The sequence below is a fragment of the Myodes glareolus genome, chromosome 17 (assembly GCF_982192425.1).
Source record: "Myodes glareolus chromosome 17, mMyoGla1.1, whole genome shotgun sequence".
In the NCBI taxonomy this organism is placed as follows: domain Eukaryota; kingdom Metazoa; phylum Chordata; class Mammalia; order Rodentia; family Cricetidae; genus Myodes; species Myodes glareolus.
The window spans coordinates 16,316,917-16,605,274 of NC_142042.1; the positions used below are offsets into that span (position 1 = coordinate 16,316,917).

The 288,358-nt window shown below is 39.9% G+C and overlaps 6 protein-coding genes, 1 long non-coding RNA gene and 1 pseudogene across 18 annotated transcripts; 1 reads left to right on the plus strand and 7 right to left on the minus strand.

Moving 5' to 3' along the window:
- Window positions 1–23,578: 23,578 nt before the first annotated feature.
- Window positions 23,579–42,797, minus strand: LOC148119331 (guanylate-binding protein 2-like). 3 transcript variants are annotated; one of them, XM_087897510.1, is made up of 11 exons: window positions 42,555–42,797; window positions 37,907–38,086; window positions 37,282–37,409; window positions 35,589–35,698; window positions 33,278–33,474; window positions 32,712–32,951; window positions 29,966–30,246; window positions 28,792–29,004; window positions 26,288–26,390; window positions 25,424–25,617; window positions 23,579–24,000 (listed from the first exon to the last, which is right to left on the minus strand). In XM_087897510.1, exons 2-11 carry the CDS (start codon window positions 38,076–38,078, stop codon window positions 23,890–23,892), a joined length of 1,749 nt encoding a protein of 582 aa, XP_087753636.1. In that variant the 5' UTR covers window positions 38,079–38,086; window positions 42,555–42,797; the 3' UTR covers window positions 23,579–23,889. The 3 variants fall into 3 exon arrangements, with proteins under 3 accessions (XP_087753636.1, XP_087753637.1, XP_087753635.1); XM_087897511.1 differs by having other exon boundaries at window positions 37,907–38,036; window positions 42,555–42,796; XM_087897509.1 differs by having other exon boundaries at window positions 37,907–38,108; window positions 42,555–42,796.
- Window positions 42,798–53,475: 10,678 nt separating this feature from the next.
- LOC146891176 (guanylate-binding protein 1-like) lies at window positions 53,476–108,356 on the minus strand. 3 transcript variants are annotated; one of them, XM_087897518.1, is made up of 12 exons: window positions 108,242–108,356; window positions 67,654–67,753; window positions 67,353–67,554; window positions 66,619–66,746; window positions 64,906–65,015; window positions 62,603–62,799; window positions 62,031–62,267; window positions 59,941–60,221; window positions 58,808–59,020; window positions 55,901–56,003; window positions 54,960–55,153; window positions 53,476–53,891 (listed from the first exon to the last, which is right to left on the minus strand). In XM_087897518.1, the coding sequence occupies exons 2-12, from the start codon at window positions 67,681–67,683 to the stop codon at window positions 53,787–53,789; spliced, it is 1,800 nt and encodes a 599-aa protein (XP_087753644.1). In that variant the 5' UTR covers window positions 67,684–67,753; window positions 108,242–108,356; the 3' UTR covers window positions 53,476–53,786. The 3 variants fall into 3 exon arrangements, with proteins under 3 accessions (XP_087753644.1, XP_087753643.1, XP_087753645.1); XM_087897517.1 differs by having other exon boundaries at window positions 62,031–62,273; XM_087897519.1 differs by lacking the exons at window positions 67,654–67,753; window positions 108,242–108,356 and adding an exon at window positions 69,757–69,977 and having other exon boundaries at window positions 62,031–62,273.
- LOC125412830 (guanylate-binding protein 2-like) lies at window positions 92,399–108,384 on the minus strand. Of its 2 annotated transcripts, none has more exons than XM_048453703.3 (11): window positions 108,242–108,384; window positions 105,854–106,062; window positions 105,166–105,293; window positions 103,530–103,639; window positions 100,858–101,054; window positions 100,290–100,532; window positions 98,648–98,928; window positions 97,467–97,679; window positions 94,955–95,057; window positions 94,000–94,193; window positions 92,399–92,790 (listed from the first exon to the last, which is right to left on the minus strand). In XM_048453703.3, exons 2-11 carry the CDS (start codon window positions 106,041–106,043, stop codon window positions 92,683–92,685), a joined length of 1,767 nt encoding a protein of 588 aa, XP_048309660.3. In that variant the 5' UTR covers window positions 106,044–106,062; window positions 108,242–108,384; the 3' UTR covers window positions 92,399–92,682. The 2 variants fall into 2 exon arrangements, with proteins under 2 accessions (XP_048309660.3, XP_087753646.1); XM_087897520.1 differs by having other exon boundaries at window positions 105,854–106,055; window positions 108,242–108,382.
- An 8,969-nt stretch (window positions 108,385–117,353) lies between these two features.
- On the minus strand, window positions 117,354–134,402 carry LOC125412833 (guanylate-binding protein 3-like). Its single transcript, XM_048453713.3, has 12 exons — window positions 134,345–134,402; window positions 133,975–134,152; window positions 132,781–133,064; window positions 129,079–129,206; window positions 128,299–128,408; window positions 127,907–128,103; window positions 126,535–126,780; window positions 125,402–125,682; window positions 123,749–123,961; window positions 120,370–120,472; window positions 119,866–120,059; window positions 117,354–118,094 (listed from the first exon to the last, which is right to left on the minus strand). The coding sequence occupies exons 3-12, from the start codon at window positions 132,950–132,952 to the stop codon at window positions 117,876–117,878; spliced, it is 1,863 nt and encodes a 620-aa protein (XP_048309670.3). The 5' UTR covers window positions 132,953–133,064; window positions 133,975–134,152; window positions 134,345–134,402; the 3' UTR covers window positions 117,354–117,875.
- Window positions 134,403–159,151: 24,749 nt separating this feature from the next.
- Window positions 159,152–159,827, minus strand: LOC148119332 (acyl-protein thioesterase 1 pseudogene; annotated as a pseudogene).
- A 975-nt stretch (window positions 159,828–160,802) lies between these two features.
- LOC125414743 (guanylate-binding protein 7) lies at window positions 160,803–176,996 on the minus strand. 2 transcript variants are annotated; one of them, XM_087897515.1, is made up of 12 exons: window positions 176,842–176,996; window positions 175,642–175,730; window positions 173,860–174,055; window positions 172,213–172,340; window positions 171,170–171,279; window positions 170,812–171,011; window positions 169,100–169,345; window positions 167,929–168,209; window positions 166,913–167,125; window positions 165,718–165,820; window positions 165,213–165,406; window positions 160,803–164,758 (listed from the first exon to the last, which is right to left on the minus strand). In XM_087897515.1, exons 3-12 carry the CDS (start codon window positions 174,029–174,031, stop codon window positions 164,519–164,521), a joined length of 1,887 nt encoding a protein of 628 aa, XP_087753641.1. In that variant the 5' UTR covers window positions 174,032–174,055; window positions 175,642–175,730; window positions 176,842–176,996; the 3' UTR covers window positions 160,803–164,518. The 2 variants fall into 2 exon arrangements, with proteins under 2 accessions (XP_087753641.1, XP_087753642.1); XM_087897516.1 differs by lacking the exon at window positions 175,642–175,730 and having other exon boundaries at window positions 176,842–176,978.
- Window positions 175,483–179,928, plus strand: LOC146891178 (uncharacterized). 5 transcript variants are annotated; one of them, XR_015735295.1, is made up of 5 exons: window positions 175,483–175,800; window positions 176,485–176,520; window positions 177,048–177,203; window positions 178,086–178,220; window positions 178,599–179,928. It is a non-coding gene; the product is annotated as an uncharacterized LOC146891178 (long non-coding RNA). The 5 variants fall into 5 exon arrangements; XR_015735297.1 differs by lacking the exon at window positions 177,048–177,203 and having other exon boundaries at window positions 175,484–175,800; XR_014997527.2 differs by lacking the exons at window positions 176,485–176,520; window positions 177,048–177,203 and having other exon boundaries at window positions 175,489–175,800; window positions 178,066–178,220.
- Window positions 179,929–186,880: 6,952 nt separating this feature from the next.
- LOC125414752 (guanylate-binding protein 5-like) lies at window positions 186,881–200,365 on the minus strand. 2 transcript variants are annotated; one of them, XM_048456903.3, is made up of 11 exons: window positions 200,162–200,365; window positions 196,681–196,889; window positions 195,873–196,000; window positions 194,631–194,740; window positions 194,270–194,463; window positions 193,733–193,975; window positions 192,381–192,661; window positions 190,971–191,183; window positions 190,060–190,162; window positions 189,742–189,935; window positions 186,881–188,037 (listed from the first exon to the last, which is right to left on the minus strand). In XM_048456903.3, exons 2-11 carry the CDS (start codon window positions 196,868–196,870, stop codon window positions 187,915–187,917), a joined length of 1,779 nt encoding a protein of 592 aa, XP_048312860.1. In that variant the 5' UTR covers window positions 196,871–196,889; window positions 200,162–200,365; the 3' UTR covers window positions 186,881–187,914. The 2 variants fall into 2 exon arrangements, with proteins under 2 accessions (XP_048312860.1, XP_048312861.1); XM_048456904.3 differs by having other exon boundaries at window positions 196,681–196,892.
- Window positions 200,366–288,358: the final 87,993 nt, after the last annotated feature.

Consider the following 288,358-nt stretch of genomic DNA (forward strand, 5'->3'; position numbering starts at 1 on the left):
TCTTTATAAAATTGTCCTGTTGATAAATATCTTATAAATCAGTAATAGAACATAAAGATGTAGAAGAATGCATGTTGTAAGATTAATAGTATATGTTGCTTATTCTTGTGGATAGAGATTATTTTAACATTGTATTTTGCTTAGCATAGTGAATATTCCATCATTTATTTGTTATATAAAAATGACTGAATTGTAGGAAGTAACTTCCCCTTTGAAAGAGTGAACCACATATTTTAAATGTATTTTCTTTAGTTTTTATTTATTTGTGTATGTGCAAATATGTATGCGTTGGACATATATGGATATCAGACCCTGCATGGAGGTTAGAAGAACACTGATGGGAGTCAATTCTCTCCTTTTATCATGTGCATCCTGGTGATCAGGAGTCACTTTTGGTGTCAAGCACCCCTACTCACTGAGCCATTTCTCTGGTCCTCAAGGAATATTCCTGCCAGGTATTTTTACAATCCCTAGATTAATTGTTAGATACACATTTAATAATATATGATTGTATGGCAACTGTCATGATATTAATCGTTAAATGTTTAGGGTTCTTACAATAAAGGACAGAGAGCAGAGTGTACTTAATAATTCCTGAGACTTCCTTCACATGCTGTGATCTGTAGCTGTTGCTCCATGACCGCCACTCTACAGAGAATGGTATCTTTCGTCTGGTGTTCACACTGAAGAAGTGAGCACAAAACATCCATATGCCTGCCTCTAACTGGTTTTTGTTTCATGGAGGTCTCTTACCATCTGTGGGCAGGGGTTCAAAAGTCCTTTTTTCCTTGCCTAAGCAATGCCTCCCTATGTGGAAGAGTTTAGTCTGAAGACACAGATACTGATGGGACTAAGTTGTGCTGCCTCCATAGCTTTTCTGCTTTATCCTTTCTAGTGTTCGCTAACAATCTTTCAACCTATTTTTGTTAATATAATTTATTATATAATCCACCTGACTCCTCTCTCCCAACATGGGCTATTCCACTGAGATGTAACTCTTCCTTTGCATTTCCAATGATTTCCCCCTCCAAATTTCAAAACACAGAAAAAGTTTTTGATAAGTCAGTTCTGCTAGGGTACTGAAATTCACTCTAAAAGGTGAGAAGGTAGCACTGAATTTCCAACAGGATGGAGATTGACTTGACCGTGCTTTAATTTTTCTCTCACAGTCATTTCTTCCTGGTACAGAAACAACTGTAATTTCAAGCCAATAATCCCTTATGTGAGTGTCCATACACCTGTTGTTAGACATGTATGTTGGGAGACCTCATGGAAGAGGAGAGTGTTTCCAACATCCTTGTAGAACTCATTTTTCCTGCAGTGAAAAAAAAGTCTGGTTAAAGAAAACCAATGAAGAGTGCACTTTAGTTCATAATCTGAGGAAATCTTTATCATGACAGGAAAGGCATGGTAGCAAAGCATGAGATTTGGGCTATATCGAAAGCAGAGCACAATTATTACTGATTTTAAGTTTGATTTTGCTTCTTCATTCAGTCCAAGACCCCAACACATGGGATGATGCTTTCCACAGTTAAGGTGAGCCTTTCCACTGCTACTAATCTATTTGAGATAGTCTCTCCTAGACATTCCTAGAGGTTTGTTGCTTAAGCAATTCAAGAACCTGCCAAGCTGGCAATTAATAAAACATCCAAAGTCCTCCCCTTGACAACTTGATGCACACACAGTATGTTAATTGATTATCTTCCACTCTATATCCCCATTGTTTCATGGCATCATAGAGTGCAAAAATGAGTTCAGTTTACACACAAACAGGTTTAACAGTTTCAACACTGCTCAGAGTGCAAGTCTTACCTGAGATTCAATTGTAGTCTCTTAAGTTTGATATATTACAACATAAAAAACTGTGTAATTCAAGATGCAGTAGCACTGAATAGACATTTTTATTCCAAAATGGAAGAATGGGAGCATAGTACAGAGTCACCATGTCAGAGCAAGGTTAATGCCCACAGGGAAAACTCTAAATTTTTCAGTACCACATAAGGATGGAATTCGTGATACAATTCTCTGGGTTCTGAAAAACCCTAGTCATCCTGCCCCACCAGCTCTGAAACTGTAGAACACCTAGTCTTTCCCTTGGGCTGGATTCATTCCATGACTTTATCTTCCCTCAATGGATATACCACCTCCCTAGAATCTCCAACATCTCTACTGTAACCTAGGTATAATCTTTACAGCCTCATGTGGTGGATTATGGGGGATCTCCTTTCAAAGACTGTCACACATTGGCTGCCCTCAACAGTTCTCTAAAACTATGCAGCAAGACTGTTTGACTTCCTTAAATTTTCTTGCCTGCAAAATCAGTGCCATATTGCTGCTGCTGCAATGATCTGTTGCTAACTTGAGATGCAGCCAGGTTCCATTGGACCGCAGTGGGAAAAACTTCTCTATGCTTTGGTAGATGTATCTGCAAAAATAATTTCTAAGGTAGTTTGTTGACGTTGTTCTTTTGGTTTTGGTTGGTGTTCTTAAGGTGGGAAACACTTTCTGAAATACACTTAGGACAGGATTCATCTCTCAGATGAAATTGTAATTTGTATTTGTATTAGGTGGTGCCTTTGATAGGACTAACTGTGCTTTCAAGACTAACCTCTTATCCTAATGAAGAGCCTAGGATGTCTCTTTCACAAGGGCAGATATTTTTTTCTTGTCTCAATATTTAAAGCTGCTTACACAATTTTTCCTCTGTAAACTTCATGTTTTCTTTATTTTAAAATCCTCTTTATAAAATCTTAATAAAAAGCACTCAGCAGCAGTCATTGCAAAGTCTAATTGTTGTAGTACCTTGTGATTTCTTCCACCAAAGAATTTATCCAAATACTTTCAAATTCTTATCACAAACACATGTGGTACGTGGGGGAGAAGGCATGTGACAAGAATGGAGCAAGAATGACCTAGAGTTCCCAGTAGAGGCTTTGTTTTCCTCTGAAATTCAAAGGGCCTTGCCTCCATTGTACACGTTTCTCTCAGCATTCTGGTCTCCCAAACTAAATGTGCATTAAGTTCTGCTTACAGCATTCCATGGTTTTCCTATCCCAAGGTTCTATGTTTATCCATATCCCTAATCAAAACAAGTTCAGAAGGCTCAATGTCAGGATTCTCGGTCTCTCTAGAAAATAATAGTAACTCTCCATTACAAAGACCCTGCAGTAAGGAATGGGGCCCCTTGTTTGGTCCTGCCCGGCTAGCTTACACCTGAAATAACCACGCAGAAATTGTATTAATTAAACATTGACTGGTCCATTAGTTCTATCCTCTTATTTGCTAACTCTCACATCTTGATTAACCCATTTCTAATAATCTGTGTAGCACCACGAGGTCATGGCTTACCAGGAAAGATTTTAACCAGCATCAGTCTTAGGCAGGAGAATCATGGCATCTGCCACACTTCCCTTCTTCCCAGTATCCTATTCTGTCTACTCTGCCCATCTAAGGGCTGCCCTATCAAAAGGCCAAGGCAGCCTCTTTATTCAACCAATGAGAACAAAACACATACAGAAGAACCTTCTACACCATTTCCCCTTTTTTCTGTTTAAACAAAAAAGAAAGGTTTTCATTTTAACATATTAAAATTACACATAATAAAACAGTTATCAAGCAAGAATTACATTCACAATATTTAACTAAGGAAGACTTTAACTATCTATCTATTCTTCAACTCCATCAAAGACTCCAGAAGGATGTAATATTACCTAAGTAAACAAGAAGTAAGCAACTTCCAAACTCTAGAAATGACAGAGATATCTCGTAGCTTATACAGTCACCCAAAGTTTTTCTCTACCGTTGGGGCATCCATCTTCAGCCTATAGACCCATAGTATCCAACAGACGTTTCCATGAAGCAGGAAATTCCAAAACAGTTTAGTAACTTTCTTTTGTGTCCTGCAGAATGTCTCACAGACTCTTTCATGAACCAGGAACTCCGAAAGATCATTTCATTTTTAGGCAAGTTCAGCAGTCCTCTCTCTTCGGTTCTTCATGTCCAGTTGATACAACAATCCAGGCAAGAGCAGTTTCTTGCCCAAATGGCTAACCAACTTCATAAGGAGCCCCTTTGATGCCCATCTTCCTCTTGAAGTAGATTGGTGCTGCCAGGAGCAGATGTGTCTCATTGTCATGAAAAGCCCTAAGTTATTAAAACATCTTAAATGTCATAGTCTATAGATTTTGAAAGAAATAAAGAATGCCTATCTGAAATATATCTATGCATATCTAGAAAATCTAATATAACTATAAATTTGATTATTATAGATGATTATCTATTAACCTATATTTTTAATTATATATTACACTTTTAAATGAACTACATAATCACAATACCTTAATCAAGAGCAGAAATATACATATAAAAAGATTGACCATAAATTAGTATCAGTAAACCAAGATTTATATAAATGCAAACTATTCATATCTTTATCATATCCCCCTTTAAATGTAAAAGAACATTTTTAAACAATACTTGGGAATATGGACATAGTTATTTTGTTTGTGTTTTGCTTTCATTGGTTGAATAAAGAGACTTCCTTGCCCTTTTCATAGGTGAAAACATAGGTCGGCGAAGCGAAGAGAACAGGAGAATTCTGGGAAGGAGGAAGCCCAGTCCTCACACTCCTGCCCAGATCACTGAAGAAGCAGGATGTGATCTGCCCCGCTAAAAACGATACTGAACCTCATGGCTAGCATAGATTAAAATAATGGATTAATATAAATGATAATAGTTAATAAGAAGCCAGAGCTAATGGGCCAGGCAATGATTTAATTAATACAGATTTCCATGTGATTATTTCAGACATAAGCTAGCCAGGTGGCTGGGACTACAAACATCCCACTGGCCCGGGTGTAAGCCAGTCTGGTGGTGGGACACAGCCTGTTCCTCATACTATAAGACCCAATATGGACAAGAGTCCTGTCACATAACAAAGGTAACACAACAGACTCACAAATTATAATTTGCACAGTTTTTATTACCAATCCATCTAACATTTTTCTCATACTTTGTCCTAGGAAAATCTGCTTGTAATTTTTTCAGAAGTTCTTCACAATGAATTACCTATATACCTGGGGTACAATTGCCATGCTTCTCCAGTGGATCATTTTTCTTTTTTACTTACTCACATCCTTTCTAGTAAAAATTTCACTATATTCTGACTTGTCGTCCACTTTACTATATAGATAATGTATATGAAATTTGATGGGAATTATAGATGCCATTCTCTTGTATTTTTGAGCCAATGATTTGTAATTTTAATCTTGATTATAACTGTTAATGAACTGATACTGACTCTAAATTCCAATAAGGTGGTTTCTCTTTCATTATTTAACAAATAATGGGAGTTCAGACCTCATCATTAAATTATTAAATTAGCACATGCAGTTTAAAAACAAGCCATATAGTTGTGGTATCAAACTAATAGAATCATAGCTTTTATAAATCCCTTCCCAGGAACTCTCAGACTACTTCATAAATGAGCTGAGAACTTTCAGCCCTACACCCTGGTGAAACCATAATGAACACATTGCCAGCAGTGTCAAGAATATCTACAATCAGTGAGGGAGGGTTTCTTTCTAGTTCTCTAAATCTCTTCTATCAGTTGATTCATTTCATTCGTTAACATTTCAGATTTCTTTCTAAATCCTTGACCAAGTAGTTTTTCTTGGATCTGTAAAAAAAAATTTCCATTACTCACATGCAGAATTTTGCCTTTGACTTTAATTTATGTACATTATCTATTTCACTACCACCTAAGAAGGGTCTTTGATATTTTAAGATCTTTATACATAAAAAGAGGAACATCCATGGTTTGCACATAACTAGGGGGAATTTCTCAGGATCTTTCTATAGAGACTGAAGAGTTTTGTCCCAATACACAAAAAAGTTTCCCTTTGGGAGAGAATGCAGAAGGCAGATGAACTGAAACTTACTCTCAATTCCAAGGAGGTATCTCTTTGATTATTTCATGAATTATGGGTATGCTGACCTTGTATAGAACACTGGTTATTAACTCTAAGATGAGAAAAATAGTTTATTTTATAACAGCTTATTTTATGAATCAAACAGCCATATAATAAATAGACCAATTTATGAGATTGTGTGAAGTATTGTTTTATTGTATCATTTTATAATATTTTATTTTTCAATTTAATTAATTAATCTCACTTTGTGCATGCATGTGTGAGCACATGTGTAAATGCATGCAAATGTGTGTGTTTGTACATATGTATGGAGGCCAGAGGTTGATTTTATGTATGCTCTTCAAATGCTTCCTCCTTTTTTTTTATTAAATGTATTTTTTTTACTTTAGATGTTTGACTATTTTGCTTATATGTATATGTACCATGTGCCTGATGCCAATGGATATCAACAGAGCATATCAGATCATCTGAAATTCTAATTCTGGACAATATAAGGTGCCATGTTATTGATGGAAACTAAACCTGGGTCCTCGGCAGGAACAATACATGCTCTGAACCAACTCTACAGCCCCATTTTAAAGATAAAGTTTCTCCTTAGTTCTATAGCTAGTTTTTTTCTACTGGGATGGCTAACTAGAAAGCTCCAGGAGTCCTCCTGTCTGTTTTTTGAAGGTCACTGGTATATATCCCTTCTTCCAGATTTTATCCATGGATTCTGAAGATCTGAATTTGTTCCTTGTGCATGTAGAATGAGAACTTCGGTGAATGAGCCATCTCTCCACCCCATCCTCCTCCTCTCCTTTATCCTGGGATAAAACTGATATATTCACACTAGATGAATACACCTCATTTTCTTTGAAAAATCAGCAAAGAATCCTAACGCCTATTGGAAAAGGTCAACTGCAGCACAAGAAGATCATCCTAGAAATTTAACAAATAGCAACTCAGAACCCTGAGGACTTTATTTATACACTTGAAAGTCTAACCCTCCACAGATACTGGGATCTGATGTGCTCAGAGTTTCAGTAAGACCCATGTGATCTTTGATGCAACAGTCACAGTTGAAGTTACAGTTTGAGACTAATAGTACCCTTTTCTGGGAAGTGTGGCACTGACAAACCCCATCCACATTCACCTTCAGCTTGTGCTCCAGCGTCTTCTCCTGTTTTCTCAGAAGAGTCTCCCTTTCATTCTCCACCTTCTCTTGAAGTTGAGCAATGTCCTAACATCTTAAAATATATTAAATGCTGTATTCTGAAGGTCTCTGAAAGATTTGAAGAATACCTATCTAACTGAAAAAAATCTCTATATATCTAGAAAATCTAACTAACATGACTAGAAGCTTGACTTTTATAGATGATTATCTATTAACCTTTTTCCCAATTATCCATAATATTTTCAAATGAACTGCACAAACACAACATCTTAATGAAAAACAGAAATATACATACACACAATATAACAAAATTGACCTTAAATTTGCATCAATAAACCAAAATCCGTACCAATGCAAATACATATAGCATATCCTCCTTTAAATGTAAACAGACATTTATAAACAATCATTTGGGAATCTGGGCATAGGTCTCTCCAAACTGCTTCCTGCTTTTTTGTTGGGCAAAGTAATTTTTGGGGGAGTTGACAGTGACCTTTCAGGGGATCTTGTAGATCAAAGATTCACATTAGCATGGAACGAATCCACAGGTTCTTATCCTCTGTGGAAACAAAGCAGAGCTTCTTTTCCAAAGAAACAAATCCTAAGACCCAATTTTTGGAAACAAGATATTTTGAAAATATATTAGTAGGTTTTGCTCAGCAGACCATACAATGAAATGTCTCTCTGTACTTAGCTCCTTCACAGTCAAATCATTTTAAGAAAACAAAATAATATATATGATACAGATACTATATGAATTTTCCATCTTTACATGGCTTATTTTTCTTTACTCTTTTTAAACTATGACTGCCTGTACTTTGTCTCATTGTAGATTTTACCTTTAATAAAAAAGTCACGTACTTTTTTTTTATAACTGTCGATATTCTTTTCCTTTTCTCTCCCGAGTCTTTGTACATTTATTCAACAATGTATATCATTTAGAGGTGTTTTCTATCTGAATTGATCTTTATTGTATATTTATAATGACTTTCTGACCAGTACTGCTCATTTAAATGCTAAACACTTCTTTAAAACCTAAGCTGTGGCATATGTAGGGGAAACAGAGCCCTGCCTGCTTGCTCCATCCAGTCCAACATGGTGGGAGTCCATTCACGACCTCTGCAAGCAGCACATATTGCCCCAGTTTTAGGTATACATCGGGTCTATGTCTCGCCATTAAGAAAGTTGTAGCAATCTGCTCACAAATCCCATTAATGCTCCTCGGCAGGATCTCCTGAAAAAGCCAGAACCATTTGTGCTGGTGAACAAGAAATTTGCTGGGGTTTTTGTTGTTGTTGTTGTTGTTTTGTTTTTTTATGAAGGCATGCAGTTTTCACTTTACCTTTTTTAGAGTAGCCATGGCATCCCTACACACTGAAAGCCCAACTAGAAAAAAAATTGTGACTACCAAAAGCTATGCTCAACTCTGTTCTTTTGTGTCTAGAATTCCTTTTTATTAAGCCTTATCAGGTTTTTATGTGGATGTAGTTATCCACGTTGGAGTGCCAGTTTGTAGTAAGGAGGCTGCTTGTTTGTCCTGGCTGCCCAGAACAGAAATAAAAACACAGAAACTGTATTAATTAAATCACTGCTTGACCTAATAGCTCTAGCTTCTTAATAATTAGCTTTAAAATCTTAATTTAATACATTTCCATTATTTTGTATTCTACCACAAGGCTTTTGCCTACTGGTAAATTTCAGCATCTGTATCTGGCAGCTGTTCCATGGATTCTCTCTAACTCTACCTTCATTCTTTATCCCTGCATTCAGTTTAGTTTTCTCCACGAGCTATACTCTACTCTATCAGGTCAAGCCAGTTTCATTATTAACCAATGGTATTTACAGCATACAGAGAGGAATCCCACATCAATTATATATTAAGTAAGTAATATAGTTGAAAAAGATATATATCAATTGCCTCAAATAGTTACATTTGTGTTGTAATAACACTTGAAATCAACTTTCTTATCTTTTAAATATATATCAGATTATTCTATGTATACTCACAATTTGTCTTTCTAAACTAATACGTCTTACAACTATGTGTTCATATCTCTTGATGAATGTTTCCCTTTTCTCCTTATTCTCAGTCACAGTAATCACGATTATACTCTATGTTAATGTGGCAGTTTAAATGAAAATGGTTCCTATAGGCTCATATATGTAAATGATTGGTCCCAGTTGGTAGAAATGTTTGGAAAGGATTAAGTGGTAAGGCGTTTCTGGATAAGGTGTGTTACTAGGGGTGGGATTTGAGATTATAAAAGTCCTCACCAGTTCCTGTATCTTTCTCTACCTGTTTCCTGTGTACAGAATGTGAAGTTCTCAGCTCCAGTGCCATGCCTGTCTGCTTCCCATCATGTTGACTATGTACTTCTCCTCCAAACTGTCCTAAGTACCACATTGGGCTGCCATAACTCATGAACCACCTTTTTTGTGTGACCTTTGCCACAATCCTAGCTGTAGCAGGGTTGTATGTTCCAGGGTTGAGGTGTGAGTATTAGAAATGTTAGGCAAAAGGAACAGAGATAAGAAAGAAACATAGAGACTCAAGATAGTAATAGAAAGGCAACTCAGAAAATACTGAATGATGAATTTTGAGTACTGATTTTGTCCACATTTATTTTTCACACTTTTATGCCCCAATACAAAATGGAGGTTCAAGAAGGCAAAAGACTGCTTTAACATGATGCAAAGGAGAACAAGTACAGGTAATTATTTCAGTACTTTAGACCTTAAGCTATTATTTCCTGAGGAAAGGATTTGATGTTTGAGAAACTATACACACCATAGACCAAGTGATTTAGGAAGCCACTCCCTAAATCAATACTCCTATTATGAAAGAGGGAGAAGTAGTCTTGAATTTTCTGACCTTAGGTTAGGGTGGAGCAGATCTACTTCTATGGGCTATCTTAATGTCCAAAACCTTCAGACAAGGTAGAATAGGTTCACATTTTTGGGTCTCAACTCAAAACTATAAGCAAATCCCCAATAAATACTTCATTTTATAAGACTTGCCTTGGTCATTATGCCTATTCAAAGCCATAGAAAAATAATAACAAAGTTAATATTAGTTTATCTTTAGTTGTTTCTCTCTCTTCTTTTTTTCTCTCTCTCCATGATAGCAAAGAAAGTGAGCCACAACATGCAGTATTTTGTTCCTGTGCCAGGTTTGTTTCCATGAATATAATCCGTGAATATAATCTCTTCTATATCTATTTATATTTTCACAATTGGAAGCATTGTTATGGTTGAATAGTGGTTCATAATAAGAACATGAAATAGATAGCATATAGATGATAGAAAAGCAGACAGATAGATAGTGGGAAAGATAGATAGATAGATAGATAGATAGATAGATAGATAGATAGATAGATAGATAGACGTGGTTGGTATTTAAAATAATATAATACAGTGTTATTAGTTTGATATAAAAACAACATGGTACTGTCATTAAAACAGATGTGTAAATCAATAGAAGAGAATTGAGAGCCAAGACATAATGAAATTTCTCTGTATTATCTTATATTATATTATAGTGAAATATAATCACTGTATTATATTTCCCACATAAACAAACTAAAAACCAATTAAACCTAAGATGGAGTACTTTAAAATTCTTAAAAAAGGGATAGGTGAAGAATATTTGAATAAAGTTGGGAGAAAAGCCATATAGCATTGACTTTGTGATGGTGTTTTTTACTAAGCAAATAGATAAGTGAGACTATAGCCAACCATAAACTTCCTGTATAGTAAGGAAGCATTTGATAAACTGAAAGGGGACATATAAAATGAGAAAAAAATGTTTGTAACCCATATGCTGATAAGAGGTTAAATATGAAGACAATGAAGAACTCAAATAATACAATTGGGAAAAGTAGCATGCTTAAAATAACATGCAACTGCCCTGAGGGATACTTTTCAAAATAAGAAATTCAAATGGTCAACAAATATTTGTACTCAATATTACTAATCCCTCATGAAATAACAAACCAAAACCACTATGAGGTTTTATCTCACTCTTATGGCCATGCTTATAATAATAAGCTCAAATGTTTTGATTGAGTTACCAAAAACTTTGTAGCTCTCTTAGTGAAATGGAAACTGGTTATAGTCATAAAGCATACCAATATAAAAATCCTTCCAAAAACATACTTCTGAGATTCTGATAGCTGACCTGCCAAATCTAGCAATGAATGGTAATGTAAACCTACGCTATGTGTTCGGGCATTTGCACATTATACTTGTCCATTGCAAGAGAGTGGGAAGCACAGCTACTTAGTTTATATATCTAGTTATATATAAATTGATAATCAAGCCAAGTCATCCTGAAACTATTCTTGTGCCAGAACTGAATGCTCAGGGTCTGCCAACCATGAACTTGTCTTCATCTGGATTAGTTACACCAGTACCTAATCCTACCACTCTAGCTGAATTCTGTAAGCCATTGTTTCTGACATTTCTCACCTTTACTCCCTTCCTGGACACTCACTCATAGTTCTTCTCAACCTTCTTCCTGGCCTCTATGTAGAGACTGTGTCTGCCAGGAACAGAGAAAGCTCCACGTGGTAGTGATGAGGCAAGCAGGCCCACTTTTTGTCCCACCTGGCTCCCGCATGGCTAGCTTTACACCTGAAATAACAACACACAAATTGTACTCATTTAAACACTGGAGACATTATCTCCAGTCCTTTATTGGCTAATTATCACATATTGATCTAACCCATTTCTTATATCTGTGTAGCGCCACAAAGTGGTGGTTTACCGAGAAGATTCTAACCCACGTCCATCTCGGGCCAGAGCTTCATGGCAGTTCCGCCTCTGCTTTTTTTCTCCTACAATTCTGTTCTGTCTTCCTTGCCGACCTATGTTCTGACCTATCAGGCCAAGCAGTTTTCATTATTAATTAACCAATGAAAGCAACAGATAGATAGAAGGACCACCTACATCACCAAGTGAAACATTCTTCCTCGGGGACTCTGAAAGCTTGTTCAGCTCAGCCTGGCAGTGACTGACAGATGCTGCTTCATTCTGTTGCATGAAAGCTTCCTTCTTTCTTCTCTGAAAGCCTGCCAGGTTAGAGAGGAAGAGAGAACAAATCAGTTAGAAGTAAGATGTGATGGTTTGAAAGAAAATGGCCATAGGGGTGGTAATAATAGGAGGAGAATTTTTGGAATTGGTATGGCATTGTTAGAGGAAATAAATCACTGTAAGTGGGCTCTAAGGTCTTTGATGCTCAACTACACCCAGTATCAAAGTTCACTTTCTGTAGATCAAGACTCTGCTACATGTCCAGGACCATGATTTCCTGCATGTTACCATGCTTCTCACCATGATTACAATGAACTAAACCTCTGAAACTGTTGGTAACCCTCATTTATTGCCTTCCTTGATAGGAATTGCTGTGATCATGGTGTCTTTTCACAGCAATACAAACCCTAAGAAAGAAGGTATTATTGTGATTTTCTGAATGAAGCAAGGAGACAGCCCCAGAGTGGACTGGTAAAGAAAGAGGGTCAGATATCCCAACATAGTTGATTCTGGGTGACTTCTGGAAAGTCTGTCAGCTTCCTGGGGTTCATACCTAACAGCTGTTAATCTAGTTGGAAGACATAAGTCTTTTTCCTCTGAGAAATGAGGTTGGTGTAGCTGACAAACCAATTCTTCAGAGCTGAAATTACTGTATTCTTTTTTAAACTTTATTTATTTTTGTTTGTTTATTAAAAATTTCCACCTATTCCCATCCTCTCATTTTCCTCTCTCTCCCTCCTCTCCCCCTCTCCCTCCCTCTCCAGTACCAAGAGAAGTCAGGGTTCACTGCCATGTGGGAGGTCCAAGGCCCTCCCCCCTCTATCCAGGTCTAAGAAGGTGTGCATCCAAACAGACTAGGCTCCCACAAAGCCAGTCCATGCAGTAGAATCAAAACCCAGGGTCATTATCATTGGCTTCTCTGTCAGACATCATTGTCAGTCACATTGAGAGAGTCCTGTTTGATCACATGCTCATTCAGTCCCACTCAAGCTGGCCTTGATGTTTTCCAAAGTGGCTGCACAAGTTTGCATTCCCACCAACAATGGATGAGTGTTCCACATCCTCTACAGCATTGGCTATCATTGGTGCTTTTGATTTTAGCCATTCTGACAGGTGTAAGATGGTATCTCAGAGTTGTTTTGATTTGATCACTAAGGAGGATGAGCATGACTTTAAGTGTCTTTTGGCCATTTGAAATTCTTCTATTGAGAATTCTCTGTTCATTTAAGTACCCCATTTTTAAGTGGGTTAATTAGAGTTTTAATGTCTAGTTTCTTGAGTTCTTTATATATTTTGGAGATCAGACCTCTGTCTGATGCTGGTTTGGTAAGATCTTCTCCCATTCAGTAGGTTGCCTTTTTGTCTTAATTACAATGTCCTTTGCATTTCAGAAGCTTCTCAGTTACAGGAGGTCCCATTTATTCATTGTTGCTCTTATTGTCTGTGCTACTGGGGTTATATGTTGGAAGTGATCTCCTGTACCCATGTGTTGCAGACTACTTCCCACCTTCTCTTCTATTAGGTTCAGTGTGGTTGTATTTATATTGAGGTCTTTAATCCATTTGAACTTGAGATTTGTGCATGGTTATAGATATGGATCCATTTTCATTCTTCTACAGGTTGACATCCAGTTATGCTAGCACCATTTGTTGAAGATGCTTTCTTTCTTCCATTGTATACTTTTAGCTGCTTTATGAAAATCAGGTGTTCATAGGTTTGTGGATTAATATCCGGGTCTTCTATTCAATTCCATTCATTAATGTCTCTGTTTTTGTGCCAATACCAGGCTGTTTTCTTTACTGTAGCTCTGTAATAGAGTTTGAAGTTAGGGATAATAATACCTCTGCAAGTACTTTTATTTTATTGGATTGTTTTGGCTGTCCTTGTTTTTTTTTTTGTTTTCCCATATAAAATTGATTATTGTTCCTTCAATGTCTGTGAAGAATTTTATTGGGATTTTGATGGGAATTTCATTGAATCTATAGATTGCTTTTGATAGAATTGTCATTTTTACTATGTTGATCCTCCCCATCTAAGACGAAGGGAGATCCTTCCATTTTCTGGCATCCTCTTCAATTTCTTTTCTTCAAAGAATTAATGTTCTTATCAAATAGATCTTTCACTTCCTTGGTTAGAGCTACCCCAAGATACTTTATGCTATTTTTGGCTATCATGAAATGTGATGTTTCTCTGATTTTCCTCTCTGCATCTTTGTTCTTTGTGTATAGAAGGGCAACTGATTTTTTGGAGTTGATCTTGTATCCTGCCACATTACTAACGGTGTTTATCAGCTGTAGAAGTTCTTTGGTAAAGTTTTTGGGGTCGCTTATGTACACTATCATATCATCTGCAAATTGATTTCTATTTCAAATCCCTTTGATCTCCTTATGTTGTCTTATTGCTGTTGCTAAAGCTTCAAACGCTATATTGAAGAGGTATGGAGAGAGTAGACAGCCTTGTCTTGTTACTGATTTTAGTGGAATCATTTTAAGTTTCTCTCTATTTAGTTTGATGTTAACTGCCAGCTTGCTTTATATTGCTGTTATTATATTTAGGTAAGAACCTTTTATCCCTAATCTCTCCAAGACCTTTTTCATAAAGTGGTGTTGAATTTTGTCAAATGCTTTCTCAGCATCAAATGTAATGATCATATGGGTTTTTTCTTACATTTTATTTATATGATGGATTACATTGATAGATTTTAATATGTTGAACCAGCCCTGCATCTCTGGGATGAAGCCTCCTTGAGCACAATATATATTTTTTGGATGTGTTCTTGGATTTGGTTTGCCAGTATTTTATTGAGAATTTTTGCGTCGATGTTCATGAGTGAGATTGATCTGTAATTCTCTTTCTTGGTTGAGTCTTTGTGTGGTTTTGGTATCAGGGTGACTGTAGCTTCATAAAAGGAGTTTGGCAATGACTCTTCTATTTCTATTTTGTGAAACACATTAAGGAGTATAGGTATTAGCTCTTCTCGGAAGTTCTGGTAGAATTCTGCATTGAAACCATCTGGTCCTGGGCATTTTTTGGTAAGGAGGTTTTTGATGACAGCTTCTAATTCCTTGCAACTTACAGGTCTATTTAAATTGTTCACCTGGTCTAGATTTAATTTTGATATATGGTACTTATCTTAAAAAATGTCCATTTCTTTCACATTTTCCAATTTTGTGGCATACAGGCTTATGTAGTAAGATCTAATGATTCTGTGAATTTCTTCTGTGTCTGTGGTTATGTCCCCTTTTTCATTTCTGATCTTGTAAATTTGCGTGTTCTCTCTGTGCCATTTGATCAGTTTAGATAGGGGTTTGTCAATCTTGTTGGTTTTCTCCAAGAACCAGATTTTTGTTTCATTGATTCTTTGGATTTTTTCTGTGTTTCTATTTTGTTGATTTCAGCCCTCAGTTTGATTATTCCCAGTCATCTACTCCTCCTGGGTGAGTCTGCTTATTTTTCTTCTAGAGCTTTCAGGTGTGCTGTTAAGTCTCTAATGTGTGCTTTCTCCATTTTCTTTATGTGGGCATTTAGTGCTATAAACTTGTCTCTTAGTACTGCTTTCATAGTGTTCCATAGATTTGGGTGTTTTGTGTCTTTATTTTCATTAAATTCAAGGAAGACTTTAATTTCTTTCTTTATTTCTTCCTTGACCCAGGGGTGGTTTAGTAGCTGACTGTTCAGTTTCCATGAGTTTGTAGGCTTTCTAAGAGTAGAAATGTTATTGAATTCTAACTTATTCCATGTTAATCTGATAGTACATACGTGGTTACTACAATTTCTTTGTATCTATGGATGTTTGCTTTGTTACCAATTATGTAATCAGTTTTTGAGAATGTTCCATGAGATGGTGAGAAGAAGGTATATTATTTTCTGTTTGGGTGGATGACGCCTGAGTGAGGATCAGTACAAGGTCCCAATGTCATTCTATATTCAGAGATCAGGCCTCTACTCTTACCTGTTGCATCTAAAACAAAAAGGGGGAACTGTAGAGAGCCACGTGATGCCATGCCTTACAGGTGGCGCTGATTCCTGCCTTCCACCTTTCCAACAGTGAATGTTCTCAGGTGTGAACAACTCCATATATGGCTAACGCTAAAGATCTGGCTTGCTTCCACGCTTCTGGACCTATCTGCGTCTCCCACATGGCTTGCTGGGATTGGCTACCCAGAGGTTATTTAAGCTGTAGATTGTCTTTTCCCCAGGGCGAGAGGTTGAGAACAGGCGAGAGATAGTGAGAGGGTGAGAAGATTATTCTAAGGTCCTGAATAAAACCGCAGTTAAGAAGAGTCCGGTGTTGCGTCTTCATTGCTGACAAGACGGGTGCGACAGGTGAATGTTCTATAGATGTCTGTTAAGTCTAATTGGTTCATTGCATCTGTTAGTTCTCTTATTTTTCTGTTAAGTTTCTGTCTAGTTGACCTGTTCATTGGTGAGAGAGGAGTGTTGAAATCTCCTACTGTTAGAGTGTGGGGTTTGATGTATGCCTTGTGTTCTAGTAATATTCCTTTTACATATGTGGTACTTTTATATTAGGAGTGTAGTTATTCAGGATTGAGACTTCCTCTTGATTAATTATTCCTTTTATGAGTATAAAGTGTCCTTCTCCATCTCTTCTGATTGATTTTAGTTTGAAAACATTTTTTTACATATTAGTATAGCTACACAAACTTATTTCTTTGGTCCTTTTGTATTGGACTTTTCCCAAACCTTTACTCTGAGGTAGTGTCTGTCTTTGAGTTTGAGGTGTATTTCTTGTAAACAGCAAAATGTAAGCTTCTGTTTTTGTATCCATTCTCTTAACCTGTGCCTTTTTATAGGTGAATTGAGTCCATTAATATTAAGTAATATTAATGACCAGTGGTTGTTAACTCCAGTTATTTTTTTGGTTTAGTGCTTGTGTGTTTCCCTTCTTTGAGTTGTGCTAGTGGAGGGTTGTCAGATGCCTTGTGTTATTATGGATGTTGTTGGCTTCCTTGATTTGTGGTTTTCCTTCTAGCATTTTCTGTAAGGCTGGGTTTAGGCTATGTGTTGTGTAAACTGTTTTTGTCCTGGAATATCTTGTTTTCTTCATCAATGTTGAATGCCAGATTTGCTAGGTATTGTAGTCTGGGCTTGCATCCATGGTCTCTTAGTGTCCTCAGTGCATCTATCCAAGACCTTCTGGCTTTCAGGAATTCCATTGAGAAGTCAGGTGTAATTCTGATAGGTTTCCCTTCATATGTTACTTGACCTTTTCCCCTTGCAGCTCTTAATATTTGTTCTTTTTTCTTTATGCTTTGTGTTTTGATTATTATATGGCAAGGGGGCGCTTTTTTTGATCCAGTCTATTTGGTGTTCTGTATGCTTCTTGTACATTCATAGGAATATCCTTCTTTAGGTTGGGAAAGTTTTCTTCTATAATTTTGTTGAATATATTTTCTGGGCCTTTGAGCTGTAATTCTTCTCCTTCTTCTACCCCTATTATTCTTAGGTTTAGTCTTTTCATGGTGTCCCAGATTTCCTGGATGTTTTGTATTAAGAATTTTTTGGATTTGTTATATTCATTAATCAATGAGTTTATTTCCTCTATAGTGTCTTCAGTGTCTGAGAGTCTTTCTTCTATCTCTTGTATTCTGTTGGTTATACTTGTCTCTGTAGTTCCTGTTTTTTTACCCAGATTTTCCATATCCAGTCTTTCCTCGGTTTGTGTTTTGTTCATTACCTCCATTTCATTTTTCAAGTCTTGAACTGTTTCCATTACCTGTTTGTTTGCTTTTTCTTGGTTTTCTTGGATATTTTGAGAGATTTATCAATTTCTTCTACCTTTTTTTGTCTTCTCCATTTCTTTAAAGTAGTTTTTCACATCCTGTTTAAGGTTCTCTATTATTTTCATAATGTTATGTTTAAAGTCAATTTCTCCTATTTCTTCTGGAATAGGGTGTTCAAGTCTTCTTGTTGTGTGATCCCTGGATTCTGGTGTTGTCATGCTGCCTTTCACGTTTTTGGAGGAATTCTTGCTTTGACGCCTTCCCATCTCTTCCTTCATATGCAGCCAGGAGAGTCTTGGCATCTTGGTGCAATCTATGCTGTGACTGACTCTCTGAGTGGATCTCCTCAGTACAGGAGCAGAAACTGTTCCTGGGCAAAGGATCTCGTAGACAATAGGACAGGCTTTGGGGAAGCAGGGTCCTGTAGAACAAAGAAACCCCTGCAGTAGGAGCTGGAAGCCCCTGTGCTCCTTTCCTGGACTTTCCACCCTGAGATGGCTCACACTCACCAGTCTGGATTAATTTCCTTAGCATAGGAACAGGGACCCCCTACATGGATTCCGCAGACAAAAGGGCAAACTTGGGGAGAGGGCAGGGTCATGTGGAACAAAGAAGCCCCTGCAGCAGGAGGTGCTATGTATTCCCTACCAGGGACCTTCTGGCAGGGTAGGCAGACACTCTCCCCTCTGGGTGGAAAGCCTCAGTGCAAGAACAGGAACTTTTCCTGGGCTAAGGACCTTGCAGACAATAGGGTAAGCTTGGAGGAGGCAGGGTTGTGTGGAACAAAGAAGCCCCTGCAGCAGGAGTTGGAGGGGCCCTGTGCCCCTTTCCTGGACCTTCTGCCCCAGGTTGGCACACACTCACCAGTCTGGATTGATCTCCTCATAACTGTACTCTTAGGAGAGTTTTGAACACTCATAATTTCTTTCAGTGATTACTTCAGTGTCGGGATGCTAGAACATGTGTGTTTTGTTTTTTTACGTGTTTGTTTGTGCTCATAAGGTTTTTGGCCAATGTCAGCCAAAATATAATCCGTATAGTCAAACTGCGTCACTCATCCAGGGGGAATTCAAGTCATCTTGTAGCTTTCTGTCCACTCATCTGGACAGCTTTACGGTATTAATTGTGTGCTACATGCAAGTCTTCAATAAACTCTTATATACAGAAAATTCAAGTATAAAACATGTATGAGTGATCTGAATATTTGCTTCCTCTATATTCTTCACATTTTTTATATCAACAAGGCCCTCTGTATCCAGAAGGACCAGGCTATGGGTTGGCTTGGTGGGGTGAGGCACACACCACATCCATATTCCCTTGGTTTCAGACTGCACTGTGGAACCCAAGGAAAAGACTAAAGGAAAGAAAAACAAACAGAAAAGGTCAGAGCAGGAAGACCAAGGTAGTAGAGTGCTGAGAATATTATCAAGCAGCAAGGAGAAGGCTTGCTTTTATTTCAGCCAAGACCACGAGTTCAGTCCATAAATAATACTCTCCCAAGAAATATTTGTGTCTTCTACTTACCTCCATCTTCCAACTCTGTAAAATGGACTATGATAAAGAATCAATTTAGACTCTATTAATTCAAGTGTTTTTATATGAGACCAAAGAGTCCTGTGTCCTCTTACTTCTGGTAGAGTTCAATCACTGACACAGGAGTCAATGGCTACTTAGCAGATACTGACTTCCATCACTTGTACTCTCATGATGTACAGTGTGCCTGAGACATATTTCTCACCCCTGGTCACAATTCCTTTCATAAGGCTCCATGCAATACTGCTCATGTCAAATGTTGACACTCATTCTTTGCCTGCTTCTTTGGAGTGAGGAGCAATTAATTCTTACCTGGTCATTCATATTGTGACTTGTCAGGTGCATCCTCACACCTGTTAGCTGCCTTTCCCCTCCCTGAATCACTGTTAACAGTACCCCCTTTCCATATCTTTCAAATACCCCATGAGTAATTGAATGGATGTGGAATATCAACCAAAGGCCCATGTGTTCAAGGCTTGTTCCACAGAATGCTAAAGTGAAAAATTGTGTAAAAACTTTAAGAATTGTAGCCAAGTAGGAGGTTTTCAAGTTATTAGTGGTGTGCCTAGAAAGAAGACTGTAAAATACTGTGTCTTTAGTATTAATTTTGTTTTGTTATTGCTGCTTTCTTAATTCTAGGCTTGAAAGCAATAGAACAACGTGGCTCTGTCACATGCTTCTTGCTAAAGTTCACTGCCTTCCCCCCACCAAACCCAAAAGCATCGCGGCCAATTATCTGGGAAGTGAATCCTCCACCAATGCCAGCCAAACTAAACCTTTGTCTTTGTCATGGATTTTTCCCATACTTCGATCTTCATGGTGGACAACTGCCTGGCATAGTAGGCCATCATGCCAGGCCCCTGATGGGAATCATAGCTTTTGATTTAGTTTTGTTTTGTTTGGTTTGGTTTTGATGCCCCTTCCTCCCTTAGTTTATTCTTTGTTGAGCTCTGTGGCTATTGCCTCATCAATGTGGAATAATCTAAGGATAGAGGGAGCCAAGGGACACCTGTTGTTCTGTATTTTCAAAAGTTAAACCCACAGTTTAAACTTCTCCTCAGAACCAGTGGACTGTGTTCACAACCAACTGCTCTGTGTCTGTTGTTCCCAGACTTTTCCCATCTAGCATACATAACACTTCCTTCCTTCAACCACAAAGAGAAACAGATGACATATGAATCCTAGTGTGCCATGGTTCAGCATAGCCACACTCTGTGATCTCCACAGGAGAAACTGTGAAGTCTGCCTTTCTGCAGACTTCTGGACCTGACTCCTGTTGAGTCACATGAGGAGACATGCCTGGGTGACTGCTGTAAACATGGTAAATGTGATAGGAGACCATTTTCCTGAGTCATTTGTGTAAAGTATTTCAAAGTGAGTCATGCACAGAGACAAACAGTGACATGAACCTGTTCCTGAACCTTGGTTTCAAACTAATTTCCTTCTTTACTACTGTAACATTGGAAAGTACAAATATAATTCATAGTTTCTAATGGGAAATTACCTTAGCTACCAATGTTATCTTGAGTAGAAAATCAAAGTAATACTGCTGAAACTTCCCAATCTAAAACACATGTCTCAAGAGTCTCAAATGCAAATCATTCAAAAGTTTACAAAGTTATTCAATCCAGAAAAAGAAAAATACCTTCCCCAATTGATGGTCAAGAGTTCCTCTAATAGAAAGATGAAGACAAATGTGTTGTGTGGGAGCTAGAAGGATGGAAAGTAGAAAGGGGTGAAGGAGGAGAAGAACGTCAAAGGACAGGAGGAGAAAGAAAAGCAGGTAACCAGAGGGAAGATAGGAGGAAGGATGGAAGGAAGGAAGGAAGGAAGAAAGAAAGGGGAAGGAAGGAAGGAAAGAAGGAAGGAAGGAAGGAAAGAAGGAAGGAAGGAAGGAAGGAAGGAAGGAAGGAAGGAAGGAAGGAAGGAAGAAAAGGGGGATGAGAGAGGAGGAACCCTGGAGAGATGCATCCAGATGGAAGAGTTTTGCAATCAGGTTTAATCAGAAAAGGTACTGAATCACTGATGCATAAACTAAGTAACATCTTAGGAAGAATGCTGCCTGTTGGCTTTTAAAAATGAAAGCATCAAACAAAATCATGAGAAGAAAGAAGAGATAACTCAGTAGGGGAAAACAGCATCCTTTTCAAACTAGGAAATAAAGGTTTCAAGATGTTCCACATAAGTATTAGTGGGTTAAAGAGCATGCAAATGTGTAGTGCATAGGTGAGAAAAATTAAAGATGTATCTTGTGTTCCCAACTTTGGGGGACAAGTGTGGAATTCTAGTAATAGCATCAGTGTTCATCAACAACAAATGAATAAATGATATAGTATCCCCAGACAACCACATGCTATAAAGTGGGAGAAATAAACTATGAGTATGTGAGGGGGGACATGTTTAATCTTGGTGTTGGTTATATCCTGGAGTAGCTGGTCTCTTTGTTCCTGTTTGGTGTTTGTGGTATGGAAATGTCTGGTGTCTCTTATACCTGTTTAAGTCAGATCCTTCAATTAGGCTCTCTGGAACTCATGAGAATTCTTTGGGTTTGTGAAAACATAAATTTTAGACATATACATTATATAAATAGTAGCATATTTCTGTCATAATGACTGTGACAGACAATTTTCGGCATAATAAAAGGTATTTTTAAGACTATGGATGGCAGCATGAGAGAGGATTTTGATAGCTTATATTTGTCCTGACACATTTATATCTTGCAGGTGTACACCTTAATTACTTGTACTTGTGTCTTACTGAAATTTGTTTGGTGATGTTGTTCTTTTAAGCTCACAAAACCACTGAACTTTCAAATTGCATCAGAGAACTTTGAGAAGGCTAAAATTGTACTTGAGTTATTGGTTAAAAAAATAACAGAGAACTTACTTGGGTAGCACCTGAAGCTACTCCTCAGGGACCTTCATGGTCACTGAAGTTTGTATTTGCTTTTTGCTATTTAGCAAAGGGCCTTGCCAGGCTCCAGAAGATCATGTGGGCTAAGAAATTTGTAGGAATACAAGCCTACCTTGATCTAGCAGCTAGGCTATTTAGACAGTTAGAATGCAGACCTGTCGTAAAGAATCCTGGTTGCCAAGCCCAGGGTTCCACACATCCTCAGCAGGCCCATCCGCAGGCAGGAGGGAGCATGGAGAGCCTGACAGAGTCACAAGAACCAGTGTGTTAAAAGTAAAAGGGTGCCATTCCCTGAGTGCCTGCAGTGGGCAGTGGGCCAAGAAGAGCAGAGAGCCACTTGGCAAATAGCAGACCAAAACAAATAGGCACAACATCCAGAGTAAGGTTGGATATTTATTTAGTGGGTTATGGAAGGGAAAAGGAAGGGGAGAAGGAAGAAGAACAGAGAGAGGCAGAGAGAGAAAAGAGAACCAGAGAGAGAGATAGGAGGGGAAAAAGGGAGAAGTGAAGAGAAGGGAACAAAGAAGCTGCCTTTTCCAGGGAGAGAGAGAGAAAGGGAGGAATTCAGGCTGGAAATGGATGGAAAATATGCTTGCCTCAAGCAGTTGGCGGGGGACTGGGCAGGGCTTGTCTGTTAAAGGGACAGGTCAGATCAGTACAGTAGTGAGACAGATAAAAATGGAGATAAGTTTTAGAACAGTTGGGGCTGTCCTCATGATCCTTGGAAGAATAGAAAAGAATTTATTTTGACTCCCCCATTCTGAGACTATAGAAGAAATTCTAAAACTGTAAGAAGAAGAAAAACTTTAAAAAATATTAAAAAGAGGGATATTAGAAAGGAAATAGAGTTTTCTGGAACATGATACAAGCTAAGAAAGCCTCAGCTCTGGGAGGTGAAGCTTCCACCTGTAATACATTGTGTATGAAGAGCATTATTTTCTACCGCCATCCAGTGGTCCTTCTGTGCACACCCAGCAGCCATGCAGCCTTCTCACATTGAGAACTGCCCAGTGTCTACACATGGAACAAATGTCACGGTCCACACTATCTTTGTCTGTAAACAGCATGAAATGCAAGGAGCACAGAACAGTTGTGAAATTCCACTGTGTCCTATGAGTATGTTCACATTTTTCTCACATTACAACATGCCACTCTCAGTTTAGGACAAAGGTAAATCCTCGAATTACTTATGAACATGCATCAAAGAATATCCAGAAAAGAGTGTGTGTGATACAAAAAGGTGTACCCAAAGAGATGTCATACCACTGGGCTATTAAAAAAATTGAATGATACAATTTAATATCTGTGCATAGTCCATGTTTATAATTTCAAATATAAGATACAATTAAAGATCACCTCATTCTTTAGTTCTAAAATAAACATGAACTGATTCACTTATTAAGAAAACACTATTTTTATACTTAAACTTTACTTTGTCAATTTTATTTCTACCCTCTATTCATTACAGCACCATGCTCTCAAGTATTACTCAGTGTCAAGCTGATTCATGGTCCAAAGTTGATCCCGGAGAAAATTTCTTGATGAGTCAGATCAGAGTAAAAGGGTTTAGTTGGTTTGAAGTTTAGAGTATGGTGCATGATGAAAATAACATAATGTTCTTGATTTTCTCCATCTCTTGTTGAAGTTTCCTGCTCTCTTCCTGAAATCCTTCCTTGAGAAGTTGTTCCTGCTCCTAAAACATAGATGAAGAGTGAACTCAGACAGCTCCCATGTTCTTCATGTGTCTCACAAGTTCTCCTTTGGAAGTTATACTAAACCCTGGGGGAGTTTTGTAATTTTCCCCACAATTGTTTCCTTTCTCAACTTCTATATTTTCTCCCTGCATCTCCTCATATGTCAATAAAATTCCTGGCTTTCTCCAGCTTGAGAAACATTGTAGGCCAGTTCCAAAAACACCAGTGGCCCATAACTCTGATTCTAATATTCTGATCCTTTAGCTCATGTAAAACACAATTTTCTATAAAATCAATACTAGCTTCCCTCTTTCTTGCCTTATCTCTAATCTGTGTGCTGTGGACTATCAAACACACGCACCAAATTGATAAAACTGGCAAAAAAACACGTGAAGGTCACTCTCAGATTCAGAATTAGGGCAGACATTTAATTAAGGAATTTAATACTATATTGGCTTCATGGGATCCTATTCTCCTTGAATGAAAACCTTGCCCAACCTAGATGTAGTAGGAAGAGCCTTGGACTTTCCACAGGGCAGGGTGCATGGGACTCCGTTAGGGTTGGAGGGATGGTGTGGGAGGGTCTGTGGAGGGAGAGAAGAGGACTGTGAGAAGGGGAGGGAGTGGGAATTTGGACTGGTATTTTCTTAAGTAATAATAAAAAAAAGAGAAAAAACACTCAAAGATAGACTACCCTGAAAAAAAATGTTTAGTGTCCAGTACAAGAGACAGAAATATATGGAAGCAACTGGGATCTTCAGTGCTCACACACTTTTTTATTAACAATCATGAAGCCTAGGTCAAGATGTGTTGGGATGCCCAGAAAATAGGATGTTCCTGGCAATGTAAGCATTTAACTATTTTCTTGATGGTTTGAGACTGTGTCTATTCTTTAGGATAATTCCAGAGATAAGGTAAGGAGGTGTGACAGGAACAAAACTTCTATGGGTCACATTCGGTAGAAAAGATAGGATTTGAACATTACAGCACATAATTTTATGCAAAAATTATTTTACATGTAGCAATTACAACCGCTCTGTCTAGAACATGAGAAAAAATAATCCTTGATGGGTTAATTGAAGATTTGGTCCCAGAAATCCTACAAAACACATGAAAAAAATCTGCAATTCAAAACTACTGTTCAACAGAGATACCCTGATAAAGGGTTTCATCCAGCAATAGGCAGCCTTACAGAGCCAGAGGTGGCCAAAGAAAAAGAAGCATGTAATAGAGAATGTAAACAATTCACTCCACTTTGGAGAATCTTGTGTTATTATCATTGTATTTTGGAGTAGGGTTGGCACAGAGTCTTCATTCACAATGTGGTCAAGCCTTGTTCTTGTGAACATAATACCTCAGGCTCCGGATACACATTGTTGATTGGACTGCAGAAACTGAAAATTAAAATGGTGCAGCCTGTACCTTAAGTTTGAGGAGTAAAATCTTTTGTTGCTCAGCCATTAATTGTTCCCGCTCCTGCTGAATCTTTTCAGTAATCTGTTTTACATGCTCATGGTGACTCTTTTCGTTCTCTTCCAACATTAGCACATGCATTATTTGCATTTTTCTCAGTTCGCTGTTTGCAGCCTCAGCTGCTTCAGCCTTTAAACGTTCCTCTGAGTAAAGAAAAAGCAAAGAACATTAAAGTGAAATCTATTCGAAGCTTTTGTCTGTAGACACTTTAGGGAAACAAATCCTCTCACTGACAGAAATTTCCTGTGAAATCTTTGTCCTATAAAAACAGTTAACAAGGATGGAGATGGACACATCTACCAGTTAACAAACAGCCACCACAAAGCTAAGAGAGACATTTGTCATCTTTCTCTGTAATGACATCCTCATATGCGAACAGTCCAAGAATAAGAATATAGAAAAGTAGGTTCTAGAAATAGAATCTAGAAATAAAGAAATATAAAGGTATAAGACTAGGAGAATGAGAGCAGACGGTCGGCAGCTTTCTCAACAACTTAAAAATTAATTATTGACAGTGCATTACCTTGCTTTACAACTGGCAGCTCTGTCTGCAAGACTGAAACAGCCCTTCAGACTGAGGGTACCTTTGCAAACTGAAGGTCAGCTTTTACATAATTCCCTGGCCACTCATGACCAACAACTGATGAGAGCTGAGTTAACTTTTAAATGATGGGTTCCATGCGACATTTGGTTTTTCATACCTTTCCCTGCTATGCAAACCTGGTAAGTGACCACAAAAAAAAGAAAGAAAGAAAGAAAAAAGAAAAGAAAAATATAATTTCCAACATCTGGAGTCTTCTCAGAAGCTCTCACCTTCAATCTCTTTTTCCTTTTCTGTGAGTGACTGGTCTGTCTTGAGAAGTGTTTCAGCAACATCCTCCATGGACTCAAAGTACCTTTTCAGCATCTTTTCAGCCTAAATGCCATAAGAAATTACAATGAAAAAATAAGAATGTGAGTTGAGACAAATCACGTCATGCATCTCTTAATTCAATTTAATGCTACCAGCTATAAACACATAGTTTGTGATTCAAACAGTATTTCAAGTTTAAGGTTTCAAAATCTACCTGAGGTTCCATCATACTTGATCATTTTTAGTTGTTCAAATGTTACTAACAGGTGACTCCATTTCTCTACCTGTATCTTTGATGTCTTGTTTCCCTCAAAGTATTTTTTCCACATTACTGTCAGCTAATAATGTTGATTTTAGCTTCAGAATGTATTCTTTTTTTAATTGACAAATTTTTGTTGTACAATATATTCTGATCACATGTGCTCCTTTTCCAAGTCCTCCCAATCTCTCCCCATCTTATACCTACCCAACTCTGTGCCTTTTCTTTCTATCCCAATTTATAAAACAAACAAATAAACAAAAACCAATCTCAAAAAGGGAGAGAAGAAATAGAAAATCAAGAAACTCACACACACACACACACACACACACACACACACACACACACAAGCCAAAGCCACTAAAACACAAAAGTGGAAGTCATAATGCAAACAAAAGAACAAAAAGATTTTTACAAAAGTTCCCTAACAGACAACATGATACAGAAAGTTTACAATAATACCATTGGGTTTGTTTTGTCTTAGCTATGTACTTCCTGGCATGGGGCCCACCTAGAAGGGTTAACTAGGAACTTTTACTGGCCATCTGCTCCTTCCAAATCTACTATCCTGAGACCTTCCCTCCTACTGAAATGAGTGCTGCCAACCATTCTCAGAGCATCCAGAATATTGTCATAATAGTTCAAAGAGGGCCACTGTGGTGGTTTGAAAGAAAATGGCTCCCATTATCTCATTTACTTGAATGCTTGGTCACAGAGATTGAAAATGTTTAGGAAGTATGAGGAAGAATGGCTTTCTTGGAGTCGGTGTGGCCTTGTTAGAGGGAGTCTGTCACAGGAGCTGGCACTAAGGTATGAAAGTCCATGCCAGGCCCTGTGTGTCTCTGGGGCTGCAGCCTGCAGCTCAGGATGTAAAGCTCTCAGCTACATTTCCAGCACCATCCCTGCCTGTGTGCCATCATATTTCTTGTCATGATGATAATGAACTAACCCTCTGAAGCTGTAAGGAAGCCACAAATTAAATGTTTCCTTTTAATAAGACTTCCCTTGGCTATGGTGTCTCTTCACATAAACAGAACATTAAGTAAGACAATGATGCTTAAATCCCTGCCAACTTTCTAACTTATCCAAGTAAATATCAGGTCTTTTTGAGTGTCTTCCAGGAACATCCACTGCCTTTTCCAACCTCTGGCCGCTCACATTATACCATGATAATATTTTCTTTGTCACCAAATAAACACAACTATTAAAAAGCATTAATTAAATCTTATGGAACGTTTTTGGTTTCTGATATTTCCACTTCTTTCATAGCTACTTGTCTCTCTGTCTAACTTATTTTCTCCTGAACTTTCTTGTTACCTCATATCAAGGTGAAATATACTGTTCTATATGTATTTTCTTTGTACAGCAGAAGTAGGACTAAATTCTTGTTAAAAATCACATAACCATATGATCACTAGCAATGGCTTTAGTGCATGAATAAGGCCTGGAAAAGGTCACTATATACTAAGGTTCTTGAGCACAACAATGGAAAAGTCCTTGAACCCACAACACGATCAAGTCATTAGAGTGGCTTGGTTCTTTATATCTCCTTTCTTGTGTACAAAAGAGAAGAAATATTTAGCACCTTTAAAGTCATTAATGTTCGAAAATAATTTGTAGCTAAATCCAATCTTATCCGCTATTGCCTAAGTAGAGCAGTTTAGAGCTGTTAAAGGCAAAACAATAAAACATGAATTTTCATTCAGGCTATAGTTGACTCATTGACTATGTGAACTTGTATGAGGTCATAACTTCACTCGGCCACAGTACCTTTTCTCTTTATGAGATAATATTAATAAATACTTAGTAGAATTGGTGTCAGAACTCAGTGAATTAACTTCTAGAAAAGAGTAGGACAATCTATGTGTCAACTGTGAGGAAAAACTTTGTAGCTGGTTTTGGTTTAGTTTGTTTATTTTGTAAATTACAGTAACTCTAGCACCCTGAGAAGTACTCATAACATGAGAATAAATGAATCAATGTGAGATGGTTAGACAAATAAATGTAGGAATGAATGAATCCTCAAACAAAATTGTACTCCCAAGGGAAAAAAAAAAGGTGCTGTCTGTATCACGATTGGCTCTCTATGGATAGATGTAAGACAAGGACACTCTCCACCAACGCCATTGCATCTTTGTTGCTCACTAGCATTTGAGGGATATTCCACACCAGCCTCCCAAGATGGTACCAGCTAACTCAGTTTACCTGAAGCCCCTTTCCAGGCACTTGGTAATAATTTTTCTTTAACTCTTGTTTCCTTTGAAGAAAGAAATAGTAACCTCCAGGTTTAGAAAATGTTCCCTGTTTCACTTCTTCTTCCAGAGAACAAAAGATATCCTGCAGCAAATCTGAGCAATGAGCTGATGACACATCCATGTTTTTCTTAACAACTGCAACTCGCTTGGCATCCAGCAAGTTCTGGGCAAAGACAAAATACACAGATGGTTGAGAGGAGGGAGATAACACAACAGAATCCTGGAGAATGTCTAAATGGGGACATGCTCTTCACCTCACTGTAAGATACCATGGAGTCCATGCAGAAACTGGTCCTTAAGTTTGTGATTTCCTGAAGGAACCTCATTGTTCCCCTTCTGCTGTCCACCTTCCTGATTTAGGATGTAACTATCAATGCACAGATACTACTTCAGAGGAAACCTTTGTCTTTCAAGTCTCTAATTTTAGGGACAGTTCAGATCAGGCTCAGATGGGAATTCCTGAATCCACCACTCTGTTGTTTTGGGGTCTTAACGTTCGTGGACCATTGATCTCTTGTCTCTGAAACAGGATGAGCAACTCCAGTTTCAGGGGTCTCTAGTCAAATTATGAGATAAAGCAGAGCACTAAAGACAGAGGCTTTGCTAGAAGTACTCAGCAAAAGAAAAAAATACTTTTTGATATTGGAACATTTTGTTTGGATAAAATTTGTCACTGCAATGCTATAGAAATGTGAAGATGATAATGATGGGCATCTCAACATTTAGGAAGCAAAATGGAGTGGAATATCTACATATTTTATTTCCTGAAAGTAATTTCAAAATGAAGATGCCTATTTCCTCTGACACTGACTACCTACCTTCATTACAACTCTTGACCTCGACTATCATTCCTAACTAACAGTAAAGTTTGGGCTTGCTAATGAGGAAGGGATCGTCACAAACTGAACAACCATTTATTTTTATAATAAACAGAATGAAATTTTGTGGAAAATGTGGTTAATTATATTGCTATTTTTTATATCAAAGTCCAGCAGAATCTTGTTTTTCAGTAACCGTTACAAATCTGTGCACTTAATGGGGTGTCAGTGTATTAAAGACTAAGGACAATGCTCATCCCAGAAAAGGCCCATGTTTTTCTTTCTTATGGTTTTGGGTACACATACCTTTAATTCCCTCTGGAACGTTTGGTCTACATCCTTGAAAGAATTCTTCATGAAAACCTCAGTGGCCTCACACTCAATAGGCCTGAGCAAGTCCAGCAGCTCCTGGAGGGTTTCCGTGGGCAGCTGGACCTTATGGTTCACCTGTTCTTCATAGTACTCAATGGCTTTTTGCACTGCACCTGAGTTCTCTATCTGGGCCAAAGCCAGAACAGCATTCTCCACGCAGGGTAGTTCTCCACTGCGGATGGCATTGACATAGGTCACTACCAGGTTCTGTAGACCTACATAAAGGAGTTTAAAATTACTGTTAATTGATGGACATAGTACATAGTTTTTAGGATTTTCTGAGAAAAAAAAGTCAAGGGAATAAAATTTTAACCTATAGTTCCGGAGGATCTTGAAGCCTGTTTTTTACTGCTGCTACATTTATCCCAGGGATAGAATTTGTATTGAAACTATCATGGCAAGTAACGGATGATATGAGACCCTCTGTCTACTCATTTCTTACTCTTTGTTTCCTAATCTTTTCTCCTTATCTTTCCTTTCTCACTTATTAAATTTCTAAAAAGAAAACTTTCTCCTTTACCTCTTCTTTTGTTTCTGTTGCATGTTTTTTATTTCTCTTTCTGTTTCTTTCTTTTTTCCCCTCTTTATTTTATTTTATTTTTCTTGCTGGTTAAAGTATTCTTTTATTTCTGGAAAAATGTAGAATCTAGAAATCAGGCAAGGCACTGGAATGAACATAGTGGATCCATGCTCAATCTCTGCGTATAAATCGTTTTTTTCTTAGCGGACACTGGTGAGTTAGCAAGAATGTCCCATGAAACACTTATCACAGAAAAAAACTAAACTATTACAAACACATGGAATTAGGGGTAAAAGATATAGAACTTAATTACTTCTGATTTAGAGTTTTCTTTTTTAAACACAATGAAATTTTTATTGCTTTATAAATAATACCATTCAAATTTTCCACTTCCTCCCCTCCTCCCATTTCTTTCCCACAACCCTACTCTCTCTCCACCCACCCTTCCAGTCCTAAGAGAGAGCAGGGTATCCTGCCCTGTAAGAAATCCAAGGCCCTCTCCTGTCCATCCAGACTTAGGAAGGTATGTATCCAAATAGACTAGGATCCTAAAAAGCCAGTACATGTAGTAGAGACAAATCCCAATGCCATTATCATTGTGTTCTCATTCTGCCCCAATTGTCAGCCACATTCAGAGGGTCCAGTTTGATCCCATGCTCATTTAGTCCCAGTCCAGCTGGCTTTGGTAAGTTCCCATTAGATCAGGCACACTGTCTCAGTGGGTAGACCAACTCCTCGTGGTCCTGACTTCCTTTTTCATATTCTCTCTCTTTCTGCTCTTCAACTGGACCTTGGGAGCTCAGTCCAGTGCTCCGATGTGGGTCTCTGTCTCTATCTCCATCCATTGCCGGATGAAGGTTCTCGGACAACTTAGAGCTGTTTTAGGCCCTTCCTGCACTATAGTTCTCTATGAATCCATCCTGTACGTTTCTTCCTGTTTCTATAGTTGAAATGGGTCACATATTTTCTTCTTATTCTTAAATATCCATTTACATGTTGGATATGTGTGTGTTCATTTTATTTTTTGTTGATTATTGTAATAGTCTGAAGTTTCTCAGAATTCTCTTAACCTTGATATGCAACTAATGATGGCCCTGCCTTTCTGTTCCTGATCCTCCTGCCTCTACCCTTGCAAAAATAAGATTACAGGTTATCACAGCCATTGTAGTTGATGTGGTACTGGACTCAAAGCAAGAATGTTGTGAACATAAGTAGCAAAACATTCTACTATCTAACCTACATTTGTCATCAGGAAGTTGCATGGTTACATGTTGTGCCTTATTATAAACATCAGGGAAAAGCCCACACTAAGTTACTCAAAAACAAACAACTTCACCCAGTCCGAACAAACAAAAACAAAAAACAAAACAATTCTTCCCCTGATATTACTATCTAAAGAAAGAATACCACATAAAAAAATTAGTGGGTGTCAATCTCAAGTGATGTAATTATAGGTCCGTCTCAGTCCTACCACACTGTCATATTTCATTATAATGAAAAACTTTGGGATTTTATATCAAAATATATTACCTGGCATCTTAATTTGAAATTTCTACTTCCATAATTTGAGCCTAAACCAATGACCATTAAATTCTACTCCATTAAGCAGAGAGTTCATCTTCTTAGTCTCTCCCTATTAGAATTGCAAAGTATCACACTCAAAATATTGCAAAGTTATATGTATAGTTAGAGACCTTCCCACGATACTTGGAGCTAACTATAGATTCCTTAAATCACGTTTTTGATCTATCATGACAACACCACTCCATCATGGCTGTGGTCTCATACTTCTCCAATGAGAGACACTCTCATGCATTCTCTTCTTACAGGCACATAACTCTTACCTTCCTGAAGCCTAAAGGTTGTGTCTGGCCTTAGGCCTTCCTCTATGTATTAATTCCATATGCTGCTTTTTTGTAGCTTTTAGGTACTGTGCTCATTAGTAGGAATCATTAACAAAAGAAAATTATTTCTAGGGCATCCTAAGATTCCAGTGACCCCTCCGTTACTATTACAGATATGAGACTATGAGAAATAGATTTAGTTCCCAAGTAACTCCCGTCATGTGATACACACACTGTATTTTCAATGACAGCATCCATCAGTATCCTACATTGAGCAGAAAAGAAGCCCACATAGGAAGCAGAGAGGATGACTTACGTGGCCCATTGACTACGATGCCATCAGTCAGAGTCTTGACATTGGCAGAGCTGAAGATGTATGAAGTGAATTCTCCAACTTGTTCTACAAATTCTTCCCTCAGATCTTCCTCTGATATTGTCTCCAGTTTGGAACCATACTTTTTAGAAGGCCTCTCAAAGATGAAGCATGTCCTCTTTGGAAAGAACTTCCTGATGCATAGCCGAGACTCATTTAAGTTTTTAGATTTCTTATCAGTTCCTTAGAAAGAATAAATTAGGTAAAGTGAATTTCAAGTAAATTACTGAAAATACATGACCCTTTCAATATTAGAGCTTTCTCAATTCAATGGGGAATATGATAATGTGGAATGAGCAATACAAAAATTAAAGGAATGCGAAATGAAACCCCCTGTTTCTAAGAAGTTGTGGATGGTACAGTTCAAAGTCAGGCAGCTTTTTTTTTTTAATTTTCCATAACAGCAGTGAGGATGGCACAATTATAGGATAAAGAACTTCTCAAGGATGCAGAAGTGACCTCGTGCTATTGTTATCATTGTATCTACAGCTTCCATTGAGACCATTTACCTTTTTTCAGAGTCAATGAATTCTCCAGGTACTCATCAGGAGTGACAAACTTTCCATTAACTTCCAGCTCCAGTGAAAAATCCCTGAGCGTCCACACGAAGACTGGAAAGAAGCCTACAAAGTTTGTTGAGTCATCTATGCCGCACTCATCAGGTGATGACTTTGATTTGATTCGATTAGGCAGCTCTGTCACATAGCTGGGATGCTAAGTTAGGAAAACAGGGAAAATGCCATTTTTATGATGTTGATTCCATCACTAAACATCAAAACTAACCTATATTTACTTGATAGCTTATTCATTTTCAATAGTCACTCAATCACAAACATCTATTTAATGTCTTCTATGGAACAGCACTATCCTGGGAACACTGTTTTAAAATAAGCTAGAGAATGCCCATACACAGAGATTAGGCCTGCCTGAAAGAGACAAATAATAAGTAAGTGAATGAAAAGCAAAAGAAATCAGATACTTGTAAGAATTATGATGCAGAAAAATAAACTAGTCCATGAAATAGTGAATCAATGCATGCATCTCTGTGGGGCATGCGCATATGGAGGTCTTCAAAGGGCTACTGTGCTCTCAAAGGTCCTAGGATATTAGAAATCCTAATGAATAAAGAGATATCATTATTGGGAGAATAGTGGAACAATATTTCAAACTTAGGTCACATCACTTCCAAACCCTTAAACAGGAAACATGATTCCATAGTGGGTATAAATCATGATTGCCGGTGTGGTGGGACAGAAGGCCCAAAAGACGTACATGTGGGACATCCAACTTAGAAAGACCCAAGTCTTCCATTTTATTTGTACTAAATGAAAGGCACTGGTAGCCTTTATGTAGAGAAGATACTATACAGCATCATTTCTGAAGATCACAATGGCTGGAAATGTACCTGGGAATCAAAAGTGAAAAAAAGAGAAACTTGGCAGTTGACATGTCCAAGGCAAAACTCAAGGAAAGCTTAGACTAGAGAGTTTTTGTGGAAGATATGAGGAGAATGTGCCAGTCTAGGGAGATAGATTTGTTAATGGAACTGAGAATATTTGTGAAATAGTGATTTCTAGAGTACTAGAAAATGGTTGTGTCAAGTGAATACCATATGAATCTGTACAATTTTGAAAATGATGAGAAATTCTAATGTAATAAGAAGCATGGAGGAAGGCGAGATTTTGTATATTTTGACTTTGAATTGTCTCTTAGATATCTACATAAAGGCAGATAATGCAAAACATTGAATGTTGTCATGACTATAAACTTGATGGCAACTGTCACACAGATGACCCAGAAGGCCTTGAGGTTAAATGACAGCACCTAGAGACACAAAATAAAACAAGGGTAGCAGAGGCACAGCAACTGAGTTATACACTTAGAGGCCACAGAAAGAAGAGAATGTACACAGAAAAAGCTTACTAATGTCGTAGGTAGAATACCAGAAAACATAGAAACTCTAGATCTAAGAATCAAGTCATTCAGAAAGAGGAAGAGCTCAGTTTATAGCATATGCTTTGAAACCAAATAATATAATCTCCCACCAGGTAAAGGAGTTTATTGAGCTCAATATTTGATGTCAAGGTCATGGAGATGGAGCAAGCAGTAACAATGACATAGATGAGGTCAGGATGGAAACAGTGGAAGAAGGCGAGGGAACAGGGTACCATATGCAAAGAGTGTCTTCTAGTTTCTAGTCTGTAGTAGAAAGTTAGTAGGGCTTTATAATATTTGCCAAAAAATATTGTGCTGAGTGGATGGTTGGAAAAAATAAAAAAAAACTGTACATGGAAGTGCTGTGCTCAAAAAACTTACACTTCAGAGACTCTGAGCCTCTCTTTATTGACAGAATGAGAAACTGCAGCACAGTCTAAATAGAAGGAAGAAGCATGCCCGTCTCTTCTGTAGTTCCAAGACATGCAAAGTGTGAGCTCAACAAATCAAAGAACCAACAAACAAACAATACCTCAGAGCCCCTGAGAGGTTGCAGGTTGCAGAATATATCACCAACAGCATGTAACTGGTAGTTAAATGGTATTACTTAGAGGTGCTGGCTGGAATGCTGATTTGCAGGGACATAAAATTTAACTGATATTGAAGATGTGAACACGATACGGATTTTCTGAACAGTGTGTGACTAGGTTGAAGGCCATATGGGCCAGAAAATTTTGAACTTGTGGTGGAGACAAAAATAAACCCAGATGGTAAGGAGAAAGGGTTATTCAAATCCCTTCGTCCTTTCCTGCCTGTCTACTTGATGAAATAATGAAGCTGTTCTTCCTAGGTTTAGTACTGTTCTATACCACACCCAAAGGATACTGCAGTTGGTCCATGGCCTGTTGGTTGATGGTTCCTATGCTGTTGTAGATGAAGGTGCTGCTGAGGAGGACCGCCAAGGCAAAGATCCAGCAGTCATTCTGGTTGTCTCCCTGCAGACCCAATGAATAAAGAAGAGTAACTAAGAGACAGTCCAACAGCTCAAACAGTCAAAAAAGAGCCCACGTCTGTCTCCCATTAACTTTAGTATCAAAAGTAAGTCGTTAATTTTACGTAAAAATTACTCTTGTACAATGATTTTATGAATGTTCAATTCATACTCTATAATTTTAATAAGATGATGTACACCCATGTATAAGAGAGCATAAAGGAAATTCACACTTGAAAAGTCATAATGGTGATCAGTGAATAACTCTAACTGGACTGCTGGGTTTCACTCATAGAACATATTATGGCAGTGGACTGTCTTAGTCAGGGTTTCTATTCCTGTACAGAGACGCCATGACCACAGCAACTCTTATAAAGTAATGCCTTTATTGGGTAGCTTAGTTCAGAGGTTCAGTCCATTATTATCATGGTAGGACATGGCTGTGTGCGTGAAGACGTACTGGAGAGAGAGCTGAGAGTTCTACATCTTACACTGGCAGCAGGAAGCGGTCTCTGACACTGGACACGGCTTGAGCATATATGAAACTTGAAAGAGTACATCCCCAGTGATACATTTCCTCCAATATGGCCACACCTAATCAAAAGGCCATTAACTCCTAACAGTGCCAGTCCTTTGGGGGTGGGAGGGCATTTTCTTTCAAACCACCACAGGGACATTTTAGCACTAGAGAAAGTAAGGTTTTTTAGGAGACTTCATGTCTCTCAGACTGGAAAAAGGAGCGATGTGTTCCTCCATGAAAAATAATGTTATTGTTCATTGTGGTGTTTGCAAATCAATGACCCCCATGGGCTCATATATTTAAATGCTTACTCATCATGGATGGAGTGGGAAAGTTCAAAAAAAATGAGAAGGATTAAGAGATGAGGACGTGCTGTGTCATTTGGGGTGGGATTTGAGGTTTCAAAAGCGCATGGCAAGACTACTCTCTCTGTCTCTCTCTGTGTGTCTCTCTCTTTGTCTCTCTCTATGTCTATATCTCTTTCTCTCCCTGCTGCCTAGGGATGAAGATGTAGCTCTCAGCTACCTCACCTACTGTTGCAGTACCAGGCCTGTCATTACTTCTGACTTGTTCCCTGCCATGGTGTTAATGGACTAAGCCACAGAAACTATAAGCAAGCCCATAGCTAAATGCCTTTTAAAAAATAATACTACTCCTGTTCACGGTGTCTGTTCACAGAAATAGAGTGCTACCTACATCTTGTTTTTCTCTCACTGATAATGCTGTACAGGAATTGTAATTCTTAGCATTTCATTGGCTTGCACTTAAGAATCAGGCATGATCAGATAATGTATAGTCAATTAAATTACACCATTAACAGTCTTATCAAAACATTGTGGGATGGTGTAAAAGAAAAATAGCAAAAAACCATTGCCCATTATTATTATGAAGACTGTATGGCTGCTAATCAGTTGACTTTAGTGTGTACTCTTAGATCCTGTGTCTGGTGAGTTGAAGAATGATATTCAAATTAGATTCACCAGGACTGTAAATGAAAGATTGGGAATGAAGAACACAAGCTGAGCTACTGACACAACATGAGTAGAATTGGAAAGATTATGTTGTACCTTCTCTACATCTCCCATGCCCTCAGTATCAAGCAGAACTAAGGTGTGTCCCGGTTTCTGAGGATGAGGCACACACAACATCCAGATCCCCTTGGTATGAGACTGCACTGTGGAGCCCAGAGAGAAGCCTGTAGGGTGGAGATAAAATGGGGAGATAAACAGCACATGCTTCATGAAATCTCATTGGAATTAACATATTTAGCACTACAGGAGACAAACCAATTACAAGTATTGCTTTTAAATAAAAACCTAGAAATGGAAGGACAGAACATCCAATGCTGATTAGGCATTCACTCCTACCTTAGACATCAGTGGACACTTGCTTTTCCTAGATAAACACTGTAATAAATAGTTTATAATTCGTGATAAAGCAAGTTGACTATCTATATGAATGCATTATTTCTTCTATTAAAACATTCTTGTACTTTAAATAATGAACAAATGGGAGTGTGGGAGGAAGCAGTGAGAAGACTAATTCAGAAAAGAGCAATCCCATTGATAGACACAAACCATCCCACATCACCCATGTCTCTGACTGTTTCTCCTCCCCTCTGCTTGTTGGATGCTGACAGTGGGATTGGGCGGGGGCAGGAGGACTCATGGGAGCTTTGATGATGTCACTCACCTTTCTGCTTTCCAGCCAGTTTGTTTATCAGGTAGGATTTTCCTGTGCGGTAAAGACCAACAATTGCTACAACCACCACAGGCTGCTTGATAGCAGACAGGATGTCCAGTGCTTCCTGGTTGGCCACCAACTGCTGATCAGAGTTCTCAATGAGGCACACTGGGCCTGACATGTTGATTTCTGAGGCCATTTAAACAATGATCTTATGTTTGTAAGAAATGATAAAACAGGAATAAGGTCTGTGTCATTTAGAAGAATTCAACTCAAGAAAATTGACCTAAGGGTACAATAGTGTCATGCAAACTTTTGCTGGGAACCTACCCAAGTACCTAATGCTAATGAGGCTATAGATCTTAGAGGAGACCCTACTACTGCCACTTTACTAACCCAGCATCATTCTTACCTGCATTTTAAATACTTATCTTGATACCATAGAAAAATGCAGCTCTCATTCCTCATCTCATAGAAATCACTTCACAAAGCAACAAATCAAAGCCCAAAGAAGAAGTGATTCTCTGGTACCCCGGCCCAGTTGATACATCTACAACCTAACTCCTTACCTAAGGTCAGGGAACATCATGGACATGGGAAAAGGTAGTGAGAAGATTTAAGAGTCAGAAAACCAGGGAGTCTGGTATGACATTGAGGCTCCTAGAAATGACAGGAAATCAACAACTTGCCTACCTAAACAAGATTGGAAAAAGTACACCAATAACCAACAACGAAGAAGAAAATCTCATGGGGCCTGAACCATAAACAAAGCATTATAGGCAACTAAAAAATGGTGAGCTGTGGATAAATAGTCTTCCTTATGCAAGAACTGCTCAGTTGCTTCTCCAATACAAGGTGGTCTGTGCTTAAATCATACACATCCAAGTAACATTATAAAAATGGAGCAGATTGTGTTTACAGATTTAGGAATGTGTGTGTGTGTGTGTATGTATGTGTGTGTGCCTGTGTATGTGTGTGTGTGTGTCTTTGTGTGTGTGTATAACAAGAATTAAAGAAAACAGGTCATGGATTTGAGAGAAACCAAGGATGATTCATTAGGGAGATTGTGGTAGAGAGGAGGAGAATGGAAAATGATACAGTTATATCTTAATTTCAAAAACATTATTAGTCATTGCAAGTTCTATACTTGATCCCCATTGATCACTATTTGAGAAAATGTATCTCATTTGTATCTCAAATGTATCTCAGCTGTATCTCACGGAGGCATTTTCTCAAGGAGGCACCCCTACCTCTGATGACTCTAGCTTAGTCAAGTTGACACAGAAAACCAGTCAGTACATCTGCTATACTTAGTGATCAAAAGGGTTTGACCAAACAGTTTCCTTTAACTGTGGCAGCATTCAGGCTGCTACCAACAGTTGAAAAATAGCTCCCTTCGTGTCGTGGCAGAAGAAAAAAGAGACTCCAGTTCAGCTTTCCTAGATAGAGTTGTGCCCTGGAGAGTCTGAAATGAGAAGGGAGACACAGGATCTAGAAGGACTGCAGTATATCTGATTTTTGCCATGGAAGGTTACCCCCAATAAAAGATGTACTCCAGCCCCAGGAAAATTGCTGGCTGATCCTAGAAACTGGGGTGGCGTCCCCTTAGGAGCAATTGATTCTTAGACACATGGTGGAGGAAGCAACTCAAGGCTAGTAAAGGATTTCCTAGAATACCTCTCCAGAGTGTGAAACCTGGTGTGGGTTGGAATAGAGCAGCAGATTCCAAACCATACGAGAGTGAAATTAGAGCATAAGAATGGGAAGAAGTCCAGTGTAGTAAAGATGCCCAGAGATAAGAGATCTTCAATATCCTCTACCCAAGTCATGGCAGGGCTAGCTACAGGGATCACAGGAAATTTGTGATGGAGCTTGCTACAGTAGAATCTTGAGGGTCAGACTAAGCAAAACACTGGGGATAAGCTATACTGCAACCAGAAACCTTGACTGAGAACCTGGTGCCTTCCATTTTGTTTCAATATTCATTTGTGTTTGTATCTTTTTAATCTCTAATTTGTTATTTCATTAAAATTTTTGTATCCAGATATACAGAAATAAAGGATATATGATACTGATACATTTCTTTGGAACTTTTGTAACTTGATTACCTTCTGCCCCCTTGGTATGCATGTGCTGTAACTTGTATCTTGGGAAAAGGTTTGTGTCTTCTCTTCTTTTATCACAATTTGATGAAGAACCTTTTCTCTGCTCTTCATGCGTGATGAAGAACAGTTTCTCTCTGCTTTTTATATGCGAAACCAATTGCTTTTTACTCATTCTTACTCTATTTCCTCTAACTCCTTATCCCAGCCACTGTTCTCCTCACTACTGTGATACATTACATTCTCTTTACTCTAATTCTCTATCCCAGTCCCTGTCCCCTTCACTACTGTAATACATTACATTTTCCCCAATCAGGGTCCCACACTGCTCTCTTAAATCCCGGTCGTCAAGAGCATAGTGAGCACACTGTCTCTTCCTGCCAGGAACACTGGGATGTCCAGGAAACTATCACAGCTGGAAGTGCGGCTGATGTTTGCCCTCAAAAATAAACATAAGAGAAGACAAGCTACTAGAGATTCACATAAATCTTTAAAGTGAAAACTGAAAGCAACAAACCAGGGAAAGCCTTCAACTGGTACAGGAGAAAGAGCCATCAGAACGAAATCAGGTCTGTACGCAATTCCCAAACCCAAGGAAGCTTGAAAAGAATGTACTTCATACCTTGAAAGTACATAATTAACAGCCAAAAGTGCCACAGTCATAAATATTTCCACTAAAATAGAAACAGGTCCAGACTAACACAAGTTCCATTAGTTCATTACAACTAAGCTAGAAGAGCTGAAAATTCTTAAAAGAGCATAATCACAGAAGAATAGGAGAAGAGGAGGAGGAAGGGTAGAAATAGTTTCACATAAGAGCTCACAGGAAGAAATACATTTCATGCCAGAAGCAGATGAACAAAAGACAAGTAAGTGGCAAAGAATTAATCATGTGTGACCCTGAATATCTGACACTATGGAGAAGAGAAAAGACCCACAATAGAGAGCAGCAAGCAAAATCATGAATAACAGCAAAGCCCTTCTTAACTATGACGTTAACTGCAAAGGACATTGGTCTGCAAGTTAAAACATACAGACTGAATGACTAGCCAAAACAAAACAAAACAACCACAACCAAACTCTGGCTGCTGGATAACTGGCCCATGGGTTTAGAATACTTGTTATTCTTTCTGAGTTTGGGAGTTCAGTCCACAACATTGATATAGGGCACCTCACAATCATGTGTACTTCCAGCTAAAGGAGATCCAAAGCCCTCTTCTAGCTTCTTCAGGCACATGCGCGCACATACACCCCCCCCCACACACACACAAATGTGCACACACACTCATGTACATAAGCATAAAGATAACAAAACTTACTTTTTAAAATGAGAAATGCTGAATTTGTTAAACAAACTCATTAGGGACCCACTTCAGAATAGGCAGGACACTTCTGAATAAAACTCCACTAGCATGGGTATTGACCCCAAGCATTGCAAATGTGATTAGTCAAGACTTAAACACTTTTGCACTCTGATAGAGCCTAGTAATAGAGTGAACACACAGCCTACAGAATGGGAGAAACATCTTTGTCATCTGATTTTCAGTATGTATTATCCAATAAAATAAAGAACTGTAAAATATTAAACATAGGAAAGAGTACCGTAATTGGGCCAATGAACAGAACAGTCAATTCTCAAAAGAAGTTGAAAGTGTTCAATACGAAGTCATCAGAGAAATGAAAATTCAACCTACTTCGAAATTCTCATCTGGTCAGAAGGGCTATTATCAAGAAAGCCAAGAAAAAGAGTGGCTTGTGTTCGCTAGAGCATTTATTACTTCTGGATTGTTCCATATTAATCCTGGCCTGCCTCTATCCTGCTTCCTGTATCATACATGGGAAAGGACAAAGAGGCCAGCCAGGTTTGTGTTCAGAACATTTCTTGCTGAACCATGCATTAAAGAAGCTGACAAGCTGATAGTTTGAATATGAAAATAATTCATTTAGTTATGTGTCTGTGTTTACCACCCATTTGCAGATACCCAGGAATGCTAGAAAAAGGTGTCAAATAATCTGGAGATGTAGTTGCAACAGTTATGAACTGACCATTTGGGTGCTGGGAACCAAACAAGGCTCCTCTCAAGGAGCAACAAGGCCAAGTTGTGCTGCCATAACAGGGGAAGAAGCCAATAATATTGGCCAAGGAAAAGTGTCTGCAGAAAACTTCATAATCCCCTGCATTTTCAATGGGACTAGGGTCTGTTTTACATGCCCCAAGTTGCCCAGCTTTGTTTTTTAAGAGATGTGCTAACCGGCAACAATGAGAATAAGATGTATGAGAATCTTTATGCAGAAAAGATTATTTAAGAGGCATCCAGGTGAAGGATGATGAACCCTGAAGCCCTGCCATACTCTCTGGACTCCATTGGCTGGAGCCTATTGAGCAGAGTGGAAATGGGGGCACTGAAGGGACACCTTCCCTCCTCCCCACAAACCCTGGATGAAAAGTGCACTGCTGACCCACATCCAGAGTGCAGCATCCTCCTGTAGAGAGGTTGGTTCACAGGTAAACAGCAGTATCTGGGAAACATTCCCACCCTGGTCCCCTGACTCACCTGGAGCAGGAATCCTCTGCTTAGGGAAGAGAGCCTTTGAGGGGGAAGTTAAGGGCACTAGGCTTCCTCAGTTCTGAATCTGGATCCACTGATTTATCCCCTCTTGCACATGGAGTTTACAGCTCCAATTTCCTGGGTGATATAGAGCTTTAGCAAATACTTTCTGCTAAGCCAGCTAAACTAGAGGTACTTTAGCAAAGACATTTATAAAGGAAAAAAGTGAAACTAAAACCACTTATGGGTGACTGGCAGAATTCAGGGAGAGTGTTCGCTAACAGATAAATGTCATCAGGTTTCTTAGAATTTTCCAGCCGAAAGAGAGCTAAGAACCTGCTGATAGTGGGGATGGGGTGGTTAGATTTGAACCAATATCTTATTTCCCATGTTTGGGAGATAGTTTGAGAAGTGTAGGAATAACAGTGCCATGTAAAATAGTATTTGAGGTTCATTTGCTTAGAACGCTAAACTCACAGAGGATTTAGTTACTCATGCTAACTCATCACAAACTGTAAGAACTCTGAGACAGTGCCCACGTTTATAGTTCTGAATGCTGTAAACCAAACTCCATTCCTAGAAGGTGGAATTGAAGAACAAAACGGGAATCATGAAGATAGCTGCCACATGTACAGTTGTGAGATGCAAAAGTTTTGTTACCATAGATAATACCATCTAATTCCCACAAATAATATTCTTACCACAAAATTTATTAAAATGACAGGATTAATAAGCAAAATTGGACTGGAAGGTCTCTAGTTCCTACTTATATACATACATACAAACATACCTATCTACTTGCACACACACATACACAAACACATACGATGTTAAGGTAAAGAGAGCACACTGAGTTGTCCTAAAGTGTCCATACTTAAGGTGTCAACACCACTCCAAATCAAAGAAAAGACAAAAGTCTTCAAAAATGTTTTGAAACTAGTTTGGTATTCTGTCCCTTTATTTGGTTTCCTGCACCACAAACCATGATTTGTCTCCTCCTGTTACTACGCGACTAGTTGTTTTACTTTAAATTTTAAAGGACTTTGTTTTATTTCTCCATCTTGCAGTCATCTGGTTCTGTGTACAAATATTTTCATTACAGAGTCATCACCCTTCTGATATCTTGCTCTTTTCCCCTCCATAACATTTTTTCTTTCCATTTTAAAAAATTTGAGTTTCCATCTAAATTTTCCCTTTCTTTTTCTCCTTCCTTCGTTGCATTCGTTTCCCAATACTACATTTACTCTAAATGACAATACACTTGAAGAGTTCTAAGGAGTATACCACAGAGCACCTTTGCACACCCATATTTATTGATGTGCTAGACACAGAAGTCAAGTTATGGAAGCAGTCAAGATGTTCTCCAACAGCTGAGTGGTAAAGGAGGTGTGCACGCACAAAGCAGGGCTTTAGGGAAATGGACGGAATTGTAGCTTATTGTGTGACAAGAAATCAAACAAATATTTCATGTTTCTTCTTGTATATGATATTTATTATGATATACATGCTTATGATACGCATGGCATAGAAGTAGGATGGAGAAAGGAAGAAGCTAGTGGGAGGAGGAAAGAGGATACAGCTGTGGGAGTGGATGCAAGGTTAGATAAGAGCAGCACAAAACATCGATAAAACCAATGCTTCTTTAATCTACACAGTTAAAGAAAGAGGTTAAACTGCATTAAACAAGTGAGAGAAATGAGAGATATGTGTGTGGGGGAGAGGAGACATGGCTGAAAGTGAAGGTGGATCTGAAGTCTCTGAAATGTATCTAAATGCTAGGAAACCAGATGGTGTTTTCTCTAGACCAGTAAAACCTGTTAGCATTAGATAACCCAAAATTGCTTGCATCTTGAATGCTGAGACTCTTCTAAAATTTAAGGGCAAATAAAAATGAGTTTTCCTGTTTCTTAAAAGTTTAAATGTTCTTTTTGTAGCATGTTTCTTGAGAGATGGGTATGTCAGTATCCTTTCTCTAAACTACTAAATATAAATAAAATTTTCCAACGGGTAAGGTAAACCATAGGCACCTTTACGTTCAGAAGTGTATGAGTTTCCTAGAATAGTTACAATTGGTCAGTCCCAATAGCTTTGACCTGTGTCAGAAATGATCTCTATAACCAATTGTACTATGCTTGGCATCCCATTTTGCATCTCGGGCTTCTTATGATAAACTCTTTTTAAAAGATACCTTTCCCTTTCAGAGGCAGCAATGGCCTTGCTCTGAGTCCAGCCTGAACAGAGACAAAAGCAGCCTTGTTTTCAGGCTCAGCAGAGACAAGCTTCCTAGAATCTGCTCCACAAACTCCATCGCTCTGTATAGGAACAACTACATAGGCAGAGCTCAGTGGTGTCTGTCACTGAGAAGTCACTCACACATCTGTCATGTCTGCAATCATATGTACTCTCTATCCTTCTTCTTACTTTTAAATGTGCTATTTTTATTTTGAAAATATTAAGATACGTTCATTATATTAGTACAAATGAGTGAGATTCACTTGTGTGTGACCACTATCTACGCTTCTGCTCTCACCACTCCCAACTTCACTCACATTGCCTACTAATCAGTTTCCTAGTTTCAAACTAACTACATACAGTGCAATAGTCCCTAAGGACTATGTGCTCTGTCTAAAGGAAACGACAGAGTAGTTGGCCATGTAAAAGCCCACTATCATCAATTACTTTTTTAATTTCATATACTTTAAATTTTATTCATTGATGATTTCACACATTCATATGATATGTTCTTATCATATTCCTCCTTCTACCACCCCTTCTTGGCTTCTGCTCACCCCATGCCATACTTGTACCACCCAGCATTCACCCCATTTTTGAAATGAAAATGTCATTTTTCGTTTTTTGTCCTGCTTTATGACCCACTGGGTTTAAACAGGATCACTTGTGTGGGTAAGAAGTGGAAGGCAGCCAGTGGAGCATGAATAATTCAGCAGAGGCTGCAGGACCAAAGACTTTCTCTCCAGCAGCTCTCAAGAACCTATAGGTTTCCTGGGTAGTGCTGGCCCTATGATCCCCTCCTCTACCTGTTGATAGGGGAGTTCAACCAATCACATTCTGTTTTGGGGGCGTGCCGCCCTCAGGCTAAAGCCTGCCTATAAACCTAACAAGCTCACTCCACTAGCTCTCTTTAGCCTGACTCCTGCTCCTGGACAAATCCTTTGAATTCTGGTGTAAGCTGTTGTAAGTCTTACTTCTGTTTATTAAAGCTGTATATTTTGTATTAAGATAGTCTGTGGATTTTTCATTACCAATCGCCCTGCGGCATCAACCTGTGACTGTAGTTAGAATTCCAACTGTGTTTTAATAAATAAAGCTTGCCTGAAGATCTGAGATTAAAACAGCCCACTGGTCAGTCTTACAGACAAGGTAATGGTGACATACACCTTTAATTCCAGTAACCACACTAGTTGCCATAGACCAAGCGGTATATGCCTTTAATCACAGTGGTGCAGGCCTTTAAAAGCAGAACAAGAGAGGGTTATAAAATGGGAGGGAACAGCTCTCAGACCTAGTGTTATTCTGAAATTCCTGGAGGCAGGCTCGCTATTTCAAACTGATGTTGAGGTAAGAGCCAGTGACTAGCCGCTTTGCTTTTCAGATCATCGGGTTGAACCCCAATATCTGTCTCTGAGATTTTATTAATTGTGCTTCATGTGACCGAATGTATATGGCTTCAGTCATGTGTGAATCCTATGTTGACAACCATCGGTGATTTTAAATTGCAAAAGTCATGGCCATATCATAATCACTGGACAGTGTTTCATGACCCCCCCATCCTCAGTGTCTGGCTATGACATTACTTGAACACCCTTTGTGGGAAAATAGGGTAGCCTCTGGCCTTGGGTAGTATGCCACATGCCAACTAGAAATGTTGCTGATTAAAATGGTCCTTCTGTTTGGATAAATCAGCAGGAGGCAGTGTCATCCCAGCTCTCTAGCCACTGCCTGCCTGCACATACTCAACTCTGCTTTCTTCATAATGAAATAATATTCTTGTCTATATTTTTATGTAGTGGACATTTTGGTTGGTAAAACAAAAAATTTTCCTGAAATACAGGTTAATTTTATATCAATTTCCAACCCTGTCCTGAAGAAGAAGTTTATTGGCTCCTCTAGAAATTTTGGATGTGGTTATTGAGAACGATACATTTCAGAGTCTATATAAAATTATCCTATTTATAAATATCTTATAAATCAGTAACAAAACATAAAGATGTAGAAAATCAGTAATAAAACATAAAGATTAGAATAATGCATGTTTTAAGATTAATAGTATATGCTGCTTATTGTTATGGATGGAGATTATTTTTAACATTATATTTTGTTTAGCATGGTGAATGTTTTCCATCATTTATTTGTTATATATAAATGCCTGCATTGTAGGAAGTAATTTTCCCCTTTGAAAGAGTGAACCACATATTTTTTTCTTTTTCTTTTTTTCATTTTTCTTCTTTTCCATTCAAAAATTTACACTTCCTACCCTCCTCCCATTCCCCACCCGCTCCCCCAGTCACCCTCATCCTTCCCCATCCCTCCCTAAGAAAGGGCAGGAAACCCTGCCCTGCAGGAAGTCCAAGGCCCTCCCCCCTACATCCAGGCCTAGGAAGCTGTGCATCCAAATAGACTAGGGTCAGCTGCCTTCTGCACAGCTGGCAAGTTCTCACTCTGAGCCAGGGTCATCACTGCATTCTCCAAACAAAGCACAGTCTCACTACTGATGGCATCCAAGTAGGTCTTCACCAGAGACCACAGTCCGAAGAAAAATCTAGCTAAGAATAGGAACATACTCACTAACTGTTATTTATAAGTTTTAGGCCTAGTGTTATCAAAAGCAACAAAATTCTGTTCAACATGAATTTCTCTTCTCTTCTCTTCTCACATCTTTCTTTCAATTTTCATGTCCTCTCAGGATCAATAACAATTTAATAAAATTGACTTCTTTCCTCTGCAGTTTCCAGATTCAATACACTGAAAATAATTATAACTAAGAGGTTTCAAGACTTTTTAGAGGAAATAAAATATGCTGCCATATAAATAAAATAAAAGTTTGTTAGAATAAGAAAGAAAATTTCATCTTTTATGAGATTAAGTTCCAAATGAAAATTCGAATCCCTTCAGAAAAAAAATGTCAAAAGTTTACAGACAGAATATAGAACATGGAACCAATTATGGACCCATCTGAGCAGAAGCAAAGCATGGTTACACAGGCAGACTGTCTATGGTGCTTAGAATGTTTAAACTTGTTTCTCTAATTGCATGGGAACCTTGACCTGCTGTGTTCTGACTAGTGTCAGCCCAAAAATAATCCATATAGTCAAACTGAGCCACTCTTCCAGGGAGAATCCAAGTCATCTTGCGCTTTCTGTCTGTTCATCTGGAAAGCTTTATGGTAATAATTGTGTCCTACATGCAAGTCTTCAATAAACACTCATATACAGAAAGTGCAAGTATAAAACATGTGTGAGTGATCTGAACATTTGCTTCCTCTATATTCCTTACATTTTTTATATCACCAAGACCCTCTGTATCCAGAAGGACCAGACTATGGGTTGGCTTGGTGGGGTGAGGCACACACCACATCCAGATTCCCTTGGTTTCAGACTGCACTGTGGAACCCAAGGAAAAAACTGAAGGGAAGAGGAACAAACAGAAAAGTTCAGAGCAGGAAGACCAAAGTAATAGAGTACTGAGAATGTTATCAAGCAGCAAGGAGAAGGCTTGCTTTTATTTCAGCCAAGACCACGAGTTCAGTCCATAAATAATACTCTCCCAAGAAATATTTGTGCCTTCTACTTTCCTCCTTCTTCCACCTCTGTAAAATGGACTATGATAAAGAATCAATTTAGACTCTATTAATTCAAGTGTTTTTATATGAGTCCAAAGAGCCCTGTGTCCTCTTACTTCTGGTAGAGTTCAATCACTGAAACACAGGAGTTAATGGGTAACTAGCAGTCACTGACTTCCCTTACTTATTCCCTCATGAAATACAGTGTGCCTGAGACTTATTTCTCATCCCTGGTCACAGTCTCTTTCATGAGGATCCATCCAATATTTCTCATGTCACATGTTGACACTCATTCTTTGCCTGCTTCTTTGGAGTGAGAAGCAATTAATGCTTACCTGGTCATTCATATTGTGACTTGTCAGGTGCATCCTCACACCTGTTAGCTGCCTTTCCCCTCCCTGCATCACTGTTAACAGTACCCCCATTCCATATCCTTCAATTACCCCATGAGTGCATGCTTAGTTTGGATTTGGAATATCAACCAAAGGCCCATGTGTTCAAGGCTTGCTCCACAGAATGCTAAAGTGAATAATTGTGTAAAAATTTTAAGAGTGAGGGTTTTCAAGTTATTAGTGGTGTGCCTAGAAAGAAGACTGTGGAATACTGTCTCTTTAGTATCGATGTTGTTTGTTATTGTTGTTGTCTTCCTGCCAGGCTTGAAAACAATAGAACAACACGTCTCTGTCACATGCTTCCTGCTAAAGTTCACTGCCTTCCCCCACCAAACCCAAAAGCATTGTGGCCAATTATCTGGGAAGTGAATCCTCCAGCAATGCCAGCCGAAATAAACCTTTGCCTTTGTCGCGGATTTTTCCCATACTTCGGTCATCATGGTGGACAACTGCCTGGCATAGTAGGCCATCATGCCAGGCCCCTGATGGGAATCATAGCTTTTGATTTGGTTTTGTTTGGTTTGGTTTGGCTTTGATGCCCATTCCTCCCTTAGTTTATTCTTGTTGAGCTCTGTGGCTATTGCCTCATCAATGTGGAATAATCTAAGGATAGAGGGAGCCAAGGGACACCTGTTATTCTGTATTTTCAAAAGTTAAACCCACAGTTTAAACTTCTCCTCAGAACCAGCGGACTGTGTTCACAACCAACTGGCTGTGTCCGTTGTTCCCAGACTTTTACCATCTAGCATACATAACACTTTCTTCCTTCAACCACAATGAGAAACAGATGACATATGATTTCTAGTGTGCCATGGTTCAGCATAGCCACACTCTGTGATCTCCACAGGAGAAACTGTGAAGTCTTCCTTTCTTCAGACTTCTGGACCTGAGTTCTGTTGAGTTACATGGGGAGAGCTGCCTGGGTGACTGCTGTAAACATGGTAAATGTGATAGGAGACCATTGTTTCTCAGTCATGTAGGGTAAGTATTTCAAAGTGAGTCACACACGGAGACAAACAGTGACATGGACCTGTTTCTGGTCCTTGGTTTGGAACTAATCTCCTTCTTTACTACTATAGCACTGGAAAGTACAAATATAATTCAGAACTCTAATGGGAAATTACCTTAGCTACCAACATTATCTTGAGTAGACAATCAAAGCAATAACTGTTGAAACTGCCCAGTCTAAAACCCGTTTCTTAGGGTTCTCAATGCAAATCTCTCAAAAGTTTACAAAGTTATTTAATCCAGAAAAAGAAAAACACCTTCCTTCAATTGATGGTCAAGAGTTCCTCTAATAGAAAGATGAAGACAAATGGGTTGTGTGGGAGGCAGAAGGACAGGAAGCAGAACGGGAAGAAGAGGGAGGAGAATTGAAGGACAGGAGGAGAAAGGGAAGCAGGTAACCAGAGGGAGGATAGCAGGGAGGAAGGAAGGAAGGAAGGAAGGAAGGAAGGAAGGAAGGAAGGAAGGAAGGAAGGAAGTAAAGAAGGAAGGAGAGAAAGAGAGGATGAGAGAGGAGGAACCCTGAAGAGATATATCCAGATGGAAGAGTTTTCAGTCAGGTTTAATCAGAAAAGGTACTGAATTGCTGATGCATAAACTAAGTAACGTATTAGGAAGAATGCTGCCTGTGGGCTTTTTTAAAAACAAAAGGATCAAACAGAATCATGGAAAAAGTGAAGAGAAAACTTAGTAGGGGAAAACAGCATCCTTTATAAACTAGGAAATAAAGGTGTCAAGCTGCTCCACGTAATTTTTAGTGGATTAAATAGCACACAACTGTGTAGTGCATAGATCAGAAAAATTTAGAATGTATCTTGTGTTTCAGATATTGGAGGAAATGTGTGGAATGCTAGGAATAGCGCCAGTGTTCATCAACAACAAAAGAATAAAGGATGCAGTATCCCCAGACAACCACATGCTATAAAATGATTGAAATGAATTATGGATATATGGGGTGGAACCTGAGAATGCTAGGTGCTGCTCACAATCTGGAGTCGCTGATCTCTTTGTTCCTGTCTGGTGTTTGTGGTTGGAAATATCTGGTGTCTCATAAACCTGTTAAAGTGAATTGCAGATCGATGTTGTTTTGTGCCCATTTGTCTTCTGTCGTCTTGGGAGGAAATATAGTGCTACTGCTAGGAGCCAACCTGTCTCTTTTGTTATAAAAAGTTTTTTAATAATTAAATACTTAAATATCATATTCCCCAGATCTCTGAGCAGTTGAGGGCTGTTTACTGGGTATAGATAAGTTATAGCATCTGCCTGGAGAGCTGGGTTTGAGCTTGACTGTACTGGTTCTCAATTTAACAGGTAAGATTTACACTCATAAAAAGACAGAAAGAAGAAAAAACTGCTTGCAATAGAAGGTTAATGGCAGAACTGACAATAGTAGAGAATAGCTTAATGTATTTTAAATCAGGGTTGGATTACATATATAGTATTCTTTGTAAGAGACTTAAAAGTACACACCAATTTAAAACATGAAACTTACTGCTTTGCTAGTCTTGAATGAGATATAATGGGCAGACAATTACAACATTTAACATTAAGCATAGGTGCATTGAAGTTACATGTATATACACACACACTCACACAACACACATGCAATGAACAGGAATTAGGCAAAGTGTATGCTCTTGGTGGGCACTACCAAAGACATGGCACTATACAAAACACACATGTAATAGAGTCAGCACCAAAAAACCAGGCAGGGAATATCTCAGGAAAGACGGTGCAACTTCGACACCTGACCTGGGTCTCAGTTAAGATGACAATGAAGTCAAGTGACCTCAGTTAAGATGGTGGTAAGGTCACCTGACCTCAGTCAAAATATTAGTGGTCACATGTTGTATGGAAAAGTCATGATTTTTGAGCTGCGGGGGTTTTAAGATAGACCTAGATGCATGATCTACCCTGTTGCCGAGTCGCCAGGCAGGAAGCCAAGGTTGAAATTGAAAACAGCTGCCTCATAGAGTCGACCAATCTTATTGGCTGTGGTAACAGTGGCAGGGACAGTTTGAGGAAAAGAAGAGCTGGAAAGACACCAGTGGAGCATTTACAGTCAGGCAACTGATAGTTTGAGGTTTTATACCATAGATAAATGTGAAAACACCACAGGGCCTATAAAAGACTGTCCTCTCACTATAGGCGGGGTGTGAAACAGTGGTTCCACCTCAAAGTCTATAGGAAGGTGTCTCTTCTATACAGGCTGGGTGGTAAAACCTGAGTAGCTCCAGTCCAGGCATCTTGGAAGCCAGAGGCTATAGGATGCTCCTAGTGGTCTTTTGCAGCAGGAACCACTTACGAGTTCTCCAAAAGAAGAAAAAAAGAAAAAGAAAGGAAAAAGAAAAATTTAGAGGACCCTGGGCCCCAAATGTCCCGCAGAGCATGTGCAGTGCTAGCACAGAAGGACCAATACTGGGTTGTCCAGTTATGCTTTTAGCTATGGAAAGCATCCAGAGATGAATGTCAGAGAATGATTCAACCTTAACAGTGAAGATTGTGGTTCAGGGGTGAAAGGGGAAAACTCACCACCAAATTACTGGCATGCATAGAGGTCAGATTTTAGGTAGTCAGAATACAGAGCTGTTGTAAAGAAACCTAAACCTAGTTCCCAAACCCAAGGTTCCACACATCCTTAGCTGGTCCACCTGCAGGCAGGAGGGAGCATGGAGAGCCTGGTTGGGTCACAAGCACCAATGTTGTCGTAAAAGTAAAATGATGCCATTCCCCTAGTGGCTGCAGTGGGTAGCAGGCCAAGAGGAGCAGCGAGCCACATGGCGGGTAAGAAACCAAAACAGTTGGCATGCCATGCAGAGTAAGGTTGGATATTTATTTAGTGGGTTATGGAAGGGAATGGGAAAGGGAGATGGGAAGAAGGAGAAAGAACAAAGACAGGCAGAGAGAGAGAGAGCGAGAAAGAGAGGGAGAGAAAAGAGAACCAGAGAGAGAGAGGAGATGGGAAAGACAGAAGGAAGGTGAAGGGAACAAGGCAGAAGCAGCCTCTTCAGGGGAGAGAAAGAAAGGGAGGAACTCAGGCAGGAAGCAGAAGGAAAATCTGCTTGCCTCAGCAGATGAGGGTGGGTGGGGCTTGTCTTTTAAAGGAACAGGACAGACCATTACAGTAGTGAGACACAGATAAAAAAGGAGATAAGATGACAGTTGGGGCTGTCGTCATGTTCCTTGGAAGAATATAAAGGAATATATTTGAGTACCCCATTCTTTGACAGTAGAAGTCATTCAAATCTGTAAGAAGAAGAATGACTTTTAAAATATTAAAAAGAGGGAGATTAGAAAGGTAATACAGTTAACTGGAACATGATGCAAGCCAAGAAAGCTTCTGCTCTTTGAGGTGAAGCTTTTACCTGCACATGCATTCGCATGAAGAGAAATTTTCTCTGCCATCGTTCAGTGGTCCTTCTCTGCTCTCCAACATCCATTCAGCCTTCCTACATTGAGAACTGCCCAGAGTCTACACATGGAACAAATATCAGGGTTCACAGTTCCTTTGTTTGTAAACAGCATGAAGTCCAAAACACAGAACAGTTGTGAAACTCCACTGAGTCCTATGAGTATGTTCACATTTTTCTCACATTTACAACATGCCACTCTCAGTTTAGGACAAAGGTAAATCCTCGAATTACTTAAGAACATGCAGCAAAAAATATCCAGAAAGAAGTGTGTATGATACAAAAAGGTGTACCCAAAGAGATGTCATACCAATGTAGTATTTAAATAAATTGAATGATACAATTTAATATCTCTGCATATTCCATGTTTATAATTTCAAATATAAGATACAATTAAAGATCACATTGCAATTTAGTTCTAAAATAAACATGAACTGATTCACTTAATAAGCAAAACACTATTTTTATACTTAAAATTTAATTTGCTAATATAATTTCTACCCTCCACCAAATAAAGCACCATGCTTTCAAATATAGTTCAATGTCAAGTTGATTCACAGTCTAAAGTTGACCCCGGAGAGAATTTCTTGATAAGTCAGAACTGGGTACAGAGGTTTAGTTGGTTTGAAGTTTAGAGTATGGTGCATGATGACGAACTGCTCTTGATTTTCTCCATCTCTTCTTGAAGTTTCCTGCTCTCTTTCTCAAATCCTTCCTTGAGAAGTCGTTCCTGTTCCTAAAATGGAGATGGAAAGTGAACTCAGACAATTCCCATGTTCCTCATGTGATCATAAGCTCTCCTTTGGAAGTTATACTAAATCCTGGGGGAATTTTGAAATTGTTCCCACAATTATTTTCTTTCTGAACTTCTATATTTTCTCCCCCCATCTCCTCATATGGCAATAAAATTCCTGTGCTTTTAAAGCCTTACAAATGTTGTCTACCAGTTTCTAAAACAACTGCAGCCCACAAGTCTGATTCTAATTCTCGGATCCTTTGGATCATGGAAAACACAATTTTCTATAAAATCAACACTAGCTTCCCTTTTTCTGAGGCAAGCATTCAATTAAGGAATTTAGTATATCTTTAAAATGTTTAGTGTCCAATACAGGAGACAGTAACATATTGAAGCAACTTGGATTTTTTCAGTGCTCATACAGTTTTTTATTAACAACCATGAGGCCTAGGTAAAGATGTGAAGGGATGCTCAGAAAATACAATGTTCCTGGCAATGTGATAATTTAGCCATTTTCTTGATGGTTTGCAACTGTGTCTATTCTTTCTAATGATTCCAGAGATAAGGTCATGTGAAGTGCGGCAGAAACAAAATTTTTACGGGTGGCATTTGGAAGAAAAGATAGGAGATGAATATCATATCATAAAGTTTTATGCAAAAATTATTGTACATGTAGCATTTACAACTTCTCTCTCTAGCAATGAGAAAAACTAATCCTTGATGGGTTAATTGAAGATTTGGTCACAGAAAACGTATAAAACACATAAAGAATCTGCAATTAAAAACTGCTGTTTAACAGAGATACCCGGATAAAGGGTTTCACCCAGCAGAGCCAGAGGTGGCCAGAGAAAAAGCAGCAAGGGCTGAGACTTTAGTAGAGAATGTAAGCAATTCCCTCCACTTTGGAGGATCTTGTGTTATTACCATTGTATTTTGGGGTAGGGGTGGCACAGAGTCTTCATTCACAATCCTGTCAAGCCTTGTTCTTGTGAACTTAATACCTCAGGTGCCTGATACACATTGTATAGGACTGTAGAACCTGAAAATAAAGACGGTGCAGCCAGGTACCTGAAGTTTAAGGAATAAAATCTTTTGTTGCTCAGCCATGAACTGTCTCTGCTCCTGCTGCGTCTTTTCAGTCAGCTGCCTTACATGCTCGCGGTAACTCTTTTCCTTCTCTTCCATCATCTGTGCCTGCATTGTTTGCATTTCTTTCAGTTCTCTGTTTGCAGCCACAGCAGCTTCAGCCTTTATACGTTCCACTGAGAAAAGAAAAATCAAAGAACACGAGAAGTGACATTTATTACTACTTTTGTCTATATTCACTTTAGGAAAACAATCCTATCATTGACAGAATCAATGGAATCTTTGCCTGTACAAGCAGTTGACAAGGTTGAAATGGCCAAAGTTACCATCTTAAAAACAGCCACCATGAAGCTAAGAGAGACATTTGTCCTCTTTCACTGTAATGACAACCTCATATGTGAACAGTCCATGAATAAGAAGATGGAAATGTAAGTTCCAAATATAGGAAAATAGAAGTAAAGGAATACAAAGTTATAAGCCTAGGAGAATGAGAGCAGACTGTCAGCAGTTTTCTCAGTAACTTAATGATTAACTATGGACAGTGCATTACCTTGCTTTACAACTTGCAGTTCTTTCTACAAGTCTGAAACAGCCCTCCAAACTGAGGGGACCTCTGCAAACTGAAGGTCAGCTTTTACATAACCCCCTGGTCACTCATGACCAACAATTGACTAGACCTGAGTTAATTTTTCAATGATGGTATGTATGTGACTTTTGGTTTTGCATTGTCTCATACCCTTCACTGCTATGCAAAACTGGTAGTGTCAGGGAAGGGCAGAGCTTCAGTCAACACCATGGAAAAATGCCAGAAAGAAACAATGGACTAAGTAAAACACTAGTTTAATGGAAACCCCTGTTAATGGAATGTATAAAAAAAGGAAAAAGAAAAAAATTCCAACATCTGGAGTCTTCTCAGCTCTCACCTTCAATCTCCTTTTCCTTTTCTGTGAGTGACTGATCCATCTTTAGAAGTGTTGCAGCAACACCCTCCTTGGACTCAAAGTATGCTTTCAGCATCTTTTCAGCCTAAATGCCAAAAGAAATTACAAGGAGGAAATAAGAATGTGAGTTGAAGACAAACCATGTCATGCATCTCTTATTTCAATTTAATGCTTCCAGCTATAAACACATACTTTGAGATTCAAACAGTATTTTAAGTTTAAAATTTTAAAATCTACCTGAGGTCCCAGCTGGCTGGATATTTTTAGTTGTTCAAACTTTACTAACAGGTGACTCATTCATCTAGTTGCATCTTTGATGTCTTATTTCCCTCCAAGTATTTATTCCATAAACTACCATCAGCTAATAATGTTGATTTGGGCTTCAAATTGTATTCTTTTTTAAATTGAGAAATTTTTGTTACGTAATATATTCTGGTTACATGTGCTCTTCCCCCAAGTCCTCCCAGACCCTGCCCATCTCATACCTCCCCAACTCTGTGACTTTACTTTCTGTCCCTTTTCATAACAAACAAGTAAACAAAACCAATCCCCAAAAAAATGAAATAAGAAAAAAAACAAAGAAATTGACACACACATACACAAGAGAAATCTCACTAAAACACAAAACTAGAGACCATAATACAAGTAAAGGTCTAATAAGATTTTGAAAAAAAATACTATAACAAAAACGATGTGATACAGAAAGTTTACAATAATACCATTGAATTTGTTTTGTGTTAGCTGTGTAATTCCCGGCATAAGGCCTACCTTGAAGTGTTAACGAGGAATTTTTATTGGCCATCTGCTCTTTCCAGATCTGCTGGCCTGAGACCTTCCTTCCTGCCAGAATGACTGTAGCAGACCATTCTCAGAGCATCCAGAATATTTCATAATAGTTCAAGGAGGGCCATTGTGGTGGTTTGAAAGAAAATGGCCCCCATTGGCTCATTTACTTGAAGGCTTAGTCACAGAGTTAAAATGTTTAGGAAGGATGAGGAGGAAATAACTTTGTTGGAGTAGGTGTGAACTTGTTAGAGGGAGTATGTCAACGAGCTGGCCTTGATGTATGAAAGCACATTCCAGGCCCAGTGTGTTTCTCTCAGGCTGTTCCCTACAGCTCAGGATGTAAAGCTCTCAGCTGCATTTCCAGCACCATGCCTCCCTGTGTGCCATCATACTCCTCATCATGATGATAATGAACTAACCCTCTGAAGCTGTAAGGAAGCCACTAATTAAGTGCTTCCTTTTAATAAATCTTCCCTTGTCCATGGTGTCTCTTCACATCAATAGAACAGTAAGTAAGACAGTGATGCTTAAGCCACTCCTGACTTTCTAACTTATCCAAGCAAATATCAGGTCTTTTTGAGTGTCCTCCAGGAACATCCACTGCCTTGTCCAAACTCTGGCCTCCCACATCATAGCATGATAATGTTTTTTTTTTGCCACCAACTAAACAGAACCTTTATAAAGAAACAATTTATTCTTATGGAATGTTTCTGGTTTCTGATATTTCCATTTCCTATATAGTTACTTGTCTCTCTGTCTTATTTTCTGCTGAACCTTCGTGTTGCCTTATATCAAGGCTGAAATAATACTGTTTTGTATATATTATTCTTTGTACAGCAGGAGGAGGACTAACTTCTAGTAAAAATCACATAACCATATAAACACTAGTAAAGGCTTCAGAGCATGAATATGGCCTGGAAAAGGAGACCATATACTAAGGTTCTTGAGCACAACAAAGGAAAATGTCTCGAACCCAGAACATGATCAAGTCATTAGAGTGGCTGGGTCTTTCTATCTCGCTTCTTGTATACGAAAGGGAAGAAATGTTTAACACCTTTAAAGCTTTTAATATTTGAAAATAATGTGTAAGTAAGTTTAATCTTACCCACTATTGCCTAAGTAGAGCAGTTTAGAGTCATTAAAGGCAAACTATGAAAGATGGAATTTCATTCAGACTTTAGTTGACTCATTGACTATATGATCTTGTGTGAGGTCTTAAATTCACCCTACCATAGCTCCTTTTCTCTTTAAGAGATAATAACAATAAAGACTTAGTAGAGTTGGTGCCATAAGTCAGTGGATTAACTTCTAGAATATAGTAGGACAATCTATGTGTCAACTGCCATTACTACCATTATTGCTAGCCTGTGAGCTAGCATCACTTGGTGGTTGTGAGAGAGAACTCTTTAACTGTTTTTGATTTGCATTGTTTATTCCATAGATTACAGTAAATCTAGCACCCTGAGAAGTACTCGAATCATGAGAATAATAAATCACTGTGACATGATTAAATAAGTGGTGATGGAGGACCTTCTGTCTGTGTGTTGCTTTTCTTGGTTAATGAATAAAGAAACTGCCTTGGCCTGTTGGTAGGGCAGGAATTAGGTAGGTGGGGAAGATGGAAATGAATGCTGGGAAAAAGAAGGGCAGAGTCAGAAGCCATCATAGACCCACCACCAGAGTAAGACACACTGAATCTTTGCCAATAAGCCACTGCCATGTGGTGATATACAGATTAATGAAATGGGTTAAATTAATGTAAGAGTTACCCAATAAGAAACTAGAGCTAATGGGCCAATCAGTGATTTAATGAATATAAATTCTGTGTGGTTATATTGGGGTTAAGTTATCCAGGAGACCAGGATGAAAGAGATCTCCTTCTACAGATAAGTAAATAGGGAATGAATAAATTCCACAAACAAAATTGAGAGGTCCAGTTGTACTCTCGAGGAAGATGTTTTCTGCATCATGATTGGCTCTCTGTGGATAGATGTAAGACAAGGGCACTCTCCACTAACACCACTGCACCTTCCTTACTCTCACTAGCATTTGAGCGAGATTCCACACCAGCTTCCCAAAATAGTTCCAGGTAACTCATTTTACCTGAAGTCCCTTTCCAGGTGCCTGGTTATATTTTTTTTCCAACTCTTGTTTCCTTTGTAGAAATAAAAAGTAACCTCCTGGTTTAGAAAATGTTCCCTGTTTCACTTCTTCTTCCAGAGGACCAAAGATATCCTGCAGCAAATCTGAGCAATGAGCTGATGACACATCTATGTTCTTCTTAACAACTGCATCTTGCCTGGCATCCAGCAGGTCCTGGACAAGGAAAAAAATCACACAGATGGTTGAGAGGAGGACGATAATACAATAGGCAACTGGAAAATGTCTAAATGGAGTCATGCTCTTTGCCTCACTGTAAGACATCATGGCATCCCTGCAGAAACTAATTCATCAGTTTGAGATTTCCTGAAGGCATCTCCTTATACCCCTCCTGCTTTCCACCTTCCTGATCTAAGATGTAACTATCAAAGCAAAGACATCACTTCATAGTAAACCTTTGACTTTTCAAATCTCTAATGATAGGGTTAGTTCAGATCAGGTTACTGTGGGAATTTCTGAATCTACCACTCTGGTATTTTGGGTTCTTAAGTTTCATGGACCGATGATCTCTTGTCTCTGAGAAAGGATGAGCAACTTCAGTTTCAGATGTCTCCAGTCCAATTATGAGGTAAAGCAGAGAAAAAATATTTTTTGATATTGTAACATTTTGTTTTGTTTTAGTCTCTGAAATGATAATAAAATGTGAAGATGATAATGATGGGCATCTCAAAATTTAAGAAGCATAATGGAATAGAATATCTACATATATAACTTCCTGAAAGTAATTTAGAATTGAAGATGCCTATTTCCTCTGACACTGACTATCTAGCTTCATTAGATCCCTTGAACTCAACTATCATACCTAACTATCAGTAAGTTTGGGCTTGCTAATGAGGAAGGGATCATCATCAACTAACCATTCATGTATTTTTATAATAAACAGATTGAAATACTGTGGAAAATGTGGTTAACTCTATTGCTATCTTTTATATCAAAGTCTTGCAGAATCTAATCTTTCAACAACCATTGCAAATCTATGTACATCATGGGATGTCACTGCATTAGAAACTAAAGACAATGCTGATCCCAGAAAAGGCCTTGTGTTTCTTTCTTAAGATTTTGGGTATCACAAATACCTTTAATTCTTTCTGAAACATTTGGTTTACATCCTTGAAAGAATTCTTCATGAAGACCTCAAGGGCCTCTCTCTCAATAGGCCTGAGAAAATCCAGCAGCTCCTGGAGGGTTTCCGTGGGCAGCTGGACCTTTTGTTTTATCTGTTCTTCATAGTGCTCAATGGCCTTTTGCACTGCAGCTGAGTTCTCTATCTGGGCCAAAGCCAGAACAGCATTCTCCATGCAGGGTAGTTCTCCACTGCGGATGGCATTGACATAGGTCACTACCAGGCTCTGTAGACCTACATAAAGGAGTTTAAAATGACTGTTAATTGCTGGATAGAGTACATAGATTTTAGAATTTTTCTGAGAAATAACATCAAGGGAATGATGTATTAACCTCTAGATAAGGAGGATATTGAAGACTGTTCTTACTGCTTCTATATTTCTCCCAGGTATAGACTTTGTATTGAAATAATCATGTCTAGTCAAGGATGGCCTGAGACACTCTGACTACTCATTATATCTCTCTTCATTTTCTATTCCTTTCCCATTATCTTTCCTTTCTCTCTTATTAAATGGCCAAAAAGAAAACTTTCTCCTTTACCTCTTCTTTTCTTGCTGTTACATGTTTTTTAATTTCTCTTTCTTTTTCTTTCTTTCTTTCTTCCTTTCTCTCTCTAATTTTAGTGGTACATGTTACTAGTATTTTTTATACTATGTAAATGGGTATATCCACTTTTTTCACAAAAGCTATAGACAACCAAGACGTCTATGCTTCCCACACACTTTTGTTGTTTATGTGCATGAAGGCACCACATCCTGAGAACCAGTTCTTAGACAATCTAGAGCAGTTTTAGCCCTTCCAGTTCTAGAGTTCTTTATGAGTGCATCCTGTATGTTTTTTTCCTGTTTCTATAGTTGAAATGAATCACAGATTTTTCTTCTTTTTTGTAAATCTCCATTTACATGTTGGATATGTGTGTGATCATTTTTTTTGTTGCTTATTGTAAGACTGAAGTTTCTCAGATTTCTCTTAACCGTTATATGTAGCAAATAATGGTCATGCATTTCTGATTCTGATCCTCCTGCCTCTACCCTTGCAAAACTAAGACTACAAGTTATCACAGCCATTCTAGTTCATGTGGTACTGGAATCAAACCAAGAATGTTGTGAACGTAAGTATTATATCATTCTACTATCTGACCTACATTCATAATCAGGACTCTGCATGACTGCATGCTGTTCCTTATTATAAACATCAGGGAAATGTCCACACTAAGTTACTTAAAAACAAACAACTTCACCCACTCCAAAACAAATTTTCTTTTGGATATTACTATGTCAAGAAAGAATAGAACGTGAAAGAAATGGTCAGCTTCAATCTCAGCTGATATATTTATAGGTCCTTTTTAGTTCCACCACACTGTCATATTTCATCAAAATGAAAAACTTTTGCATTTTATATCAAAATAATTTAGCTGAGTCTCACCTTAAAAATTTCTACTTCCATAGTTTGAGCCTAACCAAATGACCATTTAATTCTACTGCATTAAGCAGAGAGTTCAACTTCTCAGGCTCTCCCTTTTAGAACTGAAAATATAGCAAGCAAAACACTGCAGAGTTATATGTAATAATTAATGGCCTTCCAAAAAAACTTGGAGCGAACTGTAGATTCCTTTAGTCACATTTCTGTTTTATCATGACCACACCACTCCATTGGGGCTATGGTCCCATACTTCTCCAATGAGAGACACTCTCATGCATTCTCTTCTTTCAGTCACATAACTCTTAATTTCCTAAAGCTGAAAAGTTGTCTCTGACCTTAGGCCTTCCTCTATGTATTAGCTCCATATGTTGCTTTTTTGTAACTTTCAGGGAACATGTCCCTAACCATGAGCAAAAGAAAATTGTTTCTAGGGCTTCCTTAGATTCCAGTGACCCCTCCAATGCTATTATAGGTATGTGACTGTGTATGTGAACAATAGATTTACTTCCCAAAAGAATCACAGCATGTGATACATACACTGCATTTTTAATGACAACATCCCTCAGTATTTTACAATGAGCAAAAGAAAAATCCCACGTAAGAAGTAGAGAGAATGACTTACGAGGACCATCAACTTTGAGGCCACCAGACAGAGTCTTGACCTTGGCAGAGCTAAAGATGTATGAGGTGAATTCTCCAACTTGTTCTACAAATTCTTTACTCAGATCACCCTCTGTAATTTTCTCTAGTTTGGAAAGATACGTCTTATCAGCAGGCCTGTCGAACACGAAGCACTTCTTCTCTGGAAAGAACTTCCTGATGCATTTCCGAGACTCATTCAGGTTTTTAGGGGTCTTATCTGTTTCTTAAGGAAGGATAAATTAGGTAAAGTAAATATCAAATAAATTACTGAAAATTCATGATCATTTCAATATTTTAACTTTCCCAATTCAAGGGCGAATGTGGTATTGTGGAATGAGGAAATCAAAAATTAAAGAAATGGGAAAGAAAAGCCCCTTTCTCTAATAAGTAGTGGATGGCACAGTTCAAATTCAGGCATCTGTTTTTTCATTTACCATAATGGCAGTGAGGACGGCACAATTACAGGATCAAGAACTTTACTTATCAAGAATGCAGAAGTGATCCTATGTTATTGTTATCATTATATCTATAGCTTCCATTGAGGCCATTTACCTTTTATCAGAGCCAATGAATTCTCCAGGTACTCATCCGGAGTGACAGGCTTTCCATTAATTTCCAACTCCAGTGAGAAATCCCTCAGAGTCCACACAAAGACTGGAAAGAAGCCCACAAAGTTAGCTGAGTCATCTATGCCACACTCATCAGGTGATGACTTTGATTTGATTCGATTAGCCAGCTCTGTCACATAGCTGGGATGTTAAGTTAAGAAAACTACAGGGAAAATGCCATTTTTATGAAGTAGATTCCACCACTAAACATCAAATTAACTTATATTTACTTGATAGCTTATTCATTTTTAATAGTCACTCAGTCACAAACATCTATTTAATGTCTTCTATGGAACAAGCACTATTCTGGAGACAAAATTTTAAAATAAGTGACAGAATACCAATACACAGAGTTTACATCTACCTGACAGAGACTAACAATAAATAAGTGAATGAAAATACAAAAGAAATCATCAGATACTTGTAAGAATAATGATGCAGAAAAAACGAACTAGTCAAAGAAGTAAATGAATGCATCTGTGTGGGGTTTGTGCATATGGAGGTCTTCAAAGGGCTACTGTGCTCTCTAAGGTTTTCAGGAATCCAAATGAATCAACAGATACAACCATGGGGAGTATAGTTGAAGAATATTACAACCAGAGGTAGCATCACTTCCAAACCCTTAACCTGGAAACATGATTCTATAGTGAGTATAAATCATGATTGTCCTTGTGGTAGAACAGGAGGCCCAAAAAACATACATTTGGGACATTCAAGTTAGACAGGCCCAAGTCTTCAGTTGTATTTTCACTAAATGAAAGGCACTGATAGACTTTTTGTAGAGAGGGTATGATACAGCATCATTTCTGAAGATCACGTTGACTGGAAATGTATCTGAGAATCAAAAGTGTAAGCAAAGAATAATTTAACAGTTGACATGTCCAAGACACGAGACAAGGAAAACTTGACTAGAGTGTTTTTGTAGAAGATAAGAGGAGAGTGAGTCAGTCTAGGGAAATAGATTTGCTATCGAAACCAAGAATGTTTATGGAAAATGACTTCTAGAGTACTAGAAAATAGTTGTTTCAAGTGAATACTATGTTTTGAATCTGCACAATTTTGCAAATGAAAAGAAATTTTAGTGTTATAAGAAACATGGAGTTAGGAGAAATTTTGTATATTTTGACTTTGAATTGTCTCTTAGATATCTACATAAAGGCAGCTAAATGCAAAAGATTGAATGTTGTCATGACTATAAACTTGATTGCCCCTGACACACAGATGACCCAGAAGGCCTTGAGGTTAAGCGACAGCACCTAGAGACACAAAGTCAAACAAGGGTAGCAGAGGCACAGCAACTGAGTTATACACTTAGAGGCCACAGAAAGAAGAGAATGTAAACAGAAAAAGTTTACGGATGTGGTAGGTAGAATACCAGAAAACTAAGAAACTCTAGATGTAAGAGTCAAGTCACTCAGAAACATGAAGTGCTCAGTTTATAATATCTGCTGTGAAAAACAAATAATGTGATTACCCACCGGGTAAAGGAGTTTATTGAGCTCAATATTTGATGTCAAGGTCATGGAGATGGAGCTGGCAGTGACAATGACATAGATGAGGTCAGGATGGAAACAGTTGAAGAAGGGGAATGAACAGTGTCTTCTGGTTCTAGTCTTTAGAAAGTTAGTAGAGCATTATAATTATTGCTAAATTATATGTTGTGTTGAGTGGATTGTTGGAAAAATAAAAGATTAGACATATAAGTGTTGTTCTCTGAAAGCCCATGCTTCAGAGATTCTGATCTTCTTTTTATTGCCATAAAAATGAGAAACTGCAGCATAGTCTAAATAGGAGAAAGAAGAATACCTGTCTCTTCTGTAGTTACGTGACATGCAAAGTGTGAGCTAAACAAACAAAAGAACCAACAAACAAACCATCAATACCTCAGAGCCCCTGAGAGATTGCAGGATAGATCTCCGACAGCATGTACCTGGTAGGTAAATGGTATTACTTAGAGGTGCTGGCAGAAATGCTGATTTGCAGGGACATAAGATTAAATTGATATTGAAGATTTGGACACACATGGAATCTTAATTCAGATACTGATTTTCTGAGCAGTGTGTGGCTGAGTTTAAGGCCATATGGTCCAGGAAAATTTGAACTTGTGATGGAGACAAAGATAAACCCAGATGGTAAGGAGAAAGGGTTATCCAAATCCCTTAATCCTTCCCTGTCTATCCACCTGATGAAATAATGAAGCTGTTCTTCCTAGCTTTAGGACTGTTCTATACCAAACACAAAGGATACTGCAGTTGGTCCATGGCTTGCTGGTTGATAATTCCTATACTGTTGTAGATGAAGGTGCTGCTGAGGAGGACCGCCAAGGCAAAGATCCAGCAATCATTCTGGTTGTCTCCCTACAGACCAGTGAATGAAGAAGAGTAGCTAAGGGACTGTTCATCAATTCAAGTAGCCAAAGATGAGCCCATGTCTGTCTCCCATTAACTTTGATATCAAAAGTAAGTCATTAATTTTACATAATAATTTATTCCTAAACAATGGTTTTATAAATGCTTAATTCATGTTCTATAATTTAAATAAGGTGATATGCACCCATGTATAAGAGAGTGTGAAGGAAATTCACACGTAAAACTCATAATGGTGAACAGTGATTAAACTCTAAACTGGACTGCTGGATTTCACTTACAGAACATATTATGGCAATGGACTGTCTTAGTCAGGTTTTCTATTCCAGTAAAGAGACACCATGACCACAGCAACTTTTAGAAAGTAAAGCCTTTATTGGGTTGCTTAGTTCAGTGGTTCAGTCTATTATTATCATGGTGGGACATGGCAGTGTGCATGCACACATGGTGCTGGAGAGTTTTACATCTTACACTGGCAGCAGGAAGTGGTCTCTGACACTGGACATGGCTTGAGCGTATATGAGACTTCAAAGAGTGCCTCCACAGTGACATGTTTCCTCAAATAAGGCCACACATAATCAAAAAACCATACCTCCTAACAGTGCCAGTCCCTCGTGGAGGGGGAGGAGTTTTCTTTCAAACCACCACAGGGACATTTTAACACTAGAGAAAGAAAGGTCCTTTAAGAGAGTTTGTGTCTCTCAGATTGTGAAGAGGAGCAATGTGATCCTCCATGAAATATAATGTTACTGCAAATTGTGGTGTGTGCAAGGCAATGACCTCCATAGGCTCATATATTTAAATATTTACTCATCATGGATGGAGTGGGAAATTTTGAAAGAATCGGAAGAATTAAGATATGAGGCCTAGTTGTGTTATTTGGGGTGGTATTTGAGGTTTCAAAAGCTCACAGCATGACTATTCTCTCTATCTCTCTCTCTGTGTCTCTCTCTGTGTATCTCTCTGTGTCAGTCTTTATGTCTCTGTCTCTCTCTGTGTCTCACTGTTTGTCTCTCTCTGTCTTTGTCTCTTTCTCTCTACCTGCTGCCTATAGATCAAGAAGTAGCTCTCACCTACCTCGCCTACTGCTACAGTACCATGCCTGCCATTACTGCTGCCTTGTTCCCTGCTGTGGTGATAATAGACTAAGCCTCAGAAACTGTAAGTAAGCCCATAGCTTACTCTGCTTGTGTAGGGTCACAGAAATAGTGTGCTACCTTAATCTTGTTTTTCTCTCACTGATTACACTGTATAGGTATTATACTTCTTAGCATTTCCACCGGGTCACACTTAAGAATCAGGTATGTTCAGAAAATTTATAGGCAAGTTTATATACATCATTAAGAGTTTCACCAAAACATTGTGGGATGGTGTAAAAGAAAAAAGGCAAAAAACAATTGCCGTTATTATTATGAAGACTGACTGGCTACTAATCTGTTGACTTTAGTGTCTACCCTTAGATCATATGTCAGGTGAGTTGAAGAATGATATTCAAATTAGATTCACTAGGACCGTAAATGAAAGGTTTGCGAGTGTAGAATACATGTTGAGCTACAGACACAACATGAGTAGAATTTGGAAGATTAAGTTGTACCTTCTCTACATCTCCCAGGCCCTCAGTATCAAGCAGAACTAAGGTATGTTCTTTTTTCTCAGGATGAGGCACACACCACATCCAGATCCCCTTGGTGTGAGACTGCACTGTGGAGCCCAGAGGGAAGCCTGTAGAGTGAGGATGGGATGGGGGGATAAACAGAACATACTTCATGAAATCTCATTGGAATAGTGGCCCTATTCGTCACATGATCAATCATAGAATTTTCTATATGATACATACACTCAGATCCCAATCTAGACCGATTCATCAAATATCTTCTCCTATTCCTAATCACCACATATTTACCACTTACAAGAGCCCAACCAGGTACAAGTATTGTTTTTAAATACAAGCCTAAAAAAGGACATGAGAGAATATTCAATACTGATTAGCCATTCATTCCTACCTTAGACATCAGTGGATACTTGCTTTTCCTAGATAAACGCTCTAATGAATAGTTTATAATTCATGATAAAGCAAGTTGACTTTCTCTATGAAAGTATTATTTCTTCTGTTAAAATACTCTTGTACCTTTAAATGAGGAACTAATGGGAGTGTGGGAGGAACCAGTGAGAAGACTAACTCAGAAAAGAGCAAACCCACTGATGGACACAAACCAATCACATCATCCAGGTCTCTGACTGTTTCTCCTCCCCTCTGCTTGCTGGATGCTGACAGTGGGAGAGGGCGGGGGCAGGAGGACTCAGCAGAGCTTTGATGTTGTCACTCACCTTTCTGCTTCCCAGCCAGTTTGTTCATCAGGTAGGATTTTCCTGTGCGGTAAAGGCCAACAATTGCTACTACCACCACAGGCTGCTTGATAGCAGACAGGATGTCCAGTGCTTCCTGCTTGACCACCAACTCCTGATCAGAGTTCTCGATGAGGCACACTGGGCCTGGCATGTTGATTTCTGAGGCCATTTCCACAGTACTCTTATTTTTGTAAAAAATGATAAAATAGGAAAAAGTTCTGTATCAGTTAGAACTCAACTCAACAACATGAACCTAAGGGTGTAATAGTGTCATGCAGACCTTTGCTGGGAACGGACCCATGTACCTCATGCTAGTGAGGCCGTAGATCTTAGAAGAGTTCCTGTTACTGCCACTTTAGGAACTCAAACAGGGCAGCAACCTGAGACCGTGGAATTAGAAGCATAAGTATGGCAAAGAAGTCCAATGTAGTAAAGATGTCTAGAGCTAAGAGATCTTCAATACTTAAGACATGGCAGGGCCAGCTACATGGGTCACAGGAAGTTTGTGATGAAACTTACTACAGTAGAATCTTGACAGTCAGACTAAGCCAAACACGGGGAATGAGCTCTACTGCAACCAGAAGCCGTGACTGAGAACCTAGTGCCTTCCATTTTTTTCCTTACTCATTTGTGGTGTATCTTTTTAATCTCTAATTTGTTATTAAATTTTAAATTTTTATATCCACATATACAGATATTAAGGATATATAATACATTTCTTTGGAACATTTGTAACTTGATTACATTCTCCCCCTCAGCTGGCATGTGTTGTAACTTGTATCTTAGGAAATGGTTTGTGTGTTTCTTTCTTTTCTCACAATGTGGTGAAGAACCTTTCTCTCTGCTCTTCGTGTGTGATGAAGAACACATTCTTTCTGCTATTTACATGTGAGACCAATTGCTTTTTACTCATTCTTACTCTATTTACTCTAATTCATTATCCTAGTCACTGTTGTCTTCACTACTGTAATACATTACAGTTTCCCCAATCAGGGTACCACACTGCTCTCTTAAATCTCTGTTGTCAAGAGCATAGTGAACATAATGTCTCTTCCTGCAAGGAATACCGGTATGTCCAAAAAACTATTAGAGCTGGTTCTTCAGCTGACATTTGCCCTCAACATAAACATAAGGGAAGACAAGCTAATAGAGATTCATATAAATCTTTAGTGTGAAAAAAAAAGCGACAAACCAGGGAAAACCTTCAACTGGTACAAAGAAAGAACCATCAGAATAAAACCATGTTTGTAAGCAATTCCCAGACGTATTCCAAGCACACTGATAGAGATTAGTAATAGAGTGAACACACAGCATACATCATGGGAGAAACATCTTTGCCATCTGCTCCTCAGTATTATCTAAAAAATAAAGAAATGTGAAAAAATAAACACCAAAAAGAGCACTACAACAGGGCCAATGAACAGAAACATCAATTCTCAAAAGAAGTACAAATGACCAAAAAATAATTTTGAAAGTGTTCAACATCTTTAGTCAACAGAGAACTGCAAATTCAACTGACTTTGAAATTCTCTCTCATCTACTCAGAAGGTCTATCATCAAAAAAATCAAGAAAAAAACAGTGGTTTATGGTCGCAAGAGCATTTGTTACTTCTGGTTTGCTCCACATAAATCCTGGCATGCCTCTGTCCTACTTCTTGTGTCTTACAGAGGAGAGGACACAGAGGCAAACCAAGTTGTTGATCAGGACATTTCCCACTGAACCATGCACCCAGGAAGATTAAAAGCTGATAGTTTGAATATAAAAATATAAACATAATTCCTTTTAGTTATGTGTGTGTGTGTTTACCACACATTTGTGGATGCCCACGAACACTAGAAGGTGTCAAATAACCTGGAGATGTAGTCGCAACAGTTATGAACTGCCCATTTGGGTGCTGGGAACCAAACTCGGCTCCTCTAGAGGAGCAACAAGGCCGAGTTGGGCTGCCATAACTTTGGAAGAAACCAATAATATTGTCCCAGGAATGTGTCGGTAGAAAAGTTCATAATCTCTTGTGTTGTCAATGGGTCAGGGTCTGTTTTACATGCCCCAAGTTGCCCAGCTTCGTTTTTTAAGAGATGTATTAACTGGCAACAATGAAAATGAGAATTTTTAATGCATCAAAGATTATTTAAGAAGGATCCAGGTGAATGACAATGAGCCCTGAATCCTGAGGTCCTCTCTGGACTCCACTGGCTGAAACCTATTGAGCAGAGTGGAAACGGGGGCACTGCAGGGCCACCTTCCCTCCTCCCCACAAACCCTGGATGAAAAGTGCACTGCTGACCCACATCCAGAGTGCAGCATCCTCCTGTGGAGAGGTTGTTTCACAGGTAAACAGCAGTGTCCTGGAAGCCTTTCCACCCAGGTCCCCTGACTCACCTGGAGCAGAATCCTTCTGCTTTGGGAAGAAAGCAGTAGAGAGGAAAGTTAGGGGCACTAGGCTTCCTCTGTCCTGTATCTGGATCCACTGATTTATCCCCTCTTGCACTTGGAGTTTCCACCTCCAATTTACTGGGTGATGCAGACTTTTAACAAATACTTTCTGCTAAGGCAGTGAACTAGACGTATGTTAGTAAAGACATTTATAAAGGAGAAAAGTGAAACTAAAAACACATATGGGTGACTGGCAGAATTCAGGGAGAGTGTTCGCTGACAGATAAATGTCATCAGGTTTCTCAGAATTTTTCCAGCTGAATGAGAGCTAAGAACCTGCTGATAGTAGGGATGGGTAGTTAGATTTGAAGCAATACCTTATATTCCATGCTGGGGAGCTAGTTTGAGAAGTGTAGGAATAAGAATGCCTCATATGATATTATTTTGTGTTCATTTGCTTCGAAAGATAAACACACAGAGGATTTAGTTACTCATGCTAACTCATCACAAACTTTAAGAACTCTGAGACAGTGCACACATTTAAACAGTTCTGAATGCTGTAAACCAAACTCCTTTCCTAGAACTTGGTATTGAAGAAAAAGGACTTGATATTGAAGAACAAAAAAGCATTAATGAAGATAGCTGGAACATGTACATTTTTGAGATGCAAAAGATTTTTAGCATGGATAATAACATCTAATTCTCACAAATAATATTTTTGCGACAAATAAATTTAGGAATTCATTAAAATAACAGGATCATTAAGAAAAATTTGACTATAAGATCTCTTGTTCCTAATTATGTACATACATACAAATTTCCCTACAAACTACACACACACACACACACACACACACACACACACACACGATATTAAGATAAAGAGAGCACACTGAATTGTCTTAAGGTGTTCACACTTAAAGTGTGAAACCGCCCAAGCCAAAGGAAAGACAAAAGTCTTCGATAATGTTTTGAAGCCAATATAGTACTCTGTCCCTTTATTTGGTTTCCTGCACCCCCAACCATGGTTTGTCTCCTCCTGTTACTACGCTACTAGTTTTTTTTTTTTACTATAAATTTTAAAGGACTTTGTTTTGTTTCTCCATCTTCCAATTATCTGGTTCTGCGTACAAATATTTTCATTAGAGAGTCATCACATTTCCAGTGTCTTGCTCTTTTCCCCTTAATAACATTTTTCTTCTTTTCATTTCAAAAAATTTTAATTTCCATCTAATTTTTTCTTTAGGTTTCTCCTTCCTTAATGTCATTCATTTCATGGTCCTACATTTACTCTAAATAACGATACACTTGAAGAGTTCTAAGGAGCACACCACAGAGCACCTTTGCACACCCGTGGTTATTGATGTGCTAGGCACAGCAGTGAAGTTATAGAAGCAGCCAAGATGTTCTCCAACATGTGAGTGGTAAAGGAGGTGTGCACACACATAGCAGGGTTTCAGAAAAAGTCAGTGGAAATTTAGCTTATTGTGTTACAATAAATAAGACAAATATCTCGTGTTTTCTCCTGTATATGACATTTATTATGATATATGTGTATATGCTACACATGGCACAGAAGTAGGGTGGAGAAAGGAAGAAGATAGTGGGAGGAGGAAAGAAGGTAAAGCTGGGGGACAGGAAACAACAAAGGGGCAAGAGATGGACAAAACCAATGCTTCTCTACTCTAGACTGTTAAAGAAAGAGGGAAAACTACATTAAACGTATGAGAGAAATGAGAGATGTGTGTGTGCTGGGAATGGGGAGAGGAGACATGGCTGAAAGTGAAAGTGGATCTGAAGTTCTCTGAAATGTATCTAAATGCTAGAAATCAGATGTTGTTTTCCCTAGACCAGTAAAACCTGTTAGCAATAGATAACCCAAAACTGCTTGCATCCTGAATGTTTTTGAGAATCATGTAAAGTTTAAAGGCAAATAAAATTGACGCTTTCTGTTTCTTTAAAAGTATTAATGTCCTCTTTCTGGCATGTTTCTTGAGAGATGACTGGCAGTGTCCTTTCTCTAAAGGACAATAAAATTTCTAAGTATCAATAAAATTTCCCAACAGCTAAGGAAAACCATAGACATCTTCACATTCACAGTGTTTGAGTGTCCAAGAATAGTGACAGTTTTGGCACATTGTGAGTACTAAGGCTTTGGTCTTGAAGATATACAACAATGACTGATTACTGATAGAAAGGCCAAGGATCCAGAAGTTACTCAGTCCGAACAGTCCCAATGGTCTTGACCTGAGTATGAAATGACCTCTATAACCCATTGTACTATGCTTGGCATCCCATTTTGCATCTTGGGCTTGTTATGATGAACTTTTCTTAGGAGAAAACTGTTACTCTTAGAGGCAGCAATGACCTTGATCTGAGTCCAGCCTGAACAGAGACAAAAGCAGCCTTTGTTTCAGGCTCAGCAGAGCCAAGCTTCCTAGAATCTTCTCCACAAACTCCATCCTTCTGTATTAGGAACTGCTACACAGGTAGAGCTCAGTGCTGTCTGTCACTGAGAAGTCACTCACACATCTGTCCTGTCTGCAATCATATGTTCTCTCTCTCTTTCATCTTACTTTCATACGTGCTACTTTTTCAAAAATATTAAGATATGTTCATTATATTAGTACAAATGAGTGAGATTCACTTATGTGTGACCACCATCTACGCTTCTGCTCTCACCACTCCCAACTTCACTCACAGTTCCTACTAATCAGTTTCCTAGTTTCAGATTAACTACATACAGTGCAATAGTCCCCAAGGTAAACACATTGTGCTCTGTCTAAAGGAAGGCACAGAGAAGTTGGCCGTGTAGGCGCCCACGATCATCAACTTCTTTTTTTATATCATATACTTCAAATTTTTATTCATTGACAATTTCACACATTTATATGACATGTTCTTATCAAATTCCTCCCTCCAACATCCTTTCCTGACTTCCGCTCACCCCACGCCCTGCTTCTGCCTCCCAGCATTTACCCCACATTTGAAATGAAAATGTCATTTTTCATTTTTGGCTCTGCTTTGTGATCCATTGGGTATAAACAGGATCACTTGTGTGTGTAAGAAGTGGAAGGCAGCCAGTGGAGCATGAATAATTCAGCAGAGGATGCAGGACAAAAGGCTTTCTCTCCAGCAGCTCTAAAGAACCAAAAGGTTTCCTGGGCAAGGCTGACTCAATGAGCCCCTCCTCTATTCGTGACTGTAGTTGCACCCCAATTGTGTTTTAATAAATGAAGCTTGCCTGAAGATCTGAGAGTAAAACAGTCCCACTGATCAGTCTTAAAAAACCTTGTAATGATAACATACACCTTTAATTCCAGTAACCACACTAGTTGTCGTAGACTAATTAGTGCATGTTTTCAGTCCCAGTGGTGCATGCCTTTAATTGCAGAAATAGAGAGAGTTATAAAATGGGGAAAAACTGCTCTCAGACATAGTGTCATTCTGAGATTCTTGAAGGCAGGCTCGCTATTTCAAACTGAGGTTGAGGTAAGAGCCAATGAGTGGCTGCTTTGCTTTTCGGATCTTCAGGTTGAACACCAGTATCTGTCTCTGAGTTTTTATTAGTTGTGCTTCATGTGACCAAATGTAGTCATGACACTTTTGTCACATGCTGTGATCTGTAGCTGTTGTTCCATGACCGCCACTCTACAGAGAATGGTACCTCTGGTCTGGTGTTCACACTGAAGAAGTGAGCACAAAATCTACATATACCTGCCTCTACTGGTCTTTGCTTCATGGTGATCTCTTAACATCTATGGGTAGGTTCTCAAAAGTCCTTCCTTCCTTGCCTAAGCAATGCCTGCCTACATGGAAAAATTTAGTCTGAAGATACAGAGACTGATGGGACTAAGCTGTGCTGCCTCCTTAGCTTTCCTGCTTCCTTCTTTCTAGTGTTTGCTAATAATCTTGCAACCTATTTTGGTTTGCAATAATCCACCTGCCTCCTCTCTCTGAATATGGGCTAAACCACTGAGATGAAACTATTCTTTGCATTTCTAATGATTTCCCCCTCCAAATTTCAGTACTTAGAAAAGGTTTTTAATGAATAAATTCTGCTATTGTACTGAAATTCTCCCTAGTAGGTGAGAAGGTGGCATATGGAAGACACACTACAGACAAAGTCTGAGGAAATAACCCAGGTAATATATGCAAGAATACTAAGTTGGACTTCCCTCAAAATTACTGAAAAAGTGATTAAAAATTATCTGACATATCACCCAAACTATAATTCTTCATGAATTTTCAAATGTTTGAGAAGCCTTTTGCCTGGAAACTTCACTTAACAGATAAGAAGGGATGACTGAACTTCCGACAGAATTGAGACTGACTTGAACGTGCTTTTTTTGTTTTGGTGCAGGAGAATTCTCTGTATTCTATCAATCATGTATTTTAATAAAATGCTAATTGGCCAGGCAGGAAGTATAGGTGGGTCAACCAGACAGCAAGTAGAGGTGGGGCGATGAGAACAGAAATATTCTGGGAAGCAGGAAGCTCCCTCTGCCATTCCTTCCCAGACCACAGAAGAGGCAACAAAATGTGAGCTGACAGCTGAAAGAGGTACCAAGCCATATGGCTAACATAGATCAGAATAATGGGTTAATATAAGCTATAAGAGTTAACAAGAAGCCAGAGCTAAGGACCAATCAGTTTAAAATCTTATGGAGTCCTGTGTGTGATTTTTCCTTGGGAATTGCCAGCTGTGGGGTACTGGGTGGAAACAGAAACCCCAACAAGAATGCCCCTCCATGCTACAGATGGTACTCATGTGGATAACTGCATCCACAGAAAGCCTGAGAAAGCTTGGGAAAGAATAGAGTAAAGCATGTTTTCTTGGTAGCAGCAATTTCTTGGGTCTGCTCTGCTTGCTGGAGGTAAGCAAGTGCTCTCATCTAAGAGAGGCTTCCTGACTCAGCTTTAACTGCAAAACCCTGGAGCTCATTAAGAGGTCCTGCCACAAAATACTTAATCGGTGTTGATGAAAAGCTGAACACATACTTTTTGGTTTTCAGTCGTAGCAGAAAAAAAGCTGCGCTGTTTTAAAATGCCAGCTTTCTGGGCTGTCCTGCCAGGGCAAACTCTGACTCTTTCAGGCAGGCACTCCGACTGAGTGTGGTCTGTGAGCAGAATGCTGCAGCTTGCTTGCTGGCAAGGACCTTGAAATGCCATAGAGTTGTGGCAGTGAACACAGCTCTGGCTGGTATCTCAGCCATGAGGCTGGAAAGCTAAGGAATGGGCTGGATATAACTGTCAAAGCCACGGCTTTAGTCCTACACATTAAAGACTCCTGTAGTCAGAAAAAGAGAGATATATAGTAAAAGAAAGATTCAAAGTTGAAGAAAACCTCTAAATGGTTTACAGTGTGTTAAAAAAAAGATGCAGGCAAAAGGTTAAAGCCATTAAAAATAAAAAAGAAAGAGAGAAGTAGGTTGTGGTGATACACACCTTTAATCCCAATGCCTGGGAGGCAGAGGTAGATTGACCTCTGTGACTTCAAGGGACAGAGGTAGATTGACCTTTGTGACTTCAAGGTATGGTAGCACATGCCTTCAATCCTAATGCCTGGGAGACAGAGACAGACAGGTCTCTGTGAGTTCAAGGTGTGGTAGCATACACCTTTGAGCCCAGCACTGGGGAGGCAGAGACAGAGGGATCTCTGTGAGTTCAAGGACAGCCTGGTCTACAGAGTTATTCCAGGACAAAGATATATACAGAGAACCTGTCTCAAAAAGCCAACAGTAAAAAGTAAAAATAAAAGAAATACAGGTTAAAGACACATAAAGATGGAAAATACACAGAGAATCTTGATACTGTATGTTATCATGCTCTCTTTGAATTGTTTGAATGCTGAGGAAGGAGCAACAGCTCCTAAAAGACTTTTGTTTATAAATGCTGCTGAACTAACCCAAGATAGGTATTTTGAAAGAACCTTGGCTTTAAAATTGAAGTCAAAAGGTGTGTTACTTTGGAGAAGAGTTTTTGCTTTTGTTTCCACAGAAAATGAGAGGCTGTGGATTCATACTGAGTTAAGAAAAATCAGGTTCGATAAAGGAAGACCACCTGAGAAATCTCTGATAAGAACAGATGGCCCAGATGACAGAGTTCTACATCCAGAATAGATTCAAGACTGCTGCCTGAGATGATCAAGACTCCCAGGATATTCCAGTCAGAACTGGATTATAACTCTAAATTTTCTTTATTTCCCCATAAGATTATCAGCGCCCCCAACTAGCAGGAAGTAGACTGGAATACTACATCCACATTCCCAACAAATGAATTATGGGTATTTTCCTTTGTTTAAAAAAAAGAGGAAAATGGTGTGGGAGAATTATCTGTATTCTGTCAATCATGTATTTTAATAAAATGCTAATAGGCCAGGCAGGAAGTATAGGTGGGTCAACCAGACAGCAAGTAGAGGTGGGGCGATGAGAACAGAAATATTCTGGGAAGCAGGAAGCTCCCTCTGCCATTCCTTCTCAGACCACAGAAGAGGCAACAACATGTGAGCTGACAGCTGAAAGAGGTACCAAGCCATATGGCTAACATAGATCAGAATAATGGGTTAATATAAGCTATAAGAGTTAACAAGAAACCAGAGCTAAGGGCCAATCAGTTCAAAATCTTATGGAGTCCTGTGTGTGATTTTTCCTTGGGAATTGCCAGCTGTGGGGTACTGGGCGGGAACAGATACCCCAACAAGCCGGCTCTCATGTTACATTGTTTTATATTTCTCTCATGGTTATCTCTTCCTGGTACAGAAAAAACTGTAATTTCAAGCCAATAATCCCTTATGTTTGGCTTCATATTCCTAGTGTTAGGCTTGTATGTTTGGGAGACTTGAAGCAGCAACAGAGTGTTTCCCACATCCTTGTGGTACTCATTTTTCCTGTTTGAAAAAACATCTGATCATAGAGATACAAGAAAGAGTTCCTTTTAGTTCATAATCTGAGGGGATGTTTATTGTGATAGGGAAGTCATGTGAGATTCTGGCTCTATTGAGTGCCAATCTGAAAGCAGAGAGCAATTATTGCTACTTCTCTGTTTGCTTTTCCTTCTTCATTCAGTCCAAGACCCAAGCACATGGTATGATGCTTTCCACAGTTAAGGTGAGCCTTTCCATTGCTACTAATCTAATTGAGACAGTCTCTCACAGACATTCCTAGAGGTTTGTTGCTTAAGCAATTCTAGAACCTGCCAAGCTGGCAATTATTATGGACATCCAAAGTCCCCGCCTTGACAACTTGATGCACACACATCATTTTAATTGATTATCTTCCCCTCTTTATCGCCACATACTCACGACATCATAGAATGCAAAAATGAGTTCAGTTCATACTCAAACGTCTTTAACAGTTTCAACACTGCTCATAGTGCAAGTCTTACCTGAGATTCTATTGTAGTCACTTAAATTTGATATATTACAACATAAAAAAACTGTAATTCAAGATACAGTAGCATAGAATAGACATTTTTATTCCAAAATGGAAGAATAGGAACATAGCAAGTAGTGACCATGACAAAACAAGGTGAATACCCACATAGAAACTCTAAATTTTGCAGTTCCACATAAGGATGGAATTTGTATTGCAATCCCGGGGGTTCTAAAGAACCCTAGTCGTCCTGTCCCACCAGCTCTGATACTGTAGAACACCTAGCCTTTCCCTTGGGAATACATTGCCAACTATGTCAAGAATATATGCAAACAGTGATGGTTTCTTTCTAGTTCTCTCAATCTCTTCTCTCAGTTGACGTATTTCATTCATTAACATTTCAGATTTCTTTCTAAATCCTTCAACAAGCAGTTCTTTTTGGATCTGTAAGACTAAGAGTCCTGTTATACACAGGCTGGACTTTGCATTTAACTTTAGTTAAAGTATATTATCTATTTCACTACTACCTAAGAAGGGTTTTTGATATTTTAAGACATTTGTACCTAAAAAGATGAATATCTATGCTTTACACATAATTAGGCAAAATTCCACAGGATCTTTCCATGGAGACTGAATTGTTTTGTTCCAACACACACACACACACACACACACACACACAAAATTCCATAAGGGAAAGATTGCAGAAGGCAGGTGAACTGAAACTTACTCTCAATTCCAAGAAGGTGTCTCTTGGATTATTTCATGAATTGTGGGTATGCTGACAATGTATAGAACACTGGTTACTAATTCTAAGATGGCACAAATAGTTTATTTTATATCAGCTTACATGAAGAATCAAACAGACATAAATAAATAGAGCAATTTATGAGATTGTGTCATTTTGTTTCATTGTATTATTTTATTATATTTTTCAATTTAATTAATTAATCTCTTTTTGTGCATGCACGTGTGAGCACACATGTAAATGCATGCAGATGTATGTGTTTGTACATATCTATGGAGGCCAGAGGTTGATGTCATGTATATTCTTCAAATGTTTCCTCATTTTTTAATGCATTTTTTAATTTACATGTTTGACTCTTTTGTTTACATGTGTACATACGATGTCTCTGCCTGCTGTCCATGGCACATGAAAAGAGCATATCAGATCCCCTGAAATTCTAACTCAGGACAATATGAAGTGCCATGTTATTGATGGAAACTAAACCTGGATCCTTGGCAGGAGCAGTGTATTCTCTGAGGCAACTTTACTGTCCTATTTTTAAGATAAAGTCTCTCCTTAATTCTATAGTTAGTTGATTCTACTGGGCTGGCTACCGAGAAAGCTCAAAGAATCCTCCTGTCTTCTTCCTGAAAGTCACTGATAAATGTCACGTCTTCCATATTTTTCCATGGATTCTGAACTTCCAAGTTTCTTCCTCGTGCATGTACAATGAGAACTTCAAAGACTGAGCCATCTCCCCACCCCATCCTCCTCCTCTGCTTTATCCTGGGCTAAAACTGATATATTCACACTAGATGGTCCCACCTCATTTTCTTTGAGGAATAAGTCTAGAATCCTAAAGACGATTGGAAAGGGTCAACTGCAGAACAAAAAGACCATCCTAGAAATTCAACCAACAGCAACTCAGAACACTGGGGACATTATTTATACAGTTGAAAGTCTAACCCTACACAGATATTGGTGTTTTATGTGCTCAGAGCTTCAGTAAGGCCCATATGAACTTTGATGCAACATTCACCATTGAAGTTACTTGTTTGGGACAAACATTTCCCTTGTTGGAAAGTCACAGCACCATCTGTCTGGCACTGACAAACCCCATCCACACTCACCTTCAGCTTGTGCTCCAACATCTTCTCCTATTCTCTCAGAAGAGTCTCCCTTTCCTTCTCCATCTTCTCTTGAAGTTTAGCAATGTTTTCTCGGAAGCTTCTCTCTTGAGCTTCCATCACTTGCTCTTGCTCCTCCTCCTTCTGTCTCAGCAGCTCTTGTTTTTTCTCAGCCACCTCCTTCTTTATCCTCTCAGCTGTTCCACAGATGGTGGAGAGAGGAAGGAAATCACAGTCAGAATGTAGCTATACTGTCCAGGGCTCAAAGGGAAACCTGTGAGTATTCCCATTAGCCAGAACAGCAGCATCATGGTTCCTAACATGATGGAAAGGCACCAATTAACTGGACATAAAACACAACACCAACACCCTTTGTGTTTGCACATCTAGGAGAGGTCAAACGTCCAGCAAGAGGAAGCTCCTTGTTCCAGAAGGATCTACCTGTGCACCAGTCAGAGGACTTTGCAATATGCACCCATCCTCTCTAACAGTTGGACACTCTACCCTACCTGCTATGGCCTTCTGTCCGTCAGTAATGGCTTTGTCTGACGGCAGGATGGAGTTCTCTACAGTATGCTGTGACTGTAGGAAGCTTTGAGAACCTCTTTTGCCTGGGGACCCAAGAAGAGAAAATATAACTTAGGCAGTAAAGTTTAAGTCTTCTGCTGAGGTATTTATTGATAAATAAAACTTCTTCTTTTGAGTCCTGTCCCACAAGGTCCATTTAATTCCATGGCCATAGCAAAAGTATAAGCCCTGTACAGTTTCAAAAACCCTCTGCCTCAGCCTCCTTACTAGCTTTATTGCCACTCTTTCCAGAAATGCTTCCCACCATCTGCCCTAGGTCACAGTCCCAACCATAGTTACAAGCAGTTCCATGGAGTTCCACAGACAACAGTTTCAATTGGTTACCATGTTTAAAAATATTTTGTTTCTTACCTTCATGGATGTCCCAGACTTTACAGCTAAGACAATGTAAACAGACTTGTTACTTTGTATCTTAGAATGTTTAGATTGGAATTTCTGAAAACTTTCATAGTTTTCTTTTTTTAATTAATTTATTTATTAAAATTATCGACCTCCTCCCCTCCTCCCATTTTCCTCCTACTCCCCCTCTTCCCCTCACCCTCCCTTTCCAGTTCCAAGAACAGTCAGGGTTCCCTGCCCTGTGAGAAGTCCAAGGTCCTCCCCCATCCATCCAGGTCTAGGAAGGTTAGCATCCAAACAGACTAGGCTCCCACTAAGCCAGTCCATGCAATAGAATCAAAACCCAGTGACATTGTCCTTGGCTTCTCAGTCTGCCCTCATTGTCAGCCACATTCAGAGAGTCCTGTTTGATCATATGCTCCATCAGTCCCAGTCCTGCTGGCCTTGGTGAGCTCCCATTAGATCAGTACCACCATCTCAGTCGGTGGATGCACCCCTCGTGGTCCTGATTTCCTTGTTCATGTTCTCTCTCCTTCTGCTCTTCATTTGGACCTTGGGAGCTCAGTCCAGTGCTCCAATGTGGGTCTCTGTCTCTATCTCCTTTCATCGCCAGATGAAGGATCTGTAGTGATATGCAAGACATTCATCAGTGTGGCTATGGGATAAGGCGGGTTCAGGCACCCTCTCCTCTGCTGTCCAAGTAACAAGCAGGGGACATCTCCTTGGACACTTTGGAACCCCTCTAGAGTCAAGTCTCTTGCCAACCCTAAAATGGCTCCCTTAATTAAGATATCTACTTCCCTGTTCCCATATCCACCCTTCCTCCATCTCAACCATCCCATTCCCGCAAGCTCTCCCCAATCTTCTGCTTCTCCTTTCTCTCTCCCTATCTCCCCTTACCTTTACCCCACCTCACCTCCGTGCTTCCAACTTTTGCCTGGCAATCTTGCCTACTTTCAATATCCAGGAGGGTAACTATATGTTTTTCTTTGGGTTCACCTTCTTATTTAGCTTCTCTAGGATCATGAATTATAGGCTCAGTGTCCTTTGTTTATGGCTAGAATCCACTTATGAGTGAGTAAATACCATATTCCTCTTTTAGGGTCTGGGCTATCTCATTCAATAAAGTGTTCTCTATTTCCATCCATTTGCATGCAAAATTCAAGATGTCATTGTCTTTTACTACAGAGTAAAATTCTAAAGTGTATATGTGCCACACTTTCTTTATCCATTCCTCTAATGAGGGACACCTAGGTTGTTTTCAGGTTCTGGCTATTACAAATAGTGCTGCTATGAACATAGTTGAACAAATTCTTTTGTAGTATGATTGGCATCTCTAGGGTATATAACCAAGAGTGGAATTGCTGGATCCTGAGGTAGGTTGACTCCCAGTTTCCTGAGAAACCGCCACACTGATTTCCAAAGTGGTTGCACAAGTTTGCATTCCCACCAACAATGGATGAGTGTTCCCCTTAGTCCACATCCTCTCCAGCATAGGCTATCATTGGTGTTTTTGATTTTAGCTATTCTGACAGGAGTAAGATGGTATCTCAAAGTTGTTTTGATATGCATTGTCCTGATTGCTAAGGAGGTTGAGCATGACCTTAAATGTCTTTTGGCCATTTGAACTTCTTCTGTTGAGAATTCTCTGTTCAGTTCAGTACCCCATTTTTAAATTGGGTTAATTATAGTTTTAATGTCTAGTTTCTGGAGTTCTTTATATATTTTGGAGATCAAACCTTTGTCTGATGTGCGATTGGTGAAGATCTTCTCCCATTCAGTAGGTTGCCTTTTTGTCTAAATGACAGTGTCCTTTGCTTTACAGAAGCTTCTCAGTTTTAGGAGGTCCCCTTTATTCACTGTTGCTCTTATTGTCTATGCTACTGGGGTTCTACATAGGAAGTGACCTCCTGTGTCCATGAGTTATAGACTACTTCCCACTTTCTCTTCTATCAGGTTCAGTGTGGGCAGATTAATATTGAGGTCTTTAACCCATTTGGACTTGAGTTTGGTGCATGGTGATAGATATGGATCTATTTTCATTCTTCTACAGGTTGGCATCCAGTTATTCCAGCACCATTTGTTAAAGAAGCTTTCTTTATTCCGTTGTATAATTTCAGCTCCTTTTTTGAAAATCAGGTGTTCATAGGTTTGTGGATTAGTATCTGGGTCTTTGATTTGATTCCGTTGGTCAACATCTCTGTTTTTGTGTGAATACCAAGCTGTTTTCATTACTGTAATTCTGTAATAGAGTTTGAAGTCAGGGATGGTAATGCCTCTGGAAGTACTTTTATTGTATAGGATTTTTTTGGCTTTCCTGGGTTTTTTGTTTTTCCATATAAAGTTGATTATTGTTCTCTCAAGGTCTGTGAAGAATTTTGTTGAGATTTTTATGTGCATTGCATTGAATCTATAGATTGTTATTGGTAGAATTTCCATTTTTACTATGGTGATCCTCCCAATCCAAGAGCATGGGAGATCCTTTCACTTCCTGGTATCCTCTTCAATTTCTTTCATCAAGGACTTAAAGTTCTTGTCAAATAGATCTTTCACTTCCTTGGTTAGAGTTACCCCAAAATACTTTATGCTATTTGTGGCTATCGTGAAAGGTGATGTTTCTTTGCTTTCCCTCTCTGCTGCTTTATCCTTTTTGTGTATAGGAGGGCAACTGATTTTTTGGAGTTGATCTTGTATCCTGCCACATTACTAAAGGTGTTTATCAGCTGTAGGAGATCTTTGGTAGAGTTTTTAGGGTCGTTTATGTACATTATCATATCATCTGCAAATAACGAAAGTTTGACTTCTTCCTTTCCAATTCGAATCCCCTTGATCTCCTTATGCTGTCTTATTGTTATTGCTAGACTTTGAAGAGGTATGGAGAGAGTGGACAGCCTTGTCTTGTTCCTGAATTTAGTGGAATGGCTTTGTGTTTCTCTTCATTTAATTTAAGATTAGCTGTCGGCTTGCTGTATATTGCTTTCATTATATTTAGAAATGAACCTTGTATCCCTAATCTCGCCAAGACCTTTATCATAAAGGGGTGTTGAATTTCGTCAAATGCTTTTTCAGCATCTAATGAATTGATCGTATGGTTTTTTGCCTTCAGTTTATTTATATGGTGGATTACATTGATAGATTTTCATATGATGAACCAGCCCTGCCTCTCTGGGATGAAGCCTACTTGATCATAATGAATAATTTCTTGGATGTGTTCTTGGATATGGTTTGCCGGTATTTAATTGAGAATTTTTGCATCAATGTTCATGAGTGAGATTGGTCTGTAATTCTCTTTCTTGGTTAAGTCTTTGTGTGGTTTTGGTATCAGGGTAACTGTAGCTTCACAAAAGGAGTTTGGCAATGCCACTTCTGTTTCTATTTTGTGAAACACCTTAAGAAGTATAGGTATTAGCTCTTCTTGGAAGTTCTGGTGGAATTCTGCATTGAAACCATCTGGTCCAGGGCATTTTTTGGTAGGGAGGGTACTGATGACAGCTTCTAATTACTCACGACTTACAGGTTTATTTAAATTGTTCACATGGTCTTGATTTAATTTTGGTATATGGTACTTATCTAAAAAAGTGTCCATTTCTTTCATATTTTCCAATTTTCTGGCATATAGGCTTTTGTAGTAAGATCTAATGATTCTCTGAATTTCCTCTGTGTCTGTTGTTATGTCCCCCTTTTCTTTTCTGATCTTGTAATTTACATGTTCTCTCTCTGGCGTGTGATTAGTTTGGATAGGGGTTTGTCAATCTTGTTGATTTTCTCCAGGAACCAGCTTTTTGTTTTATTGATTCTTTGGATTGTTTTCTATGTTTCTATTTTGTTGATTTCAGCCCTCAGCTTGATTATTTCCAGTCTTCTACTCCTCCTGGGTGATCTGCTTCTTTTTTTTTCTAGAGCATTCAGGTGTGCTGTTAAGTCTCTGATATGTGCTTTCTTTGTTTTCTTTATGTGGGCACTTAGTGCTATGAACTTTCCTCTTAGCACTGCTTTCATAGTGTCACATAGGTTTGGGTATGATGTGTCTTTATTGTCATTGAATTCAAAGAAGACTTTAATTTCTTTCTTTATTTCTTCCTTGACCCAAGGGTGGTACAGTAGTTGACTGTTCAGTTTCCGTGAGTTTGTAGGCTTTCTGGGATTAGAATTGCTGTTGAATTCTAACTTTATTCCATGGTGATCCGATAGTATACAGATGGTTACTACAATTTCTTTGTATCTCTGAATGTTTGCTTTGTTACCAATTATGTGATCAATTTTTGAGAAGGTTCCATGAGATGCTGAGAAGAAGGTATATTCTTTTCTGTTTGGGTGGAATGTTCTATAGATGTCTGTTAAGTCCATTTGGTTCATTACATCTGTTATTTCTCTTATTTCTCTGTTAAGTTTCTGTCTGGTTGACCTGTCCATTGGTGAGAGAGGAGTGTTGAAATCACCCACTATTAGAGTGTGGGGTTTGATGTATGCTTTGAGTTCTAGTAATGTTTTTTTTACATATGTGGGCGATTTTATATTAGGGGTGTAGATATTTGGGATGAAGATTCCCTCTTGATAAATGTTCCTGTTATGAGTATAAAGTGTCCATCTCCATCTCTTCGGATTAATTTTAGTTTGAAATCAATTTTGTTAGATATTAGTATAGCCACACCTGCTTGGTTTTTTTGGTCCATTTGATTGGAAAACCTTTTCCCAACCCTTTATTCTTAGGTAGTGTCTGTCTTTGAGTTTGAGGTGTGTTTCTTGTAAACAGCAGAATGTTGGATCCCAATTTTATATCCATTCTCTTAACCTGTGCCTTTTTAGAGATGAATTGAGTCCATTGATATTAAGTGATATTAATGACCAGTGGTTGTTAACTCCGGTTATTTTTTCTGGTGGTTGTGTTTGTGTATTTCGCTTCTTTGAGTTGTGCTGGTGGAGGGTTGTCAGATGCTTGTGTTATTATGGGTGTTGTTGGCTTCCTTGGTTTGTGATTTTCCTTCTAGTATTTTCTAAAAGGCTGGGTTTGTGGCTACATATTGTTTAAATCTGTTTTTGTCCTGGAATATCTTGTTTTCTCCATCGATGGTGAATGAAAGCTTTGCTGGGTATTGTAGTCTGGGCTTGCATCCATGGTCTCTTAGTGACTGCAGAACATCTATCCAAGACCTTCTGGCTTTCATGGTTTCCACTGAGAAGTCAGGTGTAATTCTGATAGGTTTCCCTTTATATGTTGCTTGATCTTTTCCTTGTAGCTCTTAATATTCTTTTTTTATTCTGTATATTTTGTGTTTTGATTATATGGCGAGGAGATTTTTTTTTTTGATCCAGTTTATTTGGTGTTCTGTATGCTTCTTGTACCTTCCTAGGAATATCCTTCTTTAGGTTGGGAAAGTTTTCTCCTATAATTTTGTTGACTATATTTTCTAGGCCTTTGAGCTGTAATTCTTCTCCTTCTACCCCTATTATTCTTAGGTTTGGTCTTTTCACGGTGTCCCAGATTTCCTGGATGTTTTGTGTTAAGAATTTGTTGGATTTGTTTTGTTCTGTAATCAATGAGTTTATTTCCTCTATAGTATCTTCAGTGTCTGAGATTCTCTCTTCTATCTCTTGTATTATGTTGGTAGTAGTTGTCTCTGTAGTTAAGGTTTGTTTACCCAGATTTTCCATAGCCAGACGACCCTCGGCTTGTGATTTCTTCATTGACTCCATTTCATTTTTCAAGTCTTGAACTGTTTCCATTACCTGTTTGATTGCTTTTTCATGGTTTTCTAGGGTATCTTTGAGGGATTTACTCATTTCTTCAAACTTTTTGTTATTCTTCTCATCCATTTCTTTAAGGGAGTTTTTCACATCTTATTTAAGGGACTCTATCACTTTCATAATGCTACATTTAAAGTCGATTTCTTGTATTTCCTCTGGAGTAGGGTGTTCAATTCTTGTTGCGAGATCCCTGGAATCTGGTGATGTCATGTTGCCTTTCAGGTTGTAGGAGGAATTCTTGCATTGGCGCCTGCCCATATCTTCCTTCAAATGCAGCCAGGAGAGTCTTGGTGTCTTGGTCCAATCTTTGCTGTGACTGACTCTCTGGAGGGATCTCCTCAGTGCAGGAGTAGGAACTGTTCCCACCTGGATGGAACTTCTCAGCACAGAAAGAGGGACTTCTGGTAGTCCAGGGACCACTCAGAAAAAAGGGTGAACTTGGTGGGAGGGCAGGGTCGAGTGGAACACAGAAAACCCTGCAGCAGAAGCTGAAGGTGCCCTGCACTCCCTTGCAGGGACCTTCTGGCCTGCCTGGCTGGCAGATACTCACTTCTCTGGGTAGATAGCCTTAGTGCATGAGCAGGAACTGTTCCTGGGCCAAGGACCTTGCAGACAATAAGGCAGGCTTGGGGGAGGCAGGATCATGTGTAACAAAGAAGCCACTACAGCAGGAGTTTGGGCAGGGGTGGAGGCCTGTGCTCCCTTCTGGGACAGTCTGCCCTGGGGATGGCACACACTCACCCAACTGGATGGAACTCTCTTAGTTTTCTTTATACAGCTTTATTGTGGTAGTATTAACAAATGTAAATTGAAGCTCTTAAAGACACAGGATATTTTAATGCATTATATGTCTTAAGGAGGCTGTTTGTTGGTACCGGCTGTCAAGAACTGAAATAACCACACTGAAACTGCATTAATTAAATCACTGCTTGGCCTATTAGCTCTAACTTTCTATTGTCTATCTTTTACATCTTAGTTTACTCATGTCCATTATTTTATACTTTACTACTAGCCTGGTAGCATACCAGAAATGTTTCAGTGTTTCTGTCTCTGTCAGCAGCTCCATGGCTTCTCTCTAACTCTGTCTTCCCTCTTTCTTTCAGCATTCAGTTTGGATTTTCCTGCCCAGCTCTAGTCTAAAATATCAGTTTAAGCCAGTTTCTTTATTAACCAATGGTATTCACAGTATACATAGGGGAATCCCACATCACCTCCCCAATTCTGTTTAAATACAGAGGAAGCTTTTAAGTTTAACATAATAAAATTACTTATAACAAGACAGGTATCAAGCAAGAATTATAGTTACAAGATGTATAATTATTTTATCTCTTATTATAACTAAGAAAGCTATAGCTATTTATTCTTCAAATCCCTCAAAGACTCCAGAAGAATTTGTAGTAAGGAGGCTGCTTGTTCATCCTTGCTACACAAAAAAGAAATAACCACACAGACACTAGATTAATTAAAACACTTCTTGGCCTGTTAGCTCTAACTTCTTATTGGCTAGCTTTTAAATCTTAATTAACCAATTTCCCTTATTTTGTATTTTACCACGAGGCTCATGGCCTACCGACAAGGTTTTAGCATATCTGTCTATGGCAGAAGCTCCATGGCTTCTCTCTAACTCTGCCTTCCTTCTTTCTCCCAGCATTCAGTTTAGTTTTCCCCACCTAGCTCTAATCTACCCTCTCAGATCAAGCCAGTTTCTTTATTAATGAGGGTATTCACAGCTTACAGAGGGGAATCCCACATCAATTATATATTAAGTAATTATTATAGTCCAAAAAATTTATATGTCAGTTGCTTCAGATATTTACCTTTGTGTAGTAATAACACTTGATATCAACTTTTCTAGCTTTTAGATATATATCAGATTATTCTATGTGTCTTTCTAAACTAATATGTCTTAGAGCTATATGTTCATATCTCTTGATGAATGTCTCTCTATTCTCTGTATTCTCAGTCACAGTAATCACCATTGTACTCTATGTTAATGTGGCAGTTTAAATGAGAATGGGTGCTATAGGCTCACATATGTAAACGATTGGCCTCCAGTTGGTAGAAATGTTTGGGAAGGATTAGGAGGTATGGCCTTGTTGGATAAAGTGTGTCACTGTAGGTGGTCTTTGAGATTACAAAAGTCTACACCAGTGTAGTGAGGGAGCTGCGGACAGGCCTGCTTTTCACCTCACCTGGCTCCCGCACGGCTAGCTTAGTCCCAGAAATAACAACACACAAATTGTATTCATTTAAGCACTGCCTGGCCCATTATCTCTAGAGAGTTAGTTACTGACTAACTCTCATATCTTGATATTAACCCATTTCTAATAATCTGTGTAGCACCACGAGGTGGTGGCTTACCGGAAAAGATTCAGCATGTCTGACCTGGTGGCTGGCTCCATGGCTTCTGCATAGCCCTCTTCCCAGCATTCTGTTCTGTTTTCTCCACCTACCTAATTTTCTGTTCTATCAAGGGGCCAAGGCAGTCTCTTTATTGACCAATGAAAATAACACAATAGACAGATAACCCTCCTCCATCACACCAGTCCCAGTCTCTTTCTCTACCTATTCACTGTGCATAGAATGTGAAGTTCTCAGCTCCACGCCTGTCTGCTTCCCACCATGACGACTATGTACTACTCCTCCAAACTGGGTAGGTGCATGAGAATCAGCAACGTTAGGCAAAAAGAACAGAGATAAGAAAGAAACACAGAGACACGGGATAGTAATAGAAAGGCATCTCAGCAAATACTGAATGATAAATTTTGAGTGCTGAGTTTCTCCGCATTTATTTTTCATACACTTTTATGCCCTGATACAAAACGGGGGAAGAAGGCAAATGACTACTTTAACAGGATACAAAGGACAACAAGTACTGTTACTGGATTCAATATGTTAGACATCAAGCTTTTATTTCCTAAGGTAGTATTGGATGTTTGGGTAAATAAACACACCATAGACCAAGTGTCCTGTAGGCAGCCACTCCCTACGTCAAACCTCCTATTTCAAAATAAAGAGAAGAAGTATGCTTGAATTCTTTGACCTTAGGTTAAGGTAGAGCAGATCTACTTCTATGGGTCATCTTAATGTCCAAAACCTTCTGATAAGGTGAAATAGGCTCAAATTTTTGGGTCTCAACACAAAACTATAAACAAGTCCCCAGTAAATACTTTCCTTTATAAGACTTGCCTTGGTCATAGTAGCTCTATGGGACAGCTGGAAGATAGGATGATTCAAAATGTTCCAAGAATGTTTTCAGGGCTGCAGCTCCAATCCATCTGAATGACTGTAGCTCCAATCCATCTGAATGACTGTGCAAACAGCTTTAATGTAACCAGTACATTTGGAGACCTCACTACTTTGTCATTACACTGGACTTGACATTATTTTGCAGAGAATCTCACGGATATAAATTAACTATTTAAAATCAATATTTGTCTAAATAATAGATAAATGAGTATCAATATTGTTCCTTTGTACTTATCTTTCCCACTAAACATAATTTATGTAATGAATTTGTAATGTTAACATGCCACCATATTGCATGAGGTAAGAAGGTGAAATGTCAGTGAATAATGAAGTATTGCACATTAGTAGAGACATATATCTTCTTCCTCTACCCCCATCTACTAAAAAATATACACAGAAATCCACTGCAAGGTATAACTATTTCAGTTAGTAAAACATTCAAGTAGGAAAGGTTTTTAAAATTTTATCAGTATATTTCCTTGTGATTTTAGTTTTTTTCATTATTTATTTAATGAATCACTTTTCTCAGAATAGATTATGAAAATCATTTATATTAACAAATAAATAAGGCTCAGGAGGTAGTCACCTTGATTGTAAACTTTACCTATTTTGTTTTGGTTTTCATTAATTCTAAAATTAATTGATATGACATGTCCTAGGGTAAAATACATTTAAATCTTAGTTTCTGAATATATTCAGGTAATAATGATTGCCAAAATTATGGCTACTTATCAGTTGTCATGACCATTAACAAGGGTTTCAGTGCAGTCTAAAGTAGATACGTCAAGTGCTGAGCAGTGTTTAGTGAATCCTACGTCCCTGTTGAAACTTCCCTGATGCAGTGATACCTGGAATCAGCTTCAGGGCTTTCTCCAGGTACTCATCTGCTGTGATGACATGTCCATCAAACTTCAGCTCTAGAGCAAAATCTCAAACAGTCCAGACAAAGTCCGGAAAGAACTCACAAACTCAGCTTAATGTATTATAAATCAGGGTTGGATTACATATGTAGTATTTTTGTAAGAGACGTAAAAGTACATACCAATTTAAAACAAACTTGCTGTTTTGTTAGTCTAGAATGAGATGTAATAAAATAGATATATAATATTATATTATATATAATATAATAGGTAGACAATTACAATACTTAAAGTAAGCATAGGTTCATTTAAGTTACATGTATGCACACACACACACACACACACAGTGAACAGGAATTGGGCAAAGTAGATGCTCATGGTGGGCCCTATCAAAGGTATGGCACTGCACAAAGCACACATGTAAAACAGTAAACACCAGGGAACAAGGAAAGGAACACCTCAGTAAAGATGGCAGAACTTGGTCACCTGACGTTAAAATGGCAGTGAAGTCACCTGACCTCAATTAAGATGGTGGTAAGGTCATCTGACCTCAGTCAAAATGCTAGATGAATGGAAAAGCCATGATTTTTGAGCTATGGAGGTTTTAAGAGAGACCTAGAGGCATGATCGACCCTGTTGCTGATGCCGCAAGCCAGGCAGGAAACCAAGGCTAGAATTGAAAACAGCTGCCTCGTGGATCCAACCAATCTTGTCTGCTGCGGTAGAAGTGGCTGGGACAGTGTGAGGAAAAGCTGAGCTGGTGGGACTCCCACGGAGCATTTCTTGGTGGATGACTGAGAGTTTGAGGGTTTATACCATAGCTGAAAATGTGAAAACACCACAGGGCCTATAAAAGAGCATCCTCTCTCTATAGGCACGGTGTGAAACAGGAGAGACACCGCAAAGCCTGTAGGAGGATTTCCCTTCTGTACAGGCTGGGTGTTAAAGCCTGACTGGCTCTGGTCCAGGCAACTCAGAAGCCAGAGACTAGACACTGCTCTGAGTAGTCAATCACAGTGGGCACCACTTACAAGTGGTCCAAAGGAAAGAAAAGAAAATAGAAAGAAAGGAGAGAAAGAAAAAAAGGAAGGAAGGAAGGAAGGAAGGAAGGAGCAAGGGAGGGAGGGAGGGAAAGAAAGAAAGAAAGAAAGAAAGAAAGAAAGAAAGAAAGAAAGAAAGAAAGAAAGAAAGAAAGAAAGAAAGAAAGAAAGAAAAAAGAAAGAAAACCCAGGAGATCCTGGTCCCCAAATTGAATGCACTGCACAATGTGTGCAGTGCCACTGCAGGAGGACCAGTCATGTGTTGTATGGTCACATATTTAGCTATGGAAAGCGACCAGAGAAGAATGTCAGAGAAGGACTCTACCATAGCCTTGAAGGCTGAAGTTGGAGACTGGAAACGGAAAACTCATCACCAGAGCTGCTGGTATACGTAGAGGAAGGCATTTAGGAAGACAGAATGCAGAGCTGTTGTAAAGAAACCTGGTTCCCAAGCCCAGGATTCCATGCATCCTCAGCCGGCCCACATGCAGGCCAGAGGGAGGATGGAGAGCCTGACCAAGTCACAAACACCAATGTTATGGTAAAACTAAACCGGTGCCATTCCCCAAGTGGCTGCAGCTGGCAGTGGGCCAAGAGGAGCAGAGAGCCATATGGTGGGGTAAGAGACCAAAATAGATAGGCATGCCATGCAGAGTGAGGTTGGATATTTATTTATTTGGTTATGGAAGGGAAAGGGAAGGGGAGAAGGGGAGAAGGAGCAAGAACAGAGAGAGGCAGAGAGAAAGAGAGGGGGAGAGAGAAGAGAACCAGAAAGAGGGGGGGAGGGGAAAAGGGAGAAGTGAGATGAAGGGAACAAAGCAGAAACTGCCTTTCAGTGGGAGAGACAGAAAAACAGGAACTCAGGCTGGAAGTAGAAGAAAAATTTGTTTGCCTCAGCAGATGAGGGGGTGGGGAGAAGTGGGTGGGGCTTGTCTCTTAAAGGGACAGGTCAGATCAGTACAGTAGTGAGACACAAAAATCGAGATAAGTTTTAGAACAGTTGGTGCTGTAGTCATGATCCTTGGAAAAATAGAAAGGAATTTATTTTGAGTTCCCCATTCTGTGAATTCAGAAGTCATTCTAAAACTGTAAGAAAAAGAAAAAATTTTAAAATATTAAAAAGAGGGAGATTAGAAAGGAAATACGATTGACCAGAACATGATGCAAGTCAAGACAGCCTCAGCTATGGGAGGTGAAGCTTCCACCTGCAATGCATTCTGTGTGAAGAGAATTTTTTTTCTGCTGCCATCCAGTGGTCCTTCTCTGCTCATCCAGCAGCCATGCAGCCTTCCCACATTGAGAACTGCCCAGTGTCGACACATGGAACAAATGTCAGGATCCACACTACCTTTGTCTGTAAACAGCATGAAATCCAAGGAGCACAGAACAGTTGTGAAACTCCACTGAGTCCTATGGGTATGTTCATACTTTTCTCACATTTACATTACACCAATCTCAGCATAGGACAAAGCTAAACCCTCGAATTACTTAAAAACATGTAGCAAAAAATATCCAGAAAGGAGTGTGTGTGATACAAAAACGTGTACCCAAGGAGACATGTTTTACCACTGTGCTATTTAAAAAATCCAGTGACACAACTTAATATCTCTGCATATTCCATGTTTTTAATTTCAAGTGTAAGATCTAAATAAAGATCACATTGCTGAATCTAATTAAAGATTACATGAACTGGATCATTTAATAAGCAAAATACTATTTTTTATACTTAAACTTTACTTCTTTAATTTTATTTCTGCCCTCCTCCCAATAGAGCATCATGTTTTAAAGTATAATTCAACGTCAAGTTGCTTCATGGTTCAAAGTTGACCCCGGAGATAATCTCGTGATGAGTCAGACCTGGGTACAGAGGTTTAGCTGGTGTGAAGTTTAGAGTATGGTGCATGAAGATGACGTATTGCGCTTCATTTTCTCTATCTCTTCTTGAAGTTTCCTGCTCTCTTTCAGAAATCCTTCCTTGAGAAGTTGTTCCTGTTCCTAAAATGGAGATGAAGAGTGAACTCAGACAGCTCTGATGTTCCTCATGTGTCTCATAAGCTCTCCTTTGGAAGTTATACTAAACCCTGGGGGAATTTTGAATTTTTCCCACAATTGTTTCCTTCATCGACTTCTATATTTTCTACCCCCGTCTCCTCATATGGCAATAAAATTCCTGTGCTTTCTCCAGCTTTAGAAAAGTTGTCTACCAGTTTCTAAAACACCTGTGACCCACAACTCTGATACCAATTCTCAGATTTCTTGGCTCATGGAAAGCACAATTTTCTGTAAAATCAACGCTAGCTTCCCTCTTTCTTGCCTCATCTCTGATCTGTGTGCTGTGGACTATCAAACACATGCAACAAAGTGATAAAACTGGCAAAAAAAAAAGAAAAACGAAGTTTACCAGATTCAGAATTAGGTCATTACCAGATTCAGAATTAGGGCAGGCATTCAAGTAATTTAGTGCATCTTCTAAAAGTTTAGTGTCCAATACAAGAGACGGAAACATATTGAAGCAACTGGGGTCTTCAGTGCTCACACACTGTTTTATTAACAACCCTGAAGCCTAGGTAAAGATGGGGAGGGATGCCTCAGAAAATTGATGTTCCTGGCAATGTGAGCATTTAACCTTTTTCATGATGATTTGAGACTGTGTCTATCTTTAGAATGATTCCAGAGATAAGGTCGTGGGAGGTATGGCAGGAACAATTTTTCTGTGGGTCGCATTCGGTAGAAAAGATAGGAGTTGAACATTATTACATCATATACGTTTATGCAAAAAACCACTTTACATGTAGCAAGTAAAACTTCTCTGTCTAGCACATGAGAAAAAAATAATCCTTGATGGGTTAATTGAAGATTTTGCTACAGAAACCCTACAAAACACATGAAAAGAATCTGCAATTCAAGACTACTGTTTAGCAGAGATACCCTGATAAAGGGTTTCATCCAGCAATAGGCAGCTGACAGAGCCAGAGGTGGCCAGAGAAAAAGCAGCAAGGGGCTGAGACTGTAATAGAGAATATAAGCAATTTGCCCCACTTTGGAGGATCTTGTGTTATTATCATTGTATTTTGGGGTTGGGATGGCACAGAGTCTTCATTCACAGTCCTATCAAGCCTTGTTTGTGAACTTAATACCTCAGGCTTCTGATATACATTGTATCGGACTACAGAACCTGAAAATTAGAATGGTGCAGTCAGGTACCTTAACTTTAGGGAATAAAAGGTTTTGTTGTTCTGCAATGAACTGTTCCTGCTCCTGCAGCATCTTCTCAGTCAGCTGCTTCATATGCTCCCTGTAACTCTTTTTCTTTTCTTCCATCATCAACTGATGCTTCTTTTGCATTTCTTTCAGTTCTCTGTTTGCAGCCTCAGCAGCTTCAGCCTTTATACGTTCCTCTAAGAAAAGAAAAAGCAAGGAACATGAGAAGTGAAATCTGTAAACTGCTTTTGTCTATAGTCACTTTTGGGACCAAAAAATCCTATCATGGACAGAAATTTCCTGTGGAATCTTTGCCCTATAAAAGCAGTTGACAAGGATGGAGATGGACACATCTAATATTTTTAAAACAGCACCACGAAGCTAAGAGAGACATTTGTCATCTTTCTCTGTAATGACAACCTCATATGTCAACAGTCCAAGAATAAGAATACAGAACTATAGGTTGCAGAAATAGGAATCTAGAAATAAAGAAATACAAAGTTATAAACCTAGGAGAATGAGAGCAGACTGTTGGCAGCTCTCTCAGCAACTTAAGGATTAACTATTGACAGTGCATTACCTTGTTTTCAACTGGCAGCTCTGTCTGCAAGACTGAAGTGGCCCTCTGCAAACTGAGGGGGCCTCTGCAAACTGAAGGTCAGCTTTTACATAACCCCCTGGCCACTCATGACCAGCAATTGATGAGAGCTGAGTTACCTTTTCAATGACGGGATGTATGTGACTTTTGGTTTTGCCTTACCCCAACGCTTCCTGCTATGCAAAACTGTTAGTGTCAGGGAAGTGCAGAGCTTCAGTAAATACCATGGAAAAGTGCCAGAAAGAAACAATGGACTAAGTACAAACACTAGTTTAATGGAAAATCCTGTTAATGGAAAAGAGTGGGGAAAAAAGAAAAGAATTTCCAACATCTGTACCCTTCTCAGCAAGCAGCTCTCACCTTCAATCTTCTTTTCCTTTTCTGTGAGTGACTGATCCATCTTTAGAAGTGTTTCAGTGACACTCTTCTTGGACTCAAAGTACATTTTCAGCATCTTTTCAGCCTACATGCAAAAAGAAATTAAAATGAGGAAATAAGAATGTAAACTGAAGACAAATCATGTCATACATCTAATTCAATTTAATGCTACCAGCTATAAACACATACCTTGTGATTCAAACAGTATTTCAAGTTTAAGGTTTTAAAATCGACCTGAGGTCCCATCAGACTCAACCATTTTCTGTTGTTCAAACTTTACTACTAACCGGTGACTCCATTCATCTAGTTGTATCTTTGATGTCTTATCTCTCTGAATGCTTTTATTCCATTTGTTATCATCAGCTAATAACATTGATTTTTTGGCTTCAAAATGTGTTTTTTTTTAAATTGAGAAATTTTTGTTACACAATATATTCTGATCACATGTGCTCTTCCCCCAAGTCCACCCAGATCCTGCCCATCTCATACCCACCCAACTCTGTAACTTTTCTTCTACCCCTCTTTATATACAAACAAGTAAACAAAAAAAAATCCCAAAAAAGAAAAGAAGAAAAATAAAACTGGAAAACTCACACACACACACACACACACACACACACACACATAAGAAAAAAAACACTAAAACACAAAAGTAGAAACTATAATACCAGAAAAGGACCAATAAGATTTTTTAATGCCCTAACAAAAACAATATGGCACAGAAAGTTTACAATAATACCACTGAGTTTGTTTTGTTTTAGTTCTGTACTTCCCGACATGGGGCCCACCTTGAAGTGCTAACTAGGAACTTTTATTGGCCATCTGCTCCTTCCAAATCTGCTGTCCTGAGACCTTTTCTCCTGCCAGAATGACTGCTTCAGTTCATTCTCCATCCAGAAGTTTGTCTTAATAGTTCAAGGAGGATTGGCTCATTTACTTGAAGGCTTAGTCACAGAATGTGAAAATATTTAGGTAGGATTAGAAGGACCGGCTTTGTTGGAGTCGGTGTGGCCTTGTTAAAGGGAGTCTGTCACAAGAGCTGGCACTAAGGCATGAAAGTCCATGCCAGGCCCAGTGTGTCTCTCTGGGGCTGCTGCCTGCAGCTCAGGATGTAAAGCTCTCAGCTGCATTTCCAGCACCATGCCTGGCTGTGTGCCATGATACTCCTCATCATGATGATAATGAACTAACCCTCTGAAGCTGTAAGCAAGCCCCAAATTAAATGTTTTCTTTTAATAAGACTTTCCTTGGCCATGGTGTCTATTCACATCAATGGAAGAGTAGGTAAGACAGTGATGCTTAAACCCCTGCTGACTTTCTAACTTAGCCAAATAAATATCAGGTCTTTTTAGTATCCTCCAAGGCAGCCACTGCCTTCTCCAACTTCTGGCCTCTCACATTGTAGCATGATAATATTTTCTTTGGCACCAACTAAACAGAACATTTAAAAAGCATCAATTTATCCTTATGGAATGTTCCTGGTTTCTAATATTTCAATTTTCTTCACAGCTACTTGTCTCTATTCTAACTACGTTTTCTGCTGAACTTTCTTGTTGCCTCATATCAAGGGCAAAATATACTACTTTATATATATTATTCTTTGTACAGCAGGAGTAGGACTAAATTTTAGTTAAAATCACATAATTATATGATCACTAGCAATGGCTTCAGAGCATGAATATGACCTGGAAAAACTCACCATATACTAAGGTTCTAGAGCACAACAACGGAAAAGACCTTGAACCCAGAACACAAACAAGTCATTAGAGTAACTGGGTTCATTCTGCTCATTTCTTGTGGACAAAAGGCAAGAAATATATAGCACCTTTAAATCCATTAATGTTCAAAAATAATATGTAGTTAAATCTATTCTTACCTGTCATTTCCTAAGTAGAGCAGTTTAGAGCCGTTAAAGGCAAAACTCTGTAACCTGGATTTTCATTCAGACTGTAGTTGACTCGTTGACTATGTGATCCTGTGTGAGGTCTTAACTAACTTCACTGTACCACAGCTCCTTTTCTTTTTATGAGATAATGATAATTAATACTTAGTAGAATTGGTATCAGAACTCAGTGTGTTAACTTTTACAAAACAGTAGGTCAATCTATGTGTCAACTGCCATTACTACCATTATTGCTAGTCTGTGGGCTAGCATCACCTTGTGGTTGTGAGGAAGAACTTTGTAGTTAGTTCTGGTTTGGTTTGTTTATTCCACAAATTACTGTAACTCTAGCACCTGAGAAGTACTCAAAACATCAGAAAAATAAATATCTGTGAGATGATTAGATAAATAAATGCAGGAACGAATGAATTCCACAAACAAAATTGTACTCCCAAGGAGGAAACTGCTGTCTGTATCTTGATTGGCTCTCTGTGGATGGATGTAAGACAAGGGGACTCTCCACCAACGCCATTGCATCTTTCTTGCTCTCACTAGCATTTGAGGGATAGTCTACACCAGCCTCCCAAAATGGTACCAGCTAACTCAGTTTACCTGAAGCCCCTTTCCAGGAGCCTGGTTATAATTTTTCTCCAGCGCTTGTTTCCTTTGAAGAAATAAATAGTAACCTCCTGGTTTAGAAAATGTTCCCTGTTTCATTTCTTCTTCCAGGGGACCAAAGACATCCTGCAGCAAATCTGAGCAATGAGCTGATGACACATCCATGTTTTTCTTAACAACTGCATCTCGCCTGGCTTCTAGAAGGTCCTGGATAAGAACAAAATACACAGATGGTTGAGAGGAGGGTAATAACATAATAGAATACCGGAGAATGTCTAAATGGGGCTCTTCACCTCACTGTAAGATGTCATGGTGTCCCTGCAGAAACTGGTCCCTCAGTTTGTGATTTCCTGAAGGAACGTCCTTGTTCCCCTCCTGCTGCCCACCTTCCTGATTTAGGATGTAACTATCAAAGCACAGACACCACTTCATAGGAAACCTTTGTCTTTTCAAATCTCTAATGTTAGGGATAGTTCATATCAGGCTACTGTAGGAATTCCTGATTCTACCACTCTGTTATTTTGAGTTCTTAACGTTAGTTCATGGACTGATGATCTCTTGGCTCTGAAACAGGATGAGCAACTCCAGTTTCAGGGGTCTTTAGTCCAATTATGATGTAAAGCAGAGCATTAAGGCCAGAGGCTTTGTAGAAGTACTAAGAAAAAGAAAAAATGTTTTTTGTTATTGTAACACTTTGTTTGGTTTTAGTCACTGAAATGGTAAAGAAATGTGAAGGTGATGATGATGATGATGATGATGAATATTTCTCAACATTCAGAAATAATAATGGAATAGAATATTTACATACATTGCTTCTTGAAAGTAATTTAGAAATTAAGATGACTATTTCCTACTGACATTGACTATCTAGCTTCATTATATCCCTTGACCTCAACTATATTTCCAAACTATCAGTAAAATTTTGGCTTGCTAATGAGGAAGATGATCGTCATTGACCAAATATTCATGTGTTTTTATAATAAAGAGGACGAAATATTGTGGAAAATGTGGTTATTGCTTTCTTTTATATCAAAGTCTTGCAGAATCTAGTCTTTGAGTAGCCATTGCAAATCTGTGCATGTCATGGGATGTCACTGTGTTAGAGATTAAAGACAATTCTCATCCCAGAAAAGGCCCATGTGTTTCTTTCTTGTGATTTTGGGTATCACACATACGTTTAATTGCCTCTGGAACTTTTGGTCTACATCCTTGAAAGAATTCTTCATGAAGATCTCAATGGCCTCGTTCTCAATAGGCCTGAGCAAGTCCAGCAGCTCCTGGAGGGTTTCCATAGGCAGCTGAATCTTATGGTTCACCTGGTCTTCATAGTACTCAATGGCCTTTTGCACTGCAGCTGAGTTTTCTTTCTGGGCCAAAGCCAGAACAGCATTCTCCACGCAGGGTAGTTCTCCACTGCGGATGGCATTGACATAGGTCGCTACCAGGCTCTGTAGAACTACATAAAGGAGTTTAAAATGACTGTTAATTGCTGGACAGAGTACATAATTTCAGGATTTTTCTGAGAAATAACATCAAGGGAATAAAATATTAACCTCTAGATCAGGAGGATATTGAAGCCTGTTTTTACTGCTTCTACATTTATCCCAGGGATAACTTTGTATTGAAATGATCATAACAAGTTAAGAATGGCCTGAGACACTCTGACTACTCATTATATCACTCTTCCTTTTCTATTCCTTTCCCATTATCTTTCCTTTCTCTCTTATTAAATGGCCAAAAAGGAAAACTTTCTCCTCTTTACCTCTTCTTTTGTTGCTGCTGCATATTTTTTCTCTTTCGTTTTCTTTCTCCCTTCCTCTCTCTAATTTTAGTGGCACATGTTACTAGTTCTTTTTCAATACTATGCAAATGGCTCCATCCACTTTTTTTCGCAAAAGCTATAGTATAACCAAGACATCTAGGTTTCCCCCAAGTTTTTGCTGTTTATAGGCCTGAAGACACCACATCCCAAGAACCAGTTCTCAGATGATTTAGAGCAGTTTTAGGCCCTTCCTGCCCAAAAGTTCTCTATGAGTGCATCCTGTATGTTTATTCCTGTTTCTATAGTTGAAATGAGTCACAAAATACAACATGAAAGAAGTGGTGAGCTTCAATCTCAGGTGATATATTTATAGGTCCTTCTTAGTCCTACCACACTGTCATATTTTATTATAATGAAAAAACTTTTGTATTTTATATCAAAATATATTAGTGGATATCTTACTTTGACAATTTCTACTTCTATAATTTGAGCCTAACCTAATGACCATTTAACTCTACTCCATCAAGCAGAGAGTACATCTTCTCAGTCTGTTACTTTTAGAACTGAAAAGTATCACATGCAAAATACTGCAGACTTATATGTATAACTAGAGACCATCCCACAAAACTTGGAGCCAACTATAGATTCCTTTAGTCACATTTCTGATCTATCATGACATCACCACTCCATCGTGGCTATGGTCCCATACTTCTCCAATGAGAGACACTCCTTGCATTCTCTGCTTTCAGTCACATAACTCTTACTTCCCTAAAGCTGAAAAGTTGTGTCTGGCCTTAGGACTTCCTCTATGTATTAGTTCCATATGTTGCTTTTTTGTGACTTTGAGGTAACCTGTTCATTAGTAGGGATCATGAGCAAAGAAAAATTGTGTCTAGGGCTTCCTTAGATTCCAGTGACCCCTCCATTGTTATCACTGGTATGAGACTGTGAGAAGTGGATTTAGTTCCCAAGTAAATCCCATATTTTCAGTGACAGTATCCTACAAAAGATGAGCAAAAGAGAAGCCCCTTTAGGCAGCAGAGGGGATGACTTACGTGTCCCATTGACTATGATGCCACCAGACAGAATCTTGACATTGGCAGAGCTGAAGATGTATGAGGTGAATTCTCTAACTTGTTTTACAAATTCTTCACTCAGATCTTCCTCTGGAATTGTCTCTAGTTTGGAAAGATACTTCTTCTGAGCAGGCCTGACAAAGACGAAGCACTTCCTCTTTGGAAAGAACTTCCTGATGCATAGCCGAGAATCATTTAAATTTTTAGGTGTCTTATCAGTTTCTTAAGGAAAGATAAATAGGTAAATTAAATTTCAAATAAATTACTGAAAATGCATGACCCTTTCAGTATTATAACTCTCCCAATTTAAGGAAAATGTGATAATACGGGATAAGCAATGCAAAAATTAAGGACGAGAAAGAAAACCCCCATTCTCTAAGAAGTACTGGATGGTACAGTTCAAATTCAGGCAGCTGTTTTTTCCTTTGCCATAACAGCACTGAGGAAGCCACAATTATAGGATCAAGAACTTTCCTTATTAAGAATGCAGGAGTGACCTCATACTATTGTTATCATTATATCTACAGCTTCCATTGAGACCATTTACCTTTTTTCAGAGCCAATGAATTCTCCAGGTACTCATCAGGAGAGACAGGCTTTCCATTATCTTCCAGCTCCAGGGAGAAATCCCTCAGAGTCCACACAAAGTTTGGAAAGAAGCTCACAAAGTTAGCTGAGTCATCTATGCCGCACTGCTCAGGTGTTGACTTTGATTTGATTCGATCAGCCAGCTCTGTCACATAGCTGGGATGCTAAGTTAAGAAAACTACAGGGAAAACGTCATTTTTATGATGTTGATTCCACCACTACTCATCAAACTAACTTATATTTTCTTGTTACCTTATTCATTTTCAACAGTCACTCAGTCACAAACATCTATTAAATGTCTTCTAAGGAACAAGCACTATCCTGGGGACAAAATTCTAAAATAGAGAGAGAATGGCTACACACAGAGCATATGTCTGCCTGAAAGAGACAGAAAATAAATAAGTGAATGGAAAACAAAAGAAATCATCATATAATTCTAAGAATTGTGATGCAAAAATAATGAACTCAGTCCATGAAATAGTGAATCAATGCACACCTCTTTATGGGGCATGTGCACGTCGAGAGCTTCAAAGGGCTACTGTGCTCTCTAAGGTTCTAAGTTATCAGGAATCTCAATGAATCAACAGGTATAACCATGGGGAGCTTAGTAGGATAATTCTACACACAAGGTCACATCACTTCTAAACCCTTAACCAGGAAACTTGATTCTATAGTGAGTTTAAGTCAGGATTGCCAGTATGTTGTAGCAGAAGGCCCAAAAGACGTACATGTGGGACATTCAAGTTAGACAGACCCAAGTCTTCAGTTTTATTTTCACTAAATGGAAGGCGCTAGTAGACTTTATGTAGAGAAGAAATGACCCAGCATCATTTCTGAAGATCACAATGGCTAGCAATGTACCTGGGAGTCAAAAGTATAAGCAAAGAGTAATTTGGCAGTTGACATGTCCAAGACAAAACTCAAGGAAAGCTTAGACTGAGTGTTTTTGTGGAAGATATGAGGAGAGTGTGTCAGTCTAGGGAAATAGGTTTGCTAATGGAACTGAGAACATTTCTGGAATAGTTATTTCTAGAGTAGTAGATAATGGTTGTGTCAAGTGAATACTATATTTTAAATCTGCACAAGTTTGCAAATGATGAGAAATTTTAATGTAATAAGAACATGGAGGAAGGAAAGATTTTGTATATTTTGACTTGAATCGTCTCTTAGATATCTACATAAAGGCAGCTAAATGCAAAACATTGAATGTTGTCATTATTGTTCTTTTTAAAAATAATACCATGGTGGGATGTCCCAGGCAGCTCGCGGAGCAGCTGCAAGTGGCAGCGCCATGCGGCCGGGGAGTCAGGGTCCCCGGGAGTGCGGCAGACTCAGGCGGTGGACGGCAGAGTAAATGAACATAAGGCTATACATAAAGCTAGACATTTATTACTTAAAGAAAGGAAAACATAGACAAACATAGAGAGAACAAAGACACATACACATACACACACACACACGCACACACACACATGCACACACGCACAGAGAGAAGATGGCTGCGGGGGAGTTCCAAAAGTGGCTGGGGTGGGCATGGTTAGTTCTTAAAGTGTCCCAAAGTAATAACAGTCATGACTATAAACTTGAGGACAACTGTCACATAGATGACCCAGAAGGCCTTGAGGTTAAATGGCAGCTCCTAGAAACACAAAGTAAAACAAGGGTAGCAGAGGCACAGCTACTGAGTTATACACTTAGAGGCCACAGAAAGAAGAGAATGTAAACAGAAAAAGTTTACTAGTGAGGTGGATCGAATACCAGAAATCATAGAAACTCTAAATCTAAGGATCAAGTCACTCAGAAAGAGGAAGAGCTCAGTTTGTAACATCCGCTACAAAACCAAATAATATATTAACCCACCGGGTAAAGGAGTTTATTGAGCTCAATATTTGATGTCAAGGTCATGGGAATGGAGCAAGCAGTGACAATGACATAGATGAGGTCAGGATGGAAACAGAGGAAGAAGGGAAGGGAACAGGATACCACATGTAAAGAGTGTCTTCTGGTTTCTAGTCTTTAAAAAGTTAGTAGAGCTTTATAATTTTTGCCAAAAAATGTTGTGTTGAGTAAATGATTGAAAAAATAAAACACTGGACATTAAAGTACTGTGCTCTGAAAGCCCGTGCTTCAGAGACTCTGAGAGTGGTTTTATTGATAGAAAGAATGAGAAAGTGCTGCACAGTCTAAACAGGAGGAAGAAGCATGGCTGTCTATTCTATGGTTCCATAGCTTGCAAAGTGTGAGCTAAACAAACAAAAGAACCAACAACAATACCTCAGAGCCCCTGAGAGGTTGCAGGATATATCACTGATGACGTGTACCTGGGTAGTTAAATGGTGTTACTTAGAGATGCTGGTAGGAATGCTGATTCGCAGGAACATATGTTTTAACAGATGTTGAGGATTTGGACAAACATGGGATATTAATGCAAATATGGATTTTCTGAGTAGTATGTGGCTGTGTTTTAGACCAGATGGGCCAGGAAAATTTGAACTTGTCATGACCAAGATACACTAGATTGTACGGAGAAAGGGATTATCTAAATCCCTTAGTCCTTACTTGCCTATTTCATGAAATAAGAAGCTGCTCTTCCTAGGTTTACTACTGTTCTAGACCACACTCAAAGGATATTGCAATTGGTCCATGGCCTCCTGGTTTATGGCTTCTAGGCTGTTGTAGATTAAGGTGCTGCTGAGGAGGACCGCCAAGGCAAAGATCCAGCAGTCATTCTCGTTGTCTTCCTACAGGCCAGTGAGTGAAGAAGAGTAACTAAGAGACTGTGCATCAACTCAAGTAGCCAAAGATGAGCCCGTGTCTGTCTCCCATCAACTTTGGTATCAAAAGTAAGTCACTCATTTTACATAATAATTTATTACTGTACAATGATTTTATGAATGTTCAATTCATGCTCTGTAATTTAAATATAATGATGTACATCCATGTAAAAGAGAGCATGAAGGAAATTCACACGTAAAAGTCATAATGGTGAACAGTGACTAAACTCTAAACTGGAGTTTACATAATATGTTCATTCACAGAACATATTATGGTAACGGACTGTCTTAGTCAGGGTTTCTATTCCTGTAAAGAGACACCATGACCACAGCAACTCTTAGAAAGTAAAGTCTTTATTGGGTTGCAGCGTTCAGAGGTTCAGTCCATTATTATCATAGTAGGACATGGCAGTGTGCATGCAGACATGGTGCTGGAGAGATAGCTGGGAATTCTACATCTTACACAGGCAGCAGAAAGTGGTCTCTGACACTGGACATGGCTTGAGCATATATGAGACTTAAAAGAGCGCCTCCACAGTGATACATATCCTCCAATAAGGCCACACCTAATCAAAAAGTCACACCTCCAAATAGTACCAGTCCATTGCAAGAGGGTGAAGCACATTTTCTTTCAAATCATCACAGGGACATTTTAGCACTAGTGAAAGTAATGTGCTTCAAGAGACTTTGTGTCTCTAAGACTGGAGGAGGTGCAATGTGATTCTCTATGAAAAATAGTGTTATTGCACATTGTGGTGTTTGCAAGACAATGACCCTCATAGGCTCATATATTTAAATGCTTGGTCATCATGGATGGACTGGGAAAGTTCGAGAGAATCATAAGGATTAAGGGATGAGGCCTTGTTGTGTCGTTTGGGGTGGAATTTAAGGTTTCAAAAGCCCATGGCAAGACTACTCTTTCTTTCTCTCTGTGTGTCTCTCTCTGTCACTTTCTCTTTCCTGCTGCCTAGGGATCAAGATGTAGCTCTCAGCTACCTCAGCTACTGCTGCAGTACCATGCCTGCCATGCTGCTGCCTTGTTCCCTGCCAGGTGATAATGGACTAAGCCTCAGAAAGTGTAAGCAAGCCCATAGTTAAATTCATTTTTTAAAAACATAAAGTAACCCTGTTCGTGGTGTCGGTTCACAGGAATAGAGTGCTAAAAATCTTGGTTTTCTCTCACTGATAACACTATATAGGAATTATAATTCTTAGCATTTCCACCATCTTACACTTATGAATCAGGCATGTTCAAAAAATGAATAGCCAAGTTAAGAGAAAAGCAGCAAAAAAAATTGTCCCTTATTACTATGAAGACTGGCTGACTACTAATCAGTTGACTTTAATGTCTACTATTAGATCCTATGTCAGGTGAGTTGAAGAATGATATTGAAATTAGATTCATCAGGACTGTAAATGAAAGATTTAGGAGTGAAGAACACAAGGTGAGCTACTGACACAACATGAGTAGAATTTGAAAGACTATGTTGTACCTTCGCTACATCTCCAAGACCCTCAGTATCCAGCAGAACTAGAGTGTGTCCTGGTTTCTGAGGATGAGGCACACACCACATCCAGATCCCTTTGGTGTGAGACGGCTCTGTGGAGCCCAAAGAGAAGCCTGTAGAGTGGGGATGAAATGGGGGGATAAACAGAACATGCTTCATGAAATCTCATTGAAATTAACATATTTACCACTTACAGGAGCCCAATTAAAATATTTGTCACTAACAGGAGCCAAATTAACATTTTTACCACTTACAGAAGTCCAAGAAGTTACAAGTATTGCTTTTAAATACAAATCTAGAAAAAAGAAGGACAGAACATTCAATGCTGATCAGCCATTCATTCCGACCTTAGACATCAGTGGTCACTTGCTTTTCATAGATAAACACTCTAATAAATATTTTATACTTCATGATAAAGCAAGTTGACTTTCTCTATGAATGTATTATTTCTTCTATTAAAACACTCTTGTATCTTTAAATAAGGAACTAATGGGAGTGTGGGAGGAACCAGTGAGAAGACCAATTCAGAAAAGAGCAAGCCCATTGATGGACACAAACCATCCCACATCACCCAGGTCTCTGACTGTTTCTCCTCCCTTCTGCTTGCTGGATTCTGACAGTGGGAGAGGGTGGGGGCAGGAGGACTCAGCAGAGCTTTGATGATGTCACTCACCTTTCTGCTTCCCAGCCAGTTTGTTCATCAGGTAGGATTTTCCTGTGCGATAAGAGCCAACGATTGCTACCACCACCACAGGCTGCTTGATAAAGTACAGGATGTCCAGTGCTTCCTGGTTGGCCACCAACTCCTGATCAGAGTTCTCGATGAGGCACACTGGGCCTGGCATGTTGATTTCTGAGGCCATTTCCACAGTACTCTTATGTCTGTAAGAAATGATAAAACAGGAAAAAGTTCTGTGTCAGTTAGAAGAACTCACCAACGATGTGGGCCTAAGGATGCAATTGTGTCGTGCATACCTTTGCTGGGAACCTATACAAGTACCTGATGCTAATGAGGCCACAGATCTTAGAGGAGACCCTACTACTGCCATCTTACTCAACCAGCAACATCTTAACTGCATTTTAAATATTTATCTTTATACCACAGAGAAATACAGCTCTGATCCCTTATCCCACGGAAATAACTTCAAAAAGTTATGAATCAAAGCTCAGAGAACAAGTTATTCTCTATTACCCAGGCCCAGTTGATCCATCTATAACATAACTCCTGTACCTAAAGGTCAGGGAACATTATAGACGGGGAATAGGGGTGAAAAAAATTAAGAGTCAGAAAACCAGGAAGTCTGGTGTGACATTGAGGCTCCTAGAAATGACAGGGAAGCTACAAAGTCGCAACAAATTGCCTGCCTAACAAGGTTGGAAGAAGTACACCAGTAACCAACATTGAAGAGGAAAATCTCATGGGGCCTGAACCCTAAACAAAGCATTACGGGCAACGAAAAATTTCTGAAATTGTTATAAATAGTCTTCCCCCTCAAGAACTGCTCAGTGGCTTATCCAATACCAAGTGGTCAGTCCTGAAATCATGTACATCCAAGTAACATTATAAAAATGAAGCAGATTGTGCTTACAGATTTAGGAATGTGTGTGTGTGCATGTCTGTGTGTGCATGTGTGGGTAGGTGAGTGTGTTTGTATCAAGAATTCAAAAAAAAAAAACATGCCATGGATTTGAGAGAAACCAAGGATGACTCATTCATGCCTTGAAAGTAAGTAATGGATAGCCAAAAGTGTTACAGTCATAAATATTTCCACTAAAATAGAAACAGGTCAAGACGAACACAAGTTCCATTAGTTCATGAAACTATGCTAGAAGAGCTGAAAATTCTTAAGAGAGTATAATCACAAAAGAATTAGAGCAAAGGAGGGGGAAGAACAGAAACAGTTTCACATTAGAGAACACAGGAAGGAATACATTTCATGGCAGCAGCAGATGAACAAAAGACAAGTAAGTGGTGAAGAATTAATCATCTGTGACCCTTCATACCCAACACTATGGAGAGGAGAAAAGTCGCACACTCCATAGCAGCAAACAAGATCATGAATAACAGCAAAACCCTTCTTAACTATGACGTTAAATGTGAAGGACCTTGGTCTGCAAGTTAAAAGATACAGACTGAATATGTTCAACATATTATAATATTAATTATAAGAAAAATGCAAAGAAAACCTAATTTGAAATTCTATTTCATCTACTCAGAAGTACTATCATTAGAAAGCCAAAAAAAGAGGGGTTTGTATTCGCTAGAGCATTTACTACTTCCAGATTGCTCCACAAAAGTCCTAGCCTGACTCTGTCCTGCTTCCTGTCTCATTCAGGGGAGAGGACATAGAGGCCAGCCAGGTTTGTGATCAGAACATTTCCCATTGAACCATGCACCCAGGAAGCTGACAAGCTGATAGCTTGAATATAAAAATATGAAAATAATTCCTTTTAGTTATGTGTGTGTGTGTGTGTGTTTATCACACATTTGTGGATGCCCACGAATGCTAGAAGAAGGTGTCAAATAACCTGGAGATGTAGTCGCAACAGTTATGAACTGCCTATTTGAGTGCTGGAAACCAAACTTGGCTCCTCTCGAGGAGGAACAAGGCCGAGTTGTGCAGCCATAAAATTGGAAGAAGACAATAATATTGGCCCAGGAATGTGTCTGCAGAAAAGTTCATAATCCCATGCATTGTCAATGGGACCAGGGTCTGTTTTCCGTGCACCAAGTTGCCCCAGCTTTGTTTTTTCAGAGATGTGCTAACTGGTAACAATGAGAATGAGAATCTTTATGCAGCAAAGATTATTTAAGAAGCATCCAGGTGGAGGACAATGAACCCTGAATCCTGAGGTCCTCTCTGGACTCCACTGGCTGAAATCTATTGAGCAGAGTGGAAACAGGGGCACTGCATGGACAACTTCCCTCCTCCCCACAAACCCTGGATGAAAAGTGCACTGCTGACCCACATCCAGAGTGCAGCATCCTCCTGTGGAGAGGTTGTTTCACAGGTAAACAGCAGTGTCCTGGAAGCCTTTCCACCCTGGTCCCCTGACTCACCTGGAGCAGGAATCCTTCTGCTTTGGGAAGAAAGTAGTTGAGAGGAAAGTTAAGGGCACTAGGCTTCCTCAGTCCTGAATCTGGATCCACTAATTTATCCCTTCTTGCACATGGACTTTACCCCTCCAATTTTCTGGCAGTACAGAACATTAGCAAATATTTTCTGCTAAGGCAGCTAAACGAGAGGTACTTTAGCAACGACATTTATAAAGGAGAAAAGTGAAACTAAAAGCTCTCATGGGTGACTGGCAGAATTCAGGGAGAGTGTTCACTGACAGATAAATGTCATCATGTTTCTCAGAATTCTCCAGTTGAAAGAGAGCTAAGAACCTGCTGATAGTGGGGGTGGGATGGTTAGATTTGAAGCAATACCTTGTTTCCCATGTTTGGGAGCCAGTTTGACAAGCGTAGGAATAAGAATGCCTCATATGATATTATTTTGGGTTTATTTGCTTGCTTCGAACACTAAAGTCACAGAGGATTTAGTTACTCATGCTAACTCATCACAGACTGTAAGAACTCTGAGACAGAGCCCACGTTTATACAGTTCTGAATGCTGTAAACCAAACTCCTTTCCTAGAACTTGGTATTGTAGAACAACAACAAAAAAATAATGAAGAAAGCTGCCATATGTACATTTGTGAGATGCAAAAGCTTTTTAGCAGAGATAATACCATCGAATTCTCACAAATACTATTCTTGCCACAAATAAATTTAATAATTCATTAAAATAGCAGGATCACTAAGCAAAATTTGACGGGAAAAATCTCTTGTTCATCTATACATACAAACAGACATACCTACCTGCATCCACACACACATGTGCACACACACACACACACACACACACACACACACGATATTGAGATAAAGACACCACACTGAGTTATCATAAGTTGTCCAAACTTAAAGTGTCAACACCACTCCAAATAAAGGAAAGTCAAAAGTTTTCAAAAATGTTTTGAAGCCAGTATAGTACTCTGTCCCTTTATTTTGTTTCCTGCACACTCAACCATGGTTTGTCTCTAATATTACTCTACTACTTGTTTTTCTTTACTATAAATTTTAAAGGGCTTTGCTTTATTTCTCCATCTTGCAGTCATCTCGTTCTGCATAGAAATAGTTTCATTACAGAGTCATCACACTTATGCTTGCTTTTTTTCCCTTAATAATATTTTTCTTCTTTTCATTTTAAAAAAATTTGATTTCCATCTAATTTCCCTTTAGGTTTTTCCTTCCTCAATTGCATTCGTTTCCCAGTACTACATTTACTCTAAACAACAATACAGTTGAAGAGTTCTAAGGAGCATACCACAGAGCACCTTTGCACACCCATGTTTATTGATGTGGTAGACACAGCAGTCAAGTTATGGAAGCTGCCACGATATTCTCCAACAGGTGAGTGATAAAGGAGGTGTGCACACACATAGCAGGGATTTAGGAAAATGGACGGAACTGTAGCTTATTGTGTTACAAGAAATCAGACAAATATCTCATGTTTCCTCTTGTATATGGTATTTGTTATGATATACATGCTTATGATACGTATGGCACAGAAGTAGGGTGGAGAAAGGAAGAAGATAGTGAGAGGAGGAAAGAGGATAAAGCTGTGGGAGAGGAAACAAGGTTAGATAACAGAAGGACAAGAGATGGATAAAACCAATGCTTCTCTACTCTAGACTGTTAAAGAAAGAGGGAAAACTACATTAAACGGGTGAGAGAAATGGCTGAAAGTGAAAGTGGATCTGAAGTTCTCTGAAATGTATCTAAATGCTAGAAACCAGATGTTGTTTTCTCTAGACTAGTAAAACCTGTTAGCAATAGATAACCCAAAACTGCTTGCGTCTTGAATGTTTGAGACTCTTGTAGAAATTAAGGACAAATAAAAATGAGTTCTTCTGTTTCTTAAAAGTTTAAATGTCCTCTTTGTAGCATGTTTCTTGAGAGATGACTATATCATTATCCTTTCTCTAAACTACTAAGTATAAATAAAATTTCCCAACAGCTAAGGAAAACCATAGGCATCTTCACATTCACAGTGTTTGAGTGTCCTAGAATAGTGACAGCTGGGGCACATTGTGATTACTAAGGCATTGGCCTTGACGTTGTCCAACAATGACTGGTTCCTGATAGAAGGGTCAAGGATCCAGAAGTTACTCAGTCCGAACAGTCCCAATGGTCTTGACCTGAGTCAGAAATGACCTCTATAACCAATTGTACTATACTTGGCATCCCATTTTGCATCTTGGGCTTGTTATGATGAACTCTTCTTAGGAGAAAACTGTTACTCTCAGAGGCAGCAATGACCTTGATCTGAGTCCAGCCTGAACAGAGACAAAAGCAGCTTTGGTTTCAAGCTCAGCAGAGCCAAGCTTCCTAGAATCTTCTCCACAAACTCCATCCCTCTGTATTAGGAACTGCTACACGGTAGAGCTCAGTGCTGTCTGTCACTGAGAAGTCACTCACACATCTGTCATGTCTGCAATCATATGTACCCTCTATCCTTCATTTTACTTTCAAATGTGCTAATTTTATTTGGAAAATATTAAGATATGTTCATTATATTTAGTACAAATGAGTGAGATTCACTTGTGTGTGACCACCCTCTACGCTTCTGCTCTCACCACTCCCAACTTCACTCACGTTGTCTACTAATCAGTTTCCTAGTTTCAGATTAACTACATACAGTGCAATAGTCCCCAAGGTAAACACATTGTGCTTTGTCTAAAGGAAGGAACAGAAAAGTTGGCCGTGTAGGAGCCCACTATCATCAATTTTTTGTATTTCATATACTTTAAAATTTTAATTCACTGGCAATTTCACACATTTATATGATATGTTTTTATCATATTCCTCCCTCCAACACCCCTTCTTGACTTCCTCTCACGCAGCATTCACCCCACTTTTGAAATGAAAATGTCATTTTTCATTTTTGGTTCTGCTTTGTGACCCACTGGGTTTAAACAGGATCACTTGTGTGGGTAAGAAGTGGAAGGCAGTCAGTGGAGCATGAATAATTCAGCAGAGGCTGCAGGACCAAAGATTTTCTCTCCAGCAGCTCTCAAGAACCAATAGGTTTCCTGGGCAGGGATGACTCAATGAGCCCCTTCTCTACCTGTAACTGTAGTGGAATTCCAACTGTGTTTTAATAAATAAAGCTTTTTTCTGAAGATCTGAGAGTAAATCAGCCCACTGGTCAGTCTTACAGACCAGGTAATGATGGCATACACCTTTAATTTCAGTAACCACACTAGTTGCCACAGACCAAGTGGTGCTTGCCTTAAGTCCCAGTGGTGCAGGTCTTTAATCTCAGAACTAGAGAGGGTTATAAAATGGGAGGGAACAGCTCTCAGATATAGTGTCATTCTGAGATTCCTAGAAACAGGCTCACTATTTCAAACTGAGGACGAGGTAAGAGCTAGTGACTGAGTACTTTGCTTTTCAGATCTTCAGGTTGAACCCTAATATCTGTCTCTGAGTTTTTATTATTTGTGCTTCATGTGATCAAATGTCTATGGGTTCAGTCTTGTGTGAATCCTATGTTGGCAACCACAGGTGCATTGAACTTATGAATTTCATGGTCTTGTCATAATCACTGGACAGTTTTACGTGACCCCCATCCTCAGTGTCTGGCTATGACATTCCTTGAACACCCTTTGTGGGAAAATAGGGTAGCCTCTGGCCTGGGGTAGTATTCCCCATGCCAACTAGAAATGTTACTGATGAAAATGGTCCTTCTGTTTGGATAAATCAGCAAGAGGAACTGTCATCCCAGCTCTCTAGCCACTGCCTGCCTGCACATACACAACGCTGCTTCCTTCGTAATTAAGTAATATTCTTGTCAATATTTTTATGCAGTGGACACTTTTGTTGATAAAACATAAAGTTTTCCTGAAATACAGGTTAATTTTATATCATCTTTCCAACCCTGTCCTGAAGAAGAAATTTGTTGGCTCCTCTAGAAAATTTGTATGTGTTGGTTGAGAATGATTCCTTTGAGAGTCTATATAAAATTGTCCTATTTATAAATATCTTATAAATCAGTAATAAAACATAAAGATGTAGAAGAATGCATGCTGAAAGATTAATGGTATATGTTGCTTATTCTTGTGGATGGAGATTATTTTTAACATTATATTTCGCTTAGCTTGGTAAATATTTTCCATCATTTATATGCTATATAAGAATGCCTGCATTGTCGGAAGTAATTTCCTCTTTGAAAGAGTGAACCACATGTTTTTATTTATTATATTTTATTTTACTTATTTTTTTTATTTTTTTCCATTCAAAAATTTACATGTCCTCCCTTCCTCCCATTCCTCTCCTGCTCCGCCACTCACCCTCCTCCCTCTCCCTCCCTCCTTAATTGAGGGCAGGGAACCCTGCCCTATGGGAAGTCCAAGGCCCTCCCCCTTACATCCAGGCCTAGGAAGCTATGCATCCAAATAGATTAGGGTCCCAAAAAGCCAGTTCATGCAATAGAAACAAGTCCCAGTGCCTTTATCAATGGTTTCTCAGTCAGCCCTCATTGTCAGTCACATTCAGAGAGTCTGGTTTGATCACATGCTCATTCAGTCTCGGTCCGGCTAGATTTGGTGAGCTCCCATTAGAACAGGGACACTGTCTCAGCGGGTGGATCAACCCCTCGTGGTCCAGATTTCCTTGCTCATCTTCTCCCTCCTTCTGCTTTTCAACTGGACCTTGGGAGCTCAGTCCGTGGCTCTGATGAGGGTCTCTGTCTCTTTCTTCATCCATTGCCGGACAAAGATTGCTTTGGCTATCCTGGGTTTTTTGTTTTTCCATATAAAATTGATTATTGTTCTCTGAAAGTCTGTGAAGAATTTTGTTGGGATTTTGATAGGGATTGTGTTGAATTTATAGATTGTCTTTGGTAGAACTGCCATTTTTACTATGTTGATCCTACCCATCCAAGATTCTATGGTGATATTCGAGATAATCTTCAGTGTGATAGTGGGGCAAGGACAGTTCAGGCATCCTCTCCTCTGCTGCCCAAGGACCTAGCTGGGGACATCCCCGTGGACACCTGGGATCCCCTCTAGAGCCAAGTCTCTTGCCAACCCTAAAATGGCTCCCTTAATGTAGATATCTTCTTCCCTGCTCCTATATCTGCCCTTCCTCCATCTCCACCCTCCCACTCGCCCAAGCTCTCTCCAGTCTTTCCTTTCTCCCTTCTCTCTCCCTCTCACCCCTTCCCCATCTCCACACCCATCCCTATCCCTACCACCATGCTCCCAACTTTTGCCCGGCGATCTTGTTTGCTTCCAATTTCCAGGAGGATCTATATATGTTTTTCTTTGGGTTCACCTTGCTATTTGACTTTCTAGGCTTGCAAACTATAGGTTTAATGTCTTTTGTTTATGACTAGAGTCCACTAATGAGTGAGTACATACCATATTCATCTTTTTGGGTCTGGGTTATCTCACTTAGGATAGTCTTTTCTATTTCTATCCATTTGCATGCAAAATTCAAGATGTCATTGTTTTTTTTACACTGAGTAGTACTCGAATGTGTATATATTCCACACCTGATTTTTGACAAGGGATCTAAAAGTATACAATGGAAGAAGGAAAGCATCTTCAACAAATGGTGCTGGCATAACTGGAAATCAACCTGTATAAGAATGAAAATAGATCCATATCTACTTTGAGCACAAAGCTCAAGTCCAAAAGGATTAAAGACCTCAATATAAGTCCGACCACTCTAAACCTGATAGAAGAGAAAGTGGGAAGTGGACTGCAACACATGGGCACAGGAGACCACTTCCTACATATAATCCCAGTAGTACAGATAACAAAAGCAACATTGAATAAATGGGACCTCCTGAAACTGAGAAGCTTCTGTAAAGCAAAGGACAATGTCATTAAGACAAAAAGGCATCCTACTGACTGGGAGAAGATCTTCACCAACCCCGCATCGAACCACATATTTTTAAATGTATTTTCTTTAGCTTTTATTTATTTGTGTATGTGCAAATATGTATGCGTGTGGATATATATGGACAACAGAGCCTGCATGGAGGTCCAAGGAACATTTATGGGAGTCAGTTCTCTCCTTTCGTCATGTGCGTCCTGGTGATCAGGAGTCAGGCTTGGTGACTGACTCACTGAGCCATTTCTCTGGTCCTCAAGAAATATTTCAGCTAGGTATTGTTCCAATCCTTAGATTAGTTGTTAGATACACATTTAATAATTTATGATTGTGTGCAAACTGTCATGATATTAATGGTCAAATGCTTATGGTTCTTACAATAAAGGACAGAGAGAAGAGTATGCTTATTAGTCATGACACTTAAGTCACATGCTGTGATCTGTAGCTGTTGTTCCATGACCGCCACTCTACAGAGAATGGTACCCCTGGTCTGGTGTTCACACTAAAGAAGTGAGCACAAAACATCCATATGCCTGCCTCTACTGGTCTTTGCTTCATGGAGGTCTCGTACCATCTGCGGGTAGGGGCTCAAAAGTCCTTCCTTCCTCGTCTAAGCCATGCCTACCTAAATGGAAAAGTTTAGTCTGAAGACACAGAGACTGATGGAACTAAGCTGTGTTGCCTCCTTAGCTTTCCTGCTTCCTCCTTTCTAGTGCTCGCTAACAATCTTGCGACCTATTTTTGTTAGCAATAATCCACCTGCCTCCTCTCTCCAAAGATGGGCTATAACACTGAGCTGTAACTATTTCTTTGCATTTCTAAAGATTTCCCCCTCCAAATTTCAAAACACAGAAAAGGTTTTTGATAAATCAGCTCTGTTGGGGTACTGAAATTCACTCTAAAAGGTGAGAAGGTAACATTTGGAGGACACACTACAGACAAAGTCTGAGAAATAAACCAAGCAATATATACAAGATTACTAAATTTGACTTCCTACAAAATTACTTAAAAAGTGATTAAAATTGACCTGCCATATAGCCAAAACAATAATTCTTCATGGATTTTCAAATGTGTGAGAAGCCTTTTGCCTGGAAACTTCACTCAACAGAAAATGACAAGGGACGATTGAACTTCCAACAGGATGGAGACTGACTTAACCATGCTTTTATTCTTTAATTTTTCTCTCATTGTCATCTCTTCCTGGTACAGAAACAACTGTAATTTCAAGTCAATAATCCCTTATGTGTGGATTTATCTTGTTGGTAGACATGTATGTTTGGGAAACTTCAAGGAGGAGGAGAGTGTTTCCCACATCCTCGTATACTCATTTTTCCTGCAGTGAAGAAAAAAATTCTGATTATAGAAAACCAAGGAAGAGTACATTTTAGTTCATAATCTGAGGAGATCTTTATCATGACAGGGAAGGTATGGTGGCATGAGATGAAGCCTATATTGAATGCCAATGTGAAAGCAAAGAGCAACTATTAGCGCTTCTCATTGTGTTTTTCCTTCAGTCCAACAACACACCCAGCACGTGGGATGATGCTTTCCACAGTTAAGGTGAGCCTTCCCACTGCTACTAATCTGATTGAGGTAGTCTGTCACAGAAATTCCTAGAGGCTTGCTGCTTAAGCAATTCGAGAACCTGCCAAGCTGGCAATTAATACAAACTTCCAAAGTCCACCCCTTGACAACTTGATGCACACACATCATTTTAATTGATCATCTTCCACTCTTTATCCCCATATACTCAGGGTATCATAGAGTGCAAAAATGAGTTCCGTTCACACTCAAAAGGCTTTAACAGTTTCAACACTGTGAGATTCTATTGTAGTCACTTAACTTTGACATTTTACAACACACACAAAAAACTGTGTAATTCCAAGATACAGTAGCATAGAGTAGATATTTTTATTCCAAAAATGGAAGAATGGGAGCACAGCAAGGAGTGACCATGACAAAACAAGGTGAATAACCACATGGAAAACTCTCGATTTTGCAGTTCCACATAAGGATGGAATTTGTGATTAATCCTTTAGGTTCCAAAGAAACCTAGTCGTCCTGTCCCACCAACTCTGAGAATGTAAAACACCTAGTCTTTCCCTTGGACTGGATTCATCCATGACTGTATCTTTCCTCAGTGGATGTCCCACCTCCCTGGAATCTACAACATCTTCACTAAAACCTAGGTATAATCTTTGCAGTCTCATGTGGTGGCTTCTGGGGAATCTCCTTTCAAAGACGGATCCTGTCACACGTTGGCTGCCCTCAACCATTCTCTAAAACAATGCAGCAAGACTGTATGACTCCCTTAAACTTTCATGCCTGCAAAACCAGTGCCATATTGTTGCTGCGGCCAAGATCTGTTGCTAACTTGAGAAGTAGCCAGGTTCCATTGGACCACAGTAGGAATATTTCTCTGTGCTTTGGTAGATGTATCTGTAAAAATAATTTCAAAGATAGTTTGTTGATGTCATTGTTTTGGTTTTGTTTGCTGTTCCTAAAGTAGGAAACCCTTTCTGAAATACACTTAGGACAGGATTCATCTCTCAGATGAATTTGTATTTTGTATTTTTATTAGGTGGTGCCATTGATAGGATTGATTGTGCTTTCTAGACTAACCTCTTATCCTAATAAAGAGCCTGGGATGTCTTTTCACAAGGACATATATATCCACTTTTTTGCCTGAATATTTTAAGTTGCTTACACAACTTTTCCTCTGTAAACTTCATGGTTTTTTTTATTTTAAAAATCTCTTTCAGATCTTAATAAAAAAAAAAAGCACTCAGCAGCAGTCATTGCAAAGTCTAATTGTTATAGTGTGTTCTGATTTTCTCCACCAGGTGCTTTTAAATTCTCATCACATACACATGCGATACATGGGGAGAACGCAGCCGACTGTGGCAAGAATGGAGCAAGAATGACTTAGAGTTTCCAGTGGAGTCCTTGTTTTCCTCTGAAATCCAAAGGGCCTTGCTTCCACTGTACATATTTCTCTCAGCATTCTGGCTCTCAAACTAAATGTGCATTAAGTTCTGCTTACAATATTCCAGGGTTTTCCTATCCCAAGGTGCGAAGCTCATCCATATCCCGAACCCAAACTAGTTCAGAAAGATCAATGTCAGGATTCTTGGTCTTTCTAGAAAATAGTGCTCATGCTCCCTATGGACCCCTATGGACCAGGTTCCTGTCACATAACAAAGGCGACACAAAAGAGTCACAATTTTTAGTCTGCACAGGTTTTATTACCAATCAGCCTAACATTTTTTTCATGCTTTATCCTGAAAAAAAAAAATCAACTTGTTAATTTTTACAGGAGTTCTTCACAATGAATTATTTGTATAACTGGGGTACAATTGCCACACTACTCCATTGGACCATTTTTCTTTTTTACTTACTCACATCCTTTCTAGAAATAATTTCACTATATTCTGACTGGTTTTCCACTTTACAATATAAATTATGTCAATGAAATTTAATGGGATTTATGGATGCCATTCTCTTGTATTTTTGAGCCAATGATTTGTATTTTTAATCTTGATTGTAACTGCTAATAAATTGATACTGACTCTCAACTCCAATAAGGTGGTGTCTCTTTGATTATTTAGCAATCGTGGGAGTTCAGACCTCATATATAGCACTGGTTATTAAAGTAGCACATGCAGTTTTAAAACAAGATATATAGTTGTGGTATCAAAATAATAGAATCATAGCTTTTATAAATCCCTTCCCAAAAACTTTCAGGCTATTTAATAAATGAGCTGAGAACTTTCATCCCTGCACCCAATATTTTACCACCTCCTGGTAAAACCATAAGGAATGCATTGCCAACTGTGTCAAGAACATGTGAAAACAGTGAGGGTTTCTTTTTAGTTCTCTCATTCTCTTCTCTCAGTTGACTTATTTCTTTCATTAACATTTCAGATTTCTTTCTAAATCCTTCAACAAGAAGTTCTTCTTGGATCTGTATAAAGAAAAATCCTCCATTATTCACATGCAGAATTTTGCCTTTGACTTTAATTTATGTACATTATCTATTTCACTACCACCTAAGAAGGGTTTTGATATTTTAAGACATTTATACCTAAAAAGAGGAATATCTACTGTTTACACAAAACTAAGGAGTATTTCTCAGGACCTTCCCATGGAGACTGAAGAGCTTTATCCCAATACACACAAAAAATTTTCCCTTTTGAAGAGATTGCAGAAGGCAGGTGAATTGAAACTTACTCTCAATTCTAAGGAGGTGTCTCTTAGATTATTTCATGAATTATGGTTATGCTGATCTTGTATAGAACACTCTAAGATAGGACATATAGTTTGTTTTATATCAGCTTTATGATGAATCAAACAGGTATAAATAAATAGTGCAATTTATGAGATTGTATTATGTTCTATTTTATTTTACCATTTTATTATATTTCATTTTTCAATTTAACTAATTCATCTCTCTTTTTGAATGCATTTGTGAGCACATGTGTAAATGCATACAAATGTATATGTTTGTCCATATCTATGGAGGCCAAAGGTTGATGTCATACATGTTCTTCAAATGCTTCCTCCTTATTTTTTATTAAATGTATTTTTTTCATTACACATTTGACTATTTTGCTTACATGTGTATGTACCATGTGTGTGCCTGCTGCCCACGGATATCAAAAGAGCATATCAGAGCCCCTAGAATTCTAATTCTGGACAATATAAGGTACCATGTTATTAATGGAAATTAAACCTGGGTCCTTGGCAGGAACAATAAATGCTCTGAGCCAACTCTACAGCCCCATTTTAAAGATAACGTCTCTCCATAATTCTATAGCTAGTTGATTCTACTGGCTGGCTAACTAGAAAGCTCCAGGGGTCCTCCTATCTTTTTCCTGAAGACCACTGATAAATGTCACGTCTTCCAGATTTTTTCCATGGATTCTGAAGATCCAAATGTTTTCCTCATACATGTACAATGAGAACTTCAGTGACTGAGCCATCTCCCCACCCCATTCTCCTCCTGTTTTACCCTGGGCTAAAATCTGTTGTCTGAGGTTTTCTGTCCTGCCCTGTTCCCACAATTGTTAAGTCCAAAAAAAATCACACAGAGGTATATATTAATGATAAACTGATTGGCCCATTAGCTCAGGCTTCTTATTAACTCTTAGAACTTATATTAAACCATTATTCTTATCTATGTCAGCCACATAGCTCAGTACCTTTTTCAGCAGGGCAGGTCATATCTTCCTTCTACTGTGTCTCGGCAGGACTGGAGAGGAATGGGCTTCCTCCTTCCCAGACTTATCCTGTTCTCATTGACCCACCTCTACTTCCTGTCTGGTTTTCCTTCCTATGCTTCCTGCCTGGATACTGGCCAATAAGCGTCTATTTAAAATATAATTGACAGAATATAGATATTGTCCCGCACCACAACTGATATATTCACACTAGATGGATCCACCTCATTTTCTTTGAAGTATAAGCCTAGAATCCTAAAGACTATTGGAAAGCACAAGAAGACCATCCTAGAAATTCAACAAACAGCATCTCAGAACCCTGGGGACATTATTTATACACTTGAAGTCTAACCCTACACAGATACTGGCGTCTTATGTGCTCAGAGCTTCAGTAAGGCCCATATGAACTTTGATGCAACAGTCACAGTTAGAGTTACATGTTTTAGAATAACAGTTCTCTTTCTGAGAAATCAGAGCACCATCTGTCTGGCACTGACAAACCCCATCCACACTCACCTTCAGCTTGTGCTCCAGCATCTTCTCCTGTTCTCTCAGAAGAGTCTCCCTTTCCTCCTCCATCTTCTCTTGAAGTTTAGCAATGTTTTCTCGGAAGCTTCTCTCTTGAGCTTCCATCACTTGCTCTTGCTCCTCCTGTTTCTGTCTCAGCAGCTCGCGTTCCTTCTCAGCCTCCTCCTTCTTTGTCTTCTCAGCTGTTCCACAGATGTTCAAGAGAGGAAAAAAAAATCACAGTTAGAATGTAGCTATACTGTCCAGGGCTCAAAGGGAAACCTGTGAGTATTCCCATTAGCCAGGTCAGCAGCATCATGGTTCCTAACATGATGGAAAGGCACCAATTAACTGGACATAAAATACAACACCAACACACTTTGTGTTTGCACATCTAGGAGAGGTCAAACGGCCAGGAGGAAGCTTTTTGTTCCAGAAGGATCTACCTGTGCACCAGTCAGAGGACTTTGCATAATGTACCCTCCTCTCTAACAGTTGGACACTCTACCCTACCTGCTATGGCCTTCTGTCCATCTGTAAGGGCTTTGTCTGACTGCAGGATGGAGTTCTCTACAGTACCCTGTGACTGTAGGAAGCTCTTGAGAACCTCTTTTGCCTGGGGACCCAAGAAGAGAAAATATAATTTAGACAGTAAAGATTAAGTCTTCTGCTGAGGTATTTACTGATAAATAAAACTACTAATTTGTTGAGTCCTGTCCCACAAGGTCCATTTCATTCCATGGCCATAATGAAAGTACAAGTTTTTTCAGATTCAAAAACCCTCTGCCTCAGCCTTCTTGCTAGCTTTACTGCCTCTCTTCCCAGAAATGCTTCCTACCAGCTGCCCCACATTACAGTTCCAACCACAGTTACAAATCTGTTCCATGCAGTTCCACAGACACACAATTTCCATTGGTTACCATGTTTGAAAATATTTTGTCTCCTACCTTCATGGGTGTTCCAGACTTTACAGCTAAGACAACATATACAGTCATGACACTTTGTATCTTAGAGAGCTTAGTCTGATATTTCTGGAAGCATTGTTAGTTTGTTTTTATACAGCTTTATTATCGTATTATTAACAAATGAAAATTCTAACTGTTTAAGACACGTGAAGTTTTAATGCATTATATGTATTAAGGAGGCTGCCTGTTGGTCCCCGTCACCAAGAACTGAAATAAACACACAGAAACTGTATTAATTAAATCACTGCTTGGCCTATTAGCTCTAACTTCCTCTTAGCTAGCTTTTACTATCAGGTCAAGCAAGTTTCCTTATTAACCAATGCTATTCAGCATAGAGAAGGGAATCCCACATCAATTATATATTTAAGTAATTATCAGAGTTGAAAAAAATTACATACCAATTGCCTCAAATTACCTTTGTGTGGTAATAACACTTGAAATCAACTTTTTTAGCTTTTAGATATATATATATATATAAGATTATCCTATGCATACTCACTATTTGTCTTTCTAAACAATATGTCTTATAGCTATATGTTCATATCTCTTGATGAGTGTCTCACTATTCTCTCTATTCTCCGTCACAGTAATCACCATTATACTCTATGTTAGTGTGGCAGTTTAAATAAGATTGGGTCCTATGGGCTCATATATTTAAATGAATGGTCCCCAGTTGGTACTACTATTTGGGAAGGATTAGGAGGTGTGGCCTTGTTGGATAAAGTGTGTCATTGGGGGTGGGCTTTGAGATTACAAAAGTCCACACCAGTCCCAGTCTCTTTCTCTGCCTGTTCCCTGTGCACAGAACATGAAGTCCTCAGCTCCAGTGCCATGCCTGTCTGCTTCCCACCAGGATGACTATGTATTGCTCCTCCAAACTGTCTAAAATACCACATTGGGCTGCCATAAGTTGTGAATCACCTTTTTGGGGTGACTTTTGTTGCAATTCTAAGAGCAGCAGGTTTGTATGTTCCAGGTTAGGGGCATGAAATTAGAAATATTAGGTAAGAGGATCAGAGAAGAAAGAAACACAGAGATGCAGGATAGTAAGAGAAAGGCAACTCAGCAAAATACTGAATGATGAATTATGAGTACTGAGTTTGCCCACATTTATTTTTCATACACCTTAATGCCCTGATACCAAAGGGGGATCGAAGGCCAAAGACTGCTTTAACATGATACAAAGGAAAACAAGTACTGTTACTTATTTCAATACTTTAGACATGGAGCTATTATTTCCTGAGGAAAGAATTGGATGTTTGGGAAATGTACACACCATAGACCAAGTGTCCTGTAGGCAGCCACTCCCTAAATCAAACCTCCTATTTCAAAAGAAAGAGAAGTATGCTTGAATTCTATGACCTTAGGTTAGGATGGAGTAGATCTATTTCAATGGGCCATAGTCCAAAACCTTCAGACAAGGTGGAATAGGCTCACATTTTTGGGTCTCCACACAAAACTATAAGCAAGTCCCCAGTACTTTCCTTTATAAGACTTGCCTTGGTCATAGTGCCTCCTCAAAGCCATAGAACAGTAATAACACAGTTAATATTAGTTTATCCTTGTTTGTTGTTCTCTCTCTCTCTCTCTCTCTCTCTCTCTCTCTCTCTCCATGATGCCATTGAAAGTGAGCCACAACATGCAGCATTTGTCTTCCTGTGCCTGGCTTATTTCCATGATTATACCATCTTCTAGATCTATTTATATTTTCACGATTGACAGCACTTTTAAGGCTGAATAGTGATTCATCATATGGATATGAAATAGATAGCATATAAATGATAGACAGATAAATGGATAGATAGAGATGATGGATAGATAGATAGATAGATAGATAGATAGATAGATAGATAGATAGATGATAGACATGCTAAGTAGACAAAATAACCTAATATAATGTACTTTTATTAGTAAGTAGTAAAAACAACATGGTCCTTGCATAAATCAGATATATAAACCAATATAAGACAACTGAGAGAGGCAAGACATAATGAAATTACATCTCTGTACTACATTTTCCACCTAAAAGAACTAAAAATGGATTAACCTAAGACCTGGTATTTTAAAATTCTTAAAACAGGGAATAGATGAAAAATATTTTAACAAAAGTTGGGGGAGCCATATAGCATTAGATTCATGATGGTGTTTTAGATTTAGTACCAAAATCATAGACAAATAGTTAAGTGAGACTATAGACAACCATAAACTTTCTGTACAGTAAAGGAAGCACTTGATCAAATCAAAGGGGACATATCAAATGAAAGAAAATATTTACAACCCATATACTGATAAGTAGTTAAAATAAGAAGACAATGAAGAACTCACACAATACAATAGGGAAAACTAGCATGCTTAAAATAACATGCAATTGCCATGGATTATAATTTTCAGAATAAGAAATTCAAATGGCCAACAAGCATTTGTACTCAGTTTTATTAATCCTTCATGAAATAACAAACTAAAGGCACAATGAGGTATCATCTCACTCTTGTGGCCATGCTTATTATAAGTTCAGACGTTTTGATTGAGTTACCAAAAAACTTTGTCGATCTCTTAGTGAAATGGAAACTGATTACAGTCATTATACATAACAAAATAAAGATTCCTCAAAAAAAAAAAAACAGAATTCTGAGCTGACCTGCCACATCTATCAATGAATGGTAGTGTGGACCTAGGCAATGTGTTACGGCACCAGCACATTACACTTGTCCAGTGCATGAGAGTGGGAAGCACAGCTACTTAGTTTATATATCCTGAAAACTAAACTGGTAATCTAGCCAAGTCACCCTGAAATGATTCTTGTGCCAGAACTGAATGCTCAGGGCCTGCCAACCATGAACTTGTCTTCACCTTGATTAGTTACACCAGTACCTAGTAGTTACCACTCTACCATAACTCTACAAGCGATTGTTTCTGTCATTTCTTACCTTTACTCCCTTCCTGGGCACTCGCTCATAGTTCTGCTCAACCTTCTTCCTGGCCTCTATGTAGAGACTGTGTCCACCAGGAACAGAGAAAGCTCCATGTGAAACACTCATCCTCAGGGACTCTGAAAGCTTGTCCAGCTCAGCCTGGCAGTGACTGACAGATGCTGCTTCATTCCGTTGCATGAAAGCTTCCTTCCTTTCTTCTAGGACAGCCTGCAGGGTAAGAGGGGAAGGAAGAACAAAGCTGTTACAAGGAAGGTGTGGTGGTTTTTAAAAAATTGGCCATAGAGAGTGGCACTAATAGAAGGTGTGACTTGCTGGAATGGGGATGGCATTGTTAGAGGAAGTATATCACTGTGGAAACGGGCTTTGAGGTCTCTGATGCTCAAGCCACACTCAATATCACAGTTCACTTCCTGTTTCCTGTAGATCGAGATGTAGAACCCTCTGCTATTTTCCCAGGACCATGTCTTCCTGCATGCTACCATGCTTCTCACAATGATGATAATGAACTAAACCTCTGTAGGAAACCCTCAATTAAATGCTTTCCTTTATAAGAGTTGCTGTGATCATGGAGTCTCTTCAAAGCAATGCAAACCCTAAGAGAGAAGGTACTACTGTGATTGTTCTGAAAGAAGCAATAAGACAAGCCCAGAGTGGACTGGGAAAGGAAGAGGAACAAGAATCCCAACCTAGTTAATTCTGTGTGTTAACTTTTGGAAAGTCTGTCAGCTTCCTCGGGTTCATACCCAGCAGCTGTTAAATCTAGTTAGAAGACTTAAGTCTATTTCCTCTGAAAATGGAGGTTGGTGTAGCTGACAAACCATTTCTTCAAAGCAGAGATAACTGTACTCTTAGGAGAGATTTGAATCCTCATGAATTCTTTCATGGTAACTTGAGTGTCAGTACACTGGAACATGTGTGTTTTGTTTCTTTACATGTTTGTTTATGCTTATACGTGATAATCCTAATTAATTTCCTCAATATGGACTAAAAGATTTTTGTTCTTCGGGGTTCAATTTCAGATAAATGGAAGACCAGAAACTCTCAGGGAAGCTGCTTTTGGTCTGATAGGTCATGGTAATCCCCTGAGAGTTGGTTTTTGGTGCCAATGCTTTTATCACCCTGGGCTGGTGACTGTGGTGGATAGTAATCCTATGGTGACATTATATTACATAACACAAGGAGGTCTAGCCACCCAAGTCCTTCAGAATGTAAATTTTAACTGCTGTGTCAGAAAAAGAAATCAGAATGTCTAGAAAACATAGAACACAGTGATTCCTTGTGTTTTGCTAAGGGGAGAAAGCTTTGACCCAGACCTATAGGTCAGTGTTAAATCAATCAGACAGCACATTTTCTGTTTTCAGTGCATCAAGCAGAGACCCACACACTCTTGCTTCACCTCTCTTTTGAACTTTGAGCTAACAAAATGCATGCCGTTTCAAGGTACTAAATACATGATATCTTGTTTCATAGCAATAAAAATAATAAAATGTTATTGCTTCAAGAACGGGAAAAGTCAAATGCAAAGAGTTAAGTTTTCCATAAGAATTTCAGTGAGAAAGATTCAGACCTTGAGATTTAAAAAAGTGGAGTCTAAGGGTTGTATCAGAAGGGCAAGGATCAGGCAAGCTAAGTGCTAAGATGTGTTACCACCAGTCTCCTCTGGAACTCTTGCTCATCGTCCTTGAAGGAGTGCTCCATGAAGACAGCAATGGCTTCCTTCTCACAGTCTGCATGCACATCCAGAAGCTCCTGGAGTGTGTCTGTTGGGAGCTTCAGTTGCTGGGCCATCTGTTCACTGTAATGGTCAGCTGCCTTCTGCACAGCTGCTGAGTTCTCACGCTGAGCCAGGGTCATCACTGCATTCTCCAAGCAAGGCACAGTCCCACTATTGATGGCATCCAAGTAGGTCTTCACCAGAGTCCCCAGTCCTAAGAAAAATATTGTTAAGAACAGGTACATTCTCACTAACTGTTATTTATAAGTTTTAGGCCTAGTGTTATCAAAAGCAACAAAATTCTATTCAACATGAATTTCTCTTCTCTTCTAACCTCTTCCGTATCTTTCGTTCTTTTCTCATGGCCTCTCAGAATCAATAGTTATTTAATAAAACTTACTTCTTTCCTTTGCAGTTTCCAAATTCAATGCACTAAAAATAATCACTAATTCTAAGAGTTTTCAAGACTTTTTTGGAGGGAAAAAATACACCACCATATAGTTAAAAGAAAAGTGTGTTAGAATAAGAAAGCAAATTTCATCTTTTGTGAGATCAAGTTCCAAATGAAAATTCAAGTCCCCTCAGGAAAAAAAAGTCAAAAGTTTGAAGACAGAATATAGAACATGGAACCAAGTATGAACCCATTTAAGCAGAGACAAAACATGGTTACACAGGCAGAATGTCTATGGTGCTTGGAATGTTTACACTTGTTTCTCTAATTGAATGGGACACTTGACCTGCTGTGTTCTGACAAGTGTTAGCCCAAAAGTAATCTGTATAGTCAAACTGAGCCACTCTTCCTTCCAGGGGGACTCCAAGTCATCTTACAGATTTCTGTCCACTCACCTGAACATCTTTATGGTATTACCTGTGTAACACAAGCTAGACTTCAATAAACACTCGTATACAGAAAGTTCAAGTAGGAAACTCGTATGTGTGATCTGAACATTTGTTTCCTCCGTATTCCTTTATATAAGCATACAAAAAGTTTCAAGACCACAAAAGAATTCTCACTTCATTGCATATTCTAAGCCACAGGAACGTGACTGCTACAAAAAGAACTCACGGCTTCCTGTGACAGTGATCCCCCCTCTCAGTGTCTTGGTCTTTGCATTGGTGAAGATGTAGGAACAGAACTTTTGTGATTCAACCTGGAAATTCCATTCCAGTTCATCTTCTGGAACTTTTTCAATTTGAGATAGTAAACGTTTGTCCCTTGTAGGCCGGTCAAAGACAAAGCACCTCCGTACTGGAAAGAAATATCGGATACATTCTCTAGTTATGTTGGACTTCTGGACTTTGGGATTGTTTCCTGTAAGAGCGGAGGGGGCACTCAGTGATGGGGCAGTTGGAAGATAAGATGAATAAAAACTTTCCAAGAATACTCTCCAGGCTGCAGCTCCAGTCCATCTGGATGACTGTGCCAACAGCTTTAAAGTAATGAGTGCATTTGGAGACCTCACTACTTTGTCATTACATTGGACTTGGCATTATTTTGCAGAGAATCTCAATGACATAAATCAGCTATTTAACATCAATATTTGGCTAAATGATAGATAAATGAATAATAATATTGATTTTAGGTATTTATCTGTCCCACTAAACATAATTCATGTAATGAATTTGTAATGTTAACATGCCACCATATTTTTATTTATTTTTTTTTTTAAATCTTTATTTATTACATATACAGTGTTCTGTTTGCATGTATACTTGCAGGCCAGATGAGGGCACTAGATCTCATTACAGATGGTTGTGAGCCATCATGTGGTTGCTGGGAATTGAACTCAGTACCTCTGGAAGAGCAGACAGTGCTCTTAACCACTGAGCCATCTCTCCAGCCCAACATGCCACCATATTGAATGAGGTAAGAAAGTAAAATGTCAGTGAATAATGAAGTATTGCACATTAGTGGAGACATACATCTCCTTCCCCCACCCCCATGCACTAAAAAATATACACAGAAATCCACTGCACGGTATAACTATTTGAGCTAGTAAAACATTCAAGTGAGAAAGATTTTTTACAATATTGTCAGTAGATTTCCCTGTAATTTTAAAGTTTTTTTTCACTTATTTATTTGATGAACCAGTTTTTCTCAAAATAGGCTATGAAAAACAATTATATTAAAAAATAAATAAGGCTCAGAAAGTAGTCACCTTGACTGTAATCCTTCATCTATTTTTGTTTCTGTTTTTCATTGTAATACTAAAAGTATTTGATATGACATATTCTAAGATAAAGTAAGTTTAAATTTTAATAATAATAATATCTTACTTATATTTTCAAGTAATAATGATTGCCAAAATTATGGCTACGTGCCAATTGTTATGACCATTAACAAGGGTTTCAGTGCAGTCTAAAGTAGATACGCCAAGTGCTGAGCAGCATTTAGTGAATCCTACGTCCCTGTTGAAACTTCCCTGATGCAGTGATACCTGGAATCAGCTTCAGGGCATTCTCCAGGTACTCATCTGCTGTGATGACATGTCCATCAAACTTCAGCTCCAGAGTGAAATCCCGAACAGTCCAGACAAAATCCGGAAAGAAGCTCACAAACTCACTGGAATCCTCTACTTCATCTTCTCTGGGGCTGGCCTTTGCCCGGATTAACTGTGTTAATTCAGTCACATAACTGGAATTGTAGCTAAGGATATGAAACAAAATACCTTCTAGATATCATGCCGAGTCAGTTATTAAAACTATTCTCATTCGTCCTGTGTCCACTCAAACTCAGCCAAAACTTTCTGACTTGGACCAGAGAACAAGAAGCAAGATGCCTTCCTCCTAAACTTAAGGGAACATGTTAGTTTGGTCCCTGGAAGGATACTACAGCTGCTCCAGGGCCTGATGGTTGATGGTGCTCATGCTGTTGTAGACAAAGGTGCTGCTTAAAAGCACAGCCAAGGCAAAGATCCATGAGTCATTCTTAGGGTCACCCTAGAGGACACATGAGGACATGGATAATTAAGCATATAATAATCATTCATGCATCCAAATGTTCCTTCATCTTTCAGATATATTATTAGTGGAGCTGAGAGAAATGACAAAATTTGAATACAATTCTACATCCAATCCTCATTGCTCACACTTACTGACCCCTCTCAGGGCATTAGCTTGTTTAGCTAAGTTACCTAACAGAGGTAGGATATAAATCAGTGGTAGGAAGCTGAACAGTCATGCACAATGTCCTGGATTTAGTTCCCAGAACTGACTGATAAAATGACAAAATATTCAGTGCATATAAAACATTACCTAAGTGCCTGGAACACAGTAGGTAATGATAAGTGGGTAGTTATGCCTTGATAAGTTTTGCCACAATTATAGACACAAATCCTATTCAGTTAAGTACAGTTCTTCATTGTGCTTCTGACAAAATGCAGAGATACATTTGGTGGCTAGCAGTTTCCATATAGTTGCCTTCTACAAGATGAATTACTACAATATCAAAAATATGCCAACATATACATACAACCACAGTAACACTGTCTGCCAGAAAGAGAGTCAAAATTATTAATAACAAACCAGCAGAGAAAAGTACATAGAGAGGATGAGTTAATCTGAGATTTTAGAGCAAGAAATCATTACATCCAGTGAGATTCTTCCTTACCTTTTCTATATCACCAAGACCCTCTGTGTCCAGAAGGACCAGGGTATGGGTTGGCTTGGTGGGGTGAGGTACACACCACATCCAGATTCCCTTGGTTTCAGACTGCACTGTGGAACCCAAGGAAAAGCCTGAAAGGAAGAGGAACAAACAGAAAAGGTCAGAGCAGGAAGACCAAAGTAGTAGAGTGCTGAGAATATTTAGCAGGCAGCAAGGAAAAGGCTTGCTTTTACTTCAGCAAAGACCATGAGGAGTGGGGGAGGGGAGGGGAGGGAAGTGGGAGGAGGGGAAGAGGTGGAAATTTTTAATAATAAATAAATAAATAAATAAATAAATAAATAAATAAATAAATAAATAAAACTCTCCCAAGAAATACTTATGGCTTCTACTTACCTCATTCTTCCAACTCCTAAAAATGGATTATATTAAAGGATTAGTTTAGACTCTATTAATTCTAGTATTTATATATGAGTTCAAAAAATCTTGTGTCGTCTGACTTCTGGTAGAGTCCAATCACTGAAACGCAGGAGTCAATGGTCACCTAGCAGGCATTGTCTTCCCTTACTTGTACTCTCATGAGGTACAGTGCACCCGAGACTTATTTCTCACATTGGTCACAGTTCCTTTCATGGAGTTCCATCCAATGTTTCTCATGCCACATGTTGACACTCATTTTTACCTGCTTCTTTGGAGTGAGGAGCGATTAACTCCTACCTGATCATTCATATTGCGACTTGTCAAGTGCTTGCTCACACCTGTTAACTCCCTTTGTCCTCCCTGCATCACTGTGAACAGTACCACCATTCCATATCCTTCATGAATGCATGATATAGTTTGGATGTGGAATATCAACCAAAGGCCCATGTGTTCAAGGCTTGCTCCACAGAATGCTGAAATGAATAATTGTGTAAAAACTTTAAGAGATGAGGTGACGTAGGAGGTCTTTGAGTTTTTAGGGGTGTGCCTTTAAAGGAGAGTGTAGACCACTGTCTCTTAAGTATTGATGTTGTTTTGTTATTGTTATATTTTTTATGCCAGGCTTGAAACCAATAGAGAAGCACAGCTCTGTCACGTGTTCCCTGCTGAAGTTCACTGCCTTCTCTCACCAAACCCAAAAGCATTCCAGGAAGTGAAGCCTCCAGCAATGCCAGCCGAAGCAAACCTTTGTCTTTGTCATGGATTTTTCCCATACTTCGGTCATCATGGTGGACAAATGACTGGCAGTCCAGGCCATCATGCCAGGCCCCTAATGGCAATAATAGCTTTTGGCTTTTATTTGGTTTGGTTTTGATGTCCCTTCCTCCCTTAGTTTATTCATTTGTTGAGCTCTATGTCTATTGCCTCATCAATGTGGAATAATCTAAAGGGATCCAAGGCACACCTTGTTCTTTATTTTCAAAAGTTTAAACCCACAGTTTAAACTTCTCAAAACCAGTAGACAGTGGGCTGTGTCCGTTGCTCCCAGACTTTGTCCATTTGCCATACACAACATTTTCTTCCTTCAACCACGAAGAGAAACAGATGGCATATAATTCCTAGTGTGCCATAGTTCAGCATAGCCACAATCTGTGACCTCCACAGGAGAAACGGTGAAGTCTGCCCTTTCTGCAAACTTTTGGACCTGACTTCTGTTGAGTCACATAGGGAGAGCTGCCTGGGTGACGGTTGTAAACATGGTAAATGTGATAGGAGACCATTTTTCTCAGTCGTGTGGGTAAAGTACTTCAAAGTGAGTCTCGCACAGAGACAAATAGTGACATGAACCTGTTTCTGGACCTTGGTTGAGAACTAATCTCCTTTACTACTGTAACATTGGAAAGTACAAATATAATTCAGAGCTCTAATGCGAAATCATCTTAGCTACCAATGTGATCTTGAGTAGAAAATGAAAGCAACACCGTTGAAACTTCCCGGGTGTCTTAGGGCTCTCAAATGCAAATCACTCAAAAGTTTACAAAGTTATTCAGTCCAGAAAAAAAAAAATACCTCCCCCAATTGATGGTCAACAGTTCCTCTAATAGAAAGATAAAGACAAATGGGTTGTGTGGGAGGCAGAAGGACGGGAAGTAGAAAGGGGTGAAGGGGAAGAGGACAGGAGGAGAAAGGAAAGCAGGTAGCCAGAGGGAAAATAGGAGGAAGGAAGGGAGGGAGGGGAGGGAGGGAGGGAGGGAGGGAGGGAGGGAGGGAGGCAGGGAGGGAGGGAAGGAGGGATGAGAGAGAAGGAACCCTGGAGAGATACATCCAGATGGAAGTTTTGCAGTCAAGTTTAATCAGAAAAGGTACTGAATCACAGATGCATAAAGTAAGTAACTTATTAGGAAGAATGCTGCCTGTGGGCTTTTTCAAAATGAAAACATCAAACGGAATCATGAGAAGAAAGGAGAAACTACTTAGTAAGGAAAACAGCATCCTTTACAAACTAGCAAATAAAGGTCAAGATGCTCAACTTAATTTTTAGTGGATTAAATAGCATACAACTGTGCAGTGCATAGGTCAGAAAAATTAAAGATGTATCTTATGTTCCCGACACTGGGGGAGATGCGTAGAATGCTGGGAATTTGTCATCAACAACAAATGGATAAATGATACAGTGTCCTCAGACAACCACATGCTATAAAGTGGTAGAAATAAACTATGGATATGTATGACAATTACAGGGCACTCAGTGTCTTCCTCTGACCTGTGGGTATGCACATGGTACATATACCTGTAAATACACAAGCTCATATACTCCCCAACACACAAAGAAAGAACGAATGAACATATTCTCTGTAAATGAAAGTATCAAGGAGCTTCAGAGAGCATAATTTGTGTTCATGTGGCTAGTAGAGCTTTATTTCCAATATCTAATATTTGATCTGGGTATTGATCTGGATGCTCACTTCATAGTCATTAACTCCATTGTCAATAATTCATAAAAAGCTTTGCTATAATAATGAAGCCAGTCTTGGAAAAACAAATAATCGTGTTTCCTCTGATTGTGAGTCCTGATTTCAGCAGATACCTCGAATCATATGTGTAGAGGACAGGAAAGTGGAAGGGGAACTGTATTAGGAATGAAGGAGACTGGTGGGCAGGAGAGAGAGGAAGGAAAAAAGGAAAGATTACTGGGGGAGATCTGCTGAAACATACATCCATGCATGAAAATGTCTGTATGTAGCACATTACAGAAAAATAACAAAACAAAGTTTGAAAAAGTTTGTCTTAAAATACAAAAGAAAAGAAAAAAAAGGAAAAACAGCAAAGCCAAACCCCAGAGATTGGATATAGCTCAGTTAGGATTTTGGATATATAAGGACCCTACTACACATCCTTCTTCAGCCCATCTTGTGTGTTTGTTTGTTTGTTTGTTTGTTTTTAAAGAACAGGTGAAACAATATTCATACTTGAAATGTTCTTGTAGCTTGAGCAAAGACACAAGAGGAAGAATGGGGGCTCTTGACAGAGTTCAGTTGTTGATCAGGTCAGAGTAGAGGGGGTCAAGATGAATTTTGAGGTGGCTCTTTTGATAAAGTTGGGGAACAATCACTATACAGAAGAATGTGATCTTTTCCCATAGTTTATAAATTATAAATTTGATAAGAATGAGGAATTTTCATCTATGAGAGGGACTGGACTCTTCCTTGAGATGAGCTTAGAAAAGTGTGCTCTACCACCTACCACTGGTCCAAGGAAATGGTCTCCATGCATCAGAAGGACACTCACCATGGTTCTGTCCTGTAAGACGGTTCATGAGATAGGACTTCCCTGTACGGTATAAGCCAACAATGGCCACCACCACCAGAGGCTGAGATATCTTCTCAAGAATTCTTATAGCCTCCGGGTTTACCGTCAGCTGTTCTTTCCAGTTTTGCACCAGACAAATGGGTGCCTCCATGGTCGACTGAGATACCCCAGCACCTTGTAACTGAGATCAATCACTCCTTGAGATTCATGTTCTAAAGGTCGTCTTCATTATTCACAGAAGATGCATCAACCTTTGTGTGTTTCTAAAGGGAAAAAAATGAGTTTCATTTCAAAGACTGTTACAGTGCTTAAAATACAGTATCTTACGATTCTTACTTGAACTATGCAAATGATTGCTTTGTTTTTTAAATAATAAAATGAGGAAAACAAAAGACTGATGTATGAGTCCCGAATGCACTCAGGTTTTGTAGAAAGTGGAGCAAAATGCATGCAATAAACTTGCAAAGTGGGTAGGAAGATTTCCTGAGATTTTAAAAGAATTTGAAGTCTCAGTATGTGAAAATTACTGAGTACTGGCCATGTGTTGGGTACTGTCTTGGGTGGCTAATATCAAGGAGCAAACAAACTGCGACCAAATTCTTGCCTTGGTGGCTCTCTACTCAAATGTGAGAAATAATTGCAGAGAATGAACACACACACACACACACACACACACACACACACACACACACACTTCTTAGAAGAAAATGAGTAGAGAATGAGGTAGGAACTTTGGAAGCTGGCTTCAGGTGTATGTAAACTGGGACTGACTCCACCAAAATAAAATGAAGCCTCTTGGTGACATCTTTGAGGATAGATGTCTACCTTCAGGAAAGCGTTGAGGGCACAAGGAAGGAACTTGGGCACAAGGAAGGAACTTGGGAGAAGCTACCCCACCAAAGAGCCACTGCAGGACTGTCGGGTTTGACTCCTGGATCCCAGACAGTACAGTGCTTCCTTTCCAAGCTCCCTCCAACAAGAATGAGACATAATATTCTCAGCATCCCAAACCAAGAGTTCTGAGAAAAGCAGCGCATGCACCTTTGGGACGCCAGGAGGCGCTCTGCACCGGGCGACACACCGCGGAGTCGCTTGTGTGGTCTACCCCAGACTAGAATGCGCCCTGGGAATTTCTCCCAGGGGTTGTGGAGTGAAAGGCTCACGAAGACTCACCAGCTCTGGCGCGACAGCAGGGACCAGTCCTCAACTGACTAGGCTCCTTAGCTGGGTTTTCTTGCTACTTCAGGCTCCTTAGCACAGCCACTCTTAGAAGCTGCGAAATAACGGCCACCCAAACGGAAGTGTGAAATCGAAACCATGCTCCTTTCCTGGTGAATCAGTAGCTGAGAGACTGAACAAAATAACGAGAGAGTTTGCAACTTGAGCTGAGCTAGTTTGCAACCTGAGCTGAGCAGAGCTAGAGGAATTTCCCAGATTCCTCTGGACTTTCTGAAGTTACCACGATCTCACAGACTGAGCATTGCTCTGTCCACTCCACAGCACTTAAATCAGATAAAATTAACCCAGAAGTGATGGTTCACACCTGCAAGTCTGGCAGGCAGGAGACTGTGTCTGGAGCCTGGGTAAGAGAGTGAGTTCCAGACCCTGTCTCAAAGAAACAAAGCAAAACCAAAATCAAATCAAATTATGCATGTGCCACATTGCTGACGCACGCAACCCTTGGCACGACTCAGGTTACACCCTGAGTGCTTAAGAAATAAATAAGCTTCAGGAACCTAGTAGAAACCCCATGCATTGTCTCACAAATGTGTATGTGGACCAGCTAGCAAACAAGAAAGAATCAGTGATTCAGCGGGTGGGGCTCTCAGAGATAGATTCAGGCTTTGCTGGAGGGAAAACAGTTTAAGTTAGTGCTATACTTGAAAAATGGCAGTGAGGTGGGAGTGGGAATGAGTTCCCTTCTATTTATTTGCTCTATCTGTCAGGGGAAGATTGATTTCTTATTTTTATTATCATGATAGGTATTTTGTAGTTTGGGGGCTGTTTGTTTGGTTTGGTTTTTGCTTTCTGTTCTTATAAGAAACAGGGTCTTATAAAACCTAAGCTGCCCTCCCGCCTGGCAGAGATTCAATGGATGGCTTTGAACTCCCGATCCTCTGGCCTCCACTTTCCAAGTGTTGAGATTTCAGGCATAAGCCATCCCAGGTGATTGCATGAGGTGCTCAGAACTAAGCCCAGGTTTCTATGCCTGGTAGACAAGGACACCAACAACAGAGCTACCTCCTCGGCCCTTTCAAACTATTTCTTTTTAATTTGTGTCTTAATGACAGAACTTCATTCATCTTTGGGAACTTCCTACTCCAAACTCTCTTTAGTCACATTTAGAAAAGGAAGAAGTTATACAGGAAGACTGCTGGCTTTTCCCAGGGAACTCGTTCCATCACCACTGCCCAACAGAAGAAAGCAGAACGGCACAGCATGCACATCTGTCTGTGGGGCTTCCCAGAGAGCACTACCAATCAGTCATTGCCAGTCAGTGTTCTGGGTCCCATGGCCTCTTGAATCTAGACAACTGCATCTACAGTGTGGCCTCCTCCTTCCCCTCCACACATTGCAGAACTCTGGGGAAATGATCCCTCTCAGATGGAGCAGGAGAGACCTACACCAACATAAAACAGTCCACACCCAGGCTGTGTATCCTTGCCAATGCAGATGGTTGGATTTCCCCACATCCAAAACAGCCCTTCCTTCCCCTTTTCCTGCATTTACTAGTGGGCAAGGGAAATAGAAACTGAAACTAAAGTCTAACATGAACCTGCTTGGTTTAGGGAGTCGAAGATGAATGTTCAAGCTCGAGTCCTTGGTATTTTAACCTTCTTCTTATTTAAACAAAAACTGTTCAATTTCATTAAAATGCTTACCTGCTGTCAGCTCCACGTTCAGTTCTTTAACCAAGGCTTCCATCGTAGAAAATGGTGAGAAGTGGAGAGAGACTATATTCCCAGAGCAGTTTGCTTGGGAAGGAGAACACATGACTCGGTCAAGTATGTTCATAGAGTTAACACTGGGTTGTTCCTTCTCTGCCCCAATTGACAAGAAAAGTTTCCAGTGTGCTTCCCCCCCCACACTTTCTAGAGACTCCCCAGAATACTCTTTCTTTCTCAGCTATTTGTCCAGTACCATTGTGCATTCTAATCTACAAAGCCAAAACTTCAAATCCCCCCAATTGCTGGTGGCCATGTCAGAGAAGCAGCAAATGGCAACTGAAGTTCAAGGTCTTGAGGACCCACTCTTAGGGTCCTCAGGAAGTCCTGAGAAGACCGCCAGACACGATTAATCAGCAAGAGCATGTACTAGCTAGAAGGTAAAGGTAACAGTGTACTGGGACCGCACATCCGACAAAAAGCAAAATGGTGACCGCACATCCGACAAAGAGGCAAAATAGGCTCCTTTTAAGCACAATCAAAGGAATTTTAAAAGCAGTGTAACATTCTTCTTTGGATTGGCTTGTGCAAAAGACAATCGTATTAGTACATTTCTAGTTAGTTAGGGTGAGCAAAGGGAGGCTAAAGCTGTAGCTTCTCTATTCTAGGGCAGATCTGGACAAATCCTAGGCTTCTCCTTATTTGGTTATGACCTGTAGGGGAGGAGGGATAGGAGTTGACCCAGGCAAATTGCCTCATACAGTGTCAGGGTGCGGTGATTGCTTGCCTTTTGCTTGTATACTGAGACCTAGTTCTTAATATGGTTATTAGGTGCCACTCATGGTATTTACCTGACCCTCCTACTGGAATTTTGGTTACTCAAGGCCCCTGAGACCACAGTGTACAGAATGTCTTTTGCTTCTGTTGCTGCTATCTTTCTGTGGTATCTGGCATGGTTGAATGGGTGTGGAGAGATTCTCCACGGCCTGTAATGTGATGTGTTTAATCTCATGAAAACATCCAGTTGAACTGGGTATTTTTACTTGTGAATTATTATAAGGATGATTCCTCCTAAGGTGTACCATCTAATTGATAATAATAATATTAGCACTCCTCCTCTCACTTTCGTCACTTTTTATTAATAGAACTCTTAAAGTGGGTTTTGTTGTATATCTTGTGGTCAGTTCTCACGCATAGTAATAACACAGAATTCTTAAAGGCATTTCAGATTCTTACTATTCTTTTTTTTAATACAAACTTTATTAAATTATAAAAGTTTCCATTTCCGCCCCTCTTCGCAACACCCTCCCACTCCCCCCACTCCCTCTCCTCCTTTCTCTCCATCCCAAAGAGCAGTCAGGGTTTCCTGTCCTGTGGGAAGTTCAAGTTCCTCCCCACTCCCTCCAGGTCCAGGAAGGTGAGTATCCAAACAGACTGGATCCCAAAAATCTAGTATATGCAGAGGAAACAAGTCCCAGTGTCATTGTCAATGGCTTTTCAGAAAGACTCCTGGCCAGCCACATTCCGAGAATCCGGCCACATTCAGAGAATCTGGTTGGATCACGAGCTCGTTCAATCCCAGTCCAACTGGCCTTGGTGAACTCTCATTAGATCAGTCCCCTTGTATCAGTGGGTGATGGCACCCCTTGTGGGCTGATTTCATTTTTCATTTTCTTCCTCCTTCTGCTCCTCATTTGGACCTTGGGGGGCTCAGTCCGGTGTTCCAATGTGGGTCTCCATCTGTATCGCCATCCATCGTCAGATGAAGGTTCCCTCTGGTCTTGTCTTCTTTGTTCACGTTCTCTTTCCTTCTGCTTCTCGTTTGGTCCTAGGGAGTTAAGTCCAGTGTTACAATGTGGGTCTCTGTCTCTATCTCCATCCATCGCCAGATGAGGTTTCTATGGTGAAATGCAAAATATTCATCAGTATGGTTGTGGGCCAAGGTCGGTTCAGGAACCCTCTCCTCTGTCCAGAGAACAATCTGGGGATCTCTCCTTGGACCTGGGATCCCCTTTATAATCAAGTCTCTTGTAAACCCTAAAATGACTCCCTTAGTTGAGATATATACTTCCCTGATCCCATATCCATCCTTCCCCCCCATCCCAGTCCCCCGAGCTTTCCCCATTCCTCCCCTACTCCCTTCTTTCTAACCCGCTCCCCTTCCAACAACCCCCCCACCCCCCCATGCACCCGAGGTTACCTGGCACTCTTGTCTATTTCCAATCTCCAGGCAGATAACTACATGATTTTCTTCAGGTTCACCTTCTTATTCAGTTTCTCTAGGATCACGAATAATAGGCTTAAAGACCTTTAATTATGGCTAGAATCCACTTATGAGTGAATACATACCATATTCCTCTTTTTGGGTCTGGCTTACCTCACTCAGTAAAGCATTTTCTATGTCCATCCATTTGCATGCAAAATTCAAGATGTCATTTTTTTTACCGCTGAGAAAAACTCTAATGTATATATGTTCCACACCTTTTTCAACCATTCTTCTATTGAGGGGCACCTAGGTTGTTTCGAGATTCTGGCTATTACAAATAGTGCTGCTATGAACATAGTTGAACAAATGCTTTTGTGGTATGATAGGGCATCTCTTGGGTATATTCCCAAGAGTGGAATTGCTGGGTCTTGAGGGAGGTTGACTCCCAGTTTCCTGAGAAACCGCCACACTGATTTCCACAGTGGCTGTACAAGTTTGCATTCCCACCAACAATGAATGAGAGTTCCCCTCTCTCCACATCCTCTCCAGCATAGGTTATCATTGGTGTTTTTGACTTTAGCTAATCTGACCGGTGTAAAATGGTATCTCATAGTTGTTTTGATTTGCATTTCCCTGATCGCTAAGGATGTTGACCATGACCTTAAGTGTCTTTTGGCCATTTGAAGTTCTTCTGTTGAGAATTCTCTGTTCAGATCAGCACCCCATTTTTTAATTGGGTTAATTAGAGTTTTAGTGTCTAGTTTCATGAGTTCTTTGTATATTTTGGGGATCAGGCCTTTATCTGATGAGGGGTTGGTGAAGATCTTCTCCCAATCAGAAGGTAGCCTTTTTGTCTTACTGACGGTGTCCTTTGCGAAGCTTCTCAGTTTCAGGAGGTCCCATTTATTCATTGATTCTCTTATTGTCTGTGCTACTGGGGTTCTACTTAGGAAGTGGCCTCCTGTGCCTATATCTTGTAGACTATTTCCCACTTTCTCTTATGTCTAGTTCAAAGTGGTCTGATTAATGTTGAGGTCTTTAACCCATTTGGACTTGATTTTTGTGCATGGTGATAGATATGGATCTACTTTCATTCTTCTACAGGTTGACATCCAGTTATGCCAGCACCATTTGTTAAAGATGCTTTCCTTCTTCCATTGCATACCTTTAGCCCCCTTGTCGAAAATCAAGGGTTCATAGATTTGTGGGTTAATATCTGGGTCTTCTATTCGATTCCATAGGTCGACTTCTCTGTTCTTATGCCAGTACCAAGCTGTTTTCAATACTGTAGCTGTGTAATAGAGTTCGAAGTCAGGGATGGTTATACCTCCAGACATTGCTTTATTATATAAGATTGTTTTGGCTATCCTGGGTTTTTGTTTTTCCATATAAACTTGATTATTGTTCTCTCAAGGTCTGTGAAGAAGTTTGATGGGATTTTGATGGGGATTGCATTGAATCTATAGATTACTTTTGATAGAATTGCCGTTTTTACTATGTTGATCCTCCCAATCCAAGAGCAAGGGAGATCTTTCCATTTTCTGGTATCCTCCTCTATTTCTTTCTTCAAAGACTTAAAGTTCTTGTCAAATAGGTCTTTCACTTCCTTGGTCAGAGTTATCCCAAGATATCTTATGCTATTTGTGGCTATCATGAAAGGTGAAGTTTCTCTGGTTTCCCTCCCTGCTTCTTTATCCTTTGTGTATAGGAGGGCAACTGATTTTTTGGAGTTGATCTTGTATCCTGCCACATTACTAAAGGTGTTTATCAGCTGTAGGAGTTCTTTGGTAGAGTTTTTGGGGTCGCTCATGTATACTATCATATCGTCTGCAAATAACGAGAGTTTAACTTCTTCTTTTCCAATTTGAATCCCCTTGATCCCCTTATGTTGTCGTATTGCTATTGCTAGAACTTCTAGCACTATATTGAAGAGGTATGGGGAGAGTGGACAGCCTTGTCTTGTTCCTGATTTCAATGGAATGGCTTTGAGTTTCTCTCCATTCAGTTTGATGTTAGCTGTTGGCTTGCTGTGAATAGCTTTTATTATATTTAGGTATGATCCTTGTATCCCCAATCTCTTCCACACCTTTATCATAAAGGGATGTTGGATTTGTCAAATGCTTTTTCAGCATCTAATGAAATGATCATTTGGTTTTTTTCTTTCAGTTTATTTATATGATGGATTACATTGATAGATTTGCATATGTTGAACCAGCCCTGCATTTCTAGGATGAAGCCTACTTGATCATAATGGATAATTTTTCTAATGTGTTCTTGGAATCGGTTTGCCAGGATTTTGTTGAGAATTTTTGCATCGATGTTCATGAGTGAGATAGGCCTGTAATTCTCTTTCTTGGTTGTGTCTTTATGTGGTTTTGGTATCAAGGTAACTGTAGCTTCATAAAAAGAGTTTGGCAATGACTCTTATGTTTCTATATTGTGAAATACCTTAAGGAGTGTAGGTATCAGCTCTTCTTGGAAGTTCTGGTAGAATTCTGCATTGAAACCATCTGGCCCTGGGCTTTTTTTGGTCGGGAGGTTTTTGATAACAGCTTCTAATTCTTCACGACTAACAGGTCTATTTAGATTGTTCACCTGGTCTTGATTTAGCTTTGGTAAATGGTATTTATCTAAAAACCAATCCATTTCTTGTACTTTTTCCAACTTTGTGGCATATAAACTTTCGTAGTAAGATCTAATGATTCTCTGAATTTCCTCTGTGTCTGTTGTTATGTCCCCCTTTTCATTTCTGATCTTATTAATTTGAGTGTTCTCTCTCTGCCTTTTGATTAGTTTGGCTAGGGGTTTGTCAATCTTGTTGATTTTCTCCAAGAACCAACTTTTTGTTTCGTTGATTTTTTGGATTGTTTTCTGTGTTTCTATTTTGTTGATTTCAGCCCTCAGTTTGATTATTTCCAGTCTTCTACTCCTCCTGGGAGAGTCTGCTTCTCTTTTTTCCAGAGTTTTCAGGTGTGCTGTTAAGACTCCAATATGTGCTTTCTCCGTTTTCTTTAAATGGACACTTAGTGCTATGAACTTTCCTCTTAGCACTGCTTTCATTGTGTCCCCTAGGTTTGAGTATGTTGTGTCTTTAATTTCATTAAATTCAAGGAAGACTTTAATTTCTATCTTTATTTCTTCCTTGACCCAGGGATGATTCAGTAGTTGACTGTTCAACTTCCACGCGTTTGTAGGCTTTCTGGTATTTGAATTGTTATTGAATTCTAACTTTATACCATGGTGATCCGACAAGACACAGGTGGTTACTAAAATTTTTTTGTATCTGTGGAAGTTTGCTTTGTTACCGAGCATGTGGTCAATTTTCGAGAAGGTTCCATGAGCTGCAAATAAGAAGGTATATTCTTTCCTATTTGGGTGGAATGTTCTATAGATATCTGTTAAGTCCATTTGATTCATTACCTCTAGTAATTCTCTTATTTCTCTGTTGAGTTTCTGTTTGATTGACCTGTCCTTTGGTGAGAGAGGTGTGTTGAAGTCTCCTACTATTAGTGTGTGTGGTTTGATGACTGCCTTGAGTTCTAAAAGTTTTTCTTTTACATAAGTGGGTGCTTTTATATTAGGGGCATAGATATTCAGTACTGAGACTTCCTCCTGATGAATTGTTCCTGTTATGAGTATGAAATGTCCATCTCCATCTCTTCTGATTGATTTTAGTTTGAAGTCGATTTTGATAGATATTAGAATGGCCACACCAGCTTGTTTCTTAGGTCCGTGTGTTGGAAAACCTTTTCCCAACCCTTTACTCTGAGTAGATGTCTATCTTTGTGTTTGAGGTGTGTTTCTTGTAAATAGCAGAATGTTGGATCCTGTTTTCGTATCCAATCTCTTAATCTGTGCCTTTTTATAGGTGAGTTGAGTCCATCAATATTAAGTGATATTAATCACCAGTGGTTGTTGATTCCGGTTATTACTTTTTGTGTGTGTGTGTGTATGTGTAGTAGAGTTTGTGTGTTTCTCTTCTTCGAGTTGTGGTTGTGAAGGGTCGCTAGATGTCTGGGTTATTGAAGGCAGTGATGGCAATGTTGGATTCCTTGGGTTGCGATTTTCCTTCTATTACTTTCTGTAAGGCTGGATTTGTGGCTACGAATTGTTTAAATTTATTTTTATCCTGGAATATTTTGTTTTCTCCGTTGATAGTGAACAATAGCTTGGCTGGGTATAGTAGTCTGGGCTTCCATCCATGGTCTCTTACTTTCTGCAGTACCTCTATCCAGGATCTTCTGGCTTTCATGGTTTCCATAGAGAAGTCCGGTGTAAGCCTGATAGGTTTACCTTTATAAGTTACTTGACCTTTTTCCTTTGCAGCTCTTAATATTCTTTCTTTAATCTGTATGTTTTGTGTTTTGATTATTATATGGCTGCTACATCCACGGCTGTCACGCCAGTGTAGCAGAAATGCTGACCAGACGGACTATTGCCGTAGGATTGGGGATTATGCTCCACGGAGCTGTCGCCCCAGGCTGTCCCTTGGCAATCAGTTGTGCTCATGATGCCACCTGAGTCGCCATTGGCACTGACTCGAACTCGCTGCCCTTGGCACTGATATGGCTGTCTTTTCTTTGTCTTTCTGTTCTGTGTGATTCTCGCATCTTGCCAACAGATCAGACTTTTCCAAAAAAGTTGCTGATATGAACAAGACTGCTGAGGACATTTTTGAGCTCTACCATTTATTATAGCCTTTAAGGAAGTAGCCAGTTCTGGGAATAGGGGGTCATCATTAGGACAACTCCTTGGTGATAAAGGAGTTGCTCTTATCAGGAGAAACCATGGAGAGTCAGGTAGGGAGGAGAGTTGAGGTCAGTGGTGTGGGACAAGTTTTAACATGTCCTTGAGCAATAACCGCAACTGACATTTAGAACAGACTATGGACACATAAATTTGCTGTTCTTGTTAAATAGAAACGTTGATTCCTTTTGTTTTATTTGCTGATGTATGCCTTTGCCAAATTTCTGAATTGTAATGGTATAAAAGTTTTTGCCTGGCTGAAGTAAAATCGCAGCAGCATATTCACTCAGAGTGTGTCTGACTGTCACTCCTGCGCCGATTCCTGATTTCTCCTGCAGCCTTCACCCTTGTTCTCCCACGGTCTGAGTGGCTCCCCTGAGCCGGTCCGTGGCATGTGGCACCCGAACAGGGACCTGAAGGACAGGTAATTTCTTTCTTTTCCCCTTCTTTATAGAGATCGGGAACGGCTCCTACCAGGACACTGCAGGTCCGCCAGTAAAGGATCACTGGTTACGAGTGGGTAATCACAGGAAATCATGGGGCAATCTATGACAAAGAATGAAAAAATGCTGGTAACTATGTTACAGAGAATGTTAACTAAGTCAGGGTTCCTGGTGTCATCAAAAACGTTAGGGCAGTTCATGATGTTTATTAAGAATGTTAGCCCTTGGTTTATGGAGGAAGGTACCATGACCCTGGAAGAATGAAAAAGGGTCGGTAAAGAAATGCGCCAATATGTTGAAAAGAATGGAGAAAAAACGCTACCTCCGCAAGCGTTTTCTTTGTGGTTGCAGTTACGAGAGATCCTTACAGAAGAGACTCCATTTGAGGGACTTGTTAGAGAAACAACCTCCAGTACTGGCTCTGGTTCCCCTGTATATGACAAGGTCGGACCTGAGGATGGCACAGAAGAGGAGAAGGAGCCCCTTAATAAAAAAGGGGCCCCAACCACGTATACACAGCTAGAAAAAGCTGATAGCAACAATGATGAATAGGAATTGGATGATCAGATGGCAGAGCAGGAATTTGAGGACGATTTTAGAGATCATTCAAACAATAAGCCTTTAGATATGAGAAAAACAAGGCCTACTAAGAGCCACAGCCGACCCCCTCTACCCCCTTTAGGATTCCAAGGTGCAGTGGCTGAGGCTCGTAAATTAGGCGACACTACCTTTGCCACCTTCCCTGTTTCAGAACGATTAGGGGAAGATGACATTCCTATATGGGAACCTTTGCCGTTAAAAACATTAAAAGAATTACAGAGTGCCGTTAAGACTGTAGGAGCCTCTGCACCTTATACTTTACAAGTTCTTGACATGGTTGCAAGCCTGTGGCTCACACCTTATGACTGGCTACAGACTGCCAAGGCAACTTTGTCACCTGGAGATTACATATTATAGAGAACTGAGTATGAGGATCGATCAAGAGAGACTGTAACTCAGTCCCTTGAAAAGAGAGGTCCTAAGCCCACAATGTCCATGCTGATGGGGACAGAAGGTTATGCAACGCCTCAATCTCAAACTAGAATACCAAAAGAAGTTCTTGAGGCAATCACACAAAATGCAGTACAGGCATGGTGCAAATTACCTCCTCCAGGAACCAAGGGAGGAGCATTGGCTAGTATTAGACAGGGTACCAAAGAACCCTGTCAGGAATTCATCTCCCGGCTTGAGGAGGCTATTCATAGAATGCTTCCTCCTTCTGAAGGAACGGATATTTTGTTGAAACAGTTAGCCTGGGAGAATGCCAATGCTCTATGTCAAGATTTAATACACCCACAAAGAAAAACAGGAACCATTCAGGACTATATCAAAGCATGTCTAGATGCCTCACAAGCCGTAGTTCAAGGGATGGCCTACGCTGCAGCCATGAAAGGACAGAAATTCAGCGCCTATGTAAAAAAGACTTATGGGGGAGGCTCAAAAGACACCTCATCTCCCACATGCTATAACTGTGGAAAACCAGGCCATATGCAGAAAGACTGCAAGAGGCCAAAAGGAACAGGGCAAAAGGGAACCCCTGGCTTGTGCCTCAGATGTAAAAAGGGGAAGCACTGGAAAAATGAATGCAAGTCAAAGTTTCACAAGGACGGTTCCCCCCTCCCTAAGGAGGGAAAAGAGGAACTGAAAGAGTCAAAAAACTAGGTCAGAGATGCTCTCCTAACCCCGCACCAAAGGGAGAGGAGAAACCAGCCAAGGAATCAGAGCCAGGAACTTTAAATCCTGATGCTCCAGAGTTTACCATACATGAGTTGCCTAGAGCAACGCCAGGTAGTGCTGGCCTTGATTTGGCCAGCTCAAGGGACATGATTCTTTCTAAATGGGATGACATTGCCTTAGTAACCACATCAGTGAAAGGAACATTGTTGCCACAAACTGTGGGACTTGTTGTAGGAAGAAGTTCCAACTATCGAAAGAATTTTGAGGTTGTGCCAGGTATCATAGATGCAGATACAGAAAATGACATTGAGGTCATGGTGAAACCATTGTCTGAAACTATTCAGATCCACAAGGGACAAAGAATTGCTCAACTATTATTGCTACCCTATGTTAATTTATCTAATAAAGTTTTGAGGAGCAAACGAGGGCAAGGACAGTTTGGGTCCACTGAAGGGGTTCTTTGGATTCAGGAATTAGGTGAACGCCCATTTAAAATAATTAAGCTAAATGGGCGTAAGTTCAAAGGCCTGCTGGACACCGGCGCGGACAGAACTTGTGTCTCTGCCGCAGACTGGCCTAGTTCATGGCCCATACATAAAACAGGGTCCTCTCTTCTTGGCCTGGGATACGCTCCAGGAGTTATGCAAAGCTCTGCACATCTAAAATGGGAGAGTGATGGGAAAGAAGGATTGATACGACCTTATGTGATACCCTCTCTTCCTTTTACATTATGGGGAAGAGACATGTTGGAATCCCTAGATGTGCGATTAGTAACATCTGATCAATTGAGTGTGCAAAGTTTTATATAGGGGCCACTGCAGAAGGTTTATATGCTGACAAGATAGAATGGCTGACTCAAGAGCCTATATGGGTGAGTCAGTGGCCCCTAAATCAAGAAGAGGTGGAGGTTATTGAACAATTAGTCCAGGAACAGCTGTAACAGGGACACATAGTGGAGTCCAATAGCCCTTGGAATACTCCTGTGTTTGTTATTAAGAAGAAATCAGGGAAATGGAGACTGTTGCAAGATCTTAGGGCAGTCAATGCAGTAATGAAAGATATGGGACCTTTACAGCCAGGATTACCATCTCCAGTGGCTGTACCTCAGGGCTGGAATATTATTGTCATAGATTTACAAGACTGTTTCTTTACCATCCAATTGAATCCAGCAGATTGTGAGCATTTTGCCTTCAGCGTCCCTTCTATTACCTTTAAACAACCTTTTAGGAGGTACCAATGGGTCACCCTCCCACAGGGAATGAAAAATTTTCCTACATTATGTCAAAAGTTTGTGGATCAAGCTTTAAAGAATATTAGGCAAAAATATAAAGCAGCTTACATGGACGATATTTTACTTGCTCATAATGATAAGGAAACATTAGAAGTATTGTTAACAGATACAATACAAGAACTAACTTTACATGGTCTAGTAATTGCGCCTGAAAAAATACAGAGAAATCGTCCTTTAAGTTATTTTGGACAAAGCATCCATAATGAATATATTAACACCCAGAAATTGACTATTAGGAAGGATAGATTAAAAACATTAAATGATTTTCAAAAGTTATTAGGAGATATTAATTGGATAAGGCCTTATTTAAAAATTACTACAGGAGCTCTTAGTCCTCTGTTTTCCATCCTGCACGGGGATCCTAATCCAAAATCCCCCCGTTGCATGACTCCTGAGGCTTTGCAGGCCATATCTCTAGTGGAAGAAGCCTTAACTAAAGCTAGGGTAAAACAGATTGATTATTCTCTACCGTGGTCCTTGTTAATTTTTGCAACATCCTACACCCCTACAGTGTGTCTATGGCAACAGGGAGTGTTGGAGTGGCTACATTTACCACACACACAGTCAAAAATGTTAGCCGATTATCCCTATATGTGCTCCTTACTTATTAGTGAAGGAAGACAAAGATCCAGAGATATGTTTAGCTATGAACCAAAAATTATTGTGACACCATACAATAAAAATCAAGTAGATCAATTGATGCAACATAATGAGGACTGGATATTGTCCCTGCAAGGTTTTGTAGGACAGATATTGTATCATTTTCCCAGACATTCTTTGGTGGAATTTGCTAAGTGTGTGGAGGTCATTTTTCCTGTCAGGGTCTCTTCTGAGCCCCTAGACGGGGCCCTCTGTATTTTTACAGACGGTTCTTCCTCAGGAAGGGCTGTGGTTTTCACACATGAGGGTGTTGTACATGTAGAAACAGGGACCAGGTCGTCTGCACAGCAAGCAGAAATTCGAGCTGTAATTTTAGCCTTCAAAAAATTCCCCCAGACATTTAATTTATATTCAGATTCTAAATATGTGATTACACTTTGTCCAGCAATAGAGACAGCTCTATTGTCTGGAAGATCCCCTATTCTCCCCTTGTTGTAAGAGTTACAACAGTTAATTCATCAGAGGACTCAGAAATTTTTTATAGGACATATTCGAGGGCATAGCAATTTGCCTGGGCCTTTAGCTCATGGCAATGCTATGGCTGATTTTTATACACAAAAAGGTGCATTCACAATACAAGAAGCTCAAGAGAGTCACGCTGTGTATCATCAAAATGCACTGGCTTTGAGAAGAATGTTTAAAATTACTAGAGAACAGGCAAGAGACATTGTTAAACAATGTCAGCAGTGTCCCCCTGTACATCATCCCTTAAAAATGGGAGTCAACCCTAGAGGGTTGAAACCTAATGTGCTGTGGCAAATGGATGTAACACATGTACCCTCCTTTGGAAGATTATGCTATGTACATGTGACTGTTGATACTTTTTCTCATTACCTAGTTGCTTCAGCACGCACAGAAGCTGTTAAGGATGTTATTCAACATCTCACTTTATGTTTTCAGATCATGGGAATGCCTTCACAGGTAAAGACAGATAATGGTCCCGCTTATGTTTCTAAAGCTTTTGAAACTTTTTGTGCACAATGGCACATTATACATACTACAGGCATCCCATATAACCCCCAGGGCCAGGCAATTATTGAAAGAGCACATCAAACATTAAAATTACAGATTGAAAGGCTTCAGAGAGCACATGAATATTTTGCTCCTCATCATTTATTATCACACACCTTATTTGTATTAAATCACTTAAATACAAATGATAAAGGATTGACACCTGCAATGGTGCATTGGACCTGTGAGTTTAATTCTGTCCTGCCAAAAGTCCTATGGAAAGATCTGCTATCTGGTCAATGGAGAGGACCAGACGTCCTAATAACATCGGGACGAGGGTATGCTTGTGTATTCCCACAGGATGCCGACTCCCACATCTGGATACCAGACAGACTTGTCCAGCCAGTGCCAGGAGAGGTGACGACAAAGGAGAAAGCTGCAGAGACAGACGAGACATCTGGTGCGTCAGACGAAGAAAATGAAACTAACCCCGTCACAGGCTCCGAAAATCACCTGGACAAAGTTAAATATCTCGTCAAGGAAGCCAAAAGCCTGCTCATCCAGCAGAAAAAGCCCCTAAAACCCAGCCTGTACTTTCTTGCCTTTTTAGCTTTGATATCTGCTCCCCCTACAGTACAGGGAATGGCATATTGGGCCTATGTCCCTAGTCCCCCGATTTTACAACCCGTTGGTTGCCTAGATCGGGAGCCCATCAGAATCTTAACCAATGACACTAGGAGATTGGGAGGTGCTCAGGACTCTGACGCAAGAATTAGTTCGTCTTCTTTAATAACCTTTGAGGGCCGTTCTGATTCCTTGCCAATTTGCATTGCACTCTCCGGAACGGTACCAAGATTCTGCTTGAGTTCGGGCTATAGAACTTTTCTTACTGACGGTCCAGATAAGGAAAATGCTGGTAAGAGATGGATTTGGGAAATTCAGATGCAGACCTTAGGAGAATCCAATTATAAAGAAAAGTTTGAGCAGGTCTCATCCATGCCTATTGAACCATGTACTCAAAAATATAGGGATAAAGATCAATTTTGGGACTCAGCTATTAATAAATTTCCTGCATGGCTAACTTGTGGCTTTCCAAATGCAGCCACCAAATATCAGCCTAAGGATTCCTCCTATGAAATTTGGGATTATTCTATATCTTCAAGTCAACATTATGTTTATGAAAATTAGTTAATTACTCATCGGGAGAAATTTCATCACTATAAATATGAAAGGGTAGGAGAGCCCTTACGAAGATGGTTTTCTCCAGGCTTTGTGGAGCCCACATGATTTACTAAGAAAGGAAACATTACTAGGAAGCACTCTGACCTGTATAGATTACTTGCTGCTGCTAATATGTTTTTGGAAAAAAGACCTAATCATACTAAGTCTGAGTCCCTGACTCAGGGCATGTATTTCTTATCCTAATGCATTGTTATTAGCTCAGCCAGCTTTTGTTAATATTACTAAAGTAAATAAGTCCTATCAAGTTGTTTGTCATTCCTATAAGCTTACTAATTGCATTACTTCGGCTGAATCAAAAGATTTGAATGTTTTCCTTGTTGTTAGATGCCCACCTTTTGTCATGCTGCCTGTGGAATTGGGTGATGATCCCTGGTATGATAATTCTGCACTGCAAGTTTTGAATACGTTAAGGGATCTGGTGCGGCCTAGGTGGTTTGTGGCTGCGCTTATTGTGGGCATAACAGCATTAATATCAATACTCACTACTTTTGCTGTGGCCGCAACAGCCTTAGTAGAAGAAATTCATACTGCTCATTATGTAAATACATTAAATAAGAACATTACGGCTGCATTGATGGAACAGGCAGCGATTGACAATAAATTGGAGGCAAAAATTAATGTATTAGAAGAAGTGGTCCTTGCTCTTGGACAGGATATTGCTAATTTGAAAACTACCTTATCCACACGTTGTCATGGAAGCTTTAAAGCAATCTGTGTCACACCACTGACTTATAATCGCTCAGAGCCATGGGACAAGGTGAAAGCACATTTACGGGGTATTTGGAAGGATAATGACATCACACATGATTTAACTACATTACAGAAAGACATTTCTGCTATTAGTCAGGCTCATTTACAAGTAGGGGGTCTACAGGATTTGTCTAATGAAATTAAGTCAGGAATTAAGGCTTTGAATCCATTAGATTGGGTGCAGCATTTTGTTCTCATTGGAATAGTCATTTTATTAGTACTGTTGGTGATATTCCTGTTCCCCTATCTCCTTAAGTGTCTTTTCAACTCAGTGGCCCAAGTGAAACAGGACGTGTTTGAGTTGCATTTTAAAAATGAAAAACGGGGACCTGCTACATCCACGGCTGTCACGCCAGTGTAGCAGAAATGCTGACCGGACGGACTGTTGCCGTAGGAATGGAGATCATGCTCCACGGAGCTGTCGCCCCAGGCTGTCCCTTGGCAATCAGTTGTGGTCATGATGCCACCTGAGTCGCCATTTGCACTGACTCGAACTCGCTGCCCTTGGCACTGATATGGCTGTCTTTTCTTTGTCTTTCTGTTCTGTGTGATTCTTGCATCTTGCCAACAGATCAGACTTTTCCAAAAAAGTTGCTGATATGAACAAGACTGCTGAGGACATTTTTGAGCTCTACCATTTATTATAGCCTTTAAGGAAGTAGCCAGTTCTGGGAATAGGGGGTCATCATTAGGACAACTCCTTGGTGATAAAGGAGTTGCTCTTATCAGGAGAAACCATGGAGAGTCAGGTAGGGAGGAGAGTTGAGGTCAGTAGTGTGGGACAAGTTTTAACATGTCCTTGAGCAATAACCGCAACTGACATTTAGAACAGACTATGGACACATAAATTTGCTGTTCTTGTTAAATAGAAACGTTGATTCCTTTTGTTTTATTTGCTGATGTATGCCTTTGCCAAATTTCTGAATTGTAACGGTATAAAAGTTTTTGCCTGGCTGAAGTAAAATCGCAGCAGCATATTCACTCAGAGTGTGTATGACTGTCACTCCTGCGCCGATTCCTGATTTCTCCTGCAGCTTTCACCCTTGTTCTCCCACGGTCTGAGTGGCTCCCCTGAGTCAGTCCGTGGCATATGGCAAGGGGATGTTTTTTTCTGATCCAGTCTATTCGGTGTTCTGTATGCTTCTTGTACCTTCATAGGAATATCGTTCTTTAGATTGGAAAAGTTTTCTTCTATAATTTTGTTGAATATATTTTCTGGGCCTTTGATCTGCAATTCTTCTCCTTCTTCAATCCCTATTATTCTTAGATTTGGGTTTTTTTATTGTGTCCCACAATTCCTGAATGTTTTGTGATGAGAATTTGTTGGATTTGCTGTTTTCTTTGGTCAGAGCGCTTAATTTCTCTATGGTGTCCTCAGAGTCTGAGATTCTTTCTTCTATCTCTTGTATTCTGATGGTTATGCTTGTTTCTGAAGTCTCTGTTCGTTTACCTAGATTTTCCATAGCCAGCCGGCCCTTGATTTGTGATTTCTTCATTGACTCCATTTCAATTTTCAAATCTTGAACTGTTTCCATTACCTGTTTGATTGTTTTTTCTTGGTTTCCCAGAATTTCATTTACGGATTTACTCATTTCTTCAAACTTTTTGGTATATTTCTCTTTCGTTTCTTTACTCATTTCCTCAATCTTTTTGTTATACTTATCTTCCATTTCTTTGCGGCAGATTTTCACCTCCTGTTTAAGTTCCTCTATTATTTTCATATAGATCCGCTTAGAGTCGATTTCTTCTATTTCTTCTGGAGTAGGGTGTTCAATTCTTCTCATTTCGTGCTCCCTGGGTTCTGGAGATGTCATGTTGCCTTTCAGATTGTTGGAGGAATTCTTGCATTGGCGCCTGCCCATCTCCACCTCTCTGGATGAAACTCCTCCACACTCTCTGGATAGAACTCCTCAGCACTCTCTGGATAGAGCTCCTCAGCACTGCAGCTGGGATAGCTGGCCTTCCCAGAGCCCAGGAGACAAGAGTGCAGAGGCAGTGGGGACAGGGAGGGGTCCGGTGAAACACGGAAGATCCTTCAGCAGAAGCTGAGGGGGGAGGGGCTGTGCTCTCTTCCCGGGCTGGCCGCCCAGGCTAGCACCCACTCACCTCTCTGGGTAGAACTCCTCAGCACTGCTACAGGGTTAGCTGGTCTTCCCAGGGCCCAGGAGACAAGAGTGCAGGGCAGTGGGGGCAGGGAGGGGTCCGGTGAAACACGGAAGATCCTTCAGCAGAAGCTGAGGGGGGAGGGGCTGTGCTCTCTTCCTGGGCTGGCCGCCCAGGCTAGCACCCACTCACCTCTCCAGGTAGAACTCCTCGGCACTGCTACAGGGGTAGCTGGTCTTCCCAGGGCCCAGGAGACAAGAGTGCTGATTCTTACTATTCTTGCTTTATCCGATTTGTATTCCACCATGAGAAATGGAAAGCTCATACACAAATTGCTCCATTCAACTGATCACAAAAAGAATGGACACAAAGCTTACCCTTGAACCTAACTCAGAACCTAGTATATACTTTCTGCAGTTCATTGAGTTACATGAAGAAAGAAATAGGCATTGCTTTCCATAATCCACTAACATATTTGGGGTTTTGTTGTGAGGTATCACTACAGTCAAATCTGCCTAGAAATGTTTCTGCCTCTCTTCCAAATAGATGCAGATTCCCCAAATCCTTTTTCTTTCAGGTGACTATTCCTCACTTCTGTCTGTCTTTGTTTGGCAAAGTTTCTGGGACAGTGTAGAGAACTTTCCAAATGAGGCAAATCAGAGAATGCAATTCTTTAAGTATCTGAAAGTGTGACAAGGAAGTATTTCTCAGTTAACAAGGAAGAAATTCTGAATAGATGTCAATATAAGGAAATTGTTCCCCCATTTTCTCTGGAGGGATATCTTGCTCAGCCTAGATATAGTGGGGAGGGCCTTGGTCCTTGTAATAATCTGTCCTGTCCCATGAAGAAACAAGCCCCGCCCACTCCTCCACCCCTCCTGTCTAGGCAAGTGGATCTTCTTTCAGCTTCCATCCTGTGTGCTCTCTTGCTCTCTTTCTCTCTCTCTCTCTCTCTCTCTCTCTCTCTCTCTCTCTCTCTCTACCTTTTCTCTCTTTGGAAGAGGTGGCTGGCTACTGGCTCCTCTTCACTCTCCCCCCCCCTTTTCCCTCCCCTTCCCTTTTACTGAATAAACTATATCCAAACTCACTCTGCATGGCTTGCCTATCCATCTCTGTCTCTCACCTGCTGCAGCTCCTCTTGGGACTGTTTCTCCACAGAGTTGCTGAGGTCTCTCACCCGCTGCCTCACAATTGCCTGGGACCCACAGAGTCCTCAGGTGATAGGACCTGGCTGCCCTCTTGGCCTGCTGGTGCCCCTCAAGTAACTGGTCCATTTTACCTTTACAGTTCTGCCTCAAGGCAATGGGCTAGACTTTGTTGATTCCCCATGGGAAGACTTAGGGGTGAAATAGAGGGTAGTAGGGAAGGCAGAGAGAACAGGAGGAGGGGAGGGAGTGGGAAATAAACTTGCTGTGTAAAATGAGAAAACACAGGTTTTTTTTAAAAAAAAATTCTTCCCTTACCTCTGCTCAAACCAGACACTGGAAGAATTTCCCACAAGCAACTGACCCTAGAAGGATTTTCCACAAACAGCTCACACTGAAGGATTTCCACCAACAACTCATACTGAAGGATTCCCACCAACAGCTCACACTGAAGGATTCCCACCAACAGCTCACACTGAAGCATTTCTAATGAACATTTCTTCATCTAGCTTTCACCATTGAGACATTGGCCCATGAAATACTTAGAAACAATACTTGAACTGCTTATTTCTGGGTGTTATTACATCTACACACTTTAGTTGAGAAAGATGCACCTACTTTTCCAATTTCACTTTCCTTTTATGTTGTGTTCTATGTAATATGTATGATTCAAAGAGAGAGAGAAAACAAATGTTCCCCTTAAAAACAGGTCTGTCTGTCCATCAGGAGACCATCCCACACAGCAGTTCATACACTTCGATCACTCTTTCTCCCCTACTTCACACATACTTATGTTTCTCTACACATGAGTGGATGCAGTCATGTCCTGTTGTGATCCCTAGATTCCCAGGGAACAGACAGTGCACACTGAAAATGTAACCGTTAAAATCTGTGTGCATTCTTTCAACAGAGGGAAAGATAGAGCTGAGTGGGTGGGAACTAAGGAGTGAAATAATTCTAAGGAAATCATACACACTATCAAAGTACAATTGTAAATATACTTTAGTTATTAAACACTCAGGGGATGGTGACTTTGCCCCTTAGCCATTCTCATTTGAGTATAAATTGATACTTGTCACACTGTTGCTGATAACCATAGGAACAGCCAGCTTAGACTCAGTCCTGTGTTTATGTCATTGTGCATTGCTCTGGTAAGAGATCTATAGTAAACAGTTGAAGAGAATGTCTTCATCCTAAGTTCCAAGATCTACTGGAAAAATTCAAATAGAGATGGTTTGGCCTCCCTCGATTTTATGTAATATCTGCTTTATGAATAGGTTATTAATCTTCAAGCCCCCCAAAAACGTACCTGTATCTCTAAAACTTGTCAAAGGCAATTCACTACAGGCTAAAACGTTTTTGAGTTTCTGACTTCAGCAACAGACCAATTAAAATTTGCTGATTTACTTCTTGCATATTTACTTTTAGGGGGGGTTGTTTGTTTGTCTTTTGAGACAGGGTTTCTCTACTTAGCCCTGGCTATCCTGAAACTAAGTAGACCAGACTGGGCTTGAACTCAGAGATCCATCTGCCTCTCCCTTCCAAGAGCTGGAATTAAAGGCCTGTGCCACCACACCTGGCTTCATTTAAAAATTTTATATATGTTTTTATAACTCCACTGTCTTCAGAACCACAGCTTATTTTGAATCTAAAAGAAAAAGAAAGAAGGAAAGAAGGAAGGAAGGTGTCATTGTTTTTTACCGCTGAGTAAAACTCTAATGTATATATGTTCCACACCTTCTTTAACCATTCTTCTATTGAGGGGCACCTAGGTTGTTTCCAGGTTCTGGCTATTACAAATAGTGCTGCTATGAACATAGTTGAACAAATGCTTTTGGAGTATGATAGAGCATCTCTTGGGTATATTCCCAAGAGTGGAATTGCTGGGTCCTGAGGGAGGTTGACTCCCAGTTTCCTGAGAAATCGCCAGACTGATTTCCACAGTGGCTGTACAAGTTTGCATTCCCACCAACAATGGATGAGAGTTCCCCTCTCTCCACATCCTCTCCAGCATAGGCTATCATTGGTGTTTTTGACTTTAGCTAATCTGACCGGTGTAAAATGGTATCTCATAGTTGTTTTGATTTGTATTTCCCTGATTGCTAAGGATGTTGACCATGACCTTAAGTGTCTTTTGGCCATTCGGAGTTCTTCTGTTGAGAATTCTCTGTTCATATCAGCACCCCATTTTTTAATTGGGTTAATTAGAGTTTTAGTGTCTAGTTCCGTGAGTTCTTTGTATATTTTGGAGATCAGGCCTTTATCTGATGAGGGGTTTGTGAAGATCTTCTCCCAGTCAGAAGGTAGCCTTTTTGTCTTACTGATGGTGTTCTTTGCTTTACAGAAGCTTCTCAGTTTCAGGAGGTCCCATTTATTCATTGATTCTCTTATTGTCTGTGCTACTGGGGTTCTACCTAGGAAGTGGTCTCCTGTGCCTATGTCTTGTAGACTACTTCCCACTTTTTCTTCTATCTGGTTCAAAGTGGTCCGATTAATGTTGAGGTCTTTAACCCATTTGGACTTGATTTTTGTGCATGCTGATAGATAAGGATCTACTTTCATTCTTCTACAGGTTGACATCCAGTTATGCCAGCACCATTTGTTAAACATGCTTTCCTTCTTTAATTGCATACCTTTAGTCCCCTTGTCGAAAATCAAGTGTTCATAGGTTTGTGGGTTATTATCTGGGTCTTCTATTCGATTCCATAGGTCGACTTCTCTGTTCTTATGCCAGTACCAAGCTGTTTTCAATACTGTAGCTGTGTAAAAGAGTTTGAAGTCAGGGATGGTTATACCTCCAGACGTTCCGTTATTATATAAGATTGTTTTGGCTATCCTGGGTTTTTTGTTTTTCCATATAAAATTAATTATTATTCTCTCAAGGTCTGTGAAGAAGTTAATGGGATTTTGATGGGGATTACAATGACATCTTGAATTTTGCATGCAAATGGATGGACATAGAAAACGCTTTACTGAGTGAGGTAAGCCAGACCCAAAAAGAGGAATATGGTATGTATTCACTCATAAGTGGATTCTAGCCATAATTAAAGGTCTTTGAGCCTATTATTCAAGATCCTAGAGAAGCTAAATAAGAAGGTGAACCTGAAGAAAATCATGTACTTATCCTCCTGGAGATTGGAAATAGGCAAGAGTCCCAGGTAACCTCGGGTGCTTGGGGGGGGGTGGGTAGGAGGGTTGTTGGAAGGGGAGAGGGTTAGAGAAGGGATTAGGGGAGGAATGGGGAAAACTCGGGGGACTGAGATGGGGGGAGGGAGGAAGGATGGATATGGAATCAGGGAAGAATATATCTCAACTAAGGGAGTCATTTTAGGGTTTACAAGAGACTTGATTATAAATGGGATCCCAGGTCCAAGGAGAGATCCCCAGATTGTTCTCTAGACAGAGGAGAGGGTGCCTGAACCGGCCTTGGCCTATAACCATACTGATGAAGATTTTGCTTATCACCATAGATCCTTCATCCGACGATGGATGGCGATACAGACGGAGACCCACATTGGAGCACCGGACTGAGACCCCCATGGTCCAAATGAGGGGCAGAAGGAGGAAGAACATGAAAAAAAAACTGAGGACCGCGAGGGGTGCGATCACCCACTGATACAAGGGGACTGATCTAATGAGAGTTCACCAAGGCCAGTTGGACTGGGACTGAACGAGCATGTGATCCAACCAGATTTTCTGAATGTGGCCGGATTCTCTGAATGTGGCTGGCCAGGAGCCTTTCTGAAAAGCCACTGACAATGACACTGGGACTTGTTTCCTCTGTATATACTGGATTTTTGGAATCCAGTCTGTTTGGATACTCACCTTCCTGGACCTGGAGGGAGGGGGGAGGAACTTGAACTTCCCACAGGACTGGAAGCCCTGACAGCTCTTAGGGATGGAGAGGGAGGAGGAGGGGGAGGGGGGGAATGGGAGGGTGTTGGGAGGAGGGGCGGAAATGGAAACTTTCATAATTTAATAAACTTTGAAAAAAAACAAAAAAAATTAGAGAGGGAGGGGGAAGTTGGGGGGAGGGAAAAGGGAGGCGGGGAGGAGGTGGAAGTTTTTAATTAATAAATAAAAAGATCAAAAAAAAGGAAGGAAGGAAGGAAGGAAGGAAGGAAGATGAGACTTCAAAGATAGTTGAATAGTTGGTCAAGTTCTTGCTATGCTAGCATCAAAACTTGAACTCAACTTTGAACACTTACAAAAGCATCTGGACAGAGTGGCATGTGTAGGAATCCCACTACTGGAGATATGGATACAGATGGCTCCCTGGCACTTCCTGACCAGACAACCTAACCTAATCAGTAAGATCCCAGTGACAGTCCTTGTTTCAAAAACAAGAGATGTTCTTGAGAAAGGACACCCAAGACTGACCTCTCTATTTTTGCAATTTTAAAAATTATTTTTGTTGTGCATTTGAGCATATGTCGGCACATGTCCAGTTGTGAATGCCCATGTGTCACAGAATGCATGTAGAAATCAGAGGACAACATGCAGAAGTAAATTCTCTCCTCCCACCATGTGGACCATGAACAAATATGAATATCATGTCATGTGACTTGGGGGCAGGTATCTTTATCCGCTGAGCTGTCTCCATGACTCTAATTACTCTTTTTCTTTACTTTTTTCTTTACTATGAATTTACTTTCAGTGAATATGAATTGTTTTTATAATTATATTCATAACATATTCCTAACAGTTGTGTGGTTAAAAGTAATTAATCGATTTCATGAGACAATCCCTGGGTATGTATTTAATATTGCTTTTCAACTTGTTCACCTGGTAGAGAGATATTTAATAAATAGCAATTATGTACAAAACTATTGTATTAGAGTTCAGTTGGGCACAGGTGAGCTAGGCCAGCAGTTTATATAGAAGAGGCTACTCAGAATAAGGAATTGTGCCAAGCATGCAGACACAAGCAAAGTTAAGAGAGAGTTACTGAACAAAATAAAAAGGGGGTGTGCTTGTCCTTACAAATAAATCAGAAAACTGTGATGTCAATAGCAGGTTGACGCTGGGGATTTTTGATCTTTATTCATATAGTAATTTGCTTCAAATGTGCTATAATAAGTACTGCGTAGTGCATTCCAATATGGCAGATATGGGTTCCTTTAGTGAGCTTGTCCTTTACCCTAATTTGAGAGATCTGCTGCATTAATTGGTAACTTAACAGAGCAAGCCCTAATTTCTGAATCAGTAAAAAGGGTGTCACCTCATAAAAGTGAGTAAGACAGTGGTCAGTGGGGATTGTGGTAAGAGGTGGATTAGGAGAAGAAACAGCTTCATATTCTTAAATGAACAGGGCACAAGGAAAAACAGACAGCATCACTCAGGACAGCTGTGCCCTGTTTCAGGGCCAGAACCTGCTGCCTTCTTTCTCCCCACTACAGAAGGGAACCTGAACCAAATATCACTTTTCGACTAGAGTTTATTTCACAGAGCTTCATTGTCCTATTCCCCATTTTTCACATGGAGGGTCCTGTTGAGACTTCAGAGAGCTTCCTTACGTTCTTGCTGTAGTGGAGTCGCACGTAGGTGACTCAATGTGACTTGGGGTTTCTCTCTAACCAAAAACTTGGCATCAAATTATTGACCCCTGATATCTACCGTGGGGAGTAGAAAGGTTACCCAAGGACCCCTGACATCTGCTTCCTCGGCACAAGTGAATATGAAGAGACAAGGTTGGAGTGCTAGGGAGTCACAATGGTGTGTTTCAGGGACAGGGTGTGCACACACACACGCACGCACACACACACACACACACACACACACACACACACACACACACACATTAAAAAATATAAACACCGTGTGGCAACTAAACACCTGCGGAGTGAAACCGGAGTCTAACTCACAGCACTAACAAGTCACTTACATTGTAACAGCTTGTTTAGACCTGTGTGCAGACTAGCAGTTTTTAAATGATGTAATAAAACTCTGGTTGTGGCACTTTATCTTGGTAGCTGCTCCACCTCATCTACTTTAATACTACTACGTTCTGGGTTGTATACTGCAAACACAAGTATAGAAACTTGAAAGGATCTTCCATTTTCCATGAGGGAGACCTCATTTAGTCCGTATCATTGGTATATATTTGTAAAACATTTTGACACTGTAAACATCAGTTTTATGATCAGAAATGGAAGGTCTTTGCTCTACTGCAGTGATGCTGGTGGATGTCTGCACAAGGCGTTGGAGTGATGTCAATCAATCAGAGGTAGGACTTTATCAATGAATTGCTGCTGTCATGAGCTGTGCATCAAGCCTTCATAGCTTTTCAAAGTTGTTTGCCTACAATTACCAATGCTTCTAGTTTTTCAGCAGTAAGAGAATCAAGCATCAGGGGAACTAAAAGGTCACATCTCCATGGTACCCGGCGAATAGAAATATCTTTTTCTGAGTTAAGGATAGGACCCTGTGAAAACAAATTCCAAAGTGGAAGCCAGTATCTGAGATCAGTGATGCCAGCCAGTTTCTGCCATGTGAAAAAAAACCAGTGTATAAAGATAATGTGCCTCCCTGAGAAAAATGCCCCTAAATAAATCTGTTAGAAGGAAAGCCGCGCTTCAACTCTCGATCTATCAAAGCTTTTACATTTTCTGCTGCCTGTTTAGTTCCAGATTCATCCTCCTGGGAATCTGGTGATAGTCGGGTAACACCAAACATAGAAGGCATAGTCATATTCAAATTCAATGTAAGAGGCATATCAGGCACATGGACAGATGCATTTCACGTGGGAACTTCTGATACCTGCAAAGGCTTCCGCCGATCTGTGTCCAGTTTCTCCTCACAATCTGGAAGGAAAACTACCAAGGTGGTGACCTTCTGAGTGGCTTTCCGAGCAGCAGGCAGTGAGGCAGCCATGTTGTTGCCACACATCCACTGACTGGCAGACAATGTACACTAAATAAAAATTTTTTTAATGAACTGCTTTTTTTTAAACTTTAATTGAAAATAGTTTAATTGAATATACATTTTATATTTAAATTTATAATTTGTATATTTATAGTTTAATTGAAATACACACACACACACACACACACACACACACATATGTATCCTGACCACCATTTCCCAATTTCCCACCCCTCTACTCCTCTGAGTTCCTGCCTAAATCTCCTCCCCTCCGTATCTACCCACTTAGATACTGACTTAAGGTCCACTCCACAAGATGGACTAATTTGTTTCCCTAGTGAAACTCCCATGAAAAAGACTAAACTTTCTTTTTTAACTCATTATCAATAGAGATAGGTTGGCTCTGGGTTAGGCATGGGGACATGAGTCCACTTCTCTCAGTTCTAGGACCCCATCTGGTCCAGACCCATGCAGGCCCTGTGCTTGCTGCCTCAGTTTACATGTGCATTGATTCTGTTCATTTAGAGGACCTTGATTTCTTTCCTTTAAAAAAAAATGATTCCTTTTTTATTTTAATGTGAATTGATGTGTTTGTTTGCTCAAATGTCTGTGTGAGGATGTCAGATCCTCTGGAACCAGAGTGAAAGACAGTTGTGAGCTGCCATGTAAGTCTTGGGAATTGAACCAGGGTCCTCTGGAAGAGCAGTGCTCTTAAACTCTGAGCCATCTCTTGAGCCCCAAGGGGGCCTTGTTTTATTGGTGTCCTCCATCCCGCTCTGACTCTTATGCTTTTTCTGCATCACTTTTGGCAAGTTTCTGAAACCTGAGGGGAGGGATTTAATGGAGACACCCTATTTAGGGATAACTATTCCAAAGTCTCTCACTCAATGCATCATTTCCAGCCATGGTGTAGTAGGAGGGCCTGCTCGTTCATTTCCACTGCCCAGTTCCCAGCCACTCAGCTAGCTTAGCCCCAAAAATAATCACACAGAAACTGTATTCATTAAATCACTGCTTGGCCCATTAGCTCGAGCTCCTTATTGGCTAACTCTTACATTTTAAATTAATCCATTTCTATTAATCTGTGTATTGCCACGTGGTTGTACCTTGTCAGCAAAAGTTTCAGCATGTCTTACTCTGGCAGCGGCTTCATGACATCTCTCTCTCCGCCCTCCTTCCCCCAGCATTCAGCCTAGTTTTCCCTGACTACCTAAGTTCTGCCTTGCTATAGGTCCAAAGCAGTTTTTTATTCATTAATAGTAATCACAGCACACAGAGGGGACTCCCACATCACCTTCCCTTTTCTGTTGAAATAAAAAGGAAGGCTTTAACTTTAGCATAGTAAAATTACATATAACAAGAGTTATCAAGCAAGAATTATGGTTACAATGATTATATCTACTTTAACTTTTATAGCTAAGAAAAACTATAATAATAGTGATCTATTCTTCAACTCTATCAAAGACTCCAGAAGGATATAATATTACCTAAGTAAATCGGAAGTGCATTGTAAGCAACTTCCAGAACTCTAGAAATGACAGTGATATCTCGCTGCCTAGACAGTCACCCAAAGTTTTTCTGTACCGTTGGGGTATCCATTTTTAGGCTACAGGTCCATAGTATCTAGCAGACTTTTCCACAAAGCAGGAAATTTCAAAGACAGTTCTGCTTATATTGGCAGTTTGCCAGTCTCTTTTTTTTTGTATCTTGCAGAATGTCTAGCAGACTCTTTCATGAAGCAGGAGCCCCGAAGAACCATCTCACCTTTAGGCAACTTCAGCAGTCATTTCTCTGCAGGTCCTCCATGCCCAGTTAAGCAGTCCAAGCAAGAGCAGTTGCTTACCCAAATGGATAGCAAACTCCATAAGAAGTTTCTTCAATGCCCATCATCTTCTTTAAATTTGTTAGATGTCCATCTTCCTCTTCAAGTAGATTGATGCTGTCAGGAGCAGATGTGTCTCACTGTCTTGAAAAGTCCTAAGTTATTTTAAATGCCATATTCTGAAGTCTCTGAAAGATTTGAAGAATACCTATCTAACTGAAATATATCCCCATACATCCAGAAAATCCAACTAACATGACTACAAGACTGACCATTGTAGATGATTATCCATTAACCTATATTTCTTAATTATACATTAAATTTTAAATGACCTACTACTACTATTGGGTTTGTATGCAAACACAATACCTTAATCGAGATCAGAAATACATAAACATATAACAAAATTGACCTTAAGTTTGTATCAATAAACCAGGATCCATATCAATGCAAATCTCTGTAGCATATCCTCCTTTAAGTGTAAACAAACAATTATAAACAATATTTGGGAATATGGTTGTAGTTCTGTCCATATTGCTTCCTGCTGTTTGGGGGTGCTGTTAATCAGATCTTTCAAGGTGTATCCTGTGTGCCAAGTTCATCTCAGTCAGCAGTTGAGCAAAGAAATTTTTTGTGGAATGTTCAAGGCAATCTTTCAGGGGGTCTTATTTCATGAAATCACACCAGTCTGGAAGCAATCCACAGGTTCTCATTCTCTGTGGAAACAAGAGAAGAGCCTCTTTTCCAAAGCAACATATCCTTAGACCCAAATTTGGAAGTCATGATACTTTTATAATATACATGCTGGTTTAGCTTAGCAGCCCATACAATGAAATGTCTCTCTGTACTTAGCTTCTTCACAGTCAAAAAATTCAAAGAAAACACAATGATATACATAATCCAGACACTCTGTGTATATTTTATCTTTACATGGCTTATTTTTCTTTACTCCTTTTAATCTATGACTGTCTATACTTTGTCTCTTTAAAGTCTTTTTTAAAAAATATTTATTTATTTATTATGTATACGATATTCTTTCTGTGTGTATGACTGCAGGCCAGAAGAGGGCACCAGGCCACATTACAGATGGTTGTGAGCCACCATGTGGTTGCCGGGAACTGAACTCAGGACCTTTGAAAGAGCAGTCAATGCTCTTAACCTCTGAGCCATCTCTCCAGCCCCCTAAAGTCTTTTAAAAAAAAAAAGATTTACTTCTTTTCCACCTCTCTATACTTTTTCTTCTCTCTTCCAAGCCTATGTACATTTTTCTAACACTGTGACCCATTTAGAGTTCTTTTATGTCTGAATCTGTCCTTATTGCATTATCTATAATTCTTTACTGTCTGGAAGAGCTTTTAAAATAATAAGCAGTTTGGTTGCAGCTGCTCTGGATGCTGGTTCCACCTCAGCACTTTAACCCTGAGGATGAGCGTGCAGCACATAAACCCTTTTTATCTGAGTAGTAGCTAAATTTGCCATGCAGAGCACTGAGAAACCTGGAAATATCTGTGTGTATGGAAGCAGGAATCGCCATGCTCTCCTGCTTGTGCACACCTAGTACACCTGATCCTGCTGCCTGCCCAGGCAAGGAGCCCTAAGCTATGGGCAAGGTCTCAGCTACTTTCTTCCCAACCCCGAGTGGGCACACAAATACCCAAATCCACAAATGCCATTCAAATGCTCCATAGCCAGAGTTTGCCTTGGCGGCATAGTCCAGGAAGCCATGTTTTAAAACTGCGCAGCTTTTTTTCTGTTATGACTTAATCAGGAAAATCTCTATTAAAGGAGCCATGCCTCCCTACCTCTACCAAACCATGCTTAACTCTGTTCTTTTGTAATTTTTAAGCATTTTAGGTTTTACATGGATTTAGCCCACCACTTTTGCATGCCAATTGTTGCAAGGGACCACTTGTTTGTTTTCACAGCCCAGTTCCTGGCTGCCCGCCTAGCTTAGCCCCAAAATAATCACACAGAAACTGTATCCATTAAATCACTGCTTGGCTCATTAGCTCTAGCTTCTTATTGACTAACTCTTACACTTTAATTCAACCCATTTATATTGATCTGTGTATCACCACGTGACTGTGGCTTACCAGCTAAAGCTTCGGCATGTATTAGTCTAGTGGCTACATGGCATCTCTCTCTCTCTCCACCTTCCTTCTCCCAGCATTCAGTCCAGCGTTCCCTGCCTACCTAAATTCTGCCTGGCTATAGGTCCAAAGCAGTTTCTTTATTCATTAATGGTAATCACAGCACACAGAGAGGACTCCCACATCACATGGGTCTCTGTACTTGCTTCTATATGTTGCAGGAGGAAGCTTTTCTAATGATGGCTGAGCAAGGCCCTAATTTACGAATATAGCAGAATGACATTAGGTGTAATTTTATTGCTACTTTTGCGGTGAAATGTATAGGAAAGTAGTATTTGGTTTTACTCTAAGCTCTCTGGGCTATTTAGTCTTTGGTTCTTGGTCACACTAGCAGTCGTGGGATTCATTCTGTGGAGTGGACCTTAAGTCGGATCAGAGATTGGCTGGTTACTCCCAAGTTTTGTGTCACTACTGTACTAGCATATTTTGCAGGTAGGACACTCTTGTAGATCAAAGGGTTTGTGGCTGATTGATGTTTGTTTTTCTTTGGTAGCATGCAGAGTGTATCCCTGTGCCAAAGATGTTAGCATGTGGGGTGAAGGATCTATGGGCACCAGCTTGACTTCTCCATGTTCAATGAGTTGAGTTATGTAGGTGTTGTCTTCAGCACTGGGGACTTGACATCAATTTGTGGGCAGTGACTTATGTACAGTCTTGGGTTTTGAAACTTAATAAAATGAAATTAACATGACACAGAGTTCAAAAATAATTCTCAGGAATAAAGACACCATACCTACAGTTTTCTAAGAAGAACTCTTTGACTTTTCCATTTGACTGCTTAGAACTTTCAGCCCTATACCAAATAACTTTCCAGCACCAGGCAATACTGAAATTAGCACATTTCCAAACCCATCGAAGACTTGTGCAGCTAATGAGCTACTTGAATTCTTATTTTTTTTAATCACATTTTGTAGTAGGCTTATCTCCTCACCCAGTGCATCATATTTTCTTTTAAATCCCTCTTTAAGCATGTCTTCTTGGACCTATAAAAAGGAAAATACACTTGGAAAATCACGTTTGTTTTTTTTTAAAAGTTAGGGGTTTGTGCTTGCAACTCAAGTAATTAAGGACACATATTTATCACTCTACTAAAATTCACTCACTTCCCAAGGGGCAGGGAACCCTGACTGCTCTTAAGACTAGAGAGGGAGGGGAAGGTGGGGAGGGGAAGGTGGGGAGGAGGAGGGGGAGGTGGGGGGGAGGTAAAAGGTAGGCGGGGAAGAGGTGGAAATTTTTAATAAATAAATAAAAATAAAAAATAAAATAAAAATAAAATGCACTCACTAATGAATTTTCCTAATAAATGGGTATGAGAAATGGCCAAAACAAACTGTATCCTGTGTTTTCCTCAGCACCATTTGCAAGAGTGGAGATGTCAGACAAGGCCAAATCTGAACACTGTTCCTTTGATAATTTCTAGGGCTCACACGAGCTTACCTTCAACTTGTGTGCTAGCATCTCCTCTTGCTCTCTCAAAAGATTCTTCCTTTCGGTCTCCATCTTCTCATGGAGTTGGGTCATATTTTCCTTGTAGCTTCTCTCTTGAGATTCCATCACTTGCTGCAGTTCCTTCTGTTTCTGTCTTAGTAGCTCCTGCTCTTGTTCTGCTGCCTCCTTCTGAGCCCGTTCAGCTGTCCCACAAGGGTTTGGAAGAGGCAAAACCTAACCGTCAGGACAGAGCTCTCCTTTCTTGGGCTGAGAGACATAGGTGATTTTGAAAACCTCAAGGAAGAACTCTGAATTCTAGGGCCCATACCTCCAGGGCACATTTTAGAATGATGCTAAAAGACACCTGCTACACTAGCTGAGTGAGACCACACCTACCCTTCTTAATCTCATAGTAACAGAGTATGTAATCTATATAGAAAGGCCTTCCTGACCGTACATCAGCAGGCTTAACAGAAGCCTTCCCATCCCTGTGAGAGTCAATTCTCCTATGTACCTTCCATGGCCTTCTGCCCATCAGTGAGGGCTTTGTCGGATTGCAGGATGGAGTCCTCTATGGTAACCTGTGACTGTAGGAAGCTCTGAAGGACTTGATTTGCCTAAGGAAACAGAAAAGTGAAATTGCCAGGCACAAAAACACAATGCTGCCCTCTAAGTTCTATATATTTTCTCGCCCTTCTTAAGACCCCCCCTTCTGTTTTCTTTGCTTTAACAGTAGTAATTCAAATCTCTTCTACAATTCTTGAACAGCTTAGGTAGCCATCTCACACGTCTCTCCTTCCAAAAAATGCTTTACTTTCAGATCAGCTTACAACGACAGAGCCCTAGGCAGAGCCTCAATTGCTCTCTCCATTATTGAATGAACACACACACTTCTTGCCTGCTAGAATCCTTTTGTTTTAGATGAGTAAACATCCATTGATAATCTACCTTTGCTCTGTATCTTCTTTTAGAGGAAGCTTTGCTAAGCTGTCATCTGAGGTCTGCATGGTTGCTAAATATACTGAGATAACTGTTTTTCGGTGGCCTGACATGCATTAGTGTCTCAGTCACTCCATCACACACCTCTTAAATGCACACAACAGCAGTCCATAATCACACCCTTATTCTGAGGATTGAATATTATTGCAACCACCATGATGTTAATTGCATCATTATCTCTGCTCTCTGTTTGTGCCAGGATAGTTCTTATTCTGAAGAATCCAACTGACTACAGTGAGGCAAGATCATCAGTATCTCATGGACAAGGGTGCCTTTTATCTTCAAATCCCACTATTTAATTCAGAAAATAATTGCCTGGGTTAATCAATGGAGCAAGTATTCTGCTCCAGTTAGTGTTATCCATTCTAAAGTCCTTTCAGGGAAAGACTAATTTTATGACTTTATTGAAAGAAAAGGATAGAGCGATATGGGGAATATTCTCACCATACCATATACATGAGTGTGTGCATGTGTGTATGAAAATTTCTTAATGTAACACAGTATCATGCACAGTATATACTATGAAATATATAAACAATGGAACTTTTAAAGAAATACATAAGAATTATTAACTCTGAACTTTCAAATCTGGAAGTGCCTAGGTAGATATACTCAACCTTCTTCTCATGAGCAGTTCAGATATAAGAAAGAAGGATAATTCCTAGCATCCCTGCGCCCCATCTCCCTGTTGCTTATTCCTCATTCCTCACCTTCACTCCCTTCCTGGGCACACGCTCATAGTCCTGCTCCACCTTCTTCCTGGCTTCTAAATACAGTCTGTGCCCGCCAGGAACAGAGAAAGCTCCACGTGAGATGTTCTCCCTCAGGGGCTCTGCAAGCTTCTCCATCTCAGCCTGGCAGTGACTGAGAGATGCTGCCTCATTCTGTCGAAGGAAATCTTCCTTGTGTTCTTCTATGGCAACCTGCCAGGGGATGATAGAGACACCAGAAAAGGAAGCTGTTGGAAAACGGATCCAATTTTGATCTTGAGGGAACTAATAAACTTAGATGGAAATTACACCATGGGTCAGGAAACTCTTCACTATCATGTCTGAGTCACCATGAACATCCCATGCCTTTTCAGTGGCCAGGCTCATGCTCTGTGAAACAATAAGGTCTAACCGCAGGACCTTTGGTTCTTTCAGCAACACTGAGATTAACAGAGATTCGCCAGCTGAACAGTGGGGTATGGTTGGCAGGAGTATCTCCTCCAGGAATTAATATGGAGGAAAATACACCTGTGAAAAAGCAATTCACACAGGGAGAGGAATTTTACATAGGTTCGTGAGCGCTTCATTAATTCCTCCATGAAGAACATGAGTGTGTAGAGACAGAATCATAAAACTTTGCATTATACTTACAAATTGCAGTCCAAGGGATTCCCTTACTTGAGTTATGAGGCTCCCCACAGCTTTCAGGTGAGGACTGAACTCAGTTTACAATATGCTTCAGTCTGCTGATGCCCTGAGCAGAGCACACAAGCCTCCCTGCACTGTGCTGACAGTCTACAAAACTGAGCTGATGTATATGTACTTCCTCATCCTGATATGTTTATTGAAAATTCTTTTGTAGCAATGAAAAAATTATCAAGTCCCTGAATTTGATCTTGTAGAAACCTGTCACTCACAAGAATCCAGATGAATGATAAGGTCAAAATGGCAGCCATTTTTCAACACTCCTAAAGGTGGGAATCAGGAAGGAAAAAGAAAAGGCACAGATACAGTACCACCAAGTTCTTCTGGAATTGCTGATTTTCATCCTTGAAGGAGTGCTCCATAAAGACAGCAATGGCTTCCTTCTCACAGGCTGTGTGCACATTGAGCAGCTCCTGGAGTGTGTTTGTGGGGAGCCTCACTAGCTGGGTCATCCGTTCAGTGTAGTGGTCAGTTGCCTTCTGTACAGCTATGGAGTTCTCACGCTGGGCCAGAGTGGTCACTGCATTCTCCAAGCACGGCACGGCTCCACTATTGATGGCATCCACATAGGTCATCACCAGAGTTGCCAGTCCTGACCAAAGCAAGAAATTGAAGGTTAAATATCAAATTAACTATTGTTAATTTCTCACGATTCACGAAACAGCAATGAAATACTAAATTACTTAGGCAATGAATATTTCATGCTTGAGAGTAAAGCCTATTTTGCTAGACCCAACCACAAATAAAAGTGATAATGTTTTTCGAAAATGTTGAATTTTTGAACAATAAGAGAGCATTATGGGAAAGGAGCAGCTCTTCTGTGTATTGGCTATATATGTATGTATGTGACTATACAGAGATATTTCATTGAAGGACGTGTGCATATTGTGTTGGGGGGTTATGTGTCTGCATGGTTGTATGTATTTGTGTGTGTGTGTGTGTGTGTGTGTGTGTGTGTGTGTGTGTGTGTGTGTGTGTGAAGGCAAATGGCAAGCCTTGATAATCTGCTTGTCTCTGTTTCCCCAGTTACAGGTGTGCACAACCACTCTCAACACTTTCAGGTGGACTCTGAGAACTGAACTCATGATTGTAAGCTAAGCACTTTACTGACTGAACCATCACCTGAGTCCAAAAATAGTGAATTTTTTAGCTCAAATTCACAATGAACTTTTAGGAACCTTGGTCTCTTACTTCCTTTAGAACTGTCTTTTCTAACCAGACAAGCAGCTGTGTCCTGGTACGTTATTTCAAACCAGGTATTCCCTCTTTAACCTTAGTCCTGCTTCTTTGAACGTTAGCCATTTCATAAGCTTTATTAGGTTTCAATAAGACTCCATATAGAGAGATACTATTTCAGAAAGATGAAATTTTCTGAATAGCATAAACAACTCTTTCTCTGTATGAGACACTAACCTTTAATCAAAAATTTTCAGCACACTATTTCAACGTAGAGAGATATTCCTTAGCCCAAAGGTAACTCACTGTTTCCGTTGACAATGATTCCCTCTTTCAAGGTCTTGGCCTTGGAATTGGAGAAGACGTAAGAACAGAATATTTTCGATTGCTCTTGGAAATTGGTATCCAACTGGTCTTCTGGTATGTCCTCAACATAGACTAAGAGTTCTGTCTCTTTTGTAGGCCGATCAAAGACAAAACATTTCCGTTTTGGAAAGAAATGCCTGATGCATTCCCTAGGCATGTTAGCATTTTGGGCTTTGAGACCCCTGCCTGTAAAAATATATAAGAGAAATTAGTTCTTTAACAAAACGGCCCTCGGGCTCAGGGCCTGGTATTTTCATTTCCAGAGAACCTGGGGTCACAGTTGTTCTCTCCTTCATCTCCTATAATCCACCCACATGCTCTTCATTTGAGCATCTTAGACAATGACAAATCCATTTCTGCTTTAAAGTAAAGGGCAATAAAGCAATTATGATGACAAAGAGTACCAGCTATCCATGGGATAAAGGCAACTGATCTTTGGTCTTCCTAGTGTTTGGTACAGACCCCAGTGGATTAAGAATTTCGCAAACATTTACTGGACAATTAACTAATGAAACCAAAGTGTTAGAAGAAGTTTTCTGACTTTACAATATCCTTATCAGAAATAAAATTAGGACCTTAAAACAAAGTGATGCAGAAAACAATAAGATGCAACCAGGAAAAAAATGAAAGATGGCATATAATATCAGGTCAGGAGAGAAAAAGCACAAATATCAGCTTCCTGTAGACACACACCATAAATACTTTAGAAGATTCTGAGCCTTGACAATTATGATGAGTAATACTAACTTACATGTAATGTAAAGACCTCTTTTCTTTGCTAAATAAGAGTCTGTTAGTGTTGACTGAGAACTACAGCAATCCCGTGCCATACAACTATTCAATGAATGTTTGTTGAGAGAATAAAATAAATGAATGAATAAAAATGCAGAGAGACCTCTCTCAATATCTAAATATTGTATATTCAAAAATAGTTATAATATCAAATATGTTAACTGTGAGGCTGTCAAGAGAAAAGAAGAAGGTTATGAGAAATGGAAAATAAATATTCAAGTTCTCTGTAGGAAAATAATCCTTTTTTTCTGAGTTATTCATAAAACAACCTTACCTGAAAAATATTAAGTAGTCAAGTAGTAATAAATATATTGTATAAAAGAAATACAATTTGGAATATATCACTTCATTTCATGTGATTTTATATGATCTGTGTACTCTCCCTCTGTGTATATATGTGTATATGTATAAAGTTAAATATATATATATGGTTGAAATATATGTATGTTAAGGTTAAGTTATAATATATGTCGTATATTATCTATATTGTGTGGTTGTGCGTGTGTGTGTGTGTGTGTGTGTGTGTGTGTAAGAGAGAGAGAGGACACAGAAAGCCTTTATAAGGTGCATAATATGTGGGGTATGAACATTATAGAAAGCATTACCATCCAAATAACATTTTCCACAATTAATTAATTTAAGATCATTTGGTCCAATATTTATGTCTCATTGTATCCATTGTATTTAAACTCCAGCAGCTGAAGATTGTCCAGGATGATAACCATGGAAAATGCTCACTAATTGCTTTTCAGTTATCAGTTTACTACTGGCTAAGAGTTCAAATTAGGGTAAAAGCAACATTTATGTCAAGTAATGAATGAGACAGTTAGTGCCTTCCCTCCCAAGCCAGGCTCTGATACCTGGAATCAGCTTCAGGGCATTCTCCAGGTACTCATCTGCTGTGATGGCGCGTCCACCTAACTTCAGCTCCAGAGTGAAATCCCGAACAGTCCAGACAAAGTCGGGAAAGAAGCTCACAAATTCATCAGAGTCATCATCCATTTCTTCAGATTGTGAAGAGGATTTTGTTCTGATCAGCTCGGTCAGTTCAGTCACATAACTGGGACCTTTGCTAAGGAATAAAAGGCAACATTCTACCCTCCTAGATGTCTCCTACAAACCCATTTCCTCAGTCTGAATTACTGAGTAACATAAGCCATATTCCCAGTTGTCACTGTTTTAAATTAATAAAGCATGATTCGGTCCCTGGAAGGATACTGCAGCTGCTCCAGGGCCTGATGGTTGATGGTGCTCATGCTGTTGTAGACAAAGGTGCTGCTCAGAAGCACAGCCAGGGCGAAGATCCATGAGTCATTCTTAGAGTCACCCTAGAGGACACATGAAGACGAGGGATTTCAGAAGCTAACCTCCATTCTTTCACTTGTTTATTGGCTGCTTAAGCAGATAAACATCAGACTAATAGAATGAAGAATGATGATTTGAAGAATAAAAATTCTTATTTCCTTTTCAGCATTGAAACTGACCTTACCAGTTTCCATAACCAAAATCAATGACACTGTCCAACTATGCAAAATATTTGCTACAGTGCTTAGTACAGAATATGTGCAATAACACCATACCATTTAATTAACAGATTATCAATTATGTTGTAGTAGAGGCAGTAATATTTACTCAGATTCAACAACTATTCATGAAACATCTACAAAATACGAAGTACTGCATTCATCTGTAAGAATGCAAATTTTCATGTAACAATAGGAAGAGGCAGACCTGTACGGACAGAAATACAACCATGATGACCATCTGTGCCAACAGTAGAATGCAAGGCTAGTACATGGAGAAACACGATTAATTGTAGCAAGGAGGGCTGTGTCACATTAGTGTGACTGTGTACCTGGGCTGTGATGGCTATAGTAGAAAAACAGCTTCTTTTTAAATGCTTGCTGGTAGATATAATTATAGATTTAAATAAGTCACACATGTGACAAGGTTAATACTCAGTAAATAAAAAATATATCGCACAGGTCATATAAATGCCTCACATACCTATTTGGTTTCACCAAAGCAGAGACTATGTGTGAACTTTTGGAAGTTCAGGTTGGAAGCAATATTTGAGGTAAGATGTGATACTCTGAAAGCCAGGTAAATAGATTAGATGCCACCCAATCCCACAAACTCCAGAGCCAGTGGGTCGTACTCTATCATGTTTGCGATTGTTGCAACCAGCACTAAAGGTGAACTAAAGCTGCAATCAAATGGTACACCGACTCAAGGCTAGCCCCCATAACTCTCTGACTTACTTTTTCCACATCACCTAGACCCTCTGTGTCTAGAAGCACAAGGGTGAACTTTGACTTAGTGGGGTGAGGCACACACCACATCCAGATGCCCTTAGTTTCAGACCTCACTGTGGTGCCCAGATTGAAGCCTGCAAGAGAGAATAATAAAGCCATGTTCATTCATATTAATCCTTAGAGTATAGGAGACAGAAGTTCTAGCCACAGTGGCACTGAGCTGGTCTAGGTACAAAATATTAGGAGGAAAGAAGCCATTGCATGTTCCTTATAGGAAGAGGAAAGTAGTGGGAAAGGGCAGATTAAATGACTTAATTTTTGAAAGACTTGAGTGTGTATTTTACAAAATAAAGCATGAGAATTGCTAGATATGAAGAGCTGTCCCACCTTGTCTATAAGCTGGTGACACAGAACCAAACTAGCCACATTAGCAAAAATTAAAATCAGATGGAGTTTTTATTTTTTACAAAATGCAGAATTCTCTATTGTTGTTAATAAATATGTGAACTACATATAAAGTTTAAAAAGCAATTTGATGTCATGAGGAAACACTGAACATGCAAACTTCCTGAAATCTAGATTCACTTCTGGTTATGCTACACTAAGAGAACTCTGTGCAAAAGTGCCCCAACATAAAGACAAGCTTGTGTGTGAAAACCTTGTCCTCCAAAATAAGCTCTTCAAAGAAATTAATGCTCACTATAGCAAATGATATTTTCACATATGGACATACTATAAAATTTTAAAGTAATTTAATAATACTTACAACAAGCAGGATGAACTTGTGAACAAAGATAACCAAAGACATCAGACAACATGTGTTGGATGTCTTTTGATGCATTAAAATAGACACATATGCTTTATGTAAATATGTATAAGTATACTTGTTAAGAAGTTTAAAAGTAGGTCAAAGTGAACTGATTTTTATAGATGCACAGTTAGATTTTATAACTGATTTTGTGAACCAGTGGGGGAAGTTTCATGAAAATAAGAATATTGATGAGCCTTGGGAGAGTACACAAGGTTATGCATAAAGTATTTGAATGCTAACAAAGTTTTATATTTTGACCTGGCTAGTAAAGAAATAAGAATTATCTTTATTAATGATGGTATACACTGTATGTAATTTAGTTTTACTGCATATACATATTTTAAAAGACTTCATAGAGAAATGTATATAGTTATTAAAAGGCTGTGATGAAGTAGGGCAGAAAAATAAAAAGGTAACTCAAAAAGAATATGACACACACTCAAATCTTCTCTCCCCCTTTCCCCTCCTCCTTTTCTTTTCCTTTTCCCTCCTCCTTCCCTTTTCCCATCTTTCTCTCCCTCTATTGTTGGTTCTTTCTTCCCTCTCTTTTTCTGCCTCACAGAGTGATGCTTTCAAAACCTAATTGACCACCCTTTCTTCCTTCCTTCTCTCCCTCCCTTCTTGCTTCCTTCCACCATCCCATCATCATTATTTTAATAAACAAAACACAGTGAATTGCACTTGCATTGACTCCATAGTAAAACTAAGATGAGAGAAAAGGGAAGGTGATGGGAACCGATCTGATGATTGATCATTCTGATGATCAGGAGAGAATGATCATTTGCATTGCCAATGATTCCAAATAAATGACCTCTGTCCTTCTGTCTGAGGACAGCACTCACCATGGTTCTGTCCTGCCAAGCGGTTCATCAGGTAGGACTTCCCTGTACGGTACAGTCCTACAATAGCCACCACCACCACAGGCTGAGTAATTTTCTCAAGAATGTTTACTGCTTCGGGATTCACCCTCAACTCTTGATTCTCATTTTCCACTAGGCAGATGGGAGCCTCCATGCTGGCACTAGATGTTATGGTAACCTGCAAATCCAAAAAAAAATTATTCTCAGGAGAGGATGAGATCTCCAAGTCACCTCTAGTGGTATGTCAATTGCCATGTATTCACACAACGAGTGCATCCGTTTAAGTTTTTCGTATGGGGTTACTTTATCTTTGTTGGGGTTGAATGGTAATTTTTCAGGAATCTCTCTAAAGCAACCACTCCAAAACCAATGAGAGTAGAAGAGAGGAGATGTATTCACCAGTGGACCAAAGTCAGGATGGTTCCTGAAGGTTTCTATCTGGAGTCCAGTTTGCATTCACGTTTTATACTCTAAGTGTGGCAAGCAGGCAAGCAAGGGCGATTTTTTTTTTCAGAAGCACACATGGCAGTTAGCTTTTTACTTTACAAAGACGTTTGTTACATTTGTCAGGAGTAAGCTTTTGGGGTCAGGTTAAGGGCAACAGCCTGTGGGGTTTTATCTATTTCTCCAGGTTGTTCTATTACAGCGAGCAAATGAAGTCATGCTTGGCAACAAACAGTACAAACATGGAGCTTTAAGTCAATCTAGTAACTGGTCTTTTCTGCCTCATTCTACTTCAACAAAGTCTTATGTAACCTATGCAAGGGGCCAAACTTTCTATATAGCATAGACTGGCCTTGAACATCTTATTCTGCCACCACACACTTTTTCTATTGAAATTACATACATGCATCGTCTTACCTAGCATTCTAATTGTGATTTTTCTTGGGGGGGTGGTGGGTGGGCAGATGTATTACTATATTTTCAATTGTTTTTTTCGGGTAGTATCTCACCAAGCTCAGGATGGCTTCTAATTTTTTAAATTTTTATTTTATATATCTATTTTTTTTTCAGCAGCAAAGACTGATCTTGAGCAATTGATTCTGGTGCTTCCACTTCCTGAAAGGCAGGGGCATGGATGAATAACACCATGCCGAATTTATAAGCTGCTGAGGAGTGAAGGTTCATCAACACTAGGCAAGCAATCAATCAACTGAGAGCAGCCCCCGAACCTTTAGCTTCCGTCCTGCACAATGACAAGTGATGAGTGTGTGGTCTTACACTGACAACTCATCATCCCACATCTACTACCTGCCCATGGTGTGGAAGACGACACGTAAATATTATTTCTCTCCAGTGGCAAATTTCTCTGAAAATGCATTCTGATCAATAAATACTTCTGTGGGCAAAGGTCTGAAGGTGGTGTCAGATTTACATCATCTCATAAAAGTATCCTATACGTTAAAGACTATTTATTGCCTTTTCTTTTTACATGCACTGGAGGCCATACAGGCATGCAGAAAAATGCCTTAGGGAGCCTAAGTTACTCCGTGGAATAGGGAGTCAACACCACTATTCCTATCTCCCTTTTATAGACCTTACCTCCAAAATTTCCCTGTCAGAATCAACTTCCCCAATTCAGACTTCTAAACTAAGCTTCTTAATTGAGAAGTACCAAGTGGTCTCTACTGATTGGTGACATGTTATTATGATATAAAGTGCAATCTTATTGGCTGCATAGCATGATAAATAAAAACCCAGAGACAGATATTGGGGTTCAACCTGAAGGTCAGAAAAGCAAAACAGCGAGCCATCGGGTCTTACCTCTACCTCAGTCTGAAATGGCGGTCCTGCCTCCAGGAATCCTCAGAATGAGCCTGTCTGAGAGCTGTTCCCGCTAGAAAGAAGTCCCTCTGGGAATAAAGATGTGCACCATTACTGCCTGGTTTCTACGGCAAACTAGTGTGGCTATTGGGATTGAAGGTATGTGTCCCTACTCCCTGGTCTGTAAGACTGACCAGGGTGGCTGTTTTACTCTCTGATCATCAGGCAAGTTTTATTTATTAAAATACAAATGAATTACCACTACAGGGTGCTGTTTGTCTTGTGATGTCAACTTAAAACCTTTTCTTTTAAACTTAACGTCAATTTAGAATAGGTATCAAATGGGAAAGTTCACCTCACCTTAAATTCTGTGAAAGACATTACCTTAATGATCAGTTCTCTCTCTCTCTCTTAGGATAATATTGATGAGCATGTCATTTTTTACTCCCTGCTCTCAAGCAGATCCTAATAAGAATCTTCAAATCCACATTAAATAAGTAGAAACACATAGCTCCAACTGTATCATGTAAATCAACCTTGGTTTCCAAAGGTATCTGGAGTCACACAGAAGACAGTTAAAACTGCCTCAGCCCTCGATTTTTCACAAGTTATCAAAGCTGTCTAAAACTGTTCTTGAATGAATGACATCATTTGAAACAGTACATCAAGGAATTCGGGCTTAACTGCTGTTTTTAACCTTTGACCAAAGAGATTGTGACTGACTCCACCCCTCAGGGCACGGGAGTGCAGCTGGTACCACAGAGATGCTTCAAATCCGAATAGCGGAATTAGTCTGTCTGACATAACATGACATGGCTCTGTTTTCTGTTTCTTCAACTTCAGGAAGCGCACAGGGAGAGAGCAACTAAGCAACCTGGGGTAAGGTCCCTCTGTAGTAGAAAGAACTTCGCCCCCTTATGGTGGAGATGCATACAGGATTGCACAGACCAGTTCCTCTGGGAACCTCGCTCACATCCCCCATCCCTGGCTATGGCTGATGCACCAGAGCCACTGCGCCTCCCTCCCATGCCAAGCAGTGAGTGTTCACACGCACTGGGGCAACGGAGCCGCTTCCTGTCACCTTCAGCCATCCACCAGTGTAACCTTGAACCAGGGTAGAGTTTGCGCCCTGGGATCTCAGGACCTTGCTGAAGCCCCTTAGAAATGTGTGCATTGGGTACCGAGTCGCAGGGCACTCACCTGACTGCAAGGGACGAGTCTCTGCTACCCTGGCTCAGCACTCTTAAGCTTGCTGCTGCGTCTGGCAGCAAGTGTCCAAAGTTCTGTTCTTTAGAAAGAGGAGTCAAACAGGATATTGCACCCACCCAGTTGTGGGGATAGAAAACCGAAATTGAAACTGCCTTAGCCTGTGTATGCTTGCTTTCTGAGTTTTGCACTGTTTCCAGGAAAGAAAACGGAATCTGTGGGAGACCAGAAGAAAGTCCATAGTTCTGTGCCAGATAACCTGGCAAAAACAAAAATAATTTGCTGAGTCTCCAAATATGGACTTTTATTGGAGAATAACAGAGTGTGGCAGCGGGGATATGCCAGCTCCTACCACAGTGAGCTATTAGCTTATTTGAAGATGTTTATGCAAATAGATATTTTTAACTTAAAAGTTTTCAGCCCATGCACATTAATATTGTACATATTAACAGGGTCATGGATGTGTACACATGTTTACACACATGATGTGTGGTGTGGATTGGGTTAACAGAGTTAACATTCCTTTTTGAGATGTGGACCCCACTGTCACCAGTACTCGCCTCAGTGAGCAGCTGCACAAGAGAACACTGGCTTCCATCTTTTCTACAGTCCCCACTGTAGAAAACCAGCTTCCTCTGTCTCCTACCATGGGAGTTTTTTAAGGGCAAAAGTGAAGTGATTGCAAAAGATATTTTGAAACACTTAAGTAAGCTTTGCCTTCAGTGCCTTTGCCCAGATGCCTGCTAACACACAACAGTCTGAGCTGTCATCTTTGCCTGGTTAAGCGTTTGGTGCATTTCATTTGAGGATGATTTTTATGATTGGACTGTCACCTCATGGTGGATTGAGGAGCGTATATATTTAGACAGGAATAGTAAAGTGTCTGTGCTCGATGCCTCCCTGGGGCTACCTAGGCATCATCTTACTGAGCTAGGGGCTAGGGCAGGCCTGAGAACCATCCCTCAGTATGTCTTAAGGTTACTCTTCAGTTGGGAATGTAGGTTTGATGCCCATCTGTCAGTTAACTGAAGTAAACTTAGCCCACCAAGCAACGGAAAATGTGAACTCTGTGAAATGCTAGTTGTCAAACTCAAGGCTGGGACACGAACACAATTTATTGCAGTTAATCGGGGTGATTTGGGCAAATTGTGGGGAAAAATACAAGCTTGATAACTTTCATGAAAAAAAAAAGCATTTTTATGATGCTTTTTTTCCAAGACCAAATGGATCTGTTTCAGATTGACTTTTTTCCTGTAGCAAGATGGTAAAAACTACGGGAATGTAGAACTAAGACCCTGTTCAAAGGAGCACAAGGAGATCTTCCTGAAATTCCCAGAAAACAATGACCCAGCATGTGGGAGCACTGTAATAAGGTGAGTTCAAGGACTTCAGCAGAATCTAGATGGATTTGAGACTTTAATGAGCCCTATGTCTGGGCTCCAGCATCCTCTCCTGCTCTTGGGCGGTTTTCTTTTCTCCTCTCTATTTCTTCCATCGTTTGATTAATACTTAACTTGAAGCTTCCCCCTTTATTATCCACAGCTGGCTCTTGCTTCTCTGTTGTTCTTTACAATTTTTTTAGTGTCTCCTTCAGGGCTCACTTAGTGCTATGCAGAGACCATGGAGAGAGAAGACAAAAGACTGCCTGGGGTAATTTCTCCTGGAGCTCTTAAGAGCTGAATTTGCAGTGCGGTGGGAAAGGCGGTGCTCAGCTGATGTGAAACCTCAGCTAACCACTTGTTGGTTTTCAGATTCAGCACAGTGTGCAGGCCACGGAAAGAGAGAAATGCCTTCTTCCTGTTCAGCCTCCAAAGAGATGAGCTCTGCCCATTACCTTGTGTAGCTTGTGTTCATCAGTGAAACTGCTAACTAAAGGATTGATTTCCCCAGTGCTGCCTGACTGTCCAGGAATTTCAAGAGTAACACCACTGCCCAAGGAAGCACAAAGAACAGCAGACATGACTTCGGCCTCGTTCTGAATACATCATTGTTCTATGCAATCAGACACTGAACCCAGTAGACTTCACATCCTTTCTTGAGATACCTTGTGTTTTCTTTCCAGCCATGGATAAACTAAAGTCTAGACTCTCATGAGACATGAATACTCCCCCATAGTAGCTCTTCTCTCAGTCCCTTAGACTCTTCCTGACCCAACTCACACCAGGTATCAGACAACCAGATTGCCATGCAGTTCCCTAAGCACCCAGCTGATCATTTTTATATACCGGCACATTATTTTTCTTCCGCCTGGCGGCTGTCTGACCTTTAGCCCTTAGTTCATGTATTGTTCCTTCATCTCAATACCCCTGTCTCCCTACCTAGAAACCTCCCCTGACTTTTCCCCTGTGGTTTGTATCCCTACAGCATACTTTGAATTGTACTTTTGACTCTGCCAATTGTTTACTGTCTGTTTTACTCAGTCACTGTGTGATGTCTGCCCCTGAGTGTTTCTTGAATATTTATTGAATAGTTGATGGATAAAATGTTTTAAAATCTCAGAATTACTTCTGATTGTTATCATAGAGCCAGGATTAAAAAGGAGACTTTAAATAAAGTAATATGAGACATAAAGACAGCATTTTGAAAGCAAAAAAAAAGTCAGGATGAAAACAAGTTATTGAAGTCAATATAGAAGTAGATTCTAAACATAAGCAAAAATTGCTATAAGCATCTTCACCCACTTCCTTTAAATTAACCCAGAAACTTTAGGTTTTTTCAGATCTCCGCAGCACATTTATCATACGTGTCCAAACCCAACTATGAGTCTCTGTGATATATATCCTATGCTCAAATACACATTTATTCACATAATAGGTAATGAATAAATGAAATAGATATCTCCCCTAGATGCCACCAATTATCTATGCTGGTAAATAGCACGTGTTAGTCTTATAATGTTAAAATACCTCTTTACGTTAGTCTAGAGAATGAAGATGATCATATGAAGAAGTAAAAAGAGGAATGTAATGATTTTACTGGAAAGTTATATCTATGATTTTTCTGCATCATTTGCTGTCTGAATTTCATTTGTTTGACATATGAGATAGTTCACCCAGTAATAAAATATATTGCATGAAACAATTTAGGTATCATTTGAACTTGTTGTGATTTTCTGTTTATAGCAACTTCCAGTCTGATGAGTTATGCTTAACATTAAAAACAGGTCAAAACACACAACGAAGAGCATGAAGTTGTAAGCGTTGGGAAATTATGGCATTGAAAGCTCTCTTCACACTTTTATTTCATACTAATTCTATTAACATGACTTAGTCCAGTGCTGAGTCATAAATTTCCTAGATGATTTTAAACTCCAACCACTAGATTCTGTCAAGTAATAACAATCCACAGGAACCAACCACCAGTCACCAGTATCAGAGCAAAACTTGATGTGATTGGAAAATGATAGGGCTTAGAAGTTTCTGCCTTCTTCTGAGCCCTTCCCTTCCCAGACCTTGCTCTGATAATTGGGATCAGTTCAAACTCTTCTCTAGGTTGACATCTTTACAGATGGACTCGTTCTCAGTTTCCAGAGACAGAATAGAATCCTGATCACATCAAACAAGATCTGGAAAGAAACATGTAGATACATCTGAGTCTTCCCCTCGCCCCCACCCCCAACTCCACCTTTCATTTTATTTCAGATCAAAGAGGATTTGGCCTCTGTTAGCTCTTGTTCAGTTACATAAATGGGTCACAGATAAATGCTTATATTATATATTTACAAACCAAAATTTAAATTACATTGGTAATATTAGCTTTAGCTTTTGTTTACTGACTTTTTTATTGTAACTAAGTTTCAATAAAGAAGAAAGTGGCAGTTTCCCTTACTGGAAGTTCAGGAAAATATGGAAGGATACTGAAGCTGCTACAGGGCCTGGAAGATGGTAGTGTTCACACTCATGTAGACAGGTATTGTCTAGAAGCACAACAAGGCCAAAAGTCCATGAGTCATTCTTTGGGTCACTCTGGAAGGCACATGAAGGCAAGGGACTAAGGAGCACATTCTTCATTTATTCTACACGTATTAACTATTTGAGCTGGATTTTATGCCGTTCAATAGTAAACAAATCACAAAAGTTTGAAGACAACCAAGAATATCAAATCTAATTCTGTATATTAGTACCAATCCTTTCAGAACCTCAGTTACACTATTTTGTATGTAAAGAAGAAAATGACATTTTTTTTCAGTGTTGGTGAAATACTTACTATAGTCCATTAGAATATACTAGGTCCAGAATTAAAAATTGTTTCTGTAGAAAAAATGTGTTAACTGTGGTTATATCAGGGGCATGCATGCTACTCAACTAAATTCAGAAAACTGTCAGTACCCATTTATAAAAAGCTAGACACTGTCTTTATTATACAGATAACTATTTCCTTTTTCAGAGACAAACATTCAAACATAAATATAAATACTATAATCATCTCCAGCAGGATTAGAAGAGTATAGGATTATATAAAATAAAATGAGTAATTTAGATGAGGGAAACAGTGTAACAAAACTTGAGACCTGGGGCTGAAGAGATGGCTCAGTGGTTAAGAGCATTGCCTGCTCTTCCAAAGGTCCTGAGTTCAATTCCCGGCAACCACATGGTGGCTCACAACCATCTGTAATGAGGTCTGGTGCCCTCTTCTGGCCTGCAGACATACACACAGACAGAATATTGTATGCATAATAAATAAATAAATATTTTAAAAAAAAAAACTTGAGACCTGAAAAACCGCTGACAGATAGGAGGGAGGTTGCACATTTGTTGGCAATATACAATGCCATCTTACTGAGGAGGAAGAAATCTTGGTTCTCTATGCTTGGAATATAGCAGTGAACACACACATGTACACACACACCTTCTACTGAGTCCATATGAACATTATTAGCATTGCTCATATAAGCATGTGTCCAGAATTGATCACTTGGGATTTGACTATATTATGTGGGAGCTCTTCCTGGAAGAACTGATTCTCCCTGAAAGCAGCCATTGCCTTCCTGCAGCTCCTCATGTAGGAGTGCAGTCATGTGGAATTTCCCGTCCATGTTAGCACCGCATCTGGTGCTGCCATTACACTGATCTCCTTTAGAAAACAACAATGCTGTGGGTGTTTGGGGTGTGTTTTCCCGTTCTGTCTACAGGACACTATCTGGAGGCAAGGGTCCTGATGCCCTCTGCATATTACAATCTTCCTGCCCTTCTTCCACAGTTCTTTCTGAGCCCTAAGAGTAGGTGTTGCGTTGCAGGTGTATACTTCTGACTTCTAAGGGAGGGAATATATGAAATATATACAAAGTTATAAGGTGTAAGGGTTTTGTTGTTTGTTTGTTTGCTTGGGGATTTTGTTCTTACTGCAAAGGAGAACTAAGATAATGAAACCCAAGAAGAGATTTTTACTCCAAATTTAACTAGAACGAGATTAATTCTAGTATATTATGTTGATGCATGCATGAGTCATACATGTTTTAAAAGTAATAAAAGCAAACCTGAGAGTTATTTTTACAGTAACTTAATCCAAAGGGATATGAATATTCCATATTATTGTGGAATCTGTGCAATATTATATATGGCTATATTTAAAAAAAACATAAAAAGTACAAATTCCAGCAACTAAGCCATCTGGAAGATGGGCATCTTTTCTACTTTTGCAAGGGCTGATGGAATATGTTAAGAAGGATCTGAGATTGAAGGTAGCAGTCAGGAAGAAACCACTGTACCGCAATGTCTCTACAGAGAGCCTAGGGCTTAGTCTCTCATTCTATAAGCCCACTTTAGGAAGAAGACAATGGAGTGCACATTCCTGCTTATTGCTGCAGCCTCTGGTGAATGCCCAAAGAGGAACAGTGTGTCCTGAGATTCAAGCATATGGGAACCAAATTCAGAGACTGAATCATGGGCATGACACACAGCTGTGGGACCCAGCCATGGCAAGCTCAATAGAGGCCTGAGTCTCAGTAGTTTACCCTGGTTCCAAAAAAGACCACAAACTGAGACGACCCAGGCACCATCCAGAACAGACCATCCAAAGGAAATTCCTAACGTTCCAATCATTGTAGATGGGATCACCTGTCAGTAAATACCCAGTGCTTTTCACCAGGACACTCCAAGACAAATGTCAGCCAATCAGGTGTCCTAACCTTAGAAATCCCTCACCCCCACTTTGCTCCTATAAAAACCCAACCCTAACTGAGCTCGGAGTTCTCCAATCACTCCAATACATTAGGCACACAGAGAGTCCAAGTTTACAAACTTGTGTAAGAATAAAGACTTTTTTCTTTTACATGCAAAATTCGATCCTTTAGTTGTTTTTTTTTTGGAGGGGGTGGGGGGAAACTCCATGATCTAGGCATAACAGCAACATCTAACCACATACCATCATTTGGTCACCTAAGTTGGTTTCTTCTGTTTTTATCCAACAGTCAGTGTGCAATTAATAATTTATGTTCATTTCTTCTCTTTTCTTATCACCCTCACAATTCCTTAAAACTACTAGTGTTATTAACATAATTTAATCCTTTTATCAAAATAGGATATATATATATATATATATATATAGAGAGAGAGAGAGAGAGAGGAAAGAGAGAGACAGAAAGAGAGAGAGAGAGAGGTCTATATATTAAAAATTCCTAATGCTATCATCAGGAAGTAATCACTCATTTTGTTGAATGTTCTTGCAGATTGTTTTCTCTACTTCTTCTGAGCTGTCTATCTTGACTATAATGTCTTGAAACTACTTTAAGTTCCTATTCTAAATGAAATAGTCACAATTCAAGCTCAAAGGTAAACATTTAATTAAAGTGAAAAAAATCCTAACCATCATATTTGTAAATGCTGAAAATGCTTCATTTTATTTCAGTTTCATTTTTTGCTTCTGCTAGGATGCTTCTGTCTTATTATATGTGAATTTCAGTATGAACAAGAATTGTAGTATATTAAGTTGAGGCATACAGAAGAATCAATTTAACACATTTTCCATTTGCATTCTGTTAGTCTTTTGCTGCCACTTTAAGAACTAACCATGCCCACCCCAGCCACTTTTGGACCTCCCCCGCAGCCATCTTCTCTCTCTCTCTCTCTCTCTGGTGTGTGTGTGTGTGTGTGTGTGTGTGTGTGTGTGTGTGTGCATGCGTGTGTGTGTATGTATGTATGTCTTTGTTGTTTTTTATGTTTGTTTATGTTTTCCTTTCTTTAAGTAATAAATGTCTAGCTTTATGTATAGCCTTATGTCCATTTACTCTGTCGTCCACCGCATCCAGCCGCCTGACTCTGTCACTCGCCCGGGGACCCTGACTCCCCCTGCCGCATGGCACTGCCACTTGCAGCTGCTCCGCGAGCTGCCCGGGACATCTCGCCATGGTATTATTTTTAAAAAAAGAACAATATTTTGGTGCCGCGGACTCGACTGATTCACCCGCCAAGGGTTGGTCCCAGCTTCACATATCGTCCGGGACTCTGAGCTCCAACTTCTGGGATTGAATCGGACCGAGGGCCTTCCTCAACCCTGCCAACTGCCTGGACTCCTTCCTACAGACAACACCGGCTTCTAATTGTAAGTTTCCTCACTCCAGCCAGCTTATCTGAGCCTTTTTAACCCGGGATTGACTGGTCCTCCCGTTGTTTCTGGGCTCGGGGAGGGGTACTTCTCCGCCAGGTCGCTGGCATCCATTACGGCTTGCGTCCTCTGTTAAGCCCATGACTGGGATGGGACAGTTGGCCTGGCCAGCTCCCACCATTCCCGCAACTGGGAACCCGGGGTTCCCAGGCTTCTTCCTCTTTATTTCAGTCTTTTCTTCCTTCCAATCTTTCTCGCGGATGTAATTGGCTGACCCAGTTCGGCCTTTAGCATCCCACATGGGCACTTGGACGCCTGGGCACGTGGTTTTGGATGTTCGATTTGCATCTCACCTAAACGGAGAGCCATTCCCCATAGGCTCGAGATGCCACGGTTTTTTTGTGGGTTTTTCACGGTCTTGACCTGGGAAAGCAAGTCGTACCAGCCTAAATATGCCTTAAATTATCTGTTTATATGGGTTTTTCATGATTCAGACTGCATAACTAACAACTAGGTGGCCCCTGGCTTTTAAAATTCCTGCGGTCTTTCCATTCAAGCCACAACACGCGGCCGCCGCCATGTTCATTGGCGTCAGGTGACTTTATCGCTAGATTCACTGAGAGCCAGATCACGCGACCAGGCCCTCCCACTGTTATGTATGTCCCGCTTCCCCCCCCTCCTCAGTGTTCGCTGAAATCCTCTCCTTGGCTGTGATTACAGGTGTTTTGCATAGTGACTTGCTTTCTGATAGGGCCCATCAAAAACATACACTTTGCCTAATTCCTGTTCTTTATGTATAATGATTGTTCATTTCATCTCATTTCAGACAACAAAATCATAAACTGGTATGTACTTTTAAGCTGTTTTCTACCATTGTCAGTTCTGCCACTAATCTTAATGTTACAGTTTTTTTTTCTTTCTGTCTGTCTTTTTACAAATGTGGATCTTACCTATTAAGAGTCAATACAGTCAAACTCAAACCCAATCTCCCAGACAGATTCTATACTGCAGCTATACCTAATAATCAGCCCTCAACTGCTCAGAGATCTGGGGAATGCGATATTTAAATGTTTAATTATTTAAAAAAAACTTTTCATAACAAAAAGAGACAGGTTGGCTCCTAGCAAGCACTCTGTTTCCTTCGAGAAGACATAAGACAAACCGTCACTGACCAGCGTCCATCTGCAGTTTGCTTCGACTGCCAAGTGCTGACCATTGGGCAAAAACTGCCTATCACCTAAACTGGAGACCTCCAAACGTGGACAGGATCACTGGAATCGATAGCCTACATCTGCAGTTTGCTTCGACTGCCAAGCGCTGACCATTGGGCAAAAACTGCCTATCACCTAAACTGGAGACCTCCAAACGTGGACAAGATCACTGGAATCTATAGCCTAGCTGCCCAGGGTCAAGGTAGGCCTGTCTTCCTAAAGATTTCTTGGTCCACAGGGTCTTCAAAAACCTGGCAGGCTCTACATTAAACAACAAAGGTCAAATGCAACCTTTAGCGACCAGGGAGGACCAAAGAGTAGCTCTGGGTGCCAACCAAGTAAGTACTCTGTCATTTTTTAATCAATAACTCAAGTAAAATCTTATCCTTCTCAAAGATCTCTGACAGTTTGATAGCTAAGAGGTTTTGCCAGGTTGTCTCACCAAATACAAATACTTTTCATTATAATTTCTGTTTTTACAAACCCAAGGAGTTCTTAATACAATGTATATGTCTAAAACTTCTCTTTTTCTTATAAGTTCCAGGGAGCTGAATTAAAAAACCCACCGTAAACAGGTCAGATACAAACCTCTCAATTCCCTGGTCCTAAAAATTTTTTTCTCAATTTAACTTTGTCCTCTGTTCTGCCAACACCCTAACCAGGTACAAGGGACATTTCCATACCACAGACACCTGTCCTGTCGGGAGCAGAGACCAGATATGCCAGGATGTGACCAACACCCAGCTTCTCTTGGATCTCCCTCAACCCCACACCCCCCAAAGACGACGCCCACAAATCAGCTGGAAGCAGTCTTGAGAATTCGCCACCCCAATTCCTTCAACCTATAATGTCTAGCCTTCTACTTTTTATTATAAAAAGAATCCGGGAATGTTAGTCTTCTGCTGCCACTTTAAGAACTAACCATGCCCACCCCAGCCACTTTTGGACCTCCCCCGCAGCCATCTTCTCTCTCTCTCTCTCTCTCTCTGGTGCGTGTGTGCATGTGTGTGTGTGTGTGTGTGTGTGTGTGTGTGTGTGTGTGTGTGCATGCGTGTGTGTGTATGTATGTCTTTGTTGTTTTTTCTATGTTTGTTTATGTTTTCCTTTCTTTAAGTAATAAATGTCTAGCTTTATGTATAGCCTTATGTCCATTTACTCTGTCGTCCACCGCATCCAGCCACCTGACTCTGCCGCTCGCCCGGGGACCCTGACTCCCCCTGCCGCATGGCGCTGCCACTTGCAGCTGCTCCGCGAGCTGCCCGGGACATCCCACCATGGTATTATTTTTTAAAAAAGAACAATACATTCAATTTTATTGAGCAACAGAATAAGACTTACATAAGCAAATTCTTTCTTTCTCTCCCTGTTGGCCTCTTGGTGGATACAGGCAAGAGCTGCTCTACTAGAACAAACTGGAGTTTATTTACATCTGGAAAACTACAATGAGCCCATGGTCAGAAGCTTCTTAACAGAAAAGGGAAAGGCGCATTCCAAGCATAAGTCTGTAAGTCTTAGCTATGCTGCCATCAAAGCACAGCATTTAATTAAAAGAATTGTGAGAAACACAGAAAAAAAAACAAGTGCCGTTATATATTTTAAAGAGCTAAAGCAAATAGATGTGTCAATAGAAGACAGACGTAGAATGATCAGAGATCATTTAAAATTTCTAAATTTTCAATCGCTAAAATGATTTAAAAATCAGTATAATAACTATTTAAGAATCCGGTGAAAAGTGAGCAATATGAATGGACAGGTGTAGACTTTAAGGAAGAATTCTTGAAATGGACAGAGCCAAACGGCAATTCTGTATATCAGAAACACTGTATTGTGACGAAGAATTTCTTTAATAAACATAACAAAAGATAAAATGCACAGATGGCAGAGAAGACAATCAGTAGAAACAAATCTATCTGTAAGTCAATGACATGGTAGCTGGGCCTGTGACAAGGTTGACTATAACGTTATTGGGCTCCCAAAGAAGAAACATAGACGAAAGAGAACATGCAAATGGCCAACTTCCAGTACTGAGGAATCACACTGCCCAAAGACTACTACTCCATCCAGTCGAGAAATATGCATTGTTTCTGATTTGTCACTGGTACTTTCTTTCTGTCCACCAGCAGGAGAGATACACATGTGAGTCCAAGATACTGATCAAGTTAACACTGTGTAGGCAACGTAAAATACCTTAAGACAAATATGACAGTTAGACAGGGGCATTGGGGTTTTATGGGTTGTCTCAAGTCCTTTAATCTCTTGCTTCTTTGTGTCTTCAGTGAGAAGCAGTAAGGAAAGGAAGTCCTTCCTTTGGTGGTTAGCTTAAGATACATTGGTTATGTGATCGTCGGTGACAGACCCTTTCTTTTGCCATTTGAAGCTGTTGGTTGAGTTGTCTGAGTTGAGCTTCCTGTTCTGCCTTGATCCTCGCAGCCTCTTCCTAAGAGGAAAGAAACAGAATTGATTGATGTAGGTGGGCCTTCTGTATGTGTTATTTTCATTGGTTAATAAAGAGACTGCCTTGGCCCTTTGATAGGACAGAAAATTAGGTATGCGGAGTAAACAGAACAGAATGCTGGGAAGAGGGCAATGAGGCAGACGCCATGGAGCCAGCCACCAGGTCAGACATGCTGAATCTTTCCCGGTAAGCCACCACCTCGTGGTGCTACACAGATTATTAGAAATGGGTTCATCAAGATGCAAGAGTTAGCCAGTAACTAACTCTCTACAGATAATGAGCTAGGCAGTGTTTAAATGAAAACAATTTGTGTGTTGTTGTGTCCGGGGCTAAGCTAGCTGGGTGGGAGCCGGGCAGGTCGAAAAGCAGGCCTGCCCGCAACTCATCACTACAATTGATGGAGTTTGACAAAAATAAATGACACCCAACTCTTTTCTCATTCGTTAATCATTGGTTCATGCATATTTATACTACTCTATGGTAGCAATAGACAATCCCTGAACAACTCTCCATCAGTATCTGTGCAGCTACTTCTATCACTTTCCAACCCTTTTCTCTAGTTCCAGACACAGCATGTTTCAGTCTCTGAAACGTTAGTGTCTCTAGAATTCCACCCCAACATGACCTTCTTCCTTAGACCAAAACATTACCTTGGCAATCTCACTTACATATTCTCTTCAATTCTCACACATTGAATATTGTCAGATATGTTTCTACAAGAAGAGTCTGTTCACAGAGAGGCAAGGTGTCATCCAGAGTGTCAAACACAACCATCTGAGTCCTATCTAAAAAGTAGAGTCCATGTCGCCACCCTTTGACTGACAGGAGTGATGGCCCTCTCTACCGTTCATGAAAGCAAGGGAATATGAAAAATAAATAGTAGTAGTTCCTAATAAAGCTAATACCTGTAGATATACTGGTAAGTCAGAAGATGGGTAGGGACAGTTTTATGAGTGGTGACCAGGAGTGTCATACTATCTCTGCAGAACCAGCCATGTTTGCGATCCCGTTAGCAAGCCTGTGTGATGCCAATATTTGGGTTATTCTTGTGGAAATTCACTTAAATCGCTTGAGAGCTGGGGACACAGTAGTTCTGCTTCATGATGGCTAGAGATTGCTTTATGGCAATCTAAAGACTGTGTATGTGCTAAACAATGGCCACTGACTGCTCCTTAAGTGCTGGTAAAACTGGAAGAGACAAGCTACAAGTTAAAGAACAACAGAGCCAGAAGTGACCAAAGGAAGACAGGAATAAAGACACAGAACATAAACCTGATGCAAAAATAATAACATGATCAAGACACACAATTGTCCAAAACAAGTAACAAACAGAAGAGGTAGCTAATTAAGAAATGCCTCCATTCTTATTTAATATTATGTATACTCTTTGCCAAACATCATTACATCATTCGAAGCACAAATATTAAAGCATTGATTATCACCTTGTAAAATACAGATTCCTGCCTCTATGCTGCACTAAAGTATAGAAAGAAGAGGCAATTTGCATAAGTACACATTTAGTAGAAAGTGATACTTGGGATTGACATCCAGCAGTCTGACTTGAGGGTCTCTGCCCTGAGCTGCTCCCATGAGACGACTTTTCCCCTGGGGCCATCGCGCTGTCTCCTTGACAGATGGGAGACTGAGTAGCTGAGTAACATCCCAGAGAAGCAGTTCAACAAGTACCTGGATCTTCTGTCTCCTGATCCTCTCTTGCTCTGCCTGGAACTTTGCTTTGTCAATCTCCATTTGCCTCTCCATTTGCCTCAGTTTCTCTTGATGCAGTCTCTCCTGCTCTGCTCTCTTTTGTTCTTCCTGGGCTCGAATTGCCTCCAACCTCTGTGCTTCTGCCCTGGCAGCCGCTGCTCTTTCTTGTTCAGCTGAGGAGAAAAGAAAGTCAGCCACAAGCCTCTGCTGTGAGAACAGTGAACTCTCCTTGCGAATGCAGGCTGTGTTAACTTTCAACTTCTTGTGCACCATGCATTGCTTCCATTTCCTTCTCACCTTTTCTATCATTCTCCTTGGCTGTGAGAGCCTTGTCTGTTTGTAGAATTGTATTGCTCAGTCCTTCTTTGGTCTTCAAATACTTCTGAAGCTCTTCCTCAGCCTGGGAATCCCCAAAACATGCTGTTAGAACTAGGAAATGCTAATTTGCAAACCAGAAAATGTCTTTCTTTCCCACTATCTTTCCCTCCTAGGGGATGCTCAGACTGTACACAATGAGTGTGTCCATTAGTCTTCAGCTACAGGAATGATGTTGCCTTTGCCAATCAGAGCACCCAGGGATGCTACACCTAACAAACTTACCTATAGGTGGCTAAACACTGAAATGTGGGTGTTTTAAAAACTAGTGTGGGTGCTGCAATAGATATGCTTGCCTTTCCCCTGAGATGTAAGTCTCTAAAAGCAAGCTAAACTAGGGCCATGTCAGAGATTTTTGGATTTTGTTTTGTTTGTTTGTTTGGTTGGTTGGTTCGTTGGTTGGTTGGTTGATTTTTTGGCAGGGGAGAAGGAGATTGCTTGAAAATAAAGTTAACAGTTAGGAAAATGAAGCAGGAGTTGGAAAGAAATAAATAGAAGGAAATGGATGACGTCACTTGAACTCTGGCAGGTATCTATACTTGAAATAAAAACCTTTTCAGCCAGTCAGTTATTGGCTTTCCCTAAATTGGCTTCACTTATTGAGAGTCTGACTTGTGTAATCCTAACCAGCCCCGCTGATGTTCATAAACGCTGACGACTACAGCTGAAGTCTAGTGTTGACAGTGATGGGCTTGCTTTCTTCTACAGCTGCCATGGAAGTTGACATTCTCTGCTAGAACATCGAAGCCAAGTGCATATTACCCCAAAACAAAGTAACTCATGGACAGAGACAGAGAGTACATCACTGCACCTGTACCGAGAATGAAGGATACCTGTGTTCCCTTCCCTGGTTGGTGACGATACTGTGCCTTCAACTGTTCCATCTTCTGAAGGAAAAGACTGTGGCCTCCTGGTTTAGCATAGATCCCCTGTGCCACTTCTTGTTCCAGAGACTTAAAAATACTCTGAAGTAGGGTTGAGCAGTGGTCTACAGAGGCTTCCTCATTCTTCTTACAAATCTCATCTTGCTTTCCACTTAGTAGGGTCTTTAAAAGGGGGGAAAAAACATGAAAATGTTAGGTATACTTCAGTGCTCCTGGGAATTGTTTTTCAAAAGAATTTGCATTTTATTTTCTTAGAAACTTGGACAAATGTATGTAAGATTATATCCTTATCAAAGCTGGAAAATTTGCAAGAAAATACTTTATGAGAGGTTATGTTTACTTGGCAGTTAGAAATGTTTTCCTTTCTAACAGCAGATATATTAAGTTGTTTCTTAAGGAACAGTGAGAAAGAACTTCTCTTATTTTTGTTTTGTTTTGTTTCATTTTGGTGGGCTTTTTGTGACAGGATTTCTGTGTGAAACCCTGGCTGTCCTAGAACTAGCTCTATAGACTAGGCTAGCCTTGAACTCACAGAGAATGTCCTGCCTCTGCCTCCTTAGTGCTGGGATTAAAGGCATATACCACCACTGCCCAGCATGTTTGTATCTTTAATCTATTCATCTTGATATTTTCCTACATTTATGTAGTGAGGTTTACTCTTACTTACCCCACGATCTTTTCTCATCTTTTCTCCTCCTTCTACTGAAACCCTTCTTATTCTCAGGAAATATCTCTCTCTCTCTCTCTCTCTCTCTCTCTCTCTCTCTCTCTCTCTCTCTCTCTCTCTCTCTCATGTGTGTGTGCGTGCATGTGTGTGTGTTCCACAGAATTTAACTGAGGTTACTTGAAACTCTTTTCTCATGATGCTACTTCTGCTTTAGATGTGATTTTGTAGTTTCAGTTCTCTCACTTGCACCATAATTCTAAATGTAATCAACTGTTTAATGATGTTTCTTTCAGAGTTTTCAACTTCTATATGTGTAAAATTGAGTCACTGGCTGCACTATCTTCTTATTCTATTAATCCAACTTTTACTGTATCTTAGTAGATGCCAAAGCAATTCTATCTACTTGATCAATAAAAATTGTTAATGATTATTTTCTGTGAGGAAAAAGAAATTCAAGGTTTCTTTAATAGAGTGTGTGTATGTGTTTTGAAAATGTCAGGATCCTTGGGCCATATTCTTTTCAGACTTTCCTATTTTTGCAAACTAACTCACATCAAAGCCACACAAGTGCATGCCATTTCTTTCCAAGCTGGTGGAAACTGATTTTTTAAATTAATTCAATTTTCCAGTTGAAGAGTATTCTTGCCTTCTGTTGACTCTGATATCTACAAACAAATACAGAAAGTAATGACCTCCAACTCCTTCTGGAAACACTGGTCCTCATCCTTGAAAGAATGCTTCTTGAAGATTTCCATGGCTTCGTTCCCGCAGGCCCTGTGCAGCTCCAGCAGCTCCTGAAGGGTCTCTGTTGGCAGCTTCACCCTCTGGCTCATCTGCTGGTCATAGTGGGTGACAGCCTTTTGCAATGCAGCAGAGTTCTCTCTCCGGGCCAAGGCCACCACCGTGTTCTCTATGCAGGGCAGAGCACCACTATTGATGGCATCGACGTAGGTCAGCACCAAGCTTTCTAGACCTTCAGAGAAGGAAGAGATGTCTATGTCATTTGCAGAAAAGGTCTAAGATCACTATGGAATCATTCTGAGAATGCTAATTATGTATTGCCTGCAGTTCTTCAGCGTTCTACAGAGAATTGAAGTGGCCCAGAGAAGTTCTTTTGAAGAATTATAAGATGAAGATGACAAGTAGTTATTTCTTTGAGGAAAAGCATATAAAAATAACAAAAACCTAGTCAAGTCTTTGTTGAAAGAAGAAAACAGAGGAATTCTTAAGACATATGCTATGATCTGTATTTTATCCTTCTCCACAGAGAAACAAGATGATCATATAAAAGTCATGAGCAATCATCTGATTAATATGTTTTAGATTTTTGATACTTTAAGCTTCCTATGCTTTTTTCTCTCAGTTTTCTATTCTATTCATTTTTTTCCTTTTTGCTTTATTTTATCATGGTTAAGGTGGTATGAGTTACTTTCCTCTGTAAATAGAATTCAACAATCAAAACCTTATTCTTCATCAAAACTCCTGTGTTTTTCTTCCTTGTCAGCCTCTGCATGAAAGTAATACAAATTCCTTTCACAATATTTGAAGTATTTGCCAAGTTCTAAAACATGGGCTTCTTAATATCAACTACATTAAATAGTGTGTATGTACACCTTTCAGGATTATAAACAATATGGGATTACATTCAACATCTGTAGAATTTTTGCAACAGAAAAATTCTGTTTCTACAGGGAACATGTATGTATTTATCTTACCTTATTTTATCTTATCTCATGCATATCAAATGCTATGTCACATAATAAAAATCTAATTAATATACTATGGAAATTTTGTTAACACACATGAGTTAATCTGTTTCAAGATAAATGGGTAAAACTTCTCTAATTGATGTCATCATTATTATAATTTTATATGATGCAACTTTGAGATTTTACTAAAACAACACTAGAGGTAAGCTTGGTATCTGTGGTACATTGGATTTCCTTCCCAGCAATGACTGACCCATTTGTCAGTCATCAACATAAAAACTCTGAGTCCTTGATTCTTTATGAGTTGGCATAAAGTCCTTTTAAAACGTACTCACAAGGTCCATTGACCGGGATGCCTCCTGGGAGAGACTTGGTCTTCGAATGTACGAAGACGTGAGAACAGAATTCTGACAACCCCTGCACAAACTCAGGACTCAGCTCATCACTGCTGAGTGTTTGAAGCTGGGAAAGCTTATTTCTCTTAGTGGGAGCATCAAAAACAAAGCATTTCTTCACTGGGAAGAACTTCTGTATGCATAGTCGTGGAAGATTGAATATTTCAGTTCTTTCATCACTACCTGCAGAAAGAAATAAAGGATTTAACATAGAATATAATTTATATCCACTTTAATCTATTCAATTTAAATACATGTCCTTTCTCCTGATGTTGCATTAAACATAAAGAATAAAGACTAACTAGGAGAGGAAAGCAAAACAATTAGAGAAATTTGTTCAATAACTGGAGACTAATAGAATTTTGTAAAAGGGTTAGTTAGGTAAATATGGAAAATTAAATACTTAGTTGCTCATTTGAAAAAAAAATAAGTCCTTGGGTGCTTTTCTTTCTTTTTCCCAGACTGAAGCTCTGTTACCTTGCTTCAGCTTCAGCGACTTCTCCAGATACTCATCTGATGTGATGGCATGCCCATCTGTTTCCAGACTCAGGTAGAAATCTCTCAGAGTCCACACCAAGTCTGGAAAGAAGCTCGTGTCAGCCGGTTCTTCACTTTCATTAAGCTCAGAAGAGTTTCTTGTCCGGAGAAGATCTGTCATTTCTGTCACATTGCTGAGACACGGTTGAGGAAAATTGGCAAAAGTGGGGCTGTATCTCTCTCTGACTGAGCCATCACCCTTGCCCCTTTGTTTTAACTATTATGAGTCCAAAAGTTCTCATAGGTGAATAGAAGATATATTTTCTCCACTGTTAGGACTGTTCTGGACCACAAAGGATACTGCAGTAGGTCGATAGCCCCCTGGTCAATTTTGTTCATTGTGTTGTATACAATGGTGCTACTAAGAAGGATTGCCAGTGCGAAGATCTGAGTATCATTCTTTTCATTAATCTAGAAATCAGAAGAAATTTGAGTCATATGTCGGGACAGTCTTGGGTGAACATCACCAAAAATAAAACATTAATATAAAGATATTAAACAAAGAAAATAATGTGCATGCTTTTCCCATTGGTAATTTTATACTATTGATTTATCATTCTTTACTAACTCACTAGTCTTTCCTCTAATGACTCTTAGACGGTTGCAAAATGAGTAAGTTAGTAGGGCAACCAGAATATTTAAAATTAAAGTCTTACGGGGCAAAATGAAACTGCCTTATATGCATGGTACATATATCTGTATTACTTATTACTACCCATAAGGTGGTCTCATTAACAATCTTATCTCACTCTAAGACATTGCTGAAGAATGAGTTTATAATAACTTTTCATATGCTGCAGATTAAGTAAATCTTGACAAAACAAAAATTTTAAAATGAAGAAAAAGCAAAACCAGAAACTTTTTCATGGTGGACATTCAAGAGAAAGGTCTAGTAATGTCCAAGAACCAGCTCATACTGATTTATAAAAGGCATATCTCCCCAGGTCCAAATTGAACTCTACATTGGAAACTTGAAGTCAATGAGAATGGGAACATTTAGGAAAAAATGGCAAGCTTTAGACTGAAGTGTTTTATTCATAGTGAGTGGTGTGTTAAATGCTTACCAGTGTACAACTAGAAAATGAAGTGTGTCCATTTCACATAATTATGTCCTGTTCACATAATTAGTTGGGAAAGACAAACAGGAAAACATTTGGAGAGACATTTTTTTTTGTCAAAACCATGGAACTACAGGTATTATAGGCGTAATGTAGACAACTTGATCTAACCAGTAGCCAACTAATAGTCCACATTCTCTACAGGACTGGGTTTGTAACAGTGATTTAAATTCCACTATGTTTCAGTACTTAGGAAATATCTAGTTCATCATCATTCTAGTACTCTCAGTATGGACTCTGCCTTATGAAGGTATTTTCTCACTCCATGCATCCAGGCTCTGCCTATTGAAAATAAAGGGCAAAAGTGCACTCAGGTCAACTGGAAATGCCAATTTTATGGGTGGTGAGAAGAGAAATTCCTGTACTAAGAGTATTTAGAGACCTGGGAAGATAAACGAAATCCAAACAGAATCCTTTCTCCTTACCTTCTCCACGTCTCCCAGGCCCTCTGTGTCAAGCAGAACTAGGGTGTGGTCTGCCTTCTGGGGATGAGGCACACACCACATCCAGATCCCCTTGGTGTGAGACTGCACAGTGGATCCAACAGAAAAGCCTGAGAAGCAAAGTTAGTGGAATTGACGAAAGAGGGCATCTGGAAGTCAGGTGGTAGTGGCGTATACCTTCAGTTCCAGCATGCAGGAGACAGAGGCAGGCTGATCTCTGTGAGTTCGAGGCCAGCCTGGTCTACAAAAGCTAGTTCCAGAACAGGCACCAAAGCTGCAGAGTAACCCTGTCTCAAAAAACAAAAAGATAACAAAGAGGGCATTTGGAATTCAGGAATTCTCTTTAGAATTTAAGCTAGGATGCAGGAGAAACAAAATAAGACAGAAGAACAGACAACTGATGATATAAATAGAAGTAAAGGAATGGGCAAAGAGTATTAATGACTTAAAGCTGTCATCTGATGCTATTTTAAAAATACAATCTTATGCTCCTAAAACCTTAAGAGTTTGATTTTTTTCATTGGATTTATTTTGTTGAATTTATTTCACTGATGTCTTAGTTTTTATAAAGGTAATATATTTTACTTTTTCTGGAAGATGTTGAAGAACAAACACATGCTAAGTCACAGACAGAGAGCTTTTCTTTAGCTACCGAAAGATGCAAACAGTGGCTATGGCACAAACACAATATCTAGACGGGTCCCCAAGGTTCTCTCCTCACACCCTAAGCTGGATGCTCACAGTATGAGTGGATAGAGGGGACTCAGCAAGCATTGTTGGTGTTGCTCACCTTTCTCCTTCCCAGCCAACTTGTTCATCAGGTAGGATTTGCCTGTACGGTAAAGGCCCACAATGGCCACCACAACCACCGGCTGTGTAATGGCAGACAGAATCTTCAGAGCTTCCTGGTTGGCCACTAGCTCTTCCTCATTGTTCTCAATGAGGCACATGGGTTCTGGCATGTGGATCTCTGGAGCCATGTCTAAAATGTTTCTTTGTCTGCTGGAGAAGAAACGGGATGACCTGAAATTCCTAGTATTTAAAGAAAGGCATTTTATCCATTGAATCCTGGAATAAATAATCTGAAAACATTGCCTGAGTTTCTGAGATATTGAAAACTAAAAACTAAGAACTAAAAAATAAGTAGCAAAGTACAATACCTCCTGCCTTTTCACAGACCTGTAATAGCATATGCTACAGCCTCTTAAGTTCTTGATAGACTCAGGAAACCCATATCTTTTGCCTTCCTTCTAACAGTTTGGGTCTAGCTCATTCCATTGGCTTCCAGCTTGCTAATGTTTTCTGGCGTGTACCCATTGGTATCCTTGGATTGCTTGACTGTGACTTGTTGTGCACTCTCTTACTGAGCTATATGACCAAACTGTACCACTTTCTTGCCAATAAGACTTAATTCTAACATATATCATTTTCAAAGACATTATACATGTTTACTTATTAAAGTGGTACTTTCAAAAACATTTTTTACATAGATATGAATGTCCTTTATTAATCCTAAACTTCAAAGCACATCATTTTGTAATCGGCAAAATGATTGAAAAGACATCATTACTGGTATGCTGACAACTGCCTAATAAAATAGTTTAAGCTGAATGATAAAGGTAACACATGCTTTTCGGCCGCATTTATCAGAGAAACAGCTATCTTCCATTTTAGTACTGACTATTTAAGAGAAAAAAATGGCTAAAAAGCCATGATCTTCATTGAATTCCTTTTTCATTACAAAACAGTAACAAGAAAACATCTGAATTAGTTGCACCCGCAGGCCATAATAAAAGGATGGGTTTCTTTGCTGTTGTATTTAATGGTCATAAAGACATATTTTCTGCTCATACTCAGAGCCAGGGCAAGCTAGATCATGCCTGTGGCTAAGAAACTAAAACAGAAATTGTTTTGATACGAACAGACAGTGACAGATTCAAAACAGATGGCAGATGTGAAGCCGTGGCCATGAGGAAGTACCTAGTGCAAGCCCATGCCAGAAAACAGCCTTATCTTAGTGAACTGAGAATCGAATGCCAAGTGCTTGCCCATTCTAACCCATCTCTGGTGTGATATTGCTATCCTGTATCAGTAGTTGCCTTATCTATACACAGCAGGAATTAAAATGATTTTTTGGCAGACTATATAGATGTAGCCTTCAGTGATGATCTACAATTGGCCAAGACAAGAAAGATCACATCTGCACGTGATGTGGAGGTTTAGAAGCCCTTGTAATTTTGGATGATGTCAGTAATGAAGGAAGAAACTAATGCAATTGAATGTTTAACCTTTATAAAGAGCATTAGTACTGTGTGTCTCTAGTAATCATAGTATTTTACGTGTTAGCACCAAACAGTGTCTGGATAGAATCCTTAAATGTTTTTACTGCAGCCAAATCACAAAGGTCACTGCACATTTAACATTCTCCAGGCACATTCCAAAATTCATTACTCTGCCTTGCATAGATCAGCCCAGGACTCCAGAATACATTCTCTGTAACTGTTAAGAGTTCCATAACTTTAAGGGAACTGGAGAGATGGTTCATCGGTTAAAAAAAAACTGACAGCTCTTTCAGAGGACCAAGGTTTGTTTCCAAGAACCTACATATTGGCTCACAACTGTCTGTAGCTCCAGTTCCTTCATCTGGCTTCCAAGCGCACCAGGGACCCATACACATAAAATAAAAATAATTTGTAAATTTTTTAAAATCACATTTTGACTTTCCTGTAATTTAGACTTGATGTGCAGTCTCAGACTTGCAACTGATTAGCATTATAATGTCACTCAACTCTTTCAGTATGCTTCCTACAAGTCAGAAGCAAACCAATCAATATGCATTTATGTCAGTAGAGAGCTGGCTGGGGTGGTGGATCAGTGGTTAAAAGCACCCGAAGAAGAAGAAGACCTGGGTTTGGCTGAAGCCACATCAAGTGACTCAACTGCCTGTAACACCAGTACCAGGGGACCTGATGCTCTTCTTAGCTCTATGGACAGCTGTACAGTGGGGAGCGTGTGTGTGTGTGTGTGTGAGAGAGAGAGAGAGTGTGTGTGTGTGTGTGTGTGTGAGAGAGAGAGAGAGAGAGAGAGAGTGTGTGTGTGTGTGTGTGTGTGAGAGAGAGAGAGAGAGAGAGAGAGAGAGAGAGAGAGAGAGAGAGGGAGAGGGAGAGGGAGAGGGAGAGGGAGGGGGGAGAGGAAGAGGAAGAGGGAGGGAGAGAGAAAGAGAGGAAGAGGGAGGGAGGGAGAGAGAGAGAGAGTGTGTGTGTGTGTGTGTGTGTGTGTGTGTGTGTGTGTGTGTGTGTGTGTGTAGGGGGGACTACAGAGAAGAAAACTGCTAAGAAAACTGAGAGAAAATGCTGAGGAGTTCTGGGGACAAATCTCTGGAAGAAAACAGATCCTGTTACAAATAGTTTTAGTTCAGGGTCACAGGACAGAACTGAGTGCAAAAGAGGTTAAAAAGCAAGTGACTGCCATGGAAAAGAGGGCCTGGAAACTTCAAGAGACCACAGCAAAGCTGAAAGCCCACTGCAGTGTCAGGAAGTGTCTCCCTGCTTTGCCTTGGAGTTTCACCTTTTCTTTGTTTTTCGTTTTTGTTTTGTCTTCAGCATCTTAGATATCTACATTGCAACTCGATCTTTGCTCTTCCTCGTGCCAAGAAACAGTTGCCTGCTGTTCTAAAAATCCCCCAGGTCACAGACTGAAAGGGCTGCATCAAGTTTTTTTGCTTTGATCCCATTTTTATGTTTTAGCTATATTAATTTTCTAGCCCTTTCAACTTTCATTAATTTTTTTAAATTTATTTTTGATTTTACATACCAACCCCAGTTCCTCCCACTTCCCCTTCTCTGTTATGTGACTTGATCTTTTGGGGGAGGGGGCCCTGACAGTGGCACCAGGACCTATCCCAGGGGCATGAACTGCCTTTTTAGAGCCCACTCCCTTTGCTGGGACACCTTGTTAAGCCTTGATATGGCGTCCTGCATCAGGTCTTAAAGACAGAGGAATTTAAGCAGTGATTGTGGATGCCATGAAAGAAAAAACAGCTGGAAGGCATTTCTAGCCTTCAGTCTAGTCCCTACCCAGGCTGCCCCTCATTGTCAGGAAGCAAATGTGACACTGATTGGCAGATAAACAATTGTTTGTCTGCCAATACTGTGACTTAGGCTTCCTTAGGGCTGATCCAGCATTCCTGGCTAAGATGCTTTCCATCCTGGATAGAATAGTTTAAAAACTAAACCATAACCATCTGCCCACCCATGCATGTCCAACCTTACCTTAACAAAAACTGAGGAGCCAAGTCAGAGCAAGAGCTGCTAAGAAAGCAGCTTCCAAGAGGACGTTCCCAGAGTGTAAACTTGTTGCCCGTTTTTAGCTGTGCTTGTTTCTCTTAAATACTGGCCAGTTCTGGGAATTCCCTTTCTCCTCCCAGCTCTCTAGCAGAGAACTTACTTTTGAAATATATAGAAAAAAAAACAAACAAAAACCAAAACTAACATGGTTTCTTTCCAACCCTGAAAGGAAACTGAAACTACCCAAGCTCAGTTAGTTAGCTTAATGCAGTTAAAGACGATTTCCTTTAACCGCGTTGTCCCATGAAAGGTGAAAGGTGTGGATACATTGAACTGATTTCCCAGATGTTGCCCATTGTTGCTGAAAGAGAGAATTCTCTTTCAGAATTGACATCTTTCTTAACTATTGGGAGCATGGTTCATTTTATTCCTTTTAAATTAGAGTGATGTTATATCTGGTTTGGAGGTTGGTCCCTTTTGAGGACAAACCTCACTTACTACTTGAGAACTAATTTCTTGCAATTGTATCTGCATGCACTTAGGATAAAGTCTGTACTATTGGTAGTAGGTTGACTGAGAGTCACAGGGTCTCTTTTGTGAGTTCTAAAATACCATATACAAAAGAAATAAAACAAGGCTTAAAAGGAAAATTCAGGACCATTTTATTGGAGTTCAAAGAAAAAAAACAACGGCGAGGGTGGGGGCGGGGGGGGAGGGCAGACAGCAGCTCTCAGCAGGGAACCAGAAGCCAGAAGCCGGAGGTGGGGGTAGAACAAGAGCAAGTCACGCTTTCCAGGTTAGAGGCCAAGCTGTCAAGCAGGCACAGCAGTGAAAGTTCCTAAGCATCTGCATGAGGTGTGGACCTGCCTCCTGGCTCAACAGACAGGGAAGATGTTAAATCCCAAAGTTGGGTTGATCCAGGAGATGATGACAGTCCAAGCTGGAATCTTGAATCTAGCCTGTAAGAGAAACTGGAGCAGAGGACACACTAAGCCAGACCTGGATTCTGATGAGCTTAAGAAACGGTGATATCAAATGTGCCATTGGTTCAAGCCTAGATGCTTTGGGAAAGGGGGGTTGGGAAAAAACAGATCACTAAACAGGAACCATCTGACATCTAACACTGTGGGAGGCTATTGTCTGGGGTTTTATAGTTTTATAACTTACATACGATGTTCCATTTAATGGTAGGCTTAGTCAGTTCAACATTTTATTTTAGAATCTTTCAAGTTTGAAGGAGAAATAAAATATTTTGCATATATACCCAGGAATAGAATAAAATGGTCAGATAGTGTGAATTTGTCCACATTATGGAAGATGGTATAAATCATTCTGCAATATGATTTCCCAAGTCAGTGTTCCTGCAGTAATGAATGAGAATTCACAGTGCATCAAATATCACCATTAGGAAATGCCAGAATTCTACATTGTTATCACTCGAAGGAATTCATGGTTTTAATTGTCGAGTTTGTTTTGGTTTTTTGAGAATGAATTATAGTTAGGGAAGTGAAAACCCCTTTTATTATCATTGCTTTTTAGAATATGTGTAATCAAGAAACTTGATGTTTTTTATGTTATAAAGTTTTAAACTTCACTTACAGATTAATTTAATTGAATGTTCTTAATATGAGACGTGTGTATACTAAAAACTGCAGTGTGCCTTTTCGTTCTCTCATTGTGTCTTAGGATGAATAGGAAGTTTTAGTGCAAATCTGACTAAACCAATGGGTTCTTTGTTGATATCTAGTGCTTTTCTCTCCTATTTTCCATCTTGAAAGAACTGGAACTAATGTCAACCATTTCTGAAAACGCTTTGTCATTCACAGTTTTAAAAATCTACACTCCTCTTAATCGATTTCTCTGAATGCCAGTAGTAGTAAGCTAAATTTTGTCACTCTTAAATGCAAATGACCTAACTTCCTGAGCATCCTTCTCTTTTAGCTGCGATGTCCTGAATCACCACGTCCGTTGAGTCTGCACGTGTGTATTTATCTCATTATGCTCGCAACCATATTATCCTGTATTAGTTACTCCAGTCTTGCTTCCGGTTTGAAATCACTAATACAGTTTGTGATGTTTTGTTTTCCTCTGTTGTTGGGGTTGGGGTTTCTATTGTTGTGATGAAATACCATGAACAAAATGCAAGTCGAAGAAGAAAAGATTTATGTGGCTTTCCTATCCAAAGACATAGTTCATTGAGGAAGTCAAGGTAGGAGCAGGACAGAACCCAGGAGGCAGGTTTCTGATGTAGAGGCCATGGAGGGGTGTTACCTCCTGGCTTTTCCTAATGGCTTGTTTAGCCTGCTTTTTAATAGAACCCAGGACCACCCTCCAGGGATAGCCCCACCCACAATGGGCTGGGAGAAAATATGCTACAGGCTTACCTACAGCCCCATCTTTTGGAAACATTTTCTCATTTGAGAATCTCGCCTTTCAGATGATTTTAGCTTGTATCAAGTTGACACCTGTGGATTTTATTTTATTTTTTTTAAAGTAAATTTTATTAAATTATAAAAGTTTCCATTTCCGCTCCTCTTCCCAACACCCTCCCACTCCCCCCACTCCCTCTCCTCCTCCCTCTTCGTCCCTTAGGGCAGTAAGGGTTTCCTGCCCTGTGGGAAGTTCAAGTTCCTCCCTCCTCCCTCCAGGTCCAGGAAGGTGAGTATCCAAACAGACTGGATCCCCAAAATCCAGTATATGCAGAGGAAACAGGTCCCAGTATCATAATCAATGGCTTTTCAGAAAGACTTCGGGCCAGCCACATTCAGAGAATCTGGCCAAATTCCGAGAATCTGGTTAGATCACGTCCTCGTTCAGTCCCAGTCCAACTGGCCTTGGTAAACTCTCATTAGATCAGTCCCCTTGTATCAGTGGGTGATAGCATCCCTCGCAGTCCTGATTTCGTTTTTCATGTTCTTCCTCCTTCTGCTCCTCATTTGGACCTTGGGGGGCTCAGTCCGGTGCTCCAATGTGGGTCTCCATCTGTATCGCCGTCCTTCGCCAGATGAAGGATCTATGGTGATAAGCAAAATATACATCAGTATGGTTATGGGCCACGGCCGATTCAGGCACCCTCTCCTCTGTCCAGAGAACAATCTGGGGGATCTCTCCTTGGACCTGGGATCCCATATATAATCAAGTCTCCTGTAAACCCTAAAATGACTCCCTTATTTGAAATATAATCTTCCCTGATCCCATATTCATCCTTCCTCCCTCCCCCCCATCCCAGGCCACCGAGCTTTCCCCATTCCTCCCCTACTCCCTTTTCTCTAACCCTCTCCCCTTCCAACAACCCTCCCACCCACCCCCCCCATGCACCCAAGGTTACCTGGGACTCTTGACTATTTCCTACCTCCTGGCGGATAGCTAAATAATCTTCATCAGGTTCATCTTCTTATTTAGCTTTTCTAGGATCACGAATAATAGGCTCAAAGACCTTTAAATTATGGTTAGAATCCACTTATGAGTGAATACATACCGTGTTCCTCTTTTTGGGTCTGGCTTACCTCACTCAGTAAAGTGTTTTCTATGTCCATCCATTTGCATGCAAAATTCAAGATGTCATTTTTTTTACCGCTGAGTAAAACTCTAATGTGTATATGTTCCACACCTTTTTTAACCATTCTTCTATTGAGGGGCACCTAGGCTGTTTCCAGGTTCTGGCTATTACAAATAGTGCTGCTATGAACATAATTGAACAAATGCTTTTGTAGTATGCTAGGGAATCTCTAGGGTATATTCCCAAGAGTGGAATTGCTGGGTCCTGAGGGAGGTTGACTCCCAGTTTCCTGAGAAACCGCCACACTGATTTCCACAGTGGCTGCACAAGTTTGCATTCCCACCAACAATGGATGAGTGTTCCCCTCACCCCACATCCTCTCCAGCATAGGCTATCATTGGTGTTTTTGACTTTAGCTATTCTGACAGGAGTAAGATGGTATCTCAAAGTGGTTTTGATTTGCATTTCCCTGATCGCTAAGGAGGTTGAGCATGACCTTAAGTGTCTTCTGGCCATTCGAAGTTCATCTGTTGTGAATTCTCTGTTCAGTTCAGTACCCCATTTTTTAATTGGGTTAATTAGAGTTTTAGTGCCTAGTTTCTTGAGTTCTTTCTATATTTTGGAGATCAGACCTTTGTCTGATGAGGGGTTGGTGAAGATCTTCTCCCAGTCAGAAGGCAGCCTTTTTGTCTTACTGATAGTGTCCTTTGCTTTACAGAAGCGTCTCAGTTTCAGTAGATCCCATTTATTCATTGTTTCTCTTGTTGTCTGTGCTGCTGGGGTCCTGCTTAGGAAGAGGCCTCCTGTGCCTATATCTTGTAGACTACTTCCCACTTTCTCTTCTATCAGGTTCAAAGTGGACGGATTAATGTTGATGTCTTTAATCCATTTGGACCTGAGTTTTGTGCATGGTGATAGGTATGGATCTACTTTCATCCTTCTACAGGTTGACATCCAGTTATGCCAGCACCATTTGTTAAAGATGCTTTCCTTCTTCCATTGTATACCTTTAGCTCCCTTGTCAAAAATTAGGTGCTCATAGGTTTGTGGGTTAATATCCGGGTCTTCTATTCGATTCCAAAGGTCGATTTCTCTGTTCTTATGCCAATACCAAGCTGTTTTCAATACTGTAGCTCTGTAATAGAGTTTGAAGTCAGGGATGGTAATGCCTCCTGACGTTCCGTTATTGTATAAGATTGTTTTGGCTATCCTGGGTTTTTTGTTTTTCCATATAAACTTGATTATTGTTCTCTCAAGGTCTGTGAAGAAGTTTGATGGGATTTTGATGGGGATTGCATTGAATCTATAGATTGCTTTTGGTAGAATTGCCATTTTTACTATGTTGATCCTCCCAATCCAAGAACAAGGGAGATCTTTCCATTTTCTGGTATCCTCCTCAATTTCTTTCTTCAAAGACTTAAAGTTCTTGTCAAATAGGTCTTTCACTTCCTTGGTTAGAGTAACCCCAAGATATTTTATGCTATTTGTGGCTATCGTGAAAGGTGATGTTTCTCTGATTTCCCTCTCATCTTCTTTATCCTTTGTGTATAGGAGGGCCACTGATTTTTTGGAGTTGATCTTGTATCCTGCCACGTTACTAAAGGTGTTTATCAGCTGTAGGAGTTCTTTGGTAGAGTTTTTGGGGTCACTTATGTACACTATCATATCGTCAGCAAATAACGAAAGTTTAACTTCATCCTTTCCAATTCGAATCCCCTTGATCTCCTTATGTTGTCTTATTGCTATTGCTAGAACTTCAAGCACTATATTGAAGAGGTATGGAGAGAGTGGACAGCCTTGTCGTGTTCCTGATTTTAGTGGAAAGGCTTTGAGTTTCTCTCCATTCAATCTGATGTTAGCTGTCGGCTTGCTGTATATTGCTTTTATTATATTTAGGTATGATCCTTGTATCCCCAGTCTCTCCAACACCTTTATCATAAATGGGTGTTGAATTTTGTCAAATGCTTTTTCAGCATCCAATGAAATGATCATATGGTTTTTTTCTTTCAGTTTATTTATATGATGGATTACATTGATAGATTTGCGTATGTTGAACCAGCCCTGCATCTCTGGAATGAAGCCGACTTGATTATAATGGATAATTTTTCTAATGTGTTCTTGGATTCGGTTTGCCAGTATTTTATTGAGAATTATCGCGTCGATGTTCATGAGTGAGATTGGCCTGTAATTCTCTTTCTTGGTTGTGTCTTTGTGTGGTTTTGGTATTAGGGTAACTGTAGCTTCATAAAAGGAGTTAGGCAATGACTCTTCTGTTTCTATATTGTGGAATACGTTAAGGAGTATAGGTATTAGCTCTTCCTGGAAGTTCTGGTAGAATTCTGCATTGAAACCATCTGGTCCTAGGCTTTTTTTGGTAGGGAGATTTTTGATAACAGCTTCTAATTCTTCACGACTAACAGGTCTATTTAGATTGTTCACCTGTTCTTGGTTAAACTTTGGTATATGGTACTTATCTAAAAAAATGTCCATTTCTTTTACATTTTCCAACTTTGTGGCATATAAACTTTCATAGTAAGATCTAATGATTCTCTGAATTTCCTCTGTGTCTGTGGTTATGTCCCCCTTTTCATTTCCGATCTTATTAATTTGCATGTGCTCTCTCTGCCGTTTGATTAATTTGGATAGGGGTTTGTCGATCTTGTTGATTTTCTCCAAGAACCAGCTTTTTGATTCATTGATTCTTTGGATTGTTTTCTCTGTTTCTATTTTGTTGATTTCAGCCCTCAGTTTGATTATTTCCAGTCTTCTAGACCTCCTGGGTGAATCAGCTTTTTTTTTTCTAGAGCTTTCAAGTGTGCTGTTAAGTCTCCAATGTGTGCTTTCTCCGCTTTCTTTAATTGGGCACTTAGTGCTATGAACTTTCCTCTTAGCACTGCTTTCATAGTGTCCCATAGGTCTGAGTATGTTGTGTCTTTGTTTTCATTAAATTCAAGGAAGACTTTAATTTCTTTCTTTATTTCTTCCTTGACCCAGGGGTGATTTAGTAGTTGACTGTTCAGCTTCCATGAGTTTGTTGGCTTCCTAGGGGAAGCATTGTTGTTGAATTCTAATTTTAGTCCATGGTGATCTGACAAGACACAGGTGGTTACTAATATTTTTTTGTATCTGTGGAAGTTTGCTTTGTTACCGAGTATGTGGTCAATTTTCGAGAAGGTTCCATGAGCTGCAGAGAAAAAGGTATATTCTTTCCTATTTGGGTGGAGTGTTCTATAGATGTCTGTTAAGTCCATTTGATTCAATACCTCCAATAAATCTCTTAATTCTCTGTTTGGTTTCTGTCTGATTGACCTGTCCATTGGTGAGAGAGGAGTGTTGAAGTCTCCTACTATTAGTGTGTGTGGTTTGATGGCTGCCTTGAGTTCTAGAAGAGTTTCTTTTACATATGTGGGTGCCTTTATATTAGGAGCATAGATATTCAGGATTGAGACTTCCTCCTGATGAATTGTTCCAGTTATGAGTATGAAATGTCCATCTCCATTTCTTCTGATTGATTTTAGTTTGAAGTCGATTTTGTTAGATATTAGAATGGCCACACCCGCTTGTTTCTTAGGTCCATTTGCTTGGAAAACCTTTTCCCAACCCTTTACTCTGAGTAGGTGTCTGTCTTTGTGGTTGAGGTGTGTTTCTTGTAAACAGCAGAATGTTGGATCCTGTTTTCGTATCCAATCTCTAAGTCTGTGCCTCTTTATAGGTGAATTGAGTCCATTGATATTAAGTGATATTAATGACCAGTGGTTGTTGACTCCGGTCATTTTTTTTTTTTAGGTAGTAGAGTGTATGTGTTTTTCTTCTTTGATTTGTGCTTGTGAATGGTCGCTAGATGTTCGAGTTATTGTAGGCCGTGTTGGGAATGTTGGATTCCTTCGGTAGTGATTTTCCTTCTAATATTCTCTGTAAGGCTGGATTAGTAGCTACGTATTGTTTAAATTTGTTTTTATCCTGGAATATTTTGTTTTCTCCATTGATAGTGAACAATAGCTTGGCTGGGTATAGTAGTCTGGGCTTCCATCCATGGTCTCTTAGTTTCTGCAGTACCTCTATCCAGGATCTTCTGGCTTTCATGGTTTCCATAGAGAAATTCGGTGTAAGCCTGATAGGTTTACCTTTATAAGTTACTTGCCCTTTTTCCTTTGCAGCTCTTAAAATTTTTTCTTTAATCTGTATGTTTTGTGTTTTGATTATTATATGGCGAGGGGATGTTTTTTTTTGATCAAGTCTATTCGGTGGTCTGTATGCTTCTTGAACCTTCATAGGAATATCGTTCTTTAGGTTGGGAAAGTTTTCTTCTATAATTTTGTTGAATATATTTTCTGGGCCTTTGATCTGCAGTTCTTCTCCTTCTTCAATCCCTATTATTCTCAGATTTGGTTTTTTTATTGTGTCCCAGATTTCCTGAATGTTTTGTGAAGAGAATTTGTTGGATTTGCCGTTTTCTTTGACCAGAGCATTTATTTTCTCTATGGTATCTTCAGATTCTGAGATTCGTTCTTCTATCTCTTGTATTCTATTGGTTAAGCTTGATTCTGTAGTCTCCGTTCGTTTACCTAGGTTTTCCATATCCAACCGGTTCTCGGTTTGTGTTTTCTTCATTGCCTCCATTTCAGTTTTCAATTCTTGCACTGTTTCCTTTACTTATTTGATTGTTTTTTCTTGGTTTCTCAGGGTCTCATTCACGGATTTACTTCTTTCTTCAAACTTGTTATATTTCTCATCTATTTCTATACTCATTTCTTCAAACTTTTTGTTATATTTCTCATCCAGTTCTTTAAGGGAGTTATTCATATCCTGTTTAAGGGACTCTATTGCTTTCATAATGGCACTTTTTTCCACTTCTTCTGGGTTAAGGTGTTCAAGTCCTTCTGTTGTAGGGTCCTTAGGATCTGGTGCTTTCATGTTGTTTTTCAGATTGTTGGATGAGGTCTTGCCTTGGCGTCTGCCCATCTCTTACTTCCAATGTTCTCTATTGGAACTTCTGTTACCGGGTCAGGTTCCCTTCTTGGGCAGGGACTTCACTGACAGAATGCCCACCTTTCCTCAGTCAGGCTATTGAAGCACAGGCACTCCCTCTTTCCGGGATGCGCTTACAAAGCTGCTTGCAAGGCAGCTGAGCTGGGGAAAATTTTATGGCCCCAGGGGGAAGGGAGAAATATAGGAATTCCTACCTGGATGGGAGCTGGGATGGCAGGCGGGAGGGGGTAGCCAGCACTGCAGGGCGACCTGGGCGTCTATGGGGTCGGGGAACGCCCAAGCTCCTCCTCACCGGGACCCTGCCCCGGCCCGAAGGAAACTCACCCCTCTGATGGCCCTCTGCTAGAAGTCAGGGCCCCTGCTGGTCAGGAATGTGGCTGAGCTGGCACCTGGTCCACCTGTCCTCAGGGAGGCCTTTAAGACCCAGGAACTGCCTGGAGCCGGGCTGTGCCTACAGCCCAGGCCCAGCTTGCAAGGCAGCTGAGCTGGGGAAATTTTATGGCCCCAGGGGGAAGGGAGAAATATAGGAATTCCTACCTGGATGGGAGCTGGGATGGCAGGCGGGAGGGGGTAGCCAGCACTGCAGGGCGACCTGGGCGTCTGTCACCTGTGGATTTTATAAGCTGATTAATTTCCTCTGAAATAGTCACTGGAGTTGTGTTTGCTATTGCATTAAAGTGGAAATGAATGTGCATAGAAATGTCATATTAAAAATAAATAAGTTTTATAATCAATTTTCTAGATAGGCCTGTCTATTTCTTGACTCTTGAAGTCATCTAGAATTCTTGCATAATTGTCTAGATACAGTTCTGGAAAATTTTATAACATTTATTACAGAGCATTGAGTAAACTTGTCAAATACAACTATATCCAATGTACACATTTTACAAGCGTACAGCTTCATGAATTTTCTTAACACAGTATCAGAAATAAAATAAAAAGATAGCATGCCAGGGGATCCCCCTCATGTCAATGTTCAGTATCTACTACCTCTGCTTTGCCCCTTCAGTGAAAACAAACAACCGTGCCACAAGCATCATACACTGAGTTCCATCTAGTGACTAGATCAGTGTTATTCAGTGTTATTATGTGAGACTTTGTCTACCTCCTTTTCATTTAGCAGACGTGTAGTGAAGATATAGTTGGGGAATAAAGCAAACTTCATATCTTGGTTATTCTGTGTCTTTTTTCTTGTTTTGACAAAATGACAAGCTATGTCATATACATATATGTTATCAATATTCTATTTGCACTTGGTTATATGCTTCACATAGGTTATGTGTGTGTTTATTATTTTCTTACAGCTATTAAAATAATATTTACATTTGTTTATTAGTACTAATGTCAGTTGTTTTGGGTTTTGGTTTTTTTATTTCTCATCTTGTTTTTTCCTTATTTATAGAACACTCACAGTTTTCCATAGTGTGTCAGCATCAGCTCATCCTCCTATACCAGTGCTCACCACTGGCCTGTGATGCCAGGAGCTGAGTCTCTAGGGATTTCCACCGGAACACAAAGACTCTGGTAAGAAACCTATTTTTTTCAGCTGTCAGTTTCACCCTGTGCTTATCTATGGGGTCAATGCAGCTACAAACAGAGTCCAGAATTTCTGAGATAGTTATCCACTCACCTTCCAAAGATCCCAGCCTATGGGATTCCTTTAATAGACTCCTTTTCCGTGAAATCACTCAATCACTCACTTTCCAAGACAGAGTCATCTCTAACTCGAGTGCGTAGTCTCAGAGTACATGACCTCAAAAGAAAGGGCAGATTGACGACTCATTTTGTTTTCCTATGGTGCTTGAGTGAACTCAGAGGTAGAATCAGATACAGTCCAGCCACAGATTGAGTTGTGCAGTGTCAGCAGGATTGCTGCTGTCTCCATGAGTGTGGTAGCCCCTTGGCTTGGGGACACTAACTTAACCTGAGACAGAGTTGGACTGAGCACTTTATGGAAGCCCCACTCCCAAATGGAAAACTCCAAAACTCACAGGTGAGTACAGGAATTCAGCTGAAGGTCTAGAGTGTTGGTTGTTGTTAAGACCTTCACCATCACATGGACTCTCACTCCTCTGCCCTTCCTCTTCCACCTGGCTCCTTTCTCTCCGTTGCCTTATTCTCTCACCCTTCTCTATCTTATTGGGTTTTGAAGAGCAGGAATATATTATCTGATGAAACTTGGGTTTAGGTCTCACCAGTATATATAATCATCTGTCACCCCCTGCCCCTGTCCCATGACTACATGTATGCAAGATAGTCTATAAACACAAGTGTAAGCCCTCTTCATCAAGAATTATCAGATCTTGTTTTAAAATAACAAGCTTCTGGCTTTGCTTTTGTTATCCTGTTTTTCCAATAGCAATTCTGTGACAGGCGATAGGAATGCTGTGTTAGGACACCAGCAACTGAAAAGAGTGGCCACCCTGACTTTGGAAGCCCTATGGATGACAGGGGCACAGTTGACAGTGAGCAGACGCAGTGATGGCTCCAAGCATTTGCCCAAGTTCCCAGCCAGTGACACTGTCCACGCCATGGAGATTTTCTAGACTAGGAACTACAGATTGTCCCTGTAGAAGAAAGTGTAGGACAATAGTCTTCTAAAGTACCCTGGCATCTAGAGATATGGCTTAGCAGGTAAAGTGTTTGCCATGTAAGCATGAGGACCTGAGTTCATATCCCCAAAGCCCATGTAAAAGCCACATGCTCTACTGTGCATCTGTCAACCCAGCATTCCTAACATCAAAACAGGAAGCACATAGGATCACCTCAGAAACTTGTGGGGCCACTAGTATAGCGCAGGAAACAGAAAGCAGCTGAAGAGGGACCCTGCTTTAAACAAGGTGAAATGCTACCCTCCCACATGAGTGTGTCATACACATGGCTACACTTACACACATTAACATGCATACATATACACCAGCATACTTATACACACATACATAAACAGAGAGAAACGGGGGGGGGGGATCAGACATAAACACAAAATTGAAATATACCACAGGGTTAAGTGGTTTAATTGCCTATGAACTTTAATTTTGTAGTTGGCTCTCTCTTTCGATTCTTTAAAAGAAAACAATCTTATTTCCATTTTGTAATCAGAGAAAAGCAGCTGAATTCCTAGAAATGGCTAAGTTAGAGCAGAAGTTCAGTTGCTTTCAGTTTCCATGAGAATTTTATTTCAGGAAATGCCTTCCCAAAGAGCTTTGCTTTGGCACAAGAGTTCATTTTCCTGCTGAGAGAACAATCCTGCCAAGCTGCCCGAGAACACAACTCCTGGAAGTGTGTTGAGTTTGGAGGGAGAAATCTCGAGGGTGGGATCCCAGAACCTCCCTGCCTCACTACTCTTAATGAGCTGGTGTATGGCCCTGTATGTTCAGCATCTTTCTTGAATTAGGCTATGTGTAGACCAGACTATGTATAGAATGTAGCTAGGCCTGTTGCTAGGGCTTGTCACAAGCACTATTCAGCATTTTAGGTTGTTATCAATTCGTTCTCTGGAAAAGACACCATGACTTAAAACACACACACACACACACACACACACACACACACACACACACACACACACACACACACTGAATAATCACATCACTTGCTGAATAGTCCCAAACTTTTTCTATTTATAGCACAGGATAAAAGCTGGGCATAGTAGTGTCCACTTTTAACCCCAGCACTAATTATGTAACTCTCTGGGTTTAAGGTCAGTCTAGTCTACAGAATAAGGAGTGAGGTCTAGGATAGCAGCCAGGGCTACACAGAGAAACAGAGAAACCCCCATCTTGAAAAAAACTAAAGGAAAAAAAAAAAAAGCCAGTTCGCAATAGCTAACAACAGAAACAGCCTACAAAAGCTTGCGCAGTCTGCCCCCTGCTGGCACTTTCTAAACCCAGTCTATCTCCAGTTCACAACCTGCATCCAGAAATAATCAAACTCTTCCCCAACCTGGAGTTTTGCACAAAATCCTTCTGCCTAGAACTAATTTTTACTTCATGTTATCTAAGTAAATTGTGCTTCTCCAAGGTTTGGTTTAATTCTACATTTCTTGGGGAAACATTTCTATCCAATTAGTCTCTCCTTTCTATACTTACTCCGTGCGTTATCTCCTGTTCCCTTATAGCGCTTAGCAGAAACTGAAATATTTAGTTTGTTCACATGACCATTTAGTGTCTTATTTTTAAAATTCAAAAGAAAGCAGCACTAGAATCACGACTGTTCTGGTTGACAGTAAATCCTGGCTACCTTCCTTCACATCCAGCCCGTGTCAGTGGCCAATACCTGTCGCCATTGAATAAACCGATGCAATCATTTGGAAAGTGCTACTTTATTTTCCTTTTCATACATGAATTTTGCTCTTTGCATGCGAACCTTCAACAGAATTTCTCTCCCACAATTCTGGAAGCAGTACTTTCTGAATGGGAGATCTTGTTGCCATGATAAATGTTGCCCTTGTTATGATCATCAGCAGGGTCCGACATCTTCCCATTATATTCAATTTTGGTCTGGGGATTCTGGAACACAAAAGAAACCCACGACTCATAAATAAATAAACAAACAAATAAATAAATAAATAAATAAATAAACAAATGAATAGGAAAACTAGTCCGTTTAGGGCTTTCCTACTTGCTTTATAATTTTAATGATCGTGCTTCATTTAATCTAATACTAATTATATAATCTGTTGAACAGAAAATGAAAATAATTGTGAGGCTTCTGATCTGATGACCTTTTGAGCTGGATAATGAGAAAACTTACTAAACAGTTTATAACAAAAACAACTCAGGTGAACATTCCTACCCCAGTTCATCAGCTTGCTACAGGTACCATAATTGAAGACTACACTCCTGTCTTTGGTTTCCCAAAGGTCACGTTCTTTTGTAGGCAGAGCTTTTCTGTGTCCTGGCAGTCACTCTCAAATAACCACAAGAGACCTAATATTAATTATAAATGTTTAACTGATAGCTCGGACTTGTTATTAGCTAACTCTTATATTTTAAATTAATTTACTTCTATCAACCTGTGTGCTGCCCCAGGCTCATGGCTTTTACCTCTCCTGCATGTCCTGCTTCCATTGCATCTGACTGGAGACTCTTCTGACTCTGCCTCCTTCTTCTCAGCATTTTCTCTCTGCCATCCAAAATCTTGCCTAGCCAGGAGCCAGTTAGCTTTTTATTAATATATTTACAGTGTAAAAAGATTGTCCCACAGCACCTTTTCTTATACAAAGTACACTCACCTCATCTACAAACGCCCACAGGTGTCCCTCATCTTAGTACACTGACCCCATCATCCCCAAATGCCCCCAGGTGTCCCCTCATCCTAGCACCAAACTTTATTTTTTTTTTTGAGAAAACAAACATTTAATAAAAATTTCCAAGAAAGAAAATTAGGAATGGAAAAAAATCAAATCTAACAAAAACAAAAAAGCAAAATTATTCTAGATGGCCCCAGTTACTACATTTGTAAAAGTATGACTCTCAGATCTATGAAGCATATGGATTCACAAAGAAGAAGTCTCAAAAGCCAGCAAAGTAAAAACCTCAGTGGCAACTAGACATTGTAGAACTTTTCATAGAAGCAGAGATAAGCAACAAATTCATTACTTAGAAGTCTCAAGAGTTGTCGCACAGCTTCCTCAACAGTAATGAGCTAAACCACAGATGAGAATATGGTCAGAAAAAGGTTCTCAGGGGTTGTCAAACCAGTAAACAAAAATAGAGAAATGTTAAAAGGAATATTTAGGAGTGAACTTAACCCCAGAACAATGATTTGAGGGAAAAGAAAGACTGTTGAGTCAAACAGACACACAAGTAAATTTTTTAATTTATTTATTTATTTTAAAAAGAAAACAATCTTTTTTTTTTCATTTTACATACCGTTCCCACTCCCTCCGCTCCACCCCTTCCCTCCACTCCACTCCTCCACCCCTTCCCTCCACACCACCCCTCCACCCCTCCCCTCCACCCCACCCCCATGAGCTCCTCAGGGAAGATAAGGCACAAGCATAGTTTTACAGAATAAATGCACGGAGTTCATCTGGACTTGTCCCGTGCTACCATCTCGCCAGCAAGAACGATGCGGGACACTTAAGATTCTTCTGCAGTAAAGCTTTATGCGTCTTGAGAGGGAGAGCATAAGCTTACATGGCGGAGACCCAGAATGAGGGGAACCCAGCCCTTATAAAGGAAACAGTCCTTGCTTCTGACGTGTCACTCTTGGATTGGTCCGCTGCCCATTATCCCAGATGATGCCTCGGAAGTAGGCAGGGACGCAGCAGTAGAGAGTTACCAAGCACATGCGCTGGGATTAAAGGCGTGTGCTACATCACCTTGAACTCACAGAGATCTGCCTGTCTCTGCTTCCCAGGCATAGGGGTCAAAGGCGTGTACTACCACGCCTTGAGGTCACAGAGGTCAATCTGCCTCTGCCACCCAGGCATCAGGACCAAAGGCGTATACCGCCACACCTTGGGGTCACAGAGGTCAATCTCTACCTTTGTTCCTAGAAGCAATGGAGAATGTGGTCCGGCCCTCCACATATCCCCCTTTTTTTTACTTCTTTGCAGAAAGGCAACTCCCTCAGAAGGCAAAGATAGAGGTCGCACTTCCCAGAGCAAAAACATTACGATGGGCTTGCACGGAATCTGCCCCTAGGTTCATGACACCTGGAACCTATCCGGCCTGCCCTCTGCCATTTTTCTGGGAAAGGGAATATACGACAGGAAACCCTTATGCAGAACGACATATCTCTCAGAGAGGGCCATTCTCTGTGCGATGCTCTTCAGCTCAACAACTTTCAGGGCTAGCTAAGCCAAGCACTCCACCCTGTGCAATGGACCATTGTCCTAGGGGTGCAGGAGCTGGTTGGCATAAACCTTACTGCTTCAGCATAGATAACCACACATCGGTAGAGGCCCCTGTTTCAGGGCAGCCAACGCTTGTGCAATAACCACTTTGTCCCTACGATTTTGGGATTTGAGTCAGCAGACCATCCAGAGGAGAAACACTAATCCATAGCATAGGACTGTTCCAAAACATTTCCACCCCCACCCATTCTTTGAAGTAGGGGAATGAGAGACACGGCCCAGGACTGGAGTCCTACGGCCAAGCTTATAAATCATCTCTAGGACGGTAGGGAGGGGGCCCAGAGTCTTATTGGTTGTAAAAAATCGAGGAGACACCGCCATCCTATGGTTGACTGGTAACAGCTTCAGGAAGGCTGAGAGTGTCCTCCATCGGTGCTCTGTCATCCATCCGCAAAATGGCAGGAGGAACAGCAGCCAGGTCCTCAGGCGAATCCATGTGTTGTGGATCACTCTTCACTGTTCGGGTCAATCGCTCTGGCAGCCAGAATGGGCTTTCTTGATCCTGTGGGAAGACACAAACAGCTCCCCTGGATCTCAATAAAATGGGATCCGGGCCTTTCCATTCATTAGAAAGCACATTTTTCCACTTAACCAAATTTTTGGGCCGCTGTGGATCCGAACAATGTCGTGTTGCAGCATTTTGGCCATTATCATCCAAATTTAAAAAATTTATGGTGAACAGAGCCATGGCGATGGCCATTTTTGGCGTTGGGGGCAACTCCTTTATTATTCCCCCTTTTTTTGTTTTTAACAAGAACTGGTATCAGTATAGGCCATGCCCTTGTCACTGTTTAGAGGGTCATCCTTGCTACTTTCTCATCAAGTTTTCTAGTTTAATTTTTTACAAGATAACTAGACAATTGCTTAATAATCAGTCATTGCATCTGGGATCGCAGGGGCGCAATTCTCCAGCTGCATCAAGAAGTCTACCAGAGGCATGTTGGAAACTATGGGCTTTTTTGCCACAGTCACAGATTTAGCCAATGACCCAATCATTAAAACCTTAAAAATCTAAGGGCTTTTTGCATCTACCTCCCTGTGGATCCTGAAACATTAGATTTAAAACCAAATAGTTATAAGCTGCCATGTGGTCACTGGGGAATTGAACTCACGACCCTTGGAAGAGCAGGCAGCATTCTTAACAACCCCTATGCTATCTCTTCAGTTCCTTATTCAGATGGGAAATCTCTCGGGCTAGTAGCCGACATTGTTCGCCCCGCCTGTTGCCCCAGACTATTGGTCCGCCTTTGTTACCTAGGATCAGCACAGCTCAGCTCAGCCAAGCGGAACAGAAGCCACTCCAGCCTCAGAGCCCCTCACAGTTTTAGGCACATTGCAAGCCTTCTGGCCTGGCAGCAGTGCTGTGATACCCTCCAGGCCAGGCACCAACTGAGCCAGCGCGGCGTGCCCCCCACCATAGCCATCCAGCAAAGCTCCGCTCCAGCCACCCTCCAGCCGCAGCTGCATTCATTCTGAGTCCAAACTCGGTGCACGGAGTAAAGCAGAACTCAGAAGCAGGCTTGCTGCTCTGAAACCACTGTAAGGACCTCATTTAAACTTTTAGGGAATTTGGGTGTCATTAGTCTCTTTGGCTACTTCCTGCTGAATTGGGCCGTTGCATTTTGGGGGTATACACTACAACATTTCAGGAGGTCTCGGTGATTCAAACCACATAAATCTCAAGTACACCCTTAGGCTCTCATTTTCTGTGGAGATGAAAACAGAACCTCTTTTCCAAAACATCATATCCTTAGGCAAATTCAAATATCTTTCTCCTGTCCGGTACACAAAAGACAACACAAACAACATAACATAAAGCTTTTGACCTTGTAGGTCAGTCTCCCCCATTCTTAGAACCACCGGGGGGTCCTTTTTTCTTATTTCCTTTTTAGTCTCCCCCATTCTTTGAACCACCGGGGGGTCCTTTTTCCTATTTTCTTTTTCTTACAGGCGCGCCTAACCTCTCACTGCACTCAGTTTCTGATATGCTATCCTGGACTTCCTCCAATACATTTTGTCCGTCTGCAACAACAGCCTGGCAGGATTTATCTTCTAAGCAATTTCAAAGTGATAAGAGAACTGCTAAGAAGTACCAAGGCCTCTACAAAATCTTTCCAAGGTGGAGACAAGTCAAGCCCAAAACCGAAAAGTCCAAGAATAGTCATACCTCTCTGAGCAAACAACCTGCAGTTCTGAATCCTCCTTGTGTCCAAGGGGTCTCCGGTGGTGCGAGCAGTTGTCAGGGTCCCCCAGCGTCCCGAGGAATTCGGCACCAGTTGCCCCGCGCTCGGCCTCGCCAGCAAGAATGATGCGGGACACTTAGGATTCTTCTGCAGTAAAGCTTTATGCGTCTTGAGAGGGAGAGCATAAGCTTACATGGCGGAGACCCAGAATGAGGGGAACCCAGCCCTTATAAAGGAAACAGTCCTTGCTTCTGACGTGTCACTCTTGGATTGGTCCGCTGCCCATTATCCCAGATGATGCCTCGGAAGTAGGCAGGGACGCAGCAGTAGAGAGTTACCAAGCACATGCGCTGGGATTAAAGGCGTGTGCTACATCACCTTGAACTCACAGAGATCTGCCTGTCTCTGCTTCCCAGGCATAGGGGCCAAAGGCGTGTACTACCACGCCTTGAGGTCACAGAGGTCAATCTGCCTCTGCCACCCAGGCAACAGGACTAAAGGCGTATACCGCCACACCTTGGGGTCACAGAGGTCAATCTCTACCTTTGTTCCTAGAAGCAATGGAGAATGTGGTCCGGCCCTCCACATGGACTGCCTCTGGTTTTATTAAAACAATGCTCAGTAAGAACTTTAGTTAAAAGTCAAGAAGAAACTAAAGGAGCAACAACAGTAGCTTGCCCCATGGCTGAGACAGAACAGGTGGAAACTTTATTAGATGGTTTAAAGGAGAAAATGAGTCACAGTCTACAGTGAGATTTACAGACTCTGATCTATAGACCAAACCAAACCCCTCTGTTGTCTGCATGGTAAGTAAAGTTGTTTTTATTTTTTTAAACACAACTATCTCCCTTCATGTACATGTTGTCCATGGTAGACTTTATGACATAAGAACACTACTGATTAGAACAAAAGCATTGCATGTACCACAAAACTTAAACTGTTTCCTTCAGGACTCTTTATAGAAGCTGAGAGACACATAGTTTAAGTAAAAGAAGAGGGTGGAGAGTAATTTTGCAATAAAGATGAAGAATTCTCTCAGAAAAAAATGACAAAGAATGACCCTGAAAGTCACAAAAGAGCTGTTGCATCATCTACATATAGTTGTCACTTGTCTCCTAATGTATTTGCAAATTTAATGTGTTCTAAAGAAAAAAAAATGCTTTCATGAAGGTAGGAAAATGGTCATCGTAGATGTGACTAGGTGCAAAAGCAAAACCTGAGGACTCTCTGAAAACATCTGAGAAACCTTCGCTGTTATATTTAAGGTACACCCATTTACACTCTGACCTACGCTAGAATTGGGCCACAAGACATTTCACCCAGGCCCCACGTGACTGTGAGCTGTCCCGTGACTGAGTTGAACCGCAGTTTCCTGGAACACTATTTTCTTCTCAACACCAGAGGACAAGGTCTTCTTACCCCTTTCTTAACAAACAGCTTGGATTAGTCCACGCCCATCTTAATCCTTGACTAACAAATGCGTTAAGGACTTAACTTACAAATAGAGCCTCATTTCAAAGCTCTATAACAACTGATTCTTATTGAAATGTTAATTGACCATAAATAAATGTGATTTTCTTGCTGGAAGACAAAGTTAAAGTGGAAGGGACAGAACTCCTCCATGTGGCAACCCCAGAGGGAAGGAAAGGAGGAAAGGGCCGCAGATTCCTTCTAGCTTTAGTACTGTCCTCTGCCTTCATCTTCATCTTCTCCATCTTTCTCTGTCACTGCCATCCATCAAATTCAATTAAAAGAAAATCTTAACTTAGTATCAAGCTGAATATCTTTAGAAATTGTGTGTGTATACGAAATTATTTAATTCTTTGCAGCTTTATCTTTGTAGATATTTAGCACAGAATCAACTACTACCTCCAGGTATCTCAACTGAGGCCTGATCTTTTCTGTCTAGTTGGTTTTCCCTATATACACAGAGACAGACAGATAGACAGAGACACCCAGTTTCACACACACACACACACACACACACACACACACACACACACACACTACAAATGCCCCCAAAGCACACACAATCCAGTGCCCCAACTGTGCCTTCCATCTCAATGCTAGCTCATTTATTCCTGTCCCTCAGAGGCAAGAAACTGGTCATTTATTTTGACATTTCTTTTCTTCTCATACCATTGACAAATCTCTATGGCTATCCTTCTGTCTTCAAAATGTAGGTTTTTCACCTATCTCCATTGCCACAACAGCATCTCCATCACCATCACTGCTCTTGTAAATTACTGTGGTGCAATGGTTTGCTATTCACCATTACTTGATGATTATCTTAGGTCGGGTTTTTATTGATGCGAAGACACCGTGAACACAGCAACTCTTATCAAGGAAACATTTGATTGGGGTGTTTCCCTTACAGTTGCAGAGGTTCAGTCCTTTATCATCACAGCAGGGAACAGGCAGAGATAGTATTGGAGTGGAGAGTTCTTTCATCTAGACTCAGAGGCAACAGAAAGTTGACTGCTGGTCATACTGAGAGAAGCTTGAATAAGAGACCTCAATGCCTGCCCCTACAGTGACACACTTCCTCCAACAAAGTGTCATTAATAATGACACACCTCCTACTAGTGTCCCTCCATTTGGGAGCCATTTTCTTTCAAACCTCCACAGTAATAGTGCAGTGAACTCTTTGTAAGAATGGTTCTCAGCCTTCCCAATGCTGTGACCCTTTAATGCAGTTCCTCACGTTGTTGTGACCACCAACCATAAACTTATTTTGTTGCTACTCTATAACCATAATTTTGCTACTGCTATGAATCATAATATAAATATCTGATATGCAGGATATCTGATATGCAATCCCCAAATGTGTCATGACCCAAAGGTTGAGAACGTCTGCTCTAAAGTATAGAACAAATTATGTCTCTCCTCTGCTGAAAATCTACCTAGGACTCCCTTTCCACAGTGACTACTAACTAGTCACGTATTCATTGGCTTCTCTTTCTCTCACCAATCGTTTTACTATTTTCCCAGGTCCTTCGATTCCAGCCACACTGGATTTGTATGTGTTTTCAAACTCATTTACCCTGCTTCTGCATGACCTCTGGGGTCCCCAGCTTACTTCTTTTTGCTGAAAGAATCCGTGAGACATATAACTAGGACTTACCTAAAGAAAAGGAATTGTTCACATAGGATAGCATTCCACAAGACTGGGGGATTCAGGACCTGGTGTCTGTTGATTGAGGTAATTGTTTAAATCATCAGCATCAAGGCTAAAAGCATTGCTTTTGTAGATGTCCAGCAGATGGCGCTACACAACTAAAGAATCTGGTTTCCTTCTTCAGTGAAGCCCTACAAGCCAGAATAGGTGTGAAATTTTCTACAGCAAAAGCCAGTTTGGGGTCCGAAGTACAATAAACATAACAAAATACAGGAAGCACATTTTAAATATAATACTAAGAATCTTACATACTTAGATACACCAACACCATATTTGGGAATGAAAACCATTAAAAAATATTTTTCAGAATTCTTTAACCACAACAAACTCAAACTTTCAAAATTTCTAGATTAACCAACCCATCCAAAGTATAATTTAATATGCTGATTTAAATTTATTTTAATCATTTATTTGTCTTTGCAAAGCCTTCACGCCTGTCTATTTTGTGTTAGCTTTGTGTCCACAATTAGTTCTGATCCACAGGCAGCCCTGACAGAGAACATCATATATTCATCTGTCTTTATTGGAGCTGTTTGGGCAGCACACTCCTGGGGGCACTGCTCTGAGAGGATAGGTCAGTTCTAGGTTTTAAACAACTGTTCAATGAGAATTCTAAATCATTCCTAGTTAGGGTTTCTATTGCTGTGATGAAACACCATGACCAAAAGCTAATTAGGGAGAAAAGGGTTTATTTGGCTTACATATCCACAGTAATAATATTCTATTGAGGAAAGATAAGGGAGGGTATCCAACTAAGCAGGAACCTGAAGGTGGGAGCTGATGCAGAGACCATGGAGGGATGCTGCTTACTGGATTGCTTCCCATGACTTGCATAACCTACTTACAGAACCCAGGACAAACAGTCCAGGGGTGGCCCCACCAACAATGGGTTGAGCCCTAGCACATCAACTACTAATTAAAAAATGCCTATAACTGGATCTTCTGGAGGCATTTTCTCAGTTGAGGGTTCCTACATTCAGATAACTCTTAGCTTGTGTCAAGTGGATGAAACTAACCAACACAAAACCCTTCACTAGGATTCAGTACAATTTTGGAGGTATCAGATCAGGTGCCTTTGAGTATATCTGTTGTTCTCCTACAGATTTTAGTCCTAGGATGAAAGATTAGAGATCCTCACTAAGGACACGTTAAAGTATTCAGATACTCTCCGATAGGTCACATGGATTGTGGGTAGACTGCATTTCTATGGTTGGGATGCTAAAAGCCAATCCCCAAACACTTTAGTTTCCATTAGCATTTACTCTCCCTCTTAATTACCTTCATTTTTATATGTTTAAAGGTAAAAGAAGACTATGGGAAAATAGTTACTAAATAATATTTGTTTAGGGATTTGTATGCATTTTATGATTTCTGAAGATTAATCAAAAAACAGGTAAGTATTTATCACCTACTGGGTGTTTAACAGTGTGGTTTCAAGAAACATAAAGCATACTCATTGCTTTTGCAGCATTTCATCAGTAAATTGCAAAAAATTACCACATACTGGTCATCTGTAGAGTCCAGTATGAACTGCTTTTGTAAAAGACCTGAAATTTGCAATAAATGTTGTATAGCAACTCATTTAAGGAGAGTAATCTCTGTCATTGGCTGTTCCTTAACTGACTATGAAATAGATATATTTTAGATATCTTTACTTAAAACCCAAGCATATGAGGAGGCTGCTTGTTTATCCCAGCTGCCCAGAACAAAATAACTACACAGAAACTATATTAATTAAAACACTGCTTGGCTCATTAGCTCTAGCTTCTAATTGGCTAATTCTTACATCTTAATTTAACCCATTTCTATTAATCTGTGTATCGCCATATGGCAGTGGCTTACCAGCAAAGATTCGGCATGTCTATCTCAGGTGGCTCCATGGCGTCTCTCTTACTCTGCCTTCCTTCTCCCAGCATTCAGTCCAGTTTTCCCTGCTTACCTAAGATCTGCCCGATCAACACACCAATGCAGTTTCTTTATCCATTAACCAAGAAAAGCAACACACAGACAAAAGGACCTCCCATACCATTTCCCCTTTTCTGTTTAAACAAAAAGAAAGGCTTTAACTTTAATATAGTAAAATTACATATAACTAAACAGTTACCAAGCAAGAATTGCAGTTACGATATTTATATCTACTTTATCTTTTATCATAACTAAAGAAAACTATAACTCTAAATTCTTTAACTCCATCAAAGATTCCAGAAGGATATAATGTTATCTAAGTAAACAGGAAGTACATTGTAAGCAAATTCCAAAATTCTAGAATTGATAGAGACATATTCCTACCTGGACAGTTACCCAAAGTTTCTGTACCATTGGGGCATCCATCTTCAGCCTACAGGTCCATAGTATCCAACAGACTTTTTCATGAAGCAGGAAATTTCGAAGACAGTTCTACCTATACTGGCTGTTTGTCACATTTTTGTGTGTGTGTGTGTGTGTGTTCTGTAGAATGTCTAGCAGACTCTTTCATGAAGCAGGAACCCTGAAGGACAGTCTCACCTTTAGGCAAGTTCAGCAGTCATTTTTCTGTGGGTCCTGCATGTCTAGTTTATGTAGCCAGGCAAGAGCCATTTTATGACTCTCTATACTCTTTTTCTTCTCTCTCCCAAGTCTATGTACATTTATCCAACACTGTGACTAATTTAGAGTTCTTTTCCATCTGGATTTGTCTTCATTACATATCTGTAATTCTTTACTGTCCAGGAGCACTTTTTAAAATGCCAAGTGCTTCTTAAAACTTAAGCTGAGTCATTGCTAGAGGAAATACAGCAGTGCCTGCTTGCCCCACCCAGTCCAGCATAGTGGAGCCACTTGGGCCTCTGAGCCATGCACACTGCCCCACTTCTAAATACACAGCCAGTCCAAGCTGCCATCAAGCAAGCTATAGCACTCTGATCACAAACCCCACAGAAACTATATTAATTAAAATACTGCCTGGAAATCAAAACAACTCTGAGATTCCATCTTACACCTGTAAGAATGGCCAAGATCAAAAACATTGAAGACAACTTATGCTGGAGAGATTGTGGGGAAAAGGGAACACTTCTGCATTGCTGGTAGGAATGCAAGCTGGTACAGCCAATTTGGATGTCAGTGTGGTGATTTCTCAAAAAATTAGGAAACAACCTTCCTCAAGACCCAGTAATACTACTTTTGAGTATATATCCAAAGGATGCTCAATTATGCCACAAGGATATGTGCTCAACTATGTTCATACCAGCATTGTTTGTCATAGCCAGAACCTGTAAATAACCTAAATGCCCCATGACCAAAGAATGAATAAAGAAAATGTGGTACATTTACGCAATGGAGTACTACACGGCAGAAAAAAATAATGACATCTTCAATTTTGCAGGAAAATGGATGGAGTTAGAAAACATTATTTTGAGTGAGGTAACCCAGACACAGAAAGACAATTATCACATGTACTTACTCATAGGTGATTTTTAAACATAAAGCAAAGAAAACCAGCCTACAAACCACAATCCCAGAGAACTTAGACAACAATGAGGACACTAAGAGAGACTTAAATAGATCTAATCTACATGGGAAGTAGAAAAAGGCAAGATCTCCTGAGTAAATTGGGAGCATGGGAACCTTGGGGAAGGACTGAAGGGGGGAAGGGAGAGGCAGGGAGGGGAGCAGAGAAAAATATAGAACTCAATAAAAATCAATAAAAATAAATAAAAAGGAATAAAAGATACCTAAATCAAGGAAAAATACTAAGATAATTATTTTAAATTTTATTAATTTGATGGTTACAAATGGTGCACTGTAGTTAAATGTACATTTTTCTGATTTCTAAGGATGCAAACAATCTTCTTTTATGGTTATTATCCTTGTGTATTTCTTCTTCTTTGAATCTTTTCCTTGATAACTTAGATGCATGTTGCAACATTACAGATATTAATGTTTTGTCATATACATGGTGACTTTATATATGTAGTATATATTAATTCTCATAGTCATATATTTGTCATTACTATTATCATGATTTTTATTCTATTTTATTGGGTTTCATTGTATACTCTAAGAAGAATTTTAGCTTAAAAATTAATTATTTCCTAAATTTTTCCAAATGATAAAATTTCTTCCAAAATACAGAACTATATTTCAAGTATTTTAATGACCTCAAGAAGAACTTATTTTTAATTATAACACTTAGGAAATAAAAAAATAAAATAAAATACTGCTCAGCCCATTAGCTCTAGCTTCTTATTGGCTAACTCTTATATTAATTTCACCCATTTCTATTCATCTATCTATCACCACGTAGCAGTGACTTACCAGCAGAGATTCAGCATGTCTGACTCAGACAGCTCCAGGACGTTTCTCTTACTCTGACTTCCTTCTCCCAGCATTCAGTCCAGTTTTCTCTGCCTACCTATGTTCTGCCCTATTAACAGGCCAATGCAGTTTCTTTATTCATTAACCAATAAAAGCAACACATAGATGAAGGGACCTCCCACATCACCCAAGTGAACCCTTTGGAGGAGCTGATGATCCCCTTCTGTAGAAGAGAAAACCACACTTCATAGACTTAAGAAATCTGCCAGGTAACACAGGCAAAAATTTGAACTATCTTCCTACCTCCTTCATGGCCTGGTCAGTCTGATCAGTGAGTGCTAAAGGCAGGGCCACATCCTGAGGTAGAGGGGTCAACATGGGATTTAAATGACATGTGGAAGGCAGCTGGCCTATGTATAGGTGAGAGATGGTGAAAGGATATAACTGGGTGAGGGAGCCAGCAGGGAAGATGAGGCAGTTAAGGAAGACTGGCACCTCCAGAATGAGGGAGTTCTAGGAGAGAATGGGTGTAGCTACAGACAAAAAACTGCCCTTGACTGTTGTAGTCATGGCTGGAGAAACCCCCACAGTGGAACAATCCTTTCGTACACTGTAAAGATGTTTTGTTCTCATTGGTTTAATAAAGAGCCAATTGGCCAATAACTAGGTTGAAAGAGTTTAGATGGGAGTCAGACTGAGAGAACATGGAGAAGGAGTGTGGAGGTGCCAGAAGACTCAGAGGAAGCAGGAGATGAACATGCCATTTTGAAAAAAAAAAATGTACTGCCACATGGTCGAGCATAGATAAAATATATAGGCTAATTTAAGTTATAAGAGCTAGTTAGTAACAAATCTAAGCTATCAGCCAGGCATTTATAATTAATAATAAGTCTCTGTGTGATTATTTGGGGAGCCAGTGATCCTGAAAAAAAAGAAAAAAAACCTCCACCTAGAGCTCTCTGCTAATCTTCAAGAAGCTTCCGACAAAAGGCCATCCCATGTGGTGGGGTCTACAGAAGACAATCCCATGTGGTGGGGTCTACAGAAGACAATCCCATGTGGTGGAGTCTATAGAAGACAGGCCTTTTATGCAGGGCAAAGAGCAGAGTGAAATCTGGGAGAAGCCCATTGGTATCATTACAGAGACAGATACAGACTTAGCATAAGGATGTCAGGATGGCTTATGGTATAGTCTGTGCATATCTCCCACTCTGGCTTACAGGGTGTTTTAGGTAGGGTTATTATTGCTTTGATGAGAAACCATAACCAAAACAAGTTGGGAAGGAAGAGTTTGTTCAGCTTACGCTTCCACATCATAGTTCATTTTCAAAGGAAGTCAGGACAGGATTTCAAACAGAGCAGAAAATTGGAGACAGGAGCTGATGCACAGGCTATGGAAAGCCAGTTACTCAGGCCTTCCAGGTATCTTGCATTGAGCTAAGTTTTACACTTTACCTTATCAATCCCTTATAGTGACCTACAAGGTAAATACTTTTCCTGATTAGTTTTATGTCAACTTGACACAAGCTAGAGTCATCTGAAAGGAGGGAACCTCAATTGAGAAAATACCTCCATAAGATCTGGTTATAGGGCATTTTCTTATTTAGTTATTAATAAGAGAGAGTCCGGCCCACTGTTGGTGATGCTATCACTGGGCAGGTAGTTCTAGAACAAAGCAGGATGAGCAAACCAAGATGATAAAGCCAGTAAGCAGCATCCTCCATGGCTTCTACATTAGCTCCTTCCTTCAAGTTCAAGCCCAGTTTGAGCTCCTGCCTTGGCTTCTTGCCTCAGTGGATTGTGACTCTGGATTTATACACCAGATGGGTTAACCCTTTCCTCCCCCAGGTTGCCTTTGGTCATAAGTGTTTTGTCACAGCAATAGCAATCCTCACTACGACGGTGCTAACACTGTGCCCCAGTTTGTGAGCGAGGCAAATGAAATCCAGGGTTTTAAATGGTGGGGTCATGCAGCTAGCAATAAGAGCAGTATACCTAGTTTTGTGTGGCTGCCACTTCTTCACCATAGTTGTTATCACTTTGTCATTCAGCTCCAGATAAATGTTAACCACGGGTATCCTAGGATGGGGTGGCCAGAAGAGCAGATTGGTATTCTGTATTGTTTTTCTGTTTTTTTCTGGCTTGGTTGACAATGCCATGAATCCACCATTTCTGGAACAGAGGCTAGTATGAGACAGGCACATGTTTTCAAATGACCCCACAGTTGTCACAAATCCCAAAACAATGGTAAAGTTTAAGTAATTGGTGATATCATAGAAAAGTATTACATTGATCTGGATGATATATGCCTCAAAAATCTTCCTAGAAGACTGGAAAGGAAATTAGAAAAGAAATTATTTTTCTTCCCTGATTCCGAGCAAGAGGTACTTGTAAAATTCTTACTAAGCCCTTGTGTCAGAGCTGTTTGTTGACCGGCAGAACAGAGAGAACAGGATTGTAGGAGCCTACACAGGAGCCTATAGTATACCTCACAGTTGTACTTGACATTGAACACCATCCTTGCGTGACATTGACTTTTTCCCACCTCAGTGAGTCAGATCGTGTGTCTTTATTATTTGACAGCTGAGGCCATTGAGCATGTAGTCTCTGCCTTCCCTAGAATCAAAGCTCCTACAAACTGGAAAAAAAAAAACTTTCTCACAAGTACTTCCATAACAATAAATTCCAAGCTTCCAAGCTATGAGAGTGTAAGGAGGAGCTGAAGGGATCCCTACTGGGTATTTGTTTAGCTAGGCAAAGATGTGTTATATTTGTTTATGCTGTATTTGTTTAACTATATAAGGATGTGTTGCATTTTTGTTAATTAAATAAAATTAACCTGGGCTTAGAGAGGTGGGATTAGCAACTAATTGATAGAACATAGTAGACAGGAGGGTCGGTGTAGAGTGGGGTTTATAGTTGGGGCGGTGTGGAAGGAGTGGCTTCCAGGGTTGCCAGCTAAGGCAAAAAGTCAGCCAGTTGCTACTCCAACTCTGAGCTCACAGGTTGCCACCCTCGCCTTTGAATCTCAAGTTTTATTAGAATAAGAGAGAAAAGAATGAAGGAGAAAGAAAGGGACATGCCCAGGACCAAAAGTCAGGTAGACTACAGGTAAACCTGGAGACAGCAGGAAAGTAAGATAAGAGAAAGAATAAAATGAAGGAAAGAAGTGAGAAAGAGAGAAATGGGGGAAAGGAAGGAAGGTAAAAAGCCACAAGGCAAAGGAGGACTTAGTTGCAATAAGAGCTAAGATAAGGCTGAGCTTTCATAACTAATTAGAAGTCTCCATGTCTTAATTTGGAAGCTGGTTGGTAGGTCAAAAGAAAGCCTACTACAGTTCCCTTTGTACCAAAATTCCAGATAGAACAGGATACACTGAATATCTGACTGGTAATCATAGTGTGTGTGTGGGGGGGTGTAATTATTATTATTATCCTTGTTCTTCAGACAACTTCAGAACCATGATCATGAAAGATACTGTTTAGATACAGGAAAGTAGAGTTACTGGTGGTAAATTTATGCAATCCCCTAACTGCACTGCCTTCGATTCTAGTTCACAAGTCAGAGACCACTTTTTAAGCATTGACCCTATGGCAGGTGCTTAACTACAGAAAAATTTAATTCTCTAGGTGTGGAGTCTAGCCCAGATGACCCTACTCAAAGCCCAGTATTGTGATATTTTGTTTGTGATCTAACAAATAAAGCTTGCCAGAAGATCAGAGTGTGGAGCTAAGCCACTAGTTAGTCATAGAGGCCAGGTGGTGGTGGCACACAACTTTAATACCAGCACTCGAGAGGCAGAGGCAGACAGATCTCTATGAGTTCAAGGCCACCCTGGGCTACAAGAGATTGATCCAGTTTAAAAGAGAAACATATCCAGACAGTGGTGGCCCATCCCTTTAATCCCAGTACATGGGAGTCACATGCCTTTAATCTAAGCACTAGGGAGGCGGAAACAGGAAGGGACATGGCTTGGTAGAGAGAGGAACATAAGGCGGGAGAAGACAGGAGCTCAGCCCATTCAGTCTGAGGATTCGTGGGGACAAATTTGCCCCTTTGGTCTGAGGATTCAGTAGAGTAAGAACTAGTGACTTGATGTTTTGCTTCTCTGATCTTTCAACATTAACCCCTACATCTGACTTCGGGTTTTTATTACTAAGACCAATTAGAATTCGCAATACACCCCAGAGCCAGCAAGTGGCAGGATAAGATCCAAACCCAAACCTCTGACAACACCCATTCTTAGAGACCTTTCTTGTTCAAAGAGTTACTGACTAAATATACCACATAGTCTTTATCCATTCTTCAGTTAAGGGACATCTAGGTTGTTTCTAGCTTCTGGTCATTGTGAATAAAGCTGCTATGGATATAGTTGAGCAAGTGTCCTTGTGGTAGGATGGAGCATCCTTTGGATATATGCCTGAAAGTGTTATAACTGGGTCTTGAGGTAGATCGATTCCCAGTTTTCTGGGGAACTATTATATTGATTTCCTTAGTGGTAGTACAAATTTGCACTCCCACCAGCAATGGAGGAGTATTCCTCTTACTCCACATCATTGCCAGCATAAGCTGTCACTTCAATTTTACATTTACACAATGAAGCATTTCTCAGAGGCTAAAAATAATAGCACCATGAAATTTCCAGGCAAATGGATGGAACTTGAAAAACAAATCTTAAGTGAGGTAATCCAGACCCAGAAAGACAAATATGGTGTGTACTCACTCAGAAGTGGATATGAGGTGTAAAGTAAAAGATAGTCGTGTTACAGTCCAGACCCAGAGAGGCTAGGTAACAAGGAGGGATTAAGTAGGAGAATGTAAGGGTCTCCCTGAGGAGGGGAAATAGAACAGATTTCACAGGTGGACTGGAGGCAGACAGAGTTGAGAACAAGAGGGATCAAGTTGGGGAGGGAGAAAATTCTGGGAGAAACAACTGGAGTTTGGGGACATTTCACGGCAAGATCAAAACCTAGTGCAGTAGAAACCCCATGGAATCTACGAGCGTAACCCTAGTAATCCTAGCAAAACCTCCTAGTAATAGGGGACATGGAACCCAAACTGGCCTTTTTCTGTAAGCACTGAAGGTCTCAGTTGGAGGGACTGGGACATCAACCCAGCTATAAAACCTTCAACCTACAGCTTGTCTTGCTTGCAGAGTGTTCTGGGACTGGAGCCTAGCAGAATCCTCATCAAAGAGACCAGAGAAACTTCATCTAGCAGTCGATAGGAGCAGATGCAGAGTCCCACAGCCACACATTAGGCATTTCTCGGGTGAGTCCTGCAGAGGAGGGGGGGAATGATTGGAGGAACCAGGGCGGGTCAGGGACACCAAGGGAACGAGGTTTACAGAATCAATTGACCAGAACTCAAGGGGATTTGCAGAGGTCAGGAAGCCTGCAGGGATCTGACCTAAGTTCTCTACATAAATTTTATGGCTGAGTAGCTTGGTGTTTTTATGGGATTCCTAATAGTGGGAGCGGGGGTGGTCTCTGACTCTTTCGCCTGCTGTAGGACCCGATTCCTTCTCATTCCTTCCCAGGTTGCCGCATTCAGCTTTAATATGATGGTATGTGCCTGGTCTTAATGGAGCTTGATGATCCATGTTTGGTTGATGTTCAGAATAGGCCTGCTCTATTCTGGACAGAGGGAAGCAGATCTGGGGAAGAGAGAAGGTGGAGGAAGAGACTGGGGGAGAGGAGAGAGAGTGGAAACTGCTATCGGGATGTATTACATGAGAGAATCACAATAAGAAAACAGATTCCATTAAAAAAAAAGCATTGATGATTATAAGTCCTCTTGGCAGCAGCAAGACAGCTGCTGAGCTCAGAACCTCTGAGCAACACTTTGCTTGCTTCCAGTTCACAGAACGTTCCTTCCTGCACGGGCTGTACTGACAGGTGCAGTTCAGCAACCAAATGGGAGCTGACAACTGAAACTTCATCTTCTAGGAGCTGCTGCTAAGAATGCCACTTCCATGCCAACAGAAAGCCAGAAACAGATCCTGGTTCATCCCACAGGACTTGAGAGATGAAATTAAAACTTGACCATACAACCACTCTGTAAGTAGTGAACACAGAGTCTCTCATTCAAGGCGGAGATGGAAACTGTGTCATGACTTTTGACCAGCCAGTCACATTCACTCACTCATTCATTCATTCATTCATTCATTCTCTAACCTCCCACTGACATTCACTCATTTTCCAATAATTTTAGTAATTAGAAGATGCCTTTAGAGCCATACTTGATGGCTAACCCTTAAAATCCCAATGTAGGAAGCCCTGAGTTAATGAAATCCTGAGTGAATGTGTATTATTTGGTAGGGGCAAGGCCACATCAATGACCCTAACCTCAGCCCCATGGGAAATGGTAAAGCTTTCCCCCACCTGGAATGAGGCTTAGAGGATTGGCAAAGCCCTCCTCTGGTCCATGTGCAGATGATGTTGATAGTGTAGAAAATGTCCATCGTGACTTCTTCCCCTCCTCCCATATTTACAGCCTGAAGATGGCTCCCCTACAGAGACTGCTCTTAGAGATTAGTTAAATCTGCCTCCTCGATTCAGCCATATCCGTGAACTCAGCCTCACTGTTTAGCTGTATGTAATAACCTGCCTCCTTGTTCAGCAGTATGTGATAACCCACCTTCCTGTTCCACTCTCTATGATAAACATGCTAGCTCCTGGGTTTATCCATCCCTAGACCACCTGACCCTTGTGTGTGTGTGTGTGTGTGTGTGTGTGTGTGTGTGTGTGTATGTGTGTGTGTGTGTGTGTGTGTGTGTGTGTGTGTGTGTGTGTCTTTATTCCCTCACCACACCCAATGTGGTCAAGTTCCTGACTGCTATGCAAGGATGTGGAATTCCACCATCTTTGGAGAGAAGAGTTAAAAGATTTGGCTAAGAGCAAGTACTATATAGTTCCAGTGTAACCTGGGTGTGAGCCACTATCTCAAAAAAAAGCCATGACAATAATAATAATGACAATAACAACAACAACAGCGAGCCATCAGTGACTCGCTGACATGGATGTTTTTGTTACTGACATGTATGTTTTTACCTAGTAGTTTTAGATGTTTCAAGTGTTCTCTCTCTTTATATCCTTTCCATTTTTGAAATTACAGAGTCTCTAGAGTCAGACTATAGTTGGTTGTTCTTTTATTCTTTTGACTCGTTGGCTCTTTATGGGGGCCTGCCACCCAGCTCCCAAATAAATCACACTGAGTCTTACTCTTTTCTTATGAATCCCTGGACTTAGCTTGGCTTGTTCCCAGCCAGCCTTTCTTCACTCAGATTATTCTGTCTGTCTTTTTTACATTTTCTAACTCTCTTTCTAGACTCTGCAAAGCATAAGTACTTCCCTTATCTCTGGCGCCTATTCTATTGTTTTACACGGTCATTAGAAAGAGGAATTTACACACCCACTCTTTTGTGCCAGACACTATTCCCAGGTGCATTGCATCACCTCCTTCATCAAACACCTCCACACTGCTGCCATATTGCGTGAGAACCAGACAGTTACCGGACAACTGACACCTGCTGGACTGGCACCACTTTTGGCTTCACTTTTCACCAGGAGCCTCAAGTCACGTAGTCCCTGAGTAAGATGGTTGCCAGGGATGGTGGCCTTGGCAATGCAGAGCTTAAGACTCCAACTTTATCATATCAGGAGGCAACTGCCCTTCTAAATGCCACAACACTGATTTGATCTATTTATTTTTACTTTTGCTTTTCAATTAAGGGATCTACCAAAGAGGAAAGGGTGGAAGAGGGAATAGCCCCTAGGGAGTAATTATTGATTACAGTAAAGCAGGTACTTTCCTGGATTTTTCCAGAACTAAAGAGGAAACAACTGTGCTCCCATTGCTCACCTCAGGAAAAATGCCTGGATGAACGAGGGCCTGGTTGTGTAGTCAGGTATGCAGAACAGACACACATCTCTCCCTGTTCTACACACTCTGTTCTTGAAATGAACCAGAAGTCCTCCCTGCCTCTGGTTAGTGGACAGTGCCAAGGGTCCAGACGAACAGGAAGGAAAGGGTGGAAACTGCAGGCTTGCCAGGATAAGGATATTTGGAGAATGAACTTAGGACACTGAAATATTATTATTTTCAAAAAGCTCTCTGAGTCTGATTCACGTTCATCTTCATCTTAAACCTTCCTAGAAAAGAACTGTGGGAGATTTGTTGTTGTTATTTTGGTCTGTCTTTGCTTTGTCTTAGGGTTTTTTTTCTTTTTTTCTTTTTTTTTTAAAGCCAGGACCTCAGGCTAGCCTCAAAGTTGCTATGTAGACAATGGTAGCTGGTCATCCTGTCCAAACCTCCTGAGGGCTAGATTATAGGCTGGTCCAAACAGGCCCAGGCAGTATTGAATTTCTGACACCTATCTTTAACAATTACAAGGCTACAAGGATGTGATCAGAGCTATCACCTCCATCACTACATCTCCTGCTAACCAGCTGTGTCTCCTTCCCTGAGTGCCCCCCTCTCAGATGACACTCACACTATTAGGGTATAAGCACAGAACAAGTGAAGATGTGATGAATTCTCAGGTACCTATTGATGCTCAAGACTCAGGATTGGTTCATAAAGTTTCCCTTAGATTCTTCAAGGTGACATCACAAAAGACACTGAGGAAATTGATCCCAAAACTTGTCTTGGGAACTCTTCATGTGATTTTCAACAATTTCTTGGACACCAAGTATATGGCCAGGTATTGTTCTTGGCTCTTGGTGCATAGCAATAAAGAACACAAACAAAGATTTTTTTTCCCTTGGAGTGCTCACTACAAAGCAAAGAAATTAATAACAGACAATAAACATTAAAAAAACAAACAACCCAAATAGCATTTTTATGTATTAATTTTGTTTTCAGTTTAATTCTTTCACCATTTCAAGCACACATGTAACATTTTCGTTACATTTCTCCCATTATCTTCTCTTATTCCCTCCATTGAATTCCTTCTATCAAGACTTCCTCTTACATGTATGTCTTTTATTTTGGACTGCCCACTACATTTAATTGGGTTTGCTTGCATGACCATAGGTGAGAGGTTATTTACTTGAGCTAGGATAACTTGCGACTGACTACACAAGCAGGAAATATGATTTCTGCTCCCCCTGCAACCATTAACTGCCTATAGCTCCCAAAGAGGAGTGGGGCTATTTGAGCCCACCCTCTCCAATGGCGGAATGTTGATGGGTCCAGTCTTGTGCAAGCAGCAATAGGTGAGTGTTGACTGAGGTTTCTGCCCTATCCAGTCTCGCAGCCATTCAGCCCCAAAGAAACATACAGAGGACTACATCAATTATAAACTGATTGGTCTATTAGCTCAGGCTTCTTATTAACTCTTATAACTTACATTAGCCCATAATTCTTGTCTGTGTTAGCCACATGGCTTGGTACTTTTTCAGCAAGGCAGTCACATCTAGCTTGCTCTGTGTCTGACTTCCTCTGTGTCTGGGTGATCACTGCAAACTTACCTTTTCTCTTCCCAGAATTCTCCTGTTCTGGTCGCCCTGCCTCTACTTCCTGCCTAGTTGCCCCACCTCTACTTCCTACCTGGCTACTGGCCAATCATCATTTTATTAAAAATAATTCAAGTAACAGGATAAAAGACCATTGTCCTACAGCAAGTGATTTTCTGATTTAAAAAAGAACACTGGGCAAGTAGTTAGAGGTTATGCTGGTTAAGTAAAGTAGCAATTGAATGCTTTTCTCCAAGATCCATGACTTCACTAGAATGGGTAGTTAACTAGGTTCCCAGGACTGGGCATGATTTCCCTATTGTCTTAAGTCCAATTAGAGAATTGTGGGTTACAACTAAGGCATTCATACCACTATTGCACCATTGGTGTTATTGTGCCATACTGCTCATTGTTGTGGTTCATAGGCATCATAGCTGGGTAGGACTATTGGTTGCTTCCCTCTTTTGGAAGCTTGCATGACACTTTCTTGTACCATGGAAGCTTGTCCTCATGGAGGAAACATTCTGGACAGTTCCAGCTCAGGGTCCTCTGGGCCCTGTGTCTGAAGTGCACAATGTCTTCAGCAATAGGGACTCCTTACCTTTCACTTATGGGGGGGGGGAACAAGGATAATAACAATGACTTATAATGTTTTGGGGAAGTCTTTTGAAACAACACTCTGTCTGTTGTGATATCTCTTTTTGTCTCTAATTTTAATTAGAATCATCTCTCCTTTGTTTTAGACTGACTAAATGTTCTTTGATTTCGCTTATCTTTTCAGAGAACAAGCTCTTCATCTTCTTAATTTTTTTCTCTTTCTCATTCATTAATTTCTGCCCAATGTTATTTCTTTAAATTTGTTACTGTTGAGTTTATCAAGTTCTTCTTTTCCCAAGCTATAAGGTACATCATGAAACATTGCTTTAGAGAGAGAAGAAAAAGTAGAGCAAGCAAGAAGGATTCAAAGTTCACACTGGAGGTCAAGTTCACACTGGATGTCATGTCAACAACACCAAACAATGACTCATGTGGAGAGTGTGCAATAAATACCTAGACCAAATAAGGACATTTTTCACTATATCAATATTATCTCATAATTAAGACATTAAACTCAACTTCAGCTTAACAGTCAGTTGAAATTTCCCAGTCCTTGCATTTAACAGTTGTTGCTGAAAAAAGTATCACACTAAATGAAACAGTCCTTATAACTAGAAACCAGTGAAATCTATTGCAGTTCTTAGTGAGCTTTCCCTAATGATCCCAGTGAAAAGTGGAAAAGCATAAGAGTAAGCATGCAACTCTTGACATTTGGGCATCTACTGATAGAATTTCTTGTGTGTCTTTTACTTTCTTCCCAGACTCTGAGAATAAACATTGTCAAGACAATTTCTTCACTTTCTCTATTTCTCCGTTCTGTGCTACAGGTTTCTAAAAGTGGCTGACAAAGTCAGGACCACAGAAGGCCACAGAGTCGTGACAGACACACAGCTATCGTTTCCTCTCCTTTAGAATTTATGCTGAGGCTGTTGGAGCGTTCTGTTTTCAATGTTGCTTTCCTGGGATTTTTGTTCTCACACCTGCTCTCTAACAAACCAACTAGGAAAAGGAACTGCAGCAGTAAAGTGTTTGTGGACCTAATAGTCCCTGGCACACCACAGCAAACTGGGTCAGTAACCCACATTCCACTTGGCTGCAGCTGAAGACAAAAGCAAACAACAAAAATATGACTTTGATGTGTTCATCTTCCTGGTTTTTTTTTTTTTATTGATTCTTTAAAGTACTGTGCTGATCATTTAAAACAATATGAATGGAGATGGTGATATCCTAAGTGAAATAGACCAGGCACAGAAGGGGGCCTACTGTGTAACCTGACTCATACTGTATCTAGAAAAACTAATATCACAAACTTAAAAGTAGCCTGGTAGTGACCTGAGGCAGGGAGAGTGAGAGGAAAAAGGGTTTGAGAGAGGTTGGTGCATTGAGATAGAGCTAGAAAAGCAGCCTCCCAAAGGTTGCTGTACAGTGGTTTAACTATCGATGACAAATGTGTACCACACACTTCAGAAATCTAGAAGGATCTTCAAAGTCTCCACTCTAAAGATATGGTGAATGTTTGAGGCGACGGCGGCTGTATTTAAACTGATTAAACATTATACAAGGCAGACACATATTGAAACACTAGATGGTATACTTTCTAATTCTTAGGAATAAGTTTGAAGTAAATTAAATAATAAATCAGATAAGATAAAATGAAAGGGAGTGTCTGGAGAGGGAGATGAAATAATTGTTGCAAGCAGAAAAAAACAGTCTTTTAAAATTTTTGTTTTCATTTCCAAAGGTACCTAAAATCTGATTGGGGTTTGCAGAGTAGCTTGCATTCTCAATTCCTATTCGTGGTTTTTATATACTTTCCCCCACTTTGTGTATTTTTTTCCTTTTGAATCATGTCGAATGTAGAGTTCCCTTCAGATTTAAATAGGTCTAGTAAAAAAAATCTTAGAGTAAAGAAAAAACAATTAAGGCAGAATAGTGAGCTGAATTTTTTAAAATTTTTTATTGATTCTTTGCAGATTATACATCATGCATCCTGGTTCCACTCATCTCCCCATCCCCTGGAAAAAAACTGATGGCTTATCTTCTGGTACTTCCTTAATCTGTGTACCAGAAATTCCATAGTTCCTTCTGCATTGAGTAATGAGGGTGGAAAATTCCCCATCAGAAGGCTACAGAAGGAATAAGGAAAAAACAAGCTCTACAGTGTACAGGTAAGCCAGTGGCACAGCATGTGGTTAGCTGGTTAAGGGAAATGCTACAGCAAAGCTCAGGGGATTTTTTTTTTCATCACACATAGAGTCTTCTTCACAAAGCCATGAAAAAAATGTGTTTCTTTAGGTGTATGGTTTACAGTCTCATCCCTAATATTTTTCCTTTTTTTCACCATAGAAACCTAACCAGATTTTATTACACCAAAAATTTCTCTGCTCCAAAGTCTGATGTTATTTTCTTTATCTATTGTGATGAAAAAATCGCATTGCTACTATGGATATGACTACTTTATACATTCCAGAATATTAATCTTAATTTGTGTTATGAACCTGGTTTTGATCTGTTTTTCAAACTCACCAAGATCATTCTTTGTCTAACAAGCATCTACAGCCATGGAACATATATTTTGAGGCTCAGTCCAGCAGACCTCTGCTACTGCCCTTACCATACCCTTAACATAGCCTTTGTCTTTTGCTTAAGACTTTTTAATCATGTATGTGTGTTTGAGTGAGTGTGTGTGTGTGTTTGAGTGTGTACAAGTGTGAGTGTGAATGTGAGTATGTGAGAGTGTGTATGGGTGTGTATATATGTGAGTGTCTATAAGTGTGTATATGGAATGCACAGGTGTGAGTGTGTATATACGTGTGTGTGTTTATGTGTGTCCACTAGAATTAGTAAGGTACCCAGAAGAAGGTGTCAGATCCCTAAGAGCTGGAATTACCACAGTTGTGAGCCACCTGGAGTAGATGCAAGAAGCAACTCAGGTCTTCAGTGAGAGCAGCCAGTGCTTTAACTACAGGGCCATTTCTCCAAGCACCCTCCTTTTATCATCTAGCATTCATGCAACTCAATCCTATAATCATTTCCTTGAGTATCTTTATTTTCTTTTTAAAAATCTAATATATTATTGTTGTGTGTATGTATGATGTGTGTGTGAGAGAGAACAGGCATTCAAATATGTGTGCGGAGGTCAGAGTACAAGTTTCAGGGGTCAGTTACCACATTACATATTGAAGACCCAGGATAAGGTCAGGTGGTCAGACTTAGACAGCAAAGCTTTCACCAGATGAACAATCTCCTGGCCTACACACCTTTGCTCTCTGTTATCTGACCAACCCTGAGTTTTCTGTCAACTGTGGTGATGAAGGCCGTGCAACCTTGTGCTCCTTGGGAGCTTTTCTGAAGAAAAGAATGTGATAATGACAGCAAGAAAGAAAGCCCAGGAATGAGAGGTTGAGTGTGTATTTATTTACTTAACTGTAATGCTGGGAAGGCGAATGTAAATATTTTCCTATCTCTTGATTCTACACTCCTTAATATGAATGGATTAAAAAAAAACTTTGTGAAAAAATACAACTTGCAAACAAAGTAGTCTAAACTTTCTGTAGAAGCTTCATTCTCTTATTCTAGACCACAGTACTCAAACTGTAGCAATTATAATCTTAAAGTAAAATTAATTCCAGTTTATTAGAATGTAGTGTTTGTAGATCCTATAGGTGCACAGTGTTTTAAAGTTGTGCCTTGTAAGTTGATTGTTTGGGGTTAGTGATTACAGAATCCAATTAATGCATTTTTCAAAATTGGTAAGAAAATCAACCTATTGGCCTGTCATTACTTACAATTACAATTGAACTGCCAATTAGACTTCCAGGGAATTGATTTAAAAACAAATCAAAACAAAAACACCAGACTGTGTTTGAAAACATGGGAAGAGAACCCTGTCTTGAACATTAAGTTACATCACTAGAAACTGGTCTTTCTGCCTACAGTCTTACTCCTTCCGATTCATCCTGTGAATTTCACAATTAATGAATCTTTCTAAATAGCAACGTAATCACTTTTCTCTTTTGCTTAAAACTTTAGCAACTCCTCACTGTCTACAAATAGCTAATCTAGTTGATTATAGTAATGGTGCCCAAATGGTTTCAAAATTCAGTTACATTGAAACAATAAAAATGTGAAGATGAAAATATACATTTCCTTTCTATAAAAGTAGATGTTTTATAACTATCTAAATTATTAAATATAATTTAAAATATTATAAAATATTAAAAAGGCAGAAGACAACTTTTGAGAGTTGGCCCTTTCTTTCTGCCATGTAGGTTCTGAGGATTGAACTCTCATCAAATCTGGCATCAAGGGCTGGAGAGATGGCTCAGTGGTTAAGAGCACTGCTTGCTCTTCCAAAGGTCCTGAGTTCAATTCCCAGTAACCACATGGTGGTTCACACCATCTGTAATAAGATCTGGTGCCAACATACATGTAGACAGAATACTGAGAATACTTGTATACATAATTAATAAATAAATCTTTAAAAAAAATCTGGCATCAAGCACCTTTACCCCATGAGCCAACTTCTCAGCCTTCTGCTTCACCTTTATAAATAAATTATTCTTGTGATAAAGGGGAATAAGCCAAATACTTGATTCTATGAAGTCCCTGAATGTTTGGACAACACGCATGAATTGTTTCATTATTGCTATTTTTCCTTCTATCTCTTCAGGATCCCTTTGGAAACAAGCGCTGTTATAAGCTTACTTATGTACCCAGGGAGGTTGTTTGAAGCACAGTTTTAAACATATGGCAAAGCAAATACATAAAAGCATTTGGAAATGAATTTTTCCAGTCGTAAACATTCTGAGTCACACTCCGAAAAGTACAAGAGAAACATTTATAGCTCTCTGGCGGTGATTTTATTTAAGATGGGAAAACTTTCGTAGCCATTTTCCTTGTGCTTTATTTATGACCTTTTCTCCTTCTTTTAAAAGAGCATTTTAATGAAACCGAGCTGAAACTGAAGGAAGGTATTTGTAGGTGTGATACAGTTTCAACCCACTTAGACTGTTGACTATCCAAGTGCTCAGTGTCGGGGTAATCAGTACAATTTTCTTCAGTATCCTTGACAAATTGCATTCTGGTACACAGAATTAACATTAAATATTTATTGTTAATTTAAACATTTTAAATTGTTCATATTTTCATGAATTTCATACTGCCTCTTTCTGAAATGAATTGGAGTTTAAAAAAAAACATTTCCCATGTAACCCTGTGTTTCAGTTAGGGTTTCCATTGCTGTGAGGAGACACCATGACTATGGCAACTCATAAATGAAAACATTTAGTTGAGGTGGCAGCTTACAGTTTCAGAGATTCAGTCCTTTATCAGCATGGTGGGACATGGCAGTGTACAACAGATATGGTACTGGAGAGGTAGCTGAGAATTTTATATCTTGCAGGCAACAAGAAGTGAACTGAGACACTGGGCATGGTTTGAGCATATGAGACCTCAAAGCCCGCCTCCACACTGACACACTTCCTCCAACAAAGCCACACCTGCTCCAACAAAGCACACCTCCTAATAGTGCCAGACCCATTTGAGGCCATTTTCTTTCAAACCACCACACCCTGGGAATGACCAATGTGGAAGGACCCTATGTCTGTCACTGCATTTCAGACTATGTGGTGATGGCTTCGCTTGAGTCCTACCAGGAATCCCAGTTTCAGCAGCATAAAGATAGATGACATTTTCTGAGAGTGACTAGTGAGGATTGAATCTTTCTTTACTCGAGGTAACATGGAAAAGAAAGGATTGAGTTTGAATCGTCATTTTTAATCTTTGTTACTGACTATAAAATGTTTTGAAGTGATGAATCTTTATGTACACCTCTCAAAATTAATAAAATGAGTTTCTATATTTATTTATGGATAATTCTCAGGTGCCTATAGTTGCTTTTGAACATAATTGATACAGTGCAACCTTTTCATCTAAGCCTCAAGGAAAATTGTGGGAGAAAGGACCAGAAAATTTGTATGAGTCAGAGGAACAGGACTCAGACTACAAGATACTGTCTTCTAGACGTGACAAGGATGCTGCACCCATGATCTTAACAAGGTGTTTGCCAAAATGCTTCTTAAAAATAACAAAATGAGGACTGAAGAAATGATTCTGTTGCTAAAGAGCTTGCCTTGTGAGCATGAAGATCTGAGTTCAAAACCCCAGGACCCCTGTAAAAGCTAGGCATGGTGGTTCACCTATCATCCCAATTCTGATGAGGTGGGGCAAGAAGATGCCAGTCTGGGTGAGTACAAGCAATAAAGGTTTAGCAAGAGATCCTGCCTCAAGAATGGAAAGCAATTAAGGAAGGTGCCCAGAATTGACCTCTGGTCTACACACATGAACTCACAAACAGTAGTGAAATGTCAGTGCTTGCTAATCTTCTGGTAGTAGCTCTTGCCACTACCTGGACCCCATCGGTTACTCTCCGTTGGAAAGTTTCTCTGGTTTAAATGTGTGTCTCTAAAGTTCGGGTTGAAACACAGTCCTCTTTGTGGCAGTACGAAGTAGCAAGTCCTTCCTGGAAACTCTGAAGTCATCAGGCTTCACCTCGTGAATGAAATCGATGCCTGATTAAGGAGTCTCCAGTGCACTGTCTGGCCTGCTCTTTCTTCTGCCATGTGAGAATGTAGCAAGAGAGAGCCAGCTTGGAGTTAGAGAGTGGACCCTCGTTGCATAGAAAACCTGCTGGGACCTTAATTCTGAGATGCTTGACTCCTAAAAGTATGAAAAATAAAAATGAATTGCCCTGTAGAGAGTCTTTTTTGTTCAGCATCAGGAAAACTGCATGTCATTCCTGCTGTCAGAGACAAAGGAACAGATAGTTTGTCTAAGAGCAACTACTTTGATCGAAGCCAGTTGTTTCCCTGTTTATCATGGTGGTTATCTTGCCCCTCTGTGCCCAGTATGTGTCGGTACTAGCAGGAAACGTAAGTTTTTAGTTTAATTATAGGTTGCTAGTTTTGTTGACTATACAATCCCTGCTATCCCTAGACTTCTCTGTGGACAATTATCTGCATGACTCAATTATTTTCCTTTGTTAACATTGCTTTTAATTTTATTTTAGTACAGAAAATGCTTCATTATGACATTTCCATATACATATCATATATATATATACATATATATATGTATATATATATATAATTATACATTACTCATGGCTCAAATTAGAAATAGCCCCATTCCTGCCTCTGCCACAGCCTCCACCAGCGTGCTGGAACATCCATTTGCTTTGGTTTGCGCTAATGCATTTGATGGTGTTGCCTGAATTATGTTTAAAGACAGTGGAAACCCATTCCTGCCAAGCTCCCCTGCCTTACTAAATCTGTATCTTCAGCTACCCTGGTTAGAGCAGGTTTCCTTGAGTCTCTCCTGCATTAGCAGATAGATTTATGACACACACCCCCCCCCCCAGAGTCGCTGCTTCGGCGGTTAAATGCTGTACAATGTCATAAAAATACAGGAATTGGTGCTAATGGAAATGTTTTCTAGAACAGTTTAGAAAAGGACGTCCCTTTGTTTTCAGGGAGTTATAACACATTTTGGATTCCGATTGCCTTCTGTATTAATCGAAGCAAGCATTCATCTTGATTGTGTAAGCTTGTTTTTTTCGACAATGTTTTAGTTAAAAGCTAGTTTTAAATTTGCAGTTATTTGTCTCAGTGATCTACAAACTGGGCATCTAAAGACAAACATTTCCATGTGAACACGGAAAGTTTTAAGGGGATCAGTTCCCTTATTCATAGCTTCTCTGTGTAGCCTCCTTTGAAGCAGCTCTTCCTGAGACCTTAACTGTGTTCAAAGATGTGTGCCAGTTTTCCTCTCCCACCTTTTCTTCCATGGCACAGATGTGTGGTGAGTGGCTCAGCCGCTCCGTTTTTAACATGTACATTGTGCCAGGGTGTGAAAATGTCTGAGAGTGCCAAGCATAGTCAGAGCTCAAAGCTATTGCTGTCGGTGAAGCCTCATTAAACGAAACTGTAAATCTGCCATAGGATTCTATTTAGCCCTCTCTCCTATGCATGTTTCTGCGCCTGGTGTTGACTCCCGCTGTAATTCCTGAGTTTACACCTATTGTAGGCTAGAAACAGCCGTCGCGCTGACTGTTTTAAAAGATCATTCATTTTCATCCTCCCTATAGTCACAGGATTCTGAAGGAGGGTGCAATCATGTGTACCCAAGGTGATGTTTCCTCAGTTTATTGAGCCGGCTGTCTAATCTTTGAATTTCAGCCTCCACTGATCCTACACTTCATCCTGTCTCAGTCATTAACACACAGAATCCCACACTAGGCTTTGCCATTTGTTGTAACTATGATACCTCCATGGTCTCCCACCACTCCAGGCAGGCCCTCCAGTAATGGGACCGTAAACTCTGTCGGTAAAGGTTCCTATTGTGCCACAAATGAACACCAGCTGCTGTACTTGGGCACACGTAGTATTCCTTCCCTCCCAAGCTGAGGACAGCCAATCTCGTGTCCTTTCTATCTGGACAGATTTTCATTTCTTACCATCTACTTTCTACTAGTATCTATGCTAGTCAACTTCGCAATAATTAAATGTCTCCCTTAAGTATCCTACATAGACGAAACGCTGATCTCCAAATCATTTTGGAGGTTCTGGTCTGTGATACTTTGGCTTAGCAACAGGAAAGGAGAAATGGCCAGAGTTATACAATCCCCTTTGAAGGCAAACCCCAGTGGCCTAACATTTTACACCAGGCCTCTCTCCTGGTTGTTCCATCACGTCCCAGTAACACCATCTCTGGGACACAGTCTTTGAAACATGGACTTTTGGGAGACAGGAGCAAACATTCTGCTCTTTCCATATCTTTAGCCTCCGTTCCTCTGAAAACTACTACCCCTATTTTGCCCTCATTTTAAACTAAAGTTCTCAAAAGAATGCTGCACAGAGATGAGAGGACTACTCTTTGGAGTCAGTTCTTTCCTTCCATCTGTACACGGGTCCCAGGGCTCAGACGGTTGTCAGGCCTGTGCAGCAAGCACCTTTACCTGCTGAACCCTCTCATTGGCCCATTTCGATTTTAAAATCTGGTTGGAAACTAGTTTAACTTGCTTCCTGAAATAATACTAAATTATGTAGCCCATTTTGTTTTAGCTCAGCTCTGTGAAGAACAAGTACCTGATTTATGCCCATCTTAAAATAGGACATTCTCTGTATTTTGTGTTTTGGAGACGATGGAGAAATACACTAAAGAGGTTCCATGATATATGCTTATGTGTTTTTTTTTCAAATGCTGGTGCAAGAATTTGCGTATTGCTTTAGCTTTTTAGATGCCAGTCCTTAGTTAACTATAAATCTTGGCAGTTAAAAGTCAACATGAAGCCTGTCTCTTTCTTTTTTAAGTGGCCCTTTAGAAACTGTGAAGTCATAGGTTTGACACCTGCTTCTCCTGACTGCTCCTTAAGTGTCAGACTCTTAAAAATTCATCTTTTTCTCTCAATTGCTCTCACCTTTCATTGGGACGTGCTGTTAGAGCACGAGAGATGGGCAATGGGAGTGTGGAAGCTTTCTTTCATCCAGGAGAGTTCCTCTCTGTCACCAGTAATGCTCTTGCAAGAAAAGAAAACCACCTTATGACACCTTATGACAGTGGGGAAATGACAGTGTCATTTCCCCACTGTCGCAAGACTTGTGTTTTCTTTTGAGACAGGGTTTCCCTCTATAGCCATGATTAGCCTGGAATTTGACACATACACCAGGTTGGCCTTGGACACACAGAGGTCTGCCTGCCCCTACCTCCTGAGTGCTGGGATTAAAAGTGTGTGCCACCATGCCAGCCTTCAATTTGTCCATCAGAAAAAAGAGATATTAGAGTTAAAGGTGAATGTGAACATAAACTTCTTTCCATCTATACAGAACTGCTTGCTAAAACATTCACTATCTCCTCTGGTGCTCCCCCCATCTACACAAAACTGTGTCCTAAAACATCCACTATCTCCTCTAGTGTCGCCCCCCCGTGAATATGTAGTTGTAAAAAAGTTGATTTTTCTTATGACTGCTTGGTTATATCCTACTATAAAAATAATAGCATTGCTATCAACATTCTTTATTGCTTAAAAAAAAACCTTAAAATTCCCAACAAAGGTACAAGATTTGTATAGAGTCTAAAATATAAACTCACTAACTTATAAAATGAAACTAGAAACTTAAAAGTCCTTGTCTTGAGAAACGTAGTTTGATAGAGATTAATCTTGAATTAAACATCAACCCTTCAAAATTTTTTTAAGGAGAAGTTCTACTTCTCTTTCCTCTACAGAGCTAAATTAGAAAACCAACTGGCAAACCTTTCAGGGCAGTGGAATAATGGACTGCATGACTGCGGAAAAACTGTGAGGCCCGCCTGACATTTGTGCAGAGTGGAATGACAGAACTGCTTAGAACGGGTGTAATTTATCCCGGCTTGAGCAGAATCACTGGAGGAATCGAAATCATGACCCCAGAAAAATATAGCATATCAGCCCCTTCTTCAGCCAGCTGCTGCTCAGGCTGGGTTTGAGCTTTCTAAACATACCGCTTCTTGTCATTATGGGAAGAATGTTGGAGACAGCTCACAGCCACAAGTTGGTGGCCTACCAAAGAAGGACGGTGACACTCCTTCAAGACCTTGCTCCAGATCAAGCCACTGTCTACTCAGCCAAATGGCACAGCTCACGGGGAGCTGTTTGTGATCTGTCTACACAGGCGAAGAAAATGTGGCTCTAGCAACAAATCCAGGGCAGAAGCATGGGGCAGCAACACCTGAACACACACCCTGCACACGTGTGTGCCATTCCAGGGGCTGCTTAGTGAATGCTAGTGAGCAATGAGATGTTCTCCAATGAAAGAAGTCATGAAAAGCAATATGGACCTGAAAACCAAATATTATATAGGGTTTGTGTTGAATATAGGTGATTTTTCCCCATATTTGATGATAGTGTTGATGGACATTCGATATTCCCACTAGGGAGAAAATGGGTTTTTAGACCAGTTAAAAAGAAAGTAGAGTCAATTTTAATTCAATTTAGCAATAAGATCCATGTTTATCAAGTGACCCGGGTGCAAATGAAGAACAATGCACATTATTAAATTAAAGACTGTGTAGCCTGGCTAAGAAGATGGTAATCAGAGAGAACACAGATGGTGATTTATGAGAAATGCCTAATGTTTAAAGGTAGAAATGAGCCTCATTTAAATGAGAAATGAGTTATGGGCAGAGATACAGCAGAGAAATTACTGTCAACTGTGTTGTGAATATGAGGGTCTTATACATAATTTATGAGAAACAAACAAGAAACATTTAGAATTCATCATCCTGAATAAAAATGATTAAGAGTTTGAAAATAAGCGACCTGAAGACAGGCTGAGTAGATGTGACCGTCGTCCGGCAGGAGAGAAAGGAGCGGGACAACCGCAGCCTGCTGACTTGCCAAGGGATGGTGTGCAGATGGGGACCAGCTGTTGGTGCTCTATCCCGACAGACAGCTGAACCAAAGGAAATGGTTCCAACCTCAGCTTGGGCGATTTAGGTTAGATATGAAGAATAGCTTCCTCGCAGCAAGTTGTAAAATATTGAGCACATTCCTGAGGGACGCTGTAGACTGTCCTTCCCTGCTTTTCTTTTAAGAACAAAATGTGCTTTCCTTCTATGGGAACACCAGTACCCTGTGGAGCTGGAGAGCAGTGAAAAGGGAAAACAGATTATAACCCAATATATAATTCCTGTCACTGTGAGTCAATACAATTAAATTTCTCATTTTTTACCCACATTGATTTTCATAGTTGAAAGTTTTACTTTTGTTTTTTGGGAAGTCATAATCCAGTGGTTGGGAATTTAACTCATAGGAATACACTTTTTTATAGAATGTTAAAACATTACCCTCAACCTCATTTTAAATACTTGCAGCTCATTTTTACTGATCTTTAAAAGTGGGTCAACTCTGTAAAAAAAGAAAAAAACTCCATAAAGAATTATATATTGATTTATTCATTGTTTAAAGTGGCATGATGTTATATTATCATCCCATATCCCAATCACAATTTCTAGGACAACAGATCAACATTTTTAATTAGAGTCTTGTGAGCGTGTGGAGGAGGTGGAAGGGGATCATGCATGGCACAGCACATGTGTGAAGGCCAGAAAACAACGTGGGGTCTGGGTCTCTCCTTCCATGATATGGGCTCTAAGGATTGAACCCAGGGCATGAGACCTGGCGGCAAGCACTTTTCTCTCCTGAGTCATCTGACCACCTCCCTAGATCAGCATGTTTGTATGTGACAAAATATTCCAACTTCCAGTGAAACAAAGACTTAAATATGAGCCCTGACAATAAGGACCATGATGTTTCATATTTACTTTAGATATATTTAATCTTTTATATTTCTATAGCTGTCTTGAAAGAAGCGAAAATACCTTTGTCTCTGAGCATAAGAATCTAGCTCTGTGCCTCTGCTCTAATTATCAGAGTAAATCAGGAAGGACACATAAAAATGAGGCTTAGTATCCACTCATGTGTGTGCAGTGAAGATTAACATTCAAGATCTGTATTTGCTAGTTTTCTCCTATTGTGATAAAATGTCATGACCAAGGTAATTTATACTGGGGAGAGATTATTGTGGCTTACAGTTCCAGAGGACTAAGAGTCCATCATGGTGGTAAGCTGCAGGCATTGTGGTAGGAGCAGAAAGCCAAGAGATCACATCTCAATAGCAAACACAACGTATAGAAAGCAAAGTGGACAGTACTATAAGCACTCAACAACGTATAGAAAGCAAAGTGGACAGTACTATAAGCACTCAAGCCTGCCCCAAGATGCACTTCCTCCAGCAAGGCTGTGTCTCCCAAAGGTTCTGTAACCTCCTGAAACAATGACACCATTGGGGAACAAGTGTTCAAATATCTGAGCTTATCTCTGACCACCACTAAGTCTGTTTCTGAATTTCCTAAGGAGACTGTTGGGTATGGTTTTACTGCTTTTATGAAATGGGTTATCATTTAATGTTTTATGTAATGGGGGGCTTGCTCATTTAATATGACATCATGTTTGACAATTGAATACAAGAACTTTCCATACCTATTATCTTACAAACAATGTTTAGAACTTACTAAGTTATAGTTTGATGACACACACACACATATATATGAAATAAAGTATTTTGCCCAAAGTGGTTAGTAATTAAAATTATAACTAGATTTTAGAGACTTCATAGACAAGCTTTCTTAAAACCGCTTGTCTCCAGAACACTTCTCTACTCTGAAATATATTAGCATACTTTTTTGAGGTGCCTAATAACACCTGCGTCATATGTCAATACTGGGGATTAGAATTTATCCATGTCTAATTTCTGATATCTATTTTTTAGAACGTTTATATAGTGAGTGGTCATAGAACAAGGTTCCTTTCTGGAGTGAAGAGCAGGCGTGTTTTCTGCTCACCATTCTATGTTAAGGGCCATAAAGCCTGCAAAACTGTCATGTGGCATAACCCACTGCAAGCACAGGTACCATCTGATCCACTTTGTGTGGCCCTGTGGAGAACAAGTTTCAAGGAACTGGCACAAAAATTGCCATTCTCAGTCATTCCTGTGGCATGAGTGATGGGCTGTCTTCCTGTGTGCCCTCCTGCCAGCAGCCTTGAAATGTGGTTGCCTGACTTGTTTACCATCAGGTAGGCAAATCTCATACCCTGTGCAGTTTCTGACAGTTAAGCCCTCATCTGGTTTCATTCATAATTTCATTCTGATACCCTATGCCACACAGACGCATTCCGAAACAAAAGACTCAACCGAAACAAAAGAGGAAAGGAAGAAACTGTGTTAGATTACACACAAATAAAACACACAGGAGAATACAAATCATTTATGGGTAACAATCCTCTTTTCTGCAACTGAACAAAGGCCAATGTCTATCTCTGTAATGTTTTCCCCAATGTCAATTTTATAATCTCGTTGCCCTTGGTTACACTTCACTTCATTCGAGTTACTCATTGATCTAATATTGTGACTCATTGATATATAACGGTCTAGTTAGATAATGGATATCTGCTTCAAAACGAACGAAACCGAGGGGACAAAAGAATCCCGGGAACTAATGGGTACAGCAGGAAAGACGGGACAATGACATAGGGAAAGAATAAACCAAACGGAAAAATATATGAAAATCCCAGAGAAAAACCTTTGAGATAATAAAAATGAAATATTTTTTAAAGGAATGGAGGGCTGTCTGGATGGTTCAGTGGGCTCACCTGTTGCCACCAAGCCTGATGACCTGAGTTCAATTCTAGAAACCCACAGGACAGAAGGAGAGAACCAACTCCTACAAGTTGTCCTCTGACCTACATATACCCACTCCTGACATAAATACACAATAAACCAAAATTTACTAAAAATACAAATGAAGAAAAATTTAAAAATGAGTGAAATTGACAAATAGAAATGTTGTTGATAAAATAAACAACAGAATAATGCACATGATATAACATTTACACTAAAACTGAGCAAATATATTTAGGGAGATATATGCACATGATAAAGTTATAAAGACAAGAAGGTGAGTGGAAAATACTATAAACATGAAAATCAGAAGAGTATTAGTTACCTCTGTGGAAAGAGAGGAAATCTGTTCATACAACCTTCAAAAGCTTGGTCTTAGTTCACATCCTCTTCTTGAGGAGCAGGGCTGATTGTGTTGGTTTCCACGTTTGTCCCTCCTGGAGATCCTTTTCCTGTAGTGATTGTTACAGAATTGGTACAGTAACTAATGATGGCTTGGTCCACCTTTTAGCTTGTACTTCTTTCCTTTTTTAACACACAGCCGTCTGCTGGCAGAAAACCCTCAAAGGTGTTTCAGAATGCGATCAGACTCAAGTGCATACAGGAGTAGGGTTAAGGAGGTTGCACCTAAATTTACCCTTGGTGACACTTAATGACCTTGAACACACTAATGTTGGAGTGTATCACATAGAAGGATTTTTGTTGTTGTTGTCTTATGTGAGCTTTTCTCTAATGGAAATGTCGATGAGATATGTATGAAGACAGAGAGACGGAGGATGCAGTCTAGTGAAGACAGAGAGACGGGGGTTGCAGTCTAGTGAAGACAGAGGCACGGGGGGTGCAGTCTAGTGAAGACAGAGGGACGGGGGGTGCAGTCTAGTGAAGACAGAGGGACGGGGGGTGCAGTCTAGTGAAGACAGAGGGACGGGGGGTGCAGTCTAGTGAGGACAGAGGCACGGGGGGTGCAGTCTAGTGAAGACAGAGGGACGGGGGGTGCAGTCTAGTGAAGACAGAGGGACGGGGGATGCAGTCTAGTGAAGACAGAGGGACGGGGGGTGCAGTCTAGTGTACAGCACCTGCCTAGCATGCACACACACCCTTCTTTTTTTTGTGTTGCTCTTTTTCATTGTTGTTGTTTGTTTTTTTGAGACAGAGTTTCTCTGTGTAGCTTGTCCTAGCACTCGCTTTGTAGACCAGTCTGGCCTCAAACTCACAAATATCAGCCATGCCTCTACCTCCTGAGTACTGGAATTAAAGGCGTGCGCCACCACCACCCGGTAAACATGCACCATTTTTTAAAAGGGTGTAAAGACATTGAAGAGATAGTAACCCATTCTATAGGATCCTACTTTTTTCTTTCCCAGACGGGGTCTTAGCATCAGCCCATGTTGACTCACCCTCTCCCAGAAGCTATTAAATACCAATAACCCCTTAGATAAAAAGTAGAACTTCACGTCCACCTCCACTCCCCATGCTGAAATTTTTTCTTGTTTGAGCTGTGATATATCTTCCGTATACTATCTCAACTTCCCTGAATTTTAATTTTCTTTTTTTATTTTTTATTGATTTTATTGAGCTATACATTTCTCTCTGCTCCCCTCCGTGCCTCTCCTTTTCCCTTCAATCCTCTCCCAAGGTCCCTGAACTCCCAATCTACTCAGGAGAACTTGTCTTTTTCTACTTCCCATGTAGATTAGATCCATGAGTGTTTTTCTTGGGATCCTTTTTGTTGTCTAGGTTCTCTGGGATTGTGAATTGTAGGCTGGTTTTCTTTGCTTTCTGTCTAAAAGTCACTTATGGGTGAGTACATATGATATTTGTCTTTCTGGGTCTGGGTTACTTCACTCAATATGATGCTTCCTAGATCCATCCATTTGCCTACAAATTTCAAGATGTCATTATTTTTTTCTGCTGTGTAGTACTCCACTGTGTAAATATACCACATTTTCCTTATCCATTTAACCTCCACAATGTAGATGATATGAACCAAATTTGACTGCTGTGGAGAGCTGTATACACTCACAACCTCTGAGCCTTCTCTTCTTTAGCCCTCTTGTCTATATTCTACATAACTTGCATAGGACTAAGAATTGTGTCTTCGTTATTACTTCTCTTGAATATTCTCTTGTACATAATATTCTTTCTGTCAATGAATGGATGGCACAGCCTAGGGGTCTACATGATCTTTTAAAAATTTATAATCAATTGAGATAAATAGAACCAATATTCATTCATCTAAAAAAAAAAGGCACTCTCAGCCTGAAAAAGAAAAGAATGCATTTAGACAAGATAATAGATTTCTTATTTCTTCTTACATAATTATAAAGTATTAAAATTTCAACCACTAATTGAGGATATGTGGGAAGAGGCATCCTTGAATAAATACAAAGGTGCAGTGAACTTTATTTACTTAAATGTTTGCAAATATTTACATGCTCTTATTTACTAACAGAAGATAATTTGATGTTTTCAGTTCTAAGAAGATATATGGTTAATTAATAGAAATTGATTAGCAAAGGAAAGGGAATTGTTTTAAGTTTCTACAAACCCAATGCTTGAGACACTCACTTCAACCCTAAGTAATACACACCATTTGTGTCCGATCATTGCCTCTGTTCTATAAATAGGAAGAAACCAGAACACACCTCCTCACTTCCACCCAGTGAAAGGGTAGAGTGCAAATAAATAAAGTTGAACCAGGCAGAGCCATATGTGCGGAGCCTGACCTCAAATGACAAGCGTTGTAATCCAATTATCTCAATAATACAAAGGGGGAAACTGCGCAAACACCAGGAAATTAGGGTGTTGTTTCTAGTGGTTCAAAGAAAACATTTTGTCACCTCTACCCCAGTTCAAATTACAGAGTGTTTGTTGAAATCGACACAGGAAGCTTCGCTTTTTACTTTCAGAGCTTTAACCTTTGTCTACACAATCTTACTTTTTTTTTCCTGCTAGAGAACACACTTTAGACTTGTCTATGTTAGTGTGTGGTCTGATTTTGATTTTGTTAACTGATGCTCATGCACTTTTATGCTGTTTGTCTTTGTGCTAAGCATACTGCACAAATAGATAAGGAGAAAAAGGATTTAATATTGTCTTGAGACCATCTTTTCCATTGGCAATTGAAAACACACCACAGCTAATGACAGTTCTATTTAACTAGAAAACTTTCTGTAAAGTTTAATGATTAGTTTTATTTTTAGACTGTGTATGAATCTGTCTTTCTATCCCCCACTGCAAATTGTGTCTATTGCAGCAAATTCTTACATTTAATTCAAGACATTTTTTTAAAAAAACTATCTGGGGGGGAGCCCACCATTTCTATCTAGCTCCAGTCTCTTTCACAAATGCAAAACCGGTTTACATTTTAAGATATGCAAGCAAAAGGGAAGGGGAATACTGGGGATTAAAATGTTTAAGCAGGGATGGAGTCAGGGATAAGAAAGGATAAGTAAAGGTTAACCAAAACTAAGAGTATATGAAAAGTACCTATTAGAACCACTAGTTCACAAACTAATTTAAAAATATAACTAGCACTGGCAAAAGATCTGTGTATAAAGTGCATACTGCCAAGTCTGATAATCAGAATTTGATCCTAGAGGCCCGTATGGTAGAAAGAGAGGAACAACTCCCATATGCTGTTCCTTACACATGCGCATAGGTAAGTAAACAAGGATATCAGTGTTGCCCTTGAGATACTTGTGGGTTACTGTCAGGAAGACCCCCCCCCCATACTCTAGATGATCTCCATGGTAAGATCCTATTGCTGAAAATACAACACACTTTGGTTACAGTAGATTACCAAAGTGTGGATAGATTACAAAGTAACCAGAGGTACTACCCAGGCCACTGGGAAGAAAAGTCATCCAAGGTCTTACCCAGGGGTACCTCTACATGCTACTGTAGCATCCTGCCAGAAAAGACATGCCCACCTATGCAGTAATGGTGTGACTTATATAGGGGTAACCAACCACATTCTGATTAGAGTCCTGCTCCTCAGGGAGAATCTGGTCAGGATCCCACTGAGGAGGTCATAAGTCTTAGGGGAAAAAAATCTATTGTTTTGCCACATGCACATGTTGTCAAACTACATTCCAAATATTTATGTTTATACTCATACATTGCTGATTTCAACCTTGGTTAGACAAGCTTCTTCTGCAGTAGGAACAATAAATGCAGAGGTTCATAGATTGTCAAAGTGATGAGGATTAGCTACTGTTGAGTGCTCACCCATAACTGGGACATCTCTAATAACCCCCCACTAAGTTCAGGGAACATCCCAAGAGGAAGAATGCAAAGATTGTAAAAGCCAGAAAGTGAGATGGCGTGCCCTGAAATGCTGTCTTCTGGGCATGGTGTGCCCATTGCGCCCATGAACTCATAGCAGCTGTGGTTACCTGCAAAAGAACAAAATGTTCAATATTCCGAAATGAAGGAGAGGGAGAATATAAACCCTCATCACAACATACCAGCTGAGGAGTTATACCAGCTGAGAGCCGTTGGAAGAGTAATTTTTCTTTATAGGTGTTGTTGCTGGGAGGTTGCTGAATGGCAGTGTGCCTATACACATGCAAACAGCCCAAGTTGGACTCAGCGAGTCACAGAAAAGTAAAGAAGAGGACAAGAAAGTAGAAGAGAGATGTGTTAGAGCATGGAGGAGGGCGTGAGAGGAGGGCTTGGGGATGGGAATCAAGATACATTGCGTATGTGCATGAATTTGTCAAATAGGTATAAAGTATTATTTTAAAATTTTTATTATTTTGTGCATGCATGTGTGTTTATGTAAATATATGCAGCATGTGTTTGGGTGCCTGGGAGGCAGAAGAGGGACTTGTATCCCCTGGGGCTACAATTTTTAGGCAGTTGTAGTCACCTGATATGGGTGCTGGAAACTGAATTCAGGTCCTCTGCAAGAACAGCAAGCTCTCTTAACTGCTGAGCCATCTCTCCAGTCCCTAAAAATATTCTAATACCTTATATAATTTTTAAAATACTTTAAAAGTATGTACAATAATAAAAATCATACTAATTAGGAACTCTTCCTCATAAAACCCTCAAAATCAGTTTACTTTTTAGAAACTTATATTCCTTAACAAAACTGATAATTTAGAAATGATGTCTAAATCAATACTTAATGCTATTCTTTTTACAGAATTTTTAGCTAAACATTTGGAATTAATTTGAGACTATTTTGCTTGTTTTACTGACTGTATATTTTAATAAAATAGTGTCTTTAACAGTTTTTAATTAAAGAAGCGTGCTCAAAAATATTTCCCTGAAATAGCACACATATCTCTAATTAGTTAGTAACAGCCCAAGGTCTTCCAGGAAATGGTGGTTTTCCTTATTTGTGCCCAAATATAATAGTTACAAAGTCAGAAAACGAGAAAAATTTTAACTGGGGTCATTGTGCCAAATTCCTGAGGATCCCAGAGCTCTGTCTGCAGAGATAAGCTTGTTGAACTGAACATTTATGGGGTCATCTAAGGGTTTAAGTTTAAATTCTGGGCCTCCTACCCAAATAACAAAATTGCCAAACAATGTCTCTCATCTATCACTAATTAATGGCAAAGTAAACTTCTCTCCCCACAGTGAGGTATCCTATTAGAGTAGGGTACAGGAAAATGCCGCCGTTCTTAGGACTAATATGGGAATCATATCTTTAGAGTCTACTTGCAGGTTGAGTTTATATTAGAAGATATTCACTCTATCACACCACCCCACCAGTGCTTGCTTCAGACAGTCCTGGGAGGATCCTCCCTTAGCATACCACTCTTGCACAAGTTCTGTCTTTGTAACATGCTTTTATCCCCTTTACTTTAAAGATTTTATGTCCGTAGGTGTTTTGCCTGCCTGTATGTAAGTACACCACATATATGTGGCCCTGTGACAGGCAAAAGAGAGCCTAAGAAACTGGAGCTCCATGTGGACCCTGGGAATCAAACCAGGTCCTCTGGAAGAGCAGCCAGTGCTCTGCACCACTGAGCCACCTCCCCAGGGCCATTTGACTGTGCTTTTATTTACATTATATAACCTATAATGAGGTTACACTCGTCTTTATAAGTTCATTGCGAGTTAAAGATATTGGAAGTCAAAGGTGCTTTTAACACACCTAACCTAATGGACATCCTAAATATTTTAATGCAGGTGATGGTGTGTGCAAAGATGATTAACCTCACAGGAAAAAAGAAAAAGTAACTGGACATGGTTACTCATGCCTTTCGTACCAATACTTGGGAGGGAGAGGCAGATCTCATAAATTTGGTAAGTGAGACCTCAGCTCAAACAAAATAATAATTATTTCAATTGTTAGAGAGTAAATGTTTTATCAAGTTGTCTATTCCATGTCAACTAAGTACCTAGGACAACCTGAAGTCTTGAAGAGTTTAGAAAAGATGTTTTAGCTTTTTGTCTGGAGCATCTTACAGTACAGATGTTCAAGTCGGCCGCTGGCTGACAGGTGCAGCCAGTTATGTGTCCTTTAAGCTTAGTGATGTAAGACAGCAGTCATTTCCTTAACTCTGCACGGTGACAGTGCCAACTGGGTGATGTTTCTTTTGGTCTGGCTCAGATATGTAGTGACAATTTGGGTTGGGCAGGGTGGTGCAGTGACATTTCATTTGTATTTTGATAAATAAAGCTTGCCTGGAGATCTGAGAGCAAAACAGCCCCACTGGTCATCCTTACAGACCAGGCAGGGGTGCCACACACTTTCAATCCCAGTAGCCACACTAGTTTGCCATAGAAATTGGGCAGTAGTGGTGCACGCCTTTAATCCCAGCCCCAGAGGAAAATCTAAGATGGGAGGAGACAGCGGTCAGTCTCATTCTGAGGATTCCTGGAGAAAGGATCACCATTTTCTAACTGAGGAAGAGGTAAGAACCAGTGGCTGTGGCTGGCTGCTTTGCTTCTCTGGTCTTCAGGTTGAATCTCAATATCTGTCTCCGGGTTTTTATTAATTACGCTATAGGGCAGAGTTCTAAGGGAGCCACATTTATCTCTCTGGTGGCTGGGGCTTGCTGAGAGATGGTGCTGGCCCTGGACAGAGGAACAGTTGTTAGTGGTCTGCTTGTCTCCATCAAGTTAGGCCACACTTTTCCACACGGTGCCTCAAGCTTCCAGCAAGAGACAACGAGTCCCAGTGCCTTTATAGATCTCTCGACAACACTCTCTAAGACTCATTTTTTTCATTATTTACCTGTCGACTCTTTGGCCAAGTCCCAAGTCACTGTGGAAGGGTTTGTTGCAAAGGCATAAACAAGAATACAAGAAAACATAGCACGTGGGGTCACTGTAATAACGTCCCACCTCTCTCATTTATTCCTATTAAAATTGAAAACCTTCACTCTATGCTCAAGCAATTTTTAAAATCTTTGATAGTAGCCTATTTCAGTATCATAGGCTGTTAGCGTGTGGTCCTGTGATAGCTGATGCACAACTGCTGCATTCAGCAGTCTGCTCTTCCACTTGTGGGTCACCTAATGTGGCCACCGAATTCTACTGCCCCTCTCTCTGCTTTTTACATAAACTTTATCTGTAGAGAGAACAAAGAATCTGGAGTCTTCAGACATAAATTTATGAGAAAAGAAGACATTTTATGGACACCTCTGAATATGATAAGATGCCTACAATAAATACAACAATATAATGATAGCTACTCCTGTCATGGTCCCTTACAATGAACAGAAACTATCGGTGATGGTTTGACATCCTACAAACAAGGAAATGTACATATAAAGCAAGTGTACTTTATGTACACTTATGTGGGGTTGTGGCTCAGATAAGGTCTCCTCCTTCATTTCCATCCTCTCTTGTCACTATTTATGTTTTATTTGACATCATGAGTCATTTAGCACTATAATTTTCTTGGTCTTCAGTATACACTGGGATCCTGAAAAAGTAGGCTCTAGGGCCAGTGAAGGAATGGCCTTGCTAGCAAGGCAATAGCAAGCAGGCAAAGAGAGAAAGCTTCCTTCTTCTATATCTTCTATACCAGCAGAAGTTGTGACCCATATGTGGATTAAAGATCTGGATTAAAGGTGTGTCTTCCTACCTCAAAGATTCAGATCAGAACTAGATCTTCCTATTCACACTAAGCAGAAATCCCTCAAAAGTATGCCCTCAATTTGGGGGTTTTAGTTAATCCCAGATATATTCAAGATGTTGTCAAGAATAGCCATGGTAATCATGTAAATCCAAAGACCTTTTGCTTTAGGAGATAGCATATGCATGCCCTGTGGCCATCATGGTAATAGGTTATCCACAAATTCCTATGTTAATAGCTCTCTAGGAGTAAGAATTATCTTGAATTATCTTGCTGGGTTTTTTTTTTGTTTTGTTTTTTGTTTTTTGGTTTGGTTTTTTTTTTTTTTTTTTTTGAGACAAGGTTTCTCTGTAGCTTTGGTGCCTGTCCTAGAACTAGCTCTTGTAGACCAGGCTGGTCTCAAACTCGCAGAGATCCGCCTGCCTTTGTCTCCCGAGTGCTGGGATTAAAGGCGTGCGTCACCACTGCCCAACTATCTTGCTGTTTTTTCACATTTTGTTAAACTGAAGTCCTTATGACCCAAGCAAACAAATCCATAATGCAAGCAGTCCCTGGCTTGTGAGGGTTAACTTAGCCACTTTTCAAATTTGCAATGATGGTGTCATAGCTGTGTATACTGTTTAGAAACTGTACTCCCACTTGTAAATGTTTGCTGCTTGTTAGTTTGAGGTGAGATCTTGCTAGATAGCATAAACCATCCCAGTACTTGCTCTATAGTCTAGGTTACCCTCAGACTCATGGTCCTTCTACTTTACCTCCCCCAGTGCCAAGATTCCAGAATTGTACCACCAATAGATAAATAGAAAGATAGATAGATGATAAATAGATAGATAGATAGATAGATAGATAGATAGATAGATAGATAGATAGATAGATAGAACATAGTTAGAATACGTGCCTTTAAACAAAGTGGATAAAAACTTGTAAAGATATTAATCCAAGTGGTAGCATACAACATTAACACACAAAAAGTAGTAGCCTTTCTACACACAAAGGACAAACAGACTGAGAAAGAAATCAGGGAAATAGTACCTCTCTCATCAGCCTCAAACAGTCTGCAAACCTGTCTAAGAGCGACACTGTGAGGATTTGCCTTCTGAAGCAAAAGCTGAAGAAGGCGCCACTAGGGGGAGGTGTGCCTCTCACTTACAGCAGTGGGTTTCATTTCTGAAGAAACAGCTAGGGCCTCGAGCTGTTTTTAAATATTTCTTCCTATTAAACACTTGATTATCTTTTTCTCCAACAAAACATGTCTACTGTGTTGTTTGAAAACACAGTAGTTTGCTTTAGGAAGAGAACTCATGAGTGATCTTGGTTGAACATTTAGGATTAATTTTATTTCTATTAGTTGTCAAATAACGGAGAAAGGTGACACCTAAGATTTGCAGGAGAAATAATCTCTTGCACAAAGTACTATTTTACAAGTAAAATTAAACATGAGAGCCGGCAAAGCTAGACTTCCACAGGCGAACTTTGCCCTTCTTCTTAAACAGGCAGCTGCAATGAGAGCCCCTTTGCCCGAAATAGCTCTCCACCAGCCTGTCACTCTGCCTGAAAACCACCAGGGCAGTGATTCCTAGCCTTTTCAGAGTGAGGTCCCCTACAAGCCAAGGCTCACAGAGACTATCTGATAATTCTTGAATTCTGAGGATATCAATATACATAACATCAAAAATAGACTGTTTAAAAATATTATAATTCCAGAAACTGCACACATCCAAGTGTATTGAAAAGGTGACAGAACAGACATACAGATTATTTATTGAACCATGAGATTCTTTTCTTAAACAAGACCATAAACTACAATTGTAAATATATAATCTGTTACTGACGGTGAAGTCCAGGGATCTGCAAGAAAGCGGTCATTAGCCTTATGGATTACGTCACAAATTCCACTTTTGGCATGAAAACATCTCCCTTTTTGAATCAATCTTTTTTGAAAATTCACCAACTCTCGGAAATGGGAAATTGTGTATCTGCTGCCTACAACTAAGAAAGCCCACAGTTCCTGTCCTTTGTTCATTAGCGTAACTAATAGAATTTGCTTGTAGCTGCCTACACATGGTTTTCACCTGAAGGTATACCAAGGTTAGCGATCTTTTAAATATCAGTAGAAGTTTGATCTCTCAAAGATTTCACTTCCAAATAGTGTGTCTATTTGACCTGAACATCTTTCTCTAGTGTCCTACTAAAATACGTAACACACATTCTTAGCTCAAGTTTCCTACAAGTTTGACATCATAGATGAACTATCTCCTGGCTCTATTAAAAGGATATCTGGCATCATGGAGCAATGAAGAAGGCCAAGATTCCTGAGCTGGTGTTAGTTGACAGGGAAGTTCCGCCACTCGATTTTGGGAAAAGTCAATTTACATGTCTGAAAAGGTAACTTCCTGAACACTCCTCTCCTGATCCCCACAGAAATTTATCAAGCAGAAGAAAAAAAAGGTTAATTAAGTAAAATAGTCACTCAGCTATGCCGTTTTTAAGATAAGGTTCAAAATAAAAGAAAGATTATATCCGCTAAAACCCTAAGAAAACAAACCTTAAAAGGTGTCATTCGATTCCAACACCAATTAAAATTCTGTCATAAAGTATAGAGAAAATCAGTTATACTTTGTTACCATCCAAGATTATTTTACTGTAAAGCAGAAGAAGTGATCATTTAAATATAGAAGGGAGTTTCTGCATGGATTAGGAGGCAGGGGAGAAGCTTGTCTGTGAATTATCGCCTACCCTAATAGTACAAATTCCTTGTGAACATTGTAGCTCCACACTGTTTATATGGACAGAAAATTTGAGTCACATTTACACGTGTGGTCCTTTGACAGCAGTAGACAGAATTCTCCAGATTTGTATCTTCTTGGCTGAGAAATTCCAATTCAGCTAAATCTCTTTCTGGGGTCTTAGAATAAATGAGTGATTTGAGCATCATTACACCATTATCCCAGGTCACCCAAAAAGCTACAAGCCTCTTAAGGTTTGTCCCATCTAATGTCCACTGTCACAGAATTATAGATGCCAGGACATGGAGATGAACCTAGTGATCGAAAATTCCTTTAGCCATTCAGGGAACTTTATGTTCAGGCCAAACTGCCAACTAAATGTGATGATGAGCTTACCCTCCATCTGCAAACTCGGGAAGGTTATTAGGAGAGTTGTGAATAGACAGCTACAAGCGCTTTAGTGTCAGTCCTGAGACTTCAATAATGTCTAGCAGGTGTCAAACTGAGGCCTGCTTCTCTCTGATGTTTTCCTCCGTGACCTCGGTAAGCCCCTGCCAATCTGCTGTACACTCTCAGAAGAATATCACACTATTAAAGCCTTGCAAGGTCCTGCAGCCTTCCCCTTCCACTCTAGCTTCCTACAGCCAAGCTCCAGCTCATTCCTGGAGCTCCACCGATTTCATCTTGGAGTTGTTAATTCTGTTAATTACCATTAAGCTATGTAACTAACATAATTGCACCTTCAAACGTCCTGGAGACTCTAGGTTTTTAAAAAATAAGTTTATTAAAAATAAGCCACTTAATGGGTACAAATAGGCATCTTGAATTTTATCACCTAGGTTGCTGCCTGCTGCCAAGCATAACTGAAACTCTTCTAAAGTCAGAAACAGTGTTTAAATGTAGCATATTTGAAGCTGCAGCATGCTTTCTGAACTAAATGCTTGAACCCTTCACAATATTATTTAAGCAGCCATTAGCAATTAATTAATTAGCACCTGTTAGTCCATGCCAAAAAAAACGATGTCTTTTCTGATTCAGAATATGTGAATATATTCTTGTTTGGAGATACTTATATTTTATTACCTCTCAAAACACCTCAGAGCTCATTATAAATATATCGTTACACATATACGATATATTCTTATTCTCGTTAATAAGCATGAAGGAGAACACTTGACTAGCTCTGGTTCCACAGAAGCAACAGAGTAGGGCAGTCTATGAGGTCACTCTGAGTTAACGATGATTTCTGAAAGTAACTGAAACACCTGCGTAATTTGGAAATTTGCGAAGAGAGATTTTAACCATCTATGGTGTATTCTTAACGAATATAAAACAATAAAAAAAGTAATACCAATCAGAGAAAAACAAATGACACTACTTAAGAGCGACCACAAATATCTGAGAGGTCAAGAGAGTAGACGGCCTCCTGCAGACTTTGGTGTTAAAAATATTCCAATGATGTATTTTTGTAGCAAGCCAAGGGAAAATGTCCATAAATAGCCCTAGGAAGACTGGCCGGGAACTCAAGCTGCCAGTAAAAATATTAAATTAACCATCATTAGAAATATTTCAAATCCAGTTGGTATTTTAAAGGGGAAAATATGGAGAAACTGAGCCATGGTGATAGCGGAGTGTGGAGAGCAATTTTTATTTGATAGCTTCACATTCTTTCTTTTCCCATTTCATATCCTGTGTACCTTCACCCAGATTTTAATTTTTATTCATCATATGGTTTTGTTGCTGTTGTTCCTGAGTGTGTGTGGGTTTATGTGTATGTGTAGGGGTGCTTGTGTGTGTGTGTGTGTGTGTGAGAGAGAGAGAGAGAGAGAGAGAGAGAGAGAGAGAGAGAGAGTGTGTGTGTGTGTATCCTGTCCTGACAACATTCCCTTCTGAATTTCAAGTTTTCTCCAAGAGTCAACTCCTTTATTCCTTTCATGGCAAAACAATCTATATGGGTGGGGTGGTGGGTGTGAGCTCATGAGAGGAAATGCCTACTTTCTGACATGAGATATGTATCAATTAGGAGTCCTTCATCTAATACACATTTCCTTGGGTGTTAGCTGTCGGCATGCAACCATAAACTATCACGTGGCAGCTGTAGACTCTGATCCAAACTCAGGTTTGTGAAGTTTCACAATTTTTTCCCTTGAGAACAGCCAATACCATGTCCGTGCACTCCCACAGAGCTCGGATCTGCGAATAGCACACTGTGGGAGTCCATATAAGGAATAGGATACTTGGCCCCTGGCAGCTGAGGAATGCCCTGCTCTTCTGAACACACAGTAGCCATGATGGTGAGGTGGAGATTTCACAGTCAATCTGACAGCTTTCTCCCACACTAAATCCAGAAAGAGGGCTTAACAGAAACTGAGGTGCTAGCCAGCAACACTTTAGAAAGACGGTCTATGTACGAGGCCTTGTAATTTCTTCAGAACAATAAATAATCTATTTGCTTGTAAACCCGATTAATTGGACACAATTTAACTGGTTATATTTAATCTGAAAAACTTCCGACATCAAAGGCTTGCATGTTTCAGCTTCTTCCTCTGATGACTTTATGAGTCATTTTAGATCTCCATTTATGCCTGTCTGTATTTGGAAAGAAATGAGGAAAGCGTGATAGGGCCAGGGTTCAGAGGCAGGAACAGGGTCATGACTGAGTCATCTTTCCAGTCTTTCCCATTTGGTGAGGGAATCCCTTCCATGCTATCTTCAGACAGAGACAGTATTCTTCCTTGTCTTATCCTTTGTGTTTATTTTAAAATATATATATATATATATATTAAATACACTCAACATTTTTCTCTCATATTCCAATGTTCTCTTTGTCTCTATTCTCACAAATCTTTACAGTAGAAACAATCTCAGATAACAACTGTAAACAGACAAAAAACAAAACAAAAACAAACACCCTGTTTCCTTTCTTATCATACTCTGCCACTGAAAGCAACAAAAGAAGTTAAATCAGTACAAGACTCGTTTTCCTGTTTTCCTCCTCACCGAGATTCCGAATTCTACTGAGAATTTCAACATAAGCAAGAATTCAATGTAAGCAAGAAAAGGGGGAGGCTGTCGGTCGTGATTTTCATACCACGATTCCCCCAAACCTCTGAGTTTCATAAACATCTCCAGGGCTATGCAGAGGTATGCAGAATGGCCAGAGATGGATTTAATTTGTTTTTCTTATTTCTTCTCTAGTTTAATCTAATGAGATTGTGGTTCAGGAGTTGGAAAATTATCCTATTTCAGGAGGTTGGTTCATGATGCACTGACAATTCCTGCGCCATGTATTTGTTAACTAGGAGTGGAAGAAAAAGCAACTCCTCTGAGTTCAGCACAGTGTGTGGGTCAGGTGACAAGTGGGGCACATGGGCTCTTCGGTGTAGCCCACCGGCTTTGTCTGCCTTGCGCAAGAATACTAAAAGCTAATAACGCCCTTTGGAATTTTAATTCCCAAAACATTCCTGTGCCTAAACTTAAGTGAGCTACCCCGTGCTTACAAAATGGCACTATCAGGTGTGAACAATGACTCTTGTTTCCCACACAAAATATCCAGCAAACAATACTGGGAACAGAGCCAAGAAATGTCATTTCACTCACTTAGGACTTCCAGAATAGTCTCCATCCCCAAATGCTTTCCCTTGTTCTGCCCTCTGACTAATCCATCCACTCAAAATCTTTCCTGTTTACTCTGTAAAAGAATGGTATTTATAGACCTGTACTCCTTCGCAAACGAGCCCAACATAAAGCCTTCACAGCGGCATGCACAATCAATGTCACTGGAAAACTTTTGAAAGTAGTTATACTTCTACAAATCCCACACATAGTGAAAAGAAAAACAAACAAACAAATAAGAAAAACAAAGCCAAACCCAGATGCTTGACAGGTATAAATGTCTCAGCATCAAGTGTGCTGAAACCTGAATGCAGATCCAGATTTTATTTATTTATTTATTTTTTTAGAGAGTACAGATGTCATGATATTTATGAAAAGGCATGCTAGAAATGCTATCCTTGTTAGGAAAAGAGACTGAGGTTTCATGTAACAGGTATCAAATATACAAACTGAAGGAAAACGGAATCAATATTGTAGTGTACAGAAGCTTGAATCAACCATGCACAAACAGTCAGAAAATACGGTTTTTAATACTTTTCTCTTCTTTGCATTTATAACATAATTCACTTAAACCATCATAGAATCCTTTTCTTTCAATACCACAAACTGTATTACAAATGAAATCTGGTTACTGCTGCTTATCAAAATATACAAAACAATCACCATTTTCTAAAAAACCACTTTATATGTTAACTTGATCCCAAAAACCTTTTTTTTTTTTTCTTTTTGGCCTGGTTTAAAAAATTGTTGTTACAAATATTTACAGCATTTTCTTGTGTTATATGAACATTTTTACAAACAGAAAAAGGGAATTTTATGGACAGATCATGTAAAACACTAGACAATATTAGAGGGTTTTAGCTATGCTATCCCAGTCCCCCCCCCCCCCCCAGATACCAAGGCCGGATGGTCATTTTCAGATCCAGATTCTTAGGGATATTAGAGTAACTCCCAGGGTTCTGGCTAGCCCACAGAGTGGGTACTAATGTTTCAGGAATCCCAGGCCTTGTTGTGTTCTGTTACACCTTGCAATATTACAAAATCGATCCTCCTCATGACCTAGATTTCAGAATTCAGTTGAAGAAATCACTGAACATGAGCAAAGGTTTGTTTCTGAAATCTTAACAAAAAAAAATAAACATCCCTCAACACAGTAGGTGAAGATCCTTGACTGTTTCCCCCTTACATAAACAAACTGCCTTTGACTGAGACATCCAGAAATATCTCTAATGGCTCCTAACCTGCCAAAGGTCAACTGGCTCGAGTTGGTTTTCCTTTCTTCCCTCTGTGGGAATTTTCGCAGCCACTGTATCTTTTCGAAGAAGATTCTGTGTAGCTCCATGCATCATGCACGGTTGGGGCCTCCGTTCTGCTGCTGCATAGCATTGAAGTAGTCATACTGTTTCCGCTCTGTTCTCCTGAGGGACGGATTCTCACCCCCGTAGTTTCAGGGAACACACAGAAGGATCTCCTAATGGATCTGCTGGTCTCGGTTTTTCTATCTCCAGCACTCCCCAGTGCTGCAAGAGATGACGAAGATTGAGTCCGACTCTCGGGAGGAGCTGTGAATGAGAATGTCAGTGTTATAGTGCTGATTTCTGCCAGTTCTTCACTCTCCATCATCACCCTTGGCACCCGTGCCACTGCCTTGCTATTGTGCTTTTATAAAATTTTAAAACCATGGCCAACGGCTCAAAGCTGTGAACTGCCTCCATTGCTTTTGTGGTTTCCAGAGCTGGAGTGTGAAGCTCTGTTGACTTACAGGCACCTCTGTGGTCATACCAGCTTCCATGTAGAGGCTTTTACAAGTCCTTGTAATTCACCCGTTCACATAATCCTTTGCCCTTAAGCTTCTCTCCCCTTTAATCATCCTATAAGAAAGCAATCATAACTGTAAGCCGCAGTTAACAATAAATGAAAGGTATCATTACTATACAATTTGACTAAGTAGTTAACATCAGCTAAACTTTGTTCTCGTTCCCTGACACCCAATAATCCAGAACAGAGATGCAAGGTCATGTCTGGGTCCTCAGCTTTCACTTCTTTCCTGCTTTCTAAAAGGAATCGCGTAAAGAAATTACTTCTGTGGGCACACCAGCCAAGGCTCACTCAATGACACAGATCGGTGACTGCACTGGGTCAGGAGGGAGCTGGCCATCTAAATCTACTCAAAGAAATGAGGGCGTCAAAATAAGTAGGGCAAGGCAGAAACTTTGAACATGCGGGTTTCGGTAAAATTAGATTGGATGAAGCAGGAGGCAAGGCACAAAGCTGAAGAAGATGGGACAAAGTATAAAGGAACATGTCCACCTACTGACTACTCCTCTCCTGATCCTACCCAGGTAACTACTCCAAACCTAAGCTCAACACAGCCCTCACTGGGGACGGAGATCTCAAACACACACACAATTATAGCCTCTTCCTCTTTACTTCCTCTCTCTCTCTCTCTCTCTCTCTCTCTCTCTCTCTCTCTCTCTCTCTCTTGTGTGTGTATATGTGTGTTTATTTGTTTTTTGACCTTCTGTTTCCTTTACTATTTTCTTTACCCTGAGTAACCAAGACCTCAAGCCTAGTTTTACAGACAGAAATAGAAGCCTGGACCCCCTTTGGTGCGGGAGAATTATCTGTATTCTGTCAATCATATTTTAATAAAACGCTGATTGGCCAGGCAGGCAGTATAGGCGGGTCAACCAGACAGGAAGTAGAGGCGGGGCAAAGAGAATAGAATAAGGTTATGGAGGAGGAAGGTCCCTCCGGCACTCCTGCGCAGATCACTGAAGAAACAACATGTAAGCTGCCCCGCTGGAAAAGGTACTGAGCCATTATGGCTAACATAGATGAGAATAATGGGTTAATATAAGTTATAAGAGCTAACAAGAAGCCTGACCTAATGAGCCAATCAGTTTATAACCTTATGGAGTCCTGTGTGTAATTTCTCTTTGGGATTTGCCGGCTGTTGGGGTACCGGGCGGGACAGAAATCCCAACAAGCCGACCCCTCATGTTACACCCCTTCCCATATAACATAGGATGTCTTTTTTGTGTGTGTGCATTCTGCATCTTAATTTATTTCCACAGTTTGACTGAAAGTTCTTTGAGAGAGAAAATGTCTTTTCATTTTTTTGTTCTTTGTTTGTTTGTTTAATATTTTATTTTCTATTTGCATGGGAGATGGGTATGGAACCTTCACAAGTGCTCTATTGCTGAGTTATGTCCTCTTCCTAGGATTCTCTTATTTTTCTTGGCTTTCTCTTGATAGCAGAAACATTCCAGCCATAGGAAAATGCAGATCAACAGTTATATATAATATGTTTGTGTTATGAATGTGCTCAAATGTTCAAATAGAAGAATTTGTCACACTTACTAAGGGAAAAACCCTTAAGGAAAAGTGAAAAGCTATGACTTGTTATGAAACATGAAAACCAGCTGTAAACAGTGAATACATGAAGCAGTGATTTAGTGATTTCACAAAGGATCTTAATGCCACCTGTGCTCAGGAGACAGAGACAGGTAGATCTCTGAAATAATTCAAGGCAAGCCTACCTAGTTTCCGGAGCAAGTCCCCGATCAGGCAGGTCTTGTAGTGAGCCGCTGTCCCAAAAATAAGTAAACGAATGAAAGAATCTAATGGCAGTGAATTTTATGGAATGCAATGTATTATTGGAGACTCTGACCTACACACCCACTTTCCCTTTAGTTTCTTTCCATCCAATATCTTGTTTATTCTTTAAAATGTCAAACTAAGACAGGAGAACTATTATTGCCTATTTATTCATAATTGACTAATCAAGAATTAAATGAGAGTAAGACTCTGGGTTCAACACCCAACACCTCCAGTGTCCTGCCCCACTCCAGCCCAGTAAACAGCCTTATCTCCATGGTGACTCTGCAACAGCTGGCCACAGTTCCACAGTTTCCGTCTGGCCAGCCCCAGTGTCCCCACTGATGACTCAGGAAGCTCAGGATCATCAAAATGAGGACTGAAAGTCAGATATGGGACTCCATCCTTACAGTCCCAGCAGTTGGGAGTTAGAGACAAGAGCAACAACAGTTCGAGGCCAGCCTAATCTACATAGTAAGACCCTGTCTCAAAAACACACACAAAAACCACAACCCCACAAGAGAGGACTGAGAGGGTCATCTGGCAGCATTCAGACCCAAGTATTAAAATAAAGTGTAAAGGTTGGAAAACAGAGGCACTGACAAAAGGGTGAAGAAAATTCAAGGGCCGGACTTTGATCCCTTATTGGTTGCTAGAGCAACAGAAAGCAAACATACACCTCTCAGTGGCCTTCAGAAGTCCCTACCCCACAAAGTCAAGGGGTCCAACATTATTGATATGAACAATACTTTACTAGTGAAAGATTACTCACAATGATTTTTCCAAGCCTTCAGGGAAAGACACACACACACATACACACACACACACACACACACACACACACACACACACACACACCCATCCCCACCACCTACCTGGCTGGCAATCACACAGTCCGGCCTCAGGTTGTTAGTACGGAAAGGGAGTAGACAGATTACATGCATATTTGCTTTATGCTTAAATAAAACAATAAAAACTGAATGAGGGTGTGTGTGAGGGAGGATCATCAGAAACATACAACACCCTCTCCAAGGTCACCTTGGAAGTAAGTTAGGGAGAGAGGACTCAAAGGAAGGCGGCTTGACACAGCCTGCACCGGACCATCTTCACCACTACGGCTTTGATACAGACAGCAAAGACGAGGAGAAGTGGGACCAGCAGTCCCAGCCGTTACGCTTACGATCGTTCATTTCATGTGCCACCTTGACGCAGTGGCTGCCCACATATTCAGTCTGACATTATTCTGGGTATTCTGTGTGGGTGCCCGTCATTTTACTTGAAAGTGACATTTAAATTGGCAGATTAAGTAAAGCAGACGACCTCCTTAGCGTGAGTGGGCCTAATCCAGTCTGTGAAAGGCCTGACGAGAACAAAAGCTGACCCTTCACCTAGCAACAAAATCCCTCTGGCCTGACTGTCTCCAGACTGGCACTCCAGGCTGCCAACCTCTGGACCAGAATTGCAAACCAGCTTTCTGGAAAGGCTTCACACTAGACATGAGACACACCATCAACTCTACTGGGTTCATAGTTGCCATGCCCCACTCCACCTTTGGAATTTGTTAGCCTCCATAAATTTCTGAGCCTATTCTTTATAATACATCTCTGTCTCTCTCTCCAGATAGATAGATAGACAGACAGACAGACAGACAGACAGACAGATGATAGATAGATAGATGATAGCTAGCTAGATAGATGATAGATAGATAGGTAGGTAGGTAGGTAGGTAGATAGATAGATAGATCTGTAGATATATTTAGATATACACAGAAGTAGGAGTTTGAGAGTTGAGAGAGCTGGTCACATTATATCTGCAGCTGCACTATATCTACAGAAAACAAGAGATGCGTGCAGGCCAGTGCTCACTTTGACCTCTCCTTTGTATTCGCTCCAGATCCCAGTGCATGAAATGGCTCTCACATTCAGGTTGAGGCTTCCCACCTTAATTGGTCCAGTTAAAAAAAGTTTCTCACAGGTATAGCCACAGGCCAGGCTAATCTAAACCTCACTAAGATTCTTCCCAGGTGTGGTGGTTTGAATGAAAATGCCCCCCATAGGCCCATAGGGAGTGGTACTACTTCTTAGAGTGGGTGTGGCAGTGTTGGAAGAAGTATGTCACTGGGGGACAGACTTTGAGGTTTCAGAAGCTCAAGCAATGTCCCGTGTCTCACTCTCTTTCTCTTCCTGCTGCCTGCTGATCCAGATGTAGAACTCTTTGCTCCTACTTGAATACCATGTGTGCCTCTGTGCGGACCTGCTTCCTGTCATGATGGTATGGACTAAGCTTCTAAACCTGTAAGCCAGTCCCAATTAAACGTTGTTCTTTAAAAGAGACATTGCAATCTTCACAGCAATAGAAATCCTAAGACACCAGGTAATTCTCGGTTGTGTCAAGTTGACTAGTATAACTAGTCATTACAATGACTAGACCCAGTTAGTTCTATTTCTATGAAGAGCCCTTGTGAACATAATACTTCGTCTCCTTGTGCTATGGAGAAGGAGGTTCTTTATTAAGGTCCTTTGAGTTGTTCAAAGGAAAAATAAATATTTCATCATTAGCCTTTCAAAATGTAAAAACATACCTGACCTTGTAATAACTTTACAAGTCTGGAAGTTTTTAAATATTCATATAAAAACTGATATGAAATTTAATTTCCAAATGATCAACTTCAATACGTAAGAGTTTAGCAATTAGTATTCATATCTCAGTTTAGTCACATAACAAACACTCTAGAAATGAAACTTGAATAAAGGTGGGGTGCTGCCTTTGAAAGTTTATTAAAACGTGGGAATAATTTAGGTTTTCAGATGTCACTGATTTTCACATTATGTATTTATTTGGAGAAAAAGGGCGAGTCAGAAGAAGAGGGATAGAGAGGGAGAGAATGTGTGTGCTTGCACTATGGTGCACATGTGGACATCAAAGAACAACATGCAGGAGTCAGTTCTCTCCTTCTACCATATGCTCTGTGGTCATTTGAAAGAAAATGGTCCCCAAAGGGAGGGGCACTATTAGGCGGTGTAGCTTTGATGTAGTGGGTGTGATCTTGTTGGAGGAAGTGTGTCACGTGGAGGAGGGCTTTGAGATCACATCTATACTCAAGCCACACTCAGTGTCACAGGCTACTTCCTGTTTCCTGTACAAGATGTAGAACTCTCAGCTACCTCACCAGCACCATGGCTGCCTATACACTAAAACATTCCACCGTGATGATCATGGGCTGAACCTCTGAACTGCGAGGCACCCAATTAAATGTTTTCCTTTATAAGAGTTGATGTGGTCATGGTGTCTCCTCACAACAATAAAAGCCCTCACTAAGAGTTTCAGTGATCAAACTCAGATTTGTCAGCCTTAGCAGCCAACACCTTTACCTGTGTGCCTTCTTGCTGGCCCAATGGTAACCCATTTTAAGGGATAAAGTGTTTTTGTTTTTCCACTTTTGAATGTGTTCTTCCTCTGAAATATTTAATCTACTAGTCTGTAACTTGATTTTGCTTTAGGCTCAAGAATAAAGCTGTACTCGGTTGCTTCCTTCTTAAGCAAGTCTCAACTATCCCCACATACTTGGCAGTTTTTATTTGCAGGTCTGATTACCACATGAGCTTTTGGACTTGATTTTCAACCAAGAAATCTTACTCTTGGGAGTTGTTCACTCATGTAGTTAATTGATCAAATACATAATCTCATGTTGAAATAGCATCTGAAATGTCAACAGCCTGTGGTTTAGTTCCTTATATGGCTACTTCAGGATAATTTATTCCTCTTGTTGATAAACAAGTTTTGACAAAGAATGTGTTCTCTCATAGTTAGTGTTCTGAGGTCTAAATTAGATAAATGTCTAACTATTTCCTTTGCTCTACGACCTCTTAAAAATTGCTCTTTGGAACATGAAGGTTAGATGAATCTTAATCAAAACATTAAAAATAGAACTTCTCAGAATATAAACTAATATGTCTATGGTTTCCTAATGCTGTTATTCCTATAATATAATATTTACAAAATAGAGCCTCATTAGATATAATTACATTTTTTGAATTGAATCAAGGGGCCTGGGCAGATGGTACCATGGGCAAGGCGCTTGCTCTGCAAGCATAAGGACTTGAGCTTCACACCCCAACTCTAACCCCAGCATTGAGGCTTGCCTTACCGAGAATGGAGGCTTTCATTTTTACTATATTCTTATTTCTCATGTCACAGGTTTCCAGGATGTGATCTTTCTTTATTGACTTTTTTTTTTATCCTTTTCACTTTTTTCCCTGGGAGAAAAAATAAAGACACTATGTAGCATATCATTTTCAATTCAGCTGTAATTTCTGTTCAGTTTGTTTGATTTCGTGTATGTGACAAGGATTTTTGGATTTTTTTTTTTTTTTTTTGGTGGTGGTGGTGGTAGTGATGGTGATGGTTGCTTTACATTACAGCATCAGTTTAAAATGTGTTAGTGTGAGGAGAGGGAGTGGGGGGAGTGGGAGGGTGTTGTGAGGAGGGGCGGAAATGGAAACTTTTATAATTTAATAAAAAAAATAATAAATAAATAAATAAATAAAATGTGTTAGTGTGTGTTTTTTGTGTGTACGTGTGTCTATATGTCTGTGTGTCTGTGCACGTGTGCTGAGAACATGACTCTAAGTTTTAGCTGAGTTGTTTGGTATGGAGCCCTATCAAAACAGAGAAATAGATGTAGTAGTTACACCATTCATTAGCCTACAGACACAGTGCCCCTAACGTCACAGTCAATAGATACGGCACTGGGGGTGAAACCAGGATCTTACTTTCTGTTTAACAGGACAATGACATGCTTGATTGCTGAGAGCATCTTACAATGGAGAAATGGAGGACTTGATTCAGCCATTTAGAGTTCAGTGGGAGAAGCAGTTTGCAGGAAATATGAGCATAGTTTGAGTGTAAGTCGAGGCTTTCACACATTTCATATAAGGTTAATGTTACCAGCTGTGAGTGATAGACTGTTCACAAGATAAGACCCCCTAGGAGCACTAGCGGGCAATGCTCAGAACACATTGCTTCCCTCCAGTTATCTACTCTGACAAGATTAGAGGGCCTCTGGGGGTTTGGCATTCCTCTGCATTGAGCCACAAGTCAGATGGAAAACCACAGAACTGAGAGTACAGAGAACTCTCTTTCTGGAAAAAGAAGAAGAAAAAGTAGTAGTTGATGGTATATACAGATTTGTATTAGGAAGGAGGGTTTTATTTCTATGCTGTTAATGCTTCAAATAAAATTAACCATCAGTGCCTGTCAGATATTCAAGAAGGAAGAGTTAGTGCAAATATTTGTAACTGCCATTGTTCATCATCAGCAGAACATCTGAGGTATACAAGAACACTTAAAACTGTCAAATAGATTGCAGAGACAAAACATACAGGAGATAAGGCAGTATTGCTACGATTCACTTTCAGTAGGCCAAGCACAGAGCAGAACACTGAATGGTACAGTGAATAGGCCTTACAACAATCTGTAAGTTAAGAATCAATACTCTGATTGTGCAGGTGAAAAACTGGGTGTTCGTTACATAGCACACCATCAGGTGTCAAGTCACGGTGTCACTGACTCCTTTCCGTCAGTCTACAACTTTGCCTGGTCCTGGCTCACCACAGATGAATGTGTGCTGCAGAGAGATTACCAGCCTGTTTGAGTTAGTTGGGGCACCACAGGGTGGAGGAACCATGCCAGGAGGCAGGATTAGCCAAAGCACCAGGCAATTCTCAGATCAGTTATTTTAACTTGGGTTTTGTTTTGTTTCCTTGCTCACATTCAAAACAGGGGTTTCTGAGAAGTAGGTAGCTTTCATATAAGCAGCAATTCAGCTCCCTCCTGCCAGGGGCTGTTCAGGTGTCCATTTTGCCCTTTCTGTTGTGTGGAAATGGGACATGCCAGAAGATGCAAACCCTCACAAAATGTGAGTCTTCTGGTGCTTTGGTCTTGAATTTTCCAGCCTTCAAGATGTAAGAGATGCATTTCTGTGGTTTGTAAATTACGCAGCTCATACCCAGAGATGAGCCATCATCAGAGAAGCTTCTTCTTGCAGTAGGTGGGAATTAACACAAACACTCACAACATGACAGTATATTCAGTTCTACATGGGATATCTTCACTAAACCCCTCTCCTCAAAGCTCAGGGCTCTCTGGAAGAGGCAGAAAGATTCTAAGAGTCAGAGCTGGTTATGACTGTAAGGAAACAGTGTCATCCAGACACAACAGGACATAAGAACTCACAGAGACTGTGGCATCATGCACAGGACCTCTGCAGGTTCAAGACTGACAGAATCCCAACACTGAAAAGGAAAAGTGGACACAAAGTTCCACCCCTAATCAAGAAGCTGTTTGCAATGGATACCTGATAGGAAATAGAAAATTGGTTTCTCCCATGGCATGTCACTGGATGTATCAATCACAGTACAGCCAGGCCCTAAGTCCAGGTGTAATTAACTAACACAAAAATGAACTCTGTGTTTGTTTGTTGGCTTTTGTGGACTTTTTGTTTAGTTTGTGCATTTTTTTGTTTTATTGGTTTTTGTTTGTTTTGATTTGATGTTAGCATTTTTGTTTGTTTTTGAGAAACAGAAAAATCACGAAGTTGGTTACTTAGGGATTTGGAGGAAGGGAAAACTTGATAAAAGTATATTGTGTGGAAAAAAATAATAAAAAAGAAAGGAAATATATATATATTTATATATATATTCCCTTATAGAAGTAAGAATGCACTAAATTACTGCATTATCTATCAGAGGGATTGAGTTTGAGACTCTGGCTTGCTGTCTTAAAGAGTAGAACTACTGTATTAGCTAGGGTTCTATTTATGTGAAGAGACACGGTGACCATAGCAGCTCTTACAAAAGAAAACATTTAACTGGGGTAGCTTACAGTTTCAGAGGTTTAGTCCACTATCATATCAGGACATGGTGGCATGCAGGCAGACACGGTGCTGGAGAAGGAGCTAAGTTACATCTTGATCTGCAGGCAACAAGAAGTGAACTGTATCTATACTGAGCAAAGCTTGAGCATAGGAGACCTCAAAGCCCACCCTCCAGTGACACATTTCCTTCAACTAGGCCATACCTAGTCCAACAAAGCCACACCTCCTAAGAGTGCCACTCCCGATAAGCTACATTCAAATTACCAGAGCTACAGAGGCACACAACTGATTTAGTACTAATAGCAAAAAATTATTGCCTTTTTGTATAATTAAGTGACCACTGTCTTTGATTCTCATTTTTAAAGGTACTTTTGTTAGTGTTTTCCTTCCCTGTCCATGTTTTTTTTATATACTCCGTCTACTGAGAGATTTTTCTCAAATAGCTATTTCAAAACAGTACACGCAAGGGCTATGCATATGTGTGCATGTTTGTAAACTTGAACTTTTCAGAGTTGCATAAATATAAATTTGACTTATTTGTGTGTGTGTGTGTGTGTGTGTGCATGTGTGTGTGCGTGTGTGTGTGAGTTCATGTGCGTGAATGGAGGCATGTGTAGCCCATGGCATACATGTGGATGTCAGATGGCAACCTTGGGTTCACATTCCATCTCATCAGCGTTTCTTGTAGTTGGCCCACAAGCGTCCTGGTATTCTGTTTCTACTTTGGAAATGCTCAGATTATAGATGGACACGTCTGAATCTGATCTTACATGAGCTATGGGAGCTGAGCTTAGTTCTCATGCTTTCTTAGCAAGTAACCACATCTAGCTCTTAGAATCATTCTGTCTCTCCTTTTAATTCCCCACTAAGTATTCCCCAACACCATCTTCCTAGCCCTAGTTTTTTGTTTTTATTACTACAGCTATTTTTTCTTTTACACATGACAAATACATCAATTACAAATATACCAAAATATTATCTTATAGAAATGAAAGTACTAACAAAATGTGTGCTTCTGCTGGACTAAAATAATAGAAAAAATGCCTTTTATATTAAACAGCTGAGCATTGAGCAATAAATTTAGACTGACACTTTGCTGTTACTGAGTTTCTGTTCTTTAGGGCCATCATGCTATCCTATAGTTTGAATCTGGAGAGTTCTTCAGAGGCCATGTCTTAAGTGCTTACTCCTCAGCATGGTCCTATTGGAAGGTGGTGGGACCTTATACATGGTGGGGGTTAGGAGAAATGGTAGGTCCCTGGGGTGTGGGTGGACTTTAAATAAGACTGTGGAATATCAGGTACCCTGTCCTGTACCCCTTTCCTTCTAGGGCTGAAGCCATAGAGCTAAGTGAGTCTGTGTTTCTAAATAGACAGTTTTAGGTATTTTGTTTCATACTGGGAAACTAGCTAGCAGGATCCTCACCAACAAAACAACACTTTGAGAAGACGAACTTGCACTTAAGAGACAATTGAAGAGAGGGGAACATACCAAGGTCTGTGGGGGTCTCCAGAAGGATTTGGCTGAGTTCTGATTGCTAAGTAAAAATAAGAAGAAAGAGGCAGCTTTGCTGGCACAAGAAATCCAATTAGGTCAAATCAAACCAAATCAAAATGCCCATCATTTTATTAAGAATGACACTCTCAGATGGCTGAGTGCATGGCAGGGAGACAGAAAAGCAGGGAGCCCATGAAGACCAGAAAAACAGGTGTTTCTCCTCTGGGAGCACACTTAAATAACCTGTGGGAGTGGCATGTGGGAGGGACCTGGCATGCTGGGATTTGAAGTCCAGACCAAAGCAACTCCCAGGCCAGGGGGGCTGGGATGAATGTCAGGGCCTGGGGCTATGCTCCCAACTTAACACTGATGTGCATATGTATGAGATGAAACTACCCTTCACATCTTAGGAAAGAAAAGCCTTTAGCAAACAGTAAGCAAAGAATTCACACAGAACTGATTCTCACCAGCTGGAGTGGACAAGCCTTTAAATACACAAGTGCTGGGTACAATCCTCAGAAAGAGATCTCCTAATTAGTGACTAGGATAACTTAGATCTAGTTTAAAAGTCTCTCTGGACACATCCTACAAAAGTTAAGGCTAGCTTGAAAGCTTAAACTAATTCTAAGAATTTTCGCTTTTTTTTTTTTTTTTTTTTTTTTAGCCTGTACTATTTAAAGGGGTATAACAAAGTCCAGCACAAGGGTTACAAGCAAAAATCACTATGGTATTCGAAGACAAAGGAACACATACACACTGACACATACACACACAAACAAAAATCAGGAACATATCCTATCCATAGACATAGACGTAGGCGTGATAAGGTAATTAAACGAGGAGAGTAAGAACATTGAGACTCACTTTAAATATGACTTTCATGTTCAAAATAGCATGAAATAGATGAACGATATAGAAATGCAGAAGACTTAAGAAGATTAGAAATTGTTTAGATTAATAGTGTAGTTTATACAATGAAAGAACACTGGATTAATTAGATAATTAAGAGCATATTGGACACTACAGTAAGATCAATAAGTTAATATAAGTACATGTCTACAGAAATTAGTCAAAATGAAAAAGGTATTTTTTTAAATAAGGAACAAATTTTCTGACATGAAATACAGTATTAAATATTCTTCGTTGTTGTTTGTGTTTTGTTTCTTTTGCTTTGTATTAAAGAAAGAGTCTCATGTAACCCAGGTTGGCTTCAGATTCAGTGTGTAGACTGGGATGACCTTGAACCTTTTACTTCCTCTATTCGCCTCTGAAGAGTGTTATGAGTTACAGGTATGCCAACACGCCTAACTCCTGGTGTTAGGCGTTCTGACATACACATAAATGGAATCCCAGAATGGGGAGAGGAGCATGGGAAACTATTTGCAGCACTAATTCCAAATTCAACAAGAAACATAAATCCATAAATTACCGAGAGTCAATAAACCCCAAGCAAAATAAATGCAACAGGTCAACACCACAAATACGTTTCTGTGTCCAGTGGGTGCCGAGAAGAAGACATAGCTCAGTGAGAAAGCACTGCAATTGGTTGCAGGTGTTAGTGGCAGATGCCTGTGATCATAGCACTCAGGACATTGAGGCAGAACAATCCTGAGTTACAGGTCAGCCTGGGCTACATAGTGCACTCAAAGTACCCAGTGCTAGGAAAAAAAGAGAAAGGTATTGCATTGTGAGATAATTCTTTGGTGCACTGTGAAGATGTGTCTCTGCCAAGGTACCTTCTGATTGGCTTAATAAAGAGTTGAGTGGACAGTAGCTAGGCGGGAGAAGAAAGGCGGATTTCCAGGGAGAGAGGAACTGGGGGAAGAATCTGAAGCTTGCAGGATTGGCGGCCGGCAAGATGCAGAGGGTGTAGGCTGCACAGTACTGAGAGATAATGAGCCACATGACAGAATGTAGATTAATATGAATGAGTTAATTTTAGTTTTAGGAGCTAGTTGGGCACAAGCCTAAAGTAAGGCTAAACTTTCATTTAATAATAAGTCTCCATGCCATTACCTGGAAGTCGGCAGTCAAAAGAAAGTCCGATTAAAATTTTGCAGAAGAAAAGCATCTTAAAGGCACCTTGAGAGGGAAGGAAAAGAAACACAAAGTTAAAAATAACAAGACTTCTTGTCAGTGAACAGGGAAATGATATGGACCAATATAATTTTAATATGTTCTGTTTGTTTGACTGAGACAAAGTGATGATCCTCCTGCCTCAGCCTCCTGAGTGCCGGGATCATAGAACAATATTTCTAAAGTACCAAAAGGAAACAGTAAACTTTCTGATCTTGGATTGACACACAGTGAAAATCGGTTAAATCTATTTCAAGAATAAAAGTGAAGTAAATGACATTTCCCAGGCAAATAAAAGCCAAGCAAGTTCAACAAACAAACAAGCAAATAGATTGAAATTTAAAAGTAAAGGAAGTTCACCAGGCAAAAGTAAAATGATACCAGATAAAGACACTAAAGAAAAGTCCCTGCCCCAGGAGATGCTCAAAAGTGGGTAAAACTACATGGCCTGCAAGTGTGAGGACCGAAGTTCAAATCCAAGGATCATATAAAAACAGGTCACGTAGCAAGAGTGTCTGTAATCCCAGCACTCCTACAGAGCATGTATATGCCCACACACATAGAGGAATATGACATATACATTGTACAAATACACAAGCCAAAAACAAAAAGGAAAAAATTAATAATTTGAAAAATCACATCTTCACAAATATTGAGTTGACATTGTGAGCTGGTGGCCACCCTTGAAATAAGATCCTAGAATGGGGATAAAGTAACTCTCTGGGAAGGCACGAAGGCAAGGGATCTACTAGTAGAAGATACTGTTCCAGGTATTCCAGGATTGCAAGCACTCATAGAAGCCTAATCTGTTCACTATAGGAATCCGCTAAAATGTTCCCGACAGCTTTGGCTGCTCTCTTACCTAAACAGAAAGAGTGATTCATTGCAGCTAGTCCACTAACTGACTTCATGCTGAAGGCATCAGGTAATACGGCAAGCTGGAACACTCGTAATTGCTACCTAGCTCCAAAGCGCAAACAAACAGGCCACCTCGTCGATCTAATGAGGGCCAACTGGTTCTGGTCGTAGGCTTCGCTGGATAAAGGACAGATGACAAATGCTTTAGAGAGGGATGTGTGTGAACGGTTTTAGAGTCTGAGGCAGAGCATATCATGCTACAAGGGCAGTGGAGGGAAGCGTAGCTAGGATAGAAAGGAGGCTTTAAACTAGGGAGCATGTCGGAGCTCCTGCCAGAAAGAAAGTTAGAAGGAGCTGAGGTTGCACCTGTCTGTCTTAAGGCTCACAAAAGGCTTGAGTGAGTTTAATGCTCTGCTAAGCTTTTCTTTCTGGCTGTTTATTTACCATCTGGTTACTTATTTGCCATTTAAAGACTTAATTCTTATTACATTGTTACTAGTCTATTTAGAAGGTCTCCCATACAAGGAAGTCATTAACAAGATTCAAAAACTTGAATGAACACAGTGATCCAGAGAGAAAACTGAGCCTTCTTTCCCAATGATCATCCTTACTACCAACCCCTCAGTGGCTGTCCCAATACAGTGACAACCCACCCTACCCCCCAGGGCCTACAGTCCTAGGCTTAGCTGGTCTTTATAAATCTGACCACACACTTAGTTCCTCTCCCACTGCCTTGCTGTGATTCTTGACCTCTTTGCAATGCTGAAAACATTACATGTACATAATGATAGATGTTTTTATTCTTTGCTTAGATATTCTTCTTAGATCTTTGTGTGCCTCATTCTACTATATCACCCAGTAGTCTGTCTGCTTATATATCAGCTGTTTGGAAAGTCCTTGCCCAGATATTACCAATACAGATCCCCTTACCCTTCTTTAGTAGTTTGTATAGCATTTGTTTTCACTTGAATGGAGTATATTTATCCTTTTTTTGCCCATAAGACACACCAAACTATTAGCTCCTTGAGATTATGGATTCTCTTTGGTGACATCCAAGAAAGTACCCAACGAATGAATGAATGACTTTCAGCAGTGGTAACTAGGTATTTTGATGAAACGTTTCCTATCATTTATTTCCTATATTCCTACGATTCTGTGTACAAGGCACAAACAAAATTGGAAATGTCTATTGTTTTCATTTGGAAAGAAAGCAAGAAAAGCACTAATCAAAAATAACTGAACCAATGCCATTTCTGGTAATTAAAATACTGTCAACAATCCAGCACACTAGAATGAGTGATTAATTATGTGTTGAAAACTGAGTCCCAAAGTAGGTAAAGGGAAAACAATTCCAATGAGCACATTAATGTTTGTGTTCTTAGAAGACCATTTATTTCATTTATTCTATTTAGAAGGTGCTAAGTGTCTCAAAAAGAAAGCAAGTTTCATGTGTGTTGACCACACATGTGTTTGCTATGAACAGGCTCCTGGCTTTCCCCAGACTTCAGCAATGCCATTCTATATTAAGCTGGACACTCCAGTCCAGCAGGTTCTGGAACACTGCCAAAGCCATGGATATCTTCAAAGGCCTTTTTCAGATTGCAGGGCGGAGCTGGGTTCTCTAGGAGCTTACTTGTGTTCTTCTGGATATAGAAGATGACCTTTTCCCAACTCCAGCCATCATTGCTCAAATATGCCTGCAACCTGTGACTGCCCCGAGAACTCACTACATAACCCAAAAAGGTGAAGTCTCACCTTCTGTTTTAGCAAATGAGATACTGGTGTCAATAGCTCCCTTATTAACCTCTCTCTGAGCATCTGTAGTGATCCAGTTCTGTACTCCGCACTGCCGTTTATATGTCAGATGATACCTAGCGAATAAGTAAGACAGCTGGTTGAGGAAAAAAATGTTTTCTCTATGGTTTCCGAAGTAGTACATAGTTTTTAAAAAAAAATTCAGTGTTTCAGTCTAAAACATCTGTAAGAATGGGATAGTCGAAACTCCACACATTTAGATGTGCTTTGCAAGTATTACATGGTAAAAGGGTTCTCTTTTTACCAGGAAAGCAGTAGAACCTTCAAACATGCCAGTAACTTTCAGAATCATTGTTGTAAAATGGCGGGAGGTGGACCTTGGCAGGTGAGAGCCAGAGGTCTCACGGTAGGCGGGAGACAAATACACCAAGCAGACAGAGCTTGAGTGCATAGTTCATTGAGAGAAGGGTAAAGGGGAGGGAAGAAAGAGACCCAGAAAAATAAACACACAGAGAGAGACCTGCTTGCCTCTTCAGAAGGACAGCAGGAAGAGAGCAGGAGTAGCCAGGGCTTGTCTCTTAAAGGGACCTTTGCACCTGCGTACAGTCAGGGTACTTCTTGACATGCACAGAGGAGTGACACTGTGCCAGGTTCCCAAGCAGCAGTCCCAAGGTGTGCTTGGATGCTAACAATCACCTCTCTATTTGCAGTGATGTAATTTTAAACCTGCATATATGAAGAAGGTGGATGGCAAGAATGAGTACAACAAATCTGACTGCAAACTTCTGCCTGAGGCCTAAGGCTCTGTAAACTCTGTCTAAATTGGTCAGGGAAGGATACAAGAGCAGCACTGCTGAGAACTCCTGGCAATTGCTCCCAACAAACCTCAGAGCCAATAAAAAACACCAAGTGTTCCTGGATGTCACTGTTATATCTGGAGATGGGACAACTGATTCATGCCAAACTCAAGCAAGTATAGGATTTACTAAAGTTTTTTTTTTTTTCCTTCCTCCCAAGTGCTGGGATTATAGACATGCACCCCCACAGCCTGGCAGGATTCACGAAAGTTAAATGCCAGGGTACTTATTCAGTCCCACTCATTTGGTCGTTTACTCTCCTGTTAGTATCCTGTGTATACAAATGACACCTTAACCAGGAAAGTGTTTGGAAGATCAAGCTGAAACTAGAACAAAACTGAACTTGGCCCTCAGCTAGCACACAATCACCAGTCAATAAATCCTTTTCCCCACTTCATATGCTATCTTATCTTAGAAATGATGCTTGTAGTGTTTGTTTAGATGTTATATCATCTTTATCTTTAACATTTTCTAGAAAGTACAAAAAAACTTTATTCCCAGACTTCTCTGTTACCACATTCTGAAAGTCTATGAGCATTTAATTTGCAGTTTCCTAACTTAGTGATTGTATTAAAGTGCTATGAATTCAGTAGAAACATTTTTTTTAAAAAAAAAAAATTTATCCTGGGCTTGAGAAATGTAAAATGAGATTTTCAGCAGCAATGAGCCACAGCTTTGTCCAAAACAGTCTCATGAGACTGAACAGCTGGGACACTTGCAAAATCTACTCTACTGCTCCACTATGATGTCCAACCTTTATGTGTATACTACTAAGTGCATTTCCAACTTAAAATGTTTCCTATTTCTAGTGTGTAGATTGGAATATGGTCTGATGCTAGTCAAGGTGCGTGATCTTATAGCTTCCTTTAAAATTTCATTTATGGTCAGAAATTGTGGTGCACACATTGATCCCAGCATTTGAAACAGAAGCAAATGGATCTCTGTGTATTTGGGGCTCACTCAGCCTACGTACTGGAGTTCCAAACCAGACAGAGCTACATAGAGAGACTTTGTCTCAAACAAGAAATTATTTATAACTTTAAGGGGAATGAAAAGTAAAAATGACTCAGTCAGTAGTAAAGTAGTAGAACTAAGGTAAGGATCTTTGGCAATGCGCTTGCAAAGAGCAATATTAATCCCAAATTAAAATACCCTTAAGCTTGCATGACGAGCTCCCCAATACTTTGTGGCACATTACTCAGCCTGCAAGAAGACTCTTTTGTTCTTTTTATCTCAAGGGATCTACAGCATTTAGGGTTTAAACAGTGGTGTCACTTGTCATTCTTAGACAGGCAACAATAAGAGCAACAAAGGAATCCCTTGGAAAGAAAAGGAAAATTCAGTTTAATTTATCTATGATTGTATTCATTTCCATTTTTTAAGGAAATGGAATCAGATTGATTTCTTTAGATGAGAATACAATTGCATTACATAGTAATTTTATAAGTAATTTTATAATTTTTACTACTGATCTTTAAAAACAGTCACTGAACTTTTAAAAACATTAAGGGAAGGAGAAATCGAGAGTTATCTAATTAGTATAAAGTTTTGATTACTAAGGTAACAGGTTGTAAAGCTCTAGAGTGGCTATAAACTGCACAGTGGAATGCTGGTAGTTAATTATGCTTTTAAGTTGTTAGAGTAAATCTCACACTAATTTTATGTTCACTATTAGAAAAATCCCAGATGGACTCAGTATTGGGAAATGATGGCTACGTCTACAAGCTTGATCATGATGGTAGTGCCTTAAAGTGTATACATAAGACAAAAGTCAGCAAATTATACACATGACATATGTGCAACTTACTTCTAAATAAATCGTACTGAAGAAGGCAAAATAAGTCCCCTTCAGTAATGATTCAATATGGAAGTGTGAATTTTAGTCCGTGCAAATGAGTCAATTGAATACCATTATGTGACCAAGCCCCTTCTAAGATTTGGGCATACAGAAAGCACGAACCAAAGTCCTGGCCCTGGGAAGCCCAGATTCTTCTGAAGGAGGATTAATCTTGAGCCCCCCTCAGAACACCACACCCTGGAGAGTTTCAGTAGGGATCTCAGCAGCTACGATTGCTTTCTAGATGCCTGGAAGATAGCAGTGAGACTCCTGTCAAGGTGCAGAGTTAATTTAATTTAGGTTAATTTAAGAGATATGATGATATGATGCGCGTCATTGCAATCATGTCCTCGTCATGCAGAGTCTAGAAACAGGAGAAGCTTAGTGGTAAGAACTGCAAACCTTTGCCTCCAAAGAGAATAATAACCGAGACCCAAGAATATGAGATGGGAGCTGGAAAGAAGGCTCAGCAGTTAAGAGCACTGGCTGCTCTTTCAGAAGATCTTTTTTATTCCCAGCACTCACATACAACTTAACAACTGTACATAGCTTTAGTTCCAGAGCACTCAAAAGCTTCTTCTGACCTCCTTGGATATCAGTCATGCAGAAGGCTCACTTGCATACTTGCAAACAAGCTAATACACATAAAATAAAATTGAAACATTTTAAAAGAATTTAAAACAGCCTCTCTGCAAAATGGCGTCTTAGTAACTTCAGTTATAAACCATGGACTGCTTCACAACATGTCCACAGAAGACCCCAGAGTTTTAAATTAAATTCACTTCAAAATAAACAGAAGAAATATAAATTTTGACACACACACTGTTTTGCATTACAACATTAGGGGACTGGGGATTTGGCTCAGTGGTAGCGCATATGCTTAGCATGTGTGAGGCTCTGTGTTTAATTACCAGCACGCGGCGTGAGTGCAAGCACGCGGTTACACACACACACACACACACACACACACACACACACACACGGGATCCTTTTTCAAAAATTCAAAGTACAGACTGACATGGCAGACAGGAGTGTATTAGATATGTTATTATGGAAAATTACATGATGCTTTCTGTACTCCTCACTGCTGTCCTTAATACCACACTCCATTTTATTACTTTACTCCCATCGGTACCATAAGGAAAACAAACAATAGAAATATCATTTCTCTTTTTGAGCCCACAGAAATGAAGACACCACTGCTCTTGGCTGCATGTCCCTATAACCCCAGCATTGAGAGCAAGGCAGCCAGATCTGGAGAGCTCACTGGCCAGCCAGTCTAACTGAAATGACAAACTTCTAGTTCATTGCCAGACCTTGTTACGGGGCAGTAAGACAGAGAACAAGAGAGAAAATGCACAATGGCCTCCACACATACATACTTGGATATGCATGCCTGCACACGCACTTGCATGCATGCATCTCTCTGTCTCTCTGTGCCTCTCTCTCTCTCTCTCTCTCTCTCTCTCTCTCTCACACACACACACACACAAGAAAAAGAACAAAACCAAAGTGCTATTTCATTTCAATCAGTGGCCAGTGCCATATGGAAATCAGAGCTTAAAAACATTGACTTTTATCAACAGGCATAAATGCCAGTGTGGTGTGGTTGAGAGCTTATACACAGGATCCAATGTGGGAGAATCTGATGCTGGATATTTGCTAGAAAAAATGGTGGTTCCTTCCCCACCTCTTCCCTAGTATGAAAGGCAGAAAAATTACTCCTTGAAAAATAAACTTTGGTGGCTTCATCTGCAAGTGTAAATAAAACTTGTAGTTACTTCATAGGGTTATTATCAGAATACAAATGTACCCCAGAGCCCTCCCCGAAAACACTGCCATTGCTATTGTTCTTGATTGCCCACCATAACTAGATGGTAAGACCCTCTTGTTGAAGACACAGCACACTTTGGTTGCAGGAAGTGGAGACATCAGGGGCATAGAGAGAGGTGGATCTGGCCTGGAAACATCTTCCCTGCTGGCTAACTTTCAAAGTGCTAAGCAGGTCACTGGGAGAAGGCAGTGATTAATGGATTTACCCGGCAGTAGACACTGCATGCTATACTACACAATAGTGACAATATAATTATGGGGATAATCAACTACTTTCTGATTATATCTGAGACCTGCTCCATCAAAGGGAATTCATGTCTGGTTCTGTATCCCAAGCCCAAGGTCAGAGAAGTCTGTAGGGGAACCTACTACTGTGGTTTCACTGAGGACATATAGTCAACACTGCCTTCTAAATAGTTACATCTATGTTCGTACCACTCTCAACTTTGGCTAGAGTTGCTTCTTTTGGCGGTGGACAGCAGTCACTGCAGAGACTCACAAATGGTCAAAACTCTGAGAATTAGTGATTGTCAAGTGTTTGGCCCTCAATGGGACATCTGTATTAACTCCTGCCGTGCTCAGCACTCTTCCCCGTCTTCTAGCTCCTGCATTCTTCTGCTGAGAAAGGCTGTCTTCCACGCGTGACACGACTCTTGCCCTCATGCACTCTCAGCAGCTGTCTGTCAGACAGGCACAAGATCAAGCCTGCCAATAACTCCACATGGAAATGGGGAGGGATTCATGTGGCTCCATCCCAGTTTAGGAGTTACTGGCAATTCATAGCTTCTTTTGGAGCGGCAGCCATTTTGCTCCGGGGTGTGGCCCCTCGTGTTTGTCCACGTACTGCGGATACGGTTAATAGGACTCAACAGGTTGTTTTTAAAGAAAGAAAGGTCATGCAGTGGGAGGGGCATGTATATGTGTGGGGGCTGTTGGGAGGAATGGAAAAGGGACTTAGGGGGTTGGGATGGATATGCTCAACAGACATTGTGTATGTTATGAAATTGACAAAGAATAAATTAAAAATGGTTTAGAAAAAAGACATGTGAAACAACTCTGCCTCCTATCTTGAACATCTGTTCACAGTTTTAAAAAAGGGGGAAGGGTCTTTATTATTTGCTATTTTTCTTATGCCAAGTATGCAAAAACCAGATGCAATTACATTGAAACATTTGCTTGTTAAATAAATATTTAATGAATATGTATCGTGTTGCTTAGTGCTTGCTTACTGCTAGCGGCAATATAGTGAAGTAACAAAAGACCGCATTTCCACTGAAGATACTATTATTTAAAAATGACAGATTATTTTCCATTGTCTCCACAGTCTGAAACTATTACTGTAGATATCAACTTGTTATACTCAGAATCAACAGAGGAAAACTTTACTTAGTGAACTTTATTAAAATTGTGGGCTATAGAATTTTAAACATGAAGCTTACAAAGTCGAGGTCCTATGGCCTGTTTACATGGAGATGTATTCAGCTTTGTTTTCTTTGGATAGTTTCTTTACATGTTTGTATTTTTGGACATCACTGCAGCATGGAAAGAACACTGACGTCAGGAGGTTTGGGTTCTATTTCTGACTGTTGATCTTCTCCTGTGAAGCCATGAGGGAGGCATTTTATTAAAGGGGGTATTACTTACTTAGGTCACAGAAGCTTAACACAGGGCTACCAGCTCAAGCGAGGACAGTATGTGTTCGCGACAGAGGGCTCCTCAGACCTCCGTCTTCTTTCGTGTCAGTATTGCACAGCTCTTCTTTTCAGCTTAAGGACCTTTTGGGGGAAGGAAGGATCTTATTACCTTAAGACTGAAAGGAAAGGAAGAAAAGACCCTAGCTGTTCTTGATAACAAATAATTAAATAGGAGCATAACGAACTTGAGAGAAAGAGATGAGAATCCGAGGCTTCAAGCTACATGAGAAGTTTCACCTCCTCAGTGATTTTGGTAGACCTCTCACCGGCAATAATCGTGTTGCTCTGAAACCCATTCATGTTTCCTCAGAATGTCATTTTCTCCAGTTTGTTTTTGTCAGCAAATTAGATACCCCCTTACTCTGTTCATTCCTCATCTCCTCTTTTTCCTTCTCTACTGCTTTATTTTCCTGCTTAACCTATTTTCCTCTCTTGATTGATTGTTTTACCCTACAAGAATATGATCATTCATTAAAAGCCTTAATAAACAATCAAAGCAAAAATCTGTCATAATAAAAGCCTCAAAAATTGCTAATCAGTGTTATGACAACATACCAGAATAGCAAAGTTGCCACAAGTTAACACCCAAAGGCCATTCATTGCTCATGTCCCCAAGAAGTACTTACAAGGCTCTCACTTGCAAGAAGCAATATTCTGTCACATGATGCTACTTAGAAAATTTTAAAGAAGCCAGGTAGTGGTGGCACACAGCTTTAATCCCAGCACTCAGGAGACAGAAGCAGGTGGATCTCTATGTCTTTGAGGCCAGCCTGGTCTACATGAGCTAGTTCCAGGACAGACAACAAAGCTACAGAGAGAAACCCTGTCTTGAAAACCAATAATAATAATAATAATAATAATAATAATAATAATAATAATAATGTATGGAGATGAATAAGAATTATATTCATGTTCAATGTATAAGCCACTCTGAGCTAAATATAACTCTTGATACAGTAAGATACTTTTATGCCATTCCTTATAGGCACTTCAGAAAGATTATCTGTAATAGTTGTAATTGCATAGACAAGAAAACAAATACAGGTAAATACATGTGAACAAAAACGTTTGAGTTAGATTTTACAGGATTAGTTGTAGGATTTCTTTACATTTAAAAACTAAAAAGAGAATTACTTTTGACCAGAATGCTTACATCCAACATTTTATTTGTATGTATGATACTAAACTGTGATCCTTTCAGAGTTATTACTAATAAAAATATGCTATCACAAGAAAATTTCTTAGCATCCCCACTGCCTAGGTACTATATGGTTCTCTTGCCAACCACTTTGGTGAAGGAGAAAAATCCCCTTTTGGCAAGCATCACAACCAATTGTGTCAGCAACCTATAAAGGAGAAGTTTCTCCTCTTTCTCAATGTTTTTCTTTTGTTTGGGAAAGGGGAGCAAGAAAGGGGATGGGAAAATGTATAACTCAATAAAAACAATAAAAAAGAAAAAAAGAATTTGCATCCACTGAAATTAATGAAATGTTAGACCTACACCAAAATATGATACCATGGCATTTTAGAAAACAGAAGAAGTGGGAATTTATGTCTCCACATCCCACAGGAATAGGTCAC

What these genes read in the sequence shown, in the direction of transcription:
- LOC146891176 (XM_087897517.1), bottom strand. Translation starts at nt 67,683, where the DNA reads ATGAGGTACATGGGTCCGTTCCCAGCAAAG. An exon ending in CAAGCCATGGACCAACTGCA is followed by an intron (nt 62,800 to 64,905) that starts GTATCCTTTGTG and finishes TTAACATCCCAG; the next exon opens with CTATGTGACAGAGCTGGCTA. An exon ending in TTCATTGGCTCTGATAAAAG is followed by an intron (nt 62,274 to 62,602) that starts GTAAATGGCCTC and finishes TCCTTCCTTAAG; the next exon opens with AAACAGATAAGACCCCTAAA.
- LOC125412830 (XM_048453703.3), bottom strand. Translation starts at nt 106,043, where the DNA reads ATGGCCTCAGAAATCAACATGCCAGGCCCAGTGTGCCTCATCGAGAAC. An exon ending in ACTGGCTGGGAAGCAGAAAG is followed by an intron (nt 105,294 to 105,853) that starts GTGAGTGACATC and finishes CCCACTCTACAG; the next exon opens with GCTTCTCTTTGGGCTCCACA. An exon ending in GAGGCCATGGACCAATTGCA is followed by an intron (nt 101,055 to 103,529) that starts ATATCCTTTGAG and finishes TTAGCATCCCAG; the next exon opens with CTATGTGACAGAGCTGGCTG.
- LOC125412833 (XM_048453713.3), bottom strand. Translation starts at nt 132,952, where the DNA reads ATGGAGGCACCCATTTGTCTGGTGCAAAACTGGAAAGAACAGCTGACG. An exon ending in CAGGCCCTGGAGCAGCTGTA is followed by an intron (nt 128,104 to 128,298) that starts GTATCCTTCCAG and finishes CTACAATTCCAG; the next exon opens with TTATGTGACTGAATTAACAC. An exon ending in GATCACTGTCACAGGAAGCC is followed by an intron (nt 125,683 to 126,534) that starts GTGAGTTCTTTT and finishes TATTTTTCTTAG; the next exon opens with GACTGGGGACTCTGGTGAAG.
- LOC125414752 (XM_048456903.3), bottom strand. Translation starts at nt 196,870, where the DNA reads ATGGCTCCAGAGATCCACATGCCAGAACCCATGTGCCTCATTGAGAAC. An exon ending in CATCCCGGTCAATGGACCTT is followed by an intron (nt 192,662 to 193,732) that starts GTGAGTACGTTT and finishes CCTTCTCTGAAG; the next exon opens with GTCTAGAAAGCTTGGTGCTG. An exon ending in GTTTCCAGAAGGAGTTGGAG is followed by an intron (nt 191,184 to 192,380) that starts GTCATTACTTTC and finishes CCCCTTTTAAAG; the next exon opens with ACCCTACTAAGTGGAAAGCA.
- LOC148119331 (XM_087897509.1), bottom strand. Translation starts at nt 38,096, where the DNA reads ATGGCCTCAGAAATCAACATGTCAGGCCCAGTGTGCCTCATTGAGAAC. An exon ending in CATCGTAGTCAATGGGCCAC is followed by an intron (nt 30,247 to 32,711) that starts GTAAGTCATCCT and finishes TCCTTTATGTAG; the next exon opens with GTCTACAGAACCTGGTAGTG. An exon ending in CGTTCCAGAGGGAATTAAAG is followed by an intron (nt 29,005 to 29,965) that starts GTATGTGTACCC and finishes GTCTTTGCCCAG; the next exon opens with AACTTGCTGGATGCCAAGCG.
- LOC125414743 (XM_087897515.1), bottom strand. Translation starts at nt 174,031, where the DNA reads ATGGAGGCTCCCATCTGCCTAGTGGAAAATGAGAATCAAGAGTTGAGG. An exon ending in TGCCCTGAAGCTGATTCCAG is followed by an intron (nt 169,346 to 170,811) that starts GTATCAGAGCCT and finishes ATATTTTTACAG; the next exon opens with GCAGGGGTCTCAAAGCCCAA. An exon ending in TGCCCAGGAAGGGAGTGAAG is followed by an intron (nt 165,821 to 166,912) that starts GTGAGGAATGAG and finishes CTGTTTCCTTAG; the next exon opens with GCAAATCAAGTCCTTCAGAG.